This window comes from Abramis brama (genome assembly GCF_963993115.1).
Source record: "Abramis brama genome assembly, chromosome: 24".
NCBI classification, from domain to species: Eukaryota; Metazoa; Chordata; class Actinopteri; order Cypriniformes; family Leuciscidae; genus Abramis; species Abramis brama.
In genome coordinates this window covers 26,153,706-26,439,500 of record NC_139986.1, presented here as the reverse complement: position 1 = coordinate 26,439,500, position 285,795 = coordinate 26,153,706, and the positions used below count along the sequence as shown (strand labels likewise).

Genomic DNA, 285,795 nt, shown 5'->3' with positions numbered 1-285,795 from the left:
TTCTACTGACAGATGCTCATTTGACGATGAACAACAACAAGCTGGCCGTGTTCATCGCTGCTGCTGTAGGAACTCTGACGCTGATGGCTATGGTTTACTGCATCTACAACCAGTTCTACAACAAAAACATTTATTCACACACTCAGCTGCTTGAATCTGGTACACACACACACACACACACACACTACTTAGATCCCTGATATAAAGTACACAAAATAAAATCATAGCACACAGTGACATTACAAAACATATACATTATTCCAAATCTTAGACTTTTTAGAGACCTCGTTTTAGATGGTGACACTAATCCGTCACAGTGCAACAAGCACTTAAAAAAACTTATAAAATATATATATGATTATAGATTATAAAAAAGAATTATCATAATAAATGTCATTTGAATTGATTCTCTATTGCAAAGTATAGATAAAACGTTAATCTAATTTTAAAATGATTATTTCACCTAGGTTGTGTGTGCTTTTTAATGTTTATTTGCGTACATTAACTATTCTTTCAGTAGCTCCAGGTAGATTAATAATATATAATGCACATAATTAATAATACACACATAATGATGAGTTATAATCTGTGTGGTTCTCTGTCAGATATCGCTCTGGATCTGAGCAGCTCGTCCTCGTCTGTGTTTTCTGGTTATGTGATGGAGGGATGGATGCAGCAGAGGATGGAGAAAGGTGGAGGAGGGAGTTACGGATCTCTCTCCGACACTCCTTCAATAATCACTCTTCCTCCTCCTCTTTCACCACCTCAGCGAGCGTCTCCCTTTCACTCGCTCTCTCTGTCCCGAACACCGCCTCTGAGGACCATCTCAGCCCAGGATCTGGAGAAGAGCTTCCTCTGAGCCCGTGTGTGTGTGTGTGTGTGTGTTCTCCCTTTCACTCGCTCTCTCTGTCCCGAACGCCGCCTCTGAGGACTCAGCTCAGCCCAGGATCTGGAGAAGAGCTTCCTCTGAGCCCGTGTGTGTGTGTGTGTGTGTGTGTGTGTGTTCTCCCTTTCACTCGCTCTCTCTGTCCCGAACGCCGCCTCTGAGGACCATCTCAGCCCAGGATCTGGAGAAGAGCTTCCTCTGAGCCCGTGTGTGTGTGTGTGTGTGTGTGTGTGTGTGTGTGTTCTCCCTTTCACTCGCTCTCTCTGTCCCGAACGCCGCCTCTGAGGACCATCTCAGGATCTGGAGAAGAGCTTCCTCTGAGCCCATGTGTGTGTGTGTGTGTGTTCTCCCCTTCATTCGCTCTCTCTGTCCCGAACGCCGCCTCTGAGGACCATCTCAGCCCAGGATCTGGAGAAGAGCTTCCTCTGAGCCTGTGTGTGTGTGTGTGTTCTCCCTTTCACTCGCTCTCTGTCCCGAACGCCGCCTCTGAGGACTCAGCTCAGGATCTGGAGAAGAGCTTCCTCTGAGCCCATGTGTGTGTGTGTGTGTGTTCTCCCCTTCATTCGCTCTCTCTGTCCCGAACGCCGCCTCTGAGGACTCAGCCCAGGATCTGAGCCCGTGTGTGTGTGTGTGTGTGTGAGAGAGAGAGAGAGAGAGAGAGAGAGAGGGTTCATTTTACAGCTGTATGCAAAAGTGACGTGACCTCTGACACATTATACGGCTTCTATAACCTCTGCTGCAAACATTTACACTTGATCCTCTTCAGATTTTAGCTCAGAGCTGCTGTTATTGTGCTGAATGTAACATTCTTTAAAGATTTAATGATACACGTTCTATTCTATTCTATTGTTCACTGATGTCCTCTGTAGTCTGTTATATTCTATTCATTTCTGTTCTGTTGTTTTCGGTCCTATTCTATTTATTTCCTTTGCTATTAATATACAGAATATACGATTTTGTGATTGTAAAGTTCTATTCTATTCTTTAAAAATGTAATTATTTGAATAGCATGAACTGGAATGGAATGGAATTCAAATGGAATAGAGTTCAAATGACCAGAACAGAATTTGGCTCAGCTGCATCTGCTCTTGTAGGAAACAATATTTGGTAACACTTCACATTAAGGTTCATTTGGTTAACAATAGTTAATGCATTAGGCATCATGAAATAACACAATTCTCAGATAACACAAGATTAATATTTGACATAGCCTAAGTTGTATAAATTAACATTTATGTATTTTGAAATAAATGAATTATCAGTGGATGATAATATCCACTAACATTAAACACTTTGGAGTCTGTACTATTTTTTTTTTAATTATTATATATCATCAATTTAATATGTAGTTTCTGAATAAAAGTATCATTTTCTTTACAAAAAAAAAAAAATTATCATCTTTGTTTAGCTGTTTATTATTTTTTTGAAAGAAAATATTGGCCTTTAGCTTCAGTTACGACCTAGATCAGTTCTCTAATATTGGAATGTTTAGTTTACTTGTGATTACTCAGTAAATGTAAAATGATCGTTGTTTGGGAATAATAGGGAATAGTGACTATATTTTAAACAGAAATAATATGTCTCTGGATCAACATCACTGACAGACAAGCACATTTTAGGGACAACGTTAAACCTCCTGTTCGGGTTGATTTCAGGGTTAAAGGACGAAGTACCGTGTGTTTGATGGGAATGTTGTTCCAGGACCAACAAAACATCCCGTCCTATTTGGCGCATTCACAGCTCGGGTTCTTGAGTTGTTTGTAGTGGCATATTGTGTCCACTAAGTGTGTCTCGCATCTTATTTGCCTTGTGGATTAAAATTAGACAGCTAGTTTGCGTGTATGCCAGAGTTAGGGACACACACACAGACACACACACACACACACACACACACACAGAGGGAGGGTTTAAGTCGTGTGAGCACGCCGGCTCTTCACTCTTACAGATTTACTCTAATCTCATTTCAGCACCTTGGACAGTGACACACATTGACACCAGACCTCCATGTTCATTACAACCCCAAAACACAACCACAGCGTGTCTAGTTAAACTAGTCAAACTGTTTCTCTGAGTCTAACAACATATCGTTGATACAACTCACAAATAAAGTTGTTTAGACACTAATGCTGGTTTCATTGTCTTGTACCCCTGGCTTTTCTCCAAGAATTGATCCACCGCTATTCCTTTGGGAGTGTCATTCCAGGAATTATGTTTGAGGCACCGGACGTGGAATTATGATTATGTATAAGGCATTCTCACCAGTTTTGTTGTCTGCCACTTTAAATGCTCGCGCTCAGAATGGATTTTGATTGGCTGTCAATGTTTTTTATTGTTCATATAAGGGGGATTTTTTTATTTATTTTTTTACAGTAAAAACGATATTTTTTCTTTGTGTCTTTATCGTTGTGGTGTGGACTTAATTTTTCTCATAGAATTAAGGCCCTTTCACACTAAAAACGATAACTATGATAATATTAGCAGCCACACAAACACTTATTAGCCTATAAGCGCACACTGCAGGTATGTATTTTGCTGCTTTAAAAGCTCAAGCAAGAGAGATTCTGATTGGCTATTATCGGCTGGAAAAAATCGTTTTGAAAGTAATTCCACCCATATCGTTCCTGTGTGTATCGTTATAGTTGTGGTGTGGACTCTATTCTTTTAAATTTACAACGATTTTTACAATTAAATTTTGTAATGTTATCGTAACACCGTGTCCTAACTACACGCGACGCGCGATAAAAGGTAGCCTGTCTTTTCCATGTTAATCAGAGTTTTTATCCTAACCAGCCGCGACGGCGACACGCGATGATTCTATTTTAGAAACGGTTTCTATTTTTCTGCGCGGCTGGATCAACAAACACAAAGTGTGGCAGTGATAATCTCACACCGTGTCCTAACCAGACGCGATGCGATAAGATTCCAGCAAATAATTTGTCAGTCCACACTACGTCGGAACTGCGAGATGCGTCAAAATCAATCAAAACCCACAGCCAATCAGAACAGCGTGTGGGCGGAGTCTCGCAGCAAGAAAATGGATAAGCATCAAATTCACAAATATTACACCATTTAAACATTATTAAAAATACATAGGCTACTGAGTTACTAAAACGATCTTTGTCAAAGAATACACTTGTTTGTTCACAGTTTGAACGTTCTTGTTTCTATTTGTTTAATTTCAAGATCTGAGGTGAATTATCCATCGTTGCTTTTAAAGCTACAAAGCTGGAGCACTAAATGATATTCAAAGTCACATTGCATGCTTTTAACATTAAACAAAGCACATATGTATGTGTGTGTGTGTGTATGGGTGCATGCGCGCCCGTGTGTCTGTGTGAGGGAGAGTATTAGCGTGTGTGTGAATGTGTGTGTGTGTGTGTGTAAGGGGGTAGGTGGGTGAGTGCTTGTGAGAGCAGGAGCGCGCAGATCTCGCCCGGTCCCGCAGTGAGTTGTAGAGGATGGAGGTCCGACCTGAGCGCTTTAAAGCAGCAGTGGCCAAGACACTTGGAAGAATAAACCGGTAAGACGCAAAAAAAAAATACTTATTAAAGTTTTAAAGAAATGTCTAAGCCGGTTTATGTGTTCATATTAACAGTTGAATGTCTAATTCTGCGTAGTTAAAGCATTAAAATAGAGCTGAATGAGGTCTAATTCTGATCAAAACGATTTAGCCAATAGTTGATATTTATCAGAACATATATTGTAAAGATAAGAGGTTGAGATGGAGATGGTGGGATTATAGCATGTGACCTGAGGTTCAGGACCGCAAACACGCTATACAGTCATATAGAAGATAAACACAGGATTTAAGTCTCTCTTTCAGTGCTCTGATGCTTGTTTCAGTGACATTAGACATTTGAAGAGATACTCGTTTGTGTAGTTGTTTGTCTAGTGTGTATGTGTGTGTGACTTTATTAACGCGACCAGATTAACTCGACTGGACTCTATTAATAGCGACCCTTGTCCGGTTTGTGTCGTCACATTTCACCTGTCAGGTGACCACTTCCGTTCTGCATCATGTAAAGATGGCCAGATTTAGAAAAATACACTTGATAGGGTACAAATATAAGCGTACTGATCATTTAAAACACTCCCTGGTAATATAATATATTTTTTTTTGTTGAGTAGTCTGAGAAGTACTGTTCAATTGTATAGACATATTTGACCTTAATGTAGCCTATAATGAATTTAAATGCATATTTTACAGTATCTATGGCATTTTTAGTTACCATAATGTCCACATTTTATATTAAATTATTGGTACTATACAGTTATCCGGACCACACGTAAATAATTTATCCAGAAATAGGTGTGGTTTTTGAATAAACTTTGTTAAAAAAATTCAGAAATAGGTGTGGTCCGGATAACCGTAAAGAACCAAATTATTATCATTATTATATTATTCTAGCTGCACTTTTAGGATTTTCTGCATTTATCCTCCCAGTTTTTTTGCGACATATTCACTATACTTTATTTTTTGGCAGCTAAACTTGCTTCTGAGATTAATTATACAATAATTTTAAATTAATAATAGGCTATATACTTCCCTCACAATGTTCCTGTTATAAATGGGAAAACCAAACAGTATTCATTATGTAGTGCGAAAGAACACTTGTAATGCACCTGTAATAGATTTTAGATTGTAATTCAGTGAAAAAGATTTATTAAAGAGAACTATATTGTGATAAAGCAAAAAAGATAATGAACGAAATATGAAATGCTTTCCAAAACAAGCAATCAAGACTTTTGTTTCAGCAGTAAATTGTTAAATATTGTTTTGTAATGAACACTGGTTAAGTATTAATGTGTCGATTAATACTTAATGACATTCAATATTTAATATTATAATCGATTCTTCAATGTCAATGGAATAATTACAGTAATATTGAAGGCGTTTGATGCTTTTCTGCATTTATAGTTTCCTGCAGAAGTACAAGTACTTTTATTTATCCCTAAGGGCAAAAAGTCTTCGTATTTAAATGATATATATGATAAATATGTTATTCATTTAATCAGTGTTTATACTTGTAAGGATCAAATCAACTTTCATTGATCTGTCACATTAGCATACTGGGAAAAACACAATCAATCTCTCTCTCTCTCTCTCTCTCTCTCTCTCTCTCTCTCTCTCTCTCTCTCTCTCTCTCTCTCTCTCTCTCTCTCTCTCTCTGTTTCTCTGGATTTTGAGCGGTCTTTAATGTGTAAATCCAGTCCTGAAATAGATCTCCAACTAACCTGCTGCTAGTTAAATCCTCTCTCGCTCGCTCTCTCTCTCTCTCTCTCTCTCTCCCACAAGTCATCACGGTCGTCCACGTCACGACTGCTATTACTGGACTGGACAGTGTCATTAAACTGTTAGTTCTTCCTGCACAATGTGAGGATGTTGTTACATATAAACGGCCATTTAAAAGCTCAATTCTCTTGCTTGAGTGTGGATTCCTCTGTAATCTGATCAAATGGGATCAACAGGTTATTATATTGGCCAAAACACCCTCCTCGTCTGCGATAGAAACATGTTACCGTCTGCTCTTCTGATGATGCTGTGCATGTGTGTTTTGTGCTGTACGAGCCTTAAGCAGAGCACTTAACCTCACGCTCCTCCAGCGGACTGAAGCCGTAAGAAGTGTTAGATTAAAAGTGTCTCGCTAGCAGAAAGTCTGGTTCACTTTGCAGCTTATTCTGGACAGATTTACTGTCCAGAACTGACGTGGACTGATGCATAAAGTGACCAGCAACAGGTCAATTCGTTTTTTGTGACATTTAGTAAATCTGAAATAACACTGAAATGTGTAAGAATTGAGAATTTCTGTCCATCCAAAATTAATAAGAAAAATAATATAAAAATAATAATAGGCATAGTTCCTCTGCATAGAGTTATATAAAACTATTTATAGTTTTGTAGTATTATTAATATTTTTCAATTAACTTTTATTTTTATATTTTCAGTGTTCATTTTAATTTTAGTTACATTTTTGTTGTGTTATTGTCATTTCTTTACTATTTAGGTCTTTTTTTTTTTGTTCAGTTTGTTTTTTATTACAGTGCTTCAGATTAAACATTCCAGTTGCCTTTTCATTTTCATCTTATTTTTAATTTAATTTAATTTATTTGCCATAGTACTGCTACACATCTGAATGACTAAGCCTAAACTGATTATTTTGTTTGTAAATGGTTTAAATGCTAATTGTCCTCAAATACATCAAAATCTCTATTTACCTCTTTAAGAGTACACAATTATAATTTTTTTACTACAATTGAACACTTTCAGTCTTTCTACATCAAAGTTTCATATTTAAATCATCGTGTTACTTTGCGTTTCTTTGAAATTATTTGTGAAATTTACTAGCAATTTCTGAGCGCAAATGCTTTCAAAGTATTTTTAGTGTAGATGTGAAATATGGAACTGGATGAACTGATTTAGGAGAACAGAGAGGAAGAATGGATGGATGAAGGGGGAGGGTGAAGAGAGGCAGAAAAAGACTAAAATAGAAGGTTTGATCAATAATTCAGGCTCTGAGGAACATGATTATTTCATCAGCTGCAGTGGTGCTGTAACCTGACGGTAAGAGTCTGTGCTTAACAGTGATGAGAGATTCACATGGACGTTCACTACTGTAAAGATACTTGTGCCAAAGGCCAGATCTTTGACACGTCTGATGTGAAATTTTGTGGTCTTTAAGTCAAGTTTATTATTCCTGCTTATATTTAGGGTTATTGATGTGCCCAAACCTCTAACGGTGATTGTGTGTGTCTTCCTGCAGTGTTTGTCCTCCAAACATGAACAAGTCCTCAAATCATTTGTCTTATAGAGGGAATTATTGTGCTGTTACTTCACTAAAGTTGTGTCCCAAATGTGTCACCATACAATGTGCACTACTGTATGTACTCAAACTGTGTAGTGTATGAATTTTATAAGGTCATTCCCCCTTCGTTACATAATTAAAGCTGTGACAGTCGAGTGCATGACGTGTCCAACATTCCACTCTTCATTTTTTTAGTTATTAAGTGCATCATCCGGGTTTTTAAAGTGCACTTTTTCTATTTGGAAAACTCACTACTCACACTATTTATACTACAAAACGCTATAGAATAGTGCATAAGAATGCAAACTGGGAGTTTTGTACAGTCAAACACCACTCACAGATTTTTCTGAAGATATTTATGAATATTTAATGTGATTCTGTGAAGGAAACTGCTGCTCTCATAGCATGTTACTGTGTGTTTAATCTGGATTAGATGTGACACATCGGTTCATTAGGAATGTGAACTGGGAAGCGTTTTACTACTGCCTCTAATTTTTGTTTTATGAGCACCGGTGAACATCAGAAACTCGATTATAAATGAGAATTCACAGCATTAAAATGTCTTTAAAAGCATGTTTCTCCTAAAACTCCTTAGCACAAACACAAACAGATGCATACTGTATAAAAATTGTCATACCTTAAGAGTTTAGAGCTATAAATTAATTATTGCTGTATGCAAATTAATTATTAATGTGCACTCAAAAATATTTATGCTTCCATTTAAGATGCATGTATTTGAATTGCATTTACAATTTCGATCCATTTGGATTACACAGTTGATCATACATAAACTAATAAACGTAATGTGATGCATAGTCAGTCATACATAAATGAAACTTAAGATTTCTGCACTCAAAAAATCATATTATTAACTATTTGATTTGATTATTAACGATCAAATTTCTTAGAATCAGCATAAATGTGTTAATGGTGAATTTTTTTATTTTATTCAGTTGACATGGCTAGGTGTGGAACAAGCAATATTCAGTTAGTTAAAATGTATGAGATTTTATTGATTGATAATATTAATATGAACCTGGTTATTGCATATTTAACAGTTTATTAGAGCTATTACCGAAATCTGACCTGTTACTCTTTTCATTTATGTATGACTGACGCATCACATTACATTTATTAGTCTGTGCTAAAACTGTGTAATCCAAATGGATAAAAATTGTACATGCTGTTCAAATACATCCAGAAAATCTTAAATTTAGCCATAATAATTGAGTGTGGAGCAGCTCAGAGTATATCTTATAAGAAGTCTGGTTTCTTGATCAATCTGAGCACATTTTAAGCCTTTATTAAGGTTTGTTTCTCAGGAGTCTTCAGCAAAAGCCTCCAGCTCTCTCATTACCGTCCAGGGAGAAAGAAGTGAGATATTAAAGAGATTTTTCTCAGTTGTCTTTCCCGCAGGCAGCTGATCCTGACGTCCCAAGGCTTTAGTGGTGTATGAAACAGTTTATAATGTGTGTTGGTGTGTGTGTTTGTCAGGGTTCTAGAGAAGCGCCAGGAGAATGGCGAGACGATTGAGTTGTCGGCGGAGGGTCGTCCTGAGCTCCAGGAGGAGAAGGAACTTCCGGTTGTGGACTGCACGTGTTTCGGCCTTCCCCGACGCTACATCATCGCTATCCTGTCAGGCCTGGGATTCTGCATCTCCTTCGGGATCCGCTGTAACCTCGGTGTGGCCGTGGTTAGCATGGTGAACAACCACACCGTCTATAGAGAAGGCAAGCCATACGTCGTGGTAAGTTGGATTTTGTGTGCGACCAAAATTCAGAACTATTTTCACCGCAGCCCTTTCAAGTTTCACTATATTTCCATTCAAAGTTGCGCATTTACCTTGTGCGCAAAATTGGAATAGCCTATCACACAAAACATGTGCGAATAAAGCAGCGTTTCCATCCAATGTGTTCAAGAGAACAAAATTGTCACTTCCTGGGAAATTTGCGCAAAATATATGCAATAAAAATGGAAGTTGCTGCAATCGGTGACGCCACTCTGGCTCTTTATTCCTCCATCATAATGACTTGCGTTTCAGAGCGGAAATGCATTAAATGCTGTCATGATCTCTTGTGTTCGGATGCTGGTGTTTGGGAACGCAATCATGCAAGACGCTTCTGAGAGGGAATTAAACCAAATCATTCTGATCACAGCTCAGATGTTTCAGAACGACCAAACCAACATTTGAGATGCTGTGATGTGATTGGTCCACTGGTTAGTCCTGTTATCCAATCACATTCTCAGTTGAGGCAAAGTCAAGGGAGTTTTTTTGTTGCACATCAAGGGATTTATTATGTAAATGTGTTTCCATCATACATTACTAAATGTTGTGATGTTGTTTCCATCAAGATCTTGTGTTGTCAATGCAAGAGTCCAGCACTCTGTAAAGTCTCCTCCAGCACATCCCAAACACTTTCAATGAATTTAAGCTCTGGATTCATGTGAGAAAATGATTCTTCAAGCTTTTCACAACCATTCTTTCACAATCTGAGCCTGATGAATCTGGACATTGTCATCCTGGAATATGAACATGATGTTCTTCATACATGGTTGTTTCAGAAATGAAAAGCTACACACTCCATCAGTTAGAGTTAGAAGAACTGTTGCCAAACATATAACATGTTAGAAACATAATAATCACTGCAATAATGATCCAATCATAGACTCTTAAGCTTTTGCTTATTTAAATCCAAACAGTGACATTTTTTGGCCAGGCAGTGTGTTTTATGTGCATGTCTTCTAATCGGATAAAAAAAAATTTATCCACCTCAATTGAGTGCTTTTGTTTTTATGCGCACTTTTAGACTTTATGCTCCTCCAGCGTTTTTTATGCGATATCCCTAAATGCACCCCCCCCCCCCCAAAAAAAAAAAACCCAGGTGGATGGAAGCATAGCTAATGTCGTCAGCTTACAATTTCATGTTTATGTTTCATGTACAATTTCCACTGTACTAGATTTTCTGCAATTTTGTCAAACATTTTCAAACTCCCCATAGTTGTTCCTCAGATCTTTGTGTCCAGATAATCTTGCAATTACGCTGTTCAAATGATATTAAAAGCTTTTCAGATATGAAAACCGTTGTGTATAATGAATTAGACATCAAACAGAGGCTGTATCTCAGCAACACTTTACTCTTTACAGAGAGCACTTTACAAATGTTGACCAATAGGTGGCGCTGACACCTAACGTGTATGTTGTAAATAAAGACTGATTCTGCTCATAATCTTTGAGTTTGGCATACAATCATATTTGATGCAGAGCATTAGATTTTTTGATGCATTTTAAAAGCAACACTGCTGGTAAACGAAAAAGCAAGTGTGCTTGTACTTGCAGCAATGCAACATGACTTATTTTTCATGAGCATTGAGTAAATTATAATGTGTTACTTTTAAAAGTAACAGTGTTGCATGTGCAGTATTTCCTCATTGCATACTGAAGTAGTATGTAAAACATCATGCAACAATAAACAGTGTTACACTACAATATTGTCACATGACTCAACTAGTTATTTTGCATTTTATTTTATTTTTGCTGAGTGCATGCATCGATTCATTTGGTGCATTTCATTAATAAAAGCAATATTACAATTTATGGCAATGCAATCGTGTTATTGGAGGATTTCAGTATTGTTTTATGCATTATGTTGTAATTTGTTGATTATATTAAGTGTAGAAAGTTTGTGTGTTTCAGAAAGCTCAGTTCACCTGGGACCCAGAGACTGTAGGAATGATTCATGGATCATTTTTTTGGGGATATATTGTCACTCAGATTCCAGGAGGCTTTATCTGTCAGAAGTTTGCAGCCAACCGGTCAGTCATGCAGTCTTTAAACCACAGCGAACAGAACACACACACACACACACACACACACACACACTGCTGATGCAGTAGATGTTTCTCTCTCTCTGTTTCTCAGAGTGTTTGGCTTTGCAGTCGTGTCCACGTCTATCCTGAACATGATGATTCCCTCGGCAGCACGGGTGCACTTCGGCTGTGTGATTTTTGTGAGGATACTACAGGGGCTGGTGGAGGTAAAAAAAAAAAAAAAAAAAAAAAAATATATATATATATATATATATATATATATATATATATATATATATATATATATCATATCATAACTTAGTTTTTCCCATGAGAAACACAAATTATATGATGTATTACTTTTAAAAGTAACATTCCCCAACCGTGTCACATGACCTCTGCATGTTCATCTGGGTATTGTGTGACTGAAGCACAATATTGCTCTGGTTATCGTTTATGACTTCATCTACTGTTATTGTCATTTCTGCTCAGGGTGTATCTTACCCAGCATGCCACGGGATCTGGGCCAAATGGGCCCCGCCGCTGGAAAGAAGCCGATTGGCCACAACAGCGTTCTGTGGTGAGGTCATTATTTTTGCTTAACAGCAGTTTAATGTCTGTGGAAAATGGATTCCCCCCCGCCGATTATTCACTGTTCATATTAACTATAAGTAACAATAAATATGAAAATGATGATTAATATTATAATTAATATCATTAATATTGTTTTTTTATTATACATTTTTTATAATTATAATTTTCATTTAATATTTAATATTTTTGAATTAATGAATGTATAGTTTGCATAGATGTATGTAGAGTGAATATGTGATTTGTTGTGTTTCTCAGGCTCATACGCGGGCGCTGTGATAGCCATGCCGTTAGCTGGCATTCTGGTTCAGTATTCAGGCTGGCCCTCAGTCTTCTACGTATATGGTGAGAAACACACACACACACACACACACACACACACACACACACACACACACACACACACACACACACACACTCACTAATGTTGGGGCATGATGCTCATCTGTTGGTGTTGTACATGTGTTCAGAGTTCTTCTCTCCGTCTCTCTTCTCTCCATCTCTCTTCTCTCCATCTCTCTCTTCTCTCCATCTCTCTCTTCTCTCCATCTCTCTCTTCTCTCCATCTCTCTCTTCTCTCCATTTCTCTCTTCTCTTCGTCTCTCTTCTCTCCATCTCTCTCTTCTCTCTTCTCTCCATCTCTCTCTTCTCTCCATCTCTCTCTTCTCTTCGTCTCTCTTCTCTCCATCTCTCTCTTCTCTCTTCTCTCCATCTCTCTCTTCTCTCCATCTCTCTCTTCTCTCCATCTTCTCTCTTCTCTCCATCTCTCTCTTCTCTCCATCTCTCTCTTCTCTCTTCTCTCCATCTCTCTCTTCTCTTCATCTCTCTCTTCTCTCCATCTTCTCTCTTCTCTCCATCTCTCTCTTCTCTTCGTCTCTCTTCTCTCCATCTCTCTCTTCTCTTCGTCTCTCTTCTCTCCATCTCTCTCTTCTCTCCATCTCTCTTCTTTTCGTCTCTCTCCTCTCCATCTCTCTCTTCTCTCCTCTCCATCTCTCTCTTCTCTCCTCTCCATCTCTCTCTTCTCTCCATCTCTCTCTCCTCTCCATCTCTCTCTTCTCTCCATCTCTCTCTTCTCTCCATCTCTCTCTTCTCTCCATCTCTCTCTTCTCTCCGTCTCTCTTCTCTCCATCTCTCTTCTCTCTCTTCTCTCTCTCTCTCTTCTCTCTTCTCTCCATCTCTCTTCTCTCCATCTCTCTTCTCTCCATCTCTCTTCTCTCCATCTCTCCGTCTCTCTTCTCTCCATCTCTCTCTTCTCTCCGTCTCTCTTCTCTCCATCTCTCCGTCTCTCTTCTCTCCGTCTCTCTTCTCTCCATCTCTCTTCTCTCTTCTCTCTCTCTCTCTCTCTCTCTTTTCTCCATCTCTCTTCTCTCCATCTCTCTTCTCTCCATCTCTTCTCTCCATCTCTCTTCTCTCTTCTCTCTCTCTCTCTCTTCTCTCCATCTCTCTTCTCTCCATCTCTCTTCTCTCCGTCTCTCTTCTCTCCGTCTCTCTTCTCTCCATTTCTCCGTCTCTCTTCTCTCCGTCTCTCTTCTCTCCATCTCTCTCTTCTCTCCATCTCTCTCTTCTCTCTCTCTCTCTCTCTCTTCTCTCCATCTCTCTTCTCTCCATCTCTCTTCTCTCCATCTCTCTCTTCTCTCCATCTCTCCGTCTCTCTTCTCTCCATCTCTCCATCTCTCTCTTCTCTCCATCTCTCTCTTCTCTCCGTCTCTCTTCTCTCCATCTCTCTTCTCTCTCTTCTCTCTCTCTCTCTTCTCTCTTCTCTCCATCTCTCTTCTCTCCATCTCTCTTCTCTCCATCTCTCCGTCTCTCTTCTCTCCATCTCTCTCTTCTCTCCGTCTCTCTTCTCTCCATCTCTCCGTCTCTCTTCTCTCCGTCTCTCTTCTCTCCATCTCTCTTCTCTCTTCTCTCTCTCTCTCTCTCTTTTCTCCATCTCTCTTCTCTCCATCTCTCTTCTCTCCATCTCTTCTCTCCATCTCTCTTCTCTCTTCTCTCTCTCTCTCTCTTCTCTCCATCTCTCTTCTCTCCATCTCTCTTCTCTCCGTCTCTCTTCTCTCCGTCTCTCTTCTCTCCATTTCTCCGTCTCTCTTCTCTCCGTCTCTCTTCTCTCCATCTCTCTCTTCTCTCCATCTCTCTCTTCTCTCTTCTCTCTCTCTCTCTCTCTCTCTCTTCTCTCCATCTCTCTGGCTGCAGGTAGTTTTGGGATCTGCTGGTATCTGTTCTGGATTCTGGTGTCCTACGAGAGTCCGGCGGCTCATCCGACCATCACGGCGGAGGAGAGGAAGTACATCGAGGAAGCCATCGGGGAATCAGCAGGACTCGTGAACCCACTGATGGTACGAACACACACGAGCGCATGTTGAAACACTGATGATAGAAACTCCTGCAGCATGAGGACCAGGACTCTCTCCTTCTTCTCCTCTCACGCAGAAATTTAACACTCCATGGCGTCATTTTTTCACGTCGATGCCCGTTTACGCCATCATCGTGGCCAACTTCTGCCGGAGCTGGACGTTCTACCTCCTGCTCATCAGTCAGCCGGCGTATTTCGAGGAGGTGTTTAAGTTTGAGATCAGCAAGGTGAGAGAAGTTCTCCTATCAGAGCCTAGAGTTTCAGAAGAGATCTCAGCCGTACCCCAGACTGTGCTCAGACCAGAATAATCATAATATTGTTCATATTTTGATTAGTCAGTGTTGTGTATTCAGCCTTCATAATGATAATAATACAATTTCAAACAATAAATATGATTATTATTCTTATTATGAACACTGACTATAATACTTTTTCATAATAATAATAATAATAATGTGACAACAACAAATATTTTTATGAACATTGAATAATAATAATATTTTGATTAGTCAGTGTTGGTTATTCATTATTCATTATAATAATAATAGTTGTTTTGCTTAGTGTGGGTTATAATATTTGTTAATAATAATAATAATCATAGTTGTTATTATTAATAATATGATAATAACAATAAACGTAATAGTAATCAGTAGTATTATAATAATTGCTTGGTGTGGGTTATAATAATCGTTATTTTGCTTAGTATGGATTAAAATGTTCATAATGATAATAATTATTATAATATTGTTATTATTTTTTGTTAATATAATAAGAACAATTATTTAAATTTTTTATGACCATTAAAAAAATAATATTTTGATTAGTCTGTTATTTCAGGAGAAACATCTGAGCCGAAGTTGATAGTTGAAACGCGTGGCTGTTCTCTGTGTTTAGGTTGGTATCGTCTCCGCTCTTCCTCATCTGGTGATGACCATCATCGTGCCGATCGGAGGACAGCTGGCCGACTACCTGAGGACACACAACTTAATGACCACCACGAACGTCAGGAAACTCATGAACTGTGGAGGTAAAGCCTCCATTCATTATATAATACATATATGCTTATCCATTCATCTATTCAATCAATAGCGTGCACAGATGCTGCTATAAATGAGACATCTGAAGTTGTGTGTGTGTGTGTGTGTGTGTAGGCTTCGGGATGGAGGCCACGTTTCTTCTGGTGGTGGGTTTCTCTCACACGAAGGGTGTCGCCATCTCGTTCCTTGTCCTTGCTGTTGGATTTAGTGGTTTTGCCATCTCAGGTAAGAACATGCATTGCCTTGCAAAAGCGAGAAATTATGCATTCAGTTGATCAAAAGTGACAGTAGAGACATTTATAATGTTCAAAAAAGATTTCTATTTCAAATTGCATCACGATTTCCACAAAAATATGCAGCAGCAGAACTGTTTACAGCATTAATAATAAGCAGAAATGTTTCTTGAGCAGCAAATCTGAATATATATATATATATACATACAGTACCAGTCAAAAGTTTGGAAACAGTACTATTTTTAATGCTTTTGAAAGAAGTCTCTTATGCTCATCAAGCCTGCAGTTAAAAACAAAAAAAAACAAAAAAAACCCAGTAATATTATGAAATATTATTACAATTTAAAATAATGGTTCTCTTTTTTAATATACTTTAAAATGTAATTTATTTTTGTGATGCAAAGCTGAATTTTCATCAGCAAGTACTCCAGTCTTTGGTGTCTTATGATCCTTCAGAAATCATTCTAATATGCTGATTTATGATCAATGTTGGAAACAGTTGTGCTGCTTAATATTTTTTTATAACCTGAGATACTTTTTTCAGGATTATTTGATGAATAAAAAGTTAAAAAGAACTGTATTTATTTAGAATAGAAATCTTTTGTAACAATATACACTACCGTTCAAAAGTTTGGGAACAATAACTATTTTTTTTTAAAGAAATTAGTACTTTAATTCAACAAGGATGCGTTAAATTGATAAAAGGTGATGGTAACGATTTATATTGTTAGAAATGTTTTTATTTTGAATAAATGCTGTTTTTATGAATAAATGCTGTTAACGTTTTACTCATCAATGAATCCTGAAAAAAGTATTCCAAAAAAATATATTAAACAGCACAACTGTTTCCATCATTGATAATAACTGAGTATCAAATCATCATATTAGAATGATTTCTGAAGGATCATAAGACACCAAAGACTGGAGTACTTGCTGATGAAAATTCAGCTTTGCATCTCAAAAATAAATTACATTTTAAAGTATATTAAAAAAGAGAACCATTATTTTAAATTGTAATAATATTTCATAATATTACTGTTTTTTTTTTTTTTTTTTTTTTTTAACTGCAGGCTTGATGAGCATAAGAGACTTCTTGCAAAAGCATTAAAAATAGTAATGTTTCCAAACTTTTGACTGGTACTGTATATATACAGTATATATATTTTAATTTATATATAAATTCATTAATACAATTATTAAAATTAGTTTAGTTTATTAATTTATAAAGCACACTTAAAAACAACAGATGTTGAAACCAAAGTGCTGTACAACAAATAAATTATAGGATTTATTATAAAATAATATTTAAATGATTTATTTATTAATAAAAAAAAATGTTAAAAAAATGTTTTCTGGGTGGAATTTTTTATTGTTGTTATTTTTCAAAAAAAAAAAAAAATGCATCACGGTTTCCACAAAAATATGCAGCATCAGAACAGTTTTCAGCATTGATAATAATCAGAAATGTTTCTTGAGCATCAAATCATCATATTAGAATGATTTCTGAAGGATCATGTGACACTGAAGACTGGAGTAATGATGCTGAAAATTCAGCTTTGATCACAGGAATAAATTACAGTTTAGAATATATTCAAATAGAAAACAATTATTTTAAATTGGAATAATATTTACATTTTTTTTACTGTATTTTTGATCAAATAAATGCAGCCATGTATTTCTTTTGAAAACATAAAAAAATCTTCCCAACCCCAATTTTTTCGCTCTTTTCTTTTCAACCTTCAGGGTTCAATGTAAATCATTTGGACATCGCTCCTCGCTACGCCAGTATTCTGATGGGCATCTCTAACGGCGTGGGCACGCTCTCGGGCATGGTGTGCCCTCTGATCGTTGGTGCCATGACCAAGAACAAGGTATTGACCGTAAGCCATAGACTCAGAGGAGAAGAGAGTGTGCTGTGCTGGATGTGCTGACAGTCTGCTCCTCTTTGTGTTTAAAAAGCTCATGCTTTTCCTTATAACATTTATAGAGATCATGTGTCATTTCCAATCTCTCTGGTTTCCAGTCAATATATAACCGCTCCTTTTCTCATTCTCTTCTCTTTTCTGTTCCTGGCCATCACATTTTGTTCATGCACATCGTCCCTTCTCTTCTTGCTCTTATTTCTCTCACATTAGGGTTAGGTTGCACATATTATCTGAATATACACTTGCACATACATTATCTGAAATGTTATGGTGACACATGCATACATAGATATCTCTATACACACACATGAACATACACTCTTGTCCTGTGTGTTTCTCTCTGTAGACGCGGGAGGAGTGGCAATATGTGTTTCTCATTGCTTCACTTGTTCATTATGGTGGAGTTATCTTCTACGGTGAATATTTCTGTCCATTTCCTTCCATCCATCTCTGTCTAATTGTGCATATGTAATATTTATAGTTATTGATCAAAATAAATTTTGGTGTATTTTGTTGTGTGTGTAATATTTGTGGCACTTTGGATTAAAGGCAATCTCATGACAAAAAAAATTAAAATTGCATAAAGAAAATGTTAAATATTTTCTAAAAATGAAAAAATATTTTAAAATTTATATTTTTTATTTGATTAAATTAAATACAAATATTTCTGTTATTTATTCAGTAATAATCCTCATGTCATCTTTAATTTTTATATATATATATATATATATATATATTCAAATTTATATATAAATTCATTAATAAATTTGTTTAAATCATAGGATAAAAAAAATCATGTTTGTGTGGTCCTAAAAATAGACATTCAGACTTTAGGATTGGTAATTTTATGCCATTTTATGACTATTTTTGTGAGATTCATCCAAAAGCCCCTTTTAAATGAATAACGGTCCACATAAATCATAGTGATGATGTCACCGCCGATGCGTTCCAGGTATTTTTGCGTCGGGAGAGAAGCAGTCGTGGGCGGAGCCTGAGAACATGAGTGAGGAGAAATGCGGAATATTGGGAGAAGACGAGCTAGCGGACGAAACGGAAGAGCTGTACCGCTCGACGGGAGGCGGCGGCTACGGAGCAACTATCCAATCAGGTGACCCCAATGGGGCGGGGACTGGAGGGGGCGGAGCCGGAGGTAGCTGGGTCTCAGACTGGGACAAAACAGAGGAATATGTCCAACCTGTCGGCACGAATAGCTTCCTATACGGAGGAGAGGAGGATAGGGGACTGACCGAATGATGTTCAGGGATTCTGGGCTCAGAGATCAAGAGTAAAGCTGGAAGAGGACGGGTGGAAAACAAGGACTGAATATTCCTCCCGTGCAGAAACCCAAGCCCAGTGGTTTTGACCCAAACTAAAAAGAAAACATCATAATTAACATCAAACCTTTCTAGGGATATCACATAGATTCAGCAGAGGTGTGTGTGAGTGTGTGTGTACGTGTCAGTTTGAGTGCATGTGGACGTTTACCAGGGTACGAAAGCCTAAAACCGGCTGATCTACATGACCAATCAAACGTGTGGATGTCAAGTGTGTCCATACTTTTGACTTTCTGGTCATGTATTTTAGCAAGTGATCATCAAGGTTTTGACAGTATTACTGTTATGAGATATTACTGCCATTCTGCCTAAATTGTGACAATCATGAAACTGTGTGTAAACGGTGATACTCACATATGAAATAGATGTTCAAATCCACTTTTGCAGAACAACTATAGTATAATTTCAATTAAAAACAGGATTTAGAGAATTGATCTCATGTGCCAATACTGTGAGGTGTGTTTAGTATTGGTCTCATGTAGACAAATACACATTTAAAGGCTAGTGATATAAACTATTTGGATAAACTTATAGCAGCGTTGACATACTTTTTTTTTTTTGATAGCTAATTCTCTTTAACGATTAATTTTTTGATCTTTAATTTGTATTTTTTTTAAATGTATTTAATCTGTAGCCATAGTAAAGTTGTATTCATTTATTCTATTGAAGGAATATTTAGCATTCAATAAAACTCCATCTCTGTTTACAGTGTTTGTGGCACAATAACAATTAGCACTAAAAATTAATTCAGTGACAAAATTATTTTCTGTGATAATTGACATTATCCCACAAATGTTGTCAATAGAGCTTTTTTATTGAGACAAAAACATTCCTTTAATTTCTAATTTGTTTAATTAAAACATCATATTCAGCCTTTACTTTTTTTGTTCTAAGTCGGACAAAATCGATGCCAAGCGCTGACCGTTAGCGTGGGCTTCCACTCAGCAACATGAACAACATGCTGTCGAAAGATTGCACATATAGCCGAGAGAGGGACCAGAAAATGGTAGTAGAGAAGATGAGATGGTCCTGCAGGTTCGGACAGTATAATTGAAAAGAAATAACACAGTTTAACTGGAATTATCGGCACTTCCTCTCTTTCTCCTCAGCATGGCACTTGACATTTTCAATATAATCTTATTTACTCGCACATCAGCATATTAAAGGGAAAGTTCACCCAAAGATGAAAGTTTCGTCATCGTTTACTGACCCTCATTATGTCATCCCAAACCTAAATGACTTTATTTCTTCTGTAGACGAATATCTGGCACTTTGGAGAAATGGGGTGTCTTATGACAAAATGTCTGGGTCATTTATTTATTTTTCATCCCAAAATTAAAATTAACACACACACACAAAAAAACAGAACCTCAATTTTGCATATAAGAAAATGATTTTTTTTTTTTTTTCTAAAAATAGTACAAAACATATTGTTAATATATTTTTAATTTGATTAATACTTAAAAAAAAACTAATTGTAATTTAAATCAGCGTAAATCAATTCATACCATGCTGTATACACATAATTTTAATAATTTAATCAATGAATTGTATGCATATATTTCATGTGTGTTTGTATAGTTTGTAAAGCTCGGAAATATCATTGCAATTATGATGAAAGTGAACGTTGATTTGAGCTGTCAAGCCTGAGACTTTGAATATGGTGTGTGTGTCATATGAACTGCTGTTATGAAGCTTTATGGTTCTTTCTAAGCCGGAGAGCTTCGTCCCGATTCATTATAATTGCATGTATTCAAATGAGCTTCTTTTGTGCTCCACAGAAGAAAGTAAATCATTCAGGTTTGGAACGACATGAGGGTGAGTAAATGATGACACAATTTACATTTTTGGGTGAATTATTCCTTTAATATAAACCAAGAAGCAGATCCCATAGAAATGAAGTGATATTTCTGTGGTTCTCTCTCTGAATAATTAAGATAATATAGTCACTTATGATGAAATCTCTCTGTAGAAGGACATTCTTGTAACACATCACTGCGGTTTGTGTCTTTTCCTTTCTTTTTGTTTCTTGGGGTTTGTTTCCTACGTACTTGTTCTATGTTGTGAAATGTGAATGTATAAAAAAAACTTGTGATAAAGCAACTTGTACGATTAAACTTTATTATTGTGATTATTATTATCATTGCTGCAGTTCAAACAGAGACTTACGGTCTACAGCAAACTAAACTACTGCTATATCACTCTTTGTAATGTAAATGTATTTCTACATATGCATTTCTACATACATTATTAATTTATATTAAATAGTTATTAGATACTTAAAATTATATTTTTTGTGAGTTCATTTATATTCATTTTATATTTACCGTAGTAGGCCTATTCTGGGAGTTCTTGATCACATTTATAATATCTGGTGTATTATTATTGTCATAATGTTATGAAGGGATCAGTTTCTGCGATCCATAAATGGAGGTCAAACTAAAGATGCAGTAATGAAAACCACGGTTTCATTTATAAAAAATGTAATCTGAACACTTAGAATTATAAAAAGATACTATACAAGGAACAAGAATAAACCGTGCATTGCATTGCAATATAAGTTTATTGGAATACAGTTATACAGTGCATACAGTGATAATTTTGATGATAAATTTTGACATATTCAATTAAACAAGCAGAAAATGCATTGCTTTTTAATAGTCTGAACAAGTTATTAAACATGAATAAACAGTGCAAATGCAAATACATCAAAGTCCCGTTCTAAAAGTGGCGTTCACTCTCCTGAGCATCTCCACGTATCCCAAAGGTGACACATTTCATTAGCAATTTGATATTATAGTCGTAATCTTCATTATATTAAAGGGATGAAATGAAAATCGCTCATGATTGATGATCTGCAGTTTCATAATGTGCTGACGTTACCTCAAGCGTGAACCCGACCCAGTGTGACCGTCGGCCGGAAGGGATGAAAGAAAAATATAGTGAATATAGTCGTTTAAAATAAGCATATTTTTCTCTCACACACCTTTTATTTATCTTCAGAAGACACTGATTCGTCAGCTTGGATCTAGTGTTCACTTTGTGTAGTTTTTGAGGAGTCGACTTTGGAGGCCCATGCATCGTATTTGTAAATGTAAATGATGTGAGAATTTGGAGAGAGTTTTTTTTTTATATAAACGATTAAACAGAGGCTTGAATTAATTGTAACTTAATTTAAAATGAATATGAAATATGTTGCATATATTTAGCAACATGCTCCTTTATATTGTTTATTTTTCGAGCGACGGACACTGAATGAATTTTAAAATATAAATATAAAGTTACTTGACATTACAAGCTGTTTTATTGAGATCTTTTCATGCTTGGAAATGATTACATGTGATATGAAACATTTCGGCAAGTTGTACTGTATCTTTCAACATACCTTCTGATGTTCATTCATGTTTATGCTATAATAGTAGTAAAGAGAGATGATCAGTTTCCCCTTAGGTTACTGGTAGGGTTGGATTAGGATTAGACAGTATATAGGGAACATTGGTGGAAAAGACTTCAACACAACTAAAAGATTGATTCTTGGGATTTGAGAATTGATATCGGAAGTCAAAATGAGAATTGATCATTGGTAAATCGTAATGTGGTCCTTTTTCTTTCATCCTTTTTATTGTTTGGTTCTTTCTCCTGTTTTACAGTGTTACACCAAATTCTGTGACCCATTGGATTATGTGATCATAGTGGTCGCTTCAAAATGAACAAATCTATTTTCCAAGTCATTTCGTTAATTTCAGCAGAATATAATTAAAATGTTACATGTTAATAGCCAAATTCTCCAAACACATCAAATGTTGATCACATTTAGAATAAGAAAAAAATTGCTATGCAAGGCCAAGGCCAAATTATGAGAAACAGAAACGATTAATTCATTGCTTATCTGGGTCTTCAGTCATATAAAAGATTCGTTCAAAATGACCGTTCATGACCGACCCATCATTATTCTCCAGGTCCCATTGTGTGGTACACCGCCTCCTGCCTCGTAACCCACCTCAGCCTTGTCCTTGTCCAGCATGTGGTAAATTGATGAATTGGATTTGATCAAAGTCTCCACCTGTCCACCTGTCAGTCGCCTGAAAACTGAATCCTCCACGTTTTCTGCACTTCAGCACGATCAGCACCACGATCAACACCCCAAGAACCATCAGAATCACAGCCATAATGATGGCCAGCACATTTACAGACTCTGGTTGTGATATGAGAAAGGAGGAGAATGCATTTTTTAATGTTAAAAATAATGAGTGGTGAAGTAAGAATTGGAAGTGACTGTAGTTCATTATGAGTAATGTCAACATTAAAATGCACGGAAAATGAAAGTGTTCATACAGTTCTGTGTGCATGTGTTTTCTGCCCTGAAACTGGGTGTAGCCGATACTTTGAGAACCGTTTCTGCTGTTGATTACCTCAGCTTACAATAACAAATGCTTTTTGGGGGGTTTTTTGGCAGGTTATTATCGTTTATTACATGGCTTGGTTGAATTCTAATGTAGAATGCGGTGTGTTATTTCTTGATTACAGATGCTGCTAAGGATAACACACCGTTGCCATGAAAAACAGAGCGTTGCTATGGACGCAGGATTCTAACCGTAGAGACGGACCGGACTATTTTCTTTAGCGGAAGCAATACAATCAAATCAATAAACTCCTTTTTAAATCAATATTTTGTGTTAAATTATTGATTTATTTGGTAGGTAGCCATGTAATAAGCGGGATAATGTAGAGCGAGGCGGTTGTTATAGCGAATACAACCCCTTCAGGCTGATTTAAGCTCCGCTTCATGTCAGGGTCCTGATCAGCCTGTCGGGGTTGTATTCGCTATAACAACCGCCTCGCTCTACATTATCCCTTACTTAACTAAAACCTGAAATTAAGTAATAGCTGAAATTAAGTAGCTGAGATTTAACTTATTTTATTTCAATTAGTTGCTAAGTATGCCAAAGCAATATTTAAAATGTTCATTAAGTTTCAGCTGAAGCACTAAAATTACTAAAAAAGTAAATAAAAACACCTAAAAAAACCCCCACAAAACTAAATTACTAAAACTTTAAAATTGAAATGAAAATATAAAACAAAACTAATTCAAAATATTAATAAAAACGATGACAGAATATTAATTATACTAAAATAACACTGGCTTATGGACATAAAGTCTAAGTAGCGTGTGTGTGTGTGTGTGTGTGTGTGTGTGTGTGTGTGTATTTAGGTACCTGTGTAGCTGTAAACGTTGCTGAAACGAGAGAAACCTTTCCCACACACCCTCCGGCAGCTGTACAGTCCTCCTTCCTTCACGGTAATAATGTGTGTATTTTCAGGCAGTCTTCGGCGTGAGTTATTAAGGAGTGTGTGATACCAGTAATAGGACGTGCAGTTGGCAGGACAGTCTCTGCAGAAACACTCCAGACTGTTAGGAGACGTTGATTCCACAGTAGCAGCAGGAGGCCCACCTGAACCACACACAGATATGACTTACAAAAGAATTGATTCAGTGGTTGTTCCTGTAACTCAGCTGGTAGGATAGTGACTTAACGTTAGCTAAGGTCATGGGTTAAACTCCCAGTGAATGCGTATCCTGATAAGGATAAAAGCATCTGACAAATGTATAAATGAAACCGCTCTGACAGATTCAGTGAGTAATTCGTTAGACTAATTCGAACCGATAATGTGTGAGTCGTTCTGACTGATTCACTAAAAGAGTTGACTCATAAGAGTCATTTGTTCATGAATCAGACTATGCTGGGTGAAGCGGTGTGTTTGCTTTACATGCAGCCATGAAAACAACAAAAGAGAAAGATGTGATGGGTTGCTTTATTAGTTTTAGCTTACTTTATCTTACTTTCAAACAGTGAGTTATTATCATTATACATATCTTGTGCTTAAATAGCCTATATATTAACATGTGTCATATTTTATTATTATTATTATATAGTATCACATGGCACTCTTACGTATACAGTTTTCAGGAATGCCATGGTACCGTGTCCAAAAAAATACTTTCTAGTTCTAGTACTATCTAGTAGTGGTTGTGTATAAATGAAGGGGAGAGGTGAGGCAGTTATTGTAATGTTTACCTATAACTTTTAACTCCTGGGCATCAGAATCTCCTTCCTGCCAGGCAGCGTCTGCACTGATGTGGTTGTACCTGTAGGCGGCGTGACATCTGTACTGTCCGGCATCGGCTTGTGTGGCGTTGGTGATGATGTATGTATCTTCTGTTATGTCTGCGTCTGGGATTATCTTATTATCCTTATAGAATGTAGCCTTTTCTGCTTTCCCACCCCAGACTTCACACCTGAGAGCCACGCTCTCCCCCAACAGTGCAGGAGCGGCTGGAGGATCCAACTTCACCTTGAGCTCTGAGACACACAGACACACAGAGACACAGGTCAGACATCCATCATCTACTGCTGCACGAACCTGATGCTTCATTTAAAGTATGGTGTTACTGACATTAACTACAGGCTATTGGCTGTTTAAGAAAAAGGGATTCAAAATGTATATTGGAATTTTTGGAATTTAATCTATATTGATCAACTTTGTCTTTGTGATGCAAATGAGTCAATAGTTGCCATACAGTAGGAGTATAGATGAATAAACACTGATCTTGGAGAAATGTTAGACTTTATATTGAGATCTGACTTTTATAGACTTTGATGTTTTGGCAAGTCAGAGCACAGTTTGAGCTATTGTTGAGATTCACCCTGCAACTACAGAGGTGACAGATGTGAGGTGTCTTTTCCTCAACATCTGAGAATCAGTTTCCATTTTCTCTCCAGTTTAGTCCCATGGCTCTTTATGGAAGCCATTGAGATTTAGAGGATATCGTCTGTATTTCTTTTTGAGGAGGACCTTATTCAAGGAGTCAGAAACCCTTAATCTAAACCAGAGAACATGGTCTATTACTTGACTATTACATTCAGATTTAATTATTGTGAAAATTAAATATACTCTAACATCACTTGCTTAACATGTTCAAGAGCATGTAAGACTGATGGGAACTAGCTGGCAACTTGTGGTCAGAAAAAAAATTTCTAGGAAAGTCAGTGAGATCCAGTGTTGGTTTTTAAATTGAATTTAATTGCGTGGATGCAGATAATCTACAAATCATAGAACTATATAAAAGCGAGTAAATAATGACAGAATTAGTATTTTTGTATTTCCCTTTAACTACACAGGGGATCTGAAATACATCAGGGAAATGAGGAAGGAGTCACCTGTCATTTTCAGCGTCACGGCATTGCTTCGTCGTGTGCCGTTCTTGCACCAGAAAGTGGCTCTTTTTGCTTCTTTCAATTCTGCATATATAACAGCAGTCTTGTCCTTATTAACATCGGGTGTTAGTATGAAGCCGCTCTCTCCCCGCAACACAAAACACTTCCAGCCATATGGATCATCATCCACATGCAGCACCAGGTTTCTTCCACCACCTTTGGACATCACAGCGCCACCTATAGATGGAGAGAGCTGAGCGTCAGGCTCCAGCTCTGAGAGAGAGTGAGAGATGATGAGAAACAGCAGGAGGAACAGATGATCGTGAGTGAACGTTTAGAGTTATTTAGGATGGTGTTCATACCTACGACAGTGAGTGTGTATGGGTCGCTCTTCGATCCGCCCCGCTCACATTCATACTTCTCGTTGTCTTTTGATGTCACTGCTGTAAGAAGCATTGAAGAACCCTGATGTGATGTGATGTGACGTCCATTAATGAACCATTTTATCGGTTCACCCACTCCTTTACAGATCAGAGTGATGTCATCTCCAGCAAACACATCTGGGAACCTCGGCAGGAGAGACACTGAGAGAAAGAATACAGACACATGAGAGACACGTCTTCTGTAACGCCAGGTTGTCTGACTACTTTACTATTGTAAAATGCACTGCCCGTCAAAAAAAGTCACTGTTTGGAGTTAAATAGGCAAAAGCTTAAGAGTCTATGATTGGATCATTATTGCAGTGATTATTATGTTTCTAACATGTTATATGTTTGGCAACAGTTCTTCTTACTCTAACTGATGGAGTGTGTAGCTTTTCATTTCTGAAACAATCATGTATGAAGAACATCATGTTGATATTCCAGGATGACAATGTCCAGATTCATCGGGCTCAGATTGTGAAAGAATGGTTGTGAAAAGCTTGAAGAATCATTTTCTCACATGAATCCAGAGCTTAAATTCATGTTTGGGATGTGCTGGAGGAGACTTTACAGAGTGCTGGACTCTTGCATTGACAACACAAGATCTTGATGGAAATAACACCACAACTTTCTTTTCAATCGAGATGTAAATCAATTTTTGGTCTGGACTCAGAGGTGCCGATTCATGTGTGAAAATGATTCTTCAAGCTCCTCACAACCATTCTTTCACAATCTGAGCCTGATGAATCTGCATATTATTATCCTGGAATATGAACATGATGTTCTTCATACATGGTTGTTTAAGAAATTTAAGAACGACAGGTATTACTTTGGACAAGGTTGGAGGTTCATTATAAATGACCCTCAGTGAGGTACTTACTGACACTAGAAACATCAGTGTGCTGGTTGGGTGAAGTGATGAGGTTTCCTGCACCAAAGTTCTGCAGTTCTGCATTGTTTTTTTTCTAAATGCTGTGCTTTATAATAGATTTGATAGTATCTCTTTTTTTTTAGCTCCTCTGATCTTGTGCACAATGAAAATGTGTGTATTTACCTGCTGGTTTTTGTCCCTTGTCTTCTCTTATGAGAGCCAACAACACTGTGACATAAAAAGATAAATCAGATTATTTCTGCACTAAGAATTGGCCCACTGGGAAAGGTTCAGGTGCTCCCGATGTCCAGTCTACTCCACAGCCAATCACAGACCCCCTCCTGGCTCGGGTCCTGGGGCTTCGGCCCCGCCAACCCTATTGTTAATGCGGCCCTGGCTGTGCTGATATTGTGCATCATAAATTGTTCAAAATATTGGCTAAAAATACAACAACTATTTGAAAATAAATCTTAAAAAATAAATAAATAAATTGGCAGTGAAATGCAAATCTGTGTAAAACAATTATCATATTAGTAATATAATTCATATTTCTGTGAAATCTGCAATAAAATTGGATAATTTTTTGGGAAAATTTTCAACATTTATCATCATTTAAAGGGATGTTTCGGAGTAAAATCAACCTAGGGTCCTTTGCACCATGACCTCGAGCCAAACACCCCCCCCCCCAGAAGATTTTTTCCCTTGGTCATAAAACGAGGCATTGGAAAGTTTGTACCTGATGTACTTACAAACTTTCCAATGCCTCGTTTTATGAGTACAGAACCTATTTGTAGAAGTTTGGTGCCATTCTGGGCATTATTAGTGGGGTAATTTACAAGATACAGCCTTGGATCCATTAGCGCCTGCACTAAGCCATTCGGCTGATGTCTCTAAATAAGCTCTAGCTTTAATAATGTTCGACCAAGGGGAAAAAAGGCTTCTGGGGGGTGTCTGGCTCGAGGTCATGGTGTAAAGGACCCTAGGTTGATTTTACTCTGAACCATCCCTTTAATGTCAATTAACCAGACAAACAAAGCTTATTGAATTGAAGAAGCAGTCGAACAACAGGAGAGATCATCAGTCTGTGAGTGTTTACTTTTCCCAGTAGATTTTAGCGCGGCTCTGTGTTGCTAGGAAGTTTGTTTTGTTTACTGTGTTTTTACTCTGGTAAAAGCGCCCGTGTGACGTTGTTTGTGCGTCGTGACTTGTTAGTTTCGCTTGACTAAACAGGAGGGCGGGACCTGCTGTATTCAATAAAGAGGTATTAGGCGTGTATAAATAGGTTAGTGCACCGCGGCAGCGGTCGCGGCAGCCCTCGTGTGAAGCCCTCATAGTGTGAAGACCGAAGAGTGTAAAGACCAACGACTCTACCTGTGCGACTCCACCGAGCAAGGACACAGACAAGTCACTTGAGTATTAATTTTCTTGGTTTTTTTTCTTTCCTTTCTCTTCTACACAACTTTTCATCTGATCTGTCTGTTTGTGACCCCTCTTACACTATGTGTTTTCAAATCCCTACTATTACTAACACGCGTAAATCAAATGTCACACGTCAGAGGCAGTCCAATCCTAACAACCTGCGTACTTTTCCGGTGTCTTCTAGTACTATATTCTCTTTTCCTATTGGTCTCTGGAATTGCCAGTCCGCTGTAAACAAAGCTGATTTAATCTATTTCTAGTCATTTGGGTCTCAGCCTACTGGCCCTGACTGAAACCTGGATCAGACCAGAGGACACTGCCACACCGGCTGCCCTCTCCACTAAATTCACTTTCTCACACACCCCTCGCCTGACTGGTAGGGGTGGTGGTACTGGTCTGCTCATCTCAAACGACTGGAAATTTGATCATTTACCACCTCTGTGTGACAACAGCTCATTTGAATCACATTCAATTACTATCACTAGCCCTATTAAAATCCATTTTGTAGTTGTTTATCGTCCCCCAGGGCAGCTCGGCAGTTTCTTGGAAGAGCTTGATGTGCTACTCTCATCCTTCCCTGAGGATGGTACTCCTCTCATAGTTCTTGGATACTTCAACATCCACCTAGAAAAACCTCAGGCTGCTGATTTCCACACTCTGCTTGCCTCATTCGACCTCAAACGAGTATCTACTGCGGCTACTCACAAATCAGGTAATAAATTGGACCTTATCTACACACGCTACTGCTCCACTGACCATACACTGGTCACTCCACTGCACACCTCAGATCACTTCCTCCTCACTCTCAACATCAGCCTGCCACAGAACACAACACACACTCCTCCACAGGTCACCTTTTGGCAAAACCTACACTCACTCTCACCCTCTCGTCTATCCTCTTTGGTCTCATCCACACTTCCTCCACCTGATCAGCTTTCAACACTAGATACTAACAGTGCTACTGATAATCTTTTCTCCACTTTAACATCCTACTTGGACAACTTCTGCCCCCTTTCCTCCAGGCCAGCCCGTGCCACACCCTCTGCCCCCTGGTTATCTGGTGTTCTCCGTGAACATCGTTCGAAACTCAGGGGTGCAGAGAGGAAGTGGCGCAAATTGAAAGATCCTACTGACCTTGGTCTTTATCAGTCCCTCCTCTCTTCCTTCTCTGCTAATATCTCTACTGCTAAAATGACTTACTATCACAACAAAATTAACAATTCTTCAGACTCTCGCATGCTTTTCAAAACCTTCTCCTCTCTTCTCAACCCTCCTCCTCCTCCTCCTCCTTCATCAACACTAACAGCTGACGATTTTGCTACATTCTTTATAAATAAAACAACCTCCATCAGCGGCCAATTTACCAATCCACAAACTGACACACACACTTTTCCAGCTAACACACACTCTCTACCCTCCTTCTCTCTACTCTCAGAGGCAGAAGTCTCCAATCTCCTCCTTTCCAATCGCCCTACCACCTGCCCCCTTGATCCTATTCCCACTAACCTACTTCAAGCCATTTCATCCTCGGTTGTGCCCGCACTCACACACATCATAAACACCTCTCTTCACACTGGTACCTTTCCCACAGCATTTAAGCAGGCTCATGTAACCCCACTGCTTAAGAAACCCACTCAAAATCCAGCACATCTGGAAAATTACAGACTGGTATACCTTCTTCCATTCGTCGCGAAAACACTTGAACGAGTTGTTTTCAACCAGATCTCTTCCTTCCTTACACAGAACAACCTCATGGACAACAATCAATCTGGTTTCAAAAGCGGACACTCAACTGAGACTGCCCTGCTCTCAGTAATTGAAGCTCTGAGACTGGCAAAAGCAGCTTCCAAATCCTCAGTTCTCATCCTGCTGGATCTATCTGCTGCCTTTGACACAGTTAACCACCAGATCCTCCTGTCAATCCTAAAGATGAAGGGCATCTCGGGAACCGCACTCCAATGGTTCAAGTCTTACCTCTCAGGTAGGTCCTTTAGGGTGTCGTGGAGGGGTGAGGTGTCTAAGACACAATCTAGCCACTGGAGTGCCTCAGGGCTCAGTGCTGGGACCGCTTCTCTTCTCCATCTACATGACATCACTAGGATCTGTGATTCAGAAACATGGCTTTTCCTATCACTGCTACGCTGATGACACACAACTCTACCTCTCATTCCAGCCTGACGATCCGACGGTAGCTGATCGTATCTCAGCCTGCCTGACAGACATTTCTGGCTGGATGAAGGACCACCACCTTCAACTAAACCTTGCAAAGACAGAGCTACTCGTGGTCCCGGCCAACCCAACACTTCACCACAACTTCACCATTCAGCTAGACTCGTCATCCATAACTCCATCTAGGTCAGCCAGAAACCTTGGTGTGGTAATTGATGATCAATTGAACTTCACAGACCACATTGCTAGAACTGCCTGGTCATGTAGATTTGTCTTGTACAACATTAGGAGGATCAGACCCTTCCTATCAGAACATGCTACTCAACTCCTTGTCCAAGCGCTTGTTTTATCCAGACTTGACTATTGTAACGCTCTCCTGGCTGGTCTTCCAGCTTGCACAGTCAAACCTCTGCAACTGATCCAGAACGCCGCAGCTAGAGTGGTCTTTAACGAGCCAAAAAGGGCACACGTCACTCCTCTCCTCACAAAATTGCACTGGTTGCCAGTTGCCGCTCGCATCAAATTCAAGTCACTGACGTTTGCCCTTCAGAACAACCACTGTTTCTGCTCCCTTTTACTTTAACTCTTTACTTCAGACTTACGTGCCATCCAGAAACTTGCGCTCTGCAAGTGAACGACGTCTTGTGGTGCCATCTCAAAGAGGCACAAAATCTCTTTCTCGGACCTTTACCATGACTGTTCCCTGCTGGTGGAATGATCTGCCTAACTCAACCAGAGCTGCTGAGTCCATAGCCACTTTCAAGAAACGGCTGAAGACGCTTCTTTTTCGACAGCACTTGATCCAGTAATACTAACACTTTCTCTACTACTCTATTCTATTCTGTTCTATAACAAAAAAAAAAAAAAAAAAAAAGTTCTGCGTTAGATTAAACTGAGAAGGGTCATAGCACTTGCATTTTGTTGTCCTACTGTTAGTTTAACTGCTTCTATTGTTCTCATTTGTAAGTCGCTTTGGATAAAAGCGTCTGCTAAATGAATAAATGTAAATGTAATGAATCATTTGCCTCTTCTGTTGCATGAAAACTGCAAACTGGTTGGTTTGATTTAAAATTCAACATGAATGTAGCAAATATCAACAGAATCAGAAACCCATAACACAGAATCAGACAATAAGATGATGCTGCATAAACTCTTGTGTTTTTACCTGACAGTGTCAGCAGAGACCTCATGTCCATCAGCCGAGCCACGCTGTCCGTCTGTCAGAAAGAGAAATATAAGGTCCAAGTCCAAAGAGAAGTGGACTGGCAAAAATAAAACAACAGGTACGGTAGTTATATTTAAGGTGTTTGCAAATTCAAAACAGTCCAAAAACACAATTCCTTCAAATTAAAGGGCACCTATTATGACTTTTTTCACAAGATGTAAAATAAGTCTCTGATGTCCCCAGAGTGTGTATGTGAAGTTTTAGCTCAAAATACCCAACAGATAATTTTTTACAGCATGTTTAAATTGTCATTTTTTGGGGCTCAGAAAAACGCACTGTTTTAGTGTGTGCCCTTTAAATGCAAATAAGCTGCTGCTGCTGCACGGCACAGGGGGCGGAGCCTCACGAGCTCGCGCTCAGAGCCAGGACAATCTCATCTGATAATATCAGAACAGAAACTCTCAGTTGCAGTGTTCATTTCGACTTGGAGTCAGACAATAATGCCCACAGAGCCCGAGAATATATGCTGTATGGAGATAGAACAGGTATAGTTTAGTTTAATTATGGTTATAACTTATTTGTCATCTGCTTTTATCCACTATTAATACAAGCCTGCTGTAGCAGACCCTGTCCAAATGATGACCAAAATCTACTGATGAGTTCAGTGAAGTTTATTGTACATCACACAAAAGATGAAGCGTTAGTTTTACTCCAGAGAATCACAGTAAGAGCTGAATAAACACAGTATAAGAAGTGAGCATTAAAGTCTTATCCATAAACTCTCTCTCTCTCCCTTTCATTATCATCAACATACACAGCGAAGTACACAAAACACTCATTACAACTAACAGTAAACAAATATATACACACCTTTTCAGTGGGTGCTTAATAAACTGATAAACCTTATATCCGTAAAACGACTCGATGAGCTGTCATAAAGAGCGTGCTCTCACTTTCATTTCTGCCGTGGTCAGTAACGTTAGTCCTGTCGCTCTGAAGACCGTAAGCTGGATCACAAACAGTACGGATCCATCCTCGAGTAACAACGAGAGTAAATGAAGACTGCTATGTTCATTCTTACATCCAACAACAAAACACCTCAATCGCTTAGGAGACATTCTTGTCTACAGCTGCTCAAGCGTCGAAACAATGGCAGACTCTGTGTCCAGCTCACTCAGGGCGGGTCTATGCTCAAACTGCAGTGTCAATCAACAGTCGTGGGAGGGGCCTGTGCAAAGTGACGTCACATTGCCCCGAATCTGAGAACAGCTTGTTCTGAGACAGTGCTTATGATTTCTGGGGATTATAAAAAAAGCACTGGGTGGATTTTTTATCATTATAGGGTGGTTGTGTACACACACTGCCAACACACATTTATGTTCAAACACCATGTAAAAGTGTATTTTGCATAATAGGTGCCTTTAAGCTGAAGTTCTGTTCTGAGGGGTGGCAATCTGGCCTTGCCAAGAAGAAAGATGACATGAGCTATGACTATTCTGTAATCTAATTTAGGACACAGAGCCATATCCCTTTATACTGGCATCTGAAAATTGTGCAGTTGCGCCAAAACCATGTGGCTTCAAACATTAGTCAACTGTAAATGCATTAATCTGATCCAGACCAGTAACCCATTCAATCATTGTTGGTCAAGAACTGGAGGAATCTCATCATTCCAGTTAATAAATAAATTGTCCTGCATGATTCCTGTAAAATGAGCTTGACTGGATCTTGAAAGGATCATAGACTGAGCCGATCACTGCCAAAATCCCACGGGCACGTCTACTATGATTTGCCCTTTACAGAGTAGGCTACAGACAGTCTTGAAACTGAGAGTGTCTGTCTGCACTCACCATTGGAGTCCTAGAGCCCTTTCCATCTGCAGTTGATCTCGCTCCACGTTAAGCTCACTGATATTATTTGATCTGTCTTGCTCTGGAATGGATTGCAAGACCTCACAACTGTTGCTGTCCCTCTGTGTCAGATGGAAACTACCTTAACTAAGAGCAGCCAGATCTTTGGCAATCTGGATTGCTTGCTTTCTTCTCTGCTCTTCACATAATCGTCCATATCAAAATAAAAATAATAACAAAATTTACATAAAGTGTACGATCACACCGGTGTGATTAGAACGTTCAGTGCGTCACGTGATCAACTGCTAAATTAAAGCTGCTCTAAGCGATGTTGGGTGAAGTCACTTCTTGTTGACGTTCAAAGTATCGTCAAACAAAACGGCGGCTGGCTTGCCCCTCCCTCCTCCTCCTCATCCCGTCCCCTCCCTTCCGTTCTTCCTGAAACAGTCATGAACCATTTAGAAAAACCAAACTGGATTTAACCTGTCCAGCAAAAACAGAGCCACCTGAATGTCGGACTGGAAGCCCTTCTGCCGGCGGAGCTCTCGCCACCTTTTGAACGCTTTTCCGATGTAAATTTGGGACTTTGTGCATTCCTTCTCCTTTTCCTTCTTCTTTGTTATTTGTTCATCGGAACGTCGTCTCTTTTGTCGGCCATATCAAAATTCTCAAGAATATACATTTTTAACATTAGTGGTTGTCTAGGACATCTCTCCTCTAGCTAACTTCTCTCTTCATGCTTTTCTCTCCTCCACTCCCCACACCGCCGTTCATGTGCACACGCACTAACCCCCCCACCCCCAGGTCATTCTTGTCGGTTATTGGCTGGAACACTGTTTGTTATGTTTCGTGGTCCAGGCTGGGCCAGTTTGTTTTTCTTGCCGTTTGTGGAGCCTGGGCTGTTTACAGAGACCGTGTTTTTTTACAGTGTGTTCAGGGGACAGGCAGCTAGCGGATAGTGAGGAGATGTTTGCTGAATGTGATAAAAAAAAAAATTGGCCTAAAAAACGTACTAATATGGCCTAAAAATATACTGTTTATACTGTGCCTTTCACCATAAAGAAAATAGTAAATGTGTGAACAAGTGACTGATTTCAGCATCTGTTTATAATTTTGGGGGCGGGACGTTTTAGATTCTAGAGAGCATTTGATTGGACAGAAAATCTGATGAGAAGCTTAAGTTTAGATGATGTCATCAAAATTATAAGGCTCGTTTGAGGTGATCAAAATCTGCCATAACCGATCACCGCGAGATGCATGTCGGTTAGAAATGTGTCCGAGTGCGGTCCACCCTGCTCTTATCTCATGCTGATGTAGGCTATATAAAAAAACTCTCGCGACAGCGAGGCGGCCGTGTCGGGTTCTGCAGTTTTCTCTATGACTGCACTGATCAAAAACACAATGGGAAATGACTGGCTGATGACACAGCTTAATTCTCATTGGTTTAAACAACTGTGATGTAGGCTATTGTTCTGTTTTTAAAATGTTTGATTTTAAAACTCTGATATCATGTTTTTATGTGTATAAATTATGTGTGAATATTCCTAATCTGTCTGACAGTTCTATCTCTCTATGGGATATGTGACTGTTTTCATATTTCTAAAAACATATAAAAACACGTCTGTATTAAAGCAAAAATGATTGATAAACAAGTCTTTCGAATGGAATTAAACAACAAGCAGCCAATCTTTTGTAAGATAATTGAATAACATGAGGAGTTGTTCGTAACTTTGTGAACCTTTACTGAACTCAAGGCAGAACATACATCTAGCTCGGCCAGCCCCAGAAAACATTTTCATTCCTCCTCTCATTGCTATATCTCCAATAGCCCTCGGCTGAGCGCATATCAATGGAGCCTATTGTTTTGGAGCACACTATAGACCTTATTCAGAGCAGCGCTATTACATACATGACAGGTATGAAAGTGAGGCTGTGAGGGATGGACTTGCCGTGTTTCCAATGCCATCCGCTGTAAAAAAAACTATATAAAGCTCCTAGATTACTTACACAGTAAAAAAACGTTGGGTTATTATTATTATTATTTTCCCGGTGTTGAAATCAGGCTCATATAAATATCAGGAAACATGATTCCTGGCTGCATGTCAATTTCCCAATTTTCCACAGCTTATTTTGTATATTTATTATTACACAGAGTTTTTTGTCAACTGAAATTTCTTGGAAATATATTTTTTCCAGTGTTTCATGAGCAGAACAATCCAAAAACACATTAAATAACAGTACAGCCCATTGAAGAGATGCATGTCTGTCCCTCACAGCCTTGCTTTCATTCCCGTTAAAAATCAAATATGGCGCTGCTATGAATAAGGTCTATAGCTTATAGATAACAGTAGCTAAGACTAACATATTCATACTAAAAGCCAAAAAGACTTCAATTTTGATTTCATGACGACTAAGATGTGATGCTTTTTCAAACTTGGATTTTCTCAGTTTTTGCAACATATATCGAGTAACAACGGTTTTTTATTAAGTTTAGGTTAGGTTAGTTATTTTTAGGCTTCAATAAACACTTTCTACTGCTTGTCTAATTTAGGCCTAGTACATAAACACAAGCTTAACAGACATATTGTAACACATTGCATACATGAACAAGATAAACCATAACAAACAATTATCTTTTTTTAAAGTGTGCTCACAACTTTTTTAAATGGCCATGCAAGTTTGCCAAGTCAGTTTGTTGTCACAAATTGTACCTTAATGTTCCACCGTTTGTGCAGTGCGTGGATGAAGAAATAGCGGCGTCTTCCTCATGCAGCTCTCCTACGATGCAATCCACAGTAATACTCCCCACAAACGATAAGCTTGTTTCCTCCACGGATTTATTTATTTTTTCTCAGAAGTGCAGCTCGCAGTTTCCTCCTACAGTCAACTTGTCCAATAGTCTCCAATTAGATCCAATACAGTCCATCGACGAAGACTTAAATCCCAACAAATAAAACCAGCTCCCATTACGGTCAAACCTTTTGACTTTCTAGACTTTCAATTGAGCCAATTAAAGAATTTACTTTTTTGTCAGATCCCATTTGAAGTGATATTTCTGTGGCTCTCTCTGAATATTTAAGATAATAGTCAATAGGTTTTTTTCCACGCATTTAAAAAAAAAAAAGTGAATGTATATAAAAAATATGATAAAGAAACATTATTTATTATTGTGATTATTATTATCATTGCTGCAGTTCAAACACAGAGACTAAAAGGTCAAAATCCTGATTTCAATCTTCTAGACATCCCAAGTCTGCCGGAAGTCTCCCGCATATTGATAGCGGCTCCCTGATGCCCGAAAATTAGTTAAAATCTCCCGGAATGTAGTAGAGCGCGCATGCGAGACAGAGACTGTGTTCCAAACCGTGTAGCGCGTGCACATCAGAGAGGGAGAGGGAGCGAGAGACCTTGCGTGTTGTGCTAGTGTAGTGTACTAGTGTAGTGCTATCTTGACTTTTTGCAGGTTGGGATGTCTGGCATACTAAAACTACTGCTTTATCATTATTTATAATAGAAATTAATTTATATTTATTTATTTATATATATAATTAATTTATATTAACTAGTTAATAGTTGATAGTTAACTAGTAGATACTTAAAATAATATTTGTTTGTTTGTGTGTAGGCCTATATTTACAGTAGTAGGTATTCTTGGAGTTCTTAATCTGCATTTGGGATTCACATTTATAATATCTGGTGTATTATTGTTGTGATAATGCATCAGAAGTGGAGTTATGAAGGGATCAGTTTCTAAGATCCATAAATGATGGTCAAACTAAAGATGCAGACGTCAGCAAGTATTCAGGAAAAAGCAATGTATCCGTCTCAGGTTTCACCAGAGAAAACAAACCACAGCTTAATTTATACACAATTTAATCTGAACACTCAGAATTACAAAATATACTATACAAGGAACATGAATAAACTGTATAATCACTGGCAAAAGCAAAATGACTAACCAGTGAGTGAAAACCAACTCAATCCTGCAGTGACCTCTTGTGGTTGAGACAAACAAACCTGAATTTGATGCTGGGCACCAGTTTGCCGTTTAGTGGAGATACACTGAACTACAGTTGCATTGCAATAAAAGTTTATTGCGGCATGCAGTTATACAGCTGTGGTCATTTTGATATACATCTTTAATTAAACAAACAGAAAATGCATTGTTTTTTAAGTTCTCACATTTAAAAAATACAAAACAACGTGCATGAATAAAAATATTTAACAAAAACACAATAACTATAATTAAGATCTAACAATAAGCATGATGAAAGAATGAAATACTCCAAATAAACAAGAATCCAAATACATTTACATGATGCTGAATGAGGCTGAGAATGACATTACTTGAAATATCATTGCTTATATAATAAATCTATTGTTAAACCAGTGTAATTATAAAAAAAAACTCAGAAATTAGTAGGCTACATTTGCTAATGATGTGTTAATGCTCTTCAGCCCCACAGATCAACTATAATAGCATAAACTGTACAATCAATAACTATCACGCAGATATTCACAATAACTGATTCTGTGTAATTATGCGTGAGTGTAATTGCCTGGTCAATCTATAGCCTTGTGTGGGTTTGATGCTTATTAATGCGTGATGCTAATAGTATTTACATTTATAGCCTTTAGTTCTCTTACGAGAGTACTCTTGTGTTGCGTAAGTTTAGCTTACGCTACGGGAAAACTCCTTTTCTCGAGAATACTGAAGCAAAAAAATTATCCTTTAATTTTTAGAATGTAAAATGCATTTGCTGCAGCAGGCAGGCATAGGCGAGACAGCTCGCACGCCTATTGGCTGCTCTGCGGCAACTGCTGCAACCTATCAGTGCGTCTTGGCATGACTCCAGCACCAATGGGAAGCCTTCCCGTGCTGTCGTCATAGCCCGCCAAAACAGGGTGTGGCTTAGCCTATAAAAAACCCCCCCGCATAGGTTGCACAAGTGATTTCGTCTCCTTTCAAACGCCGTCGAACAGCATCTCAGCAGGACGAGCTCGAGTCAAGGACCCGGCTGGATATTCGCCACCTTCGCTCGCCGTACCTGCTGCGCTATCCGGCGCTCATATTCTTTTCTATCTCTCCGTGTGTGTTCGCCGCTGCGACACACACGTGTTTTTTTCCTCTAAAAGAGCAAAAGGCATTTTTCAATGCCCATCATGTCCTGCGGCTCGTGCCGAGCCCTCCTCAGCATCGGGGACCGCCACGAGCTGTGCGCTTCCTGTCTGGGGAAGGACCACGCGGATCACGCGCTTGCCGAGGGCGGCTGCCGTGAGTGCGAATCTTTGCCTCTCTCAACCCTGCGGGCTCGACAGGCTTTGTTCGCTACCCAACCCGCTATTTCGGGCCGCGCCGTAAAAAGCGCCACTCACAAAGGCCACCAGAAGTCTCCGTGAAAGAGCACTCACCGGCGGCGTCCCCGAGAGCCTCTTTCTCTGAGTCTCCGGTCTCTTTTCTCGACGGTCAACGCCCCGTTGTCGCGGCGCCCTACGAGATGGAGCGGGACATTGCGGAGGATGACAGCTGCTCGATCCTGGCGTCTGGGAGTGAGGGCTGGTCAGGTTCCATCCCCGATCCCGCCCCATCGACACAGGAATCCAGCGTGAGGGCTTCAGTCGACGCCAAGCTTCTCCGTCTCATCACCAAGGCCGTAGAAGACCTCGGCCTCGATTGGTCAACGCCCCAGGAGCCCACGCCTAACAGTTGGATGGCTGCTTTCTGCCTGGACGCCGCTCTGCACCTGTTTCTAGGCCCGCTCCCTTCCTCCCCGAGCTGCACGACGAGCTCTCCAAGTCATGGGGAGCCCCGTACTCAGCCAGGCTAAAATCCTCTGTCTCTTCGACGCTCTCCGTGGTTGACGGCGCGAAAGACAGGGGATATCTTTCTGTTCCTCCCGTTGAGGAAGCGGTAGCGACTCACTTGTGCCCGCCATCTGCGGGATGGCGGTCCAAGATGAGCCTGCCCACTAAAGCCTGCCAGACGACTTCGACACTGATCGGTCGCGCCTACGCCGCCGCCGGTCAAGCTGCCTCCGCTCTGCATACCATGGCCGTTTTGCAGATTTATCAGGCCAACCTTCTCCGGTCACTGGACGAGGCTGGCCCGTCTGCGGAGAGCGTGACGGACTTGATGAGCGCAACAGACTTAGCTCTCAGAGCTACCAAGACCACTGCTCAAGCTATCGGCCGCAACATGGCCGCTCTCACCGTCACTGAGCGTCACCTGTGGCTAACGCTGTCCGACATGTCTGAGTCCGACCGTGCCACCTTCCTCGACGCTCCCGTGTCACCAACAGGTTTGTTCGGTCCCTCGGTGAAGGGCTTCGCGGAGCGTTACACAGAGGTGCAGCAAACGTCTCAGGCCATGAGACATTTTCTGCCGCGGCGTTCTAGTTCCGCAGCAGGCCGCGCTAGGAAGCAGCCGCCCGCTCGGAAGACAGCGCCCCCACCGCCGCCTCCGCCTGCCTCACAACAATGCCAGGCTCGGGATGCACGTCAGTGTTCGCGCTCCACCAGCCGCGGCAGACCACCTCCCGCCCGGGGACCCAGGCACAAGCTCGCGCCGAGCTTTGAGCCTCCCAAGTCTTCCTAGCCACTCTAGGAAAACGCCGATGGTCAAGTCCCGCTGCGGCCGGACTGCCATCAAAGTATGCACGAACCGCTCTCTCAGTTCCCTCAGCAGAGGTGACTCGAAGAGTGTATTTAGCAGCCAATGAGTCAGTTCCACAACTCGCTCGCCTGCACACAAACGGCGTTTTCACAGCGACCCACATATCTCTCAAAAAGAGTATTATTTCGGGTCATATTCCGGCTCAGACCGAAGGTGTCTTAAATGTAGGACAGGTGCCCACTGCCCAGTGCCCACCCCTACACGAAAACACTACCCTCACTTTGTGTCACACTCATCCAAGGTCAAAAACAATAAAGCTGGCTCAAGCCGCCCGACCGCTAAGTGTAAGAACTGTGCCCACTCCCCAGTGTTCACTCTTACACACAAGCACTACCCATGCAGTGTCCCACAACACCACAGGGTCCATATCAGTCAAACCGGCTCATGCCGTTCATATTCTGAGTGTTGGAAATGTGGAAATGTGGAAATTCGTTTCCTCAGGGGTGCTAGGAGGATGAATCCCCCTCGGCCACCCTCGGTTCTGGTTTGGGACCTTTCCACGGTCCTCGAGGCCATGAAAGGTGAACCGTTTGAACCACTGCACACGGTGGAGTTAAAATACCTATCGTTTAAAACCGCTTTTCTGCTGGCACTAGCCTCAGTAAAACGGGTGGGCGACCTGCACGCGCTGTCAGTAAGCGCTACGTGCTTGGAATTTGGGCCTAATGACTCTAAAGTCATCCTCAAACCAAGACACGGTTATGTCCCTAAAGTGCTTACGACTCCCTTCAGAGCGCAAGTTATCTCCCTCTCGGCCCTCCCTATGTCTGATAGTGAGGCAGGGGTTAACCTTCTCTGCCCGGTGAGGGCATTAAGGATTTATGTAGAGCGCTCCGCCGCCTTCAGGCAATCGGAGCAGCTTTTCGTTTCGTTCGGTGGCCGCATTAAAGGGCTAGCCATCTCGAAACAGACCCTGTCCAGATGGATAGTGGACGCTATCGCGTCAGCTTATGCATCCAAGGGTCTAAACTGCCCTTTGGGGGTAAGGGCCCACTCGACTAGAGGTATGGCCTCGTCGTGGGCATGGTCAAGTGGGGTTTCTATCCATGACATCTGTATGGCAGCAGGCTGGGCCTCGCTGTCTACATTTGTAAGGTTTTATAACTTGGAAGTACCCGCATTACAGGCCAGACTGCTCTCAGTCTGATAATGCTATATTAGCGTTGTCTACCCAACTCAGTTTGATTAGACTGCTGATATACTGCAAGTCCTGTGGCCCATGCAGTTTAAGGTGGTCATACTGCCTTAACTGTATAGATATACGTTAATGCACCTATCTCATAACACCGAGTCGTCCCGCCCTGTTATGCCATTGTGTTCTCTTCACTTTACATGAGCCCCGGGCCACTGCCCTTGGGACATTAGTGTTTGAAATTCAGCAGCACAGCGTTTTACATAGGGTTCCCGTAGCGTAAGCTAAACTTACGCAACATGAGAGTACTTTCGTAAGAGAACGACACTCGGTTACTAACGTAACCTCGGTTCTCTCTAGAGAGGGAACGAGTGTTGCGTAGCCTGCTGTGCTTGTGCTGCACTTTGGTTTCGCTTCTAGTCGACTGAAATCACTTGTGCAACCTGTGCGGGGGGTTTTTATAGGCTAAGCCACACCCTGTTTTGGCGGGCTATGACGACAGCACGGGAAGGCTTCCCATTGGTGCTGGAGTCATGCCAAAACGCACTGATAGGTTGCAGCAGTTGCCGCAGAGCAGCCAATAGGCGCGCGAGCTGTCTCGCCTATGCCTGCCTACTGCAGCAAATGCGTTTTACATTCTAAAAATTAAAGGATAATTTTTTTGCTTCAGTATTCTCGAGAAAAGGAGTTTTTCCGTAGCGTAAGCTAAACTTACGCAACACTCGTTCCCTCTCTAGAGAGAACCGAGGTTACGTTAGTAACCGAGTGTCGATTTCTGTGGTTTCAATCCTTCAGTTTTATTGCACAAAACTAACTTTCTTTCTCCTGTTATAGTAGCCTACATTTGTATCAACCTCTGAATTCTCATAACTGCAAGAAAATTTCTAAAACTGTGAATGTGGATCTGTAACTGTAATCTTACTTGTTTGCTGTGTTAACTGTATATGCTTATGTTCTAATTTCTTTCTTTACTTATAGTAGCCTATCAGACTCTTTCTGAAGGTGAAGTGCCTTATTTCTTCACCACTATCTGGACCAAACTCACTGTAGATTGAGTCTGAAGCAGAGGGAATTTGATGTAAGGTTTCTTTTCTGATCAGAATGGAGTCAGATCTCTCAGTTTCTAGTGGATTGTCTGGGATCTTCTGAAACACGACACCGGTACACACTTTTGAGCTTTTGGAGGTGGAAGTTAAAAGTCACGTTCACTCTCCAGAGCATCTTCATGTATCCCCGCCAGGTGACACTTCTTTGTTTAAATTTTATTATTTCATAGTAGGCTATTATTGCAACCTTCTTTATATTACATAGCCCACCCCCAAAAAGAAAATTCTCTCATGATTTTTGCCCAGATATAACGAAGAAACGCGCGAGAAGTAATAACGGTCCGCTGTGACTTCACGGCACTTCTCGCGAGAATTTCTCAAGCGTAAACGTTGTGACAGTTGGCTGGAAGCTATGGTTTTTAGTCAAAATATGAGTTTAAAAGTTTAAATATTCATATTTTTCTCTCACACACCTATAATTTAGCTTCAGAAGACATTGATTCATCACCAGCTGCTATCGTTTGGATTACTGTCGTGTTCACCAGTAACGTTGCTATTATGTAGCCTAACGTTACTCACGATGGATTGTTTTTCTAAAAATATTCATGTTAATCTGAAGAAAGCAAGTCATACAACTGAGACAGTATGATGGTGAGTAAATGATGTGAGAATTTAAATTTGGGGGTCGAGTTGGCCTATCCCTGTATTCAATTAACTATAAAGATAAAAAAAGGTATTTGTGACCTTTTGTCTCATAATTCTAACCTTTTTCTCAGAATTGCATGATATAAACTCACAATTCTGTCTTTTCTCTCTCACACAATTTCTAGTTTAAATATCGCAATTCTTACTTAATAACACTGCGAGTTATAAAGTAAAAATTTTGAGATATAAACTCAGAATTGTGAGATAAAAAATGAGCCATTTGACTATTGGTTAGCATTAACTTGATGCTCTTTCTTACAGGTTCCTTCATTCTTTCTCTTTGCTCGTCTGTTTCTTATCCTGTTGTCCGGCCTTCAGTTCTTCATATGGATTATCTTCTACTGCCACAGCCTCATAATCTTTGTCTTTCTGAGGAAGCTGCTCATACCCTCCCTCGGATACTCCTGCCGGTGTTTTTGAGTCGGCTGAACTCAGTGTTTGGTACACCTCAACTTTCACGCTCTTAAGAGCCTCGTACCCACCTTCACCCTGACCTTGACCTTCACCCTGACCTTGACCTTCTGCAGCTCCTAGTGTGTGGTACACCGCCTCCTCCGGCCTCTTTTTTAGGGCTTCGTAACCCCCCTCTGCCTCGGCCTTGTCCTTATCCTTATCCGTATTCTCACCTAGTGTGTGGTACACCGCCTCCTCCTGCCTCTTTTTTAGGGCTTCGTAACCCCCCTCTGCCTCGGCCTTGTCCTTATCCTTATCCTTATCCGTATTCTCACCTAGTGTGTGGTACACCGCCTCCTCCTGCCTCTTTTTTAGGGCTTCGTAACCCCCCTCTGCCTCGGCCTTGTCCTTATCCTTATCCGTATTCTCGCCTAGTGTGTGGTAAACCGCCTGATCGGTGAGTTGGATTTGCTCATAGTCTCCACCTGTTGTTTTATCTTTATCTTTAGCCTGTGCAGTCCCCTGAACACTGCTTCCACTGCGTCTTCTGCGCTTCAGCGCGATCAGCACCACGATCAACACCCCAAGAACCATCAGAATCGCAGCCACCATGATGGGCAGCACATTTACAGGCTCTGGTTGTGCTACGAGAAAGAGAGAAGATGCGTTTTCATGCAAAAAAAGAAAAAAAGAAAATGAGAAGTGCACCATAGTGAAGTGAAAGTGTTTAGTGTCTAGCATTCATACATCAGTACAGTTCAACATTAAAATGCACGGAAAACGATAGTGTTCATAGAGCTCTGCGTGCCTCTGTTTTGGTGTGAAACTTTTAGGTGTCTGATTACCACAGAAAATAATTTCTCATTAAAATAAATCATAAAACATCATTAACTTGAAATAAATGTTAACGTAATTAAAACTAATAAAAAAATTAGGCTAAATGTATTTTTTTAATTCAATAAGTTGCAAAGCAACATTTCTAGCTAATTAAATAAAAACTAATAAAAATGACAAAAACACTACAAAATTAACCTAAAAACTCATTTAAAATATTAATAAAAATACTACAGCAGAATTTTAATTACATTAAACACTGGCTAATGAACAAAGAGTGTGTGTCTAAGGAGTGTGTTTGTGTGTGTGTGTGTTTAGGTACCTGTGTAGCTGTAAACGTTGCTGAAACGGGAGAAACCTTTCTCACACACCCTCCGGCAGCTGTACAGTCCTCCTTCCTTCACTTTAATAATCTGTGTATTTTCAGGTAGTCTTCTGCGTGAGTCTTTATGGAGTGTGCGATACCAGTAATAGGACGTGCAGTTGGCACTGGCAGGACAGTCTCTGCAGAAACACTCCAGACTGCCAATGCAGCGTCTGCATTGATGTGGTTGTACCTGTATGGTGGCGTGACATTTGTACTGTCCGGCATCGTCTTGTGTTGCGCTGGTGATAATGTATGTGTCTTTTGTTATGTCTGCGTCTGGGATTGTCTTATTATGACCGCCGCTAGCGTAGCTAGCGAAAGCGGTCATATAGGGATTGTCAAAGTTTTTTTTTTTTTTTTTTTTCGTCATCTACTGAATTTTTTCGTCAACGATACCAGGGACACCGAAACACCGGGGAACATGAAATTTGGTGGGCATGTAGCCCCACTAGACTTTTACGGAAAAATTTCGTTTGGTCCCCGGGGGCCACTCCCCCCCCCGCGCTGGGCCCCCCCAAACCCAAAAAATGCAGTTTTTCCTAAATAACTACCTGAACCGTGGCACCGAGGATGAAGAATTTTTTATGGTATGTTGGTCTACTAGACTTTTACAGAAAAATTTCATTTGGTCCCCGGGGGCCACTCCCCCCCCGCGCTGGGCCCCCCGTGAATTTTTCGTCAACGATACCAGGGACACCGAAACACCGGGGAACATGAAATTTGGTGGGCATGTAGCCCCACTATAGATTTTACGGAAAAATTTCGTTTGGTCCCCGGGGGCCACTCCCCCCCCGCGCTGGGCCCCCCCAAACCCAAAAAATGCAGTTTTTCCTAAATAACTACTTGAACCGTGGCACCGAGGATGAAGACATTTTTATGGTATGTTGGTCTTAAGGGCCCACATCAACCTAGCCCATAATCACTCATTTGTGATTTGCGCCCCTCCGATAAAAAATTAAAATGCAATATTATTCTGCTTTAATCGCCCCTATCTTCAGTGGAGATGTTCAGAACTGCACCATATTTCATGTGTATGATTAACTTGACATCCTCTGGGGGTATGCTAAGTTTCGTAGAATTTCATCCATTGGGGGGTATAAAATAAATTCATTTATGTGCACATTTAGTGACTGTACACTCATCGGCCTGTAGATGGTGCTGTTGAGCGAAGGGTTGCTGGTTTAGGATGATACTGTGACACACACACATGCAGGAATACAAACAAACGCAAGCATGCACACACACTGACATCCACAGGCACAGACACACACCCATACACACACATACAAATCCACATGCACAGACACACACACACAAACACACACGCGCACACACATGTACGCACGCACACATACACGCACAGACACACACATACACAAACACACACACATACACACACACACACAGACAGACATGCACATACTACTACTTTTTTAGGTATCAGCCATATACCCGATTTACCAATACCCAATGTGTTATGCTTGGGCAGTATACTAATGACGTGGGTGGGACATGTTTCATGCCATGTTAGATCACATCCTGAGAGTCTACGCTTTCAGAAAATATATAGCCCCAGTACACAGAGAGTCATTTATAATGCTCAGAACAAAGGGACACAAAGAAGCAAAACATGATTTAAACAGACCAAATGGTATGGGATCTAGTAAAGAAGTGGCTGCTTTCTCTTTGTAATGTAAATGTATTTCTACATATGCATTTCTACATACATTATTAATTTATATTACATAGTTATTAGATACTTAAAATTATATTTTTTGTGAGTTCATTTATATTCATTTTATATTTACCGTAGTAGGCCTATTCTGGGAGTTCTTGATCTGCATTTGGGATTCACATTTATAATATCTGGTGTATTATTATTGTGATAATGTTATGAAGGGATCAGTTTCTGCGATCCATAAATGGTGGTCAAACTAAAGATGCAGTAATGAAAACCACGGTTTTATTTATAAAAAATTAATTTGAACACTTAGAATTATAAAAAGATACTATACAAGGAACAAGAATAAACTGTGCATTGCATTGCAATATAAGTTTTTTGCTGCATACAGTTATAATTTTGATGATAAATTTTGACATATTCAATTAAACAAGCAGAAAATGCATTGCTTTTTAATAGTCTGAACAAGTTATTAAACATGAATAAACAGTGCAAATGCAAATACATCAAAGTCCCGTTCTAAAAGTGGCGTTCACTCTCCTGAGCATCTCCACGTATCCCAAAGGTGACACATTTCATTAGCAATTTGATATTATAGTCGTAATCTTCATTATATTAAACACTGTAAAAAATGATCGTAATTTTAACGGTAAAAGACTGTAAAAATGCTACAGTGAAAAACTGTTAATTGGTTAACAGAAAGTTTCCGTACTATATACGGTAAATAACTGTGATAGATCTAACGGTACATTTAATGTAATTTTACTGTAACATATCGTTAAATTTACAGTTTTTGAAAGTGAAAAAACAACTCATTGTATAATTTACAGTGAAAAACCGTAAATTGACATTCCCACAATTCCCTGTGACACTTCACATTTGATGTATTTTTGTTGAAATAACTATGTTTGTTTCTTCATAGTTTTCTTCGTTTTTTCTAATCAGTTATGTACATTAGGGGTTTATGTTACATTTAATGTTGTTAAATTAATGTTTATTGCATTTTTAAAATTTCATGTGTTACCATGATGGTGTTTAATGTTTGTGTGAATGACACTGTGCAGCTTCTATATATATTAGTATTAACTTTCTTGTGGAAGAACTGCTTGTGATGAGCTTTGATTGATCATGTGACTCTCATCACTGCTGTGATTGGTGGTTATCAGTGTACAAAACAGATATTAATACTTCAATAGGACGGTAAATTAACTTTATATCATATTACTGAAATTTACTGTTATATTTACTGGATTATACTGTAAAATTGACATGTTGTTCAGAATAGCACGTACATTTTACAGTTTAAACCAGTAAATATAACAGAACTCCAGTGTGTTATATGCTGGTTTAAACTGTAAAATGTACATGTTATTCGGTAAAAGCAATTACTGTTTTGTTGTATATTTTACGGAATTGTTCTGGTAACCCCAGCTGCCAGTTTTTTTCCGTAAAAACTACGGGATTTTTTTTACAGTGAAGGGATGAAATGAAAATTCGCTCATGATTGATGATCTGCAGTTTCATAATGTGCTGACGTTACCTCAAGCGTGAACCCGACCCAGTGTGACCGTCGGCCGGAAGGGATGAAAGAAAAATATAGTAAAAATAGTCGTTTAAAATAAGCATATTTTTCTCTCACACACCTTTTATTTATCTTCAGAAGACACTGATTCGTCAGCTTGGGTTGTTTGGATTACCGTAGTGTTCACTTTGTGTAGTTTTTGAGGAGTCGACTTTGGAGGCCCATGCATCGTATTTGTAAATGTAAATGATGTGAGAATTTGGAGAGAGTTTTTTAAAAATATAAATGATTAAACTGAGGCTATTATAACTTAATTTATTCAAACATTAAATACTGAAGAAGAGGTTGAGTAAAAATGAATATGAAATATATTGCATATATAATTTAGCAACATGCTCCTTTATATTGTTTATTTTTCGAGCGACGGACACTGAATGAATTTTCTCAGCTAAATATAAAGTTACTTGACATTACAAGCTGTTTTATTGAGATCTTTTCATGCTTGGAAATGATTACATGTGACATGAAACATTTCGGCAAGTTGTACTGTATCTTTCAACATACCTTCTGATGTTCATTCATGTTTATGCTATTATAGTAGTAAAGAGAGATGATCAGTTTCCCCTTAGGTTACTGGTAGGGTTGGATTAGGATTAGACAGTATATAGGGAACATTGGTGGAAAAGACTTCGACACAACTAAAATTTGAGAATTTGAGAATTGATATCGGAAGTCAAAATGAGAATTGATCATTGGTAAATCGTAATGTGGTGCTTTTTCTTCCAAGTTCTTTCATCCTTTTTATTGTTTGGTTCTTCTCCTGTTTTACAGTGTTACACCAAATTCTGTGACCCATTGGATTATGTGATCATAGTGGTCGCTTCAAAATGAACAAATCTTTTTTCCAAGTCATTTCGTTAATTTCAGCAGAATATAATTAAAATGTTACATGTTAATAGCCAAATTCCCCAAACACACCAAATGTTGATCACATTTAGAATAAGAAAAAAATTGCAATGCAAGGCCAAGGCCAAATTATGAAAAACAGAAACGATTAATTCATTGCTTATCTGGGTCTTCAGGCCTGCAGTCTGTAGTACCGGATACAGAATTTTTTTCATCTTCCGAGTCTTCAGGTTTGAGTTGTTCGTTCATCACGATTGAACAGATTTGATCAAAGTCTCCACCTGTCCACCTGGCAGTCGCCTGAAAACTTAATCCTCCACGTTTTCTGCACTTCAGCACGATCAGCACCATGATCAACACCACGAGAACCATCAGAATCACAGCCATAATGATGGCCAGCACATTTACAGACTCTGGTTGTGATATGAGAAAGGAGGAGAATGCATTTTTTAATGCTAAAAATAATGAGTGGTGAAGTAAGAATTGGAAGTGACTGTAGTTCATTATGAGTAATGTCAACATTAAAATGCACGGAAAATGAAAGTGTTCATACAGTTCTGTGTGCATGTGTTTTCTGCCCTGAAACTGGGTGTAGCCGATACTTTGAGAACCGTTTCTGCTGTTGATAACCTCAGCTTACAATAACAAATGTTTTTTTTGTTTTTTTTTGGCAGGTTATTATCGTTTATTACATGGCTTGGTTGAATTCTAATGTAGAATGCGGTGTGTTATTTCTTGATTACAGATGCTGCTAAGTATAACACACCGTTGCCATGAAAAACAGAGCGTTGCTATGGACGCAGGATTCTAACCGTAGAGACGGAACGGACTATTTTCTTTAGCGGAAGCAATACAATCATTTTTAAATCAATAAACTCCCAAATAAATCAATATTTTGTGTTAAATTATTGATTTATTTGGTAGGTAGCCATGTAATAAGCGGGATAATGTAGAGTGAGGCGGTTGTTATAGCGAATACAACCCCTTCAGGCTGATTCAAGCTCCGCTTCGCGTCAGGGTCCTGATCAGCCTGTCGGGGTTGTATTCACTATAACAACCGCCTCGCTCTACATTATCCCTTACTTAACTAAAACCTGAAATTAAGTAATAGCTGAAATTAAGTAGCTGAGATTTAACTTATTTTATTTCAATTAGTTGCTAAGTATGCCAAAGCAACATTTAAAATGTTCATTAAGTTTCAGTTGGAGCACTAAAATTACTTTAAAAAAAGTAAATAAAAACACCTAAAAAATAATAATAATAAAAACAAAACACAAAACAAAATTACTAAAACTTTAAAACTGAAATGAAAATATAAAACAAAACTAATTCAAAATATTAACAACAACTATAACAGAATATTAATTATACTAAAATAACACTGGCTTATGGACATGAAGTCTAAGTAGCGTGTGTGTGTGTGTGTGTGTGTGTGTGTGTGTTTAGGTACCTGTGTAGCTGTAAACGTTGCTGAAACGAGAGAAACCTTTCCCACACACCCTCCGGCAGCTGTACAGTCCTCCTTCCTTCACGGTAATAATGTGTGTATTTTCAGGCAGTCTTTGGCGTGAGTTATTAAGGAGTGTGTGATACCAGTAACTGGACTTGCAGTCGTCAGGACAGTCTCTGCAGAAACACTCCAGACTGTTATGAGATGTTGATTCCACAGTAGCAGCAGGAGGCCCACCTGAACCACACACAGATATGACTTACAGAAGAATTGATTCAGTGGTTGTTCCTGTAACTCAGCTGGTAGGATAATGACTAAACTATAAACTCCCAGTGAATGCGTATCCTGATAAGGATAAAAGCATCTGACAAATGTATAAATGAAACCGCTCTGACAGATTCAGTGAGTAATTCATTAGACTAATTAATACTTTCTAGTTCTAGTGCTATCTAGTAGTGGTTGTGTATAAATGAAGGGGAGAGGTGAGGCAGTTATTGTAATGTTTACCTATAACTTTTAACTCCTGGGCATCAGAATCTCCTTCCTGCCAGGCAGCGTTTGCACTGATGTGGTTGTACCTGTAGGCGGCGTGACATCTGTACTGTCCGGCATCGGCTTGTGTTGCATTGGTGATAATGTATGTGTCTTCTGTTATGTTTGCGTCTGGGATTATCTTATTATCCTTATAGAATGTAGCCTTTTCTGCTTTCCCACCCCAGACTGAACACCTGAGAGCCACGCTCTCCCCCAACAGTGCAGGAGCGGCTGGAGGATCCAACTTCACCCTGAGCTCTGAGACACACAGACACACAGAGACACAGGTCAGACATCCATCATCTACTGCTGCACGAACCTGATGCTTCATTTAAAGTATTTTTTTATTTATTATACCTTTAAATAACCAGGGAAGAAAATCACATTGAGATAGATATCTCATTTACAAGTGAGCCCTGGCCAAGGTAGCAGCACATAGTAAACATAATAAAAACAAACAAAATCAAATTAAGTACATAAAACAATAATCACAACACACACATACACTAACACACTCATACACACTCACACACACAACAATAAAACAAAATTAAAAGTTAAGAACAGGTACAAACAGTTTGGAATGTTTGGTTGAGATATAACTTAAACTCATTGACTGAAGTAAATACAGTAAGTTTCAATGATCTTTGAATCTCATTCCAAGCAGTTGGTGCACTATAAATAAAAGCAGTTTTTCCAAACTCTGTCTTCATTAAGGGAACATTTAAAAGAATATATCTACTTGAACGCAGATTATACCCTTGACTATTGACAGTTAATAGACTAATCATATACAGAGGAAGCTGGCCAACTATGGCCTTGTACACAAGTATAAGCCAATGCTTGTACCTTCTTAAGTGAAGTGAAGGCCAACCAACCATTTCATACAGTGCACAGTGATGAGTATAATAATTTGTACGAGTTATAAATCTTAGAGCAGAGTGATAAACAGAGTCTAATGATTGTAAAAGAGCCTTAGTGGTAATTCTGTAAAAAACATCTCCATAATCTAAGACAGGTAAGAAGGTAGTTTCCACCAACTTTCTCTTGGCTGACTGTGAAAAACATGCACTATTCCGAAAATAAAACCCCAGCTGTAACCTTTATGGTGTTACTGACATAAACTACAGTCTATTGGCTGTTTAAGAAAAAGGGATTCAAAATGTATATTGGAATTTTTGGAATTTAATCTATATTGATCAACTTTGTCTTCGTGATCCAAATGAGTCAATAGTTGCCATACAGTAGGAGTATAGATGAATAAACACTGATCTTGGAGAAGTGTTAGACTTTATATTGAGATCTGACTTTTATAGACTTTGATGTTTTGGCAAGTCAGAGCACAGTTTGAGCTATTGTTGAGATTCGCCCTGCAACTATAGAGGTGACAGATGTGAGGTGTCTTTTCCTCAACGTCTGAGAATCAGTTTCCATTTGCTCTCCAGTTTAGTCCCATGGCTCTTTATGGAAGCCATTGAGATTTAGAGGATATCGTTTGTCATTTTTGAGGAGGACTTGATTCAAGGAGTCAGAAACCAGAGAACATGGTCTATTACTTGAATATTACATTCAGATTTAATTATTGTGAAAATTCAATATACTCTTAAAGAGTTAGTTCACCCAAAAATGAAAATTCTGTCAGTAATTACTCACCCTCATGTTGTTCCAACCCTGTAAGACCTTCGTTCATCTTCGGAACACAAATTAAGATATTTTTGATTAAATCTGAGAGCTGTCTCACTCCTCCATAGGCTTCTAAGACATTATAACTTGCTGGCCCAGAAAATGTATTAAAGACATCATTAATATAGTCCAAGTGACTACAGTGGCTCAATCTTAAGTTTATAAAGCGATGAAAATACTTTTTGTGCGCAAAAAAACACAAAAATAACGACTTTATTCCACTTTTCATTTCCTTCTCTCTGGGTCTCGAGTGAGTTCAAGTAGTGTTTTAGCGCAGCGCATCTGTGTTGTACGTCACACGCATCACACACATGACCAGCGTCGGCCAATAGTGAGCCTACGTGTGACGTGCAACACAGATGTGCTGCGCTGTTTTACTATGTGAAAAAACTCGAGGCCCAGAGAGAAGGAAATGAAAAGTGGAATAAAGTCGTTATTTTTGTTTGTTTTTGCGCACAAAAAGTATTCTCGTCGCTTTATAAACTTGAGAATTTTTGGGTGAACTAACCCTTTAACATAACTTGCTTAACATGTTCAAGAGCATGTAAGACTGATGGGAACTAGCTGGCAACTTGTGGTCAGAAAAAAAAATTCTAGGAGTCAGTGAGATCCAGTGTTGTTTTGGACTCCATTGAATTTAATTGCATGGACGCAGATAATCTACAAATCATGGAACTGTAAGAAAGCGAGTAAATAATGACAGAATTAGTATTTTTGTATTTCCCTTTAACTACACAGGGGATCTGAAATACATCAGGGAAATGAGGAAGGAGTCACCTGTCATTTTCAGCGTCACGGCATTGCTTCGTCGTGTGCCGTTCTTGCACCAGAAAGTGGCTCTTTTTGCTTCTTTCAATTCTGCATATATAACAGCCGTCTTGTCCTTCTTAACATCGGGTGTTAGCATGAAGCCGCTCTCTCCCCGCAACACAAAACACTTCCAGCAATACACATCATCGTCCACATGCAGCACCAGGTTTCTTCCACCACCTTTGGACATCACAGCGCCACCTATAGATGGAGAGAGCTGAGCGTCAGGCTCCAGCTCTGAGAGAGAGAGAGATGATGAGAAACAGCAGGAGGAACAGATGATCGTGAGGGAACGTTTAGAGTTATTTAGGATGGTGTTCATACCTACGACAGTGAGTGTGTATGGGTCGCTCTTCGATCCGCCCCGCTCACATTCGTACTTCCCGTTGTCTTTTGATGTCACTGCTGTAAGAAGCATTGGAGAACCCTGATGTGATTGTGGATCTCCATTAATGAACCATTTTATCGGTTCACCCACTCCTTTACAGATCAGAGTGACGTCATCTCCAGCAAACACATCTGGGAACCTCGGCAGGAGAGACACTGAGAGAAAGAATACAGACACATGAGAGACACGTCTTCTGTAACGCCAGGTTGTCTGACTAATTTACTATATTAAAATACACTGCCCGTCAAAAAAAGTCACTGTTTGGAGTTAAATAGGCAAAAGCTTAAGAGTCTATGATTGGATCATTATTGCAGTGATTATTATGTTTCTAACATGTTATATGTTTGGCAACAGTTCTTCTAACTCTAACTGATGGAGTGTGTAGCTTTTCATTTCTGAAACAACCATGTATGAAGAACATCATGTTGATATTCCAGGATGACAATGTCCAGATTCATCGGGCTCAGATTGTGAAAGAATGGTTGTGAAAAAAAGCTTGAAGAATCATTTTCTCTCATGAATCCAGAGCTTAAATTCATGTTTGGGATGTGCTGGAGGAGACTTTACAGAGTGCTGGACTCTTGCATTGACAATATAAGATCTTGATGGAAATAACACCACAACTTTCTTTTCAATCGAGATGTAAATAATTTTTTGGTCTGGACTCAGAGGTGCCGATTCATGTGTGAAAATGATTCTTCAAGCTCCTCACAACCATTCTTTCACAATCTGAGCCTGATGAATCTGCATATTATCATTCTGGAATATGAACATGATGTTCTTCATACATGGTTGTTTAAGAAATTTAAGAACGACAGGTATTACTTTGGACAAGGTTGGAGGTTCATTATAAATGACCCTCAGTGAGGTGCTTACTGACACTAGAAACATCAGTGTGCTGGTTGGGTGAAGTGATGAGGTTTCCTGCACCAAAGTTCTGCAGTTCTGCATTGTTTTTTCTTAATGCTGTGCTTTATAATAGATTTGATATTATCTCTTTTTTTTAGCTCCTCTGATCTTGTGCACAATGAAAATGTGTGTATTTACCTGCTGGTTTTTGTCCCTTGTCTTCTCTTATGAGAGCCAACAACACTGTGACATAAAAAGATAAATCAGATTATTTCTGCACTAAGAAACTACATCTTTAAGTTTAATTTGCAGCTTCATTGACATTGAAATGAGACGGCGACACCCAGTCAGTTTTGGGTGAATCATGACTCAAGAGTGGGGTATTGGCGATTGGCCCACTGGGAAAGGTTCAGGTGCTCCCGATGTCCAGTCTACTCCACAGCCAATCACAGACCCCCTCCTGGCTCGGGTCCTGGGGCTTCGGCCCCGCCAACCCTATTGTTAATGCGGCCCTGGCTGTGCTGATATTGTGCATCATAAATTGTTCAAAATATTGGCTATAAATACAACAACTATTTGAAAATAAATCTTAAAAAAAATTAAAATAAATTGGCAGTGAAATGCAAATCTGTGTAACGAAATGATCATATTAGTAATATAATTCATATTTCTGTGAAATCTGCAATAAAATTGGATCATTTTTTTGGAAAATTTTCAACATTTATCATCATTTAAAGGGATGTTTCGGAGTAAAATCAACCTAGGGTCCTTTGCACCATGACCTCGAGCCAAACACCCCCCCAGAAGCTTTTTTCCTTTGGTCATAAAACAAGGCATTGGAAAGTTTGTAAGTACATCAGGAGTTTATTTATATAACACTTGCCTGATGGCTTATGCTACCACTAACCCGGACGTCGAGGTCACTTCCGTTATTTGGGACATATATATGTACTTACAAACTTTCCAATGCCTCGTTTTATGAGTACAGAACCTATTTGTAGAAGTTTGGTGCCATTCTGGGCATTATTAGTGGGGTAATTTACAAGATACAGCCTTGGATCCATTAGCGCCTGCACTAAGCCATTCGGCTGATGTCTCTAAATAAGCTCTAACTTTAATAATGTTCGACCAAGGGGAAAAAAGGCTTCTGGGGGGTGTTTGGCTCGAGGTCATGGTGTAAGGGACCCTAGGTTGATTTTACTCTGAACCATCCCTTTAATGTCAATTAACCAGACAAACAAAGCTTATTAAATCATTTGCCTCTTCTGTTGCAGGAAAACTGCAAACTGGTTGGTTTGAATTAAACTTCAACATGAATGTAGCAAATATCAACAGAATCAGAAACCCATTACACAGAATCAGACAATAAGATGATGCTGCATAAACTCTTGTGTTTTTACCTGACAGTGTCAGCAGAGACCTCATGTCCATCAGCCGAGCCACGCTGTCCGACTGAAAGAGAAATATGGGGAAGTGGACTGGCAAAAATAAAACAACAGGTACAGTAGTTATATTTAAGGTGTTTGCAAATTCAAAACAGTCCAAAAACACAATTCCTTCAAATTAAGCTGAAGTTCTGTTCTGAGGGGTGGCAATCTGGCCTTGCCAAGAAGAAAGATGACATGAGCTATGACTATTCTGTAATCAAATTTAGGACACAGAGCCATATCCCTTTACATTGGCATCTGAAAATTGTGCAGTTGCACCAAAACCATGTGGCTTCAAACATTAGTCAACTGTAAATGCATTAATCTGATCCAGACCAGTAACCCATTCAATCATTGTTGGTCAAGAACTGGAGGAATCTCATCATTCCAGTTAATAAATAAATTGTCCTGCATGATTCCTGTAAAATGAGCTTGACTGGATCTTGAAAGGATCATAGACTGAGCCGATCACTGCCAAAATCCCACGGGCACGTCTACTGTGATTTGCCCTTTACAGAGTAGGCTACAGACAGTCTTGAAACTGAGAGTGTCTGTCTGCACTCACCATTGGAGTCCTAGAGCCCTTTCCATCTGCAGTTGATCTCGCTCCACGTTAAGCTCACTGATATTATTTGATCTGTCTTGCTCTGGAATGGATTGCAAGACCTCACAACTGTTGCTGTCCCTCTGTGTCAGATGGAAACTACCTTAACTAAGAGCAGCCAGATCTTTGGCAATCTGGATTGCTTGCTTTCTTCTCTGCTCTTCACATAATCGTCCATATCGAAATTCTTGTAAACAGTGTTCATTTCCTCTTTCCGCCTCCACATGAATGCCAAACTCTTTGGGCAGATAACTTGGGATTTAGTAGAGCCAGATCTGTGCCGTTTGTTGTAGGACTGCACACCCGAGTTTCATAACAGCGCACTGGTTTTCCTCTTGATGTTGTTTTAGCCACACATTGACAATAACAGGAAACTCCACCAGCCGCAGCGATTTGGAACCATGTTTCATGGTTTTCTCTCTTCATTGTAAAATACAAATAGCAGAGGCATCATTCAAACCGAGGGGGGAAATGGATTTGAATGCAGCTTCCAAAAGACAAAAAATTATATTTTTTTACATTTGATAATTAACCCTTTAAAGCGTACGATCACACCGGTGCGATTAGAACGTTCAGTGCGTCACGTGATCAGCTGCTAAATTAAAGGTGCTCTAAGCGATGTTGGGTGACGTCACTTCTTGTTGGCGTTCAAAGTATTGTCAAACAAAATGAAGGCTAGCTCGACCCTCCCTCCTCCTCATCCCGTCCCCTCCCCCTCCCTTCCGTGCTTCCTGAAACAGTCATGAACCATTTAGAAAAACCAAACTGGATTTAACCTGTCCAGCAAAAACAGAGCCTCCTGAATGTGGGATTGGAAGCCCTTCTGCCGGCAGAGTTCTCGCCACCTTTTGAACGCTTTTCTGATGTAAATTCAGGACTTTGCGCATTCCTTCTCCTTTCCTTCTTCTTTGTTATTTGTTCATCGGAACGTCGTCTCTGTGGTCGTGTGTCGGCCATATCAAAATTCTCAAGAATATACATTTACATTTAGTCATTTAGCAGATGCTTTTGTCCAAAGCGACGTACAAATTAGGACTAAATTAAGCAAGTCATCGTGAAGAGGCAAGAAACAACGCAAGAAGTGCTCAAAATATGAAGTTCTGGCATTGTTCAGAGTAGCATAAGCCCGATAAGCGAGGGTTTAAAGGAAAAAGGACATTTATTTTTTAGATTTTTTTTTTTTAGGTTAAGTGCTCACGCAAAAGATGGGTTTTCAGCTGTCAGTTACACATTTTTTACGTTAGTCTTTGTCGTTGTCTAGGACATCTCTCCTCTAGCTAACTTCCCTCTTCATTTCTCTCTCTCTCCTCCACTCCCCACACACCCCTTCATGTGCACGCGCACTAACCCAGATCATTCTTGTTGGTTATTGGCTGGAACACTGTTTTTTATGTTTCGTGGTCCAGGCTGGGCCAGTTTGTTTTTCTTGCCGTTTGTGGAGCCTGGGCTGTTTACAGAGACCGTGTTTTTTTACAGTGTGTTCAGGGGACAGGCAGCTAGCGGATAGTGAGGAGATGTTTGCTGAATGTGACAAAAAAAAATTGGCCTAAAAAACATACTAATATGGCCTAAAAATATACTGTTTATACTGTGCCTTTCACCATAAAGAAAATAGTAAATGTGTGAACAAGTGACTGATTTCAGCATCTGTTTATAATGTGGGGGCGGGACGTTTTAGATTGGACAGAAAATCTGATGAGAAGCTGAAGTTTAGATGATGTCATCAAAATTATAAGGCTCGTTTGAGGTGATCAAAATCTGCCATAACCGATCACCGCGAGATGCATGTCGGTTAGAAATGTGTCCGAGTGCGGTCCACCTTGCTCTTATCTCATGCTGATGTAGGCTATATAAAAAAACTCTCGCGACAGCGAGGCGGCCGTGTTGGGTTCTGCAGTCGAGCGAAGTTTTTCTCCACGACTGCACTGATCAAAAGCACGATGGGAAATGACTGGCTGATGACACAGCTTAATGCTCATTGGTTTAAACAACTGTGATGTAGGCTATTGTTCTGTTTTTAAAAAGTTTGATTTTAAAAATCTGATGTTTTTATGTGTATAAATTATGTGTGAATATTCCTAATCTGTCTGACAGTTCTATCTCTCTATGGGATATGTGACTGTTTTCATATTTCTAAAAAAATATAAAAACATGTCTGTATTAAAGCAAAAATGATTGATAAGTCTTTCGAATGGAATTAAACAACAAGCAGCCTACCTTTTGTAAGATAATTGAATAACATGAGGAGTGGTTCGTAACTTTGTGAACCTTTACTGAACTCAAGGCAGAACATACATCTAGCTCGGCCAGCCCCAGAAAACATTTTCATTCCTCCTCTCACTGCTATATCTCCAATAGCCCTCGGCTGAGCGCATCTCAAAGGAGCCTATTGTTTTTTGGAGCACACTATAGACCTTATTCAGAGCAGCGCTATTACATACATGACAGGTATGAAAGTGAGGCTGTGAGGGATGGACTTGCCGTGTTTCCTATGCCATCCGCTGTAAAAAACTATATAAAGCTCCTAGATTACTTACACAGTAAAAAAACGTTGGGTTATTTTTATTTTTTATTTATTTATTTTTATTTCCCCAGTGTTGAAATCAGGCTCATAAATATCAGGAAACATGATTCCTGGCTGCATGTCAAATTCCCAATTTTCCACAGCTTATTTTGTCAGGAGTTTTTTGTCAACTGAAATTTCTTGGAAATATATATTTTTTACAGTGTTTCATGAGCAGAACAATCCAAAAACACATTAAATAACAGTACAGCACATTGAAGAGATGCATGTCTGTCCCTCACAGCCTTGCTTTCATTCCCATTAAAAATGGGATGGCGCTGCTATGAATAAGGTCTATAGCTTATAGATAAGTAGCTAAGACTAACATATTCATACTAAAAGCCAAAAATACGTCAATTTTGATTTCATGACAGCTAAGATGTGATGCTTTTTCAGACTTGGATTTTCTCCGTTTTTGGAACATATATCGAGTAACAACAGTTTTTTATTAAGGTTAGGTTAGTTATTTTTAGGCTTCAATAAACACTTATCATATAGGCCTAGTACATAAACACAAGCTTAACAGACATTGTAAGACATTGCATACATGAACAAGATAAACCATAACAAACAATTCTCTCTTTTTTTAAAGTGTGCTCACAACTTTTTTAAATGGCCATGCAAGTTTGCCAAGTCAGTTTGTTGTCACAAATTGTACCTTAATGTTCCACCGTTTGTGCAGTGCGTGGATGAAGAAATAGCGGCGTCTTCCTCATGCAGCTCTCCTACGATGCATTCTCAGCAACAATCCACAGTGGCACTCCCCACAAACGATAAGCTTGTTTCCTCCACGGGAAACTTTTTTCCTCAAAAGTGCAGCTCGCAGTTTCCTCCTGCATATCAGTCAACTTGTCCAATAGTCTCCAATTAGATCCAATACAGTCCATCGAAGAAGACTTAAATCCCAACACATAAAACCAGCTCCCATTACGGTCAAACCTTTTGACTTTATAGACTTTCAATTGAGCCAATTCAATAATTTACATTTTTAATCCCATTTGAAGTGATATTTCTGTGGCTCTCTCTGAATATTTAGCCTAATATAATAGTCACTTGTGATGAAACATTCTTGTACATAATTTTCTTTCTTTTTGTTTCTTGAGGGGTTTTTTCTACGCATTTTTTTTTTTAAATGTGAATGTATATAAAAAATATGATAAAGAAACTTATTATTTATTATTATGATTATTATTATCATTGCTGCAGTTCAAACACAGAGAATAAAAGGTCAAAATCCTGATTTCAATCTTCTAGACATCCCAAGTCTGCCGGAAGTCTCCCGCATATTGATAGCGGCTCTCTGATGCCCGAAAATGAGTTAAAATCTCCCGGAATGTAGTAGAGCGCGCATGCGAGACAGAGACTGTGTGTTCCATGCTAGTGTAGTGCTATCTTGACATTTTGCAGGTTGGGATGTCTGGTATACTAAAACTACTGCTTTATCATATTTATAATATAAATTAATTTCTATTTATTTATTTATATATATATATATATAATTAATTTATATTAACTAGTTAATAGTTGATAGTTAACTAGATGCTTAAAATAATATTTGTTTGTGTGTGTGTGTAGGCCTATATTTACAGTAGTAGCCTAGGTATTCTTGGAGTTCTTAATCTGCATTTGGGATTCACATTTATAATATCTGGTGTATTATTGTTGTGATAATGCATCAGAAGTGGAGTTATGAAGACATCAGTTTCTAAGATCCATAAATGATGGTCAAACTAAAGATGCAGACGTCAGCAATTCAGGAAAAAGCAATGTATCCGTCTCAGGTTTCACCAGAGAAAACAAACCACAGCTTAATTTATACACAATTTAATCGGAACACTCAGAATTACAAAATATACTATACAAGGAACATGAATAAACTGTATAATCACTGGCAAAAGCAAAATGACTAACCAGTGAGTGAAAACCAACTCAATCCTGCAGTGACCTCTTGTGGTTGAAACAAACAAACCTGAATTTGATGCTGGGCACCAGTTTGCCGTTTAGTGGAGATACACTGAACTACAGTTGCATTGCAATAAAAGTTTATTGCGGCATGCAGTTATACAGCTGTAGTCATTTTTTGATATACATCTTTAATTAAACAAACAGAAAATGCATTGTTTTTTAAGTTCTTACATTTAAAAAATACAAAACAACGTGCATGAATAAAAATATTTAACAAAAACACAATAACTATAATTAAGATCTAACAATAAGCATGATGAAAGAATGAAATACTCCAAATAAACAAGAGTCCAAATACATTTACATGATGCTGAGCATTAATTCATTAATTATAGTTATTGCTGAATAAGGCTGAGAATGACATTACCTGAAATATCATTGCTTATATAAATCTATTTATATAATAAATCTATTGTTAAACCAGTGTAATTATAAAAAAGCTCAGAAATTAGTACATTTGCTAATGATGTGTTAATGCTTTTCAGCCCCACAGATCAACTATAATAGCATAAACTGTACAATCAATAACTATCACGCACATATTTACAATAACTGATTCTGTGTAATTATGCGTGAGTGTAATTGCCTGGTCAATCTATAGCCTTTTGTGGGTTTGATGTTTATTAATGCGTGATGCTAATAGTATTTACATTTATAGCCTTTAGATTTCTGTGGTTTCAATCCTTCAGTTTTATTGCACGCAACTAACTTTCTTTATCCTGTAATAGGCTATAGCCTACATTTGTATCAACCTCTGAATTCTCATAACTGCAAGAACATTTCTAAAACTGTGAATGTGGATCTGTAACTGTAATCTTACTTGTTTGCTGTGTTAACTGTATATGCTTATGTTCTAATTTATCAGTATCAGAAGTGCCTTATTTATTCGCCACTAACATCTGGACAAAACTCACTGTAGATTGAGTCTGAAGCAAATGGAATTTGATGTAGGCTAAGGTTTGTTTTCTGATCAGAATGGAGTCAGATCTCTAAGTTTCCAGCGGATTGTCTGGGATCTTCTGAAACACGACACCGGTACACACTTTTGAGCTTTTAGAGGTGGAAGTTAAAAGTCACATTCTCCAGAGCATCTTCATGTATCCCCGCCAGGTGACACTTCTTTGTTTAAATTTTATAATTCCATAGTAGGCTATTATTGTAACCTTCATTATATTAAATAGCCCACCCCAAAAACTAAATTCTCTCATGATTGTTGCCGTCTCAGATATAACGAAGAAACACGCGCGAGAAGTAACGGTCCGCGGTGACTTCACGGCACTTCTCGCGCGAGTTTCTCGAGCGTAAACGTTGTGACAGTTAGTTGGAAGCTATGGTTTATAGTCAAAATATTAGTTTAAAAGTTTAAATATGGATTATCTTCTACTGCCACAGCCTCATAATCTTTGTCTTTCTGAGGAAGCTGCTCATACCCTCCCTCGGATACTCCTGCCGGTGTTTTTGAGTCGGCTGAACTCAGTGTTTGGTACACCTCAACTTTCACGCTCTTAAGAGCCTCGTACCCACCTTCACCCTGACCTTGACCTTCACCCTGACCTTGACCTTGACCTTCACCCTGACCTTGACCTACTGCAGCTCCTAGTGTGTGGTACACCGCCTGATCGGTGAGTTGGATTTGCTCATAGTCTCCACCTGTTGTTTTATCTTTATCTTTAGCCTGTGCAGTCCCCTGAACACTGCTTCCACTGCGTCTTCTGCGCTTCAGCGCGATCAGCACCACGATCAACACCCCAAGAACCATCAGAATCGAATCAATAAATAAAATTTAAACAAAGAAGTGTCACCTGGCGGGGATACATGAAGATGCTCTGGAGAGTGAATGTGACTTTTAACTTCCACCTCTAAAAGCTCAAAAGTGTGTACCGGTGTCGTGTTTCAGAAGATCCCAGACAATCCGCTGGAAACTTAGAGATCTGACTCCATTCTGATCAGAAAACAAACCTTAGCCTACATCAAATTCCATTTGCTTCAGACTCAATCTACAGTGAGTTTTGTCCAGATGTTTTTTTTTACAGACTCTGGTTGTGATACGAGAAAGAGAGAAGATTTTTTTTTTGCAAAAAAGAAGAAGTTCACTATAGTGAAGTGAAAGTGTTTAGTGTCTAGCATTCATACATCAGTACAGTCAGCATTAAAATCCACGGAAAACGAAAGTGTTCATAGAGCTCTCCGTGCCTCTGTTTTGGTGTGAAACTTTTAGGTGTCTTAGAGAACCGTTTCTGCGGTTGATTACCACAGAAAATAATTTCTCATTAAAATAAACCATAAAAAATCATTAACTTGAAATAAATGTTAGCGGGAATTAAAACTAATTAAAAAAATTAGGCAAAATGTATTTTATTTCAATAAGTTGCAAAGCAACTTTTCTAGCTAATTAAATAAAAACTAGGCCTAATAAAAATGACAAAAACACTATAAAATGAACCTAAAAACTCATTTAAAATATTAATAAAAAAAACTACAACAGAATTTTAATTACACTAAACACTGGCTAATGAACAAGCAGTGTGCGTTTAAGGAATGTGTTTGTGTGTGTGTTTAGGTACTGTTGTGGCAAAAATTCATTAAACAATCATCAACTGCGTAAGAGACACTCTGAAATTCAAATGATCATTAAAAAAGTATTTTATTCTTGCAAGAAGGCCCAGTTGCCACACAGAAGTCACAAGTACAGTCTGTGAAACAAGTGCGACAACGAGAGGGAGGGCAGAGGAGTCTTTATACTGCTTTCAAGGTCTTCTGCTTACAGGCCCTTATCTAAACAAGGAGAGGCTTCCCTGCTAGTTTTCTGATACTGCTAAGTTTGTTCTTACAAACTCACAAGTTCTAAATTAGGCGGCCACTGACCCTAGGGGTCAGAGGTCCCTTTTCAATCTGCCTCCTCCTGACGTCTCACCTGTTTCCCAGTGTTTAAAAAAACACACACACACATTAGTCATATGTTGGCAGACCAGATACAGTCCAGCAAAGAGTCATTTCAATGTCTTACTGAAAGTAAATGAAAATCAATACTGTAAATCAATGAAAATCAAAATTTCCCATAACAGTACCTTAGTAAACGTTGCTGAAACGAGAGAAACCTTTCTCACACACCCTCCGGCAGCTGTACAGTCCTCCTTCCTTCACGGTAATAAAGTCTGTATTTTCAGGCAGTTTTCGGCGTGGGAGATTAGGGGGTGTGTGATACCAGTAACTGGACTTGCAGTCGTCAGGACAGTCTCTGCAGAAACACCCCAGACTGTTAGGAGACGTTGATTCCACAGTAGCAGCAGGAGGCCCACCTGAACCACACACAGATATGACTTACAAAAGAATTGATTCAGTGGTTGCTCCTGTAACTCAGCTGGTAGGATAATGACTAAACTATAAACTCCCAGTGAATGCGTATCCTGATAAGGATAAAAGCATCTGACAAATGTATAAATGAAACCGCTCTGACAGATTCAGTGAGTAATTCGTTAGACTAATTTAAACCGATGACGTGAGTCGTTCTGACTGATTCACTAAAAGAGTTGTTCATGAGTTCATGAATCAAACTATAGGCTACTGGTGAAGTGGTATGCTTGCTTTTTTTTCCTAATCATTACAATTATTATTACTAGTAATGTTTTATAATAATTCATATATAACTGATATATTCATACATATCTCATTTGTACTGCAAACTTAGTGTGAAGTATTACGTATAAATATTGCTTAAATATATTGTTTATTTCTATTAGTATTGTTATTATTATTAATGTAATCCTTTTTATTATAATTATTATTATATACTATCACATGGCACTCTTACATATACAGTATTCAGGAATGCCATGGTAACATGTCCAGAAATACTTTCTAGTTCTAGTGCTATCTAGTAGTGGTTGTGTATAAATGAAGGGGTGAGGTGTTGTAATGTTTACCTATAACTTTTAACTCCTGGGGATCAGAATCTCCTTCCTGCCAGGCAGCGTCTGCACTGATGTAGGTGGCGTGACATCTGTACTGTCCGGCATCGGCTTGTGTTGCATTGGTGATAATGTATGTGTCTTCTGTTATGTCTGCGTCTGGGATTATCTTATTATCCTTATAGAATGTAGCCTTTTCTGCTTTCCCACCCCAGACTGAACACCTGAGAGCCACGCTCTCCCCCAACAGTGCAGGAGCGGCTGGAGGATCCAACAACACCTTGAGCTCTGAGACACACAGACACACAGAGACACAGGTCAGACATCCATCATCTATTGCTGCACGAACCTGATGCTTCATTTAAAGTATGGTGTTTACTGACATTAGGCTATTATTGGGTGTTAAAGAAAAAGGGATTCAACAGGAAATGTCAGCACTGGAAAAAATTAATCTTGGAATTTAATCTATATTGATCAACTTTGTCTTCGTGATCCAAATGAGTCAATAGTTGCCATACAGTAGGAGTATAGACGAATACACCCTGATCTTGGAGAAATGTTAGACTTTATATTGAGATCTGACTTTTATAGACTTTGATGTTTTGGCAAGTCAGAGCACAGTTTGAGCTATTGTTGAGATTCGCCCTGCAACTATAGAGGTGACAGATGTGAGGTGTCTTTTCCTCAACGTCTGAGAATCAGTTTCCATTTGCTCTCCAGTTTAGTCCCATGGCTCTTTATGGAAGCCATTGAGATTTAGAGGATATCGTTTGTCATTTTTGAGGAGGACCTGATTCAAGGAGTCAGAAACCCTTAATCTAAAGAGAACATGGTCTATTACTTGAATATTACATTCAGATTTAATTATTGTGAAAATTCAATATACTCTTAAAGGGTTAGTTCACCCAAAAATGAACATTCTGTCAGTAATTACTCACCCTCATGTTGTTCCAACCCCGTTCATCTTCGGAACACAAATTAAGATATTTTTGATTAAATCTGAGAGCTGGATCACTCCTCCATAGGCTTCTAAGACATTATAACTTGCTGGCCCAGAAAATGCATTAAAGACATCGTTAATATAGTCCAAGTGACTACAGTGGCCTCAAGTGAGTTCACGTAGAAAAAACGTGAAAAAACTCGAGGCCCAGAGAGAAGGAAATGAAAAGTGGAATAAAGTCGTTATTTTTGTTTGTTTTTGCGCACAAAAAGTATTCTTGTCGCTTTATAAACTTAAGATTGAGCCACTGTAGTCACTTGGACTATATTAACGATGTCTTTAATACATTTTCTGGGCCAGCAAGTTATAATGTCTTAGAAGCCTATGGAGGAGTGAGACAGCTCTCAGATTTAATCAAAAATATCTTAATTTGTGTTCCGAAGATGAACGAATGTCTTACAGGGTTGGAACAACATGAGGGTGAGTAATTACTGACAGAATTTTCATTTTTGGGTGAACTAACCCTTTAACATAACTTGCTTAACATGTTCAAGAGCATGTAAGACTGATGGGAACTAGCTGGCAACTTGTGGTCAGAAAAAAAAATTCGAGGAAAGTCAGTGAGATCCAGTGTTGTTTTGGACTCCATTGAATTTAATTGCATGGACGCAGATAATCTACAAATCATGGAACTGTAAGAAAGCGAGTAAATAATGACAGAATTAGTATTTTTGTATTTCCCTTTAACTACACAGGGGATCTGAAATACATCAGGGAAATGAGGAAGGAGTCACCTGTCATTTTCAGCGTCACGGCATTGCTTCGTCGTGTGCCGTTCTTGCACCAGAAAGTGGCTCTTTTTGCTTCTTTCAATTCTGCATATATAACAGCCGTCTTGTCCTTCTTAACATCGGGTGTTAGCATGAAGCTGCTCTCTCCCCGCAACACAAAACACTTCCAGCCATGCGCATCATCGTCCACATACAGCTCCAGGTATCTTCCACCACCTTTGGACATCACAGCGCCACCTATAGATGGAGAGAGCTGAGCGTCAGGCTCCAGCTCTGAGAGAGAGAGAGAGATGATGAGAAACAGCAGGAGGAACAGATGATCGTGAGGGAACGTTTAGAGTTATTTAGGATGGTGTTCATACCTACGACAGTGAGTGTGTATGGGTCGCTCTTCGATCCGCCCCGCTCACATTCGTACTGCCCGTTGTCTTTTGATGTCACTGCTGTAAGAAGCATTGAAGAACCCTGATGTGATGTGATGTGACGTCCATTAATGAACCATTTTATCGGTTCACCCACTCCTTTACAGATCAGAGTGATGTCATCTCCAACGAACACATCTGGGAACCTCGGCAGGAGAGACACTGAGAGAAAGAATACAGACACATGAGAGACACGTCTTCTGTAACGCCAGGTTGTCTGACTACTTTACTATTGTAAAATGCACTGCCCGTCAAAAAAATTCACTGTTTGGATTTAAATAAGCAAAAGCTTAAGAGTCTATGATTGGATCATTATTGCAGTGATTATTATGTTTCTAACATGTTATATGTTTGGCAACAGTTCTTCTAACTCTAACTGATGGAGTGTTTAGCTTTTCATTTCTTAAACAACCATGTATGAAGAACATCATGTTCATATTCCAGGATGTCCAGATTCATCAGGCTCAGATTGTGAAAGAATGGTTGTGAAAAAAAGCTTGAAGAATCATTTTCTCTCATGAATCCAGAGCTTAAATTCATGTTTGGGATGTGCTGGAGGAGACTTTACAGAGTGCTGGACTCTTGCATTGACAACACAAGATCTTGATGGAAATAACACCACAACTTTCTTTTCAATCGAGATGTAAATACATTTTTGGTCTGGACTCAGAGGTGCCGATTCATGTGTGAAAATGATTCTTCAAGCTCCTCACAACCATTCTTTCACAATCTGAGCCTGATGAATCTGCATATTATTATCCTGGAATATGAACATGATGTTCTTCATACATGGTTGTTTAAGAAATTTAAGAACGACAGGAATTACTTTGGACAAGGTTGGAGGTTCATTATAAATGACCCTCAGTGAGGTACTTAAAGACACTAGAAACATCAGTGTGCTGGTTGGGTGAAGTGATGAGGTTTCCTGCACCAAAGTTCTGGAGATCTGCATTGGTTTTTTCTAAATGCTGTGCTTTATAATAGATTTGATAGTATCTCTTTTTTTAAGCTCCTCTGATCTTGTGCACAATGAAAATGTGTGTATTTACCTGCTGGTTTTTGTCCCTTGTCTTCTCTTATGAGAGCCAACAACACTGTGACATAAAAAGATAAATCAGAAGTAGTATTAACATTTACCATGTGTCACGTTTGACTGATTTATGACCCTTGTCACTAGTGATTGACAGGGAATCCATGTGTTACTCAAACTGACTGGTCAGTGGGTGTCAAATGTTTTATACAAGGGGGAACGACTGTATGGGGGAAACTGTTGCTGATTGTATTTTCCTTTGATTGTTGGGGGTGAAATTCACCCATGCAGGTGTTACGTAATGTTGACACCCTGAGTGTCTAAATCGTTGTTGTTTGATCAATAGAGTAGCCTATATGTTAACTGAGTCCAAGTATTTGAGTCAAGACATTCAGGAATACCATTACCCCTACACCACACTGGCTATATTCATTAAAATAACATGTCTGGGGATGTTCTTTTAACATGTGTGTGTGTGTGTGTGTGTGTGTGTTTACCTCAGTAGGATCAGTAGTACCTGAACTTTAGGTTTATGTTAATGCCTAAGACAAAGAATCAGACACGTTCATCAAGCCGAAGACTCCTAATTACCCACACACCCCGTACTATATTTTTCTCAACGAGAAAAGGTGTTGTTTTTTCTAGAACATCTGTATCTGTTTCCCGACGCCAATAGGATCAGTGTTAAAAAGACAAAGAATCAAAACATTTATCTAACTCACAGTGAAGGTGTTTGCGAGTGGAACTGGCGGGGGAAGAGTGCATCCTAAATGGGTTTGTTAATGGTTTTAGGACAGTTGCTTAGGCTAGCCTAAATGTTTAAAGAATGACACTTCATCAAAAGCTTTCTGGTGATTCTCTGGGCTCGCACACAAAAACATCTTTTTAGTGTATATAAATTTGGTCTTTACTTTTGTTATTTTAGTATTTTTAAAGAAAATGTTTTAGTTTTTAACCCAACCCATAGTGTGTGTGAACTCATTTCACACACTCAAAAACTCATTTAAAATATTAATAAAAAAACTACAACAGAATTTTAATTACACTAAACACTGGCTAATGAACAAGGAGTGTGTGTCTAAGGAATGTGTTTGTGTGTGTGTTTAGGTACCTGTGTAGCTGTAAACGTTGCTGAAACGGGAGAAACCTTTCTCACACACCCTCCGGCAGCTGTACAGTCCTCCTTCCTTCACGGTAATAATGTCTGTATTTTCAGGCAGTTTTCGGCGTGGGAGATTAGGGGGTGTGTGATACCAGTAACTGGACTTGCAGTCGTCAGGACAGTCTCTGCACAAACACTCCAGACTGTTATGAGACGTTGATTCCACAGTAGCAGCAGGAGGCCCACCTGAACCACACACAGATATGACTTACAAAAGAATTGATTCAGTGGTTGCTCCTGTAACTCAGCTGGTAGGATAATGACTAAACTATAAACTCCCAGTGAATGCGTATCCTGATAAGGATAAAAGCATCTGACAAATGTATAAATGAAACCGCTCTGACAGATTCAGTGAGTAATTCGTTAGACTAATTTAAACCAATGACGTGAGTCGTTCTGACTGATTCACTAAAAGAGTTGTTCATGAGTTCATGAATCAAACTATAGGCTACTGGTGAAGTGGTATGCTTGCTTTTTTTTCCTAATCATTACAATTATTATTACTAGTAATGTTTTATAATAATTTATATATAACTGATATATTCATACATATCTCATTTGTACTGCAAACTTAGTGTGAAGTATTACGTATAAATATTGCTTAAATATATTGTTTATTTATATTAGTAGTATTGTTATTATTATTAATGTAATCCTTTTTATTTTAATTATTATTATATACTATCACATGGCACTCTTACATATACAGTATTCAGGAATGCCATGGTAATATGTCCAAAAATACTTTCTAGTTCTAGTGCTATCTAGTAGTGGTTGTGTATAAATTAAGGGGTGAGGTGTTGTAATGTTTACCTATAACTTTTAACTCCTGGGGATCAGAATCTCCTTCCTGCCAGGCAGCGTCTGCACTGATGTAGGTGGCGTGACATCTGTACTGTCCGGCATCGTCTTGTGTTGCGTTGGTGATGATGTATGTATCTTCTGTTATGTCTGCGTCTGGGATTGTCGTCTTATCCTTATAGAATCTAACCTTTTCTGCTTTCCCACCCCAGACTGAACACCTGAGAGCCACGCTCTCCCCCAACAGTGCAGGAGCGGCTGGAGGATCCAACAACACCTTGAGCTCTGAGACACACAGACACACAGAGACACAGGTCAGACATCCATCATCTATTGCTGCACGAACCTGATGCTTCATTTAAAGTATGGTGTTTACTGACATTAGGCTATTATTGGCTGTTAAAGAAAAAGGGATTCAACAGGAAATGTCAGCACTGGAAAAAATTAATCTTGGAATTTAATCTATATTGATCAACTTTGTCTTCGTGATCCAAATGAGTCAATAGTTGCCATACAGTAGGAGTATAGACGAATACACCCTGATCTTGGAGAAATGTTAGACTTTATATTGAGATCTGACTTTTATAGACTTTGATGTTTTGGCAAGTCAGAGCACAGTTTGAGCTATTGTTGAGATTCGCCCTGCAACTACAGAGGTGACAGATGTGAGGTGTCTTTTCCTCAACGTCTGAGAATCAGTTTCCATTTGCTCTACAGTTTAGTCCTATGGCTCTTTATGGAAGCCATTGAGATTTAAAGGATATCGTTTGTCATTTTTGAGGAGGACCTGATTCAAGGAGTCAGAAACCCTTAATCTAAAGAGAACATGGTATATTACTTGAATATTACATTCAGATTTAATTATTGTGAGAATTCAATATACTCTTAAAGGGTTAGTTCACCCAAAAATGAACATTCTGTCAGTAATTACTCACCCTCATGTTGTTCCAACCCCGTAAGACCTTCGTTCATCTTCGGAACACAAATTAAGATATTTTTGATTAAATCTGAGAGCTGGATCACTCCTCCATAGGCTTCTAAGACATTATAACTTGCTGGCCCAGAAAATGCATTAAAGACATCGTTAATATTGTCCAAGTGACTACAGTGGCCTCGAGTGAGTTCACGTAGAAAAAACGTGAAAAAACTCGAGGCCCAGAGAGAAGGAAATGAAAAGTGGAATAAAGTCGTTATTTTTGTTTGTTTTTGCGCACAAAAAGTATTCTTGTCGCTTTATAAACTTAAGATTGAGCCACTGTAGTCACTTGGACTATATTAACGATGTCTTTAATACATTTTCTGGGCCAGCAAGTTATAATGTCTTAGAAGCCTATGGAGGAGTGAGACAGCTCTCAGATTTAATCAAAAATATCTTAATTTGTGTTCCGAAGATGAACGAATGTCTTACAGGGTTGGAACAACATGAGGGTGAGTAATTACTGACAGAATTTTCATTTTTGGGTGAACTAACCCTTTAACATAACTTGCTTAACATGTTCAAGAGCATGTAAGACTGATGGGAACTAGCTGGCAACTTGTGGTCAGAAAAAAAAATTTGAGGAAAGTCAGTGAGATCCAGTGTTGTTTTGGACTCCATTGAATTTAATTGCATGGACGCAGATAATCTACAAATCATGGAACTGTAAGAAAGCGAGTAAATAATGACAGAATTAGTATTTTTGTATTTCCCTTTAACTACACAGGGGATCTGAAATACATCAGGGAAATGAGGAAGGAGTCACCTGTCATTTTCAGCGTCACGGCATTGCTTCGTCGTGTGCCGTTCTTGCACCAGAAAGTGGCTCTTTTTGCTTCTTTCAATTCTGCATATATAACAGCCGTCTTGTCCTTCTTAACATCGGGTGTTAGCATGAAGCCGCTCTCTCCCCGCAACACAAAACACTTCCAGCCATGCGCATCATCGTCCACATACAGCTCCAGGTATCTTCCACCACCTTTGGACATCACAGCGCCACCTATAGATGGAGAGAGCTGAGCGTCAGGCTCCAGCTCTGAGAGAGAGAGAGAGATGATGAGAAACAGCAGGAGGAACAGATGATCGTGAGGGAACGTTTAGAGTTATTTAGGATGGTGTTCATACCTACGACAGTGAGTGTGTATGGGTCGCTCTTCGATCCGGCCCGCTCACATTCGTACTTCCCGTTGTCTTTTGATGTCACTGCTGTAAGAAGCATTGGAGAACCCTGATGTGATTGTTGACGTCCATTAATGAACCATTTTATCGGTTCACCCACTCCTTTACAGATCAGAGTGATGTCATCTCCAACGAACACATCTGGGAACCTCGGCAGGAGAGACACTGAGAGAAAGAATACAGACACATGAGAGACACGTCTTCTGTAACGCCAGGTTGTCTGACTACTTTACTATTGTAAAATGCACTGCCCGTCAAAAAAATTCACTGTTTGGATTTAAATAAGCAAAAGCTTAAGAGTCTATGATTGGATCATTATTGCAGTGATTATTATGTTTCTAACATGTTATATGTTTGGCAACAGTTCTTCTAACTCTAACTGATGGAGTGTTTAGCTTTTCATTTCTTAAACAACCATGTATGAAGAACATCATGTTCATATTCCAGGATGACAATGTCCAGATTCATCAGGCTCAGATTGTGAAAGAATGGTTGTGAAAAAAAGCTTGAAGAATCATTTTCTCACATGAATCCAGAGCTTAAATTCATGTTTGGGATGTGCTGGAGGAGACTTTACAGAGTGCTGGACTCTTGCATTGACAACACAAGATCTTGATGGAAATAACACCACAACTTTCTTTTCAATCGAGATGTAAATAAATTTTTGGTCTGGACTCTTTGGTCATGTGTGAAAATGATTCTTCAAGCTCCTCACAACCATTCTTTCACAATCTGAGTCTGATGAATCTGCATATTATTATCCTGGAATATGGCCATGATGTTCTTCATACATGGTTGTTTAAGAAATTTAAGAACGACAGGAATTACTTTGGACAAGGTTGGAGGTTCATTATAAATGACCCTCAGTGAGGTGCTTACTGACACTAGAAACATCAGTGTGCTGGTTGGGTGAAGTGATGAGGTTTCCTGCACCAAAGTTCTGGAGATCTGCATTGTTTTTTTCTAAATGCTGTGCTTTATAATAGATTTGATAGTATCTCTTTTTTTAAGCTCCTCTGATCTTGTGCACAATGAAAATGTGTGTATTTACCTGTTGTTCCTTTGTCTTCTCTTATGAGAGCCAACAACACTGTGACATAAAAAGATAAATCAGAAGTAGTATTAACATTTACCATGTGTCACGTTTGACTGATTTATGACCCTTGTCACTAGTGATTGACAGGGAATCCATGTGTTACTCAAACTGACTGGTCAGTGGGTGTCAAATGTTTTATACAAGGGGGAACGACTGTATGGGGGAAACTGTTGCTGATTGTATTTTCCTTTGATTGTTGGGGGTGAAATTCACCCATGCTGGTGTTATGTAATGTTGACACCCTGAGTGTCTAAATCGTTGTTGTTTGATCAATAGAGTAGCCTATATGTTAACTGAGTCAAAGTATTTGAGTCAAGACATTCAGGAATACCATTACCCCTACACCACACTGGCTATATTCATTAAAATAACATGTCTGGGGATGTTCTTTTAATGTGTGTGTGTGTGTGTCTGTGTGTCTGTGTGTGTGTCTCAGTAAAGTACCTGAACTTTAGGTTTATGTTAATGCCTAAAACAAAGAATCAGACACGTTCATCAAGCCAAAGACTCCTAATTACCCACACACCCCGTACTATATTTTTCTCAACAAGAAAAGGTGTTGTTTTTTCTAGAACATCTGTATCTGTTTCCCGACGCCAATAGGATCAGTGTTAAAAAGACAAAGAATCAAAACATTTATCTAACTCACAGTGAAGGTGTTTGCGAGTGGAACTGGCGGGGGAAGAGTGCATCCTAAATGGGTTTGTTAATGGTTTTAGGACAGTTGCTTAGGCTAGCCTAAATGTTTAAAGAATGACACTTCATCAAAAGCTTTCTGGTGATTCTCTGGGCTCGCACACAAAAACATCTTTTTAGTGTATATAAATTTGGTCTTTTGTTATTTTAGTATTTTTAAAGAAAATGTTTTAGTTTTTAACCCAACCCATAGTGTGTGTGTGTGTGTGTTTGTGTGTGTTGCAAAACAACAAATTTACATATTTTATTTCAAAATTCTGAGTAAAATAAGACACACAGGGATTTTAAACGTTCAAACATTTTATACATTTGTTTGCCATACAAAAAGCAAGGAAAGTTGTCTATTTTCTTTAAATAAAACTTTTACTTTATTTTATTCTTTAAAACAGACTGATAACCAGCATCTTTTATTAGTACTGTAGCCGAGTAGTTTCCTCACACGAGTAAAACACAATTTTCACTTAGAAAACATTTTAAATGTATGCCTGTACCTTTTTTTTTCTTTTGACAAACCTACATTTCAAATTATATCTGTGTGTGTAACAACCACAAGGGATACATGTTGACGCCTAAGTTTCGGGTACAGTGCAAACATGCAATACTCAAGAAATCTAATCTTAGTGTAATCTTCGTGAGGTCAGAACACAAAACTTTGTGTTGAGTGATCCAGACAAAGCTTCATGCTAGAAAATATCATGGAAGTCACTAGCCCTTCAACATCCAGCACAAAATTAAAGAGATGAGCTTAGGATGTTTCGACTATTACCATCTTCTTTGACCCCCAAAAACGGGTGATATCAAGGTTCTATCAAAGTGTGTGTGTGTGTGTGAATAGTTGTGCTAAACTCTTTGTGTGTATTTTTACACGCCAACATATTCTGTCAGGGGTGTGTCACACCGCTGTGATGCAAAGTGTTCACACTCTTGAATAACTTTCAAACATAATATTTATACAGGAGTTACTGTATGTGTGTCCAAAACACCTGTAAAATTCAAAATACCAAATCAGAATAAGAAAAGGGGGCACAGCATACATTGAAAAGTAACATTTATAATAAATATACTAAATCCATTCGTGAGCAATAGTGAAAGTTTGTTCATTTTGTCTTGTAAGTGTTGTTTTATCACTCCACTAGTGTACATCTTATTCAGATAGCACTATTTTGTTTGTTGGACTCTTCTTTGATAACTGTCAACATTTGGTGTTTATAGGAATAAATGCAAATTAAGAATTTGAGTGATAGTCTTTCTGCTTGAGAGTGTTTGACTAAGTTGATATTTTTTAGTGCAACTTTACAGCTATCTATCTATGATGTGGGATCACATGAAGCATCAGCACGAAAAGTAAGTTATTCTGTTTTACACTTAATCTTTTACAACTGAATCGCATCTGACTATTGCACTGAGAGCTGCACATTCATTAAAGTTTGAGACTGGTAGTTCCACACTCTGGTAAAACCTGCAGATAAAAAATTTAAAAAAAGACGTGTGCAGAAATCACCATGTAAATTTAAGACCCCAATCACTAAGAAAATAAGTTAGGCCATACAAAAATTGTTTATGATGCATACAGAATATAGAACTCAAATGATGAGCAATTTGTTAGTTTGTTACACGTTTGTAAGTATGGTTTTGCAAATGACTTTTTATTACACCACTAGATTAGTCATCTTGTTGAGATGACACTGTTCACATTTCTTTGTTTGTTGGTCTGTGTTTAGTTTTAGGCGAAGACAAACCGATGTAAGTTCATGCTATTCCACACATATGAAAACGTGTGTGATAAACGCAGGCCTTTCATTTAAGAGGCGTTTTAAATATATGACTGAACTTTCTCTTTTTGACAAACCAGTATTTCATATTATATAACATTATACTTAATATTATATTAAGTTGTTTAACGTCCGCAGAATTGTTTATTTCAACGTCCCGCTTAACATTAAAGATTATAGTTTGTTTTCAATTGTTATCACCATCTTCTTTGACTCAAATAAAGGTACTATATGTGCTAAAAATCTTTATACATTTTTTGCTCTTCTGTCAGATTTGTTAGAGGAACTATGCCACACTATTGTAATACAAACTCATTAAGAACTATAAAGTTGCATGTCCTTGTATACAGGATTTATGTGTACACAAAAGTAAATTCAAGAGGTCAATTTATTACGAAAGAGTGTAAGGCATATAGGAAAAGAGAAAATTAGCCATAAAGAATACAGAAATCCTCTCTCCTGGTCTATTGTGAAAGTTTATGTCGATCCAGTATGTAAAGTGATATTTTTGCCACTAATCGATGACCCGCTTTACATTTAGTTTCTTTGTTTTGTACAGTTTGTGAAGACTACTCTCTGAGCGTGGTCAAACATGTTCATAGGAATAATGAAAACATGAACAAATACCGCATTTTGAGAATTAAATGTCAGTCCTTCTACATGACACTGCTTGAGACTAAACAAATGAAATTTCTTTTAGGACGTCTTTCTGGTCTATCTACGCTGTGGGATCGCAAGACACAATGAACCAACATGAAAAGTGAGTTATACCATTTTTCTGTTACCTATTCAACCATTACACTTCAAACTTTTCCAACTATTACACTTAAAACTCTGCATTTCACCGCACAGTCATAGATACACAGTTCTTTTGTGTTTGTCTCTAAACAACTGTTAAGTAAATGAACTACAGTTGATAAGTAGTAATTTTAAGTGAAAGGTGCAATGTTTCTGTCCATGCCAATACTTTGACACCAGTGTTTTAGGCGTCTGTCTTTTAGGTTTGATCCAGAAAACAGGCGGTGTGTTTTATGTCTTAATATTTTGTTCTCCTTTTTTTTTTTTTTTTTTTTATGAAAACATGCAGTTTTTGTTTACATCAGCAGAGTACCTAAATGTTTTAGTATATCGTAAATTACACTAGTTAGCTAGCAAATGCAAGTGAACTGTTTATTACTGTGATAATTTACAGTTATATGTGAAACAAGCTCAGTCACATCAGAGTTGAATTGGAACAGTTATTGTCACGCATGTTTAACAGTGCTAGTGTTCTTGGCCTCATCAAAGTTCACACAAGGCACAACGTTTTCACTGTGGTGCGTTTCATTCTTCCAAAGTTCCATTGTTTCAAAGTTTAATTGTAGCATGTAACAGTTTGGAGACATTTTTTTTTTATTTATTTTTTTTATGCTACTTTGATTTTGTGTGCACTTTTCCTGAAACAAACTGTTTTAGAAACTGTTAACCGTGTGTGTGTGTGTGTCTGTCTGTCTGTCTGTCTGTCTGTCACTTTGAAAAACAACTGTTTCCTCTGTTGCGGCAAAAACAATAACTAACAAAACAGCATCAGGCATAAGAGACATCAGGATTCAAATTGTAAGAATAGTTCCCAGTCCATCCACAGTCCAGCTGCAGGCGGAGTGAGACGCAGAGGAGAGGTTGGCCAGCACTTTTTATAGTGTTATCTCTTGTCACCCACGACAGCACAAGGAACAAAAGGGACCCCCCTTGACCCCTCCCCAGCACGGGAATTCTCTCACCTCTGAAGTCCCACAAACACACACCCTGCAGCTGTATCAACATCACAAAACTCAAAATACAGCAAAAGAACGCATGGCATTCTTTGGTTAAATCATTGAAAATAAAATAGAAAAGAAAATATTTTTTTTTCTTTTTCACAACACCTCTAATCTGCTGTAATTTTAGTGAGCTCTAGGTGTTCTCGGCTTCTCTTTGTTCAAATAAGACAATGCTCCCATGCATTTCGGGGTGGTATGTGGATATAGAATGCAGCACAAGGAACTCTTAAATATTTAATCTAATAAAACATCTATGTAGTGTTTTTAAAAACAACGTAAAACAAAGGTATGAAGACATCTTTCTATCAGAGACCGTCACAATCTATGGTGTAGAAAATTCAGAGCATCAGAGTACAACGATTTTCCAGCAAATTACTGTTATCACTTTTGTTTGAAGAAAAAAACTGGTTAATCTCACCAAGTGTGGTGTTTTATGACTACTGAAGGTGTCACATCCTTAGAGCATTACAACCCTGGATGTTTCTCACATACAGCCCAGCCTCCTGAATTTGGTATTTAAATAAGATTTAGGATATAATTAAAACTCTAGTGTTACAATGGCTACTCCAAAAACTCCTGAAAACATCTAGAGTGATGTGTGTAACACCGACAAGTACAGCAACAGCTGAACAGTTAACAAGCTTAAACAGATGAAGACCTTCACTATCCACTCCAGAAAATTAGTTTGACAAAGTTTCTACGTGAAGATGAAGATTTTGTGAAACAGGACTTTCTGATGTCTGATGATCGTGTAGGAAGTTTTTTTTTTTGTTTGAGAAGGGGTCACACACACAGTCAAACTCTACGCTATGGAAACTTACGAAGATTATACATCGAATGTGGGTATCTGCTTTTGACTGCCATAGACTAGCCATTTTACTACAACAACAAAAAAAAGGAAAAAAAGAAGATTTTATTGATATTAGTGAAAAATAAAAATAAAATTGGTACTTTTTTCAACTGGGATGGCACCACACCCGATGTGTGGTACGTGTCAAAGCAGCGTTAAGTCTGACTCTGGATTAGTCCAGTCACGTTCATACCATGTTACAGCAAACCTAAAGATTTGTTCATTGTACTCTATGATATTGTAATGTATTGAGTTGCTTCTGTTTCTGTTACTTGTCCCCATCTCTGTTCTTTGCTATATGTTTAATTGTTTTTTTGTTAAATAAAACTGTGATTGGATCCAATTTCCATTGCTTCTAAGCATCTACAGACATGATCATGTTTTATTCAGATTGTGGAATACTGTTTAAAAGTGTTTGTATATTTTGAAAAACATTTAAATTATTATCAACATTGAGTTTTAATTTTACTCAAGACAATTTAATATGACAATGTCACCTAAAAGTCTTTAACTGAACATAGCATCTTAACATTATCATTGGTATAGAAGTTAACAAAGTCTCCACAGAATGAAATTCCATCCCATCTACTTTATAAATGCATGTTATGGATCTTTTTGCGAACAATTCACCAGTGCATATGTTTTTTGTTTAGTTTTTTTTCACCTCCTAAAGAATCAGGGTTGCAAGTTTTGCAATAGCTACTGTTTTTCTATTTTTTTATTTTATATGAGGTCAGACATGGTCACAAAAGAATAACAAGTTAAGTGACTCAACCTTTTATTTCATGCACATACAATATTTAATATATATTCATACTTGACAAAATGATAACAAATGGCATTACATACAAACAATAAAATAATAATACTAGTGCTACACATAGACTGTATGTTTAAAGATTATTTTAGAGACTAGATGGTTTGCTTGATGCACGAGATTATCGATGGTGCATGTGATTCGAATAACGATTGTGCGATTATACCAAACGTGTAACAAATCTCAAAAATTAAATGGATGCGGTCAGAAGCCTGACATGTTCATGGCCTGATGTGACAGGCATGTGTTTTTACAGCAAACAAACTATCTGTGTAAGCCTCAGAAATGTTCTGGATGTGATGCGTGAATGTAGTGACAAATGTTGGCAGATTCGGACAGGATTAAAATCTCAAAGTACGTCTGTGAAACAGAAATTTCTCTAACGTCCCCCTGTGAAACTAGTCCTGTCCGAATAGGGCTTTAGACGTTGTTGATGTCCTCTATGTACAATTGTAACAGATCTATGTGTAGCACTATTATTATTTTATTGTTTGTATGTAATGCCATTTGTTATCATTTTGTCAAGTATGAATATATATTAAATATTGTATGTGCATGAAATAAAAGGTTGAGTCACTTAACTTGTTATTCTTTTGTGACCATGTCTGACCTCATATTTGGATAATTTTTTGGAAAGAAAATGTCAAGATTTATCATCATTTAATGTCAATTAACCATTAAACCATTTGCCTCTTCTGTTGCAGGAAAACTGCAAACTGGTTGGTTTGATTTAAAATTCAACATGAATGAAGCAAATATCAACAGAATCAGAAACCCATTACACAGAATCAGACAATAAGATGATGCTGCATAAACTCTTGTGTTTTTACCTGACAGTGTCAGCAGAGACCTCATGTCCATCAGCCGAGCCACGCTGTCCGTCTGTCAGAAAGAGAAATATGGGGAAGTGGACTTCAACAATAACCGAACAAAAATAAAACAATAGGTAGTTATATTTAAGGTGTTTGCAAATTCAAAACAGTCCAAAAACACAATTCCTTCAAATTAAGCTGAAGTTCTGTTCTGAAGGGTGGCAATCTGGCCTTGCCAAGAAGAAAGGTGACATGAGCTATAATCATCCATATCGAAATTCTTGTAAACAGTGTTCATTTTCTCTTCCCGCCTCCACATAAATGTGCACACTCATTATGACTGCACACCCGAGTTTCATAACAGCGCACTGGTTTTCCTCTTGATGTTGTTGTAGCCACACATTGACAATAACAGGAAACTCCACCAGCCGCAGGGATTTGGAACCATGTTTCATGGTTTTCTCTCTTCATTGTAAAATACAAATAGCAGAGGCATCATGCCCATTCAAACCGAGGGGGGAAATGGATTTGAATGCAGCTTCCAAAAGACAAAAATGTATATTTTTTTACATTTGATAATTAACCTTTAAAGCGTAGGATCACACCGGTGCGATTGGAACGTTCAGTGCGTCACGTGATCAGCTGCTAAATTAAAGGCGCTCTAAGCGATGTTGGGTGACGTCACTTCTTGTTGACGTTCAAAGTATTGTCAAACAAAATGAAGGCTAGCTCAACCCTCCCTCCTCCTCATCCCGTCCCCTCCCCCTCCCTTCCGTGCTTCCTGAAACAGTCATGAACCATTTAGAAAAAACAAACTGGATTTAACCTGTCCAGCAAAAACAGAGCCTCCTGAATGTGGGATTGGAAGCCCTTCTGCCGGCGGAGCTCTCGCCACCTTTTGAACGCTTTTCTGATGTAAATTCCACTATTCTTTGTTATTTGTTCATCGGAACGTCGTCTCTTTGGTCGTGTGTCGGCCATATCAAAATTCTCAAGAATATAAATTTTTTAACGTTAGTCGTTGTTGTTGTCTAGGACATCTCTCCTCTAGCTAACTTCCCTCTTCATGCTTCTCTTTCCTCCACTCCCCACACCGCCGTTCATGTGCACGCGCACTTACTAACCTGGCAATAATCCTTTGAAATATAATTTGATGATGTGTTTTATTTATATCCGATATGGTAAAAAGTTTATTTTAATCTTAGAATATTTTTGGTACAAAATTAATAGTGTCCCAAAGTTGTTGAATATCTTTGTTTTGAAGCTATCCTCTGGTTCTACAGACAAGGTTTAATGTTTAAGCCAAGAAAATCCTGGACTAAAATGCATGTTTGAGCTGTTTTAACTGAAAGCAACTTGCACTGAGATATCTTAAAATATGACAGTGTCAGTGATATTGTTTTGTCTCAAGATGCACACCAGTAATGTTATTTTCTAATGCACGTTTATAAAATCTACTTAAATGTCCTAATTAAACTAAGGCCTAATCCTGGCTTAATCTAAGCCCTGTCTGTGAAACCAGGCCTTAATGTCACTTACTGTAGCTATAAGCGATTTGTGCAGAACCATGCAGTGTCAGTGCTTATTTGCTTTAAATTCATTTGTTTCTATAATCTGCAAAATATGTGGGAGACTGAATAGATGCAGGACTTATAGTCCTAATATTATTAATATTCTAGAATAGCGACAGTAAATGTGTTATTTGCTTCAATAATTAAAAAGTATAATCGGATATGATGACACTGCAGTAATTCTTAAAGTGAAAGCCAAAGTTAAGTTTTATTCTATCTAAATAATAATAATTTTTAATAATAGTTACGTCTACTGTCACCAAAAAGTGCATGACGCGCCTGAAAACTAGGGATTATTTTGCCTAAATAATACTGTTCTCAAAGTCCCTTTCATGTTAATCATGAGATCATAAAGGCCCACTGAAGTGCTTTGAAACGTGCTGAATTATTTCAATATGTTGACAATTTCCACTGAAACAGGAAGACAGGATTGAGCAGCTCCTCCCCTTTTTTAAAAATAGCCAATAGCATTTTGTTTATATCACATGAAGCTCGACCAGAGCAGTTGAGCTCGGTAAAGCCGCAGTTTCCTTCTAATCTCTTCAATAACGCTTTGAAATATAGCATTCTGTTCAGAATTAAAATGGGTCCGATACGTTTTGTGGTATATGATCCACTCTGCTGTCGTGTCTCTGGACCGGAGCTGCGGCGGTTCGTGTGACACTAACGTCACATGAAACCAGAACTCATTCGTCCCAATGGAAAGTACAAAAATATTTACACGGTCTGAATTGTTCCCTAATCCCCTATATATGTGCCTTTCACCATAAAGAAAATAGTAAATGTGTGAACAAGTGACTGATTTCAGCATCTGTTTATAATGTAGGGGGCGGGACGTTTTAGATTCTAGAGAGCATTTGATTGGACAGAAAATCTGATGAGAAGCTGAAGTTCAGATGTTTTCAGATGAAGTTCAAAGTTTTTCTCTACGACTGCACTGATCAAAAGCACGATGGGAAATGACTGGCTGATGACACAGCTTAATTCTCATTGGTTTAAACAACTGTGATGTAGGCTATTGTTCTGTTTTTAAAAAGTTTGATTTTAAAAATCTGATGTTTTTATGTGTATAAATTATGTGTGAATATTCCTAATCTGTCTGTCTCTCTATGGGATATGTGACTGTTTTCATATTTCTAAAAACATAAAAACATGTCTGTATTAAAGCAAAAATGATTGATAAGTCTTTCGAATGGAATTAAACAACAAGCAGCCTACCTTTTGTAAGATAATTGAATAACATGAGGAGTCGTTCGTAACTTTGTGAACCTTTACTGAACTCAAGGCAGAACATACATCTAGCTCGGCCAGCCCCAGAAAACATTTTCATTCCTCCTCTCACTGCTATATCTCCAATAGCCCTCGGCTGAGCGCATCTCAAAGGAGCCTATTGTTTTGGAGCACACTATAGACCTTATTCAGAGCAGCGCTATTACATACATGACAGGTATGAAAGTGAGGCTGTGAGGGATGGTCTTGCCGTGTTTCCAATGCCATCCGCTGTAAAAAACTATATAAAGCTCCTAGATTACTTACACAGTAAAAAAACCGTTGGGTTATTTTTTATTTTTTTTATTTCCCCGGTGTTGAAATCAGGCTCATAAATATCAGGAAACATGATTCCTGGCTGCATGTCAATGTCCCAATTTTCCACAGCTTATTTTGTCAGGAGTTTTTTGTCAACTGAAATTTCTTGGAAATATATTTTTCCAGTGTTTCATGAGCAGAACAATCCAAAAACACATTAAATAACAGTACAGCACATTGAAGAGATGCATGTCTGTCCCTCACAGCCTAGCTTTCATTCCCGTTAAAAATCAAAGATGGCGCTGCTATGAATAAGGTCTATAGCTTATAGATAACAGTAGCTAAGACTAACATATTCATACTAAAAGCCAAAAAGACGTCCATTTTGATTTCATGACAGCTAAGATGTGATGCTTTTTCAGACTTGGATTTTCTCCGTTTTTGGAACATATATCGAGTAACAACGGTTTTTTATTAAGGTACTTAAATAACTATCCTAACGTTAGGTTAGTTATTTTTAGGCTTCAATAAACACTTTCTACTGCTTGTCTACATCATATAGGCCTAGTACATAAACACAAGCTTAACAGACATTGTAACACATTGCATACATGAACAAGATAAACCATAACAAACAATTCTCTCTTTTTTTAAAGTGTGCTCACAACTTTTTTAAATGGCCATGCAAGTTTGCCAAGTCAGTTTGTTGTCACAAATTGTACCTTAATGTTCCACCGTTTGTGCAGTGCGTGGATGAAGAAATAGCGGCGTCTTCCTCATGCAGCTCTCCTACGATGCATTCTCAGCAACAATCCACAGTGGCACTCCCCACAAACGATAAGCTTGTTTCCTCCACGGGAAACTTTTTTCCTCAAAACAGTTTCCTCCTGCATATCAGTCAACTTGTCCAATAGTCTCCAATTAGATCCAATACAGTCCATCGAAGAAGACTTAAATCCCAACACATAAAACCAGCTCCCATTACGGTCAAACCTTTTGACTTTATAGACTTTCAATTGAGCCAATTAAATAATTTACATTTTTGATCCCATTTAAAGTGATATTTCTGTCTCTCTCTCTGAATATTTAGCCTAATATAATAGTCACTTGTGATGAAACGTTGTACATAATTTTCTTTCTTTTTTGTTTCTTGAGGTTTTTTTTCTACGCATTTAAAAAAAAAAGTGAATGTATATAAAAAATATGATAAAGAAACTTATTATTTATTATTATGATTATTATTATCATTGCTGCAGTTCAAACACAGAGAATAAAAGGTCAAAATCCTGATTTCAATCTTCTAGACATCCCAAGTCTGCCGGAAGTCTCCCGCATATTGATAGCGGCTCCCTGATGCCCGAAAATGAGTTAAAATCTCCCGGAATGTAGTAGAGCGCGCATGCGAGACAGAGACTGTGTGTTCCATGCTAGTGTAGTGCTATCTTTTTGCAGGTTGGGATGTCTGGTATACTAAAACTACTGCTTTATCATATTTATAATATAAATTAATTTATATTTATTTATTTATAATTTATTTATATTAACTACTAACTAGTTAATAGTTGATAGTTAACTAGTAGATGCTTAAAATAATATTTGTTTGTGTGTGTGTGTAGGCCTATATTTTCAGTAGTAGCCTAGGTATTCTTGGAGTTCTTAATCTGCATTTGGGATTCACATTTATAATATCTGGTGTATTATTGTTGTGATAATGCATCAGAAGTGGAGTTATGAAGGGATCAGTTTCTAAGATCCATAAATGATGGTCAAACTAAAGATGCAGACGTCAGCAATTCAGGAAAAAGCAATGTATCCGTCTCAGGTTTCACCAGAGAAAACAAACCACAGCTTAATTTATACACAATTTAATCGGAACACTCAGGATTACAAAATATACTATACAAGGAACATGAATAAACTGTTTAATCACTGGCAAAAGCAAAATGACTAACCAGTGAGTGAAAACCAACTCAATCCTGCAGTGACCTCTTGTGGTTGAAACAAACAAACCTGAATTTGATGCTGGGCACCAGTTTGCCGTTTAGTGGAGATACACTGAACTACAGTTGCATTGCAATAAAAGTTTATTGCGGCATGCAGTTATACAGCTGTAGTCATTTTTTGATATACATCTCTAACTAAACAAACAGAAAATGCATTGTTTTTTAAGTTCTTACATTTAAAAAATACAAAAAAACGTGCATGAATAAAAATATTTAACAAAAACACAATAACTATAATTAAGATCTAACAATAAGCATGATGAAAAAATGAAATACTCCAAATAAACAAGAGTCCAAATACATTTACATGATGCTGAATGAGGCTGAGAATGACATACTGTATATATAATAAATCTATTGTTAAACCAGTGTAATTATAAAAAAAAAGCTCAGAAATTAGTACATTTGCTAATGATGTGTTAATGCTTTTCAGCCCCACAGATCAACTATAATAGCATAAACTGTACAATCAATAACTATCACGCACATATTTACAATAACTGATTCTGTGTAATTATGCGTGAATGTAATTGCCTGGTCAATCTATAGCCTTTTGTGGGTTTGATGTTTATTAATGCGTGATGCTAATAGTATTTACATTTATAGCCTTTAGATTTCTGTGGTTTCAATCCTTCAATTTTATTGCACAAAACTAACTTTCTTTCTCCTGTTATAGTAGACTACATTTGTATCAGCCTCTGAATTCTCATAACTGCAAGAAAAATTCTAAAACTGTGAATGTGGATCTGTAACTGTAATCTTACTTGTTTGCTGTGTTAACTGTATATGCTTATGTTCTAATTTCTTTTTTTACTTATAGTAGCCTATCAGACTCTTTCTGAAGGTGAAGTGCCTTATTTCTTCGCCACTATGGACCAAACTCACTGTAGATTGAGTCTGAAGCAGAGGGAATTTGATGTAAGGTTTGTTTTCTGATCAAAATGGAGTCAGATCTCTAAGTTTCCAGCGGATTGTCTGGGATCTTCTGAAATCGACGTCGTAGCCTACACACTTTTGAGCTTTTGGAGGTGGAAATTAAAAGTCACATTCACTCTCCAAAACCAGACAAAGTGAGCATCTTCATGTAGCCTATCCCCGCCAGGTGACACTTCTTTGTTTAAATTGTATAATTCCATAGTAGGCTATTATTGTAACCTTCATTATATTAAATAGCCCACCCCAAAAACTAAATTCTCTCATGATTGTTGCCGTCTCAGATATAACGAAGAAACACGCGCGAGAAGTAACGGTCCGCTGTGACTTCACGGCACTTCTCGCGCGAGTTTCTCAAGCGTAAACGTTGTGACAGTTGGCTGGATGCTATGGTTTATAGTCAAAATATTAGTTTTAAAGTTTAAATATTCATATTTTTCTCTCACACACCTATAATTTAGCTTCAGAAGACATTGATTCATCACCAGCTGCTATCGTTTGGATTACTGTCGTGTTCACTTTGTCTGGTTTTGGTCCCGTAATGTAGCCTAAAGTTACTCACGAGTCACGATGGATTGTTTTTCTAAAAATCTTCATGTTCATCTGAAGAAAGCAAGTCATACAACTGAGACAGTATGATGGTGAGTAAATGATGTGAGAATTTAAATTTGGGGGTCGAGTTGGCCTATCCCTGTATTCAATTAACTATACATATAAAAAAAGGTATTTGTGACCTTTTGTCTCACAATTCTAACCTTTTTCTCAGAATTGCGTGATATAAACTCACAATTCTGTCTTTTCTCTCTCACACAATTTCTAGTTTAAATACCGCAATTCTTACTTCATAACATAAAGTCAAAATTTTGAGATATAAACTCAGAATTCTGAGGGAAAAAAAGTCAGAATTGTGAGATAAAAAAATTAGCCATTTGACTATTGGTTAGCATTAACTTGATGCTCTTTCTTACAGGTTCCTTCATTCTTTCTCTTTGCTCGTCTGTTTCTTATCCTGTTGTCCGGCCTTCAGTTCTTCATATGGATTATCTTCTACTGCCACAGCCTCATAATCTTTGTCTTTCTGAGGAAGCTGCTCATACCCTCCCTCGGATACTCCTGCCGGTGTTTTTGAGTCGGCTGAACTCAGTGTTTGGTACACCTCAACTTTCACGCTCTTAAGAGCCTCGTACCCACCTTCACCCTGACCTTGACCTTTACCCTGACCTTGACCCTCACCCTGACCTTGACCTTCTGCAGCTCCTAGTGTGTGGTACACCGCCTCCTCCGGCCTCTTTTTTAGGGCTTCGTAACCCCCCTCTGCCTCGGCCTTGTCCTTATCCTTATCCGTATTCTCACCTAGTGTGTGGTACACCGCCTCCTCCTGCCTCTTTTTTAGGGCTTCGTAACCCCCCTCTGCCTCGGCCTTGTCCTTATCCTTATCCTTATCCGTATTCTCGCCTAGTGTGTGGTAAACCGCCTGATCGGTGAGTTGGATTTGCTCATAGTCTCCACCTGTTGTTTTATCTTTATCTTTAGCCTGTGCAGTCCCCTGAACACTGCTTCCACCGCGTCTTCTGCGCTTCAGCGCGATCAGCACCACGATCAACACCCCAAGAACCATCAGAATTGCAGCCACCATGATGGGCAGCACATTTACAGGCTCTGGTTGTGCTACGAGAAAGAGAGAAGATTATTTTTTTTTGCAAAGAAGTTCACTATAGTGAAGTGAAAGTGTTTAGTGTCTAGCATTTATACATCAGTACAGTCAGCATTAATATCCACGGAAAACGAAAGTGTTCATAGAGCTCTGCGTGCCTCTGTTTTGGTGTGAAACTTTTAGGTGTCTTAGAGAACCGTTTCTGTGGTTGATTACCACAGAAAATAATTTCTCATTAAAATAAACCATAAAAAATCATTAACTTGAAATAAATGTTAACAGGAATTAAAACTAATTAAAAAAATTAGGCGAAATGTATTTTATTTCAATAATTTGTAAAGCAACTTTTCTAGCTAATTAAATAAAAACTAGGCCTAATAAAAATGACAAAAACACTATAAAATGAACCTAAAAACTCATTTAAAATATTAATAAAAAAACTACAACAGAATTTTAATTACACTAAACACTGGCTAATGAACAAGCAGTGTGTGTTTAAGGAATGTGTTTGTGTGTGTGTTTAGGTACCTGTGTAGCTGTAAACGTTGCTGAAACGGGAGAAACCTTTCTCACACACCCTCCGGCAGCTGTACAGTCCTCTTTCCTTCACGGTAATAAAGTCTGTATTTTCAGGCAGTCTTTGGCGTGGGAGATTAGGGGGTGTGTGATACCAGTAACTGGACTTGCAGTTGGCAGGACAGTCTCTGCAGAAACACTCCAGACTGTTAGGAGACGTTGATTCCACAGTAGCAGCAGGAGGCCCACCTGAACCACACACAGATATGACTTACAAAATAATTGATTCAGTGGTTGTTCCTGTAACTCAGCTGGTAGGATAATGACTAAACTATAAACTCCCAGTGAATGCGTATCCTGATAAGGATAAAAGCATCTGACAAATGTATAAATGAAACCGCTCTGACAGATTCAGTGAGTAATTCGTTAGACTAATTTAAACCGATAATGTGCGAGTCGTTCTGACTGATTCACTAAAAGAGTTGACTCATAAGAGTCATTTGTTCATAAATCAGACTATGCTGGGTGAAGCGGTGTGCTTGCTTTTACATGCAGCCATGAAAACAACAAAAGAGAAAGATGTGATGGGTTGCTTTATTAGTTTTAGCTTACTTTATCATTATATTATCATTATACATATCTTGTGCTTAAATAGCCTATATATTAACCTGTGTCATGTTTTATTATTATTATTATATAGTATCACATGGCACTCTTACGTATACAGTTTTCAGGAATGCCATGGTACCATGTCCAAAAAAATACTTTCTAGTTCTAGTGCTATCTAGTAGTGGTTGTGTATAAATGAAGGGGAGAGGTGAGGCAGTTATTGTAATGTTTACCTATAACTTTTAACTCCTGGGCATCAGAATCTCCTTCCTGCCAGGCAGCGTTTGCACTGATGTGCCTGTACCTGTAGGCGGCGTGACATCTGTACTGTCCGGCATCGGCTTGTGTTGCGCTGGTGATAATGTATGTGTCTTCTGTTATGTCTGCGATTATCTTATTATCCTTATAGAATGTAGCCTTTTCCGCTTTCCCACCCCAGACTTCACACCTGAGAGCCACGCTCTCCCCCAACAGTGCAGGAGCGGCTGGAGGATCCAACAACACCTTGAGCTCTGAGACACACAGACACACAGAGACACAGGTCAGACATCCATCATCTACTGCTGCACGAACCTGATGCCTTATTTAAAGATCCCATAATATTGTAGATGGCTTTGAATTCATATACTGTTGCCCTAACCGGTGTATTCAAATTTCTGTCCAATCAAATTCTCTCTAGAATAAGAGACCCTCATGCAACCAAGCAGTAAATCATAGTGTTACTGACATAAACTACAGGCTATTGGCTGTTTAAGAAAAAGGGATTCAACAGGAAATGTCAGCACTGGAAAAAATTAATCTTGGAATTTTGGGAATTTAATCTATAATGATCAACTTTGTCTTTGTTAGTCAATAGTCAATACACTCTCAGAAAAAAAGGTACGAAAGCTGTCACTGGGGCTGTACCTTTTTAAAAGGTACATTTGCATATTGGTACCTTAATGGTACATATTAGTACCTAAAAGGGACAAATTAGTACCTAAAAGGAACAAAAGTGTACCTTTTGCAAAGGTACAGCCCCAGTGACAGCTTTCGTACCTTTTTTTCTGAGAGTGTAGTTGCCATACAGTAGGAGGATAGACGAATAAACCCTGATCTTGGAGAAGTGTTAGACTTTATATTGAGATCTGACTTTTATAGACTTTGATGTTTTGGCAAGTCAGAGCACAGTTTGAGCTATTGTTGAGATTCACCCTGCAACTATAGAGGTGACAGATGTGAGGTGTCTTTTCCTCAACGTCTGAGAATCAGTTTCCATTTGCTCTCCAGTTTAGTCCCATGGCTCTTTATGGAAGCCATTGAGATTTAGAGGATTTCGTCTGTATTTTTTCTAACACACACACACACACAATTTTGACTATTGCATTCAGATTTAATTATTGTGAAAATAAGATTGTGGCCTTTGTATAGTTTGATTTTGATCTCTCTGAGCAATTAAGATATAAAGTAAGTTATTTATTAAATTTTTTTAAGAACATGAGTTTCACTTTGACTAACAAGCTTAAAAAAAACATCAATTGCTTAACATGTTTCAGAGCCAATAAGATGGATGGGAACTAGTTAACATCCTGTGGTCAGATTTTTATTCTAGGAATGACTGAAAAGTGATCTGAAAACGCAACAGAAGACACGCAGTCACTACTGAATGTGTCATAATAATGTGTAATATTAATGCAGTCCCTTCTTTTGCAAATGTGCTTCACATAATTAGTAATGTTATGATAATATAAAACTGTTTTAGACGTTTGTTCATCTGTGCAACACAATAGAAGATTCTGAAAGATGTCTCTGGGTTTGTTTGTTCATACGATTATAGTCAGTGGAGTCTGGTGTTGTTTTGGACCCCATTGACTTTCATTGCATGGACATTGGACACAAAAAGTCAAAACATCCTTCAAAATATCTTCTTTTGTTTTCCACAGAACAAAGAAAGTCATACAGGTTTGGAACTATATAAAAGCGAGTAAATAATGACAGAATTAGTATTTTTGGATTTCCCTTTAACTACACAGGGGATCTGAAATACAACAGGGAAATGAGGAAGGAGTCACCTGTCATTTTCAGCGTCACGGCATTGCTTCGTCGTGTGCCGTTCTTGCACCAGAAAGTGGCTCTTTTTGCTTCTTTCAATTCTGCATATATAACAGCCGTCTTGTCCTTCTTAACATCGGGTGTTAGCATGAAGCCGCTCTCTCCCCGCAACACAAAACACTTCCAGCCATACACATCATCGTCCACATACAGCTCCAGGTTTCTTCCACCACCTTTGGACATCACAGCGCCACCTATAGATGGAGAGAGCTGAGCGTCAGGCTCCAGCTCTGAGAGAGAGAGAGAGAGATGAGAAACAGCAGGAGGAACAGATGATCGTGAGGGAACGTTTAGAGTTATTTAGGATGGTGTTCATACCTACGACAGTGAGTGTGTATGGGTCGCTCTTCGATCCGTCCCGCTCACATTCGTACTTCCCGTTGTTTTTTGATGTCACTGCTGTAAGAAGCATTGGAGAACCCTGATGTGATTGTGGATCTCCATTAATGAACCATTTTATCGGTTCACCCACTCCTTTACAGATCAGAGTGATGTCATCTCCAGCAAACACATCTGGGAACCTCGGCAGGAGAGACACTGAGAGAAAGAATACAGACACATGAGAGACACGTCTTCTGTAACGCCAGGTTGTCTGACTAATTTACTATTGTAAAATATTATTGATTAATTATTGATTGACAATAATTGTAAACCATGGTGATTTAGTTCTATCTACTCAACAAATATAATTGGAGTAATTGGAAAAGTTTGAAAAGGACCGTAGAAGGTGCATTTATTATTTTATTTATGCATTTACACATTTATTCATAAATTTTTTATTAATGCATTTAAAAATGCATTTATTTATTTATATATAAATAATGCATGCGCTTATTTATGCATTTATTTATTTATAAAGTCATATATCTTTTCATTTTTGCCCACTATCAGATTCTTTAGAATAAAAGTTTTTTAAGATTTATTTATTTTTTACTTTATTTAAAATGTCTTGCTTTTCACTATTTTCACCCTCTCTCTGACTCTGACTCTCTGATTCAAGGGCTTTCAGGTATTCTGTCGAGTTCAGTGTAGTTTTTGACTGTCTAATTGATGTGAAATGTGCCACAAGTGCTGAGGATCTTGTTAGAAATAAACTTAAGCTGCTGGTTTCTAACATTGGGATCTTAGAAAATGATCTGATGCTTTTTGATCATGTAGGAGTCATGCTGTTCAGTCTTCAGCGGACACACCCTGTGGCGTTTACTCGAACCTTCTCGAGGAGCCACGACAGGAATTACTTCGGACAAGGTTGGAGGTTCATTATAAATGACCCTCAGTGAGGTACTTTAAGACACTAGAAACATCAGTGTGCTGGTTGGGTGAAGTGATGAGGTTTCCTGCACCAAAGTTCTGCAGATCTGCATTGTTTTTTTCTAAATTCTGTGCTTTATAATAGATTTGATATTATCTCTTTTTTTTTTTAGCTCCTCTGATCTTGTGCACAATGAAAATGTGTGTATTTACCTGCTGGTTTTTGTCCATTGTCTTCTCTTACGAGAGCCAACAACACTGTGACATAAAAAGATAAATCAGATTATTTCTGCACTAAGAATCTACATCTTTAAGTTTCATTTTCAGCTTCATTGACATTGAAATGAGACGGCGGCACCCAGTCAGTTTCGGGTGAATCATGACTCAAGAGTCTCTGGCCAGTTGCATTTTCAAAAAAGTAGTTTTGAAAGTAATTCTTGCATATCTTTCTAAATATCTTTGTAAAAATTAGTTTTGGCAGTGTAATTGGAAATATGTGTTACAAAATTATCATAGTGCAAACATCACCAAAAATGATGATATTAAATTATTAATTCTGTCATTTTTGCATTGAAATTTAATCATTTTTGGTAATTGATAATTTGATAAAAAAAATGTTTTCAACATTTATCTTCATTTAATGCCAATATATTAACCAGACAAACAAAGCTCATTAAATAATTTGCCCCTTATCTGCTGCGTGAAAACTGCAAACTGTCTGGTTTGAAGTCAAAACATCCCATTACACAGAATCGGACAATAAGCTGCATAAACTCTTGTGTTTTTACCTGACAGTGTCAGTAGAGACCTCATGTCCATCCGCCGAGCCACGCTGTCCGTCTGACAGAAAGAGAAATATGACTGTCTGATGGGCAGAAAGATGAGCCTTAAGTAGAAATTTGGGGAAGTGGAGAAAAAGTGGTTTATCAGCTTTATTGCATTAAAGCTTAGCTAAGTATGCATGTGTGTGCGCATGTTTCCAGTGTTTTTGTTTAATCTGACATTTTTTTTTTCTCTTATGGCAATTAGAGCAGCCCACACCCTTTAGTCACACTTTTTTAAACAGCTCATTTTAGCCGTGTGTTTGTATTCAAGCATGCAGTGTTGCTCTCAATGTGCATGTTCATTATCAGGCGTTGCTATTTACAGAACGTGCAAAGTCATGGTTGTGTAGATGGTCAGTGATCAAGAACAACTGGGTGGCTCAAACTCAATAAGCATGAAAGATGCATGACTCATATATTTTATTTATCAATTTATGGTATTAAGTTTTCAGATAAATATATATTTTTTTCTAATTAAGATGTCTAATTAGTCTATAGACCAGTGGTTCCCAATTCCAGTCCTCGTGACCCACTGCTCTGCACATTTTGTATGTCTCTCTTATCTGACACACTCAGTTCATGAGCTGATGATCTGGTTCAGGTGTGTTAAATAAGGGAGACATACAAAATGTGCAGAGCAGTGGGACACGAGGACTGGAATTGGGAACCACTGCTATAGACTATAATACAACTATTAACTTAAAAGTGTGCATTCATTTTTAGTGCATTCAAATTTAGTCAACAATTCTGTTTCTGCCCACGGAGAATATTTATGAAATTGTAGAATATTGTTTATATCAATGTCAAAAATTCGAGTTAAAAATAATGAATCTATAACTTAGGTGCTTTATTGTCTTATTTAGCACACTGTAAAAAAAGTAAATACTACTGAAAAAAAACAATGTAATTTACATGAAAAAGTTAGTTCAGGCAAGAATTAAAAAAACGAAGTAAATTCCATATCAGTACTTAATTCAAGCGAGTAGAAATGAAAGCGTAAATATCAACTCAATAAAATTAAGTAAAAATTACTCAGCTTTTCTGATACTGGGGTTCCCATCATGCACTGGACCTTGAATAATTAATGAGGTTAATTTTTCACTGGTTTCCAGCTGTATTTACACTGTTTTATCATTGCTTTTGTTGTCAGGATTAGTAACTTGCCATTTTGTGACATTTCGAGTACATTTTCTGCTCAAAATGACACATTCTAACACAAAAACGATCCATCAAATGTTACCGTCATTGTGTATTGTCTACCAAGTATTGAGGTCTTTGCATTCACATGTTGCTTAACATCTGACATGCTGTAGTATAAGGGGCTGTTTACACCTGGCCACTTCATGCGTTTTCTCAGATCGGATAGCTATCCGATCGTGAAAAGACCAGGTGTAAATGCCCTCCGAAACGCATTCGAGACGGATTTGAATCCGATCGCTCAAACCACTTCAGGAGGTGGTCTGGGCCGCATTCCAGACGAAACTGGACAAGTGTAAATGCATCTGGTTGTTGAAACCACATATGTAAATTGCACTCCTCCCAAAAATGCTAAAAAAATAAGCGTGTGAGAGCGTGTTATAGGCTATATGTAATGTTATAGCCAGATATGACGACGCTATGGAACACGCATCACCGCAGATGAGAAGCTGAGCATCTATTCTTGAGCCAACGTGCAAACTATCGCAAATCAAAGTGAAAGTGAGACGCTTAACACACAATCATCATCATTAAAAGTAGAGAAACGAAATGATCTTACCAGGGCTGTTGCCACTCTCTCTTATTGCGGTCTTTGATTTAGAAATTTTAGCTGATGATCAGTAAAATGCAGCTCATATCTGTTGCTTTCGGTGACGTGCACTCCATTAAATCTGCATATAGCGCGGGAATTGAAGATCGGATTTAAATCCATTTCGCAAAAACACATTTATGTGACCAGGTGTAAATGGAATCGTTTTGATAAATCAGATAGCTATCCGATCTGAGAAAACGCATGAAGTGGCCAGGTGTAAACAGCCCCTAAATTACTTAGATAATCTAAGTAAAGCACATACTATAAATGACTGGTATAATTCAATATTATTGTTTGAGTGAAATGTAATGCAAAGGAAATTTCAACTAAATCGATATTAATCAACCTTTTACTAGCCAAGTTAAAATTACTTATTTTCTGTGTTACTTTCACTTAACTAGGTTAAGTAAAGTTTACTTAATTCCATATTCCAAGTAAATTTAACTTAAAGATTTCTAATTAAAGCTACTGATGAATATGTTTAGGTTTTTACTTGGCAAATCTTTGTAAATTTACTAGCATTTTCTGAGTGAAAAAAGTTGCCTAGCTTTTTTCAAGTAAATCCTACTCCAAATTTTTTTCAGTGCATTTTTATAATATTTTTGCATTCAGATGTTCATTTTAAAAGCTATAAGTAATAGTAAGGTTTATTAACTGGTTCATTGTTTCCTTCATAACTTCTAATGTATATTAACATTTTTCAATTCATGCATGTACAGTTCAAAGTAATTTTATGAGAGAAGCGATGCATAGCCCCCTTCCCCAGAAGCCAGCACAAATATCTGTCCTGACCTGTTGATTCATTTTTAGTTTGTGAAATGATAAAATATTTTAACTGCTTGCTTGCTAGTTAACCTGAAACGACCGTTATGGTTATTTTAGTCTCGATCTCTGCACAGAACGCCATGTCGTGTTTGCAGATCCTGTGTTAACTCTTGAGGTTTGTGTATTTTCAGTGTTGGCAAAACAGTGCTACTTTCCTTTGAACGTTTCTCGTGTGTACTGGATTAACAACATTAACCACCCTCTGATGTTTAGTGAGCGCTGTTTTTTTTTTAGTGTGAAGTGCAGAGGCTCTGCAATTTTTTTTTTGTATTTACTTAAAGTTCAGTAGTGGATAAAAGCAGATAAATGCTGTAAAATTTATGTTCAGTGAGTCATTCAGATGCATCTGGGTACGATGCAATATGTGGTATTGATTTTGATTTCAATATGATTCAAATTTGTAATTCATATATGTCAGGAGGTCCCACAGTTCAGTAGTGATGTGACAACAGATCTCAAAGCCAGTGAGAAAAGTTTGAGAAAAAGCTCCACACTTCACACTCAGCAATGTGACAAATGAATGTGAAACGATCTACAGATCTATTCTGTTGTATTCTTTTATTTCATTTGCTCAAGATGTGTTCCTAAATCTTTGTTCTATTTGTGGAAGAGGAACTTGCTTTACTGTGTGTGTGTGTGTGTGTGTGTGTGTGTGTGTGTGTGTGTGTGTGTGTGCGTGCGTGCGTGCTTGCGTGTTTACCTTCCTGTGCATTTCCCAGAATACCCAATGATGGTGTTATTTATGAACAGAATCATACCAATTGGTCAGCACTTTTTTACTTTCTTTTTTTTTTTTTTGAGATGAAATAGATTTTGCAGTCAACAAGTGTATATTAAATATGTCGGTTGAATTTGGTACAGTTCACAATGCACACTCAGCAGTGTTTTTTAGACACACATAGTAACATTTACACATGTAGAGAAAGCTGTTGTTCAGAAATGAACTGATGATGCTTTTGGTAAAATAAGGGACAAAATGTGCTGAAATCTAGGAGTCATTTCGGCCGCATATTAATTTATAACAGCACTTTCTATGAAACCAGCATAATCATGCATTATAATGTTTATTTGACAGTGCCCTATTATACACTATTGTTTTCATACATAATTGTAAACGTTATAATCTATTAATCTTATTTACATTGATGCATCTAGTAGATACTTTTATCCAAAGTGACTTGCAAAGCAATTTGTCACAGATCTATTATTATCTATTCACATAGATAACACATGTGTTCACATAACACATGTGTTTCAGTAACACATTTGAATATAACATGTATTACACTGTGAAAAAAAAGAAGCTTTTGCTCTTGACGTAACTTCATTTTAATAAAGAACTGAACTGTTTAAATGAATCAATATGAATCAGTATGAACTTTTGAGAGGGACAGGATATCATATTTATGCCAGATGGTGAAATCTAGTGGCAGTGAACTCTGTGACCTGTGCCCTTTAATAGTTGTGTTGGTAAAGAGAGACTTTGCCTATGGTAAAGTAACAGTGACTTGATGCACATCCTGGTTTTGCAGAGTAAGCCATGTTCCTGGAACAACAATCCTATCGAAAGACCATGACCTATTAAACTAGAGGGCCTAACCTAATAATGTTGGTTGTCATACAGGAAGTGTTGTTCCAGAACCAATAAGGATGTTGACCCAGGCAACATCACTTTTATTTTATTTTATTTTATTTATAAAGATAATATAGCTTTTAATGACTATTTTCCATGATCTCTTTGACTCTTAGAATTGAACAAGCTGTTTGTTGTTTGTTGTTTTTTGTGTTGCTGCACTTTGCTAGTATATGTTAGTGATTATTTAAAGGCTGTGGGTTTGCTGTCAGTTAAGTGTGGTTTTTAATTGTTCATTTTTACATTATTTTATGCATAGACAGCACTGAAAGTCAGTTGAGACATGTCATGACATGTTTTTTTTATGTTGCTCAGCAAGCAATAGCCGTCATTTCACCGTCTTGGTTAACTATAGACCCGATATAGTCCGGCTATGAGTAACTCACTTCTAGACAAAATAACCTTGAATTTGGTTACATGTCACAAATAACTTGCAATATGTACAATATTCCATCTTGTAAGCAAAGTAAACAGTGATTACAAGGTGTTTGGTTTCATTTCTTCACTCATTTCATTTCTGTTATCTAATAGATGACAAAGTCTATTCTTGGGCTCTGGTTTAGGCGTCTTTTACATTTTCACTGACAGCCCAGTTTTTGCCTTGTATTAGCCTAGACGGCTGTGTTTGGATGGCTATTAGACGTCTTTTAAACGGGGTTTTAGATTATCAGCCTTATAATAAAAAGTTCTTGAATGACTAATATCTAATGAATGAGTAATATAGTACATTACGGTCTGAGGGTCAGTGATGTGGCCTAAGACAAGTTGGGGATTTTGAGGTTATTTGCATTAGTCTCTCGGAGGAACAGAGTACAAGTCTTCTCTGAAAGTTATCATATGCTTAATCATTCCAGTAGTTTGATTTTAATGCTAAAACAGTCCAACCCTCTTTAAAATGCTTAGAATAGAAATAGAAGTAGGGATTTTTGTTTTTACTGACCAGTAGGCTTAATTACTGGTATTTACTATATTAAGTATCACTATTACTATTGCCACAAATCATGTGTCTTCTTGAGGCGTTAGTTATGATGTTATGCCCGTTGGACATTAAAATAGGTGACTTGCATTAAAATCCCACAGATTTACATTGAATCAAGCATCATACATAGTTTTGTAATCACATGTTCATGTTAATTACTTGAATAAATCATGTATCCTTATGGATAATGTGATTAATTTATACTCAAGATGTTGCTGTTTTGGTAGCATAGCATGCTAATCAAGCAAAACATTGACTGCAAAGTAGACCAGTATATAAGTGGTTTCAGCTCTTCTGCCTTTGTCTTGTAAATCAGATTCATGTCATTAGTTTAAAAACCATCTCTGTGAAGATGTCAATGCATAAACTAGTAACTGAAGTGTTTATCAGCTTTGTTGTGGTTCTAATTTAAGGACGCTAAGCTTTGATGTTATAGTGAGAGGATGGGGTGGGACCTGGGTCTACTTTGAAAGGTCAGAAAACAGGACAGTGGTGGGGAGCAACACACAGCCTAACGCTGGCTACAAACAGGCCGCGATCAGTCCTTTTTGAAGGGGTTGACTGAAGAAAAACATGTATTAGTAATTAGGTAGCAGGACTGATTGTGTGTGACTCCCAACACTGTGTCAGACCTACTTACAGACGCCTGAAAATAGAGATGTACTGAGAAAACCACGCTGGAGGACTCCGTAAACCTGAGAACTCGCTAGTAATCACTAGAACACCACTATTCACCAAAACTATACATGTCCAGAGAGAGAGAGACAGACAGATAGATACAGTAGATATATATATATATATATATATAGAGAGAGAGAGAGAGAGAGAAAGAAAGATAGATAGATAGATAGATAGATACAGTATAGATATAGATAAGATAGAAAGATAGATAGATACAGTATATATATATATAGAGAGAGAGAAGATAGATAGATAGATAGATAGATAGATAGATAGATAGATAGATAGATAGATACAGTAGATAGATAGATAGATAGATAGATAGATAGATAGATAGATGGATGAACAGTTGGGTAGACAAAGATAAGCAGACCATTGCAGGTTTTGAATTATGATTTTTAAAAACAAATGTTTATTTTAGATCTATGAGCTAAATATATGCCGGATTAAAGATGTAGACATATTTTGATGTATTCTATTGATTGATAATCAAATTTGTACATGAAAACAGTTGAGTGGGAAGCAGCGTTTTGGAAAGATGTTTACAATTTCAGAATTTTTGCATGTGCACAACTGACACCAGTGCAACAGCCGGGTTCTGGAAGTAAAAACTCAAGTCATTATCTCCATAAGAAAATTGATTTTGTATTGTTCAAAATCAATTCCCTCATGGAGATAATGAATGAAACTTTCTGTATAAACCTTTGTAAGAAAAAATAATGTGGCCGTCGAAGATCTCAAAAATGAAGTTTATTACAGCATAGCAGTGGCAAGGTACACAAAGCACCTTGGGTTCACCGGCGTCAGAATGAACCCAGAACATCCAAATCTCAAACCTTTTATCCTGTTACAGTTTACAACTCTTAATGTAAATGAAGTTGCTCTTATTGTAACAGCTGTGGTCCATATGTTAATGAAGTTGAGACACCCCATTGTCTGAGAAGATTCTCTGTGTCCCACACCCATTCCCATTCTACAATTGATTACCATTTGTTCAGGATGTGATCAACCCAAATGGTCAACTCTTAATGTAAATGAAATCAGAACAGCAAAAGTTTTAGGTGATACAATCTATCTGAAGTGATCACATCTGTGATCTTCTGTTAAAACAGAACGGTCAAATGTTTAAGGTGACAAGCTATTTGAAGTCCCTGTAATCAAGATGGTTGTTGGTTGCCCTCTGTGATACTATTTACATATTACTGAGATTGAATGTAATTGTCTCTATATGATAATTAAACTCTTTTAAGTGAAGGAACATTTTGATATATATATATATATTGGAGTGGAAGTTGTTGGGAATAGACCATAATTTCTTATAGACCCCCCTTTGATGCTCTTGGCCCAAAGTAGCATCACAACCACTCCCTTTTCGTAGATAACACCTCCCGAAACCTGGTGGGCAGGTGCCCCAGTGGTGGCGTAGCCCTGGCTTAGGTTGTTCCCTTATGGCCATCAGAGAATCTTACCCGTCTTCGGGATCTACGCCTCCTGCACACTGAGTTATGGCTCTACTTCACTTGAGCAAAATTATCATAGTTTGTGATAATGAAATGTAAATGAAATGAATTTTTTTTTTTTTTTTTTTATACAAGGTAACCAAGAACCATCATATCCACTTGGAACATTCAATATTGATCATGGAATTATCTATAATCTAACTATAATCTAATGTTTAAACATAGAACGTATACACCAATCTATAATCTAATGTTTAAACATAGAACACATAACATAATGCATTGGCAAATAATAAGAAAGATACATACACATACAGCCGTTTTAAAGGTTACATTCCAAATTAAACCAGAATAGGCCATATCTCCATCATGCATTTGTTTTGCAAAAATCTTGTCTTTCTTCAAGGCCTTGTTGGGTTCTCACAATGTCAGATTTGCAGTGATGTTCACATCAGTGATGTTAGCATATTGATTAGTTTTGATAACTCAAATAATCAACAATCAATAGACAATATACTGTAGTGTGTGTGTGTGTGTGTGTGTCATTTTGTGTCCATTTTCTCAGTGTGGACATCCTTTATCCACTTGTTTTTTTTTCCTCTATGTGGAGGAACTGCTGTCCGTAGTCTCTGAAATGGTTTGTTTCTGAAATCTCCTCTTGTTTCACTTCTCATTGTCCAATTATTATTATTTTTTTTCACTTGGAGCATTCTTCTAGAAGAAGCAGTCACTGGTGTTGTTCAAGTCTGTGCCTCTTCATCAGTTCCTTCCATCCCATGGTGGGTCTCAGGGTTTCTAGGTCTTTTATGCCTGGAGTTCTGGATCTTGCAGGTCTGGATATCTCTATTCTTTTCTTTTTCTTGAGAAAATCCCCTGGCTCCACTTCCTTCTCGTCCTTCAAACGACCAGATCTTTCTCCAGGAGGTTACACATTTCAGGCAAACATCTCGATGCTTATATCTGAAACTATAATCAAAAGAAGAGGTTGCCCCCCTTTCCCCCACAAGCATCTTTTCACATTCAAACATCAAAGTCACAGAAGTTTCATCTCAAAACATCAAACATCGGTAATGTTTTTTAAAAATATTTCTAAACATAATGTCATTAAAACATTTATTATAAATTACAACTACATATCAATGCTAATAAAACATGTTTCATAAATCATAAGAATCACCCCCCTTTTGATAGTAAACCTTTTCTACAATGTGTTACTATCATAAAACTAATTCTAATTTGTGGTCTTCTTTTTTCCAATAGACCTCCTGATCACTGTTCTGATATGGTTTTCTAACATTTTCTATTCCATCAAACAATCCCTGAGAACCGTGTTTAGCGATGTATTTAACAATCATTTCTTCCATTTTAAAGTTTTATCTGGCTTTACAGTAACTTGTGTATTCACAACGTCTGATTTAAATGACTATGCGATATCTAGATGCTTTAAGATATTCGTTATTCAATTTATTCACAGATTGTATGCAAGTCAACACAACCAGCACACTGAGCGAACCTTCTAAACTTAATCAAAGTCCCAGTCCTTAGGACCTTAAATTTTACACAAAATCGTTTAGGAAAAATAAATAAATAAATAACACTGTCACAGTACGTCGGACACAACCGCACTACGTCAGGGGTTTTTTTCTTCTTTTTTTTCTTTTTTTTTCTTAAAACAGCTTGATAATTCACAGTACTTCGAGCATAAACAATATATATATAAAAAAATTTAACACTGTCACAGTACGTCGGACACAACCACACTACGTCGGGTTTTTATGTTATTTTCTTAAAACAGCTTGCTTATCAGTACTTCGGGCATAAACAATATATATATAAAAAAATTTAACACTGTCACAGTACGTCGGACACAACCACACTACATCGGGTTTTTTATGTTTTTTTTTTTTTAAACAGCTTGCTTATCAGTACTGCATAAACAATATATATCAAAAAATTAACACTGTCACAGTACGTCGGACACGACCACACTATGTCGGGTTTTTATGTTATTTTCTTAAAACAGCTTGCTTATCAGTACTTCGGGTTCAAACAATATTTATGAATTTTAAAACAATGCCACAGTACGTCGGGCAAAACCACACTGCTTCGGGTTCTTTGTTTTAAACTTCACAAAGTCACGGCACATCAGACTCACTAGTCTAGCCTATGCTGTAACACACAATAGTTGTGAAATAATTCTGTGACCACACTGCGTCAGGTCTATTCAATTACTTTAGAATTTCCTCAGAATTATTACAACTTCACAATCGGTTTCAAGTACATTAGAAACAACCAATCTGAAATAACTCTGCCACCACACTACTTCGGGTTTATTCAATTACTTTAGAATCTTAACAGAATTATAAGAGACCAACACCAAGTTTCAGTTACTTTAGAAACTTTACACTTAAGCACTTTGTTTCAGTTACTTTAGAAACAACAATTCCAATACAAGTCTGCCACCACACTGCTTCGGGCTTATTCAGTTACGTTAGAATCTTAAACAAAGTTGTATGGAATAGGCTTAAAACTCCTCCTGCTAATACTGAATAAACCAAATTCGACCTCTTCTGTCCTTCATTTTTCTTTTCTAGATTTTTTTAAAACGAGGAATTCCTCGACAAAAACAGCTTAAATGAAAGGAAACAGCTTTTTCTTACCTTTTCCCTTTTTTGTTGGAAATCCGTCGATTCCTGGGTCTGGCTCGCCAATGTAAGAAAAAATGATGTGGACGTCGAAGATCTCAAAAATGAAGTTTATTACAGCATAGCAGTGGCAAGGTACACAAAGCACCTTGGGTTCACCGGCGTCAGAATGAACCCAGAGCATCCAAATCTCAAACCTTTTATCCTGTTACAGTTTACAACTCTTAATGTAAATGAAGTTGCTCTTATTGTAACAGCTGTGGTCCATATGTTAATGAAGTTGAGACACCCCATTGTCTGAGAAGATTCTCTGTGTCCCACACCCATTCCCATTCTACAATTGATTACCATTTGTTCAGGATGTGATCAACCCAAATGGTCAACTCTTAATGTAAATGAAATCAGAACAGCAAAAGTTTTAGGTGATACAATCTATCTGAAGTGATCACATCTGTGATCTTCTGTTAAAACAGAACGGTCAAATGTTTAAGGTGACAAGCTATTTGAAGTCCCTGTAATCAAGATGGTTGTTGGTTGCCCTCTGTGATACTATTTACTGATTACTGAGATTGAATGTAATTGTCTCTATATGATAATTAAACTCTTTTAAGTGAAGGAACATTTTGATATATATATATATTGGAGTGGAAGTTGTTGGGAATAGACCATAATTTCTTATACCTTTAAATACAGATCTCCTGTGAGCTATGATTAATCGATGATATTTGCTTCTGCTGAAGCCATCATCCTGCATTATTTCAGCCTATTTTTTAAAATAATTGTGTTTAACAAAACAACAAAAACAAAACAACTACATTACCCATGCTGCTGGACAGAAAATTACACCAATCAGAGAGTTGAAAAAAGCAACACACTCCAAAATAGCTTTGTAGCTCCACCCACTCTCATGAATGACGTAATCAAGTTGATCTCCCTACACTTTCAAAATACTGAAATGTTTATATATATATATACACACACATATATATACAGTATGTTGCAACATACACACACACACACATATATATATACACAGTATATATACAGTACTGTATATATATAATAAACTTAAAATATTTTGTTTTACACATAATCAACATTTGTAAATGAGTAGATTTATATTTCTCCATTATTTTTAATTTGATTATGCTGTTCGCAATCCTTCATGGGATTGTAGTTCTTTCCCTCAATAAAGTTAAGTACAGTCTTGTATTGTCTTTTTGTCCAATTTCCAAATACTTTTTTGCTTCAAAACAAAGTTTGTTGTGTTGTTTGTTGTGATTCACCTTGTTGCTGACTGGCTTGGTTCATGGCTTATAACGCTTTAACAAAGACTATTTTAAAATCCCTATGGGAACAATTAATGAATACTTCCGGAACCAGCGCTGCTGAAAAAGAGGGCACTGTTGCACTCTAATAGTGGGTGGTTGCCAGGGTGTTGCTATGTGGTTGACAAGTGATTGTTAACTGTCTCGTATGAAAACACTCTGTGTTCTTATGGCAGGAGTCGGGAACCTTTTTTGACCAAAGAGCTATTTTTTCATTTTTGGTTAATGCATTTTTCCAAAAGAGCCACAGTAAAAAAATTAAATAATAATATTATTATTAAAGACGTGCTTTTTTTTCAATAAAATTTCAACAGTAGTAATTATTAGGTAATAGACATAGACAACTAAAAATAAACAAATATTCAGCAAACAATAAATAAGTTGCAATATGAAATTAATTGTGCAGGGCTTTCACTGTGAGGTTGAGTTACCAGCTAATGAGCATAAATCCTATTCGTGTGCGTGTGTGAGAGAGTGAGAGAGAGAGAGAGAGAGAGAGAGAGAATGCACACAGTACTTACATCTACTGTGTTTTCTCTGAATACACGACTTGGCATTTTGATATATTTCTGTGTTTATTTGGCTGTTAAGACAAAGGCTACTATGCTTGTCCATGTTGCGCTCGAAGCGCGCACAGCATCCTCTCAGCAGAATTCAGTTCTCTTTCAAGACTTATGCTTTTAATATTTCTTTTCAATATAAAGCACATCCTGCTCTTTTCTTTCTCATTCATTCATGTTTTGTTAATAACTAAACAGAATCGTCATCTGAAATCTGCATGGATTATCAAAAATACGACACATTTATAGAACATAAATGGTCTCTGCAGCAAAAGTGAAAGTACCAGCGGGTGAGATGTTTCGAAATGCACCCGTTTCAATAAAAGGCTATATTTAAGTTTATATAGCCTACTTTTACATTTTCGCTGCTGTTCTAAAATGGTTTTCGCCATTACCTTAAACAAGCTGCTCTGCTTGACTCCCAGTGCAGGAGCTGTAGGTTACCAGAAACCAAAGTGCAGGGCTCCAAACAAAAAAATCTATCAAGGAGCCAATGGCTCCTATAGGGGAAAAAAACAGGCGCCAAATAATTTTTTTAAGAGCCACATAACAATGCACTTACATTTTAGTCACCCTGTTGTGTGCATGTCTCTCCTCTTCTTACAGTTTCAGCATTTTCATCTTGTGAATGTTCTGGGAACTGGAGCTTATTTGGTAACTGAATGTCACTTCCGACTTATGAACTATTTCATAAGTTCATATTTTGGCGCTTTCACTCAGTGAAACGTTCACGCAAAGCATCTAATTTCATGACGTTAACAAAACAAATGAAGCGATAGTCTTGGGGTGGGCGATATGGCAAAAAATATCATATCACGATTTTTTTCAGGAAAATCACAATTCACGATTTTATCACAATTCTTTTTATGTTGGTTTTACTATTTTGTGACTGAGCATTACAGCCAAACTAATGTCCATATTTTAAAAACAAAGCCTTAGGTAACAAAATGTAAAATAAAAAAGAATGGCAGAAAGGGGCGAAGATAAAAATGTAGTCATTATTTTCTTTGTTATTAAATATTAAGATCAAAGATAAACATTACACATACACAACTTAATATACAAATGAAATAAACAGTGCTTTATGTTTTCAGCTACAGTAGGTTTATTTAACAGTAGCATTGAAGAAAGTAATTAAATTAACAAATATGAAAATAAAACAAAACATAGACTTCACTGTATAAATAATAAATTGATACTTATTAAAGCTACTATTAAAGTTATCAGTCAAGAGCAGCGAGTAATTTTCTCTTTGCATTTTGTTGTTTCATTAACATTAAAAGGATAGTTCTCCTAAAAATTCAAATTGTCATAATTTACTCTCTCAAGTTGTTTTAAACTTGTTTTTCTTCTGTTGAAAATAAAAGTTATTTGGACGAATGTGGGTAACCAAACAGTTGATGTACCCCAGTGAAGTCAATGGGGACCAGCTACTGTTTGGTTACCCACATTCTTCAAATTATTAATATTAGAAAATATTAGAAGGAAATTAATACAGTTTTGGAACAACATTAGAGTGCGTAAATGAGATAATTTTTATTTTTGGGTGAACTATCCCTTTAAGGACAAGCGGCAGCGTGTTTACAATTGCTACTGTCTCTAAGAGCTGCGCGCGACACGTCTAATGTACACGCATTTGACAAGCCGATTTTCTCTCAATTTTCTCAAGTTTGCTTTCACTTTAGACATAACCGACTTTGTTTATGTAAACCTTGTGTGTATTTAACAGTATTAGCACAATAAGACTCAAAATATAACTTAGTCCAGTATCCAGGCGCTGGTAGACAGGCTTTTAGTGCATGTGAGCTTCACATGTACGCGCTGAGAAAGGCACATGTTAGAACAGCGCATCAGCACGCAAATTAAATGTTTAACCGACAAGGCATTAAAGCACATGCAAATTATTAACTTTTGTGAACTGCAGTGTCCCGTTCCGCTGCGTTAACATGTGAATATACGTCGCGTTGTTCAGTATGTTTTGACCGGGACAGAGGCGCCAGAACAGCAACTAGAGTGCAGGATTCTACGATATTTCTTCAAAAGCAGATCGTGGAGACATTTTAATCGTCCATGATGAAAAATCGTCATATCGCACACCCCTACGATAGGCTACTGGTTATAAAACATGCACGTAGGATGCAAATTTTACAATCAAAGGGAGTAAATTTGTATTGTCGCCAATGGCGACCTTGGCAGAAATTTCACTCGCAAATAAATATTTTTGGTCGCAAATGCGACCATTTTAGTCGCAGTTTGGAGCCCTGAAAGTGGTTAGGTAGTGATTGATTGCTGAGGTGAACAATTATTATCATAAACTTTTCATTAACTTCGGTAGGCTGTACAACAAGGGAATTGTAATTGGCTGCTTTTTCTGCAGAGAGCCGATCTCTGTTGATGTGTCTTCATTTTTTAATTGATCGTTTGTTGGTAAAGGGTGAGAGACCTTGCCATAGGTTCCCGCCCACTGTCTTATGGTCTGTAGATGTGGTTTGGGTCCCTCTTCAATGTGCATCTTTTTTCATCCTTTTTTCATCCATTTTTCATACTTTTTTCATCTTCTTCATCTTTTTTTATGGTCCAGCAGGTGAAAACAGTGTGTCTGATCAGTGCAACCAGTATAGTCATGTTTCTAAACGAATAACTCGTATGAAGCAGTTCTTTGCAGTGAATTCAAAACACACTGTACAACCGGTTATGCCAAAATGATTCGTGAATAAATGCGTCTTTTGAAACAGCACAAATTCTTCTTCTCTGGAGCAGTGTTAACTAAACTAAAACTAAACTATAAAACAAATTGAAAAACTTGAGCTTAAAAAATTTGCCTTGGCGATCATCACATCTCTGAGCACTAGTACTAGTGAAGCTCAACTAAAAGTAAATGCCACTAATAAGAAAGAATTGCCAAACAGGCCTGATTTAGAAGTGGAGAAAGTGCAGACAGGTTCTTCTGAAGCAGGTGATTTATTATTGGAACTGTCTGGTTTCTTTATTTATTCTGTCTATCTGATGAAAGCCAGTGCTTCTGTCTCACAGCTTTGTGTTTTAGGTGTTTTTTGAGTGCGAGACCTTATGGGTGAGAGACGCCGATTGATCTCAGCGTGATGAGGACAGGTGAGAATTTCTGCAGCCGTTCTCTTAATTCACCGCATGAACACGCGCAGTCAGGCTAATTTATCCTTTCATTTTTCAGTCCATGACCCACTTATGTTCAAGAGTGTGTGTGCGTGTCACAGTATGTTATTAGCTCAGAAAAAAGACTGCACATGCATATATGTCTTGCATTATACATGTGAAACCATGTTTTCCTGCGTGGGTTTCAGTGGTTTCCGCGTGTAACAGATGACTTCTTCCCACAAAGCCACAGAAGATCCGGATGAAACCCAAGCCTCAGATGCGAGCCAGTTTGATCTAGCATCCGAGAGGCCGTGTGTGTGTATGTGTGTGGAGAGCGAGGCTGGAGGGAGGAGTGTTTGAGTGCATGACAGCGGGATGAGAGAGATCTCAGAAGAGAGATTGTTCCAGTGCTGGAGGTGATCCTGCGTGGACGCAACGCCTGGATGTGCGTTTATTGCCGTTTTTATGACTGTTTGCTCTGGTTGTGTCTCTCTGGACCCTTCTCTGACCACATCTCTGGAGCAAAGCGGCTCTTCTGTGCTGGAATGAGGAAGCTCAGGCTGGACATTGAGGTATGATTTCCCACTTGGATAGTGCATCCGTTATGATGCTTAGAGAGAGCAGATATAATAGTGTTTACAGGAAAAACTAATGCATGCATGATGCATGTGACTACCGGGATGCTTAATAGAGGACTTTTGGACAGTTGTGCTGGTGTGCTTTGGCAGAACCGTGAACTGCAGTAGTTGCATATGCAGCACTTTTGACTTCAGTGTGTGTGTTTTGCTCTAAATTGCGCTGATAGTGAGTGGGTGATTATGTGTGTGTGTGTTGTTTTCCTGGTGTGAGAGGCCTGCTGAGAGCAAAGGTAGGTCACTGTACGCAGAGAGCATAATTATGCACTCAAACACTTATCTAGGAAATCTGTATAGCGAGAGAATCTGTGTGTGTTTAAACAGTTTGAGCGCAATTAGCTGTTCGATTTATCTGTGGTTTAAACGAGCACACGGTACATTGTGATCTTGAGCTGTGTACGAAGTGCATTCTTGCTGTGTACATGAATTATGTTCATGCTTAAAAAAAAAAAAAAAAAAGCAGGGACTGTCAAGATCCAAAAAGCACCAATTAAGTAGTTAATGGGCACTTTGCTATATTCCAAGTCACATGATAGGGTTGTGTGAGGAACAAACCCAAATTTAAGTGTTAATCAGTAATAATCTTTCAGCTCTTGTCTCTCTCTCTGGTCTGGTTCTGTCCCGTCAAGCATCATGACTTCAGAAGTCAAATGGAAGTTGTGCACAAGTTGTATGATCTTGTAAAGACATTTTTATGCTACTATTTTTATGGTCAAAATCTGGTTATCTTTCATTTTGAAAGGTCATCCTTCATTGTCATGTGGTCATAAAACAGCACATCTGTCTGTCCGTCTATCTATCTATCTATCTATCTATCTATCTATCTATTTATCTATCTATCTATCTATCTATCTATCTATCTATCTATCTATCTATCTATCTATCTATCTATCTATCTATCTATCTATCTATCTATCTCTAGCTAGGACTCTATCTAGCTATCGTTCATTTGTTAGTTAGTTTGTTCAATCTATCTATCGATCGATCGTTAGTTTGTTCAATCTATTGTTCTATCTATCTATCTATCTGTCGATCGATCGATCGTTAGTTAGTTTGTTCAATCTATCGTTTCTTCAATCTATCGTTAATTCTATCTATCTATCTATCTATCTATCTATCTATCTATCTATCGTTTGTTCATTCGTTCTGTCATTTGTTCATTCGTTCTGTCATTTGTTTGTTCGTTCTATTGTTTGTTTGTTCTTTCTATCGTTCGTTCGTTCTATTGTTCATTTTTTATCTTTTGTTTGTTTGTTCTATCTATCGTTTGATCGTTTGTTCTATCTATTATTTGTTCGTTCTATTGTTTGTTCATTCATTCTATCGTTTGTTTGTTCATTCTATCTATCGTTCATTCGTTTGTTCTATCTACATTGGTTTGTTTGTTCTATCTATTGTTTGTTTGTTGGTTCTATCTGTTGTTCGTTTGATTTATCTATCGTTCGTTAGTTCATTCATTCTATCTATCGTTCGTACTATAGTCCGTTCTATCTAGTTTCTCTTCATCTTTTTGATATTCTTGACCAGTGTTGCAGGGATTTTCTGTGCTTTCTGTATGAGAGCGGCATCATCAGTCTGTGACGTTTGTGGTGTGGACAGATTGTTGTGTTTTAGTGGAGTTTCTCTTGGTTTGGTGTTTTTTTTCTCTCCAGCTTTTACACTCGTTTTTTGCGTTCTGTCTCTCCTCGTCCCAGTTTTCTCTCGTACTCCTCCTCTCTTCTAGAGCGCTGACCTCCAGAATGTTGTTGAACGAGGTCACAGCTGTGGGTTTCCTCCTCGTTTGCTTCTGCTCATTATTTGGGCTGTTCACATGTGATTTCCTGTGTTAACATTACTCTGGGTTATCTTGCACCACTGTTCAGACATTAATATGGGTTAGTAATTAATTGCCAGTTTTGGGGTTTTACACTGTAGTTTCATAATCCCTGACTTAATATTATTATTATTTTATTATATATGTTTAAACATTGATTGAACAATTAATATATAACAAGCATGCAATAGTAGTTTTAAATCAAATTGTAAATTCATGTAGGCTACATTTTGGCATGTAAATCCACTCTAGTTATCTTTAGTTCTCTAAAATGTATTACAAAAAATTAGAAGGAAATGTGTAAACCGTTGTATTACAAAACCGTTATTTTTAACTGTTTTATGTTGCTGAAACTAAACAGTGCATACATATTTTATGTCATAAGCAATTATTCAGAAAGCATTAATGGTTTATGATTGGTCGTGTGTTGCTTGAATACTCTTTACTATCTGTTTCACACGTACTAGTGTGGTTTTTGTAGGACAACATGGTGTGTTAATTTTAGCAACTCTGGTCTCTTTAGTGCCTTTCTGTTCAGGTTGATAAATACTGTAACATGCTCCTGTATTTTTCTGATATGCATTCTCGCATCTGGATTGTTTTGACAAATTTAAAGTCTGACGCGGCAGGATATGTTTTATTTCCACTGAATTACTAGGCGTAAGATGATGGTTGATAACGATTCTGCAATGTCACACAGCTCTGTAAAGGGCTGTTTCTGAATGTGACGTGGTTTATATTAACAGACAGAGGTTTGCTTTAACTTTTAATAAGTTATCAGATGTATGATTAAATGTATGTATTTAAATGAAAATGGGATAAGTGGAAATATAAACTCCTTCTGTTTACCTCAAAGGTCTTTCTTTGCTATGTAAATTAGGATATAGTATTCAAAAGTTTGAGGTCAGTAAGATTTTTTTTAAAAGAAGAAATTAATACTTTTATTCAGCAAGGATGCATTACATTGATCAAAAGTGGCAGTTCAGACATTAATAATATCACAATAAATGTTTACCTATAATAATGCTGTTCTTTTGAACTTTCTATTCATCAAAGAACCCTGAAAAAAAAATGAATCACGATTTCCACTGAAATATGAAGCAGCACAACTGTTTTCAACATTGATAATAATAAGAAATGTTTCTTGTGCAGCAAATCATCATATTAGAATGATTTCTGAAGGATCATGTGACACTGAAGACTGGAGTAATGATGCTGAAAATCAGCTTTGATCACATGAATAAATTACATTTTACAATTCACAATATTACTGTTTTTACTGTAGATCAAGTAAATACAGTCTTGGTTAGCAGAAGAGACTTATTTCAAACTTTTGAATGGAAGTCTGTATTATTAGGCCATGGCCTGTATTTGAATATATTGGCTTAAAGCTTTGAGCAATTCACTGTTATTCACAACAAATCTCTTATGATCTTCAGGCCTCCCACGCAACACTTCTATCACCTGCAAACAAGTGTACAGAGCAGGGAACGCCTCTCATTTCACTCATTCATGATCCCTGGGGTTTTAAAACATCATTGCATCATGAACACCAGCAGGTTCATTATAGAAACCGGATGTGGTTTTGTGCTTTTCTCAATGGCACAGTCTCACTCTGAGTGCAGAAAAAACATTTTTAATTGTCCGTTATCTGCGCTGTCATTCTTTTCTAATGGAGCGATGGCCGGTGAGAGACACAAAGAGCGTGAGCGAGAGGAAGGGACCAATGCCGGACCTGGTTGCTCCACTTCTTTTTAACGGGTTATAAAAGTGGGACAGCCTGTTCCATGGCAGTTCTCCAATTAAAGTTTCTGGGGACCAATTCACTGGAAATATATCTATATTCACCCTGTCCTACATAGGAGGGGGTGGTGCGCTATGTATGTGAGAGAATGAAGTACAATACGATAGGAGGTGTGTGTAAAAGGGTTTCTTCTCGCAGAAACTGAGCGAGCTGAATGGACACTCGGACGTGATGGATTATGTGCAGAAATGCGAGTGGAAAAGCCTTGTAGTTGCTGTGTTTAGTTATTTATGTGACCCAATACTGGTTTTATTGGACTACTAACTACACTGCATTTGTTTCTCTGCGATATAGTACTGTTTAACAGGCCTTGTCTCGTGTCCGGTGTCCTGAAAGACTGGTTTCTGCAGTCTTTTTGCTGTTTTCATGACCTGGTCTCGTATCACCGCTCTTCCCACTTTGTCCTTGGGCTGCTGGTTTCTGTGTGGCGCCTGCATTACTCTCTCTGAATCGTCTCTAGAGAGTGAAATGAGGCCAGTGCTCTATTTTTCCCCACCTGCCCCAGTCAACTGCCAATTATACAGCAGAGAGCTAATCAGGCGAGGTAGAAACACTTCTCTGCATTCTCATTGGTCCTGTTTTATTAGCTGGTTAATATGAGGGGATTCATGCATGGATGCATGTGTAATTCTTAAGGCACGTTCACACCAAGGACAATAACTGAAACGATAACGGTAAAAATATAGTTCTATAAAATCTTTCTAAATGTAAAAGAGTCCAAAGCACAACTATAACGACAACGGCACAGAGGAACTATATCGTTGGAATCACTTTCAGAACAATTTTTTTCCAGCTGATGACCAATAAAAACATTGACAGCCAATCAGAATCCATTTTGCTTTAAAGGGCTCGAGCATTTAAAGCGACAGATGACATAAACTGCAGCGCATGCTTAGAATAATCAAAGTGTCCTTTTGAATGGCAATGTACATACATGCATATATCCATAAATACATGCATATATATATACATACATACATACATACATATACATATAAATGCTTACATCCATCCATCCATACATACATTGATACATATATGCATACATCTATACATGCATAGATCCATCCATCCATCCATCCATCCATACATACATACATACATACATACATCCCCAGACTCAATGGAAGCCTGTATTAGAAACTCAACTTGATATTGCCATCCATGTATTTTTATACATGGATTAAGCAATTGATTTGGAGGGTTTGTGAACGAGACCATCTGTGTCTCATTGGCTTGATTCATCCTTGAATTGGCACCCGTGTAACCAGTCAAGTCTCCTAATAGCCTGTTTTAAACAGTCGATATGATATTAGTCTCAATGTCAGACGCCACAGTCTCTTGCTCTTGATGTATATTGCATATAAAAGATGGGGGGGGGGCTTTCTTGATCAATCTGATTTTTTTTTTTTTTTTTACATCACTGGGTAGTGGGTTGATTCATTGGATGCTTTTGAGGATGAATTATCACTGGATTTGCCATAGTTTACCAAGGTTAGTGACATCAAGTCTTTGAAAGATATTCAGAGTATTGCTTATTTTGTGGTGTTTTTTGTGTAACCGTTCACATAAACTGCCAAGGCATAATTTACGGTTCCATTTCACAACAGTCTATTATTGTGGTGATCTATTTCAGATACATAAAAGCAATCTCTTTTACTAATTCATGCATTTTCTGGCTTTTCAAAGGATGAAGCATGTGGTGTGTTTATCATCTTTGATTACAGAGATATATTTACATAGCCAGAAACAATCAATTATATAAAGATTAATTAAACAGTCCAAAACCAAATTATTAAAAACCCAAATACAGTAATAATTAAGGCATTGGTAAAATCCTCATTGCATATAGAGGGGTCAAAACACTGGGCTGATTTATAAATAGTATTCCAGTAATACTGAGAGCTACTGCAGTATTTGCAGTGGGGGAATTTGCTCTTGATGAACCACAAACAGGTTCATTAAAGTAAATGACCATCTAAAGCTGTGAACAGTCACCATGAGCCATCAGTAATGAGGTGATGGAGATCTCTGGAGGTTTACAGGACAGTTTCTTAATGTGGACGTCACTGACGTCATTTCTGTCTACAGTATTTACTGTACAGATGACGGGCATTGAGGGAGAGGTGGAGATGTTTTGCATCGGTGGAGTTATGTTCTTTAACCTGTTAACCGTTGCCAGAGCGCGGACGCACTGAAGCGGTTTTATTTATATATAGTTCAAAGTTACTATCAGATTTAATGTTATACCTTGACAAACTATACATCATTAAAAAGATATAAGACTCAAGTTTCAGAATTTGACCACTATTGTATTCTGAGAAACTTATAGCGACAGTTATTTCTTAATTTGTGTCAGGAGTTATGAAATGAAAAAATTAGTCGATACCTTTGATATGAATTATGCGCGTCAGCCGCTTTCATTCATAAAAAAACTCCCGTGCCGTCGTCATGACAGCGATACACAAAACAACGTGCCTCAGGGCTTTAGCTCAAAAATGTGCAGATTTGGAGAAATATTGATATATTCTCATAGGTTTACATCAGATTTCTATAGACAGGAATAATATTTATTGAATTTATACCCAAATGCGTCGATGTAATCATTATGAGCGTTTGCATAACTCTGATACTGTGTTTTCAATTCATACCAATAGCCTGAGGGCGCCCTCGCCGCCCTGTGCACAGTATTAGTCCATATATAGAACATGAAGAAGAGCCATGATCATGTGACATTCCAGGAAGCCTCGAACACACACAAAGCTAACAAGAGATCGCGCTATAACTATGGCTGTAACATGCAGTTTTGAAGACAATAAACATGTTTGCTATGATATTTGAGTTACCTGTGTTTTTCAAGCCATGCCAGGTATTTCCATAATAATAGATTATATTTATAATGTAATGCTAATCTATATAGAATCGTTGTGCAGAACACTATCCAATAGTATATTTTCTGTCTGATTTTTTATCTGAAGCCAAATTAGATCACAAAAAATTATTTAAAATACTCGATTTGCTTTATAAAGTAAGTTTATAAGCACAAACATGGTTTTAATCTCATAAATTGTCGTGTATTGATGGTGTGCTAAGCTAACATGCTAGCTAGCCCTAGGTGCACCTGCCAGGCTGCCACCTAGAAGTTATATTTTTATTATTTTTTGAATGCTTACTGAAATGTTTCTTTATTCAAGAAATGCATTTGATACAGTTTAAAATGTAAGGGTGAACTTTAAGAAAAGAAATTAGTGACTGAAACCATATGAATAGCCTGTGAATAGCCAGTCGTTAGTAACTATAATGCAGACAAAAGAAATGCATATTTAGAGCCATAACCGGGCTGGAGAGGTGTGAATGTGTGCAGGGGGAGACTGAGACTGAATGGGGCTCGTTTGCACCACAAAACAATAAAGACAATATACTGGATAGATGGTTAGAAGATGACAATAAACATCAGTAGCATTTTAGCGTCAAATCAAAATAAAGTCACATGACATGGTCTTGAAAAACATTTCACTAAATACAGAGTTTTGGACTTATTATCTTAAGATTTTAAACATAAAATGTTTAGACATGTGGCATTAGCTGTAGTGCATTTCTAGATTGCTCCAGTGCCAACTTCAATTTTTTTTTCATGAGGATGTTTCATAAAAAATAATTTCTAATAACTTTACAAAACTTTGAAGCTATTTATAACAATTTTTGTCATTATGACAATAATTAATTCTACATTTACAATAAACTGCCAGGTGTCAGCTTTCAAATGAGATCATACTTGTGCTTTTAGTACAAAGGGTTCATGAACTGTATCTGTTTCAGTTTGGGTATGTCATTTCTTGGGATTTTTCAAAAGTGGGGTTGCAGCTTAACAGGTTAAGTATGTAAAATAAAGCAGAGACAAATTATGCTGACTGAAAGCTTCAGAGTCAGTGACCCTCTCTTGTGTGCAATTAAACAACAATATAATCAGCAGAAATGCATAGGGTGGATGCTTCACAGTTACAGGACAGTGACCCGAATTACATGCTGAATGCAACCAATGTAATCTGCAAGTCAAATCAATTTATTTGTATAGCACATTTCACAAAGACACTCATTTAGCACATGCTCAGTGAAGAAAAACAAGTTTAACTTCGTTAATTAAAAAACTTTTTTTTTTAAGTTTTTTTTTTTCTTGAATGTCCAGTTGTTTCCTTTATGGTGTGTTTGAATTTAAGTTTAAGATTAAAAAAGTGTTTCTGCATGACAGACCATATTACACATTTTTACAAACAATTGCAACACTCAAAAAATAAAAGCTGGTTAAATTTAATTTTTACCACTCAAAGTTTTTCTTTAAACGCTGTTTATTCCTGATGACTAAAATAATTTATTCCATATAAATGAGATACTTATTCAGTAATTTAATATTAAAGCACTTAAGTGTGCTCATTACTCACTTCATTATAAATATGCGTTTCTTACTATTTTTCTTTCCCATGTATCTTCTTTCAAAAGCGAACCACAATTATTCTGGTAGAGCAAAGGAGCTATGCATTGATTTTATTTTGATTATGTCTTTCCAGGCTCACAAATAGATGGTGAAGAGTTACAGTAACAAGCTAAGAACAATAACATCCTCTTGGATGCCACCAGCAGATAGAGATTCACAGAGAACAGCTAAATCATACTGTAATTTAGCCGAATTCAACTTTCAGTCTTCCGCAAATTGAATCCAGTCTGTTAGCCCTGGAGAGACAGCGGGATTTTGTTATTTTTAGAAGTAAAATGTGGAAATAGTCCCACACAGTGTCTTATCTTGCAGATCTTTATTAAATAAAAGGTTTCTAAAGATTTTTTTGACTAAAACAAGCTGTTATTTGCAGGCTTTACAGCGGTGTTGTTTCCAGGGAGTTGCTAAGGTGTTCAGAGTGGTTTATTACTGGTCTAAGTTAAAAGATATTCTGGTTTCTAGGTGGGGCTTTATATTGACTCAATCTGGAATTTATTTTAAAGGGTAACTCTCGCCAAAATGCAACCTAGGGTCTTTTTGTAAATCTACCTGAGGCAAACTTTCGTTTAAAAGCATAATTAGAATGGAAACGGCACTTTTAAGTCTGACCGTATTTTTCTGTTTTCGGTCAAATTGCCTTTTGAATGGGAGTGCTTGGGGCACTACAGTGATAGCATCAAAAATGGCTATTTTTAAAACACTAAGAAGGCTCGACACAACATGAAACTGTGCTGGAAGTATCACCAGGGGCTCTACACATGAACTCCAGCATTGAGAACATTGTTTGTGTACACAGAGTTTACTAAAAAGAAAGATTTTGAACAACTCACAGTAGCTGTGTCCACCGGTGTTTTGACAGTCAAAAGTAGTCGATCTCCGAATGCAACGTAACAGGGAGGAGAGTAAAGATGGAAAGCTCCTAAAGCTTAGTTCCATCAGAGCCCGTCTACGGAGAGCCTGCCCACTGCCTATTAAGTCCTATTAAGTCCTATGTACCGAATTTTGGTTGTAGTTCCACTAGAGTTCCACTGGGGGCGATCGCCCATGATTGCAAAATGAATGGGAGTCTATGGGGCTAGATGGCTAAATTTGTCTCTTTCACCCGATTGCCGTTGAGAAATCTCAGATTTGATTGTAGGTTTTGCAAGTTCAACATGGGTTATAGGTCGAAAGTTGAATGAACGAGTACTTATGTCCTTTCGATTTCTTACAGGTTAAGTTGTTGTTGCCCATAACACGCTAGCATTCTGCTAATGAACACTGATTGGTCAGTAAAGGACTGATTACGACCAGAGATACCGCTTGATGGCATCGTGGCATCCGAAGCGGGACCAGAAACAAACAAAACAAAAACTCTTCTAGCACGTGTGTTTGCCTGTGTCAGCTGTGTTGTGTGTTTACCTGTGTCAGCTCTGTTGTGTGTTTGCCTGTGTCAGCTGTGTTGTGTGTTTACCTGTGTCAGCTGTGTTGTGTGTTTGCCTGTGTCAGCTGTGTTGTGTGTTTACCTGTGTCAGCTGTGTTGTCGATGCCTTGAGAGAAAAGAAAGTGCAGAGCGCGAAAGCACCAGAGTGACTGAAGGATTGCCGCAAAGCAGTAGCTCTGGTCGTACGATGTGTATGACGTCATTGACACTTTAAAAGACTTTTTAAAGCAAATAAGTGACTCTAAAAAATCTAACTCCCAGGAATGTGTAATTTCTTTGCATCTCCTTCGAATACAATATTCAAATTACTAGACAAAAAATTATATCCTGAGAAAAGTGGATTTTGATGGCTGTAGCGCCATAGACCTCCATTCATTCTGCACTCGTCCTGTGAGCGCCCTCATATGGAATCAGAGTGGAACTGCAACCAGTTCAGAAGCCGGAAGTGTACTGAGAGTGAAACTTCTCGCCTTATTAGACATTCTCTGGTTCCATATAAATTCACGGATAATTTGTTGTTTTGTCATTAGTGAAAATCAATACTGACCTTGTATTTGAAAAAGGATCCTCATATAAGAAACAATGCTAAAATTCAGAGTCAGTTCATTCGCATTCGGAGATTGACTATTTCTGACTGTCAAAATGCCGGGTGACACAGCTTCAGTGAGTTGTTCAAAATCTTTCTTTTTAGTAAACTCTGTGTACACAAACAATGTTCTCAATGCTGGAGTTCATGTGTAGAGCCCCTGGTGATACTTCGAGCAAAGTTTCATGTTGTGTCGAGCCTTCTTAGTGGTTTAAAAATAGCAATTTTTGATGCTATCGTAAAAGTGCCCCAAGCACTCCCATTCAAAAGGCAATTTGACCGAAAACGAAAATACGGTCAAATTTTAAAGTGGCGTTTCCATTCTAATTATGCTTTTAAACGAAAGTTTCCCTCGGGTAGATTAACAAAAAGACCCTAGGTTGCATTTTGGCGAGAGTTACCCTTTAACATCAATGCATCACCCCTCTAAGGATTATTCTCTCTTTCTTTTTTGCTCTTCAGTCTGTCTAACATTAAGGTGGACGCCAATAAGCACCATGACCCAACAGCATAGCATCAACGCTGCTTGCTGACACAGTGCAGCAAAGGATGCTGGGAAACACCAAGCGTTTTTTTGGCAGCGCCGAGGACAAAGAGGGTGAGGATGAGGAGGATGAGGAGGAGAGATTGAAGAGAGCAAAACAAAATGGGATGATCGATATGGGAGAAAAGGAACACCAGAACCGGGGCGGACGCAAGGGGGACGGATCCAAACCGGCAGCCGTTGTGATTGGATGGCAGAGAGGAGAAAGACAACCGAGGGCTGGCATTCCGGGCCAAAGAGGAATCCCACATTTACCCAGTCAGCCGACGCTTTATCATCAGACAACCAATCAGCCGCTGTATCACCCGGTCTTGACCAATCAGCAGGCCCGGCGGCGCATGATGGAGCGGAGCATGACCACAGTCTCGCCCGTAGAAGACTCGCACCTCCCTGTGATCGTTTTCCGCATCGGCATACCGGATATCAAACAAACGGTCTGTGCATTTCTGTTCACACACATTCAGACATACTCACAAACTGCACTAGAGAGTGGCCGATAATCATCTCGACTACTCTTCTACTTAATTGGTTTAATTTTGCGTACCGAGATTCACGCCTACTAATAATAATAATTATTTATAATGAATATTTTATTTTATAGTTGTGTAATGATTTTTCAGTTATGACTATTTTTGTTGTTAATAATATAAATATTTATAATATATAGTTTTTTTTAGTTATTGTTGTCAAATAAAGTGAATTCAAATCATTTTAAATTGATTCAATTAATAATAATAATATTTTATTTGTATAGTTCTGTATTGTTTTTCAGTTGTTATAATCAGTTTCTGAAAGCTTCAAAGAAACACACACACACACACACACACACACACACACACATGCACACACAAACAAACTAACTGTACAACAGTAAATGTTCCTAATAAGTTTCTGAAAGCTTCAAAGAAACACACACACACTTTAATATACCGGTACTCTGGATCTATTGTGTCTCCCAAGGTTATCGTGGGAGGGATTGAGACATTAAGAGAAAATTAAAAAAAAAATTTAATTCAGGGGGATAAAAGGGGTAACATGGGAATCCTTAATGAAAGAATATTTAGTGTGTTGTATATTAGTGTGTGTGTGTGTGTGAAGCTATTCTGGGACATTTTAAATAAACACACACACACACATACACACACACACACACACACACTGAGCTTGAGTTTCCTCATGATTTGTGTGGGAGCTCTGACCTGATTTAATGTCAAAATCGCTCTCATCTAAACTCATCTAAACTCCTGACTCAATTAGCAGCTCACTTAACATGCTCAATCGCGGCACATTAACAATCCCCAGATAAAGCAGCATGCTCACACACTCTTCATAGTGCTGATGTTTTGCTGTTGGATTTTAATATGCAGGATGGTTTATTGTTTGCAGTGTGTCAGTTTTAAAGCTTTTGAAATGGCTTGTAAAAGTGATTGTTCGAATGCAAACAACACAGGCTCTTCTGTGCCGCTTTAAATTCATATTCAACAGGTGTCAGTATTTTAAGCATACGAATCTGACATGTTTTTGTGCACCACAGAAAATTATTGCAGCTTTGTAAAAACAAACAAAAATCGTGTTTACAGTAATGCATTTTATTATTATGTTCATTATACAGTAATGGAAGTGTTATTTTTAGTATTATTGATATACTATCATAGTTTTTGAATTAGATTTTATTTTTATATGTTTCTTCAATTTCAGGTAAAGTTTTAGTAATTTTTTTGTTGTTGTTTATTAAGACCAAAACACTGAAAATTCCTTTTATTCTATTAAGGATTTTTCTTTTAATTATTCATATTTTCAGGGACTTTTCAGTGGCCCTTAACATGCTCAAAAACTCTTGAAACTTTGCACACACATTGTTGCATACATGTAAATGTAAATAAAAGTCTTCAAATATACAGGTTGCACACTCTGCCTGTTAACCCATTGTAAGTGCATTACTGTGAACACGACTTCTGTATGAGGTACGAGTCAAAATGAAGGTCTGTGTTGAACGACAGCACGTCACAGATGCCGTCGATAAATCTGAAGTCGTTTCGAACCTTAAATCCAGTTCAATCTGTTGTTCTTACTCTCTCTCTCAAACCTGTTTTCTCTTTCGCCGTCTGTAGAAGTGTTTGCGGTTTGATCCCGACACGAGCGTTTGGAGTGCGAAGCAGCAGATTATTTGTTCTCTCAGCGAGTCGTTGTGGGACGCTTACAATTACGGCCTCTTCCAGCCAGCTGGAGACGGACGAGATGCCAAGTTCCTGGAGGAGGAGCGCTTGCTTCGAGAGTTTTCCCAGTCCCTGGAGAAGGGAGTGCCCTACCTGGAGGTGCTGTAGCGAATAATAGATCACAGGCTCACAAACACTAGACAACATCACCCAGAATGCTCCGGAACCTCATAACCTTCTGTACAGACATACCTTAAAGTCTTGGCTACAAAAAAGCTTGAACATTTCAGTAGTTTTTGGCTCATGCCGAGCTTACAGGGGCAAGCTGTCACAATAGGAACCTGCTGTTTTATTGGCAATTGAGAAAAATACCTGATAACACTTTACAATAAGGTTCCATTTGTTAACATTAACTAACAGTACTTCAAAAGCAGGTTAACTTAAACATTTACTAATAAATTATTAAACATTTCAAAAGTTGTATATGTTAATATTATTTCATGGACTTGAGCTAACACAAACTAACAATGAGTAATGTGTTTTAATTAATGTTAAAAAAGATTAATAAATACTGTAACTGTATTGCTCATTTATAGGTAATATTAGTTAATGCATGAACTAATATCAGCTAATGGGACCTTATTGTAAAGTGTTTCTGAATACCTTTTAAAAAAAATTATGAAATGTTAAAAAAGATACTTATTTGTGTTTAAAATGCATTACATGTTTTTTTTTTGTGTGTGGCATTTTAGGACATTTTAGATATTTAAACAGTTACAGTATGAAACAGCAAAAATGGACTATCAAACCATTGTTACATTCATTGTATAGTTGACTTATTTTCTTAATGGCTTATACTTTAAGATTTGAATTATTTATTCTTTGTTAATCAGTCTTCCTAATATGTATTAGTAAGAAGTTTAAGTTTATCTGCTTTTATTTGTATTTAATTTTTGCTGTTTTATATCATTTTTATATTTTATATATATTTTTATTTTTATGTTATTTTTTAATGAAATAAAAAATAACATAAAAATAAAAATATATTTTATTTCATTAATTAATTAAATTAAATTATTTTATTTTACATTTTATTTTTTAATGTTTATTTTATTTTTCAAGTCTCCAAAAGTGGAGCATTTCTTTGATGTGCACAGTTTGGACTGACCATCTACATTAATGACTCATTCAGTTCTTGTTTCTCAGAACAAACAACTGAACAAGCTTTAACCAGTTTCTCTCTGTTCCCCCCTCTCTTCCTGGTGTCTTAAACTCACAGTTCAGATACAAGACACGAGTCTACAAACAGACGAACCTGGATGAGAAACAACTAGCGAAGCTGCACACCAAGGTGAATACAGGACAAAGATATTAATATCCACCAAAAACAGATCTTGTATTACAGCAAAAATGAAATATCCAGTAGAGACGGATGTGTTGACAGACTAAAGTAAGGAAGTGAAGTGTCTGACTGTGTGTGTCTCCCTCTACAGGCCAATCTAAAGAAGTTCCTGGATTATGTTCACGGTGGAGCTGTGGAGAAATTGAGTAAAGCTCTGGAGAAAGGACTGGATCCGAACTACCATGACACTGAAAGCGGAGGTGAGACACGCACAAAACTACTGTATGTCTTGAGAGTGTCCAAATAGTACTTTTGATAATATGCCAAGACAATCACTTAAAGGGATAGTTCACCCAAAAATGAAAATGTTGTCATTACTTACTGACCCTCAAATTGTTCCAGACTAAATGATGACAGAATTTTCATTTTTGGGTGAACTATCCCTTTAAATGCAGCTTGCAGAAAAGTGATTTTTGAAAACCCTTTTTGAAGTGCTTTGATTATATAAACTCATGAGTATGAAATTTCATGAGGAAAAAAGTGCATTCATATTATTTGGGCAATCCTGGAAGTTAAATCTGTTTTGTTTTTTTTTGGCCTAGATTGCATATATTATCTAGTACAGTGGTTCTCAATCCCGGTCCTGGCGTTTCGATGTTCCCTATGCCGTTAGCAGAGCCCTTTGAACTGAACATGTACGCTCCTTTCAGATTGAAATCTCACTTATGATGGCAGAATACCCTTGTGAAGTCCACTTTGCAGGGCACTTACGGTCGAATTGAGCAAATCTCTGAACTGATAAGAGATGCATGCAAAATGTGCAGAGCGGGAGGGTACGAGGAACGGAATTGAGAACCACTGAATGTAGTAGATGTATATTGCATGGAGAATATGTTTAAACCTTTGACATTTTCAGTTCTGATGAGCGTCATTGTGTTGCCAACATTGCCCTGTCAGAATCGTCTCATTTCATTAACCTTAGACTCAAAGCTCATTATGTTCCTCTGAGTCTATTCTCATCATCTGTTGTGTTTTTTCATTGAGAGTATGCTTTTTATTTGATGTGACGTTCAGCGTACTAATTGCACTGATGCTAAGAATAAGCAAGAGTTGAATATGTCGCTCACAGGCAGGATGATGTCACAGTAATCCTGCAGCTCATTGGTCACTTCTAACCGAGACAATCCTTTCATGTTTGCCATTTTAGCATTTAGAATGTTGCCTGTTATTCTTAAATAAAGCTGTTCTTCTGTAGCTGTAATGTCCGTGTCTGTTTCCATCTGTCTCTCAGAGACGCCTCTGACTCTGGCGGTTCAGGGGTGTCTGAGTGTGGAAGGGATTCGTGTTCTGGTGCTGAACGGAGCTCATGTGGATTTCAGATCCAGAGACGGACTCACACCCCTCCACAAAGCAGTCAGAGCACACAACCAATCCACACTGATGGTACAAACACATGCAGTTCATTCACAGCACCACTGAACAAAATGCTTTTAAATATTTTGAGGTGCAAAGTAGTTTTTTCTCTCTTATAGTGTCCCTATTATGCTATTTTAAAGGGTCTGAATTTAGTTTTTGGAGTCTCCTACAACAGGTTTACATGCAACCAAGGTCAAAAAACACTTTTCTCATAATATATATTGCAGCATCACCTGTTTTCCCAGTGTCTGAATGGGTTCGATAAAGGTTTCGGTCTCTCTAAACCCCTCCTTTCTGAGAGCCTGCTCTGCTCTTATTGGTCAGATGGCCTAGTCTGTTGTGATTGGTCAACTCTGCTCTGATTGGTCAGACGGCCCAGTCTGTTGTGATTGGTCAACTCTGCTCTTATTGGTCAGATGGCTCAGTCTGTTGTGATTGGTCTACTCTGCTCTTATTGGTCAGATGGCTCAGTCTGTTGTGATTGGTCTACTCTGCTCTTATTGGTCAGATGGCCCAGTCTGTTGTAATTGGTCAATTCTGCTCTTATTGATCAGATGGCCCAGTCTCTTGTAATTGGTCTACTCTGCTCTGATTGGTCAGACGGCTCAGTCTGTTGTAATTGGTCTACTCTGCTTTGATTGGTCAGACGGCTCAGTCTGTTGTGATTGGTCTCCTCTGCTCTGATTGGTCAGACGGCTCAGTCTGTTGTGATTGGTCAACTCTGCTCTTATTGGTCAGATGGCCCAGTCTGTTGTAATTGGTAAATTCTGCTCTTATTGGTCAGATGGCCCAGTCTCTTGTAATTGGTCTACTCTGCTCTGATTGGTCAGACGGCTCAGTCTGTTGTGATTGGTCTACTCTGCTCTGATTGGTCAGACGGCCCAGTCTGTTGTGACTGGTCTACTCTGCTCTTATTGGTCAGATGGCTCAGTCTGTTGTGATTGGTCAACTCTGCTCTTATTGGTCAAATGGCCCAGTCTGTTGTAATTGGTCTACTCTGCTCTTATTGGTCAGATGGCTCAGTCTGTTGTGATTGGTCTACTCTGCTCTGATTGGTCAGACGGCTCAGTCTGTTGTGATTGGTCTACTCTGCTCTGATTGGTCAGACGGCTCAGTCTGTTGTGATTGGTCTACTCTGCTCTGATTGGTCAGACGGCTCAGTCTGTTGTGATTGGTCTACTCTGCTCTGATTGGTCAGACGGCTCAGTCTGTTGTGATTGGTCTACTCTGCTCTGATTGGTCAGATGGCTCAGTCTGTTGTGATTGGTCAACTCCGTTCTTATTGGTCAGATGGCCCAGTCTGTTGTGATTGGTCTATTCTGCTCTTATTGGTCAGATGGCCCAGTCTGTTGTGATTGGTCTACTCTGCTCTGATTGGTCAGACGGCTTAGTCTGTTGTGATTGGTCAACTCTGCACTGATTGGTCAGATGGCCCAGTCTGTTGTGATTGGTCAACTCTGCTCTGATTGGTCAGATGGCCCAGTCTGTTGTGATTGGTCTATTCTTCTCTGATTGGTCAGATGGCTCAGTCTATTGTGATTGGTCGACCTTTTACAGCCTGTGTCGGAAACCTAACACCCATTTCCATATCTGAATTTCAGCTTCCTCAGCACTTGATACACAGTGATACGAACAGTAATGATGGCGTCGGTTTTTCACATCTTTTGGAAGTGCATCAAAGTTGATTTGCTTTCATAGCGCAGAAAACATCATCTTCTTGATATGACGATAACACAAACCAAACTCTTCCAGTCTCAGCTACAAAAAGTAGATGTTGTTCGCGGGCAGTTAATGAAAACCACAGGCTGGCATTATGCAAATGTGTTACAACTCTTCGTATGTTCGAGCAGGAAGTGAGACTGGAATTACTGACGACTCGTTTCAGAGAGTTCAGATTCAGAATCAGTTCTTTCTTTCGGGAGACAATGGGGCTGTTTACACCTGGCCACTTCATGCGTTTTCTCAGATCGGATAGCTATCTGATTTATCAAAACGATTCCATTTACACCTGGTCACATAAATGTGTTTTTGCGAAACGGATTTAAATCCGATCTTCAATTCCCGCGCTATATGCAGATTTAATGGAGTGCACGTCACGAAAGCAACAGATATGAGCTGCATTTTATTGATCATCAGCTAAAATTTCAAAATCAAAGACCGCAATAAGAGAGAGCGGCAACAGCCCTGGTAAGATCATTTAGTTTCTCTACTTTTAATGATGATGATTGTGTGTTAAGCGTCTGCGACTTACTTTCACTTTGATTTACGATGTTTGCACGTTGGCTTGATGAATAGATGCTCAGCTTCTCATCTGCGGTGATGCGTGTTCCAGTAGCGTCGTCATATCTGTCTATAACATAACATATAGCCTATAACACGCTCTCACACGTTTATTTTTTTAAGCATTTTTGAGAGGAGTACAATTTACATATGTGGTTTCAACAACCAGATGCATTTACACTTGTCCAGTTTTGTCTGGAATGCGTCTCAGACCACCTCCTGAAGTGGTTTGAGCGATCGGATTCAAATCCGTCTCGAATGCGTTTCGGAGGGCATTTACACCTGGTCTTTTCACGATCGGATAGCTATCCGATCTGAGAAAACGCATGAAGTGGCCAGGTGTAAACAGCCCCAATAACTCCATTTATCTTAGAAACTTTGCAGACCTTTTACATTCACAAACACCTCTATTACACACTACATGAAATCTGAAAAAGCATATTAGGGGCACTTTAAAATAAGTTGTACACCTAAAAGGCTAGTCATGAAAATGAAAAAATTGTCATTTGAAAAGGTTCCTTTGTCTTGAGATCGTGATCATGATTTGCAGAGGAAATTTATGGTGACAAATACAAAATATTGATTTGTGAATCTTTAATGTTTTTTTTTGTAAATCTTGTGTATAACTATTCATGTCTATCCCATTTTTCAGGCTCTGCTGTCTTTGGGTGCTTCTCCGGATTATCGAGACCGCTGTGGTCTGACGCCGCTGTACCACTCAGTGCTGACAGGGGGCGACACCTCCTGTTGTGAAACTCTGCTGTACTATAGAGCACAACTGGGAGTCAGAGATGAGAACGGCTGGGACGAGTCACACCAGGTTTGTGTCACTAGTTTACAGTCTTAAACACAAGGGAATAATGCATATCTGAGATGATGGACTCTTTGTTTATATGTGTGCATGCATGTGTCCATTTTGGTGAGTTTTTGTTTATAATCACATATCATTCTCTCTTTTTTTGGTTCTCTTTTCATTTCTCTATATGGCTGTTAAATTTCCTCTTTAAACCAATCAGCATCCCTACATTTCTCATTCCAAGGCCAGACTGTGGTCCTGTTGCACATCTTTGATGGCCCACATTAAATTATAATAGAAAAATGACTAGAAATAGCCTTAAGCATATGGAAAAATATGGAATTTTTAAATGTTTGATTTTTTTTAAATTCAAATAGTGCTTAAATAACAACATTTGAACTCTTTCCTGTCAGTCTCTCATGCTCATTGCTTTTGTGATTCTAAACACCTGCACATGCTTGAGTGTCTCATCCTGGTCATCACCGAGTGTCATATTCGTAAGCAACTAGACTCTGTTTATCCTCTGTTGAAGATGTTTTTCCACAATCATCAGGTGTCAAAGGATGGGATTCCTCAACCTTTATCCTTATAACCTTATTACACACCAAAATGTCAAAATGATGAACCAAATGGGTTGTAAACTAAAAATGAGGATAGAGTTTTAATGCAACTAAACGTATGAAATTAATTAGGCTTGTTAGTTTTTCAAATATAGGAGAATAGCGAGTGGCCGTTGATACTGTTTCCAATGACCTTAGCCAATCATAACAGTGACCCGTTTAATGACAAGCCTTAAAGGAGCCGCACCTTAAAAACAGATCATTTCAAACAGAGGGTCAAAATAAAAGTTGAAAATAATAATTTTTCCCCATATATATTTGCACAAAAATAAAAAACTTTACTAACACTATTTCATTATACCTTAAAAGCGAAATTTCATTTTAACCTTAAGAAACATATTAAAATAATTTTAAAAAACCATGTATGACCCCTTTAAAAAAAGAGAAAAAGACAAAAGCACAGAACAAAATTACTAAAGCAAACTAAAATTAAAATTAAAACATTAAAAACATCTTTATTAGAATATATAAATAATACTAAAACAACACTGCCGCTGAATGCAGCGTTAAACTGTCAAAGTTCAAGATTGTTGTATCAGGGCTTTACATGTTGTCTAATGTAAAATCCTGTGAGAACTTCTGGTTTAGCAGATGTTTTTATCCGAAACATCTTCCCGTACTTAGTTCAGTTCATGTCCCCCTGGAGCAACCTGGAGTTAAGTGCTTTGCTTCAAGGCACAACAGTGAAAGTTCATTGCTAGAAACCGATCCAGTTTATCAACCCTGAGATATAACCACTACACCACCAATGTCATGAGACTCACAGACGTTTCTGTGCAATGTGCACCTGAAACTACACGAATCCCTTCCACCCAATCACAGCTGAGCACATAAAAGCCTAGTCTAGGTGCTTTTGAATCAACTGTCAGACGCCGTCCATAGTCTTCCCCTGTCTCTCTCTCTCTCTGTCTCTCTCCGTAGATCAGACATGAAGAGACGTTTGGAGAGGTTGAAGTTCACAGGTACCCATCTCTCATCTCTCATTTCATTCATCGTCTTCTAATGTCTGTCTTTGCTTGATATTAAACAAAAGGTTCTCTTTTTAATTCTCTCCTCTTTTCTGAACCTCTTTGTGCACAAATATATGAATACGATTTCTTTTCCCCAATTCACAACCACCTACCTACCAGTGACCCACACACCATGATATGATGGTACGACTCCCACAACACCTCTGAGGTTCTGGCCCATACGCAGAACATTTAGGAGGAATTTAATGAATTTCAAACAAACAACATGAGAGTTTTAATGACCAGTACTGAATCTCTAGAGAGCCGGGCAGGATTATTACCCTGGAAATCCAGAGTTCTCGCGAGAGCACAAGTTGAATTTGCTCAGCGAGTTACTCTGGCGTCGAGTAAGGATGCTCATTAAATATGCCCATGTATCCGAGCTGCACCAATCACATCGGGTTATCCGATATAGGCGGGCCAGAGGCGAGCTGAACAGAAGACGACAGCGCTGCGACGTCGAAGTCATTAGTAAACATTGCAAGATGGCTATGGATGAACACCAGTTGTTTGAAACGGCTTTGGCCACTACAATGAACGAGTTAGACTTGGCTTTTTATCTAAAACAGGAACAGAAGACGGCGCTCGAATCCTTCCTTTGCAAGAAGGCCGTTTTTGCTGTTTTGCCAACCGGACACGCCAAGAGTCTAATCTACCAGTTAGCTCCGCTGGTAGCTAAGCGTATGGCTTGTTGTGATTGGTCGTAGTGTTATCCAATTGCGTGCAGTGAGATTTTCAAATGCATGCTTGGTGCCGCCCCTCGAGCTGGCCGATTTTCATTAGTCGACGCCAGACCATTTATCTTTCAGATTTAGGTCTGGATTTCCAGGCTACAGGATTATTGTAGTAAACTAAAACCATTAAAAAAAATGTGTTACTTGAAATAAAATAAAACATTTATAATTTTTATTTAGTTTAACTTGATGTACTAAAATAGCTAAAACTTAAACTGAAATAAAAATAATTATAATGGAAAATATAAAATTAAAAACGAATTCAAGGTCCCGTCCAAACTCCTGCTTCCACAGACTCAATGGCAAGCACAGCTGTCAATCATGACGTCACACCCCGTTTTATAGCAACTAAAACCAAACTTATTGGAAGAACAAACCATTGAATGTATGTCTGCTTGATAAGAAGTACCTAAAATGACAGAAGCCATTGAAGTATAATTGGATTTTTTTAGTTTGGCTTGCATCCTATTTGATTACATGGAGAGTGCGGGGTTTGTGACATATACTGAGGCCAGCCACCAAAATGCTTTGGCTTCTCTTTTCAGGATGTGTGTGGCACACTTGATTCAGATATGTAGAATTTATTTGACAAATTATGCTCAAGGAGGAACTGCCACGTCTGTTAACTGGCCAAGATTTGTCTCTCGCTCTAACATACATTGTCATGCAAGATTCAGTCGGACCCTAAAGCACGTACTTGCATTGGCTGAAAGAAGTTGTTTTGTGTATTGTATGCACATTATGATGATAGATATCAATTATTGAAATTTATATTATTCAGGATGCATCACATTAACATAATTAAGTAATTATATAAAAATGTTGAATTTTTAAGCTGCTCATATGAAAAAGAGTATAATAATATATATTTGAGGTTCAACAAGATTCAGCAATATTATTTTCAATAATAGCCTTCACAAAAGGAAGGCGTCCAGACCCTGATACTTCTAATCTAGCAACGACTGTAATACTATCCTGTCTTTACTGTCCTCTTTAGGTTGTTCCTCTAGTTTTTTCCTGTTCTTCGGACTTTTCCCCCAATAAGTCAGATGTCGTCTTATTTCTTTAACCTCTGTGTTTTGTTCACTCAACTGTAGGCGTGCCAGCATGGATTTGCCCAACACTTAGAACACCTTCTGTTCTATGGTGCAGACACCACTTCCCAGAATGCATCAGGAAACACTGCCCTCCACATATGTGCCCTTTACAACAAGGTAATCAAGGTTTTATTTCACTATTTCAATAAACAAAATTTTTAGTAGTTGTTATTAATATTTTGAGTTATCTTTAATTTTAGTATTTTTGGTTTAGTTTCGTGTTATTTTTGTTTATTTTTATCTACTGTTATAATTTTTATTAGTATTTTGAATTAGCTTTATATTTCCAGTTTATTTTAATTTAATTCAAATTTTTAGTAATTTATCTAAAAATCTAAAAGTAATTGCATCTATTTTGCAATTTAGGTTTAATTACATTTTTTATTTCAGTTTTAGTTTTAGTTCAAGTTAAACTTATTTCAGTTAGTTGCCAATGCAACATAGCTAATTTCTTCAGATTTTTTTTGTCTAATATTTATTTTATTTTATTACAATTAACAAAATGTTTCAATGGTTTTAGTTTACGCTAATTAGTCTAATGACTAATGATTGACAACATCTCCTCTGTCCATTCAGGAGAGTTGCGTTCGGGTCCTTCTTTACCGAGGAGCCAGTAAGGAGATGAAGAACAAACATGGTCAAACCCCCTTCCAGGTAACTGTGTGCTATCACTTCTAATCACATGACTTATTATAAATGCATGTGGGATGTTTCACCACTGTACTAAACATTTAACGGCTAGTGAAACAAAAAGACATTCACATTAAGTGCACAGATAAAAAATTAACACACAGTAGCAAGTGTTTGTGCAAATGGTTGTCCTCATATCCTCAAATTAAAGAGTGCATTGTTGCAAAGTACATTGCAATGCTGTTTTTACAGGTTGCTGTGATGTCGGGCCATTTTGAACTTGGAGAAATCATCAAAAATCACAATGATGCAGATGTTGGTGAGTGTGCATCTTTATAACAGAAAGAAATGATAAGTACACCAAAGCTCTCTTCCAAAGTCTAGCCTATGTAGTCCGCTCTTTAAGACATTATCGGTGTGATTTTGTTGTCTAGAAAGGTATCTAGTCTCATGTGTCCTTTACAGAGAAGCCAAAATTGTGACAAGCTCAGTGTAAAAAAAACAAAGTACTGATGAACTGCAGTTTAATCTAATTAAAACAGACTATTTTACTCAATATTTGTGTTTTGTGCATTATTTATTCTTATTAGAGTATTGCATCATTAGTTTTAGTGATTTTTACATAAAAGTTTAAATTGTTAAATAAAATAACATAAATATTAAAGGAAAAACTTAAACTTAAAAAAACTTGAACAAAACTTTGGCAACTAACTGAAATAAGTTGAAGTTTAAGTACTTAAATTGCTAAAATTAAAAATGAATTAAGGCTAAATAGAAATATGCAAAAATACAAAGGCACATAACAACATTACTACAATTTAAAACGAAAATATACTATAATAGTATATAATACTAAAATAGCACTGTCAGGAACAGTGTTGTGTTTCCCATGTTTCTGCCTGTGAACTCTTTCCAAATTGCTTGCTTTTGAAGTTCCTTAGAAGGCCGATGCCTAAGTAGACAGTAGACATCAAGGCAGCTCACTTAGTTTTGGAACAGAGCCCATCTCTATGTAATCTCTTCTCCTTTAATCTTTTATTTTCTTTCCCATCAGTTCCATTTTTGGAAACTCCCAAATACGCTCCTCACTTTCTGGACGGCATGTTGAATCAGCCCATCACGGCTGGCCTTCAGCATCCTCACCCGCTGCTCCGCGCCAAGAGCGAGAACATGATGACAACGCTCATGGATCCCGTAGCGATGCCCACCGCTGCCGCCAGCATGCCACCTGCTCAGGTAGCCCTTAACCCCCTGCTGGCCATCAAGGGAACACACAAGCACAGACATCAGTCGCCAAATCATTCGTTTTCTCTCGTTTCAATCAGACTCAACGCCGAGCCTCTTTCGCTTTGAGGAGCTCCAGCAGTCCCCGTGGAGCCCGAACCCGGTCCCCGTCTCGTGGGAGGGAGGGAGGAGAGAAGGAGGAAAAGCAGGAAAAGCAGCAAAAGCAGCGAGGGAGGCAGGGGTGAGAATGGATACATAAAAAATGTCTATGGTGGTCGTCTTTGGCCATTGCGGTGATGACTTTCAAAAGCAGATCCTGTAAAAATCCTGTGAAGAGTTTATTTTTGGCAGATTTGGCAGGTTCACTGGGTTTGTTGTTGCATCATTTTCATCCAACAACACTAAATAAAAGTACACTATATGCAACTAGAAACACACACACACACACACATATATAATTGAGTGTCAATAAATAGTTGAAACGAATCAGTGAATTTTTTGAACAGTTTTAATTTACACTACCCATCTGAACGAACCAATTCACTGAACAAAGAAATAAAATAAATAGACTGAAATGAGTGAATAATAAAAATTTGAAAAAAATAAATACATACAAATATATTTCAAATAAAAAAATTATAGAAAGTGAGTAGAATAATAATAATAATATAATGCATAAAATTTCACTATTATAGTTTTTATTGATATTTTGAATTAGCTTTATTGTTAAATTTTGTTTAATTTAAATTTTTTAGTAATCTTGTTATGTACTTTTGTCGTCTTTGTTTTTCAAAAATAAAGGTTTAGGTTTAATTGATTTTTTTTTTTCAGTTCAGGTTTAGTTTTAGTTTTTTAAAATTTATTTCCAGTTAGTAATTTTAGTGCTTCAGCTTAAACTTATTTCAGTTAATCGCCAAGGCAACATTTATAATTTTAATTTAGTTTAAGTTTTTCATCTAACATATATATATATATATATATATATATATATATATATATATATATAATATTTATTCAGTTTTATTTCAAATAATGAATCAGATTTAGTAATGCTTGACATGAAGTTTGATGACATGAAGTAGCTAATTTATGGAAAAGCTACTGTTTTGTGGAAAATACTGAAAAATATAAATGCTAGTTGCAAAGGCTAGTTACTTACCAATGCTGTGTAAAGCAAACAGCAAATCATGACAAACAGCACAAATCTTACGGTCTTGGAAAAACAGTTCAGCCTGTGCTGCAAAATCAATCATCAGGCTCTCAGCAGGCCATAAGCACACGCAACAAGAGCGACTCCTGCTAGGATGAGCTGTTTTTTAAAGCCAAGTTCAAACCGATGGAAATGAGAATCACCTTAGGGCATCATAAATTAATAAATGAATTTCCCAGGATGCCTCTGGGTTGTAATTACCTTTTTTTTTTTTTTTACCCCGTCGTTTGATTTCCATGCTGATAAACATGTCTTTGGTGACTAAACAATCTCAGGCTGTCAGGAACTCTTCCGGGTCATATTTCAAACCAAAATCAAAACAATTATTAAGTCAAAACAAATTAAGTCTTAAAATTAAGTTAAATTTGTTTTACATCGACATTATTTTCATAATAAATTAGCAAATTTTTCTCCAAGTTTTCCTAATAAAGGGATTTCCAAACCCACTGAGAGTTTAATTTAATATTTTAATAATTTCATAAATTAAATAACTTAACAAAATATTTGCATGTTCATTTTTTTTTTTTTTTACATTTTAATGATTTGATAAATCTTTTTATCAACTGTAGCTTCTGTTATATTGCCTTTATTTATGCTGAGTTGTATTTTTTTAATAAAACAAAACATGATAATGAGGACCTAAAAAGAATCGCAATTAAGAATAATGGAAATTACAAAAAAAATAATAATTAAAAAGTAAAATGTCTCGATGCATTACAGTAATGAGAAAGGGAAATGGGCTTAATTGTCATGATAATTTTTAATGGCCCTAAAAATAGCTTCTTTTTAATTTTTTCCCATGATATTTTAAGCAAAATGTCATTTCTCTTGCTTTTGGGGTGAAATGTGATCAGCCATTTATATTCACCCATAGATTCAGAGTGTAGTTTATAGACATTTGAGACATTTGCTGTTCATAAACATCAAATTTCAAGTGTTAATTCATGTTTAGACCCTTACCTCTATCATTGTGGGGTTTTTTACATGCTAACTGTCAGCACTGATTTCTGTTGCTCTCTTATGTTACCATTACAGAAGCTCTGACTCACTGTTTTGCACTGTTAGGCTTCTGGCCAAAGCTCCGCTGCCATACTGAGTTAATTCTTACTCAGTGGGTTAGAAACAAACACTGTCTACTGTGTAAAAGAATCAATCATCTGGCTAAAACCTTCATTCTATGGAGTCTGTACAGTAGTATACCTAGAATATATTCAGACTAGACTGGGATACTTTTACATTTGGTCTTGAAAATTTGGTTACATCCTAGAAATAATCATTTTGTATGGTGGTTTGGTCCCATGGTGTTCAATAATGGATGGTATCCAAATATTAAGGAGTTATGACAATCACATTCCTGCACAAAATCCTTGGAAACTTACCCTATAAAATAAAGCCAAGCCAACATTATAAATGGGCTCTAATGCACAAAGTCACCCGCCTACACCATTTTCTATTACTTTGGATAAGATACAACTTTATGCCTGCATGTTATTGTGTTTTTGTATTCTTCTGTCTTTCCAGTGTTATTTTAGAACTTTATATATATAATATAGTATTAATATAATATAATATAATATAATATAGTATTTATTAACTTTTATTGTAATATTTTCAGTCTCAAAAATTATGTTTTTGTCATTTTATCAGATTTTGTATTTCAGTTTTAGTAATTTTAGTTTTTAATTTTAATTTGCTTTTAAGTTTCTAAGTTTAAGTTTGTATTTTTGTCTAGTTTTTTTATATTTCTATATACAGTAGCTCTAATTTATATATATTTAATTTTTTTATATTTTTATTACTTAAACTTATTTCACTTTCAAAAATTTTTAAGTTTAAGTTTTTCATCATTTTATTTTATTTTATTTCAGCTTTATTTGAATTACCGAAAACAATTTTAGACTGTTAACGGTCAGTGTTTTGGTAGCAGGACACTTTTATTGCCCTTTTCCCCTATCACATATTTTAGAAATCATCATAAATTAGGTATCATTCAAAAGCTAAAACACTCAAAATTCATCCCTTGAAAACTTTTGAAATTTGACGTTGCATTACATTGGACACAGTACTTCAAAACCTTTTAGCAGGCTCAATTTTTGTCATATCAACTTTTAATTTGACATATGGCTTTGACTTTCCAGCAATTTTAGAGTCCAAATTATTTAGTAATATATATTAGTTCAGTTCATTTGCTTTAGAGTAAACTTAAACTTCTGTAACATTTTTACACTTTCATTATTTGAAGCTACTTTCACTTCTGCAATAATCTAAGTGTCTTTAAAAATAGACTGACCTCTGGTCTGTATTCCAAAGCATTTATTAACTACAGCCATTTGAGGTCAGATTTGTGTTCAAAAAAGGGAGATGACCGTTAACAAGTTAATAGTTTTAGTGTTAGTGAACAGTGACGGAACTGTAATCCGTCTGTGTGTGTGTGTGTGTGTGTGTATGTGTGTGTGTGTGTGTGTGTCGGTTGTAGAGGGGGCGGAGGTCAGAGGAAAAGGCTCTACAGTGCCGTTCCAGGCCGCGTGTTTGTGGCGACACGTTCTCACTCTGCTCACGGCGAGCGTGAGATCAGCTTCAGCAAAGGGGACAAGGTCAAAGGTCAGATGATCTTTCTCATTATGTCGTTCTCTTCGAGTCAATATATATATATAAAAAAATGCATGGAAAAAATCGTACATTTTCGTCCTGTTTAGTTTCACTCAACTGCATTCCCAAAGCCAATTAATGTTAACGTTAAATATTTAAATCTACTAAAGCACTGTCAAACTCTTCTCGCTCTCAGTGTTGGGCGTCGGTGAAGGAGGATTCTGGGAAGGAACAGTGAAGGGCCGCACTGGCTGGTTTCCTTCTGAATGTGTAGAAGAGGTGCTGCCCCAAAACCAGGAGCAGCACACAGGTAGTGTATACGAACAAACACACACCTGAGCTCTCTTTAATATCTCAATTGTCTCCTACCTAGACAACAAAGAGAAAAAGTGGAAATCAATTAGACTTTTTTTTTTCTGAGTCTCAACAGGGTCTCAAACAGTGCTCAGGTTTGTAGAGGTCCTGGAAAGAAAAGTCAAAGATCTCGATATGAACTTAAACGTTTCTCATCAAATTCTCTCAAGATAAACAGTAGAAGGAGTAGGAGAAACATCTGAGACAGTTTAAACAAAACTGTGAATGCTAGTTCTTCTGACCTATGAAACATTAACATCTTCTGCTGACCTATCTAAATGTGAACTTATGTTGTACTTAAAGTAAACTGACCATATTATGCCCTTTTACAAAGTTTTGATGTTGTTTTTGTGCTCTACTAGAACAGGTTTTCCTGCTTGAATGTTGAATGTTTTATTTCCCCATATTCTCCATTGTTGCAGCTCCTCTCTTCCCAGTCTGCCAGTAACGCTCTGTTTAGTTCCTGTCTCTATGAAGCCCCTCCTTCTGAAAAGCACACTGTGCTCTGATTGGTCAGCTGGATCAGTGTGATGTGGTTGGTCAAGCGCTTCGAGCATGTTTGGGAAATGTCCCGCCCCTTACCATAACCACCAGTTTCAACACACTACTAACTAAGGCCCTGATCACACCGAACGCGTTTTTTGCAGTGAGAGGCGCCTTTTTTAAATTGTTTTCCTTGTTCTGCACGCTGTTTATGCGGCCCGGGCGCCTCGCGTTTTAACCGCCTGCAGCTTTTTTGCAGCTGAAAAAAAAGCAACTCCAAGCAGAAAAAGCGCCCAACGTCATCGCGTTTTTTTCCACTGTCCAATCGGATGAATGGAGAGGCGGGCCTACCGTTGGAGTGACGAAAGCAACAGTTGCTTTGAACGTCCAGAGACTGCAATGATGGAGGATAAACTTGTGGTGGCTGTCGCGGGTTACCAGGAGCTTAACGACTTCACGAACCGTAACTGCCACAATGTTAACAGAAAGTAAATATTAAGTTAATAAAAGGCTAATATGACTTTACTTGACTGACAGGACAGCTGTTTCTGTGGTTGTCTAGCAACATAAAAAACGCAGTAACTGCCACAATGTTAACAGAAAATAAATAAAGTTTATAAAAGTCTAATATGACGTCTACTTGACTGACAGGACAGCTGTTTTGGTGGTTGCCTAGCAACATAAAAAACGTTTTCGAACCTAAAAAACGCGTTCGGTGTGATTGGGGCCTAACTCAACCAGGCCCCGCCCCTTTATTCTGCATATGAATTATTTAAATGAGGAATATTGTGACGTGTTTGTTCCCGGAAGAAAACTCAAGACTACAATGGAGGCGTTTCAGGGAGTTCAGATAATAACAGAGAATAACTCCCGCTGTTGGGACTTTGTAACCGTAATCCTGAAACACAACAGTGAATTAATTTAATTTCTTTATGAATCCTTTATGGCTCCTGTTCTCTTTTTTGAGGATGTCCCCGAGAGCTTTTCCCTGTGGTGGTTTGCCTACTCTCATAATCTTCATGCGCACGACACACAAATATGCAAAATCACATCAATTTGAATACATCACACTTCCACTTACACAGATATACACGCCTACATGTGCTAACAGTCGGAGTGTGTGTGTGTGTGTGTTTCAGAGAGCCGCAGTGAGAAGGTGAAGAGGAAACTGTTTCGTCATTACACAGTAGGAACGTACGATGGCCTCGAAGTGCCCAGGTGGGGACAGAACAAAATCTGTATTCACATATTTCAATGTTAAATGCAATTGAATATGAATATTTCAGTTTGAATTAAGTGGACATTTATCTGGTTTACTATTATCAAATGTATTTAATATTTAATAATATTATATTTAAATAATATGATCATATTTTTAACAATTATATTTTAATTAAATGATTTGCAAATAATATATACAAACTTATGTAGAAATTATTTTACAATCTTATATATACAGTATCAGCATCATTACTCCAGTCTTCAGTTTTACATGATCCTTCAGAAATCATTATAATATGCATTATAATTGTGGAAACTGTGATCATTGTTTTCCAGATTCTTTGATGAATAGAAAGTTCAAAAGAACAGGATTTATTTAATGAATCCTTACTGAATAAGAGTATTCATTTCTTTCTTTCAAAATAAAATTGACTGACACCAAACTTATGTTAGTTAATATTCCATAATTTCTAAATACTTTAGGTACAGTAGAAATATATGATCGGAATAAAACTCTCCTTGTTAACATAATATATACGTTAAAAACTGAACTTGAATCGTGGTTTCGCTTTGGTTGTGCTTTTGTGTGTGTGTGTGTGTGTGTGTGTGTGTGTGTGTGCACGCCTATGTGTGCACCTATGTGTACGTGTGTGTGTGTATGTGTGTGTTTGTGCAAACTAAACTGTACATGTTGATCCAATAGAATCTGTTGATGGTTTTTTGTCAAATGGATTCACCATAAGAAAGATTAGCTGCTACTTCCTGTTTCAAACGTTTGCTGGCAGGTGCAAAAAGCTAGTCTCTGCCTCCACTAGACGGGAATGCAAATGTCACAGCCACTTTCAAAAAATTACACAACAATGTTTGGATCTGTGGCTCTCATGTGGAATATTAACACATGCGGTGTGAGCCACTGCTGTCTCTCTGCTCAGATCTCTCTCTTTCTCTCTCACACACGGTGCATCAGCTGAAAAGGCTTGGTTTCCAGTGAATATGTAATAGTGTGTATAGGTTGTGTACAACTAATTGCGTATGTATGCATGGGTGTGTGTGTGTCCGTGCACATATAAGCTGTCTTGATCATCTGTTGCCATGCAGGCCGAGTGTGTGCGATGAATACCAGTATCCGCTCGCATTTCTCTCACCCACTCATCAATATCCCACAATTTATCTCCAGTACTGTATGAAAGGAGTAGCTCACCCAAAAAATGAAAAATCTGTCATTTACTCACCCTTATGTCGTTCCAAACCTGTACTATGTTATTTTTTATCTGTCCAAACAGGGCAATTTGTGAGGAATGTTTATGCAGTTCTTAGTAACCCAAAGATTTTTATAAGATTTAAAAAAAAATGTTTTTGAAAGAAGTCTCTTATGCTCAATAAGGCTACGTTTATTTGATCAAACAGTAACCGTATTATTGTGAAATATTATTACAATTTAAAATAACTGTTTTCTATTGTAATATATTTTAATGTAATTTATTCCTGTGATCAAAGCTGAATTTTCAGCATCATTACTCCAGTCTTCAGTGTCACATGATCCTTCAGAAATCATTCTGATATGATGATTTGCTGCTCAAGAAACATTTCTGATTATTCTCAATGTTGGAAACATTGTGCTGCTTCATATTATTGTGAAAACTGATATTTTTTTTTTCAGGATTTTTTTATGTATAGAAAGTCCAAAAGAATGGTATATAATGGTATAAATGTTTTTTTTTCTGTCACTTTTGATCAATTTAATGCATCCTCCTTGCTGATTAAAAGTATTAATTTCTTTCATAATAACACTTTTATTGACCACAAACCTTTTAACAGTAGTATATATTCTCACTATATCCACAGTCTTCTGAAGTCATATGATGCTTCATTTGAGGAATAGATTTATTATTCCTCCATCAAAGCTCTGAAATCTCATTTGTGTTTGCGTCATTGAAAAATGCACTGCATTCAACAACATTTGCGCTGCTTTTATAATGTTTTTTTGGTCTGTTTTTGCCATGTACCATAAAAGTATCGTGAAAGCAATCAATATACAAGTCATTATAAAAATATCTGTACCATGAATGCAAAGTAAGTCGCTTTGAGTGAAAGAGTCTAAGCATAAATGTGTTGAGTGTTGATAAATGTCATAAGTTGCACGTGTATATCTGTGGCAATAGCCAACAATACATTGTATGGGTCAAAATTATCGATTTTTCTTTTATGCCAAAAATCATTAGGATATTAAGTAAAGATCATGATCCATGAAGATATTTTGTACATTTCCTACCGTAAATATATAAAACATTTATTTTTGTGAGTGAATGCTGCACAATCACCAACATAAATGAACAACTTTAAAGGAGATTTTCTCAATGTTTCGATTTTTTTGCACCCTCAGATTCCAGATTTTCAATAGTTGTATCTCAGCCAAACATTGTCCTATCCTAACAAACCATACATCAATGGAAAGCCTATTCATTCAGCTTTCAGATGATGCATAAATCTCAATTTCAAAAAATGTACCCATGTGACTGGTTTTGTGGTCCAGGGTCACATATGTAAAATGTTCCAAAAATGTTTTACAGATTTTCGGTAGCCAAACAGTTTATGGACCCCATTGACTTTCATTGAATTTCTTTCCATACTATGGAAGTCAATGGAGTCCATCAACTGTGTTACCCACATTCTTCAAAATATCTTCTTTTGTGTTCAGCAGAAGACAGAAACTCATACAGGTTTGGAACAACTTGAGGGTGAGTAAATGATGACAGAATTGAACTTTCCCTTAAGATTTAATTCTGTTTCTCATCCAAAGTTATCTTATGGCTTCAGGAAGCCACAGTATATGTCAATTGAGATACTCTGACAGCCCTTGCTCACTATATGCTTTCATTATATGAAAGAGCAGCGTGAACGCTCAGCGTTTCACAAGTCATACAGGTTTGAAACGAGTGCAAGATTCTCGTTTTTGAGTGAACTATTCCTTTAAAGCATGTTTCTCTCCCACACTTGTTTCTTTCGTTCTCTCCCTCCTCTCTTTTCACACAACCCCTCCTCGTTCTGTCTCTCTCTGAATGTCGCAGTGACTGAATGTGAGCTCTGTTAAACCCTCCCTTTCTCTCCCTCCTCCTCACTCGTTCTTAAGCATGTAGGCTCTAGGTTTGCTCGGTGTCTCTCTCTCTCTCTCTCTCTCTCTCTCTCCTCCTCTGGCTGTGTGTGCGCTGAGAGACGAGGGGCCGGAGAGGAGGAGGACTCAGAGGAGGGGGGGGACATGGCAATGGGGGGATACGGAGAGAAAGACCTGTCTCTCCCTCTCTCCCTCTCATCCTCATGGCCCTCGCTCGGTCCCCAGAACCGCAGCGTCTGGTTCATTTACAGGTATCGGCTGCTCCATTCTTTTATTGTCGCTGCGGAGAGAGAGGTAGAGCGAGAGAGAGCGAGAGAGGCAGATGGATGCTCTGAAGAGGTAGCAGACAGACTGTTGAGCAGAATCAATGTTTTCATATACAGTATATATCATCTATGTGTGTGTGTGTGTGTGTGTGAACAGTCTGCTCTTTTAATCGTAATCAGATCCCTCTTCTGTGCGTGTGTGTATGCGTCTATACGTGTGCATTTGAGTCGTGAATGTGTCTGTCATTGTACATACGATGGAGGAACGACACATCAGAAAACCTTTTCCTGCTGTGCGTGTGTTTCAAATGAGTTCATGTGACATGTATGTGTGTTTGTGATTCATTGAAAGGGGTATGAGTCACTATGGGTGTATATATGTGTGAAAGTGTGCATCATAGAAAGTTGCGATCCTTCGGGGTTGATCAAATACGGCATGAATGTGTGTGAGTATTCCTGGCGTATCGTCATCTATGCATCACAGTCCTTGCCGCTGTCATTCCTACACAGATGCGATATGATGATGCTTTTCAGAACCGGTGTTAAAGTAGGAAAATGCTGGTAAAATTCGAGACGGATGAACTTCTAGAAAATGAGCGAACTTGTCACGTGAGAGGATTTTGTATTTGAAAATCACAATTTCAATAATAATAATAAAAAAAAACGTTTAGCTTATGCTAAAGATGTTAAATTGTAATCATCTTCAGTTACAGAAACTGAACTGAAGATGATAATCTGAATATCATTTCATTAGCATCTTGTGATGCTCCTGGATTGAACAAATGTGGCATAACTAGGTGGATTTTAAAATGTTGGGATTGACTTTGGTTGGAAAAATCTGATTTTTGACATCTAAAATTGTAAAATGTTCTGTTTATAGTAGGGTTTTGACTCGGGTTCGTCATAAGTGTTTATAATTAGCTTTATGTAAGAACTAGAAGTCTAAAGTGTGTCATTTGTTAGTTGAGTACAGTACAGTACCTCAGTACAGTATAATGATGCATTTAAACGGATGGTTGCTCTTTCCAAACTCTTGTTAACAAATTGTCATTTTGCATCACAGTATTTTCCGCTGTCATTCAGGATCATCTGATATGTTTGTTGTCCGATGTGTTAAACCTTGTGTTTGCCAATTCTGTGGGTCGTGTGCTGTATCCATGATGGATGATGATGCCATTCAGAACGGTGTTTAATTTGGAAAGTTTTGCTGTTGTGTCGGACTAAAATTTGAGACGGTTCGACCACTAGAAAATTAGCAAACTTTTTTTTTCGTAAAGTTAAAGGTGTTAAATTGTCAATTTTATATACAGAAACTGAACTTGTTTTATTTTTCCAACACTTGATAATCTGAATATTAATTTGTTTGCTTGTTGTGATGCTCCTTGATTGAACGAATGTGGGATAAATATGCAAATTTTAAATAGCTAACTGTGCTGTATCCATAATGGATCTCCAGGATTATGGGGATCTTATCTATATGCATGTGGAAGAAGATAAAGAATGTAATATCACTACAGATTTAGCTAATGGAAAGAGCTCACAGGCACTATAAAGTCATTTTTTGTTGATTTAGTAAATTGAGATCCATTTTGATCAACATAGGCTAACGTAAAGCTAATAATGGAGAATGTTTCACATTTGTTTTGGATAACATTATGTGAAGGTGATGTACATGTCAGCAACTGGTTATTATGCTAGATAAATGTTCTAAAAAATGTTCCTATCGCAGCATTGTTTGAACATCCTGACCTTAAATGACATTCTACTCACATTAGGGAAACTGTATATTTTTGGAAAAGGTTTTTTTTTTATCTAAATTTGTTGCAGCTGATCCCTGTGGTAATTCTTGCAAGCTGATAAGAGTACAGGCTTTACGTTGTAGCATTAATTCAGCTGGAGGCATTCAAGCATCAGAACAAAGATATTTTGCCTTGACATCGCAGTCAGAACACACAGTGTTCAAAATGATAGAGCTGAGCCGACAAAACATAATGTTAGCCTGTAACTGTCATTGTCTTTGCTCTGAACTAACTGCACACTTCTAGCCTACAAACCCTCATACATTCACCATGGTAACCATAGTGTCCGCCAAAATACCATAGTTACTAACGTTATCGTTGCTACTGTAAATCCAACATATATGACATTTCAAAATCTATTTTTGAGCTTTAGATAGAAGCTGTGTTTTGGAACATGGCAGCTTGTTTCTAACCGGTCCAAGCTGGTCAATACCTAATGAAAGCTGTACTTTAACTGGTTTACCAGCCACAGCTTGACCACTTTATGCTGTAACTGATTCAAGATGATTAACGTGCTTGAAACGGTTAAAAATCGAAAAAAGGTTTACAAAACAGCTACATTTTCCTGTGAATTCAGAACTGTGTTATTTTAGTATCATTAATGTACTTATACTAGTAATTCCAGTTACTAGTTTTTATATTAATATTTAGATTTTTTGTTTGATTTTATTTTATTGTTGCATATTGTTTTCGTTAAGTTTTAAAATTACTAAAGTTATTTTGTAATGTTTTTGTCATTTTTATTAGCTTTATATGTCTATATAGTTTTTATTAATTTTATTTCAGGTATAGTCATTTTAGTACATTTTTTTTTTAAATTATTTATTGGCTTTGGCAACTAACTGAATTAAAATATTTTTATTTTTATTTATTTTATTTTTTGGTTTTAGTTTACGATCATAACCCAGAGTGATATTCTCAAATGATGACAAATAATTTCTTAATTTTGATTCTAGGTTGATAAAATGAGCTTCTGCATGTCTGTGAGTCTTTCACACGAGCTTCGAAACACCTCTGTCTTTTCTCTCTGACAGTGACTACATCATAAAGGAGAAAACTGTACTTCTGCAGAAAAAAGACAATGAAGGCTTTGGTTTTGTGCTCAGAGGGGCCAAAGGTGAGTGATGGACATCATCGAGCTCTTTTCTGGTTTGATAACAGCAGCACATCATGACATGGACAGATCTCATCTGTGATTGTGATCTATGATCTCTAGCCCAGACTCCTGTGGAGGAGTTCAGCCCGACTCCTGCCTTTCCGGCTCTGCAGTATCTGGAGTCTGTGGACGAGGGGGGCGTCGCGTGGCGGTCCGGTCTGCGGATGGGGGACTTCCTGATCGAGGTCAGCAAAGAGCTCGCCTCCTTAGATGCAACCATGTTTTAGACAATAAATGCACGGATTTTATTAGATAAAGAGTTATACAAATACAGATTGAACGCAAAGCCAAAACGAGTTTAGCGGTGTAGCCTCCTGTCTGTGAGGTGTTAAACCCAAGACTGAACAAATCTTAACACCTACACTGAGGTGATAAGCCTCACTGTGATACTTGTGTTACTGACTTTAATTTGATTCTGCAAGAGAAGATGACGTGGAGCTTGTGTACCCTGTATATGCCATCTTGACTATTTGGTATTGCAAAATATATTTGTATTGATGCATCTCCAGACGCTTCGGCCTGTTAGCAAACACCTTCACCTCACGGTTCCCGGCTGGTTAATGTGGAGTGTGAATCATGTTGAATCATTTTGAAACAAGTCTGATGATAATGCTTAAGACACCCACTTGTGTTTCTCTCTCTCTAAACTGCAAATCAAATTTCCTTTCTTATATAATTGTCAAATATAATTTTATTTAAAAACAATCTTTGTAAAGCTATGTGTACCGTGAAAGTCACTTGAACTGAATAATGAGGTAGAAAGTTTAGGGTTGGTAAGATTTTTTAAATGTTTTTGAAAGAAATCTCTTATGCTCACTGAGGCTACATTTATTTGATAAAAAATACAGCAAAAACAGAAATATTCTAAAAAATGATTGCAATTTAATTTATCGGTTTTCTATTTGAATTTATTGTAAAATGTAATTTATTCCTGTGATGCAACGCTGAATTTTCAGCATCTTATATATTTTTGTGGAAACCGTGATACGTTTTTACAGGATTCTTTGATGAATAGAAAGTTAAAAAGAACAGAATTTATTTGAAATAGAATCTTTTGTAATATTATAAATGTCTTTACTGTCACTTTTGATCAATTCAAAGCATCCTTGCTGAATAAAAGTAATAAGTATTTAAAGAAAAACCTTACTGACCCCAAATCTTTGAACAGTTGCATATCTTACAAAATATCTTACAGGGTTAGTTCACCTAAAAATGAAAATTCTGTCATTAATTACTCACACTCGTGTCGTTCCAAACCCGTAAGACTTTCGTTCATCTTCGGAACACAAATGAAGATCTTTTTGATGAAATCTGAGTGATTTCTGTCCCTCCATTGACAGCTACGCAACTACCACTTTGACGCTTCAAAAAGTTCATAAAAAGACCGTAAAACTCATACATATGAATTGAGCAGTTTAGTCCAAATTTTCTGAAGAGACTCGATTGTTTTATATGATGAACAGATTTAATTTAGGCTTTTATTCACATATTCAACATTGTTTAGCGAACATAAACAGAAGTTAAACCGAACTGGCTTGACGCACGAGAACAAATCATTTGCTGAAGCTCAAACGTGCTGCGTAACACATGAATGAACCTCATTGGTTCTTACTGAAGCCCAAACGTGCTGCGTAACACGAGAATGAACCTCATTGGTTCTTGCTGAAGCTCAAACGTGCTGCGTAACACAAGAATGAACCTCATTGGTTCTTGCTGAAGCCCAAACGTGCTGCGTAACACGAGAATGAACCTCATTGGTTCTTGCTGAAGCTCAAACGTGCTGCGTAACACAAGAATGAACCTCATTGGTTCTTACTGAAGCCCAAACATGCTGCGTAACACGAGAATGAACCTCATTGGTTCTTGCTGAAGCTCAAACGTGCTGCGTAACACAAGAATGAACCTCATTGGTTCTTACTGAAGCTAAAACGTGCAGCGTAACGCGAGAATGAACCTCATTGGTTCTTGCTGAAGCCCAAACGTGCTGCGTAACACAAAAATGAACCTCATTGGTTCTTACTGAAGCCCAAACATGCTGCGTAACACGAGAATGAACCTCATTGGTTCTTGCTGAAGCTCAAACGTGCTGCGTAACAGGAGAATGAACCTCATTGGTTCTTACTGAAGCTAAAACGTGCAGCGTAACGCGAGAATGAACCTCATTGGTTCTTGCTGAAGCTCAAACGTGCTGCGTAACACGAGAATGAACCTCATTGGTTCTTGCTGAAGCCCAAACGTGATGCGTAACACGAGAATGAACCTCATTGGTTCTTACTGAAGCTCAAACGTGCAGCGTAACGCGAGAATGAACCTCATTGGTTCTTGCTGAAGCCCAAACGTGCTGCGTAACACAAGAATGAACCTCATTGGTTCTTACTGAAGCCCAAACGTGCTGCGTAACACAAGAATGAACCTCATTGGTTCTTGCTGAAGCCCAAACGTGATGCGTAACACGAGAATGAACCTCATTGGTTCTTGCTGAAGCTCAAACGTGCTGCGTAACACGAGAATGAACCTCATTGGTTCTTGCTGAAGCCCAAACGTGATGCGTAACACGAGAATGAACCTCATTGGTTCTTACTGAAGCTCAAACGTGCAGCGTAACGCGAGAATGAACCTCATTGGTTCTTGCTGAAGCCCAAACGTGCTGCGTAACACAAGAATGAACCTCATTGGTTCTTACTGAAGCCCAAACGTTCTGCGTAACACAAGAATGAACCTCATTGGTTCTTGCTGAAGCCCAAACGTGATGCGTAACACGAGAATGAACCTCATTGGTTCTTACTGAAGCTCAAACGTGATGCGTAACACGAGTAGGGCTGTAATCAACCAAAGAAAATCTTGGTCGACTGAAGTCCTGAAATTTTCGACTAAAAATCGACTAAAAATGACATTACAGTACTTGGTAGCCTTGTTGTCCGCCTAAATGAATTATAAATAAACACAAAACTAGTAGGATATTTGCAGTATATTAAATCGTTTTTGACCTAATTATTTTGCACTGAAATGAGTCTGACACACGAGTCTGTCGGCTCTGCAGCGTTGTATCACGTGCATCTGCGCGCAATATCATAGCCTATGATTTCCGAAAATAGTACTATGTTGTCAACTAGTGATATCATCACAAGAACTTTTGAGGAATATGCAACATAATTTAGACAATTGTTTTTGTCATATGTATTATAATAACAACTGACAGACACTATCATTTCATTGCAGCTCGCATAGAGCAAGGCTGAACATAGGAGCTCAGCTTCGCGGCTGAGACACGAGTAGACTATTAACTTAAAGCTTTTACTCTTAAACACAAAAGGCACGTCCACTATAATAAAAAAAGAATGTTTATTAAACAAACCAGATCAAGTAATAATATTCAGCAAACCTTCTAGTAGCCTACTTTCTTCAATCTGTCTCTCTTCTCCAGTGGGTTGGGCTAATCCAAAAGAAGTGAAAACAAGGGGGGTGTTCTGAAGACAGACTGTTACCTGTGAAACAGGGGTGCTCTGAAAACACCCCCATTAGCAATTAGTGCTTTCCACCTGATGAAATGAACGCGGCAAAACCATAGACTGTAAAAAAAATAGGTAAAAACTGATTAAATGAACGCGGCAAAACTAATGAAATGAACGCGGCAAAAAATCGACCAATCAGAATTTTGGTCGAGCAAGAACGTATCAACCAAATAATCGACTAATCGACTGGGAGATTACAGCCCTAAACACGAGAATGAACCTCATTGGTTCTCACTGAAGCTCAAACGTGATGCGTAACACGAGAATGAACCTCATTGGTTCTCACACGTCAAGCGAAATTGCTTGAGCTTCCGTTCACCATATCTGATTTGCGAGTTGATTAATGTTCTCACTCAATTCATATGGATAAGTTTACGATCTCTTTATGAACTTTTTGAAGCATCAAAGTGGTAGTTGCGTAGCTGTCAATGGAGGGACAGAAAGTCTTACGGGTTTGGAATGACATGAGGGTGAGTAATTAATGACAGAATGTTCATTTTTGGGTGAACTAACCCTTTATGTTAATATTGATTCAAAGTACAGTGTCGCCATTATCGCTGTTTTCTCACAGGTGAATGGAATCAATGTAGTGAAGGTGGGTCACCGGCAGGTGGTGAACATGATTCGCCAGGGCGGGAACAGTCTGATGGTGAAGGTCGTCATGGTTGCACGAAATCCTGAGATGGAGGAAATGCCTAAGAAGAAAGGTCAGGGTCTGCTTTTACTGTTGATGTGTCTGTGGGAGTATGAATGAATGGCACTGACAGTTTTTGATTTGATTTAATAGCGCTCTCTCCTTACCTTTAGTTCCCCAGCAAAGTAAGCGGCTGACCCCTCCGGCTATAGCTCTGCGCTCCAAATCCATGACTTCAGAACTGGAGGAGATGGGTACAATCTCACAAACACATATCCTCACCTTACATACATATACATGCATGAAATACATGTTAGTATATTAAGCAGTTTTATCCCAAAACTTATTATCATGCATTGTCATCTTGTTGACTGATAATGTGCTTATTTTTCTCTCTTCTTTGCACACAGTGGAGAAAGGTCTGTGCAATCTCTTGTCCTTTTGAACCATTATATTATTATTTTAGAATGAATGACCTAAAACTATCCACAGTTCACACCAAAATAAAAAATATATATATATTATTTACAAAAAAGAATGTACTTAATTGCCACAAAAACAACTTTTGTGTGTGTGTGTGTGTGTATATATAATTTTGTAGCAATTAAACATTAGTTTTTTGTAATTTTCATTCATTCACAATGTTTCTCAAGGCTATTATCATCATTAGATTTGCATTGATGAAAGTTTTTTTTAAACGATATTTGTATTTCACAACCATAATGTATAAATACTTCACTATTTAAAAACAAAGTACATTATACATATTTTTGTCATGAAAATGTCACAGTGAAAAAACAAAATGAAACTTAAAACAGGCTTCATTTTTAATAAGCAAAAAAAACCTTATGTTTTCTGAATTAAGGATTAAATATATCTTAGTTTTCATGTTTCATGAAATCAGCTGTTTAATCTCATCTGTCTTCTCATATAAAATGTTTCAAGGATATGAATTTATTATTCTGTTGGTAGTAGTAGTAGTAATATAAATTACGCTGTGCTTTTAACTTAACCATGTGCTACCCAGAGGTTGTGGTAGATTTTAAACAACGAACAACTGTATGTGATTTACATTTATTAGTTATAAAATGTGTTTCTGGTCAACGACAATGAAAACATGTTACAATGTTTGTTGGCTGTCAGTCGTCTTCTCAGTTTGTTACCATGACAACTCAAAATAGATTGGAAACTTGAGAAACATACTTGATGAGTGTTAATACTGTTACAAGGGAATCATTTAAATGAATGATACAAAAATAACTCAATATAAAAATATTACATTGTCACCATAGTTTCCAGTAAAGCGTGCACTTGTGGGAAGTTATTGCATATGTAAGATTACTCACTTTCTGTTACAGCTGCCACCCCATGGAAGAAACCAGGTGATTTATCTTTTGATTTTGCTTTAATGGGTATGTGGATGTCAGTTATCAAATGCATGATGATGATGATGATGATGATGATGAAATGTGTACTGTGACTGCCTCAAGTTAGCACGACTATCATATGGGAGGCATTTACTGTAAGAGCTATTCATGAAAGTTTCTCTGGGATGTATGAATGTGCCTTGTAAGATGTTTGTTTGGATCATTATGGTCAGATACATGTGTAACTGTCTCTGTGTATTTGTGTGTGAAGTTGCACATTTTTTGAATGTGATTTTTCTCTATGCTCAGATCATTCAGAGAGTTCTCAAGCTCCAGAAAAGAAGAAGAGCGTCTATCAAATGGCCCTTAGTAAGAAGTCTTCCTTTTTATTATGACATCTTTTATATCCATCTCCTGCTATACATTTCTCTTTATATCTTAAAATATATTTTAATGTATATTATGATATATGCACATGGCTTCAACTCCAGTCTGGCAGTCTGTTGAATAAAAAGACCAAATGGCAATAAATATGTTTTCATGATTTATAGCATGAATGGCGTCTTTTTTTCTCCTTTCGTTCTCCAGATAAGCTGGACGAGATTCTAGCCGCTGCTCAACAGACAATTAGCACATCAGACTCTCAGGGTCACAGAGGTCATGGGGGCAAGAAGGAACGAAACAAGGGCTTAAACGCTAATGAGGTAACATCTCGGTTTCATTTATCTCTGTACTGATTAACAGTGATTCGACAGTTTTGAAGCTACTTTTAAAGCTAGTTTGTCAAGTTACTCATAATTTAAAGCTACTCATTTGAAAAAGTGGAAGTGAAGCTACTGATGATATCTTTTGTCATTTATCACCAGCATAAACTTTAACAAACTACCTTAAAAACATTGTAATGAACAGCAATTATATTTATAGCTAAATATTTCAGCATAAAAAAAGAAGATCTAAAATGCTGTGCAGAGACTCGAATCTGTGAACCATCCCAACAAAACAAGTCACTAGAATGAATAGGATTTTCTAACATTATACATGAGAGAGAACTTTGGAAAAGCCTGTTTGATTATTGCATCAGCTTACTCCGCTGTAGAGTAGCACATGACATCAAAAACCACCGCTACTTGTTGGAAAAAGTAGCTACAAGATAAGCTTCAAAGGAGTTATATACAGTACACAGCTTTGAAACTTAGTAGCTTTGGTTGAAGAAAGTGTTTCTTTATAGTATATTGCTACAAATGATCATTTACGTTTGTTAGCCCAATCTTAGGTGTTGAAAAGCTGTGTTAGTAAGGCTTTTCACCTGGTAATAAGTGTAAGAGTGCAACAACCTCTGTGCTGCATTTGCTGAAAAAAGTACATTTACAAGCAGTGTGAATATAGTGCTGTAATCCGTATTTCACTGAGGCAGCAAGGAAATGTGATAAATATTTAATCCCATCAGTCTTTTTTCTTTGTTCACAGCAAACTTTTGAACAATCAGGTGTTGGCATGATGCCATCAGGGTCTGGGTATGGTTATAACCAAGCCCAGTTTTCATCAGGCCATTCAACTCAGCGTGCTATGATGATGCGTCAGAAATCCATGGGTGAGTTTAAATGCAGAAGGTGTTGAATCCATTTCTTTAGTTCAGTTGCACTGTAACTAGGGCTGCACAATTAATCAAATTTGTAATCGCAATTACAATTACGGATGCTAGTTAGTTAGTTAGTTTTAGTTTATTTCGGTTTTAGTTTATTTAGCAACTTCAAAAGAAAGAAAGAAACTATTTACAAGCAAACATTGAAACGAAAATTAAATAACGGTGTAAAAGTTGCTTGATGGAAAAGGTGTCAGCTGAAGCTTATGCTTATTGTGCCGATCCTTTTTACATTTCTTTTATTTTACACACAACACCAAACACCAAAGTCATCTTGCGTACATAAAGAATGACTAAAAGAAGAAGAAGCTAAATTCATTCAGCTTTGTGTAATGTAATATATATATATCTTTTTTTAAATATAATTTCTTAAAACTACCTATGGATTTACATGTTTTCAGTTCATCATCGAGACTATTCCACAGTTTAACCCCTTGAACAGACAGACATCTCTGTTTGACGTTGGTTCTGATCTGTGGTTTACTGAACATTGAGTGTTCCTCTGAGCTCATAAGGAGTATATTTTATCTGAAACAGGTTTTGGACAAAGTCTGGAAATTTATTATTTATTATTTATTATTTTAAACATTATTTTGGCTATTTTAAATTCTACTAAGTCCTTACATTTTAATAGGTTGGAGTTTCTGAATAGCTTTTTTGTTAGATGATAATAATCTGTTTTATTTATAATTCTTATTGTGCATTTTTGCAAATAACAATTGGTTTTATTGTTGTTTTGTATGTCCCCAGATCTCTATGCAATATGTCATTATTAGAGACTGGTACAGTATGTTTAGGGTTTGAATCAAGAATGTGTTTTATTTTGGACAGGATAGCAAGAGTTTTTGAAATTTTTAACTTTATGTAGGTTATGTGGGATTTCCAACTGTGGTCAATGACACCTAAGAATTTAATTTCACTTACCATTTCTAGTTCAGTCATTTCAGTTCTGATCTGGACATTTGTATTTATTTTTTTATTACTAAATCAAATAAATTTAGTTTTATTTATATTTAATGACAATTTATTAACATCAAACCATTTTTTAAATGTTTTCATTTCTGCTTCCACTGTGTACAGAAGCTGTCTCAAACCCCACAAGTGACCCTCTGTAGCCGTGACCTGTCGTTGGTGAATTGCACAAACTTTATTTAACTGTGTTCTGCATGTCTTCTCTCCAAAGGAGTTACAGAAGAGGAGAGGGGACATCTCCATCCTCCTACTATGAAGTTGTCCCGTAGTCTTTCTGTGCCTGGACCAGAGGACATTCCCCCTCCACCCGACACCTCAGCGCCTGAGCCGCCCCTGTCTGCCGGTGGCCACACAGATAGGAGAGCAGCACCAACACATTTTTATGCTGTCCCTCCTCTGCCTCCATCACACCACCCGCCTCACACCCAGACACAGCACAGGGTCCCACCCAACCGCAGGGTAAGAGCTTGATACCATAGGTCAAAGGTCCCAAGAAGTGGCATCGGTCATAGGCTTTGTTCTTTCTTGTGTTTTCCTTTACATATATTTCCACGAAAAGAGTATTAAATCTTAGAAATATTGTGTTTTACAGGCTGAAACTGATACCAGCAAGATGGGAGGAGCAAGAATGGGTGGTATGAGACGTGGCTATAGCAACGCCACACCTCCCTCTGATGTGGGCGCCAAACAGTCCACCGCACAGCGTAACCAAGCGCAAGCGGTGGCTAAGATTGCAAGTCGGCAAGGTGGGAAGGGGCTGTTGGTGAAGCAGCGCAAGGTGGAGGAGACAGCAGGCCGAGAAAAATTGCAGAAAAGTTCCATTTCAATCCCAACGATTATTGTTAAAGCGCCATCTACCAGCAGCTCTGGGCACAGTAGCCGTGCAAGCAGTGAGGATACAGAACTGTCTCCTGAGATGAATGAAGAGCAGGAAGAGGAAAAGCCTCAAAACCCAGTCATGGCTCCTACGCCCACTCCACCTCCACCACCTAATATCCCAGGTAAACTGGAAACACTGGGCAGGAGCACAGCACAGCGGGAACGTGAACGCTTCCGTGATTCCCGTCGGAAAAGCGCCTCATTTTACTACTCCTCTGAGGAGGACATTTTAGATGAGAAGGAGTCTGCTCAAACTCCACTGGAGGCCAACACCACCTCTCGTTTGCGCTCTTCTAAATCTATTGATGAGGGATTGATCTCTGGTGATGCCTTAAGCATGCCGCCTGCGTTTGGGTTGCCGCAGTACGCATCAGCTACACCTCATCAAGCCACTACCTTCATCCACCCATTAACGGGGAAAGTTCTAGACCCAACAAGCCCGCTTGGACTCGCGCTGGCAGCACGTGAGCGAGCGCTGAAAGACGACCACCGTACACGTAGAGAGGAACGGCACTTCGGTCGCCAGATGTCCAGCACTGGAGTTTTTCCTTCTGCAGTCTCCCCTACAAACCAAAAGCCCGTTCCTCCATTCTACATATACCAATCACACACCTCAGTCTACCTTAGTGGTGCCTCTCCAACAACAGGTGGGCCAGGCCCACAGAGTCGCCCCCAGTCTCCTCGAATGCTGCGATTGACTGGAGGTGGGACGGGGAGCCTGGAATGGAATGAACAGAACCTTATGGATAGAGAGGAAAGAGGGACACCAAAGGTGCGGTTTACAGATAATCAAGCCAGTCAGTACCAGTCTCACCCTCAGGACAGGGACAACAGGGCCAATCAGTACCACACTTACCTGCGGGAAAGAGAGAGAGAAGGGCACAAGAGGATACCGCCCAAGCCTCCTCCCCGCAGGCCTTCCTACATAGATAAGGAGAGTGAACTCGGCACAGCTGACAAAAGTCCCACCAGTAATTCCCAGGATGACAGGGGAGGACCGAAGATGGGAGAGAGTGGGATGGAAAAGGAGGGAGAGAAGGATGTGAAGATGGGGGGAAATCTAAGGGTTGGAGAGGGTGGCGATGTGATGATGCTTCCACCTCCTGCTCCATCTGTGGATGTGGATGATGAGTTTGTGTTTGCAGAGCCCCTACCTCCCCCTATACAGTTTGCAAATGGAATAGAAATAGACACCCATGGAACAACAGAATATAATCAACAACAACAACAGAAGGAGCTGTCAGGATCTCAGTCACTCAATGACCAACAGTCCCTGCAAATGCTTTCCAATCCCCCGCAAGATGCCATGTCCCTACCAGACAACATGCATGCTGACTCACAGCAGACACCCATCCATCCTTCTGCTGTGGTACATCCATATCTTTTCCCACCGTCTTCTCTAATCCTCACTCCACAGCTGTGTCCTAAAATACCTCCTGCAAACCCTCCTCAGTCTCAACCCTCTGGCTATTCCCAGCACCCAAACACTGGCCAACCCCAGCCTTTATCCTCGCCACAAGCGGGAGACTCTGCCACTTCTAGTCTTACATCTTATGACAGTGAGGTGGCCAATCTGACTCAGTCAGCTCTCTCCCCATCTCTTCCTTCTCCTCAGATTTTCCCTCCTTCGAGTTCCCCTTCCGTTCCAGCCACCACCTCCTCATCTGACCCTATGTCATTGCATCGACCTCTACCACTTTTCTATCAACACCAAGGTCACACTAATGTGTCTCTGTCGTATTCCACCATGGCTGCACCTGCTGCTGTAATGACCGTCACCACAACTATGCCTTTGGAAAGTACATCAGTTATAGCAAGTGATCGACTTCCTCCGGCACTTAAGGGGCGTGATTGGTCGGAGCCTGTGGTTGATTCTGGAATTGAGGAACTGGAGAGTCACAGCATCAGTGATCATCACATGGAAAACTTTGCAGAAATAATGGATCGAGAAGGAGGCCAAGAGAAGGAGAGGGAAGGAAGGCGAGAAAGTATGGAGAGTGGGATAGTAGGGGATGGTTTCAAAGGAGACCAAAGGATGTCCCTGGATTTGTCTCTTTCTCACACCGATAAATTCACTCAAAAAACACAAAAACCGCACATTCATAAATCCAAACCTCCAAACCAGCCACTAGCTAAACCACACACTCAAAATATGTTAAAATACCACGCACACACACAGAATGGGCGAACCGGACCACCGCTACAGCGGCAGGCTAGCACTGCTCCCAACATGTACAGGTCAAGGGAAGAGGAGGAGCAAGAACAGGGAAGAGTAGGTGATGCTGAAGTGAAGATTCCAGCGTTTATGGATCGACGTCTGAACTCTCCTCTCTCCAATGTTAAGGCCAGCATCATAAATGAACTCAGCAGTAAACTACAACAGCTTGGTGGCTGGCAGGGTCAGGGACCGCCGCCAAATCATAGGTGAGACATCTTGTGAAAACAATCACACACATAGACACACATTCTTACTAATAATACAGTACAGCATTTGAAATTACCTGAATTTTTGCATTGATAATGAAGTCACAATTATAGACAAATACAGTCTGGATAAACTAACGCATGCAACCAGTTTTTCAATAAACAATCATTTGAACAAATCCTGGAACTTACCCTGTTTGAAAGTAAAAGTCCTGCCATATGTTTATTCCACCCATGAACTCTGCCAGCTGATTTCACTAATTAGTTCTGTCTCCTGGCTGAAAAACTGTGCTAATTAGCAAATCCAGGTGATTGGAACAAAATACTGAGGAGGACTTTTACTTTCTGAACCTGGACTTTACGCCTCTGGACATGAATGATACCTCAAATAATAGCAACCCAAGTTAAAACCTCTCAGTTCTCTTTTGCAACCACACACATCACCTTAGCATTGTTGTGGTGAACTTTTTCACTGGCTTGCATCTTATAGATGACCTTTTTTCTGGTTTACATACCTTTATTTTCTCTTTCTCAGGTTTCCAGGTGATCCCTCCTCTGGCTGTGCACCTATCATCCCTGCTTCCGTTCAGTCTCTCCAACGCTCCTTCTCTCCAAACCTGCCCCCTAACTCTTTAACATCTAACTGCCCCGCTGTGGCTCTGAACCCTGTACCTTCGTCTCCTCTTCCTGTAAAAGCTCTAACCCCAGCCTTGATCCCGATCCCGATCCCATTACCTCTAACCCCAACCCCAGCTCCATCCCCTCTCAAAGACTGGACACCATCTAATTCTCCTATTTCCTTTCCTCACGGTATTTTGTCCCCTCCGTCACTGCCCCATACCCCCCTCTCTCCTCTTTCCCTGGCTCATGCACCCCTCTCTCCTCCATCATTACCTCATCCTCCCATTTCTCCAATATCTCTCTCTCATGCGCCCCTCTCACCTTCCTCTGTCTCTTATACACCGCTCTCTCCATCCTATTCCCCCTATCCCTTGTCTCCGAAACTTCGCTCTAAGTATCGTGGAAAAGTTTCCGAGTTTCAGTTCTCCGGGCCAGAGCTGCGGCGTTCTGAATCTCATTCATACACTCAGCGCCGTCGAGCGCCCAGTCCCCTCATTTCCTGTTCGGACCACCCGCAGCCTGGACCTCCGCGTCCATCCTCGCTCCCTCTCTTTCCATCTGCGCCTCTTTACAGCTCTCTGTTTGAAATCCAACCCCCTTTAACACCCCCACTGGGAGTCGCCCATCAATATTCAGACCAGTTTTTCCCCCAAACTTCTCCTCTCTTCCCGCTCCCATCTGCGGTGGCTCCTCCTAACCCTGCGCTTGTCTCTAGGTCACTCTCCCCTACCAACTACCTGTCTGGAGGCTCCTCCCCATCTTGTATGGGCTACCCGCCCTTAACGCCTCCTCCACCCAATCAGCCATTTGTGTCTAAGCCCCTCCCCTACTGGAGCAAATATGATGTTGCTGATTGGCTGACTTACCTGAATCTGGCAGAGCACCGGGAACGTTTTCTCGACAACGAGATTGATGGCTCCCACCTGCCATCTCTGACAAAAGAGGACTTCCTGGATCTGGGTGTGAGTCGGGTCGGACATCGCATGAACATTGAGCGCGCGCTTAAGAGACTTACGGACAGGTGAGATAGGAAGATGAGAAAAGGAGGGGAAATGAAGGGTAGATTCAGACGAGGATCTGATGAACAAGCAAAAGGACATTAGAAAGCAAACTAGACAGAAGAAGTGAGGGGGAAATTATCATTTTTTAAACTGGAAAAAAGCCTTTACATTTGTTTTTCTAAAAATGGTCCACCATTTCATTAAAAATTAGCTCTGCATGGATATTTCTGCCTGCAGCTTTACTCGACAAATAAATAGTCTGCCCTCAATGTTTTTGTATGCTTAAGATGAAGATTAGTTAAGGAAGACTTAATTTGATCACAAAACCCATTTCTTGAGACTGTGACCTTCATGTATACGTTTTATTTTGCACTACCAGTCAAAAGTTTGTACATCTTCTCATTCTTTATGTAATTTTTTCTACTTTTAGAGTTATAGTAAAGTATGAGATAATACAAATGGAAATATTTATATAATGTAGTGACTAAATAAGTTTTCACATTTTTGTTTTCATGCACATGCAAACGTGTAGTTCTATTTTTTTGTTTGTTTTTGTTTTAAACAGAGAGAAGCTTTTAGATCAAAAGTCAACCATAAATCAGGTTGAAAGAAACATAAAATCAGTCAAGTGTGTCTAAACCTTTGACTGGTAGTGTATATTATAAATGCATTGAGTTATGATTTTTCATATTCCATTAAGAACACACCAATCAATTGAATTGCATCTCATTCCTTTTGTTAAACATGGCATTTATTTAAAATTGCACAACTGACACATGCCCTATAATTACATACTGCACACTAATGTAACTAATTGCTTTTTGAATGCCAAATTCTTCATCTTAGTCTCTAGATGGTCAAGCACTTTTGTTTCTTATACCTCATGCTCTGCCTCCTTTCTTTTCCTCCTTTCCCCCTTCCATGTTTTCTAGGCTCTCCTCTGCTTTCTCTGTCTCCACTGTTTCTTCTGAAGGGCAGAACGAACGCATGAGAGATGATACGACTCAGAGCTAGAGGAGAATTAGAGAGAACTAGTTAGAGGATAGAAAGAAAGAAAGAATGTGGTTAGACAAAAAGCACTTGGGATGAAAGGGAAAGACTTCCACTGAAGGACAGAGATGGGGATGATTGCAAAGGAGAAGTGCTATGAAATACTCAAACACTCTTGCCGAGTGAAAGCTAAAGTCATCGTCTCCGTCGTTCTGAGCAAATGTTTGTCATCTCAGCTGAAGCCAGATGGGCAAACTTCTTCAGCCAATCAGAGACACACAAAGAATGTACTTCTTTCATTGTTTTTTGGGATGACTATATCAAAAAGTGTAATGAATTTTAGTAATATTATATCATTATATTGATAAAAAAGAGGCTACTGTGCATATTTTAGCATCATGACGTACAGGCTTTGATTCATCTGATAATATGATGATTAAGGTCAACATGAAATCAGAATCGACCCCGTTTACTTTTTTAATACACATTTCCAGTGCACATTATTCCAAAGAAAACAAATGTAATCAAGCTCTCTTATTTTTAACCATCAGTTATGTCGAGTGACTTTTCACCATCCAATCAATTTGCGATAGATAAAATCAAACCTTGCCTTACATTTTTATCATTGAATGTCCTTTTTTAAATCGGAAAATATGTTGGATTATGAAAGAAAAATGGGTTACAAACTATTTCGTGTTGACTTTAAGCACTAAAAACAGTCATCGTATTGCCAATAATAACCATATAAGGATTAAGTATGTAAGCATTTTAATACCATAAGCAGAATCAGTCTTCCAAAGATCAGAACACAATGAAAGAACCCATCGTTTATATTGCTTAAGTGCGCTCTTTTTAACCGACACACACACACATACACACTAACACGGACTGTGTGTGTATGTGTGTGTTTTGTGATGGCGGTGGTGGTTGTTTTATAGGAGTAAAGCATAACTCCATTTCATTTGAAAATATATTTAAGGAATTAGAAACAAAGGAAATATATATGAATATATGTGTGCGTGTGTGTATGGAAATGAATGCAGAATTAAAGTATATATATAAATATCAGATATTTCTATTGTTCTGTACAATAATTGATGAATATGATGATACATAAGCTCTGCTTAAGAGGTTTGAATAAATTATTCTCGTTGAATTTATTCTCATCTGTTCTTGAGAAACAATCATACGCAAAACATACAGTAAGTTTTTAGCCATTTTTGCAGCTTAACAGCCTACTTTCAGTATTAATTTAATGCTTGAACATTGTTCCATGGAAGAAACAACCATTAAGGTGAGTAAATAATGTCATTTTTTTTATTTTAGGATGAAATATTTCTTAAATTCCCACAGGCCACGATTGACTGTGTATGATGCAGTAGAGATCACTGTGGGTTCTTCACCGTTCCTGTTGCTGAGGTGATGAACTCTGATAATAAACAATCATCAACATTCACTCAGCCAGTGTTACGATGCTAAGTTAAACACTTTATAACTTTAAATGCTTTGATATAGAAATAGCATATTTTGTTCCGGCTGTATTGTTTGCTTCTGAACTTATGAACCACACCGATACACACTAATTGCTTCACATGTTGGCGGTTTTTCGCTGTAAGCTGTGGTTGGCAGAGAGCTGAAATAACTCTCACATTCTACAACACACTTAAATTTCACACCTTACAACTCATTTACACTGAGATGAGAGATTATGTATGTGTCAGTATGTGTATGTGTGTGTGTGTGAGAGAGAGAGAGAGGAGGAGAACACACACTTGCATGTACATATGCACTTTGGCAACAGCTGACTGTCTGCACAGACACTGGAGTGAACATCAGAAAGACAGACATGGGAGAGAAGTGAAGGATCCTGAAGGAGGACAGAACAAGCCAAGGACTGGAGGTAAAAAGCCTTGTTTTTTTCTGTTCAGTTTAACTTAAGTTTATTGGAAAGTTGACAAATAATATGTTCTAAAATTGACATGAAAGTTTTTATTTTAGGTGCTGCAACTTATCTTTTAAAAATAGTTTTGCACCTCTTTTTTAAGTAGGTACAATTAGTTCATAATATGAGCTCATAAAATATGCATGCATGATAATAATAAAAAATAGTTTTAGATGTGTGTCACGTCAACTACCCATACAGTTTAAAGAGTGTGCACACACGCTGATTTATCTGAAAGTGTTGCATGTGAAAAAACGTGTTAATGTGTATATTTAGCTCACACAGAGCTTGATCAATAGATCAGTGCTGTTGAAAAGCTTCCATTATGGTTTTGTACTTTACTAACAATTGATTGTTACGTGCAATAACAAAAATGCTAGATTTTGGGGCTTTATGAGTTTATTTAAAGATGTGATTTAATTTTGATATGATGCTGTACTTTTGTATACATGTGTTTTTCCCTATGCCATTCTTTCGTATTAGAGATATGATTGTGATCTCGTGTATGTTTCTCATGCTGAAACATGACAGTATAAATGACCATCACGATTCATCACGGTCAGAAGTGAACCTGGACTTAAGGGAAATCCCTCTGATGATGTTTTAAATTTGTGGGCATTTTATTATGTGACTCTAATGGATATATTTGACAGTTTTATTCTGGGTTCTAGTTATGGGTTTAGACTCGACAGTGTTCATTTTAATTAGTTTATTTAATTGATTTGACACAATGGGCATTGTGTTAGAACATATTCTCTGATAAATAGAAAATCGCCTCCAGGGGGGCAAATATCACTCCACTTTGTGACTCTGTTGTATTTTGCACAGTGTGTGTTGTGAAGCATGTGTAAGATGACCCACCAGCTCTTGTTTATTTGGAGTTCGCTCGGCTGGTGCATGGAATCCTGGGTGGGGGAGAACTCTATTTCTGATCCCAGATTCCAGTAGCAACACACACAGACAGACACGCCTTTACAGTATGCTTATAAATGTATGTATTAATACATACCGATGCAGTTATGTCCATTAATTATTTTGGCGTTCTTTAATTTGGCTAGTTTGTGTGATTTTGTGAGCCTTATCTTTAGTATAAAGATTTCTGTCAGTTTTAATCGTATTAAATCCACCGCGCATTTCAGAGATGTTTATCATCACAACTGACTATATCCAGTTGCAGTCTCGCATGCAGCGAGACCCCAGAGTGATTCACATGGACAGTTGCATGCTCTGGATAACGGCCAGAAACTCACCCACGACCTATTTTTATCAGATAGACTTTGCAAATACATGCATAAAGTGTTACCACTTTACAGTAAGGTCTCATTTGTACCTCACATTAACTAACAACAACACTCAGTGCATTTTTTACAGCATTTATTCATCTTTATTAATGCCATAAAAATACAAATCAATTAAATTCAATAGAAATTGAATTGAATTTCTATTTAATTGAATAAAATTGACCAATTGTAGTTCACAGTGCATTAAGTAATTTTAACAGATACAACTTTTAATTCTGAAAATGTATTAATAAATGTTAAAAGATGATTAATTAGAACTAGGTTTAAATTTAACAAATGAAACCTTATTGTTAAGTTTCACCCATGCATTTAGGCACAAGTCATATTATGTGTCAATAGTTTAGTGTTCTATAGCAGTGGCTCTCATACACTTATCATTTTTGAAGTTGCCTTAATTTTTACCAGTGCATCATTTTTGCAAGACTATTCAGATCTTTTTTATTTTAATCATCATCCAATCAAGTTGCCGTGATTTGTAGACAACAGATTGAGAATCACTGCTCTACAGACTCTTTTTTTATATCAAGCGGGCCGCAGGACTTGTTGCGCTCGTCATTTGCTATTTTGCATCTTGTGACCGTGTGTTTTTGACCCCAAACCACAGCGGATGTAATTTTAGACTTTGTTACCTTGTGAAAAAGTTCTCTTAATTGTATTTAATATGCACTTGTAGTGTACGTCAAATCTTAAAAGTATATTTTTAAAAAGCTGTACTTGCAGATAATATGATATTAATGAAATAAAAGGCCATTTAAAAGGAGTGCACTTTAATGATATTTTGCCGTGCTTTAAAGTACACATTTTGATGTGACTAACATGCATACTAAAGCACTCATAAAGTAGTTGATTCATGTTACTTTTTTTCAATTAATACATTTTAAATGCACTAAATTGGAACTTCATTACAAATGTTTAACTGTCAATATATTTAAATACATGACATACAAGTTTCAATAGAAATTACATTAAAATTATTTTTATGTACCATACATTTTTCAGTCGACAGTGCTCTTTAACCACGTCAAAGAGAATAGAAATAATTATGAAATGACACATATAAAGATACATTTAAACTTTAATACATTTTCATTCATTTGCAAATCACATGCAATTTAATTTTTCGAAAACATTACATTCAGTTCATAAATATAGACATATATTAGAATAAAGTTACTCATCAACATGACTAAAATGTTGGCTGTTGTTATATTGTAAAAGGCAAAAGCCTGGCTGTACAAAGGTGATGTTTTTTTCGTTTTCAAGAGCATCTGTGTTTGCAAGTCAAGCATCATTACCATTGCTCATAGTGTTCTGAACAAATCTCTAACACTTCTAAACTGCTGCATGTAACTCATTCTGCAATATGTCAAAACAAGAAGATGTTTACATCCGATGAAACAACAGGCCCGGGGAATGCAAATGTGCAGAAGGTTCAAAAGCTTCTGAGACGCTGCAGTGAGCGGCCGTCTGTTTGCCATGAAGCCTCTAGGAGGATTGTGGAAACAAATGAGTAAACATACCCAGATGCCCCTGAATACATGTCACCTGATGTGTCAAGGCGGGTTCTGATAGTGCAGGGGTAACAACAGCCTCGAGGAAACTGGACAAAGTACACTTTGGACTTCTCTTGGCTTTATACTCCATAACATGAAGCATGCAGATTCTTCCTCACTTACACACATGCATGTAATCAGACTGTCTTTTGCAGCCAGCTGTGACCATGGCGGACCCTCCCGCAGGCCCACCTGAGGACCTCAACAAAATCAGCTTCTGGATGGTAAGGAAAAAGCTGTTCCAACACCTATAGTGAGCTGCCTTGCTGTTTACTCCCTACATAGGTAGCTTCCTTCTAAGGCAGCACCATAGATCAAAAGTGACTGATTTGGGTTGCACTACATAGCATGTGCCACACAAAATAGTGCTTTTCATGAGAGACTCAAATCACATAGATTCAAATTGGCATCTATCATTCCATAAAGAATCTGTAACATCAACGGAACCTTTCTAATGCAGAAAAGGTTCTTAATAGTGGAAAAAGGTTCTACAAAAAGAAAAAGTTATATTATAAGAACTGATTACTGAAATGTTCTTTGGGGAAACAAAAATGATTCTTCTATGGCATCACTGTGAAAACCCACATTTGGAACCTTTATTTTAAAAAGTGTGGCACACAAATATCTGAAATATCTCCTTCTGTTCTTGTCTCAAGCCAGGAAATTACGTGCGGACGGTGCGGAGGACATCAGAGTCGTACCAAGCGTGTAACGACATCATAGCATGTATGAAGGACCGGGCTCATGTGGAGCGACAGTACGCCCGTCAGCTGACTGAGTGGAGCAGCAAGTGGAAATCAATCACTGACACTCGTGAGTGCTTCAGTCTGACCTGTCAAAAACTGTCAATAAGTGATCAGTTTAAAACTCAGAGTAGCTCCGCCCACAGTCAAATCTCATTGGTCCGAAATTGGTCCACTATTTTCAGAAGCGTCACACTCACTATAACTGGCGTAGGTATTATTGAATCTCTGCTCATTTTTGAGTTTTTGTATTTGATGTCTTTGTCAGTTATTGTACAGTGGTTTCATTTGCTTTAATCTGAAGATTCTGTTATCATCAGCCCACCCTTATTTTGTTGCTCTTTTACATACCAGGGTTATTATAGTTAAAGGGGTGGTATAATGCCCTTTTCACAAGATGTAAATTAAGTCTTTGATGTCCCCAGGGTGTGTATGTGAAGTTTTAGCTCAAAATAGATAGATATTTTTATATTGTGTTTACAGTAGCGTACCGTGGGGTTTCAGTCAGGGCCTTCAGTAACGATCTAACCCCCCCTCCCCCAATGACAAATGTACCCAAAATGACCCAATGTACTAATGAAATTGATTTCTGGACATCGTAATGTTATTTTTCCTGAAAATTGTTATTGTACACAAACATGTATTGTATCTGCCCACCCATGTCGATGACATCAGCGCGGGCTAGCCGTTGACAGATCGCTGGGCCTCTGGGGCGTTCTGTCATACGCATCACAATTTGATTGGCTGATAAAACACGTCAGTCAAAGTTATGATCAAATGGAAAACGGCAGCTTCAACGGAAGGCTAGCTATACAACTAGTGCTGGTCCACGGAGCTGCGTTTAGTTGACATATGTAAAATCCAGCTCAGACTCACAAAAATTAACCATATTCTTTCTGGAAATATAATCGTAACGTACTGATAGACAGCAATTGAATTTAGACATGTTCAGACACACATTAATTTAATTATAGAAAAAATATATATTTTTTATTTTGACAGGGCCAGCAGAGAAGGCCCTGCTGGCTCTGACGGCACACCACTGTGTGTTTTATATAGTTAGTTTTATATATTTTTACGTTAAAGTTGTCACTTTTTGAGGGTGAGCAAAACTGCACCGTTTTTGTGTGTCCCTTTAAATGCAAATGAGCTGCTGCTCCCGGCACAGGGGGCGGAGCTACAACAGCTTGTGTCCTTTTACCTCACACACACATGCACTGGAAATTTCAAAAACTTTTAGCCTTTTATGTTCAAACCGGAGTCAGAAAGATGGAGAGACTCAAGAAGAAGTGACAACATGTAGAAGCAACAGGACATTTCTGAATGGTTAGTTGATGAATTTATGCAGCTGATGTGTAGTTATCTTCTAGTCATTGATTAGCATATTCTGTCTTGATAATCTATAAGTCGTGTTCTGGGGGCGGGGTTTATGTAAATTTTAGGGTTGGTGATGTCACTAACCCGGGAGGAATGTGGTGTAGTCTCTACCAGCCGTTTGTTGTAGTCCTTAAAAAGCGATTTCTTTAAAAGCAAATATCTCCCTTTGCTTTGAACTTTGAGCGTCGTAACTTTGCAGATGTTGTTTATTCTCAAACAGCAACATTACACACTAACTAAAGTTAGAAAAGTGAAATCATAATCAACCACCCCTTCAACTAAAACCATGAAAAAACAAAACATTTTCATTACTTGAAATAAAACAAATTTGAACTTAATTCTAAAATAACTAAAACTGAAATAAGAATTAATAAAAAAAAGATGCATTTAAAAAAAATTAAAACTAAATATTAAAATATTAAAATATCACTGTTACATAAAAACAAAAATCTGCTGGCTGTCAAGTTCAGTTGCAGTTTTGCTTAGTGTGATGTAAATGGATAAAAGCTGATGTGTGTGTGTGTCTCTCTCTCTCTCTCTCTCTCTCTCTCTCTCTCTCTCTCTCTCTCTCTCTCTCAGGGCCGCTGTACGGGTCCCTCTTGCGAGCGTGGCAGTGCTTTTTCTCGTCCACCGAGCGTCTGTCTGCCCTTCACACATCAATCTCCCAGTCTCTGGTTTCAGAAGACGGAGAGCGCATTCGCTCGTGGAAGAAAGAGACGTTCCCGCGGAAAATGTTCTGCGGCTTCAGGGAGTCACATGACCTTGGGACGGCTTTCTCACGTGCTCAGAAGCCCTGGGTGAAGAGATTAAAGAAGGTGATAGTGAGACGTATACTGACGATGATATAATTGCTGGAGGTCGCCAACTATTTCAAATTAATAGGCGTTAACTGAACCATTTGTTTTAAAATCCCACTCAGTATTTCAGTATATTAAAGCAAGATAGTACAGGAAAAACCAGGCTTAATTTGGAGATTTCAGGCTATTGTGCTTCATTAACTAGTGGAAAGAAAACATCCGAAATACACATTTATTACACATAGTTCTATTAGCGTAGATTTCAATTACAATACATATCATTAAAGTTTTTTTCTCCACTTCAGTATCACTTATATACACCCAATTTTATAGTTGTATTCCCATCTATACTCTGAAGGTTTTTACTGAGGAGTTTGTTTATATATCATTTGGCTGATTTTATACATTTTATTCCTAAAAATATTTTTTTCTGTCTGTTGACTATTTTTTGGGGGGTTTATGGAATGATAAAAATAGATACCCAAATCCCTTCTGTAAAAACCTTTAACTCTAACATGCCAATAAAAGGAAACAAGAAATTTTCAGCTCTGGAAATGTATGTGCAAATTTAAATAGATAATGCCTCACAGCATATTTAAACAACATTTCAGGAAACTTGTATTTCAAAACAATTGTCTTAATGTACTGTGATTAATCAACTATAGGGAAATTGTGGTGATAACTATTAGTTCAGATTTGTACCCTATTATTATCTGCATTTATTTCCTTTCATACAGCATTCAGCTTTTAGTGAGGAAAAAAATATTACTTGACATTGGAAACGTCCCAGTTAGAGAGAGAAGATGAGATAGTTGTATTCCCAGTGCATTTAATAGCATAAGTTAGAGCTGAATATGACATGAAAAGCACTACGTGATGCTAATAATAAGTTTTTGTGTATCCATTAGCTGGAAAAGGCCCGTGCGGCGTATCATAAGTCATGTCAGAGGGAGCAGATCGCTCAGGAAAAAGAGAATCAAGCCAAACACAACGCCAACCTGAGTGAGAGCAAACTGTCCAAGATTCAGCAGACGAGAGAGAAAGCCACACAGGAGCGCAGCAAGGTCAAAGAGCAATGAGACTTTCTACACAAACATATTATATTTATTATATATAATATGTTCATGAATTATTTATGCGTGTTTTTGCAGGCACGTGATCGTTATGAGAAGGTCCTAGAGGACGTCACTGGCTTTGCACCACGATACATGGAGGAAATGGAGTCTGTGTTCGACCAATCACAGGAGGAGGAGAGGAAGAGGATCAGCTTCCTGAAACAGGCCTTCCTGTCCATTCACAGACACCTCGACATCACCAACAATGAGAGGTTTAAAATGGCAACACGCATTTGATTACAACATTACATTAGCCGCCATAAAACAATTGTGATGGTGTTTTTTTTGTTGTTGTTGTTGTTGTTGTAGTGAATACATTAAAGCGATCCGTTCATTATGAAGGGAACAAAAACAATTAAAGCTGCAAGCAGCATTTATCGGGGTTCAAGCTGTTAAGGCCTTTACGGTTTTTAAGCACAAAAGCATCAAAAGTTATTAAGTTTTATTTAGCAAGCATGTAACCACTGACATAATAGATGGAAAACACCATTAACAGCCAATGTAGGCAGTGTACCATAGGAAATATATGGTTTTAAAGCTTTTTAACAGTTATAGCGCCACCTTTGGTCCGATCTCCATGAAACTCTGCATGCCTCCTCACCATGTTCTGACACATATGCTCATCAATTTTGGTGAAGTTCTGAGTTTTCCTTTGGGATTTATAGGCTTTTGAGTGTATTCTGCCACGCCCCTTTTCTAAATGACCCTGTTACAGCCAGCCAAATGCCAAAGTTCAACTTTTTTTGATAATTATTGATCTAGAGAGTCCAGAGAATTGTCCTAGACTGGTTTGGTTCCGATCGGGCGAAAAACCAGGGACTAGTTCGCAAAAGTAGGTTTTGGACAAAATTCGACATAGCAGAAAATTTTCCCTGCCTAAATCAAAATCGGAGATAGCCATTTTGTCCGGCTTGAGCCAAGGATTCCACCGACATAAGACACTTGATCCTGGGACAAACGGTCTAAGAGTTATGAGCAATTTTGAACTTTTGGTTGCTGTAGCGCCACCTATGGGCCATTCGGGGTCATACTCTGATAGGTTGTCCCCAAATTGAGGCCTACCATCTGGCCAGGTTTCAAGTCTCTAGGCCTTACGGTTTGGCCTGCACGATGCGTTTTACAAATCCTTACAATTACAATAGGGTTTCAGCATTTCATGCTTGAACCCCTAAATATGTGTTAGTGTTGATTTCAGAACAGTTTCAATTGAAATTGATATTTAACAAAAGATTATATGTGTACACTTTTTCAATTTTTTCACTCACCGGCCAATTTGGCTACTAAAGTTACCGGCCATTCAGAACTTCTACTGGCCAAAAGAAAAAAGAATCCAAATTAACTACGTCACAGCAATTTATATATATATATATATATATATATATATATATATATATATATATATATATATATATATAAAATTTGGCTGGTTTTTAACAAAATCCTGTCATCCAGCCATCTCCTCCCTTCCTCTTTTATCCTCATCCTTTTAAACAACAATGTGTTTTAGGTGGACAGATCAATACAGTACAAAGAGCATCATAAAAAATGTAGGATGTTGGAAAATAACAATGTCTTTTCTGTTAACCAAATGCTTTTTAATCTTTGCTATTGCTTCAATGCAAATGAACAAGCATGCCATTATTTGTTGCGTAGTGTGTGTTCAAGTAAGCCAGATATGAGCAGATTCTGCGCAATACGCTGGATTTAATATATCACGATGACTCACGAGTTGAGTATTTGCTCTAAATCTGTGGAGATTTGGCTCACACGAACTTCCCCAGCAAAGTGAGTAAACGTAATAAGTAACGCCAAATTGCCTAGTGATTTGACAGCGTTACCCGCCACAGTTGATTTTTAACCGCATTTGGAGGGTGTTCATTTCAAACCCTGTGTGTACATATATATTTGCTTTCTGCACTTTATGTATTTATGTGTATATATTATGGAGGCTTGTTTTCACCACGGAATAAAAAAAAGGGTAATTGCGACTTTTTTCTCAGAATTGCGAGTTTATATTTCACAATTCGGACTTTATAATTAGCATTTGCAAGCTTAAATTAATAATTCTATAATGACTTATGAGATTTCAGTCTTTTTTCCTTGCAATTTCAAGTTCAGATATAAACTCTGAATTGCAAGATATAAATGTGAGATTAAAAAGTCTGAATGTACCGTTTTTTTTCCTATATATATATATATATATATATATATATATATATTCATAGAAAGTTCATACCGCTATTAACATTTTCTCAGACGAGCAGATGCGATGAGACCTGTTTTCCTGTTCAACATAAAGCCTATTAGCTGCAGTGATGTTCATTGTCCTGTCAAAAAGCCTGAGGGTTTTTATATGTTTATTGCGTGTGTTTCAGTATAAAAGCAGTGTACGGTGAACTACATCACACACTCATGTCCATCAGTGAACCTGATGATCTCCGCTGGTGGAAGAACAACCATGGGCCGGGCATGCCAACCGACTGGCCCAAAATAGAGGTGTGTGTCATCATACGCATCCAGATATTATGAGGGAACTATCCTATATTTATTTGTGTGTCAAAAACTGTCGTAATTTAGTGTTTCACGACTTGACTATTCACAAAACAAGTTTTAAAATGACTACAGGACCCATTGGATTCTTCTTTCTTTCTTTCTTTCTTTCTTTCTTTCTGTGTTTCTGTCCTGTAATCTCATCTATGCGTGTTTTTGGTGCAGGACTGGAATCCTCCGATTAAAAAACAAAAACCAGGAAAGAAACCAAAAGCACACAGAGGACCTGAGGAGAAAGCGTAAGCTCACCACACACACACACACACACACACACACACACACACACACACACACACACACACACACACACACACACTAAAGTGTCTATAATTGTATATTTAACACCATTAGATATTTGTCTCAATTTTCAACTATGATGTATTTAAGGCTAGACACTACAAGGCAAAACCATTGTTTTTTTAATTTATTACGGTAATCTCCACTTCAGTATCACTTTCATCCACTAAACGTTGCGGTTTTATTCCTATCTATATTCTGACGGGTTTTACAGAGGGGTTTGTTCATGTATAATTTGCCTGATTTAATACATTTTATCCCTAAAACATGGTGAATTTTCTGTTGACAATATTTTCTGATTTATGATAAAAAGAGATCTCCTCTAAAAAAAAAAAACTTTAGCTCTAATATGTCAACAAAATGAAGCAACCTGGCTTTATCAGTGTTCACATTTGTGTTCTGGAAATGTATGCAAATTAGGGCATATTTAATTAAATAATGCCTCATTTCAGTATTTAACCATATTTCAGAAAACTTGTAATAAATTACAATAGTCTTGATGTACTGTAATTAATCAACTAGGGAAATTATGGTGATATTTATTAGTCTACATTTTGACCCTATTCACCTGTAGTGTCTTGCCTTAACTGAGAATTGTTGCACTCAACGTGCTCTATTATAATGTCAAAGGTAATATTAATTAATTCAAGTTAATTAGAAAATGAATCAGATTATGAAATGAAATGTGTAAGTATTGAGCAGCGAGTCTCTTTGGGTTTCCGTCTGTCAGCGATTCAAATCCTTCTTGGCTGAAGTGATTCGGTTGGATGAGGAATGATTGTGAACTGCAGTCATAAAGGTGAAGTGTGTCATTTGCCGAAATCTGCAGAATACTGTGTGCAATATTATAATGCGCTCAGCTTGATCTTTTTTTCCGCTGTGATGAATGAACTGGAGCTGATTTCATCTGATCATCTGATTAGCCGTCAAAAGAGTGAAGAAATGTTTTTTACACAAAATGCATTAAAAATGCAGATTTATGTTTCTTGCATGATACCGGCTGGAAGTCACTGAATTAAACATGAGGTCATGTGACAACAATGTTGCATACTACTTTTTAAAATGCTTATTGTTGCACAGTGCATACTTAAAAATAGATCATTATCAGTGCCCCTATTATGCTATTTTATAGGTTCCTAATGTTGCTTTGGAGTCCCCCACAATAGGTTTACATGCAAAGGTCAAAAAAACTTTTAATTTTCTCCGGATACTTTTTCTACATTGCAGCATCAGCTCTTCTCTCTGGAGTCTGAAAACGGTTGGTTTGAAGATTCAGTCTCTCTAAAGTGTATTTGCATTGCAGAAAACAGTGTCTTGTCAACAACACGAACCAAACGTCTCAGCGTCAGCTACAGCGTTTGAGGGCGGGGCAAAGCAAATGTGGTTCACAGGCAACCAATGAAGACCATTATGCAGATTTGTTAAATCTTTAAAACTTTGCAGGCCTTTTACATTCACAAACTGTTATATTACACACTGCATGAAAGGTTATATTCGAAAAAAGCATAAAAGAGGCAGCCAGCCATGGTATTGCAACATGACTTTTCCTCCAAGATTGTGCGTGTGTGTTCCGCTCCTTCATGAGTTTTGTAGTCCCTTCCTCAGAGCACATCTATAAAACATGCTGCCACTTCCATGTTTCACTGTAGGGACGCTGTGTGTGTTCATTGTGATGAACAATCTTACTGACAATCTTTAACACTTAAGCATGAAGACCCAATAGTTGGTTTTGTCATCTTCTTCCAGTGTGCTTTTGGCTGAGCTCCAGTTGAGATGTTTTTATCTTTGTGAACTGTTTTATTCTGCCATAAGGACTGTAACTCTTTTAGGCATGAGTCTCTCCCTTAAAACAGTTTATCTCTTATGCGGACACTGTGTTTGGAGGGCAGCCAGTCCTGGGCAGATTCACATTTGTGAATGTCACCTTTTTAATGATGGTGTTCGGTGTGCTTTAAGGTATATTCAATGTTAATGGCTGCAAGTTGTTTAGTGGGTTGAATAAACGTTTTTGGGGAGGAATTAATCAGTGCTGGCGAGGTTTCTTTTAGTGTTATGTTTCGAGGCATATAGTTGATTCATGCATTTGAATTGCATATAACATTTCCATCTGTTACACTGTATATAATATATTAGCATAATAGTAAAATATCACTGTAGCTTCCATACGGTTTGGACGCCTCAGGAGTTGAGGTGAAATGGAAAGCGCTCAGATTTCTCTGTCATCTTCTCCCGCAGGGTCATGATCGGAGGAGTGCGTGTGCGAGCGCTGTACAACTACACCGGAGAGGAAGAAGATGAACTGTCCTTCAGAGCAGGTGATCTTCGACCCTCGTGAAGTTAAACTGAATCTCTCTGAGGTGCTGACGGCTGTCGCTCTGTCTCACAGGTGAAGAGTTCCTCAAGATTGAGGAAGAGGATGATCAGGGCTGGTGCTGGGGGGTGAAGGAGGGCGGAGTCCAAGGGTTTTACCCAGCCAATTACGTGTTGCCTGTGAAAGGACATCAGGAATCATAGATGAGGCACAACCATGCATATTTACAGTTATGGAAAACATTTATACGGTGGCCATCAAAAAGTATGTAAATGTCTGAATGTCATTGCATTAGATTGCATTTTCTTTTAGACTTTTTCAACACTATTTAAATTGTTTTGTCATTTAACCCTTAAATGCATGAATGTTTTGCCAATCATTACATATTCGGGTCTTTAGCGACCCGGATCTATATCTAACACGGATGGATCTCGGTAATATAAAACTCTCATGATATTAGAGTAACAATTACAGAAGGATGAAATAAAGCATATTTTGTTATCTTTTGGAGCTTGGAAGGGTTCAGTTTGAGCAGAAGTTTTATTCCATCATCACTGTCCTCATCAGAGCTCATTTCTCAGTACATTCAGCATCTGGCTCATATTCGCCAGGCCAGCCATATTCTCAAAACCATCATTTTCATCTTCAAAAAAACAATATTTTGATCGCTGACAGCTTCTTTACTAGATCCACCATCAAGTGACAGTGACAGTAATATTTGATTGCGTCAGTACTTGAGTCGCTGAGCCATTTCAAGTTTTTCTGATTATTCTTCCTATTCTTTTGTTTTCTGCCTGCGGTAACTATGAGTGAAACATCACGTCGTCATTGTGGATCAGACATCGCCACCATGTGGAATAATGGTGAACTGCACTTATTCAGTCATCAAAGATTCAATTATTGTTGTGCAAAAAATATATACTTAGATTGTTACACACCTCGGGTCGTTAGCAACCATATATAATTTATTTTACAAAAAATGAATGGGAAAACAGGCATCATTTTATAATTTTTTTTCTTCTTGTTATATTGTTTATAATGAATTGATTGAGGAATACTAAGAAGGTTGATGTCTAACTTTTTAAAAAAAAATGAAAGGAGGGAAGTGAATGAAATCACAAGGTATGTGTTTAAGGGTTAAAACCATCTTAATGTCTTTCTGTGATTTTTTCTTTTCTTCTTCTTGTCAAGTGTATTTGCGTTTTATTTCTGTAAATTAACTGCTACTCAGTTTGCAGTGCTACTTAGTAACAGTGACATTCAGATATTTTTAAGTCTCTAAATACTTCCACCGTATGAATGGAAAGAATTAAGTTAATAAGTGTGTTCATCGGAAAACAACCTACAACTACAACCAGTGTTTCTACAGACCAAAATGATAATAAAATATTAATTCTGTTTCATCAATTGAACATTTACCTCTTTATTTAATAATATGGGATGTCATTAATTTTAATTAACACATTTTTGCTTTTGGAAAACCTCCAAGAGAGCCAGAGACCTGCAAATGATTCAAGCAGAGTCAAGAAACGGCCTCTTTGTAATTTATATATTGCTTAATGAGGGGTTGTACAAAAACCAGTAGGAGCTTGTTAAAAAGATTACTGTGCACTGGAGAAAAGCCTCCATTATCATCAGAGCCAAATCCATATTATAATTCACCTACAGGCATTCACACCTGAAAAAGTGGAAGGAATAAAACTAACATTTCTGTGCATTGAACACTTGACTATCAGCTCCGGCTCTGTCACACACCCAGGACCGAACGAGCGAAGATGGGATTTGAACAGGTATCTGGTTAAACATCAAGGAACAGGTGCGTAACTATAGCAACCAGTCAATAATTCTGGAATGACAGGGACCTCTGGTGGCCGATCTGAAATCCCATCTCTCCATCTGTTTTAATGTTGTTTTTACAGTCAAGACAGAAGTTAAGCCTCTAAGCTCATCTATTTTACTGTTTGCACAAAGTATTACTCTGAATGTAATTTTGTGCATATGAAGTACTATAAATGCAGTTTAATTACCATTTAAGTTTAGGGATTTTTTTAAGTTGTAGAAAGAAGTCTCTTCTGCTCACCAAGGCTATAATTATTAGATAAGAAATACAGTAAAAATGTGAAATAATATTACCATTTAAAACAGCTGTTTTCTATTTGAATATATTCTAAACTGTAATTTATTCCTGTGATCAAAGCTGAATTTTCATCATCATTACTCCAGTCTTCAGTGTCACATGATCCTTCAGAAATCATTCTAATATGATGATTTGCTGCTCAAGAAACGTTTCATTATTATCAATGTTGAAAACACTTGCTTAATATTTTGTGGAAATCTTTTATAACATTATAAATGTATTTACTGTCACTTTAATGCATCGTTGCTGAATAAAAGTATTGAAATCTTTCAACAACAAAACAAATGACTGACCCCAAACTGTTAATTGAAAATGTTCATTCATAAAAGCACCAATTTATGTTTGTTTTTCTTAGCAAATAAATAAATCTGTAAACACAAAAAAATCCACAGAAGCATCTTTAGTTCGCTAACAGACTGTTTTTAATTGTGAATCGTTTATTAGTCTCTCGTGTAACAAGTTGGTGCCACTTTTTAATTTATTCAGGCCCAGAACTGTTCACAAACGCTCCCGTACTTCTGTGGATCATGTGTCTGGCCTTTACTACAGCCTAACAGTAATGGGAAAGTTTCGAGTTAGTAAACAGTGATAACGCCAAACCCTTGTAACGTACGGTTTTCGTTTGGATGCAAGCATTGAAATCTATAGCTAAATCCATTACATTACAATTAATAATTATTTCACAGTTACGTTCATGCATTTAAATTTCTTTCGAACCAGCACATTTAGATATATTATTTTCAGCTATTTTATTCTTGTGTACAATTTATTAGGATTTAGCAACTGAACTTGGATGCTGCGATATAATTTCACAACAATAATATCTTAAAGGTTTGTGTTAATTAAAGATTGAAAACAACAAGCTGTTGAGATTATATTGGTTAATAATATCAATATCATGCATATAAAGTGTCCAGTCCATATGTATCAGGCGATAGCGTCAGTATTAGTAACAGAAGCACATAGCGTTTCAGTGAGGCAGATACAGAGAACTCATTCACACACAAGCACAGTCCTCCACATGCACACACACTCACACACATGCATACATGAAAACCCTTAGTGGGAGGAAACGCACAATAATACATGCCATGAGATGTTGACGCACATATGCACTGGAAGAAAAATGAATGACTGAGGATCATATGACATTGTGAGGGCAGAAACCTAGCGCACGACAGCTGCGTTAAAGACATCAGCCAAACTGATGACACAGCTCGAGTTTCAGCTCAAACCAGAGCGAGTGATATAGACGCCGCAAAACGGGGGAGTTGTTTATTGTTTGTTTGTTTATATTTGTGTGTGCGTGCGTCTGTGCGTGTTGTACGGAACGGAGTGAGGTGAGGGAAGGCAGAATATCCACTGCACCACTGTGTGACTGGATTCTTAATGGGAGGGGGGATGGAGAGAGAGAGAGAGAGAGAGAGAGAGAGAGAGAGAGGTAGGTAGATGGCTTATCATTAAGTCATAATACATACTGGAGGACACAAGTGTGTGGGACGCAGACAGAGTTCAACACAGAACCACAGGAGAGCTCAAACAGGGCCGCTAATGTGAACTAACTACCTCAAGCATGTTCAACATGGAGGCCGAGCTCCATTACCATTACGCCCGCTAGAGCTGGTCAAGACGCCCTGCTTATTCATTTATTCCTTTACTGGGAGAATCAGCTTTGCTAGCGGCCATCAGCATTTACCAGGAGCTGTAAAAATAGCCTAATAAAAATGCAACCTTTTTTGGTCACACTTTGGTTTAGGGTCCAATCCTCACTAAATAATTAACTATGACTTTTGCCTCAGTAAACTTCTAATCACTGCGTATTAATAGTGTGGTAGATTTGTCCCTAAACCTAACAATCTGGGGCGTCTCCAATCGACACCCAATTGATCTTATTAACTGGGGCCGTCTCAAAATCGACACCAATACCTTTATCTGGGAATCGACACCCAATACCTTTATACTCTAGCTCTTGCGTCTTCAGTCGACGACTGGCCGAGTCTTACTCTAACTAACTTGCTTCCCTAAACTAGCTCACTTCCTAAACTAGCTTCCTGCGCAGGAATAATCGACAAACAGACTTCAGCAAATGTCCTTTAAATGCTTTAATCATGGCCGGGAGATCTTCCCGAGACGTTCTCAGGGAATCTCTCCCAAGAAGCAAGGCCGGAGAATCTCAGACAAATTCCATTGAGAATCCCACCAGAAAACACAAATACAACAGTTTTTATAGAATCGAGACAACAAATAAGATTATAGTGACTAACATGTCACCTTCAATATTATTGGTTCAACTGGTTCAAAAGCCCCAACCTTTTCCCTCTGTCACTGGCACACGCAAACTCTGATTTTGTGATTACTTATCACAAGGTTTGAGAACTAGTCATCTGTCTAGTTTCACTTCCCCTATTTGTTATTTATACAATCAAAGTCACAATTTTTCCCCAAAGAGTTTGGAAACATTTAAAAGCATATGAATGTCGTTCCTGCAAGAAAAACAAATGTTAGTTGATTAATTAAAAAATCCATCACAATAGTTAGTAAGGTAGTTGTTAAGTTTACGTATTGAGTAGGATTAAGAGATGTAGAATATGGTCATGCAGAATATGTGCTAATAAACAGCCAATATCCTAGTAGCATGCTAATAAGCAACCGGTTAATAGTGAGAATTGGACCCTGAACTAAAGTGTTCCAATTTTTTTCAAGCAGAAATTGCATGGTGACCAATTATGAGATAAAATTGAGTTTGCATAGCTAAGCATCAGCGTAAATGTATGTTTTAGGCCCATCTGTGAATTCATCTGATGCGTTTTGCACACTAAAGAACTGCTTTCCTGGTTATATTTTAGAAATAACTTGAACAAATATTGTGCTCTTAAAAATGAAGGTTCTTTATTGGCAATGATGGTTCCACTGAGTCTTTCCACTGCATTAAAAAAAAGAAAATCTGTTTTTATCCACAGGCAGGACCTTCATGTTCCAAACGCTGAAGCTGAAACTAGAAGAACTTGAATGTCTTGTTGCTTCATGGTTATCATCTCTTGAATACATTTAGTGCGAGTTATCTGTTATATCAACCCTCAACAATGGTGACAATTAACAAATATACATTTAGTAAATATATATACACACCTCAAGTTACAATTTAACCATCATTCAGATAAGAGCTTTTCAAGTCATGGATCAGTATGAGGCGCCAAGTGTGACCTGATTGATTTTGTGGATGAAATTAATTTGTATTTCATGCCAAAACGCTGTTACTGTATACTTTACTGCACAAGAAAGAAAAGAAAAAAACATTTTGTGAACAAAATAATCATTCCGTGAATATGATGATTAATTCACCCGCATACACAAAACTAATTTAGTCCATTAAATAGCCAGGTCACCAGCAACGTCAAGGTCATGGGTTCGAGTCGCAGGGAATGCATGAAAAATACCTTGTAATGCAATGTAAGTGGCTCTGGATAAAAGCATCTGCCAAATGCATATATGTAATGTAAAATGCAATGTTCTGATAGGGTTGCAGACAGCAATGTAAAAGCAATTCTAACTGCGAAAGTAAATATATAATCATGCATATGAAGAGAAAACACTTGCCATGCATCCAATCAAACTGTATTTTGGTACAGAGTTAGGTAGAGTCACATTTGATGTCAAAGTTTTGTGACAGCTTCGCCCTCAAAAACATGCACAAAACTACACAAGGTACAAGAAAATATGACCCAGATGACATTAAATAATGAACTCGCTGTGAGCAAAAACCAACAAAATCCAAAAGGCATTTTTAAACCAATATAGTCAGCTTTCCTATCTGTTTAGTCAATATCATGTTAATGATTTTGCGTATTTTGGGGCTTATGCAGTTCAAGGTAATACTAACACATTTCAATGTTTTATTTCCTTTTGTAAGATGCAAACATTTTTGCAGGGTGAACTCTGAAGCAAAAGCAGCTCAGAACCAAAACAGCTTTTCCATTTTAGATTTGTGTTTAAGTTGTAGTAGTAGGCTAGGCATGATCACAATCTCAGTCCTCCCTGCAGATGAAACAGTGTGTGTGTATGCATGGATGTATGGAAACAGGCTAGAGCAGGTGTGTTTTGTGCATGTCTCAGTGGTCGCTGTATTCAGGACCGTGGCTACGGACTTTGCGTAAGATGTTGCGCTGGGTGCAGCATCAGTCCCTGTGTACGGCCACGACGCGCGCGAGCTGCCTGCATACACTCACAAAAATGCGCCAGTAGGTTTGTACGCCTCGTACCCCGGATAATCAAATTACATTCGATTTTTACACTTTACAGCGAGCGATTGCGTCGTTTTTCTCTCTCCCAGCGGTGGTATGATCTGTTAACTATATATTCACCGTGTCCGCGCGCACTGACGCGCTCCGGATCTGTGAGAGACACCGAATCAACGGGAGGAAAAATCATTAGAAGAAGATTCGTCGAGTCGGCGCGAGGAGAAAGGAAAAGGTACAGTGTGCATTTGATTAGATGAATGTTCTCAAATGCTGTGGAACTGATCAATAGGTTTGGTTATAATTCATGCTGTGGGATTGACGGGAATTGGTTTGATTTAGGTTTCCTCGTGTCCAACATGATTCATTAGAAGAGGATCCGGAGGATGTGATGGATGCATGAGAGGAGAACGGTAAGATCTTTCATTCAGAATTCGTTTTGTTTATTTATTTAGCTAGTCAGTTTATTTACTTAAATATTTATTCATAGCAACGAATCTGGCCGTTGGAATTGTGATGATTTCGCAGTTGGCAGTTGTGTTAATGATGGCTTGGCTTGATTTGCATTTTTCTTTCTCATTATCCGTGAATTACACAGACACCCGTGTGCCATTTTGTTGCGCGTCTTCGAGTGAGCGCGCGCGCGTGTCGGGGCCTCACTTGTGTATTTCACGCGCGTACGGCGGTCTCCGTTAAGACGCCGCAGTCACTAACGCATTCAGATGCACCGATTTACTCACATAAGAGCATCAGACCCACTGCGGTCTGTGGCATGGTGGAGATCACTGCATCTGATGCCTTATGAAGGTTAATTAATAATCAATAATGGCTTATGAAATAGATGTTTAATCCATGCATTTGACTCGTTTTTTGGCCTGTGGCTGGTTTTAACGAAGCCGTAGTGCAAACAGAGCGCCGCCACCCAACCGGATTCCGACATCCAGCATCTGCAAATCAATTTAGCGTTGTCATGGTTACAGTGAAGCTGCACCACCGCACCTGTGACACACACACACACACACACACACACACACACAGTAAAGATGCGCCTGTGTGTGATGATGGACAAAGATGTTAGAGCCATATTAGAACAAAACGTTGAATTAAAATCGTATTTTGCAAGACTATTAATTTGAAATATTTCTGATGTAAGACAGTGTGTGTGTTTGCATGCACAATCTTGCTTTATAATTAAGAAACGCGCTCTGTTATCAGTTAAAGGTCGTAAACTTTTGAAACAAACCCGACTGGCATTAGTTTCCCATTACCTCGATTTTGCTCTGCATGTAGGCTAAATGCGCTTACCGGTGCTTTGGCGGCTTATTCACTGTGCGCATGTGTTCTGCGCATGCCTGCTTTGATGTCAAAATGGATTAATAAAAGTGATAATTTCAGATGTAACGCAAACATGTTTTTCTTGTGCCTTGGGTTTGTAGGATGATTTTTGATCGTTTTTAATGAGTGCATGATCTTACACTGATTGTGTCTCTAATAAATGTGTGAGTTCATGTAACCGCCTTGAAACGTGTTGTTTTATTAGGTAAATGTCACAAATAGTTTAAAGTGAAAAAAAAGAAGAAGATTGGAACACCTGCATTTTTGCACCTGCAATTCCTCTTGTAAACCTTTTGTGGTGTCCAAATATTTTCTTTCTTTTTCTGTGTCTATTGGTTTCCATTTTGATGTCAGTAATTTCATATAAACATGGTGGTGTCGAGCTCGGACTTTTGGTTTAGAGTTCATTTCTAGCCAATCTTACACCTTAAAGCTAAAAGACTTAAAGACTGGTCTGGTTTATGAACTTTTTTTTTTATAGAATCGTGAGTAGAATTCAGAAAAAACAACAACATTTGTTTAAATACAGGCAGCATTTACTAACATTCCTGCAGTCTGTTTATACAAACTAATCCTGCTGCTATTGCATTACTGTCATCCAACATTCGTCATTATTCTCTGTTTATTCATTGTAAACTTCAGTGTTCAGATATGAGAGTTGTTTACCTCTTGGTTTAAATATTGGCAGCATTTACTAACATTCTTGCAGTCTGTTTATACAAACTACAACGTTCGTCATTATTCTCTATTTATTCATTATAAACATCAGTGTTCAGACATGATAGTTGTTTACCTCTTGCTCGTATGCACAGTGGTTGCACACACACATTTCTTTGTACAGTTTGTATTAAATGTCTGTTTTCATTTACATAAGTAATAATGTGAATATTATATTATTGTATATTCTCATTATTCTACTTTTTATGTTTACAGAACCACACATCTATGCACATTTAATAAAGAATACTAATTTGCAAATATAATTTTAGAGCTAGACATTGTTCTGACCGGACAAACCTGTTGCCTTCAACCAGTCAAATTAAATATTAAACCTCAAATTTTTTTTCAGTCAAGGCCAGACCAATCCAAATCTGGAAGGTTGAAAAAGAAAGACTGTGTTATTGACTACAGCTGTGGCTGCTCAATGTTTATAAGTAATAAAAGAAAAAGAGGAAATAATTTGAAATTACAATTCTGCTTTGACTGGGCTAGAGGTCACAGTATTTAGTTGCACAGGTCACAGTTTTTAGTTGCTGATGTACTGACCCTAACACCCTTAGCTAAATGAAATACGATAAGCTGTACATATATGCAGTTTTTGACCTCCTTCGTCCTTTCTCTCTCTCTCTCTCTCTCTCTCTCTCTCGCGCGTTCCCCGTCCCGTGTTTTTCTTCCAGTAAGCAAGGCCAGTGCTGACTGTGATGATTGTGATGGCAAGCAGAAGACTCCCGTAGCAGCATCCAGTGCTGTTGACAACTGTGTGGATTACACTTTGATGCCACAAGATACCTGATTCCACAAGTTAATCGTAAAAAAAGTTAATTCTCTTTCTTGTTTTGTGGATGTTGTCATTCAAAATACACTTCCATATTTATTATTTATCATCAAATTAACATTTAAGAAGTTTTGAGGGTTTTTGGTGCTCACTATTTGCTTTGTTTTGTTCAGGAAAGGGGCAGGACATGATTCAGTTGCCATGCAGGCTGCTATCGTAACAGGCTTTTTCAGCCCCTCCCCCCTTATCTGGTTGGTCCAACTGTTGTTGTGGCCACACCTCCTTGGACCTCGATTGGCCGAAGCCAGTCCCGCCTGCCCCAATCCCTGCAGCTGTTCCAATCAAGCCAGTCGAGTGATCTGTACCAGAAAAGGCTTAAATGAAGTTCCACAGAGTATCTCGTCCAATACGCGATACCTCAACCTCCAGGAGAACTCCATACAGGTAACCTCCTTGATACCCTAAATATATACGTTTTCTTCATGAAAACTGCATGCCGAAATTAGCTAAAAATAAAAATTTTGGATTTCTTGCAGAGCCTTAGTGTTAAACATACTTGGTTAGTCTTTGTTTACAAGCTCTGTTAGTTAGACCTTCCAATGCAACAACCATCAGGCTGTAGATCAGTCATCTCCAATCACAGAGTGACAGATGGTCACGCATACGCACATACTGAAATAGAACAAAATATCAAAGATGCAACATTCGTGGGTTCTGCAGAACAGGCTAAACCTTAACAATATAGATTCAGACGATGCAGTAACCCCGTTCCAGAATGTGTCAGCTGTTATAACTAACTATATTCTCTTCCTCTCTTCTTCTTCTTCTGCAGTTGATCAGGTCAGACACCTTCAAGCACCTAAATCATCTGGAAATTTTACAGTTGTCTAAGAACCAGATTCGTCAGATAGATGTGGGAGCGTTCAATGGCCTTCCCAATCTCATCACCCTGGAGCTTTTTGACAACAGACTCCCACTGGTACCATCACAGGCGTTTGAGTACCTGAGCAAGCTGCGTGAACTCTGGCTAAGGAACAACCCCATAGAGACACTCCCAGCGTACGCCTTCCACCGCGTGCCGTCACTGCGACGGTTAGACCTCGGTGAGTTGCGCAAACTCAGTTTCATCTCGGAGGCCGCATTCGAAGGGTTGCTGAACCTACGTTTCCTGAATCTGGGCATGTGCGGGCTTAAGGACGTACCCAACTTGACGCCTCTCGTGCGGCTAGAGGAACTGGAGCTGTCAGGAAACCAGCTGGGCGTGGTGCGTCCTGGATCGTTCCAAGGCCTGGTGTCTCTACGCAAACTGTGGCTCATGCACTCTCGGATCTCTGTCATTGAGAGGAATGCCTTTGATGACCTCAAGAACCTGGAGGAGCTCAATCTGTCGCATAACTCTCTGCATTCATTGCCACATGATCTCTTCACTCCACTGCAGCAGTTAGAGCGTGTCCATCTGAACCACAACCCTTGGGTTTGCAACTGTGATGTTCTGTGGTTGAGCTGGTGGCTTAAAGAAACCGTACCTGATAACTCCACTTGTTGTGCCCGATGCCATGCCCCACCAGGTACTAAGGGCAGGTACATTGGTGACCTTGACCAGAGAGACTTCACCTGTTATGCACCTGTGATTGTGGAGCCACCAACGGACCTGAACGTGACCGAGGGAATGGCAGCGGAGCTAAAATGCCGCAGCGGGACATCCATGACTTCTGTTAATTGGTTGACCCCCAATGGGACCTTGATGACCCATGGAGCGTACAAGGTCCGGATCTCTGTCCTGCATGATGGAACCTTGAATTTCACCAACGTGACCATGCAAGACACCGGACCATACACCTGTATGGTCACCAACTCTGCTGGCAACACCACAGCAACTGCTGTGTTGAACGTCTCAGCTCCTGATCCAGGCAGTGGTTACAGCTACTTCACAACCGTCACTGTTGAAACCTTAGAGACGGGGCAAGAAGGGCACGAATCAGCTCGGCAGTTCGTCAACGAGACGATTATTAGCTTTCCAGGGCCGACAGCCACATCTGCATCAGCAGGTCCCACTGGTTCGATGCTGTCCTCCTTGTCACCGCGAGCTACGCGTGCACCCGATCGCCCATTCACAGTCTCCATCACAGACGTCGCCAACCTGTCGGGTCTTGAGGACGTAATGAAGACAACTAAGATCATCATAGGCTGCTTTGTGGCCATCACCTTCATGGCGGCCGTGATGCTGGTCGTCTTCTACAAGCTTCGCAAGCAGCACCAACTGCACAAACACCACGGCCCGGCGCGCGCCATTGAGATCATCAACGTCGAAGATGAGATTGGATCTGCGGGAACTAGTGGCATCACTGGAGGGAGCACTGTCCACACCGGAGCGGGAACTGGTGGAGGAAGCGGGCAGAGTCCAAGGATTCACGAACCTGAAATCATGACCCTGCCGAGCGTTGGGCAATCGGATCACCTGAACCACTACTACAAAGCGCACCACTTTAACAACAACGTGCTGGGCTTAAACATGACCACTGGAATGCTCAACAACAAACCCAATCTTTCCTCCCAAAATCAGGCTTCGACCATGAAAATAGGGACCGGTGACACCATCCCTGGCTCGACCTCACCTCCCCTGCCAATCCCCATCCCAATGGCGATGACTTTCCATGGAACTCTGAAAGGCCTTAGTCACGTTCCCAATATGCAGACTGAGCCGCTGTTGCTATCGAATGGCTCCAAGGAGAGCGTTCAGGAGACCCAGATCTGATTACTCACATACACATGCAGGAAGGGAAGTAGACTGGTTTTGACACCAGTGTGACTGTCAAGTCTTCGAGATTATGGAACTCCGTCCCTTTCCGATAGATTCTATGGAATATTCCGTTCAGTGAACAGAGAGACAGGGTTTTACTGATGTGGACATGGCGCTATTGAGTACATATGTGCCAAAGCAAGCGTCTTTTTTTGCAGTTCTTTTTGAGTTGTGTCCGCGTATAAAAAATATAGTCTATATTAAAGTAGTGTAATTACTTAAGTGTTGGTTTGCCACAGTCCAGCGACACAGAGTACACACACCGATGTACAGCAGCTAACAGACCTGTATAAAAGCATACACACATTTACACTCCCCGGAGGTTGACATCATTATTCATTGTACTCACCTCGGTAGGTAGTGTACCTGTGTGTGTGTGTGTGTGTGTGTATGTGTGTGTGTGTGTGTAAGGGACAGTATTAACTGAGACTGATTCAGAAATAAAGACTTAAACTGCTGTGATCCAGAATACATGCTCATGTTCACTCTGCTTCATGATGACATTCTGAATCTAGCACAAGTGAGGATCAGTTCATAAGCTCAGAAATCTGAACTCTAAAAGACACCAGTTTCAGGGTGACACACATCATACCTAGAGGAGAGGGCAGAGAGAAGAAGCCTTTCCCTGTGAACAATAAGAGTTACTTGGCTGCTGTCCTCAGCAAAGGTACCATAGTACCTACCAACAAGCCGCCATAGTGCAAACTCTCTGTGCATATCTACGTTTGAAGAGATCGTGAGTGTCATATGTTTGTCTTTTCGCCTGTCAGCGCTGAAATGAAGAGTAACAGCTGTGTGTAAGGGCTATTTCACTGGCATTGGGTGTTTTTGATGTGCGCAGAACGTATCTGGACTTAAAGCCAACATGAAGCGCCATTTAACTTCTGTAGTATTTCTATGTGAAACATGGATGCAGGGCGGGACTTGACTTTATCCATCGGGAATTGATTGGATCGTGAAAAGTGGGTGTACCAGAATGGAGCCAGGAGGGATTTGTGATTCTAGCCGAAATGGAAAGTCGTTTCAGAGGCGGAGCAGGTTACAGTTTGATAAAAAAAAAAATCTAGATTTTTTTTTTTTTTTTTTGGCTTGGTATAATGTGCACAGTTGAATCGTGCACAATAAGGCCAGGAATGTGTGTTAGGAAAGTAAATAGTGTCCATTTTGAGTTCATGTTGACTTTAAAATAAGCTGTATTAAAGCTTTGAAATATACTGGGATACGCAGCACAGGAGAATTTCATTGACTTGAAAATTTTAGATTTTTAACAGAGACAGAATGAAAGACATTGTGAAAATGTCCAGATTTTTCTGACGAAAGATTTTGCAATATGACATGTAATCTTATGTAAAGATTTTCAAGTATACTGTTTATAGACCAAATCAGTGGGTTTGGGTTCAAGGGGCTGGTTAAGGGTCAGGGTTCAGGGAATGGGAATACCGCTCTTTGGGCCACTTCAGATTAAACGTTAGCCATCCAGTTGGCGAAACTTGTATGCCTCACTTTCAGAGAGTATTTTCTTTGAAGAGATTTGTGGACTGACCAGTCCTTCGTGGGAGCCATACAACAACTGCTGACTACATAAAGCGATCTATTGATCAAGTTCCTCATTCTTGAATGGCTTTGAAGTTGTATAATAACAATGTGCAATGTGCCATTAACTGGAGTAGAGTACACATGCGTGTATTATTGTAATTGCTGCATTAAACTTTATTCGGTTTTTAATTTCCAATTCATCATCTTTTTATCAAACTGTTGTTGTTAAAACTGATTCATCCTTTTTCAAATGGTGGGAACTCTCATTAATCAAGCTGGACTTCATTTGACCAACTGGGCAATTGTTTTCTCCATCGACATTATTAATTTTTGTTCAAGTGCTATACATAGCTCAGCAACCTGAGGACATTATATCCCTCTCAAATGTCTCCCTGCTATTCTTCATAATGGAATTATAGGACAAACTATATTTTTTCTGTTTCTTTTATTGCTTCCCCTCTTTCTTCCTACAGTATGAAAGCTGATTGTGTTTGAATATCCAGTGGAGTTGCTTAGCAACAACATCATTGCCAGGAAATGCTCTTAAAAGCTTATTGTAGCACCTGACCCTCATCGGCTGATGCGGCACATAGGTAGAGCAGAATTACGTCAGTATCACATAAGCAAAAGGTTAGTTAATGTGAGGAACGTGTTCTCTGCCTCGCTTTGTGTCCTCGACGCCTGAAAACTGCACATTGAGCTGGGAAAGATATGAGATGATCTTATAAACACACATGCTGGCATGTTTGCATTGAACCCGGATCCAAGATTTGCATAACAGATTTGAACATTTTTTGCCTGTTGAATGGTATTGATTTTGGTGGAACGCATCTGTATAATTCCAAGCGCAATGATAAAGCAGTTACCACAATTGAACCTTGATTTGGCCAATTAGCCGTATTGGGTGAGAAAAATTCTAATTCTAGAGAGCATTTTTGGTGCGAGACGAGACATAGTCTGTACATTTTAAATACAAATATATATATATATCTGATCATTTTGGAGTTTTTTTTTTAAGAGTACACCAGCATATTGCTAACATACATCAACTACAAACAAGTGTAGTTGATACAGACAGGCGTTATAGCCAGCAAACCTCACCTTTAACCTTTCCATACCTCTATTTTATCATATAAACTTGTGACATGCAAAATGGCTAAGCCCTGACCTGACCCAGACAGCGTGTCAGAGTTCAGATGTGTGTTTCGTCCTGTAGCAGGTTGTTCTTCTCCTCTATGCATCCTCTCTGCGGTCAGAAAAATCACATTACCCTTACGGCTACTGAGAGACAATTCATCTAAACCTTTCCCCGTTTCAGAAAGCTGCTCTAAGCTGATTTCACTGGCTGTGAGATGAAGACACTGAGGCTGAGACCCGTGTTGCAGTGTATTTTAAGACGAGGCATGGAAGCTGTTTCTGAATCAGCGCAGAAAGATTGTATTATGAAGCAGTTTCATCACTGTAGACTCTCGATGTGGTGGGTCTTTCTCTCTCCGTCTCTCTCTATCACGTTCTCACACTGACCATGTGTTCATATATTTCCATGTATATAATCTAAAGATGTAAATATTCTCTATTTTTTGACTTACCATGAGCAGAACACGCGTTCTTCAGGATTTGAAACAGAACGAAGCTTTTTGGAAACTATCTGCATTTCTCTCTCCTTCTATTTATGGGTGAATCTCATGAAAACAGGTCAAATTTCACCACAGTATCAAATGAACAAAATGATATTGTGCATAGAGAAAAATAATGCTGTTTTTTTTTTTTGTTGCTTTGTGGCATTTGTAACTAATTTTCCTACTAATTATTATTGCTTATTATTATTAACATCTTGATATTTTGTTTGTAATTTCCAATTTTCTGTGTATGCTTTAATAAATCAAAATAATTTCTAAAAATTTAAATATATATTAGCAAAACATTTTGTACAAGTACTACAATCATACATTAAAAATACACACATATATTTCTTTTTTGCAATGTTGAGAATAATTATTATTCTCTGCTTTTTTTTCTGAGAAATTGTCCCAGAAAAAAAGAAAGAAAACAAATCTATTATGAAAAAAAAAAAAAAAAAAGGTTTTTATTCTCACTATTATTAAACAAAATAAAATACGATTTTGGGATGAAATATGACCCGAAACCAGTTCTTAGCAGGTTTTGTGAGATTCACTCATATATTTCTCTTATTCTGTCTTTAGAACAACAAACTCCTCAAGAAAAAAAAAAAACGAAAGAAAAAAAAACTTAGGATTAATCTTTTTTGCATTAAAAAAAATTAAATACAGCACTGCTGATATCGGCTTTGTTCTTCATCTGTTTACCTATTTATTTGTACTGAGTATTTTTTAGTTGATTTGGTTTCTTTGTTGATGCTGTGTGGCTGTGAAGAGCTATAGTTGGTTGGCCATCAGTTCCGGGTCAAAGGTTGTGGCAAATGCTTAACTGTGCGTGTGAGCCTCTGCACTATGCCATTCGCTACACAGACGCTCTTTACCAATAAAACATGGACATTTTGGCTTTAGAACTCTGACTGTGTGTCTTTATGCTCAACTTTGATTAAAGCTGCTGTAAACAATCCATAAACTGAGATATTTGTGAAAGTGTTGCACAGCCTAAGACTCTGTAAACAGCAAAGAAAGGGGAGTGGCCTGTGCCTTTTTTTTAGCCAATCAGTAATGCTGTCTGGATGTGACTCATGCCTGTGGAGGGCGGGGTTTTGAAAAGAGGGTGTGGTCTAATTCAACAGCAGAGCAAATGGTAGAATTGCTTAAAGCACAATTTCTTTCTTTAATTATTTCTTTCTGCAGTTTAGATGAGTAAATCAGTGGTTCTCAACTGGCTGTTATTCAAGACCCAGAGCCAACACAGGACAACAATTATTCATCATACTAACATGTCCTAAACTGAAAACTAAAAGCCAAACACTGAAATATTGCCATGAAATGCACACATAAAATTGGAAGAGGACACTGGCTGAATGAGAAAATTGACTTCATGATTTCTTTGGCTTGTCTTTGAATCTGGTTTCGCCAGCACAAAACAAATTGTGTACAAACCATATTTATCCTCACTGCAATATGCTTAACACTTAACTAGTTGTTAGTTTAAAACTTTATAAACGAAAATAACTGGCTTCCGGTGGCGGTCGGTGCGCGTTCATGGAGATGGTTGCTGGCATATGACGTAGGACGTAGCGCAGGAAGCGTCGTGACGTAGACCGAGCGTGACAGCGCAGCCAGAGAGCAGAGCAAAACAAAACTCTACGTCCGCTCTACGTCACGACGTCATTCATCTCCATGAACGCGCGCCGACCGCCACCGGAAGCCAGTTATTTTCGTTTATAAAGTTTTAAATATGTATATTTTTACGACAAAACGCACAGATTACCCTCAGAAGGCCTTCGTTTATCCCCCTGGAGCCGGATGGATTATTTTTGTGAAGGATGCATGCACATTTTGCGACTTGAATCAGCTGGACCCCATTGCTTCACATTATAACCACTGAAAGATCTAAGACATTTTCTAAAATAACTGAAAATATGTTCGTCTGAAAAAAGATTGAAATATGCATCTCGAACGGCTTGAGGGTGAGTAAATCATGGCTTAAATATCATTTTTGGGCGAACTATCCCTTTAAACTTAACTAACTATTGAGAAGCAGTAATACACGAAGATGTAGTTAATAGTGAGAACTGGACCCTAAACTAAAGCGTGACCTTATTTTGCTATCCTAACTATGCATGTTTACAGTAAGTTGCATTTTATTATTTGTATTCGACAGATGTTACCGTGACCTTGTGACCCACCGGTTGGGAACCACGTCAAGCCTCTGATTCTCAGTCACACACGTGTACAGTCAATACCGCAAAATACACGCCATAGAGCGGCCGGGTTAGTTTGGGATCATGACCGGATGACTGTACATGATCCCACTTATTACACGGCTACTATATGAACCGATTCAAGTGTAAATGATTCTGAGAGAAATTAAGCTCGGTGAACTGTAGAGTTTAGCATCATTATACTAGAATATTTGAATGCTGCGATTGACCAAACAAGAAGCAAGTCATTTGGAATATGATATTTAGATTAACGGTTGAAAGTTTGGAATAATTACGATTATTTTATGTTCACCAAGGCTGCATTTATTTGATGAAAAATACAGTAAAAACAGTAATATTGTGAAATGTTTTAACCATTTAAAATAGCTGTTTTTTACAGTAGGTGAATATATGTTAAATTTAATTTATTCCTGTGATCAAAACTATATTTCAGCATCGCATCATTACTCCAGTCTTCAGTGTCACATGATCCTTCAGAAATCATTATAATATGCTGATTTAATGCTCCAGAAACATTTCTGAATATTATCAATGTTGAAAACTATACATTTTTCAGGATTCTCTGATGAATAGAAAGTTCAAAATAATTTGAAATCTAAATCTTTTGTAACATTATACGTGTGTCACTTTGATAAATGTAATGCATCCTTGCCGAATAAACATTAAATTCTTTCTTTTTAAAAATCTTACCTTAAACTTTGTATGGTAATGTATCACGTAAATATGAACTGTTTCCAACATTGATAATAATCAGAAATGTTGATTGAGAATGCAGAATGATTTGTGAAGGATCATGTGACACTGAAGACTGGAGTAATGATGCTGAACATTCAGCTTTGATCACAGGAATAAATTACACTTTATTATATATTCACACAGAAAACAGCTGTTTTACATTGTACGCATTTTTCATCAGATAAATGCAGCCTTGGAGAGGTTCAAAAATCATGATTATTCCAAACTTTTGAGCAGTAATGTAAAGCTGAAGTGGATGTCTTCCTGTGGCCTCACCTATACGACACACACTTCCTGCACACACTCCCCGCTCTGGCTGCAGCGTTTCCATAGCAACTGTGAAATGTGGGAAACCCTCTGTCCTTCAGAGAGGAGTGAGGGGGTGCTGGTAATCATGTGATTGAAAACAGTGATGGAGCATCAGCACAGTGTTTGCACTCATGGAAATCATCTGCAATGATGCCGCTCGCTGACTGACTGTATGCGTTACTGTATTTCTCCACGGCCTTATTTTCCAATGACAGATGCTTTTTGACTGTGTCTACATCAGTGCAAACTGCATCTCTGGGATGCTTCATGCAATCCGAGATGTTTGTAGTGCTCTATAACGTTTGCAGTTATCTCTACACTAAGGTCGTAGTGTTTATGTTGGCTTGTTACATTTGATACATATCGAATAGTTATCGCCAGTTGTTGTTAATCAGATTCAAGTGCCGAGCATCTGTGAGCACTGAACGTCTGCATCAGTAGCGAGGCCTCTGTTTCCATGACAACCACGGGCTGAAAATAGCCCGCTCTCTCTCTCTCTTTCTAACATGCATGTATTTATTGTCTCTGAAGACATGCCAGTGTTTTTTTCCTCCTTTCCCCTGCTGTCTGACTCTCCCCTCATTGGCTTTCTCCTCCCCTTTGCTTTCCAAAGCTCACCTCTCTGCTCCCCTCCGCTGTTCTCCCTCCATCTCGGCTGATATATAGTGGCTCAGTTGCCATGGAAACCTCCAGAAACTATGGTGACGGGTCTTACAGCATTGCCTCAGCAGCACCAAGTGGCTGAGCACAACTGCATGCAATGATGTATGCAAATTAATACAGTAAATTGGCCAAGTCAAACTGAAATCACAATGTTTTATTTGTACTAGGATTACTTTTGTATATATATCATTTGAAAAAACATTAAAAACGGTTTATATATGTATAATGTTTTTGAATATATATATATATATATTGTAATTGATACATATACATTTATATTAAATGTTATATATATATATGACAAAAGCATTAAAAACTCTAGATGTGTTTTGTATATATATATATATAAAATTACAAAACTTTAAAAACAATTAATATATTTTTTGTAAAAAAAAATATATATTTTTTTAATATATTTTAAAATTATTTATATATATATTATTACAAAAACATTAAAAACTATAATTTTCTATCATGTCATTTTCTTTCCATTTTAATGTAATTATATATATATATATATATATATATATATAAAATTACAAAACAATTTATATATATATATATATATATATATATATATATATATATATATATACATAATTTTTTTAATAATATGACCTGGACTTTAATATTAATACATGTTTCATTGGCCATCAAAACAAGTCAATTAATGTCTTTTAATTTATATACTCAGCGCCATTAGTGGCCTTTTTTTAATTTGGGTAAACTCTTTCTATTATACAGTAAAGCGATTAACAGATCTATAATATTGTTGGTTAGTGGGCTTTGGAAATATGCGCATAGTTTCCGTGTTTAGGTGTGTGCTTTATCTTACTCTGCAGTTGTGTTGTGAAATCAGTGATGGTGCAGTTGCCACAAAATAGTTTATTTTCTGTCCTGAAACACAACAAATGCAGATACAAGTTACATATACAGTGCAGTTTTGAGTCCAGATAGTGTAGCAAAATGAAAGCACAATTCCATTTGATGTGATTAAATTCAGTTATCATTAAGGTATGTAACTGCTATCAATAATAACGTAGATCAGCAAAACCAAGGTAATTGATCACCTGTTTTAACCCTAAAATCATTTATGAAGAGGATACATGTCGACTACATGTTTTCAGTCCCCATTAAAGCCATTGTTTTTGAACATGCATAATTGCTCAACGTCACCGGTTGCTATAGTTTTGATAAAAATACTTCTCACTGGGGCTTAATGCAGTCAACCGAGCGTTTATTCAAAGCCTTCAAAAGCTACAAAACCAGAGCGAGAGTTTAACACCACGTGAGCCGCCGTTAGTCATTTCATGAGCCTGGCAAACACAAATGACTGTAAAACATAAGTTTAAGGCCGATCATATTCAGTGTCATTTCCGATCCATTTCATCTCTGCTCCTTCCGTTCATCCTACTCCTTCTCTATCGGCCTGGCTGAGTTCGAGAGAGAGAGAGAGAGAAAGAGAGAGAGAAAGTGAGATATGATATGCAGTCACCCAAAACCTCTCAACCAATTATGTGGAAGAAATATCATTCTCATTACTCAAACAATAATGATATATTATGTAAATTGAGTGCATATCAAAAGTATATATCATGGTAGTATCTGTTGTACTGCATTTAATTTATGCTAATTTTAAGAAAAATGTGTCTGAATAGGATGATTTTATAGAGTAATGAGAATAAGAATGTAATGAGATTTTTTTTTTTTTTGCATTACAGTAATTAATTTTTTATATATATATATTTAATTTATTTAATTGTCATGAAAATAATATTTAATATTATTATTATATATTTTGAAATATATTTTCCTTTTATTTTGGAGAATAAATATGACCTGGACCTCAACACGAATTGACAAAATTCTCATTTTCGCATCATCACATTTTAATACGCGTTGTCTTGGCCATCAAATCAGGTAAATGAATGTCTTCTAATTAATATAATCAATGCCATTAATGGCCCTTTTTTAATCTGGGTAAACTATTTATATTATAAACAGATTAATGGATCTATGATTAGTAAGTGGCCTATGAACATCTAACTGTAAATTGTGATGATAAGTGGATGGAATGAGCAGGAAATGTGGATAATATCTTGTGTGTGTGTTCTGCACACAGAATTCAGATGTAGCACGATGATAATGTGCTGTTTTAAAGGTTCCACATTACGCCAGCCAGTGGCATTACTAAAAAGAGACGTGTGAAATTAAGTATGACTTTCCTGCTTTAATTATCTTTCTGTAACATGTTGCGTGGGAGGAAATCCATAACGCATCTAGTTAGTTTCCCGCATCTAAAGCTTGTTTGAATTCTGTGTGGAAGCCAGTATGACATATACATTAAATCACCTTAAATGTATTCATTCTCCTCAGGCAATGACTTGAAAACTAGCCTTAGAGACGTTAGGTTGCGTAACTTCATTGTTTGTTCGTATTCTTTGTCTGTGTCATGTAACTTTCCATCTGAATGTTGTCGGATGACATATTCTGATGTTTTACAGAGGTTTTCCCAGTGATAATGTTTAACTGGTGACACAAGAATGTCAGAAAACATGACACAGCAGTTTAATTAAGGAAGCACTGACTCGTTCTACATGCGCCCTCTAGTGAAACACCAAAGCGCTGCTTTTAAAACAATCAGCTCTTGTTCCTACGCACGTCTGTTTATCATGGTGGGGAATTTTCAGTGAATAATAGGGGTTTAACACTGAGCTAATGATATTTTCTAACTCCTAACCCTGCCCTTAAACCTTTTTATAATTTTATTAAGGCATTATTTAGTATGTTTGTTAAGTTTATATTAAGACAACAAGGTTTCCACACATTATATTACCTTTGATTTCCAATTTGCACTCCACCTCATCTTCTCCGAGGTCGTTTACAGCCTTGCAAGAGTATTTTCCACTGTCGAAGGTGCTGGGTTTGCGGATGTTGAGCGTCAGAACGCCCTGGTTATTCTGCATCAGGAACTTTGGATCGTCACCTATTATCATCTTGTTCTTCATCCAGATGATCTTCGGCTGGACAGAAACACAAAGAGGTCAAGCTGTAATTCCTACTGCAGTTTCTATTTTAAATAAGACTAAAAAGTTGTATTAGTATATTGTATTTAAGCCTTTATTTATTTACATATTTGTAAGGTACTTTCTTTGTATTAGTTGCGTTTTGTGATGTGTGTGATTATACTGTTTATGTGAGCCTTTTAACCAAAGACAAATTTCTCTCACTGGCTTATAGATAATAACGTTTTTTTAATTGAATTGAATTTGAATTAATATATAATTACTCTATTCAGAACTGAAGTTTAATGTTTGTTTATTTATTAACATCTCATAACATCATAGTATTAAACTAGATATGACACTGATCTTGTTTCATGATCAAATCAGTGAATATGTTTTAGTTTTTCCTGCAGTGGATTGTAAGGGATGTGAACGATGTTAAATTATGGTGAGTGTATGTTAAAGGGGCTATATGCTTTTTTCTGAAATTTAAACTCGCGACTGACACCTGTGGCCAAAAAACGGAACTGCTCTTCCTTTCTGCTCGCTCTCGTACGTGCACACTTCACAAGTCATCCGCTGCAAAGAAGTCAACATTATGTTTACAGAGGTAAGAACAGTCAAATACATATATTGTTTGAGAAACTAAGTTTGTTTGCTGACTAGCGGTGGTGGCAGAGTGATCTGAAACGTTTAACATGAACGCGCTTGACGTCACATCCGCAGACAGCGCGCGAAAAATCCGACCCGACAGAAAATAGGAAAAATAGGATACAGGCTTATAGGTGCACCCGCTGTGAGCTGACAAGGTGTCAGTATGCTCATCAGGAGATGTTTGAGTCATACATGGTCAAATAAAAAGGCTATTGTTACGTTTATTTTGGGGAAACAGTTGCATATAGCCCCTTTAAGGCAACAACATTGGTCAATTTTAAGATTTTGGGCTATCTGGCTTTTCATAATGTTGTTGTTTCAGACTAGTGGAAAGAAAACATCCAAATTACACTGGTAAGTGTTTATTTTATTGCACTTATATATATATACTTATATATCTATTTGCGCCTGTAGATTTAAACTAAAATACATCTTTAAAGGCTTTTTTTTCACTTACATACACCAAATTGTACAGTTTTATTTGTATCTATATGAACAAATCTCTCAATAAAAACTTTCAGAATATAGATAGGAATAAAACTGTAAAATGTGGACTCCTTTAAGGCAAGAACTGCATTTTTTTTTAAAGTTTTATAATGATATCTAAGGTCCACTTGTAATGTTAGCAAGATTTTTACAGCAAAGCATCCAAATTTAGAAGAAATAAAAGCTAAACGCCCACTGCAATGATTGGGTAACAGTTTTGCATATTAATATCATTTTCAACGTCCCCGCCGCCATTACAAGTGTGAAATTGTTTTGAAGACTTCCGATGCTGAAAAACGGCAACCGGTGAAATTCAGCCATACATGTTTGAGCCAGAGTCTGAGCCTGAATCAAAGACAAACCTACTCCGCAAATACCAAAGACACTCCAGTCTGGAGCGGTAATTAATCATCTTTATTTATATTTATTCCTTATGTATTTGTAAGGTAGTATTATATTTTATTACACCATATTAGTGTTGAAAGAAAAAGCCTGTGTCGAACTGTGTCGCTTAAACACGAATCCGCAGTCAAATGAAGTGAACACGAACCGTGTCCTACTAAAATAAAGTTCATCCATACTTTCTTAATGTTAGGATCACAAGGATGGAAAAGCAAAGACTGGGTAAAACATCTTGTAATCCTCAGAGGCGTCTCTATGGTTGTTGCTGGACTAATCCGGTGTCTCTGGTATTTTCCACTGCATGGCATGCATGAATCAGTGGGTGGGGCTAAAGAGGTGATGATGTAGAAGTAGGCGTTGATCATCTGCAGAAAGGCGGTCTTTCGTCACACTATGATGTCATACTGAGACAATATCCGAAACGAGTCATTTTGGGAGCTTGGTTTCAATCAAAGCTACCCAATAATACAACACACTGAGCTGAAGACAAGGATTCTGCCCACATGTTGAATAGAGTATGTACAGTATGTTGAGATGATCACTGTGTCTTACCTTAGGAAAGCCCCTGACTGAGCAGCTGATGGCGGTGCTGTAGCCTATAGTCACAGATCTATTGACGAGGGGTGCGGTGAACTTGGGGGGAGAGGTCATATCCTTTTCCTTGTAAGGAGGATGTTTTAATTCCAAATCTGGTAGTGTGACATAGAGAAAATTGACATCAGAATCTACAAACATTTATACAAACATCGGTGCGACATATATCCAACATCCATAAATATTAGTATTGTAATTTTGCAGTTGTAATGTAAAATAAAATATTTAATTCATTATATAAATTTATATATACTGTATATATATATATATATATATATATACATTTATCATTAATAAATAATTATTAGTAATGTATATTATAAATTTTATATTAGTAATATTACATTTTATAATAGTGATATATATATATATATATATATATATATGAGTAATTTGTCTTATTATTACATTGATATTTATATAAATCACAAAATGTCTTATTTTGTTTTATATTCTTATTTAGTAATAATAATTTTATTATATAAAAATATGACATTATTATTATTATAATTATATTGATATATAATCACAAATTTTGGTTAAATTGTGCATCCCTACAAACAAGCACAACACAGCAAACCTAGATTTTTAAATTGTAATAACATTTTTATGAATAAAAAATAAATAAAAATGTATCCCTGAATCCTGCAGCCCTAACTAGCTAACTATTCAACAACTGTAACCTTAGTACATCTCTTTTTTTATCTTGATGTTGAACAGATTTAAATAGTTTCTGCAGTTCAGTCAAATAACTAAGCTTCATTTTTATTGTGAATCCTCCTGACATTTATTCGGTTCCCCACACTGACCAGTCTTGGCGATGACAGCGGTGTTCTTGCTCATGCAGGGATCTTCACTGAGACCGCAGAGGTTCTCGCTGTAGACGCGGAACAAGTACTCGTTTCCGATGACGAGGTCAGAGACGGTGCAGTTAGGGCGGCGATTGTGTTCGTACACCGTAAACCACTCCTACAGGGTGATGAGAGGACAACACATGATGGATTGATTGATAAAGGGAGTCGTTCACCCAAAAATAAAAGTTCTGCCATCATTTATTCACCCTCATGCATCACCATAACAGTGGCCCATAAATTGACCCAAATGTTCCATGGAAGAAATAAAGTCACACAGGTTTGGACGTAAATGATGACAGAATGGTCATTTTTGGTTGAACGATACCTTTAATGAGTGCTTTGGTGGATAAATGGAAACCAGATCTCTCACCTTGGTTTTTTTGTCTGCTTTCTGGATCGTGTACCCAGTGATGTCACAGTTGCCGTCATCTTTGGGTGGTTTCCACTCCAGCGCTGCATTGAAACCCCAGACATCAGTCACATGCACTTGAGTCGGAGGGCCGGGTTTATCTGGGGAGAGAGTTGGAGAGTCAGAGGCTAAACTTGATGAACGTCTCTGGAGTAAATCAGCGCTCAGTGTGTGAGTGATAAGACAGAGAGAGGTTTTAGAGTTTAACACAGCGTTTCCCAAACCAGGGATCGTGAGGGAACTGGAGAGGGTTTGGGATTTGATGAAAGCTAATTATTAGTCAAAAATAAATAAATATTTAACATTTTAAAATTTAAAATGATTGCATTTGCATAATTGAATCAATTCAATTTTTAAATAAAAAAATTAAAATCAAAATAAATATATAATTATAAAATGATTTATATTTGCATAAATAATTACATTAATAGTAATTAAATTATAAAATGTCAAATTAAAACAAATACATAACTTTAAAATGATTTATATTTACATAAATCAGTTATTTAATAATTAAATTAAGGATAATTCAATTTAAAATAATTGAATAATTTCAAAAAAATAAAAAATATTAAATATATTTATTTGATTACCTGCATGTCATGTGACCGAAATCAGAGAACAGTGAACATGCAAATCTGTTATCAAATTATTGAAATATTAACTTAATCTCAGGGGGTAAGTTAAAGGGGTACTGAATTTGTAAATTGTAAATATTGTGTTAAAATTTACTTTATTAGTTATTAGTTATTATTAAATTGCATTAGATGGTATTATTTCAACACCATGCTCTCTATATATCAGTATTGACCACTGAAAAATCCTTATTGGTCGACCACTGGTTTTAATGATATTCATACGCAAGTAATGCATGTTGGATAAAACAGTAGCTACACGTCTTTTTTGTCTTACCTACAATTCGGATGTCTATGGTGGCTGAGTCCTCCATGTTTTCAATTTTCAAGACAAGTGTGTATTTCCCAGAGTGATCTCTCTCAGCGGAACGAATGAAAAGGATGGAGTCGACGTTTGAGGTCCTGACACTTACTTTCTTTTCATCCACTGGCTGCCCGTCCTTCAGCCATGTCGCAATAGGACGAGGTTTGCCCTAAAAACACACGTATACTTGTTCATTTGTAAAGCGATCTGGCTTTGGATGTGGTTCATTTGTATTTAACATACACACCTGGAAGGGGATGACGAGGTTGATTTTCTCTCCGACTTTCCTGATGTATTTGGTTCTGAGTTGACGAGGAAGACGGATCTTCGGATGCTCTGAAGCGAGAGGAGAACATCACTGTGAAGGAACAAGTTTGCTAGAGACACAACTTATGTTTAATGAATCTTACTCTGTGCTTACCCATAATCTCTCTGACAGTGACTGATTGCCCGAGCAATGCTGGAGGGCTCTGGCCTGCAATATTTACTGCAAACACACGGAAATTCACCTTCTCTCCAGTGGGAAGGTTTCTCACCACGAAACTCTGACGATCAACGAGTCCAGCGTTCGCAGGATGCCACTCCGTTTCTGACACGGAGAGAAAATCAAAGAAATATACATTAAAAAAAGGATTATTAATAATAATTAAATGCAAAACGTAAATTTAAAGTAACTAAATAATTTTAAAAAAGATATATATTTTAACATACATAATTAAAATAATAATAATAAAATCATAAAAATGACAAATTAAAATAAGTAAGAACTAAAATAAAAACAAAAACAAAATATATATTTTTTTTTTTATATTTTATTTGTTAAAATAATTAAGTAAAAATTGGACTGGATGATATATTGAATATTCAACATACAGTGCAATGCATAAGTGAATACACCCATGCTAAAGTTGACTAAAAAGAGGAATAAAAAATCATATTTTGGAAATTGAACTTAATGCCTTAATTTAAAAAATTAGGAAAAATCCAACCTTCAAGGACACCAATTTTCTTTGTGAATGAATAATGTATCGTAAATAAATAAATGTTCTTCCTTAAAATACATGGTGCATAAGTGTGTACACCCCTATGTTAAATTCCCATAGAGGCAGGCAGATTTTTATTTTTAAGTATTTTTTTTAAAAAAAAATTAGGATACTATGCATCCTGATAAAGTTCCCTTGGCCTTTGGAATTAAAATAGCCCCACATCATCACATAGCCTTCACCATACCTAGAGATTGGCATGGTTTTATTTCAGTTAGCCTAAAAGCTAGTTTGATTTGCATTGAGAGATGATCTTATGGAAAGTACCCCATGCCAATCTCTAGGTATGGTGAAGGCTATGTGATGATGTGGGGCTATTTTAATTCCAAAGGCCAAGGGAACTTTATCAGGATGCATAGTATCCTAATTTTTTTTTTTCAAAAAATACTTAAAAATAAAAATCTGCCTGCCTCTATGGGAATTTAACATAGGGGTGTACTCACTTATGCACCATGTATTTTAAGGAAGAACATTTATTTATTTACGATACATTATTCATTCACAAAGAAAATTGGTGTCCTTAAAGGTTGGATTTTTCCTAATTTTTTAAATTAAGGCATTAAGTTCAATTTCCAAAATATGATTTTTTATTCCTCTTTTTAGTCAACTTTAGCATGGGTGTATTCACTTATGCATTGCACTGTATATTTGCAATGATTTCAAATGCAACAGAAGATTGAGCAACACTGTCCTTGTCATGAGATTAGAATAGATTAATGAGAGCACTAAGACTGATTCGATGACACTGAATGATTTGCAATGATTTGTTCACATTATCACTCAAAAAGGTTCCCAGAAGGAGTTCAGTGTATGTTAGTGTTTTAGTTAAAAATATATGTTGGTAAATATTAGATTTTTATTGTTATACGTATACAAATGAATAGTTTTCATACATTTTAGTTATTTATATGGGAAATGCTGCCTTGCAAATTACCTAAAAAAAATAAAAATAAAAAAAAGTCAGTTAATGTTTATTTTATTTCAACTAACGATTGTTAGTTGTTATATTGTTTTCAACTAACTGTTTTTTTTATATATAATTTTGGTTTTAGTTAATGATTATAACCCTGAGTGAACAATTAAAAAAAATATATATTTTGCTATAATTTATTTTAGCTATATCACCCAGCCCTATTATTTAGCAGATGTTACAGTATTTATCCATGTATAGCATGATATAGGAGCATTTAAATGGTATTCTATAGCATATAAATGGAGCAACCTTGCCCAAGCGCACATGTTTCCAGTAGCTTTGTGTAGTGTTAGTTTAGGTCTAGAGTGATTTGACGTAGAAGATGATTCACCTCCTTCCTTGCAGTATTCTATGATGTATCCATCAAGCCCTCCAGCTCCGACCTTCTCCGGAGCCAACCACTTCAGTGAGCACGTAGTGTCCGAGACATCATCAACGGTCAACTTAGTGGGCTCACTAGTGGGGGCTGAGAGAGAGAGAGAGAGAGAGAGAGAGAGAAAGGAAAACCAAGAGTTAAAGGAATAGTTGACCCAAAAATGAAAATTAGCCCATGATTTACTCACCCTGAAGCTATTCTGATGTATATGACATTCTTCTTTCAGACGAATACAATCGGAGTTATATAAAAAAATGTCCTGGCTCTTTCAAGCTTTATAATGGCTGTATGAACTTGACGCACAACGTCAAGTTCAAGTGTTACTCTTTTGGCGTAAATCGATGCGTACGGTCGTCTGCCAGAAGCTAGTTATTTTAGTCAATAAAGTTTAAAATATGGATATTTTTCTTACACGAATGCATCGCTTCACTTCAGAGGGCCTTTATTGACCCCCGGAGACGCGTGGAGCACTAAATCATGGATAGACATAAAGCCATTCACTGCCATTATGACGCTGGAAGAGCCAGGACATTTTTTAATATAACTCTGATTGTATTTGTCTGAAAGAAGAATGTCATATACACTTAGGATGGCTTCAGGGTAATTAAATCATGGGCTAATTTTCATTTTCGGGTGAACTATCCCTTTAAAACAGGAGATCACAAATTTCATAGCAAAACCTTCTCACCGATTGGCATGAATGGTTTGGAGCTGAGACTGGGACCCGACAATCCGATGCCATTGACCGCAAAAACTCTCATCTCGTACACAACGCCTTCAATCATGCGCTTGGCCTCGTATGTTGTGTTCTCATACACGTCAAAGTTCAGCCTCGTCCATCTAGATGATCCTTTCTTCTTCCTCTCCATCAGATAGCCTAGGAAACAGAAGCAGAACAGATTCCTGTCGACATGACGCAGTGACTTCTTCCAAGCGAGTTAAATAGGCTTCGTTTACACTGTCAGACTTTTGGGATTGACAACCGCATTTACTTACAGGTGTGAGTCTTGAAACGTCCCGTTCACACAGCAACGGTAGCGTCTGTATGAACGTGCAACGGGAGCGAAGCCTGTATTCTCTTACCAGTAACCACATTAGCGACAGCGACTAAAGTGATATCAAAGATGGCGATGTCCATTAAACTGAAAGTCTAATTACTTTTAACTTGACAAGAGCCTAATCGAGCTGCAAGGTCATCTATCAAATCTTCATTAACCCACAGCAGGCTTTATATCTGGGTGGAGAGCGGAGCATTTGAGTCCTTATGGATAATCACAGAAGTTGTGTTTTATTTTCTACTTACAGGTGAAACTCGAAAAATTAGAATATTGTGCAAAAGTTATAATTTTGATGATTATGGCTTACAGCTTATGAAAACCCCAAATTCAAAATCTCAGAAAATTAGAATATTACATTAAATCAATAAAAAAAAGGATTTTAAATACAGAAATGTCGGCCCTCTGAAAACTATAATCATGCATATGTATATAGTTACATATACTAAATATATTAGTTTCACCTTTTAATTTGAACTACTGAAATACACAAACTTTTGCACGATATTCTACTTTTTCGAGTTTCACCTGTACTTTTCTTCTTACTTGAGCACTTTATGTTAGAAAATGTTCATTTATTATTTTTTCAAGTTTTTTTATTTTTTGACCATTTCCAGGTTCTAAATATTCGTAAGAATTATTGACGATAATATTGTTTATCGCAATTATTTCTGGGACAATAATATATCACCCAACAAAAAGTAGTTTTTGATCATGACAGGCCGAGGAAGGAGTTCGGTTATAGACTGCGGTTGTCACTCCCGTAAATAACTGTACTGTTTCTAATTTCAGGTAATTTCAGGTGTGTGTTACCCTTTAAAGGTGCTCCTCCATCAAACTTTGGAGGCTCCCAGATAATATTGGCACAGTCTTCTCCAACTCCAGTACACTTCACGTTCTCAGGAGGATCAGGAACATCTGCAAAAGTCAAGAGATTTTAGAAACATCTACAATGGCATGGGCTTGACTCCCAGGGAATGCAAGAACTGATAAGACGTTTATTAAGTTGCTTTAGATAAAAGCATGTGCCAAATGCATAAATGTAAACCTAAATGTGCATTTAAGACCCTGAAGGTGCATTCACACTAACAGCGTTTCAATCATTAGAGGTCGAGTAGTGTTTGTAGCTAGTAGATGTTCAACTACTTGAAATGTCTTGCTTCAGTTCTGGTCATGACCACAGTGCCCTCTGCAGGGAGAAAGAGGCAGTGCTGGAAACACACCTACGATTTTGATGAAGAGGTTGGCTTTGTCCTCGCCTGCCGGGTTGGTGACAGTGATGGTGTAGTTCCCTTCATCTTCTCGCTCGGCTCCTTCAATGACGAAACAGCTTAGCTCTTTCCTGTTTTCCACACGTACACGTCCCTCTGATTCTGTCACTGCCTGTAATATACAGGGACAGCGGTTTTATTCATTTATAAATGTCTCTTATGCTCACCACATTTATTTGATCAGTAAAAACAGTAATACTTTGAAATATTATTACATAAAATAACTGTTTTATCTTTTAAAACATTGTAAAATGCCATTTATTTCTGTGATGCAAAGCTGAATTTTCAGAACAATTACTCCAGTCTTCAGTGTCACATGATCAGTGTCAATCATTCTAATATGCTGATTTGCTGCTCCTATACATACATTTCATTTATCTGAAAATTATAACCACATGATCATGAGACCCTGTATTATTTCTTGTTAGTCAACTTACAGTATTTCTCAACACAAATAAAATAAAATAAAATGTTCACTCTGTTCTTTATCCACGGCACACACACATTTTTTTGTTATATTTGTAAAAATAATATTTCCATTTTACGGAGCCCCTCACCTGACATGCAGGGAAAAAGATGTATATCATGGCCACAAATGAACAATTAGTTCCCACGACTTACTAATAGGTCAGCACGTTCTACTAATTTGTTCCCTCGGTTTAAGTAAATTGTGTGCCTGAAATAATAATACATGCCCTCGATTTACTAAATCAAAACGAGTGAACGAATTAGCATATCGTCACCACGATATGTGTATGTTTTTGTCTGCATGTCGTGTAGGGCTCTCCGTACCATTTAACTTTTATTAAAAACCCTGGCAATAAGCATGTGTAATTTCTTAATTCAAAGGTTCACATTAGGCATACAGATATTTATTTCTGTAGTTGTCCTTGTTTTGCCATATTGATACATCCCTAGTCATTACCCACTAGGCCAAGTCTCAAATAAGTAACTTCAAATATTTTATGAATTATTTCACATTTATTACGTAATATAATAGAGAGTCGACAACCTATGAAGGGATAATCACTGGCACATGACAATAGCTAAAGAAAAGTATGCATTTAATTTAAATAAAGTTCCTCGAACTTGCATACAGAGGTGCTATAGTATAAATACTATAAAAGTGTGAGATTTTTATCTGTGCAAGTGCGCAGATCCAACAAACTATTCTGTGATTATCCCTCCGCGTGCCATAAGGTTAGTAGTAATAAGGTAGTAATTGTCATCAAAGTTACATGAGCATATGAGTACCTTCTCTCCCTTCATCCAGCAGACGGTGGGAGCGGGATCTCCTGAGATCTCCACATCCAGACGCAGCTTGTTACCAGCAACAACAATGATGGTGTTTTGAGAAACCATATTACCAGCCACATCCAAATGGATCTTAGGGGGATCTTAAAAGGAGCGAGACAAAGTAAGCGGACGCCAGCAAGTGCGGTAAGGGAGCAAAGGTTCTGATGCTATGTAGATAAGAGATTAAAAGTCTGGCAAAGGGATTAATCGTGGTCCTACCCAGGGTTATTATCGTCAGCTAAAACTAAAAGGGTAACACTTCACAATAAGGTTCCATTTGTTAACAACATTAGTTAACATAAACTAGCAAAAATACTTCTGAAGCATTTATTCATCTTAGTTATGGTTCATTTCAACATTTACTAATACATTATTGAATTCAATAGCTGTATATTATGTACATTTTAATTAATGGACCTAAACTGACGTCAACCAACAATCAACACTACTGTTAACAAAGATGAATTAATATTGTAACAGATGTACTGTATGTACATTGTTAGTTAATGCTAGTTAATGCAACTAATGGAACCTTATTGTAAAATGTTACTATTAAAACATTTAAAGACATTTCTGTTTATTGAAATAAAGCTGAAATAAATTAAAATATAAATAATAGTTGAAAAACTTGAAAATGTTGCCTTGGCAATAAACTGAAATAAGTTTAAGTAAATATTTTTATTATTATTATTACAATTATTCTAGTTAATTCTTCAAAATATTAACTGGAAATAAACAAAAACAAAAACGAACTAAAAATCTGAAATAAAAGCCAATTCAAAATATTAATAAAACTATAATAAAACTAAAATAACACTGGTCCTACCTTGTCTGGGAACGTAGTCGATCTTGATTTCTGAAAGAAAAAGAATAATCTGATTATGTACGGTCCCAACAGATCAACAAATCTGAGATAGTTTTGCTCACTATAGAGTTTCCTTCTCACCTAGGAAGTTGAGTTTAGCGGAGAGAGAGAGCGCATAACCGTCCGGGACAAACGTGTAATCTCCAGCATCCTCTGGCTTGACGTCATCAATGACTAAACGATGAACCCTGGAATTGATTAACACACACACACACACATTTAAAACATGCATAATTACATCTACGAGCGAAGTGAACTCATGCGCATGTATCTGAACGCTGACCTGCCGATGTGGGTCATCTTGACACGGTTACTGGCCACAACTTCCACGCCATCCTTAAACCATTTCCCTGTGACCTTCTCGTCAGACACCTCACACTTGAACACAGCTTGCTCTGCCGATTTGACCGTAAGATCTGCGATACTTTGCAACACCTCCAGTTCCTTCTCTGGGGTTGAGTTTGACAAAGACAAGAAAAAAAGAAAGAGTTTTAAACTTCGGTCCTCAAAACCACCAGTTAAACAACTGTAAATAAAAGGATGGTTGTAAGGAGAGATCAGATTTTACCCTCAACGATGAGCTCTCCCTTCGATTGGCCTCCATTGGTGTAAACAAAGAACATGCCATTGTCCTCTAGTGTTGCCTCTTGAATAATAAGACAGTGGCGTTTCCCATCCTTTTTAAATCGATAGTTCGCATTTTTATCATCTCGAGACAGCTCCACATCTTCATGCATCCTACAAGTACACATACATTAAAAATGTAAAATGTGCTGCCTATGCAGTAATGATGCAACTTCATCCAGAATGCAAAAAGTGCATATTAGTGTTAGCTGACATAATTAGCATATTAGTTGACATATTAGTGCTGTCAAATGTGTTGTTCTGGAGATGAAATAAGTAATTATAGCCATTCGACTTTACAGTGCATTTGACAGCAATATTTTTTTTAAAAATGTTGCAAACTATTGTCTGTTTGTAGTTTGTTTATGTGTGTTTTTACCAAATGACGTGTGCTCCCTCCTCAGACACTTCTATCTCAAACTCCACTCTTTCTCCAACCACAACATGATAGTCATCCAGCAGTTTAGTGATGGTGATCGGTGGCTCTGCAATGCACAAATTTGGTGTGGTGATTTAAAAAAAAAGATTTTAAACATTGTACCAGATAAAGAAGGTGTTATTAAAGTACATTGTACCATCTCAAAATAAAATAATACATTTGAATGTAAGATGGACTATAATAGTTCCTTCAGAATGCAAAAGGGTTGGACAGTTTTACAGTTTACTTTGACAATAGTTAATGAACCTGTAATGGGCTTCTTAGAAGGAGAATTTTATGCTAATTAAATTCCACTTCACAATGATCAATTGTTTGCTTTGCAAAATCGATTGTAAGAGTGCAGTTTTTTTAAGGTCGCCCCCTACTGATAAAATCTAAGATGAACTGATCGAAAAGAAGAGATTTTTCCATGACTTCACCATTATGTTTTTTGATTTATGGAATAGTTAATTACTTTAAAAAGGGAAAACTGTTATGGTAATAGGGTCAATGCATAATCCCAAATCTTTGTAGTAATTATGTCAACAAAAAAAAGTAATGGCTTTTTTATATAAAAATGTTTGAATAAAAATGTAAATATTTGGAAACAGAGGTGGAAATAGGCCAAAATCAGGCAAGTTCATGTCAATAAAAAATGTATATTAAAAAATTAATTGTTAATGACAAGTTACTGTATTTTTTTTGTAACTGATTTACACACACCTTTAACAAAGACTTCAGTGAAGCATTTATCAGTCCCGATCACGCATTCATATGCTGCATCATCTGCCAGACTGCATTTGTTAATCGTGAGGGTTCGAATGTTTCCATTGGACTCCATGATGTATCTGTCACACAAAGAGTCGGTTAAATCACAGAAATATGTGACATCTCCTTACAATATCAAACATGACAGAAGCCATAAAATAAGATTGGATCTACAGGCTTCTCATGGCCTGTATATTTGGACAAAATATTGTCATTTTTGCCATTTTGTTTGGTGCATGAATGAAACACTTCACTCTTAAAGTTCAAAATATTAAAAACTGGATGATCTTCAATAATCATAGCAATGTTTTTGGTTCAAATAATTTTTTTTTTTTTTTTTTGCCCATTAATGTGTCTTTGAAATTGAATGTATGTCTATGTATTTTCTGCATTCTCACTTGGCAGAAGGTTTGATCTCTTGGCCGTTCTTCAGCCATTTGACCTCAGCATTAGGGTCAGCCACCTCCACAGACAGGACGATCTTCTTTCCTTTATTAACAGAGTACGCCGACTCCAATCGTCTCAGGAATGCTGCGGAAACATCCCACACACGATCACACACTCACAAACAGAAGCACAGAGACTTGATTTTTCATTTATCTCTCTTTCTCGTACCCTCGCTAGCTTTGGGCTCCACAACCTTCATCTTCTTGAGTCGTTTCAACATTCCACGCAGGTCAGTGATGCCGTACTGGAACGCGATCTTCTCATACTCGCTGGGATGAGCGTTCTTCAGAATCTCCCAAACGTCGATCTCCAACTCTGGCTCTGGCTTCTTTTTCCTGTGAAAGTGACGTGATCAATAAAAGTTAGCGGTTAGAGGAGATGGAGTGTGCTTTTAAAGGACAGAATGAACACTTACTTTTTAGCAGCTTTGAGAAGAGCACTGAAGTCCAGACTTCCCTCGTCCTCCCCAGCATCACTGCACAGCACGTGTTGAATTCACAAAACAAACATTTCATGCAATATAGTACATACTTGTAAAAAGAACAATTTATGAGTTAAATGTATATATACAGTACGTAAATGAAACACAATATAAATGCTCACATTTATGTGATTCACAAGTGTGCGTTCATTTGTTTTCCTCGCATTGAGGGAAAACAACAATTTTCCTAAGTCAATGTTATCATATATACGCCCCAATATTTAGATTTAAATTAGATTTAGATTAACAGTTGACCAATATGTGACCCTGGATCACGTCACCAGTCACATGTCGCACGGGTTTATCTGTGGCAATAGCCAACAATACATTGTATGGGTCAAATTTATCTATTTTTTTATGCCAAAAATCATTAGGATATTAAGTAAAGATCATGATCCATGAAGATATTTTGTAAATTTCCTACCGTAAATATATAAAACATTTATTTTTGTGAGTGAATGCTGCACAATCATGAACATAAATGGACAACTTTAAAGGCTTTAAACTTTATTTTGTTTTGCACCCTCAGATTCCAGATGTTCAATAGTTGTATCTCGGCCCAATATTGTCCAAACCTAACAAACCATACATCAATGGAAAGCTTATTTATTCAGTTTTCAGAATATGTATAAATCTCAATTTAAAAAAATTGACCCATGTGACTGATTTTGTGGTCCAGGGTCTCATATGTGTTTTTTAGTAGTTGATTCAATTATTGAATTTAGTCCTGTAACTGTTCAGTCATAAATTGTGAGAAATATATTCTGTCACTTCTGTCTACTCAGACTTACGCTCTTTTGAAGGCAGACAAAATATCTGCTTGCTCCTCTTGTTCAGCAGCTACAGACAAGGAAGAATGATAAATATAGAACAGTCATTTACAGATTCATACTAAGAGATAAAGCGTGTAAGTGTTATTTTTGTTGTGTGTGAAAGACACACTAACCCTCCACAGTGATCTCAAAGGTGCAGCTGTCACACTTGTCTTTGGCAGACACTTCACACCTGTATCCACCTGCGTCTCCTGGGACCACCTTGACGATCTTCATCTCGTATGTGTAGATCTGGGAGAGAACGAGCGAGCGAATGAAATGTGACACATTTAAGTATGATGTTCAATAAAATACATGTCACAAAGTCATTTTATTTGATCAACTTAGTGTAAAGACAATCTATGTGTGGACAAAAAAAGCCATTCAGTGTATAGCGCTATTAAAATTATTATTTAAAGAGTTTTGAAGGTTTCTAATCATAAAATTAATAACTTTAACATTACAGTTTTGACTTTGAACAATAAACAAATGCTCTACTTGGATCGAAGACCTATACACAGCATATTTATGAAACCCCTGGCCAGATGTCATCTAAAACTAATCATAACTTTTAAGTCAGTAACATAAAAAGGTATATTGGTTTAATTTGAATCTGAAAAGTAAGACAGATTTGCACTGACTAATTGTTAGTAGGTCAGACAAGTTCTTAAACCGATGTCAAAAAACAAGCGACAAGCTTTATTTGTGTATTTTATCCTCAACAGTTTTTGAAATGATGTATGTTTTCAATCATCGTCTAATAAAAAATCAAAAAATCAAAAGACAAAGGAAGCCGATGGTGGAATCGGCTCACGACGGCTGCATCTGGACAAAAAAGTTGTGCTTGAACACACCACTAAAACTAAAGCCGACGGTCAGCTAGCATGTACGTTCTGTGCCTTTGTGAAAGATAATAACGTCCACAACAGCAGATGAGAGTAATCTGTATTCTTCGAAAAAGTGAACGTGAATTAAAAATGTTAATATACAAACCATTAACAAAGCAACGCTTACTTACAATTTTGAATATGAATCATGCAGATCAGTTTGTCTTCACTTATACAGACCCTTTCCAAAAAATTTGAATATCATGGAAAAGTTTATTTATTTCCATAATTCCATTCAAAACGTTAAACTTCCATAGATTATAGATTCAGGGCCCACAACTTAAACGATTTCAAGTATTTAGTTGTTTATTTGTACATAATTTGGGCTTCCAGCTCATAAAACCCACAAAAACAGGATTTCAAGAAAGTAGAATATTACATGAAATCACACAGTAATTACACAGTGATACCATGGTCATTGAACCAGGTTTTGGTTCTTTTGGCAGTGTGGGCAGGTGCAAATCCTGCTGGAAAATGAAGGAAGCATGAAGTGCTCTGGAAATGTCCTGGTAGACGGCTGCGTTGACTCTGGATTTAATAAAGCACAGTGGACCAAAGTCCTCTTTTCTGATGAGAGCAAATTTTGCATCTCATTTGGAAACCAAGGTCCCAGAGTCTGGAGGAAGAATGGAGAGGCACACAATCCAAGATGCTTGAAGTCCAGTGTGAAGTTTCCACAGTCTGTGTTGGTTTGGGGAGCCATGTCATCGGCTGGTGTTGGTCCACTCAACGCAGCCGTCTACCAGGACATTTCCAGAGCACTTCATGCTTTCTTCAGCAGACAAGCTTTATGGAGATGCTGACTTCATTTTCCAGCAGGATTTGCACCTGCCCACACTGCCAAAATAACCAAAACCTGGTTCAGTGACCATGGTATTACTGTGTAATTACTCTGTGATTTCATGTAATATTCTCATTTTTTTTTTAAATCTTGTTTTTGTGGTTTTTATGAGCTGGAAGCCCAAATTATGTACAAATAAACAACTAAATACTTGAAATCATTTAAATTGTGGGCCCTTAATCTATAATCTATGGAAGTTTAACGTTTTGAATGGAATTATGGAAATAAATAAACTTTACCATGATATTCAAATTTTTTGGAAAGGGTCTGTATTAAAGGGATAGTTCAAACAAAAATGAAAATTCTAGTAGGAGAAAAAAATACTATGGTGGTCAATGGGGGATGAGATCTGCTCGGTTACAAACATTCTTCCAAATATCTCCTTTGTGTACAGCAGAACGAAGAAATGTATACAGGCTTGAAACAACTTGAGGGTGAGTAAATGATGACAGAATTTATTTTTGGATGAACTATCCTTTTAATTAGGCTTCATACAGCCATGTCGTAATGAAAATATTTGTGTATTGAATGCTCTGTAAAAATGAAGATGTAGGAAAATGTGTAAGTGCGTTCTTTGTGAGCCTTGTTGTCTTAGTCGTTTGCTTGCTTTGTCACTTTCGTTTTTCTTCTCATGTGCTGGTTTACAAAGCTGAACAGCCAATCTTGATGGGCCGATGCCGGTTCATCATGCTCAATTGGCTGGGCTAAAGCTGACGTGCGGAACACACCGCAAAAACTAGCCCAGAGATGCTCACCGACTGCTAGATGTTGGCCGACTGTCGGCTTGGTGTGTCTTTGTGATGTTTATGCAACTGGCATTTGCAACTGAATTTAGAAATCCTGTCATGGTGCATATTTTTTTACATTATATGGTATTATATATGACAGCACAATGCCCTCTAACCTTAGTGTTTCTGTCATAGGTCTCTTTTATCTGGATGTGTTTTCCCGCTTTGCTGCCGAGGTCCATCCACTTCCCCTTTAACCACTTCATGGTGGGTTTACGTGTGAGGTTGGTGGAGTCCACCTTAACCACAAATGTTACATCTTTACCTGTGTATAAAACATCAATATCAGCATCCTGTAATTCCCATTGATGGTTGTTTTGTTATGGTGCTTGTGTGTGTGTGTGTGTCTGAGTTTTTATACCTGTGATGGCTACCACACTTTCTGGCTTCTCCACAAAAAGTCCTGTCAGCTCGGTTCGTCCTGCAAGCATGGAATGAGTAAATACAAATACAAAGATATACACACACATGCAGACAGACTCAGATATTCACAGATAGGGATCCTGTGAATAACAAGCCATGGTGAAAATGCTGTCAAGAAGCACGCTCTGTTTCTATTTTAAATATTCCTTGCAAATATTTAAAACATATATTAATTTCAAGCATAAAACAATAATACAATGGGTTGTCTAAAATAAACAATGTATTACATTAATGATAGTATCACTGAAATAAATTAATTCTGGATGAGCTTCATGCACAAGGTAAGAGTCAACAATTCTTTCCTCATCTCACTTTTATTTTGCAGTCATTCATTTGAATTAAAATGTATATCAATATTAGGGCAAGCCAATTATATTTACAGACACCTCAATGTAAATATAATTGGAATTGTTGCAAATTATATAGAGTCATGTCATGCACACCGAACTCTAAAATAAGTTCTAAGTGACTCCTTATAATTAGTAGTAAGTGGTTTATATATAAGGACAATATAAGGAAGTTGCTAAGGGATTTTTTAGAACCATTCAGATGTATTACCATCCTCTCCTGAAGCTTCTGCAGATGAAAGAACACCATTAAACTAAAGAAATCTACTGTGTGCACAGCTGTATATTTTTTAATGGTTAAATACTCTTGTCATTTGGAAACAATGCAAGCTAATGATGTCACTTACCCTCAGGTTTTACCTCTGTGGAAAGAAATGAGGAAAAAGTGACATTAGACGTGGTTAAATAAAAATATAATTCATTTATAATTCATTTCTAGCTAACAAGCTATGGACTTTCCTGAGGTAAGTGTAACATCACGTGACACGGTATTTGCAAGCTGATTTATTTCGCTGTTGAAACACTGATTGCGTGATTACATGAGGCATGATACATTTTAGTAAGTATGGTACTTTATATTTCAACATACCTTCTGATGTTCATTCACTTTTATTTCGTACTAAAATGAATAGTAGGCCTATTGAGGAAGATTGGTTCACTCGCGCTCCACGCGATTATCGTGATTTGTTCAGGCACATTTACATTTGAATTTCGTAATAACATTAACGCAATTTGAAAGCTGAGACGTTCTTTTATCGAGTCAAAATTAACGCTATATTAATTAAATCTGGTTTCTCCACAACAGATTTTTTGCGACTTTCGACTATGTGACCATACATCAACGGTAACATCAACGTTGAAAAATATTGTAACAAAGTGACATTTGATTTGATGTAGGTATTGATCTGGAAATCGGGTTCAAAATGTAATCAAATTAGAAATATAAATATTTAAACTAATTTCGTCTTATCAATTTTTTTGGCCATAAATATAGCTGATGTTACGTTCATGAACACATTTCAATTCGGGCTGTGAAGGGGCATGTAGGCTATGTAATTGGTTGGATCTACTGAACGAATACGTCCATCACTGATCGCTCTGTTTTGAGTCTGAACGAGAGAGAGATCTCGTTCGTGAACAAATTAAACGAACTGGTAGCCTATATTTCGTTCGTGAATGAAATGAATGAGAGTAGGCTATGGGTAGATCGGTCATTTAGCATGTGATTCAACTTCATTCAAAGCGCAGTTATAGGTGTGCACATACGATTGTTTATATATTCATATTTTACATACAGACCATAACTTAACGTTTAATATAATCCCAGATTTATGAATGTCTGACCAAACAATTAAAATGTTAATTATGCAAGAAAACCTTGCTTTTGGTCATCTGAACCACTTATTTTGACTTATTTGATTAATTTAGTGAATAAGGCACACATTTTAACAAAGCCAAATCAGTTTTTTTAACAAGTTAATACGTTTGTTAAGACATAGCATAAAATACACTCTTTTTCGCCACCTGCTGCAGTATTTATGTAATATGAAGAAATTGTCACTGAACGAATCAGTGAACGAATCATTTTGGTGAACGAACTGAAAATGAACGAGTCTCTGGAAAGAATCAAAATTTCCACTATATAGGACTATAGGTCCTGCTAAATCCTAAATTATGTGGTTACATATTTGTGAGAAACACATTCAGTCAAGTATAGATGCATAACTTTATATATATTTTAAATAGTTAAATGTCGTGTAACTTGGAAACAATGCAATCTAATGATGTCACTTAGCCTCTGGGCGTACCTCAAATTGACACATTGAATTAAACATGAACTTTAAAAAAAAAAAGTTTAGTAATATTAATGTTTCAATTACCCGACAAAAGACATGTTTTTAAATATATTTCTGCAATACATTCATTCAATAAAATGTTCAAACTGCGGACCTGATGACTAAATGATTTAGTGAATCATGACTGATGACCACCACTTAAGTTACTACTAGTAACCATTCTGACATCATCTGTCCTGATGATAAATATATGCCAGACCTCTGAGTAGCAAGCTGATATGTTTCAGGAATCCTCAGGCAATCGGCCACATGGAAGCTCTACAATACTAAAAATACGACACCAGAAGAATATAGGTGGAATTAACTGACCTTCTGTATATTTTTACATGCACTTACATGATCTTTGACTGAGACTGATATGCTTTGCAGGGGACAAAAATGCACTTGTTATAGTGTTGGAGCTGTAAATTTGATTGAACGTGACGAGCTTTGCTGTTTAAACATGGGTTTGATTCCTGGGTTCTGGTTTAATGCACATGCAGTTTATTTAACACTCTGGTGCTCTTCATGAGGTGGTCAAAAGTTTTATTTTTTATTTGAATGATATGAGTGTACTATATTTTAATTCGATAATTTTTTTAAATGTAATATTTTGTATTTTTAGGGGATTTTATGATACTAAGTTCTATTTTTGGAATAGTTAAGATCCATTTATTACCTGTTAACCACTTTTTGAGCATAGACATGAAAATGAAATTTCCAACTTAAACTGTGGTAAATCTTGAATCCTATGGAGCGCAACAGTCTCAGACTTCAGTTTGATTTATTTTCAAAGAAGACACTTGACCGATTATCGCTGAAGTGAAAAAAAAAATGTAAAAAGTGAAACTCAAAAAGTTATAGAAGTTTATTATTATGAAAAACGCACAAAAATGCACTATTTTTTAAAATTTTATATGAAAAATGTATTATCCAAAACATGTTTTACTTTAAAAACTGTGAGAAAATCAAAGCCATTAATCTAAACAAGTTCTGAGGTTGATATCTCAAAAAATGAGCTTTCAGTAAGATTTTGTTTGGGTCGCAGTACCAAAAGTTTCCACTAGATGAAATTCATCTCCCATTCATTTTCAATGCGCTCATTTTTGACCACGAACAATACAAGTGTGACTATTTTTTTCAGGAACATTTAACCTTTTCAAATCATGTCCATATTGTTTTGTTTTGTGTGTGTGTGTGTGTGTGTGTGTGTGTGATCACATCAAGTGCCAAAACCTTTAGTACCATTCCTTTAAAGTAAAAAATTCACACACACACACACAAAAAAAGTTACATTTTTACATTTTTGACCACCACCAGAGGGTTAAAAAAGGGAATTTTTTCAAGAAACAAGAACACTTTTGAATTTCTTTAAACAAGAAATATGCTGAAAAATCCTATAAATATATTTCCTAGTTATCATAAGCATCTGCGGTTGGAAAAACCCATATCGGTTGAGTGCTAATTTATTGTTTTGGCAATTAAGGTGTTGATGCAACTTCAAGAAGTTTCCACTCTGATGATGAAAACTCTGTGATCATGTTGTCTGAAATAGCAGCATGCCTAACATCCACCCGCCTCATTCTCCGGAGGGCAAGATGTTGCCATGGCACTTGTTAAAAGGCCATGATAACTCCTAACCTCTCTTATGTCAGGCCAGGAATCCAACGAGCGACCACACCGGTATCAAATAGCATAGGCTATTTGCCATAGGCTCTTATGGTCAGACAAATAACTGTCAAAAATTACTGACCCCCAAGTATAATGACCCATAACCACAGATATGCAGCAATTTATAAGAGGATGTGCCAGGCAGGATGTTTTTATTTTCCACTTTTGATTTATTTGATTGTACATAAACTAGTCGACCCATTCCAGCTCAATTATATTTTTTAAGGGCACAGAATCTTTTATAAAGTATGGATCAGCTTCCTTTTGAAGGATGTTGTTGTTACTCATTTAGGTCTCGATAAAATATGAACCTCAATGATGTCATTTGTCTGTCTTCCCCATGCAGCCTCTTTTTTAAAGCACTGTATCACATTTCAAACCTCACACACACACACACAAGTTAAAACAGTAAAGTTATAAGCACTCACAAACCTCTGGAACACCATAAGTTCATAACATCCCATGTCATTTAACAGAAATAATAACACAGCGCAATCAGAAACAAATTTAGTCCCGGAAGAACTGATTGACCCTGTATAGTGTAAGCATTAAAGTTGAAGTGAGATTTCTGCACCAATAACGGCATGCGGAAACACAGTCGCATAATGTAGATTTGTTAAAGTTGCTCCAAATTTTGTGGCATTTAAAATTTTAAAATTTTGTTTCAGTCCTTAAAACAGGTGAAAAAAATGTTTTCTCTAAATTACTTGCAATATATATTGATTAACCCTGCCTTAAGTTTAATGTTATAATCTGCTTTTATATATTTTGGTATTTATAAGCATTTGTTATTTATATATTTATTTATTTAAATGTATGCTGCTTGAATTTATTGTTTAAACATTGATAATGATTGATAACTGATCATTTATTATTAAAAAAAAAATATATATATATTTAATAAAAGTCGAAAAATATCTTTCAGGTATGTGGATAAGCGACGCACAAATTACACACTACACTTTTACTATAAATTCAGTATTTGCCATAATTTATTCAAGTACTGATTTACCTTCTGGTCCATTAGCCACTACAAATATAAGTAAATAACTCCATTGACAAGTGTGTAATATCGTGTTTATGGTTTAAGTATCTTTTTTTGCAGTCTCTGGTATAAACACCTCGCTAGTAAGAAACTTGGTCTTTATGGTTGACCTAAGATGAATGTGTGTGTGTGTGTATGTGTTTCAGAGGGATTGAGGTGATACTCAACACAGTGTACTACTGGTGGATGTAGCACATTAGGACAGTAAGCTCTGGTCTTAGCACAATTCCACACATGGCTGTTATTAAACCTCCATCTATCACTAGAGCAATTGAGATTATGTTATAAAAGCGTCTGGTCGCACGTTACCAAATCAGCAAATCTGGGTGGCAAATATTGAAATGTTGCCGAGGCTGCGGTCTATATTTGTGCATGTAGACGGCTGATGTGGCGTCTGAGACACACACACACACACAATCTGTCAGCATTGTGCCCTGAGCAAAGCACTCGATCCCGGGTCACTCCGTGGGAATGTAATAAGTGTGCTGGTTCACGACTGATTTCACTTCTGGACTTTTAAATTCATATTTAAATGCATTTATCAAGTTGCAAACTGTTTACCTGTACCTTGCATAGTTTTGATCCTGTTTTCTGAGGATGAGGGCATCGCTATGATTATCTTCTATCAAGTAACAGATTCCAAGCAAACAGGGAACGTTCTCAGAACTTTCTGGCAAGGTTCTGTCAACGTTATGAACAAAAGTCCTTCCAGTAACGTTAATAGAATGTTCGTTCAAATAAGAGCACAAAAACGTTGAAATGTTTTAATTGGACATTCATCTAATGTTATGAATCTAACGTTCTGAGAACATTCAAAAGTAACGTTCCCATAATGTTTGCAAAAGGATAAAACGGAATGTTCCAATGTTTTCATGTATAGCCAAGAAAAAAAAAGTTTTTAAAACATTTAAAAAACTGGACTTTTTGAACTTTCATAGAATATTCAGACATAATGTTAGTGTAACGTATTTCTGTTAGCTGGGTTAAATCTGTTCTTAGGTTTCTAGCAAGTGTCAAGTGCATGTTTTTATTAACATTTTGGGCAATTATTTGCTCATTTTATAATTAGCAACCCAGAACGTTCAAAATGTGTTTAATGTGTATAATGTCAGTGTTTGGTATTAAATTACAGTGTTAAATATAAGCATTTTCACTAGTGCTATCAGACTTTGGAACCACATTAAATTATATTTTATATATATATAATAGATATATTTTACATCTGCACTGTAATTATTAGTTTTTGTTTTGTTTTGACTGACGCTTACCGATGTGAATGTACACTGAATGTACACTGATTTTTTTTTTTTTAAGAAATAAATACTTCTATTCAGCTACACATTAAATGTATTAATAGTGACAGTAAATACATTTATAATGTTACAAAAGATTTATTTTCATTCTTTTCATCAAAGAATCCTGAAAAAATGTTATCACGGTTTCCACAAAAATATGAACTGTTTTCAACATTTATAATAATCAGCATCAAATCAGCATATTATAATGAAAGTTCATACAGAAAATGTCACAATATTACTGTCTTTACTGTATCTTTGATCAAATAAATGCAGCCTTGACGACCAGAAGAGACTTCTTTATAAATAAATATTAACAAATCTTATCAACCCTGAAGCAAACGCTGTCTTTTCTGCTGTGAGCCATGATTCATTTATTGCATGAGCAATAACAGAGGGTTGAGTGAGTAAACACGACATAAGATCTCCATATGTTGAGTTGGCTCCATTTAAAACAAATTAGCTTTAAATTACATCATTAGGATAGTCTTCATTACATGCAACTGTTTTAAAACAAGTTATCCATGGCACCTTTAAATAGAAGAGTCAGCTATAACTTTGCATTTGATGGTGGCAAACACTGTTAAATCTGCTCTCAGTGTGTTCTTTCACACTATAAAGTCTCTGAAACTGAAGTGGCGATTATCAGATGGTATTTTTAGAGCTCGTCTCTCCCCTGGGGTTCTGTGGCATTACCATAACGGACGACAGCATCTGGAAGAACCCTTATAAGTGTGTGTCGTGTGTAAATCAACACTTCTGACGGGCTGCTGATCAGATTTACTGCTGTCGGGATGCATTCGTTGAAAAGGTGGAGCGAGGTAACAGAGTTTACAATGAGAAACTGCAATGAAACGGTCCGAGGGATTGATCTGATCACGTGATGTTCATCGGCTGTTTTGTCTGCCACATAATCACATTATAATAACCGTTGACTTCTCTTGTTTTTGCTCCGTTTCTTACTCAATTCATGAGTAATAAAGTTGTGATTTATAGACCGGATGGTGAGGTGAAAACAGAAAAGGCAGAGGTCATCGTGGGATATTTATATCTTACTCTGGAGTGGCAGAGAGGCCAACAATCCTAGATACTGAAAACCTTCATCAAATTCAGTTTAGGTTTTGTGGCATATGATACTGTCTGTCATGTGGCCGTGGGCATGGATTTAGTGAAGGTCTCGAGGGTCACTCTTTTATTAGTATGTGAACTGTTAATTGGATGCCAGCAGGGATTTATACACTTACTCCAAATGAAAGCACAGATAAAATGTGTCTCCACCAATGTGGCTCGAGGTTTCGGATCCTGCTCATCTTAAATTAGGGGTTGCCTTTGTCCAATTTCTCAAAATCATTTAGTGTTTAAGATTTGTGCATTTGGATTGCATATGCATATAACTAATATGCATATACAAGTTCCATTCATTTGTATCACAGATATAACACTAACAAACTAATAAACTTATTGCGATGCATATTTGTCAGTCACACATAAATGAAAGAGGACAGGTTTCTGGAATATTACTAATAAACTAAATGTTTTAAATACATAATAAGCTGGTTTATATATTTATCATCAATAAATCCAGTTTGTTTCACTTTCATACATTTTAACTAATTGACTATAGCTTGTCTCACAGCTAACCGTATATATTTAATTTTCACAATGAATTGATTCTAAGCTATCTGAATAAATGCATTTTGAAAATATTATTATTTAAATAAAAATTAAAGAGATGAAAATAGTTAGGGTTAGGCTCCACAATATATATATTTTTGGAGTGCATTCATTTATGTATGACTGACAAATACACATCTCAAGTTTATTGGTTTGTTGATGTTAAAACTGTGTAATCCAAATGGATGATCATTTTTATATGCAATTCAAATTCATAAATCAGAATTCTAGGCCTAAATATTTTATGAGTGTAAATGAACCTATTAAAGTTGCTGAAGACATTATTAGGGTTGAGGAATGAATCATTTGTAATCCGTTGGTCACTGTGGAACCAGCGGACGCGTTCATCTCTGTGCCGTTCACACACCATCAGCGGCTTCTCGTCTTACAGGCTCGATTAAGCAGGATGGTTTAAAAAGATAAACTAGTATGACAGGAGGAAGAAAAATATTTCACGACTGTATACTTGCAAATCACTGTCAGTCTGACAGAGCTTATGGTTTTATGTGCAGCGCCTCAGATTTAGTGAACTGTTAATGGATAGTTTAGACTACAGACAGATAGTCTATCATCTATATATATGTCTGTCTGTTTACAGAATGCAGATGAAAGTTATGACTTCATGCATAGGCTTAATAATAAAAAAAACATGCATGATCATTAAAAATGTAATCTAGAGGTCATGTAAGTTTTGTTCACTTCATCCATTACACTGAAAAAATATTGTTGTGGAAAGAATTTGCAAGAATTAAATGTTAATTTTTGAAGTAGAAAGACTGAAAGAGTCTTTTCTTGTAAAGTGTAACTCTAATAATCAGTGTGTGTGTGTGTAGAAGTGGGTGTGTTCCAGCTTTCCTCAGCCAGCTCCAGTTTGGAAGGTTTTAGTTTTACCATCTGTGCAACTTTCTCTCTCTGCCCTGACACATCTGCTCCTCCCTTTCTCTTCACACTGAGCCCTTCCTCATTCATGAACAATCTTTCCTCCGACACAGTTTTTATCCTCGAGCATTGCTTATACTATTACTTTGAGGTGCACATGCACATATTTAGAGACATTTAAAGCTTCCAAACTAAAGAAAGTGCATGGAAATATTGTGAAAAATTATGAGAAGCAATGACAATAGGGAAAGAACAGCACAATACATGCCAGATTACAATATATCTGTCATGTATCAAAAAGATAAAAAAATAAATTGTCTATCAATCTAACAGTTCTAAATCAGCAAATGCCAACATGTTTTGTTGAAAAAAGTTTGATTCTTATCTCTTATCTGACAATATCAGCTGATAAATAAACAATAATATGAGCACAAATACATGCAAAACATGTCAGTAAATATTTTTGTATCAATTTGCGCAATTTCCTGTGGTCAAGTTTTGTAAAGTGTTATTGTCACCAGCAATACGGTTACTAAACATACTAGTTACTAATACTACTACTAATTAAACAGCAGAAGTAGCATAAATACTAAAACGGCAGAAAAGAGATTGATTAAGAATGAAGGGAAAGGAGAGATGTACCTTCTGTGGGCTCAGGCATGGTTGAGGCTGCGTCTTGCTTGTCTTCCTTCGACTGACAAGCTTGTGTCACTTTTTTTTGCTTTTTATCTCACAGTCCCTCTGTTATTCAAAGCGTTCAGGGAACTCAAATTACCCACCAAGCAAGGAGAGAGTGGGAAGGAGGGAGAAACCAGGGGGAGAGAAGAGAGAAGGACTGACACTTGAAACCCCACTTGGATTCTCCAAGTCCAGGAACAAAGTTTGGAGGGATGGAGAGAGAGACAGAGATGAGGGACGGGACACGAGTGTTTGCTGACAGACGTGTTAAGGTGTTGTTATTTTACAGAGAGTTTTACACCAGCTAAACAGATTACTTCTCTTTCAACACCATTTCTTACAAGCACACCACAACATTTCTCTGTTTGCATCCACCTGTCTTTGACAGAATCTGCTTCTTCTTCTTTTTTCATTTTCTGTGGTGATTTTTGTGGAGTATAAAATATTATTTAAATTTAATTATATATTTAATTAATCTAATATAATTTAAAATATATTAATATATTGTACATATAATTTATATATATATAATATATATAACACGTCCTGTGTGTGTGTGTATATATATATATATATATATATATGTGAGTGTGTGTATATATATATACCTGTATGAGTTTCTTTCTTCTGCTGAACACAAAAGAAGATATTTTGAAGAATGTCAGTAACCAAACAGTTGATGGTAGCTATTGACTTCCATAGTAGGAAAAAAAAAATACTATTGAAGTCAATGATCGGTTGGTAAAGTCATCAACTGATTGGTTACTGGCATTCTTCAAAATATCGTCTTTTGTGAAGAAATTCATCAGGTCTGAAACAACCTGAGGGTTGAATAAAGCTATCAAATTGAATAAAGCTATCAAACGCACTGCATAAATTATAAATTAAATATATATTAATTCTTATTAAAGCAACAAAAGTTCTTTAGTCAAGAGCAATGATAATTTTCTCTGTTACCTTTGTTCTTTTAATAGAGGATTATGATTATGATTATGATTTCACTTTCCTAACTTTAGTTAGTGTGTAATGTTGCTGTTTGAGCATAAACAACATCTGCAAAGTTACGACGCTCAAAGCTCAACGCAAAGGGAGGTATTTGCTTTTTGAGAAATCGCTTTTTAAGGACTACAACAAACGGCTGGTAGAGACTACAAAGAGCTTCTTCCCGGATTGGTGACATCACAAACCCTAAAATTTACATAAACCCTGACTCCAGGAACAAGCAACCAAGGGAGTGAGTCCATGTTGGGCTGCTTTAGAGTTGTTTTTTACAACCTGGAAAAAGTTTTTCCTAAGGCTGATGAACTTAGAGGGGTTAAAATTTATTTTTAACACTGTTCCTAAACATTATAACCTCAACGTTTGTCTGTGCGCTACACATTTTACGGAGAGCAGCTTCCAGAAGAGAGCTTCTCCTGAAAGACATAGGCTAGCCATTCCCATTTTGTCGGGACAATCTGTTGTTTATGGATCACAACTTGTAAGTCTGTATTATTATTTGTAGTTATGTGTTCTATTAACAGTTTCAATTATAAGTTTTATGCAGTTGCTAATGATAGCTATGATGTAAAGCTTTGCCTCAGCTAGCCTGCTAACTAACATGACAGTACTGATGTAGTGTTTACTGTATCTTTTGTAAGCTCTTGCTTTTGTAAGACTGTTCACCGCCCCTTAGGAAAATTATCCATGATTTTGTGATCAATTACTGTTTGTATCAGCATGGTTTTCTGACAAATATGATTAAATGGTGGATAACATCTTATTTATAAGAAAATTACACACAAAAAAAACATTCCACTCTGAAACGTCCTGTGAAATCCGTGCTTGAAATCCGTTCTGCACGATCCTCTTGTTCATTAACATTGTCAGGGTCTGAATCGGGCTCGAAATGGTTTGAAATTGACGCCATCGTTAATATTTACATCTGAGTAGAGCACGCGGTTATGAAGGGGTGGGACATTTCCTGAACACTCGCTATGAGCTGCCAATCACAACACACTGAGCCAGCTAACCAATCACAGCACATTTCGTATTTCGGAAGGAGGGGCTTCATCGAAAACGACGCTAAATATTTATATTTTATATATTGATGAAGTGTGTAACATCTACACTACAGGTTTTCTAAACATTCCTCCATCTTTGTTCAGATACACGGGTAATCCCGCCCTAAACTCACACCTCTGGAGTCAGACAACTTCACTGCAACTTCCTCAAGGGAACATGAAAATCTTGGCTTTAGGGATGAAGATACTTGGTTTAGGTCCTAATGAACTGATCTTTAAAGCTGCAGTCCGTAGTTTTTCCTCTTTGTCGCCATCTCTGTTCGAAATCTGCAATTGCAGTTATTCGCGGAGTTATCAACTTTACGTGGGTTGTGCCTCGGTGTGGCACAGCACGGATGAACCCAGTTATTGAGGAGAATGTGCGGTTGTCAGTCGCCACCGGTGTGGATCCTGGCATTCGCAATCACAGATTCTACTTTTTGGAAGAATGACCAACATAAGAATTTTCACCAGAAAATGTAATCTGAACAAGTAAGTGACATCCACTTTTGTTCTGACCAACTAAAGGGAAAAAAGCATTGCAGTAAATCGCGCTGATTAAATCTAACGGTCACTTATCATATCACGTCAAACCGTGCAAATTATATTTTGTTCTCAAATTGTTAATGTTAACAACATCAGCATTGCGTGACTACATTTAATGCCCTTCGATATAATCCTTGTTTTCACATGGGCCGGTTGCAGTTTCTGTTTTTCTGTAGCCACTCTGAAATCCGAACTTTTAAAGTCTTTTGCATTTTACAACGGGTGAATCTCAAGTTGTCACTGATGATTGTTGTTTGAACCTTTCTGGATCCGCCATCAAATTGATAAGTTTAATTATATCAAGTGCTCTGAGAAAAGGCTATAAATCTCCACCTCCAACATCCTCACGCTCATAACCTACTAGCCGAGACTCTTCTTTATGTGTACAGATGTGACGTAATGACGCAAAGACATGCTCGAATTTCCCACTGAAATCCACCAGGACCACTGGAATTAAAAACATTATTACAAGCTTACCATTTTGAATCAAGCTAAGGCAAGCAGAGAGTTTTGAACACTGGCTGGTTATGTATTTGCTCATAAATGTATTTTGGATAATTTTTAACTCAAAAACGTTACAGACTGCATCTTTAACTACTATTTCTCTTATTGCTGCTTGAAACTCAATTCATATTCCCAAGCTCATGCTGATTTTATTAATAGAGTTCTCATCCCATATCTGGTGTGTATCGGAGGATCAGTACACAGTACACGCAGGGCTGGTGAAGAGAGACAATCTAAAGTATGTGTCTCATGCTTCTAATGACATCACTTTTGTTCAGTTGGGTTGTACACACCATGTGGATATGAATGACAGTCATATTTAGTTGCAACATGTGTGAATTTTATTTACATTAACGAATAGCCAACGTGCAATTAGGAAGCATTCATTTTAATTTTTCTTCATTTTGAATTTATTTTATTTTTCTTTAAAATAATATTACACCATTAATAGACTGACTGGCTATACTGTTTATATATATTTTTTTAAACAGTTTGTGATTGCTACATTTTTTTATATTTTTTTTTACAAAGTCAAAGTGTATTAAAAACTAAATTTTGGGTATAAAATGTTTATTTTAAAATCATAATATACACATTAAGCAGATATTTACACATTGAAGTTCCAATTAATTTGCACATTCTATTTTTAACACAATGAACATTTTCACCACAAATGGTGTATTGTATTTGAAACATATTTTCATAGTTATGAGTTATATTTGATCATTTTAAACATGTTTTGAATATCATGTTTGGATCTTCTGTTTTGCTTTCTAATTTCATAAGCAGCATTTTATGCACTATAGTACAATAGTAATAGTATAGTACACTCTGTGTGTTTTACCTTGTTTTTACTTAAATATTTCCTTACTGATATTATTGTCTTATTGTCTTCTTAAAGTTCACAAACATTTGAAAAAAAAGTGGCAAAATTATTAGGCATTATTAGTGGCAAAATTGTTGGTCATGATGGAAATCTTTCTTTCTTTCTTTTTTATACAATGTGATCAATTATTTTTATACAATAAAAAGCTTATTGTATATGCCTTTTGTGGGGAAGGGTAACCAAACAGTTTCTGGTCCCCAATGACTTCCAATAGTATATTTATATATTTTTCATACTATGGAAGTCAATGGGGACCAACAAATGTTTGTTACCGACACTCTTCAAAATATCTTCTTTTAACTTCCACATAACAAAGAAATTCATACATGTAAATGATGACAGAATGTTTGTGTGTGTGTGTGAGCCATCCCTTTAATTATCTCATTAACTTCAAGAATGGTCTTGGTTTTGGTCTGGTTCTTGACTACACCTCTGTTTAATCACGGCTGCTGATGGCTGCTAGTGCTACTACTGTAAGAGTTTCTGCTGTCCAACTCTTTCTGAATTACTAGCAGTCGAAAGCCGTAAATCAAGCGATTGACCGCAGGACCTCGTGGCGCAACGGTAGCGCGTCTGACTCCAGATCAGAAGGTTGCGTGTTCAAATCACGTCGGGGTCAAAACTTATTTCATCTTTACACTCAAAGCTTATAACATTGTTAAATTAACAGAACACATTATATTCCGAGTACGATTATGAAATTAAGACATGTATTTATAGTACACACACACAACTGCGGTTGTTTTTGCTTGCTAAAAAATAATTCTATAAGAATTAGGCCTATTAATTCTGAGATGTATCGAAAGGTCGAGGATATCTAAGTACATTAAATTATTAAGTTGTAGATTTTTTATAATTATTATAATGTTTAAACATTAAATCACATTTTCCTGGACAGATCAGAAGATGGCGCTGCAGCCCAATGAATGCACCACCAGCTTACTCAAGATGAACCTGTGTATCATATTCTTTATGGTGTAGATTACTATAATGAAGAATAAAATGATAAAATTCACACTCTTTCGTTATAGACCTCGTGGCGCAACGGTAGCGCGTCTGACTCCAGATCAGAAGGTTGCGTGTTCAAATCACGTCGGGGTCAAACCTTTACTCTTTCCACTTCAAATGAATGTAATATATTTATAATACAATCAGAAAGGGATACGAGAACGTAAATAATATCTCGTTATGAATTCCCGAGAAGTCAGTTCTCTGGTAGTTTAATAAAAGGAATTGTTGATCGTGCATTAGAAAAGACACTATTTAAAAATATATGTAGAAGTATAAACAACAACGTTTTGGCTCTTTGAGGATTTTGTGAGTCTATAGGAAAATATAGTGAAAATAAATGGATCAAAAATGTTAATGTTTTCCTTGCACTTAAAGTCGATCTTGCTCCTGCAATAATACAGATCTATCCTAGGGGTCAGTCAGCATGTGTCACAGTGATGGTGTTTATTACAGCACTTATGTAATAAGCAGATAACTAAGCTGTGCCGGACTGGCTCTACCGAAAAAGTGACCCCAGACTTTCTAGCACAGAGCAGGCAATCACACCCGGTCCAGACCTCACCATTAACACAGCACAGTTTTTAACACCACTTACTAACACACAAATATAACACAATACAGAAATATAAATGCTATTTACATTTTTTTATTTTTTTATTAAAATAAGTAAAATGAATGGCATGCATGTCTTTGCTGATGTGCATGGCAAATAAAATTGTGAAGAATTTCAAAATGCAATCATGTGACGATGGATTGATGTAATCTAATCATCATAAAGGGGCCTGATTCACTGATCTTATATGAAGTCTAATCACTGATCATAAGTTGTATTATTAATATATTTAAATCTTACATTGTCAGCCCTGTGATGCTCCAGCATGAGATCCAGCATTGTTATAACAATAAGTTATGCTTGAGATATTAAAGGCAATCAGTTTCCACAGACTTTAAAAATATGTCCTTGGTTTAACTCAAAAATATTTGGATTAACTATTTGCATCAGAATTTTGAGTATTTTGAACTCAACTCAAAATTCTGTCATCATTTACTCACCCTCAAGTTGTTCCAAACCTGTATACATTTCTTCGTTCTGCTGTACACATATAGGAAGATATTTGGAAGAATGTTTGTAACCAAGTAGATCTCCTCCCACATTGATTAGTATTTTTCCAAGATCTGCTTGGTTACAAACATTCTACAAACTTTCCTCGTAAACTCAACTCAAACAGTAGAAACATAACTCAACTGAGTGAAAGTAACTCACGTGTAGGGATGGGACGATTACCGGTTTCACTATAAACCACGATAAAATGCACTGACGGTTAGTAATATCGTTTAAAATTTAATTATCATTAAAACCGTGTTTGATTATCGCGATTTTAGATCCTGTTCAGCCAGCAACAGTCTGATGCAGGCGCAGCGCGCAATGTTGTTGTTGTTTTTTATTCAAGAAGGAATTGCGGAAGGCAGTGACCGTGCTCGGGAGATTTTTCTGCCTTTTAAGAGAACCAATTCTGAGGTGTGGTCATATTTTGGCTTTAACAAAAATCCTGAGGGAAACTTAATCGAGGATGGTCACCCTGTCAGCTCTAACATGCACAAGAAAGTAGCCGAGTCGTCTTGTGTGACCATTATCCACTGTTGTATAGCGAACGCAAGGCAAGTTAACTTTGACCTCAATACCAAAACTACTAGGAAATAATTGGGCATAAAATGTTGTTTTAAGTTGAACTATTTTATATCAATCACTTGAAATAAACGTGAAGCTTCCGCAAAGAAAAGTTCGCAGCAAGTGGCTTTGAGCCAAAGACGAACGAACAAGTTCAAACAAGACTATGTGACATTTAAGGGATAATAATTTATATTCATTATACACTTATTACACCGATTTTTTTTAGCACATAATTACGGGGACATTGAATTGAGATTAATGTTTTAAATCTTACCTGTTTATAAATCCATTACAGCGTACAAAACAATCGTTCAGACAAGATGATCATCACAACAATATTATCAAACTCTGTAAACAATAAATCAACTCTGATTTAATTTTAAAATACAATTAAAAACGGAGACGCAAGACGGCAAGTTGTATTTGAATGAAACGAGAGAGCGCGTCCATTGTGATCATGGTGTAACGTCTGTCAGAGAGTTTGAATACTAACGTTACCCAGATACAAGATAGTGCAAATGAACTGTTAGTTCCACGAGACTTTTATAGATGTTTTCTCTCAGTTAAGCGCACACTTCACATACATGTCGAAGAGCGAATGTTAAAAGGGAAAATAAAACACTCTAAAACACGCTACAAATCAAAGTGGAAGTAAACACATTATAATAAAACAACGGTCAGCAGTAGAGGTCATCTTCCTCTTTGCGCGAGCAATCTCACTCTCACTGTGTGCGTGCGCGCTCACATAAAACCAGCATGCATACAATAACGTACGCCATAGAAGAAGTTATCTTAAAGGCACATCAACATTCATGTCATGAACACTACTTAACACTAGGCGGCCGTTACAATGGATGTGCGCGGTGTTATAATGCATTGCTATTGACGACCGTCATTAAGGAAGGAAATACCACATAATAGAATCTTGCTTTAAAAAGTGCATAGAGCTGCTTGTTTTATTTGTTGTTTGTTGATTTTCAAATATTAAACTTCTTGAAATGTCTTCAGTGTGATCATCAACTCTTTTTGAAAAACTTTCATCTCGTTTTAACAAAACCGTGATAATATTGATAATCGCGATAATTTTGGTCACTATAATCGTGATATAAAATTTTCATACCGTCCCATCCCTACTCACGTGAAAACATGTTAGTGCAACATAGTAAATATATCATCACATATTTTTCGATAATCTTTCATATCTTGTGACTTTCACTTGAATTTGTTTCAACTCTCAGTGTAGCATTTGGTAAAAACAAGCAAACATAATAAATATAATATAAGAAAAATATATCAATATGTAAGGTACTCTAAAAAATCATGTTGCCTTAACGTGCTTGAAATGTGAAGTTGTGTGAGTGACTGACTGTATTGTGAAAGGTGTGAGCGCTCCAGCAGGTGATGCTCTTCATCACATTACACACTGAAGACAAGCTCGCTAAACATGCGCTAGCGACTGACCTTGTTTAGAATGACGCAGCTAAACATCGGTGATAATTATTATATAAGATTTATTGCTTCAAACTCTCCATATACTGCAAGCGTCACATTGTGTAATGACTTATTTAAGTGTTGCCTTGTATATAGTGCATGCCACACAACTTACTTAAATTAAAACACCTGGGGTGAGTGTGTAGGTTGAGAGGGGATACATTTGCAATTGCAATTTTAAAATGTGATTAAAAAACAGGTTTGTAAAAATATCTATATATATATAAATAAAAACAAATACTACTGTAATATTTGACTCCAAAAATAGGAAAAATAATAATAATACTTAGGGCTATATGTAAATAATAATATTATTTTACATTGCAACTGCACAAAAAATATATATTTGTTAGATTTTATTATAATAATATTATTGTAATATTTCACTGAAAAATAAAATGTAAGAAATACAATAAAATTGTATTTTGCATTACAACTGTAAAATTAAATTACAATATCAATACTTATGGCTGTCTTAATTACTATATTACTTGATTACTGTCTTAATACATTTTCAAATGAGATTTACTCTGAAACATGCAGTGCATATATTTGTTTAATTAAATTGTAATCGTGGTATTTAATTTAATCTAAGTATTTCTGTCAGATATGTTCAAAACAGCATACCATACGCCTGTTACTATTTCTGTAGTAAATAATATTATAATTTCTTCATGCATGAAATAATATGCATACTACTCACTCGACACATTTGTCATGGGATAATGTCTGTGGATGTACTTGCTATTTTTAAAGCAGCGGCAGGACAGTGTTCATTCAGTCAGTATTACATTCTGGACATAGTGTTCTTGTTCTTTGTTCTTTGCATTTAATGACAGTAACTCATGCATGATTTCAGTATTGTTCAGTATTACAACAATATATTTTATGTTTATGTTTCATGTTTAATTCGATTGTTATTCTATTTTGATTCCATGGTTTGTCCAATAAACACAACATGAACACTAGCTGGTTCAGTCTTATATTTTTAATAGTATAAATTTTCTATACACGAGTATATTAAATATTTTGCCATTTCATTTGCCTCACATGAAGATAAGCATTTTGGATCCAAATAATTTTCACATTTTCATGTTCTATGGGGACATTGGTTTTTATACTGTAAAAACTGTGTATTCTAATCACCTAACCCTAAACCTGCCCATCACAGAAAACTTTCTACATTTTTATATTTTCAAAACATATAATTGAGCTGCTTTTCTCATGGGGACCAAAAAATGTCACCGCAAGGACAAGGATGTGACATTTGTGCATGTAGGGTTTACCAGGACCACACACACACACACACACACACACGCACACACACACACACACACACACACAGTAGGTTAGAGAAGGTCATTTGGGCTTTGAGACATTGTATCACTTTGTCATTTTGACACATTTACACACACACTTACAAACACACAAAAGATTTATGTGTTGTCAATATGTTTTGTTTCCGTAACGACAGCTCAATGACAGACACACACACACACACACACACACACACACACACACTGCATCTCACATCTGATCTGTCTATTTGTGAAGTTCTGTATTTATATTTTCTAGAAAAGACCGACTCTAAAACAATCATAACACCTATAAACTGAATTCACAGGATGAGCAAAGCAGGGAAAAATGATACATAAATCACAAATAAACATTAAGCTGATAATTAAAAAGAAAAGAGGAGCTAATACAGAAGACATCTATGTGAAAGGACTAAAGAAATGAGCAGAACTCTGTTCATCAAAAACGAGAGGAAAACCGGTCAAGAGCGTCACCATCTGACAGTAAAACACACTCAGTAATAATGCTGTTACACATGAAACACACATCAGTTATAACACAAAACCACTCGCTGGCAGTCATTTCTATTACTGAACTTGTTTAATGGCAAGCTAAAGCTATTAATTATTTAAATAAGTTATCAGTCAAGCTATACTCTTTGAATAAAGCAGTGTATCTAAAATCTGAGGATCTCAAATGAGTGAAATACGAATAATACAATTTTAAACAAATAACTCGATTTATATAACTGAACATGACACTGAAATTAAATATGAATATGCAAAAGCTCAAATTTAATGATTTTAGTTTTAGTTTAGATGAATTAATGTCAGAGTAATAACATATAATCTGAGAGTATCCAATGTCAGACAGATGAAAATCATAGAAAAAATCATAATCCATAATTACAGTAAACTTACAATGATACAAGAAAAAAATAGAGAAAACTAAATATAAAATATAGATAAAAATTTACATAAACCAAAATGTGTGTTGGAAACATGAACAATACTGATATGATTGTGAAAGCTGGGTTTAAACAGACTTTATGTTCCCTGTCATCATCATCGGTTGTTGACTAGTTTGCTCTGATGGATTATGGATACGGTAAGTGTTCTGCGGCCGGGTGAAGTTTCAAGAGAAACATGCGCATGCATTCTGTGCCCTTATAGACCTGCTAATCTCTGGATCATATAAAAGTGTGACAGGAATGTGTCTGTGGAATTTAATTGGTCAATTCTGAAATGTACCACACACACACACACACACGCACACACACCTTTGTTTTCTTCACTCCGTGTTACTTTCTCAATATCACTTCGTCATTAGTGCCAATGACAGAATTTACTCACATTTGCTGTCCTGCGGCAATACATGAGAGCAGTTGTCATATGGTGACTGTGCGACCTGGACCGCGTCAGTGAATGGTGAGATATTTTACTAAATAAAATGATCCTGTCAGAAGAATTGCGCGATTAGCCTACTTCATTATTTATTTTAATTGTATTTATTAATAATCATATCAGTGATGTTTTGTGGGGGTCTACGCATGCGCAGTAAGGTGAATTTAGCGTATTTTTCAAAAGTTTCACTAAAATGGCCGAAAACGCTAGGGTGGACGGAGAGCGTTTATAAACGAAAACGCCGTTTTCAAATGTATCCGGATTAATGCAGACGTAGCCAACCTTCCCATGGCGACCTAATCATGAAATAATGAAAACCTAGAAATACAGAAACCTTTAGCTGAGAGATAATATTGTTTGCTCAGAATAAAAAACACTGAATACAATGGAGTCTCCACCATGATACAAACAAACAAAAGCATCTGTGAATCTGTAGCTAAAATCTATAGGGTCAAATGCTGTAAATTGTTCCAGAAAGTTGACAAAAGTTTGATTTAATAGTCAATGGAAAATAAAATAAATAATATATTTAAAAAAAATAAAATAGAAAAATTAAAACAAAATACACAAAAAAGGTTTTTATTTTATTACGTATACTTACGTAACTAACTTTTAGGATTATGTTTGAGAATCTACTATTTTTAGCATATTAATAATTATATTATTTTTTATTCAAAGATTTGCAGCAAACGTCCCTTTAGATAGCAGGTAAAATGTGTGTGTGTGTGTGTGTAATTTGACCTGGTTTGTGATACTTTCCCCCTCTTCAGTTTGTGTTTCTGACGTGCTGCCTTTATTTGGCCAAAGTTGACATTGGAAACGCCCTCCTCACGGTTTCTAATGGCCATGTGCCCAATATATGTTGACTATAAAAGAGCCGCTGTGCCTTACACACACGGTCAATATCTAGACACATTACTGACAAACTCAAACTCAATCATCAAAATGCCTTCAAGCCAAAGAATCATGACGCCTCAAACCAGGAAGACAGGTAAAGCATTACTATCATAATTCAGAACTAACCCAGGAACAAATCTCACAATGTTTCTAATGCACAGACTGTTTTAGTGTTTTAAACTAAAATTAAAACGTAAAAATTTAATCTAATTCAAAATAATAACAAAAACTATATCAATGATACTGAAATAATGCTGCTCTGAACTGAGTTGGCTTAACTGCAATAAGTCTGAATAATAAACGGTTAAATAAACGGTGTACATGAGGCCATTATGTCACACTTATTCATTACGTAAAATCCATGAGTGTCGTGTAATTAAGCATATCTGTCAATAATTTGAATGCAAAAAGTAGTGCAAATTTAATATAAATAAATTAGTAATGAATGTGAATTATCAAGAAGCACATCATCAGTGTTTGTTTCGGTGTGTCGCTGGACTGTATTGGCACATTCTCAGAAGTCTGAACAAGTGTTGAATGATTTAAAACTGGGCTATTGGGTCAGTGGGTTAAAAACACACACACACACACACACACACACACACATTCATGTACACAGTACATGCCGCGGGTTTGATGCTGTTACCAGAGACGAATCTGAATGTCACAGAGACTGAGAACACACACACACACACACACACACACACACACACACACACACACACACACACACACACACACACTACATTAACTTGACAGGATAAATCGCCATTTGTCCTCTTCAAAGGTTCATCTATTAGCACTTTACTGATCACTCTTTTCAGCGTCTTTTTTCTTTCTTCCAGGAATGAAAATCAAAGCCAGAAATACTCCTGTTGGTATGATGGACTAAACATATCTATCTAAACCCTGTATGCATGAATAAATATGATCATTATCATGAATACAACGGGGCCAAAGGCACACCTTAAGAAAAGTGGGCTTTTCACTATTCCCATAATGTATGAATTCAGAAAAAATTATGTATGTTTTTATGGAACATTGATGGAGCAACAGATTTTGTGTGAAACTAAATCATAAAAGTGGTTTATTTGTTCAAAAATCTTATAAGAGACGGGCCTTTTAGCCCACAGACACACAGGGCAAAAGGCACAAAGTATTGATACAAATACTTTAGCTAAAATAATATGTTTTTAATAATGTCTAAGTTAATACTTGCACTTAAGCAAAGTTTGTTCTATTTTCAGTTTATTTTGATAGATAAAATTAAAAATTAACATTTTTGTTCAATAAATAGCATTAAAATATGTTTATTTTAAAAATACAGAAACAAAATTATTTAAAAAAGTAAATATTCTGAAAGCATTGAATGAGATCCCATAATAATTTAATATAGCATTACAGTAGTAACAAACAATATGATATTTTATTATATGATATGATTAATATCATATTTTTTTATTTATTTTACATTATAAATATGTTTCATTATAAATATGGGTATTATCTCTAAACTTAATAAATGATATTTACATCTGAATCTAAGCATGTCATGTCAACAAATGAAAAAGTCAGTCAGTTATTTATTATAATGCTAATTATTGTGTCTTTCTCCCTGACAGCAGGAGCACTGTTTACCCCAAATACCATCCTTTACATATTATTCCGTTATTAAAAAACTATTGCTTTAATTACCTTTTATTATCAATTTAGCACTGAAGTGTATTTGCGCCGCTGCCTGCGTTTGCATCAAGAATCAGAAAAATTTCCACGTGCATCTTGAAAAGCGGAGGTTTTTGTGCCATCTAGTGGATTAGAGGAGAATAAAAGCAATGGCGCTTTTTACCCCGGTGCGCCTTTAGCCCCTTTGTACCCTATAATGCCGAAGTCTATAAGAGCCAGATTTACTAACAGCTCTTTTGGTGTTAAAAAACTACTATCAGGATTAACAGAAACGCAGTGAAGTTGTTAGCGCTTAAAGCAACACTATGTAACATTTTTTAGCTTAAAATAATGTTTCCAAAATCGTTTCAGTGGTTCATCAAGTCATTACAGGATGAAAGGCACTTATGCCTCCACTTTGCAGCCCTATATCTGCTATAACCACACTATGTAAGATTGCCAGACCGGGTCGCGTTTCTGTAGTTCTAATGAGACATAAGAAAACTACAAATTTGACTTGCTTTACGGCAAGCATTACAATAGTCATTATTTTGTTTTTCTTCATCATACTTTCATAAAATCATGCATCATACTCTACCTTGTGGACATCGTTCATTCCAAAGCCGGTGCTGGATAAACAGTGGGCGTGCGACAGTAGGCTAAATGATTTATTACAGCGGTAATGGACAATTCCACTTGTCCACTCCAACCTGTAGGGGGACCGCAGAGGAAAAGTTCCATAGTGTTGCTTTAATATGTGTTGACGGTTATTTTTGCAGCTGATCTTATTGCATACTCATTTGTAGGAGTTTCCATTTCAGAAGCTAAATGTATGGGAGGAGAATATTTAAATGAATCATGCAAGGTGATTTACTAAGGTTTGCACTTGTCAATTTACTGGTGTTTGCAGCATTATTTAAGAGGCATGTCTTTAACCAGACTTGGTAGATTGCTTTGGCCATTATGGAAATGATCTGTGTTCTTTAATGTGCGTACGCGTCTTCAGTATCGAGCTGTTTTGGTATTGCGCTCTCACGCTAATTTGCCCTGTTTAGTAAATCTAACACTAGATGTCTGCGCTGATATATTTCTCACATTCTCCCTCTTCAGAAAAGCTTCCAGTTTATGAGCCGAACATCCCAGAGCCGACGTCCAGAGAGGAGCTGCTTAAATGTGAGTCTCGCACACAGAACAAGAATCAAATAAAGCAGTACTGAACAGGGGTGCGTTTCCCAAAGCCAACGTAACTATGGTCTCAAGTTCCGTCGTTACCAATAGAGTTCAATAGAAATTGAGATCATAGTTGGCCAACAATGCTTTTGGGAAACGCACCCCTGTTCCTTTCCAGTCTGAACCAGGCTTATTATCTTTAACTAAAACTAAAAAAATACTGAAATTAAATAAAATATATATACATTTTTTTTTTTTCATTTCCCAAAATAACTAAAACTACAAACTAAAACTAAATAAAAAAAATTATACACATATTTAAAAAAACTTTTTTTTTTTTTACAAAAACACAACAAAGTTAGGCTACTACTTTACAATTAAAATTAAAAAATATAAAAATATAAACAAAAACTATAATATTATATATAATAAAATAACTGGACTGAACTTAATTGGTGTAGCTGACCTTTTTCTTTCATCCTAGACTGGCTCAATATTTCATTGGACGAACGAACTGCCAATAAAGTGCTGTGGCTCACAGAGGGCGGGGCTAAAGTGTCCCGCTTGACAGATGAGGTGTGTCCTTGCCTGGACAGACAACAGAGATTTGACTACAACCCTCAGGTGAATTATACACACACACACACAACACACACACGCCACACACACACACGCACGCACAAACATACACGCACAAACATTGGGTTTTCATGTTTTACGGGGATTTCTTTTTTACAACCTGTATATTCTATCCCTGTACACTAAACCTACCCATCACAGAAAACTTTCTGCATTTTTACATTTTCACAAAACATCACGTAGTATGATTTAGCATAACCTGTTTTCCTCATGGGGACTAAAAAATGTCCCCACAAGAACAAGGACAACACGCACACACTTCATCTGATTGGACTTATTTATTTGACAATACTGTAAAATATATATGTAGTCATATATAATATATATATATTATGTTTATATATATTTTTTTTTTGTTACTTTTGTGAAGGTTTTTCTGCTCAGTGAGAAGTCAACTCCAAAATTATTGCCACCTTTCATAAAACTATTTCATAATTTTACATCAGTTATATGATAAATAATAAAATGAAAAACACATATTGGGAAACCATATACTTTGCAAGCGTTTTCAAAATCATGAATGGGCCACAATACAACTCACATAAACACACTTCACATAATTCTGATATCTTTTTCTCTCTCATGCACTATTTCCAGAATAATAAAACGCATTCCTGCGTGTGTGTGTGTGTGTGTGCAGGTGCTGTGTAAGGAGTCTATCTGGGCGTCGCGCTGTTATTGGGAGGTGCTGTACTCCGGCTGGGTGGTTATAGGAGTGACGTACGAGGGTGCAGGGAGGAGGGCGGGCGACGGGACCTGTGGCCTCGGGGAGAACGAGGAGTCGTGGGGTCTGGGTTGGGCCGGGTCCTGCTATGACGCCTGGCATAAAGGAATCAACAGCAGGGTGGAGGACACTCATCAGTGCTGCACTATAGGGGTCTATGTGGATCAGCCCGCAGGCCTGCTCTGCTTCTACGCCGTGGAGACAGACGAAGAGTCAAAGAAGAAAGAAGTGAAACTTATTCACAGGTTTAAGAATCCCATAAAGGAGAAAACTCTGCCAGGCTTCTGGCTGGGAATGCAGTCCTCTTGTTTAATACTCAAGAAAGAGGAATGAGGTGAACGGGAACACAAAATCAGGGGTCAGGGTGTACAAATTGTGGATTTAAAATGTATATAATACAATTTGCTATATGTATAATAGTTTTACAGTTCAGACTGCTCTTTGGTTGCTGGAAATCATATGTGATATTGAGCTTTAACTTTTGCTTTAGAAACAAACATTCAATTGTCTAATAAACCTGGCATTGTACAGTATATTACGATTATTGTTGGCTCTCTGATGAATTGCTTTTGTTCTTCTTTTGTAAGTCGCTTTAGCGCTTTCTAAATGCATAGCAATACATGTAATGAAAACGTAAACTGGAAAGCAATATGGTAGCTTATTTCATATCATCCCATTTTTATTTTACATTATTATATACACTCTTTTTTCATCAGATTCATGAATTTGGTTTTAAAAATGCATCATTTAGACCATGCTTTTTTTTGTCTAAAAGGAATCTATAGCATGTGAGTGACCTGGACCTTGCTGTTTCCCACCTCATTCATGTCTCTGTCGTCCGGCTCTGTTTCTTCATCCCCAGTTAGTTCCTCCTGAACCAGGTTGCATTTTTCCTTTGTCCTGTCCTGATTTTTAAGTTGTCTCCGCTCTCATTGGCTCTTCAAGTCGGATTTCATGAGCTCCCTTTGCTGCCTGTACTCTCCATTTTCTCCTTATTCTCACCTCAATGCCAGCTTTGGAGACTCTTATTTTGATAGTCCACTTTAGAAATTCTACTAACTATATAACTTTGCAACTACATGTCAGCTAGCAGTGATTAGAGAATTAATAAACTGTATGTTTAATATCTGCTAACACTTTATTTTGATGCTCCCCATTCTACTGACTGTAAGTAACTTTGCAACTACATGTTAACTTATTCTAACCTTAGGGTAGACTGAGTACAGTTGAGACACTTTTTGCGTTTTGATTTTTCACACAAAAATAGATACTGAAAAGAAGTGAATTTCCACATGACACGCCACTTGACATTTCATTAGCTTGTAGACTAAGATATTATCAATCAATAATACCCACAAGATTATATTTTCCACATTTAGCTCATAAAAATAAGGTGCTTTTTGTCTCAACTTTGTCTCAACTGTACCCATATGTGGTACAGTTGAGACAGTGCATGGTACAGTTGAGACACCCATTTTTAATGATGTGAAGGTAACTAACCATTCATTGTAAATATAATTTTTTTTTTGTTTATTCATCCATTTATATTCATTCATTTGATTTAAATTAGCACTGGTTAAATTTTATAAAGCAGGAACAAGATATGTAAAAATATTTATTAATAATACACAGTTTAAATATCACAAATATCACATTTTATTGGTGCTGGCTAATTACGACGTTTAACCTGTTATCATAACACTGAACAACTAAACAGTGTGTTTCCTAATAGAACTCTATCGGCCACCTCGCACATTTCTCTAGATTTTGCAATTATCTTGCATGACACAATACCATGAAATATGCCAGTTTTTAGGGCACATAATAACGTTTGTGGTGATACCAGTTACGTTTAACAGTCACATAAGGATAATAAGCTATTCATTGTGGAGAGTGCATGGTGAAGTGAACGTACGTCATATCTTAGAAAAAAAACTTTTCCGATATCTTCGGATCGGAGATGCGTCCGTTGTTCAAATTTCCTACGATCAAAGAGGACACTAATACGCATGTACACAGCAAAACTCACAACTTGTGCTTGCTGCGAACGCAAGTTATTTAAGGTGTCTCCACTGTACACATGTCTCAACTGTACACAGTCTACCCTACAGTAATGATAGTTAGTTAACATGTATTTGACATGGACCATCAAAATAAAGTGTTAACCCCCAAAATATCTCACAATAACACAACAAAAATCATATTTTGTGTAGCGTTTATTTACTTTTTTTCTATTTTGAAATTGTACGTTTTAAAATGTCACAACTCGACTTTACTCTGGATGGTATTTCATCAAGACTATTGGTTAGGTTTGTAAGATGTTTAGTTATGGTGTCATAAAACAAAATAACATTCAATGATTTAAGCACCAGTTCAACTTACAACTGTCTCTAAGTAGGTTTTTTTGCGCACAGCACCATCTAGCGGTCTGCACTATTTTAATCAATGTAATAATCAGTTTCAGTGTACAGTTCACTTTGCATAAAAGCTGCTTTTATCAAACATTAAATTCTTGGAAGCAAACCTAAAATAATAGTTTTTTTAATTACATAAATGTAGCCTACAATGTAAACTATTCGACTGCATCATTGATCAGTGTGTCGTTCCTTCAAAGTCCTGCACTAAAGTTTCAGCGGCTTTTGATTGATTGTAATAGTTGAGAACAGCTGCATTCAGCAGTAAATGTGAAATGAAGATCTTGGGGTTTGAACATGATCTGCTATATTCTGAGACCATCACAATCACTAAACCTGACAATGCAAATGAGATTTTAACCTCAAACTCACAGTTTCACTCTTTTACTGGTTCAACGCTCTGAACTGGAACAGTTTCACTTCTGCTGATGAGAAATGAGTTATGAGTAATAAATTCATTATCAGCTTGAGATGAAGGAGTTACTTCAAAAGGGCTAAAAACATCTTTATGTGACTGACACGATGACTTTACAGTGTAATGTACAAAAACAAAACAATATGGCGCCATTATTATTTGTTTGATGTGACTCTGTTTGTTTGACTCTGTTTTTTTCTGATTCAGAGTAGGCTATATCACTTTCTAACAGCTTATTTCCTTAAGACAGTTTTGAGCACACGTGTAGTTCCTGTGTTTGTCCTCTGTGTGTCGGTAGTGTGTGTGTGTGTGTGAGTAGCTGCAGTTTCTGTCAGTGTATCAGTTCAGTCACTGTGACTCTGACTGACGGAGGTTTTTGTACGACTCTTTATCACTGTGTGAACACTGGACCACGGTTGCTACTCATGCAATAATAATGTCCAGCATCTTCAGTCTGGACTCCACTGATGGTCAGAGTAAAATCTTTGCTAGATCCACTGCTGCCACTGAATCTAGATGGAGTTCCTGACTGGATAGTTTTAACACGATAAATCAGGAGTTTAGGAGCTTCTCCAGGTTTCTGTAAGTACCAGGATACACAGGGTGGGTTGCAGGCTGTATCATCACTACTGAATTTACAGCTCATCTCAACAGTTTCTTCTGGTTTAGCAGTTTTCACTGAAGGAGTCTGAGTTGCTGTGATCTGAGCTCTACACCCTGAAAAACAATGAAGTTATCAGTCCATAAAGTATATATTGCCATATTTTGAAAGCTCTGTTAAAATTATAGATTTAAATTGATTTATATCAAAAATAAACTTTGCACCTTGTAGTATAAAGCAGTATAAAAGTGTCCAGATGAAGATGATGATGAAGGTCATGTTGATGAAGATTGTTGTGTGTGTCAGTGATGAAGTGTTAAACTCACAGCACTATAAACACTCTCACACACTGAAGATCTGATCAATATGCAAACACACTCCACATCATTTACCTGAAGACAGTCACTCATTAACAGACACGTATAAAAACAATTACGGAATACATCAAATACTTTAGTATATTAATCTGAATATCTGCTGTGAGAATATTTTTACTGTAGTTGGAGTGAAACGTCGCTGTTAATCCCCATATTTTACACCAAATCCATGTGTGTTCCTGCAGTTTATGAACAGACATGAGGATCATCACACACACAAGTCTCTGTCAGTCACTGAATAACTGAGTTTGATTGTCAGTCGCGTCGCACATGATATAAACATCTTCAATTTATAAATGTTAATAAAATAAATTTATATAAATATGGTGACATGCATGTGCTGTTTTCGATGGAGGACACCTGTTGGGTTATCTGGTCTTTAATTTTTTAATACAATTTTATATAATTGCTAATTCCTCCACATAGATATTCGTATAAATTATTATCATCAGCTCTGAAGTTGAGGGATGTGTTTATATGATGCTGTTAATATCTGCATTATGAGGGATGAAAACTTATTAAACTGCTCAACATATTTAACATGCTTGTGATTCAGTTTAGAATGAAGAATATATGAAATCATAAATGCAGAAAATCAAAAATTAAGATATTAAGTAATATATATATATATATATATATATATATATATATTATATTAAATAAAAATATGAAGATATTTTTAATGAAATCTGAGAGCTGTCTCACTCCTTCTTAGTCTTCTACGTAATTTTATCTGTTGGCCCAGAAAAGTTAAAGACATTGTTAAAATAGTCCAAGTGACTACAGTGACTCAACCTTAAGTTTATCAAGTGACGAGAATACTTGGAATTAAATGTTAGGATGGTCAAATGAAATAACCATGACTATTATGAAAATTAAGATCTATTATTAATAAAAGGCGGCAACTAGGGAAAACTGAAATCACTCAGATCTCAAATGTGTCACTGATCTATAAGAGCACAAAATCTCTTTCTGAACTCTATAATTATTAAGAGTGTCAGATTCATTTAGATGGTTTTATTTCAGATGCAAGTGTGACGATGTTATTTCAGATCCTCCTTTAAGCAGCTGCAGTTTCAGTTCAGTCACTGTGACTCTGACTGACGGAGGTTTTTGTACGACTCTTTATCACTGTGTGAACACATAACCACTGTGATAACTCTGACAGTAATAATGTCCAGAATCTTCAGTCTGGACTCCACTGATGGTCAGAGTGAAATCACTGTTAGATCCACTGCCACTGAATCTAGATGGAGTTCCTGACTGGAGGGTTTTTACAAAACGAATCAGGAGTTTAGGAGCTTCTCCAGGTTTCTGTAAGTACCAGAATAAACCTTCATCCCCATCACTCCATCTGTACACATCACTGCTGGTTTTACATTTGATATTCACAGTTCCTCCTGGTTGTTCTGCTGTTATTGAGGGACTCTGAGTGATGGTGATCTGTCCTCTACACTCTGAAACACAACAAGAAGAAAATACACTCAAAACTTTGACAATATACTTGAAGAAATGAATTAATATCAAACTTGTGCTCCACAAACCTTGAGCAAACGCTGTGAGAGTCCAGATGAAGATGATGATGAAGGTCATGTTGATGAAGATTGTTGTGTGTGTCAGTGATGAAGTGTTAAACTCACAGCACTATAAACACTCTCACACACTGAAGATCTGATCAATATGCAAACACACTCCACATCATTTACCTGAAGACAGACACTCATTAACACACACAAAACACAATCACTGAAGTGAGAATAGTGTAAAAAATATATTTTTTTCATAACATTTCATCTTCTACAATAGCCAAAATGTTTAAAAAAATTATATCATTCAGTTCTGAATACATCTACAGGACAAACTTTACTATATTAATCTGAATATCTGCTGTGAGACTTTGAGAATATTTTTACTGTAGTTGGAGTGAAAGGTCGCTGTTAATCCCCAAAGATGTTACAGATGTTACAGATGTTACAGATGTGAGACTCAGTTGATCTGAAGTTCAGTTAGTGAAGCGTTCAGGAGGTTTTTCTTCTGATGATCTATTAGTTTATTTCACTGGTTCACTTTCAGCAGCGGCACCAAACTGATGATGATATACTTTATAAAACTATATACAGTCAAACCAAAATGTATTCAGACACCTTCAACATTTCTCACATTATCAGTTTATTCGCTATAGTTTAGAAAAATACTATTAAAATATGGCAAATGTTAAACTGTGTCAGAACAAATTCATCTTGATAATGTCAGAAAACTTTGAGCAAAACATGTTCAGGTCAAAGTGTCTGAATCATTTTTGGTCCCAATTTTTTTAAATAAAATTTACTGGTAATCACTTTATGAAGAAGTTTTGGGTATAATAAGTCACAGTTTACTTTATTTTGCTATCCTCACTTACATAAATGAACTATAGTGTCCTGCACACACTAGTAAAAAAATATACAAAATGATATATCTGGTGTCTGAATAATGTTTGGTTTGACTGTAGAAAAGACGCACTCTCAGTTTGTTCAGTTTCTTCTTGAGTGTAATTCGTGACATTGAATGTTTGTCAGTAACACTGTAAAGATGGTTATGGTCTTAATAGTATTTCTCTTAATGATCAGCTCTGTCTGATACTTCAGGAGTAAAAAGGTTTATATTTGTAGAAATGAAGTATAAAGTTATAATAGATGGAGTGATGTGTGGAGACAGCGAGCTTCAGTTCAACACCAGCTTTAACAACGGCCGAAAACAACTCAATGTCAAACACTAGTTTTATTCTACAAATGTGGAGGATTTCAAGACTTCAAGAGGGAGCAAGGCCAAAACAACACACACAAACCCTCGGACTATTAGGGAGAAACTAACTAAGCTACAAAAATAAAGAAAAGTACAATAAAAATACACTAACTCTCTAACGCTTAAACTGGAGAAAACCAGATATAAAGGAAATGGCCTTTAACTCCACATCAGCTTCAGTCGCTCTTCTGCGCCGCTTTATGCCTTTCATTCTAGACTGTGTGTGTGTGTGTGTGTGTGTGTGTGTGATTTTATTAAAACTCAGTCATTAAATAAAATATATTTGTATCTTTGAGTTCTTCTTTGTGTCATTTTTGTTTCAGGTCTTTCATTAGATCAGGGCTTTAGCTCACATTTTATAAGTAAACTTCAGTCAGTGGAGCATGAACACTCCTGCAGATTCATGATGAAACACGAACATGCGGACAAATCATGAACCTTCAGTGTTAGACACATTTATATCAGTGTTAAAAAGTGTTATAGATTAATTGAAATATTTAGCATGTGAAAAACTGAAATGAATGCTTTCTATTTTATGTAATATCAGTGAAAATATCCTCACTGTTGAGTGTGAGTGTGTGTGTGTGTGTGTGTGTGTGTGTGTGTGTGTGTGTGTGTGTGTGTGTGTGTGTGTGTGAGAAAGTGTTTGTGCAGCTGCAGTTTCAGTTCAGTCACTGTGACTCTGACTGACGGAGGTTTTTGTACGACTCTTTATCACTGTGTGAACACATTACCACTGTGTCCACTCATACAGTAATAATGTCCAGCATCTTCAGTCTGGACTCCACTGATGGTCAGAGTGAAATCACTGTTAGATCCACTGCCACTGAATCTAGATGGAGTTCCTGACTGGAGGACATTTGCTTTCTGAATCAGGAGTTTAGGAGCTTCTCCAGATTTCTGTAAGTACCAGAACATACAAGGTGCCGAGCTGCAGGATGCTACATTACTACTGAGTTTACAGCTCATCTCTACAGTTTCTCCTGGTTTGGCAGGTTTCACAGGAGTCTGAGTCACTGTGATCTGAGATCTACAGCCTGAAAAACAATTCATTGATCAATCTAAAGTATATATTATTTGACATATTGTTAAGCTGTGTTAAAATTATATTATTTAAATAATTTATTTAGAACTTTTCACCTTGTAGTATAAAGCCGTATAACAGTGTCCAGATGAAGATGATGAAGGTCATGTTGATGAAGATTGTTGTGTGTGTCAGTGATGAAGTGTTAAACTCACAGCACTATAAACACTCTCACACACTGAAGATCTGATCAATATGCAAACACACTCCACATCATTTACCTGAAGACAGTCACTCATTAACACACACAAAACACAATCACTGAAGTGAGAACAGAGTAAAAAATATATATTGTTTTCATAACATTTCATCTTCTACAATAGCCAAAATGTTAAAAAATTATATCATTCAGTTCTGAATAAATCTACAGGACAAACTTTAGTATATTAACATGAATATCTGCTGTGAGAATATTTTTTACTGTAGTTGGAGTAAAACGTCGCTGTTAATCCCCAAATTTCACACCAAATCCAGAGGTGGGCACAAATACATCAAAAACTATTTTGTTACAAACTACAAATACTGGCTCATGAAATGTAACAAAATAAAATACAAAATACTGATGTGAAAAATGTATTTAAATAAAATACAAGTAATTAGTATTTTGAAAATACAAAAATACTCCCACAATAATCTTAAAGGGTTAGTTCACCCAAAAATGAAAATTCTGTCAGTAATTACTCACCCTCATGTTGTTCCAACCGCGTGACATATGTGCAGCACATTGGACAACCTCGGTTGGGATAAATGGTGCTATATAAATAAATTTGACATTGACGTTGACATTGACATTCGTTCATCTTCGGAACACAAATTAAGATATTTTTGATGAAATCTGAGAGCTGGATCACTCCTCATAAGGCATTATAACTTGCTGGCCCAGAAAATGTATTAAAGACATTGTTAATATAGTCCAAGTGACTACAGCGGCTCAATCTTAAGTTTATAAAGCGACGAGAATACTTTTTGTGGGCAAAACCCCCCCCCGACTTTATTCCACTATTCATTTCCTTCTCTCTGGGCCTTGAGTTATTTCACGTAGTGTTTTAGCGCAGCGCGTCTGTGTTGCACGTCACACGCATCACACACATGACCAGCGTCGGCCAATAGTGAGCCTACGTGTGACGTACAACACTGACGCGCTTCACAGTTATACTACGTGAAAAAACTCGAGGCCCAGAGAGAAGGAAATGAAAAGTGGAATAAAGTCGTTATTTTAGTTTTTTTTGCGCACAAAAAGTATTCTCGTCGCTTTATAAACTTAAGATTGAGCCGCTGTAGTCACTTGGACTATATTAACGATGTCTTTAATACATTTTCTGGGCCAGCAAGTTATAATGTCTTAGAAGCCTATGGAGCAGTGATCCAGCTCTCAGATTTAATCAAAAATATCTTAATTTGTGTTCCGAAGATGAACGAAGGTCTTGCGGGGTTGGAACAACATGAGGGTGAGTAATTACTGACAGAATTTTCATTTTTGGGTGAACTAACCCTTTAATGCCGTTTTTAAGAGGAGCAGCGACACTTCTTCTCCTGTGTTCAAAACTCATTCACTTCTTGGAGGGAGCCCGGTCTACAGGGTGTCACGTGATTTTCGTGCATCTAACCTGGACATTGCCATTGCCAACATCAGACCGAAAATATGGCAAAATCATTTACTATGGTGATAAGCATATGGTGATTTTTCTTAAGTATTTAAGTATTTGAAATACTCTGAATACACTCCCTCAAAATATTTTGTTACAAACTACATTTTATTTATTCACACCTGCAAAATACAAATTACAAAATACACTAAAGTAATTAAATACGTATTTAAAATACATTTAATTGAAATACTACCCATGTCTGACCAAATCCATGTGTGTTCCTGCAGTTTATGAACAGACATGAGGATCATCACACACACGAGTCTCTGTCAGTCACTGAATAACTGAGTTTGATTGAGAGTCGCGTCTGTCACGAACTGCTCTGAGACACGAAGGTTGAGGATCCAAATGCAGTTTTATTGAACAGAGGATAATCCAAAAACGTAATCCAGAAAACAGGCAAGAGGTCAAAAACACCGAGTAATCAGTCCAAACAATAGCAGGGTCACGGGCAAAAAGGAAAATCCAAGGACAGGCAGAAATCAAAACCAAGAACACGGGAATGACAGACAGAACGCTCAGAATTGCAGTACAAACACTAAACAAGTCTTCGCAGGGAATGAATGTGAAAACCAGGCTATTATAGAGTGAGTTAAACAAGGTAATGACACAGGTGAATGTGAGTGTGGATGATAGTCTGAACTCAGGATTATGGGGAATGGAGTGTGTGGATGTGTGTGTTGTCCGGGGTGGAGCGCCCTCTGATGGTCATCCTGGACACTCTCACTGATGACCGTTACAGTCACAGAAACATCTTCACTTTTATTAATGTTTATAAAATAAATTGAAATAAATATGGTGACATGCATATGCTGTTTTTGATGGAGGACAGGACCTGTTGGGTAATCTGGTCTTTAATTTTTGAATAAAATTTTATATAATTGCTAATTCCTCCACATAGATATTAATATAAATTATTATCATCAGCTCTGAAGTTGAGGGATGTGTTTATATGATGCTGTTAATATCTGAATTATGAGGGATGAACTTAATAAATAAATTGACTTATTAAACTGCTTAACATATTGAACATGCTGGTGATTCAGTTTAGAATGAAGAATATATTAAATCATAAATGCAGAAAATCAAAAATTAAGATATTAAGTAATATATATATTATATATTAAATAAAAATATTAAGATATTTTTTATGAAATCTGAGAGCTGTCTCACTCCTTCATAGGCTTCTAGGTAATTTCATCTGCCGGCCCAGAAAAGTTAAAGACATTGTTAAAATAGTCCAAGTGACTACAGTGGCTCTGGCTCAACCTGAAGTTTATCAAGCAACGAGAATACTTGGAATTGAAATAGTCACTTCACTGGGAATGAAATGTTAGGATGGTCAAATGAAATAATCATGGAGTATTATTAAAATTAAGTTCTATTATTAATAAAAGGGGGCAACTAGGGAAAACTGAAATCACTCAGATCTCAAATGTGTCACTGATCTATAAGAGCACAAAATCTCTTTCTGAACTCTATAATTATTAAGAGTGTCAGATTCATTTAGATGGTTTTATTTCAGATGCAAGTGTGACGATGTTATTTCAGATCCTCCTTTGAGCAGCTGCAGTTTCAGTTCAGTCACTGTGACTCTGACTGACGGAGGTTTTTGTACGACTCTTTATCACTGTGTGAATGTAAAATCACCCTCACAAAAACCATAAGAATTTGTTCTGCAATGGAAACTCTGACAGTAATAATGTCCAGCATCTTCAGTCTGGACTCCACTGATGGTCAGAGTGAAATCACTGTTAGATCCACTGCCACTGAATCTAGATGGAGTTCCTGACTTGAGGGTGTTTGTCCAATAAATCAGGAGTTTAGGAGCTTCTCCAGGTTTCTGTAAGTACCAGGATAAATAATCATCCCCACCACCATCCCTGTACACATCTCTGCTGGTTTTACATTTGATATTCACAGTTCCTCCTGGTTGTTCTGCTGTTATTGAGGGACTCTGAGTGACGGTGATCTGTCCTCTACACTCTGAAACACAACAAGAAGAAAATACACTCAAAACTTTGACAATATACTTGAAGAAATGAATTAATATCAAACTTGTGCTCCACAAACCTTGAGCAAACGCTGTGAGAGTCCAGATGAAGATGATGATGAAGGTCATGTTGATGAAGATTGCTGTGTGTGTCAGTGATGAAGTGTTAAACTCACAGCACTATAAACACTCTCACACACTGAAGATCTGATCAATATGCAAACACACTCCACATCATTTACCTGAAGACAGTCACTCATTAACACACACAAAACAGAATCACTGAAGTGAGAACAGTGTAAAATTAATGTTTTTCATAATATTTGATCTTCTACAATAGCCAAATAGTTAAAAATGATATAATTCAATTCAGTTCTGAATACATCTATAAGACCAACTTCAGTATATTAACCTGAATATCTGCTGTGAGACTTTGAGAATATTTTTACTGTAGTTGGAGTGAAATGTTGCTGTTAATCCCCAAATTTTACACCAAATCCATGTGTGTTCCTGCAGTTTATGAACAGACATGAGGATCATCACACACACGAGTCTCTGTCAGTCACTGAATAACTGAGTTTGATTGAGAGTCACACATGATATAAACATGTTCACTTTAATAAATTCAGTAATTCAGTGATGATGATCTTCATAAAGCAGGGGAAGTCAGTGAGTTTCTGTTGTAATGATTTGACGGTGGAAACACAGCATTCAGAGAGTGAGGATCCAAATGCAGTTTATTTACATCATGTATTTTTCTAATGTCATGTATATGCTTTTACTCTTTATCGCTGAGCATTTGATGTTTTGTATTGATTATCTTTTAATTGATTATGTAATTGGCATGACACATTTACCTGACTAATAATTCATTGTTATTTGGATTTATTCGGATTAACTCTGAAATTATTAACTCTAGTAGATTACATTAAGTCCATAACAGCACAACTCTACGCTCAGGTTAGTAACGGACTGGCATCAGCCGAGGAGGAGCAGAGGAGCTCGCCGACTGAAGATTCAGAGATCCGACTAACACATCATAGTCAATGTATAGACTAATCTAAACAGGGTGAGCATTATAAGTGTACGTGTGAAACCACGGCATAATTATACAAAGTTACCATTAGAAGTAGTTAAGTTGGTCAGCTTAGTTCTATGGTAATGGTCGTGGCCTCTGGTTAGATATAATCTTACGTTAATTAAGTGTGTTCAGATCTATGGGGACTAAATAACTGATTAAACTGATCAAGCACAGATTTAAGATGCTGGTGATTCAGTTTAGAAAGAAGAATATATGAAATCATAAGTGCAGAAAATATATATATATTTATTTTTTTTAAATGGTGAAGGATTGAAAAATATCCACTGAAGTGAAAATCAAAAGGGACTGAATTTCTACATGAAGGATGTAATAGGAAACAGGAGGCAAATATGATTTCTGAAAAATCACAATCAAAAAGGTGAAAAACTGATGAAGCTCATATTGGGTTGTTTCTTCACCGTTCTTCACCCTTCACCTGTGTGTGTGTGTGTGTGTGTGTGTGTGTGTGTGTGTGTGTGTGTGTGTGTGTGTGTGTGTGTGTGTGTGTGTGTGTGTGTGTGTGTGTGTGAGCAGCTGCAGTTTCAGTTCAGTCACTGTGACTCTGACTGACGGAGGTTTTTGTACGACTCTTTATCACTGTGTGAACACATAGTCGCTGTTGATTTCATTGAAACTCTGACAGTAATAATGTCCAGCATCTTCAGTCTGGACTCCACTGATGGTCAGAGTGAAATCTCTGTTAGATCCACTGCCACTGAATCTAGATGGAGTTCCTGACTCTAGGGTGTCGGTCCAATAAATCAGGAGTTTAGGAGCTTCTCCAGGTTTCTGTAAGTACCAGGACACACAGGGTCTCGGGCTGCAGGGTGTATCATCAGTACTGAGTTTACAGCTCATCTCTACAGTTTCTCCTGGTTTGGCAGGTTTCACAGGAGTCTGAGTCACTGTGATCTGAGATCTACAGCCTGAAAAACAATTCATTTATCAGTCTATAAAGTTTATTCATTTATTAGTCAATTTAAAGCTGTGTTAAAATCATATTATTTACATGATTTATTTAGAATATAAACTGTTCACCTTGTAGTATAAAGCAGTATAACAGTGTCCAGATGATGATGAAGGTCATGTTGATGAAGATTGTTGTGTGTGTCAGTGATGAAGTGTTAAACTCACAGCACTATAAACACTCTCACACACTGAAGATCTGATCAATATGCAAACACACTCCACATCATTTCCCTGAAGACAGAAGAAACACTGTTTTGTCTTTTAGTGTCTTTGCTAATAAACTTCTGTGGATCATTTTCAGAAACAGAAACTCATGATTTACTTCATGTTATTTTGGGTCGATCTTCTCGCTCTAAACACTGTTTTAATGATCAGTTTCATTCAGACTTTGATGCTGAGAGAATTTAATACCTGAGCTGCAGATTTATATCATCCATGATACTGTATAACAGGTCAAAGGTCATCCAATAGAGAATGACCATCTAAATCTGGCTGAAGATTTCATTATAAAGCAGGTCAATAGAATTAGCAGAGTTTATATCACATGTGTTTTGTGTCTCTTTTTCGATCAGTCATGTTTGATGCTGAGAAGATCTGCTGTTGAGTGTCATATAAGTGTGTGTGTGTTTGTGTGTGTGTGTGTGTGTGTGTGTGTGTGTGTGTGTGTGTGTGTGTGTGTGTGTGTGTGTGTGTGTGTGTGTGTGCTCGTTTGAGTGTGATGGAGGTTTTTGTACGACTCTTTCACTAGAATGAAACACTGTGGTGGACTTTCGGTGGAGGAACTGAACTGGTGATCAGAAGCTGTAAGTCTTTCTTAAATTATCTAATAAAAACGTGTGTGTGTGTGTGTGTGTGTTTAGAAGGAGGTTTAAGGTTATTTAACAGCATTTGGCAACAATATTCTTAATTTATTACAAAAATACATTATTGAAATGCTTTATTTGCTTTACTTTACTTCAGCTCTTATTTATTGTCACGTTTTAGTCTATTTTACTGATTGATTGCACACATTCATGCATTTAAATGTAATATTGTCTGCTATATTATGAATGTCATATTTGGTGATTCTATGTTTATTACATTTCAGTCCATAGTTCACATTCATAATGTTTTACATTAGTAATTTCACACATAATGTGTGCTAACATTTCATTGTATTTTAATTAATTGCAATGTTTTCAATTATTTCTAAATATATTTAATTTGACGCAAAAGTTGGATGATATAGACAAAATAAATTTCATTAGTGTCATCATCAGGCAAAAAGAAATTTAGTTGATAAACTAAATTTAGACGAAGTTTACTTATATTTCTGTTTACGAGGAAGTCTATTGAATGGTGATTATTCTCAAAACACAAATAATATATTGTGTTAAGTTATATTTAACTTAGTTAAATCTAGTTAGTTAAATCTATAACAGTTTTCAGTGTATACAGTAAAGCAAAAAACCGTTTACAAGCGTTTTTACAGTCTTTTACCGTTTAAATGATGATACTTTTTTACAATGTACAATATTTAGTAATAGTGATTAAATGGAGAATGTTTTGAAACTAAACTCAGGATAGTGTCTATGAATGAAAGCAGTGAGGTGAAACTACAGTAAAGATGAAATGATTGTGCTTTTTACTGTTTTACCATCAGACAAAGAGAAATTTAGTTAAAGAGCATTTTAAAAATCAATCATTTAAACTATTAAGTTTGCGGATGATTATGATTGGGTCTTAACAGAAGAATTAAAAAAAAAATCATAATTGAAAATGGGCTGAAAATTACAATTGATTCTGAGTATCAAAATAGATTAATATTTTTAAAAATTCTTTTGTAAAACTTTATTCTAAATCATATGAATAAATGTATTAATCAATTTATGTGGACAATGTTTTTAAAAATTGGATTGAGATTAAAATGTTCTGTAACAATTCAGAGAAAATTCAATATTTTTTCATATATTTACTCATTTATTTAGATTTTATAATTCATATTCATATTTTTAAATGTAATTTTTAATTTTACATTAATAATTTAACATCTTATTATTGCTAACATTTAGTTCCTTTTATGTATTGACTGCAGATACTTTAAAATCTATTCAATAATTTCTTCATATATAATTTTGTAACTATTAAGGGCTTTTTTAAATGCATGAAACAAAAGTTGTATAATGTGAACAACATACATTTTTTTTTTTTTATAATTTTCATCAGACAGAAAGAAACTCAGTTGAAGATCATTTTGAAAATTAATCATTTAAACTATCAAATTTGCTGATGTTTATGATTGTGAGTTTCTGAATAGCAGAATATTTTTAAAATAAAATTAATATTGAAATTAATTCGTTTTCTAGATCTTATAACGACATCACAATATAACCATCAATTTACTTGGACAATGTTTTTCAAACTCATTCTGTGGATCATTTAAAATGTAACTTGTATATTTAAAATCAAATGATCATTCATGAATGTGTGTGTGTGTGTGTGTGTGTGTTCAGCGGGTCCCTCCGTGTCTCCCTCCGTGTCTCTGCTGTCTCCCTCTTCTCTGCTGATCTCTGGAGACTCCTCCGCTCTGCTCTGCCTGCTCAGCTCTTACTCTCCACAGGGGGCGACGGTGAGCTGGACGCTGGACGGGTCAGAGGTCACCGAGGGGGTTCAGACCAGCGCAGAGAGCGAGCGGGACGGTCTCTACAGTCGCAGCAGCGTCCTGAGCCTCAGCAAAGCACGCTGGGAAGCCGCAGAGCGCTTCGTCTGCAGAGGAACACATGCCGGAGCTGCTCACGAGGCCTGGTTCCTCAAGAGCTCCGAGTGCTGATGTTTCTCCAGTGAAGACCAGCGTATCTGAGCGTCACGTGATTTACAGCTCAATACTGAAGCAGTCTGTCAATGTGCTGCCATTGCTGTTCATTCAATAAAGCTTCATCTGAACGCAAGCGCACATTTGTGTTGGACTGCATCATTGATCAGTGTGTCGTTCCTTCAAAGTCCTGCACTAAAGTTTCAGCGGCTTTTGATTGATTGTAATTAGGGGTGGAACAATAATTACAGTGGATAGTGACAATATGTATCGTATTATTCACCCAAAATGAAAATTACTGTGTTAAAATATTCAAGTTTACAGGGTTTTCGTGTCTCTACTACATTAAACTACTGTATATAATGTTAAATATAATGTATAATAATGCAATGGGGGAATATTTGTGGGTCCTGATAATGCCAAATGTCTGATGTTACCAGTAAAAAGTGGCCAACATTATTTTAGATATATCTAGTCAGAGACATCAAGCATATTCGACTGAAATAATTCAGTATTTTCAGCTTCAGAATCATGAATATTGTTATTCTGGCGTCTCTATTGTCCTGCATTGGGTTATCAGCACCAAGTCCAAGCCTATTCATTTACACACACAATGTTAAACCAAATTAACCATTCTGATGGAGTATGGCAATAATATGGTATTGTGAGTTCAGGATCGTGACATAAGGGTCTCGTTACACCCCTAATTGTAATAGTTGAGAACAGCTGCATTCAGCAGTAAATGTGAAATGAAGCTCTTGGGGTTTGAACATGGTCACTGGAGACGAGCTGCTCTATTCTGAGACCATCACAATCACTAAACCTGACAATGCAAATGAGATTTACAACTGAAACGCTCTGACCTGGAACAGTTTCTCCTGTGCTTCTGGATTCATTAGTCAGTTTGTTAATAAGATTTCATCTTTATGAATTACATGTTGGCTCATCACAACCCACACTATATTCACATATAAACAAACTTTAATCTTTAATATAAAAAATTAACTATAAATAAATGTCCACTATACATAGATGTGTTAAATTTCACATAAAAAAACATCAGTATGAAATTCTGATATTGATCCAATGTTTGAAAAAGCTGTTATATATAGCACTGTTAAATTACACAATAAATATAAAATAAATAGGAAATTATTATTTTATTTTTTTTGATGGTGGACTACACCTGTTTGGTAATCTCGTCTTTAATTTCTAAATTAATTTTAAAATTCTATGTAAAGATATTAATTAAAATTATATAAATTTGCATCTGCTCTGAAATTGAGAATGTTTTGTGATGCTGTTAATAAGAAGGATGAACTTAAAAAATCAATAGACTTATTAAACTGATCAAGCAGAACATCTTTATGATGCAGTGATTCAGTTTAGAAAGAAGAATGAGGATAAATCATAAATGCAGAAAAACAAAAATACAGGAGAAAAATGACTTATGAAAAATCATGATCCAAACTGTCATAGACTGACGAAGCTCAAACTTTTATATTATTATAATATAATAATATGATTGTTTTAGGGGTGACCCCAAATAGTCGAAGATTCGATGCTTCGATTGGAGGAGCCTGATTCGACTACCGATCTCATGGTCGAATCTTCGCAGAGGTGTTATGAAACGAGGATCATGCCACTTGCAATATGAGGGCGCTCAATGTCTGATTTCATATAGAACTACCGGTTTTCTGTCAATACGTTAATATTCAGCCTATTATGATAATGCTGTATATAAAAATGTGCAAAGAAATAAGCTTTTAATAAATATTTTTTAACGTGCGTGAATAAATCCAAACACCCCGCGTCCGCGTGACAGATTTAAGTTTCACTTTCAATCCGTAACCGACAGAGGAGCGTCTTGGCGGCAAGGATTTAAATCTTTAAAATAACAATGTCTGGGATAAGAAAATATAAAGTGTGGATGTACACCGTCAGAAAGGATATTCTCCAAGGCTGGATTTAGCATCAGGAAAACCATGATCGCACTTCTGCCGGCCAACGTTAACATGTTTCACGCATAGACTGGGTTTCACGTTAGAATGTATTTTATCCGCGCGCACAATTTGAAAAGACTCCAACGGACACAGACAGAGTGAAAGATTGGATTTGTTCTCTCGATCAGGTAGGGTACAAGTGATTTCAAAACTTTTCAGACGGTTCTAATTTGATTTTTGGATGCTGTGAGTGTGAACATTTTTAGCTAAAAAGACTGCCACTCCAGTTTAGCATTTATTGTTGTTTCTGCAGTTAAAAAGACAAAGTTGAAAATTCTGGCTAGCCTAGGCTACTATCGTTATTTTAATAATTTCTTTATTTTTATTTTATTTATTGATCTGTCAGGGTTATCTAATCTAACTATTTGTGGCTTGTGTTTTGAATATGTTCCCCTGCACTTTAGGCATTTTGCACACATTTGCTCATCTTGTGACTTGATTCTGATTTATTTCGTTTTGTATTTTTGTTTATTAGAAAGGTATATTCTGTTCTAATTTAATTTAATAAATTAATTGTTTATTTTTTCGGTTTATCGATGTTGTGGTGTATAGAGCCTGCTCGCACAGGTAGCCTAGGTCTAATTTAGCCGATTTAATTTGATTTGTATGTGAAATGCAAATCCTGTCTGTGGCCTTTCTGGAGTTATTTATGTTATTTCTTAGTTTTATCGATCCAAAATGTTTTTATACATTTTCTTCTATATCTTTGTGTGATTTTCTGTACATCGCGGCTTTGAAATGTTAAAGCCCCGCCCCCATACACATGATTCGACTATTAGTCGACTATAAGCAAGACATGACGATTCTGATTCGACTATGAAAATCCATAGTCGGGGACACCCCTAGATTGTTTATTATAAGATCATATTGCTTTTCTTAGTGTAAGAGTGTTTAAAGTGTTTGAGCAGCTGCAGTTTCAGTTCAGTCACTGTGACTCTGACTGACGGAGGTTTTTGTACAACTCTTTATCACTGTGTGAACACACTACCCCTGTGTGTACTCTTACAGTAATAATGTCCAGCATCTTCAGTCTGGACTCCACTGATGGTCAGAATGAAATCACTGTTAGATCCACTGCCACTGAATCTAGATGGAGTTCCTGACTGGAGGAGGTTTGTTGCATAAATCAGGAGTTTAGGAGCTTCTCCAGGTTTCTGTAAATACCAGCTCAGACACCGTTTGTTGCTACACCAGTCGACTGGATCACTGCTGGTTTTACAGGTTACAGCGACTGATTGTCCAGTTTCATAGAGCCGCTCTGAGGGAGTTTGAGTCACTGTCTCCTGCCCAACAGATTCTGACAAGAGAGAAAGATTAGAAATCACACACACTTTTACAACCTTATTTCTTCACAACACACATAAAGATAACGAGTGAATAACGTTTGTAATCTTGACTGACACAAACCTCGACATAACACTGCCAGCGTCCAGATCAATATGGTAATGAAAGTCATTTTTGTAGGTTGAAGGTTCAGTTCTAGTGAAAAACAGTTGTTGATCATGTTTGATGTTTGACAGAGTTATAAACACATGCAGAGCACTGAAGCGTGTGTCGCTCATGTAAAACACACTCTATGCAAACGCTTCAGGAGTCACAGATTTAAGTTTAATGTGCAGTTTCATTGAGACTTCACAAAACATTTCACGAGTTCACGTTAATATGATCCTTTATTCATATAAAGCAATATTTTCTGTGATATTGCTTTGATACAACAGTTTAATGAACAAGACTCTATTATTAAATACTTTACATTTTAGTCATGTATATGGCCAGTTATTTACTAACTGAAAGTTACGGCTGACTGAAATATTTCCAAACGAAACCACAGTAAAACAAACCAGTGCGACTCTGAGAAACACAATCGAGGCCTAATAGTTAGAGAGAGTCAGAGAGGTTTAATGCAGAGGACAAACTCTGAGTTTGGGTTTCCACACTTGGCCTTCATATGTCACTTTCACAATAGTTCCTGAATGAATCAGTGTTTTAAGTCGGATGATAAAGTTAATGGCTGCATCCGAAATCACATCTTCCCTTCTATATAGTAGGCAAAAAACAGTATGTGACAAATGAAGGATGTACGAATTGACAATACTCATAAAAGCAAAAAGTACTCGGATGTCCGACTACTTTTGGAGAGATTCTGAAGTGTGATATGATGGACGCTTTACTATCCCATGAGGCCACAGGAGAGGATCTGTGAATGACAGTGAAGAGATGCAGCTGACGCTGGTAGATCACATGATAATGACAACATGGCAAATGTAGTACTTTTTTAGCAGCCGTGAAGTAATTACTAATTCAAAATAAGTATCTACTCAAGAGAGTATGTGATTTCAGCACAGCCATTGACTGATTCACTGCATCCAGATTCAAAGACTTCATCCTTCGAAGGCCGATTGTCTCAATTCAAAGCCTCCTTCAAATGCGTCTTCATTTCCCATGAAACAACACTCACATTTCCCATTTAATACTCAGTCCGACCTTCACGGCCTTCGAAGGATCCAGACTCTGAATTGACCGTTCGCCTTTCCCCTTTAGTTACTGTTGTCCAATAAGCGACGCCGCTCTCACGCCACACATGTTCTCACGCAGTGAAACACACATCGCGGAGCAGAGAAACTGACAACACACAGAGACATGACAGACCAGGGTACTTTTGATATGAAACAAAGTCTCACCTTTCAAATTTAGTCATTTTTAAAGACATTTAAACAATAAATACCGTTTTGTGTCTCTTTAATGTGTCTGACAGATCGCTGTAGAGTTAAAGCTGTTCGTGATCCGATCATCTCTTCCTTCTAGTTCATTTATAGCATCAAATAAACACGAATGAACATCAGAAGGAATGTTGTTTTAACAGCGGAAAGACGTCAGTACACTTCGTTTCTCAAGTTTAAATCCTCCAATGTTAATCTACTAACTCTCCTGACTGCTTTGTCGGACAAAATGGCGGATGGCGGATTATGATTGGTCTGATCGCCTGTCAATCAAACTCCCTGCGAAGGGTCAATTGTGACGCAGCCATTGACATAGTAGGTGTTCATTTAAGCAATTAGTCGAATAATCGCACATGTATATTAATAAGCCATATAAATCATAATAATAAGCCTTTAATTTATATAATAAATCAGCTAATCAGCGCTCAAGCGCACACATAAAGCTTGTCACAGCGCACCGGCAAACTACAGAGAACCGCCGGTAACGATCTGTCCGTCACAGACTGAGTGACTTCGCAACAAGTTTATTTTTTTTCTGTGACTAACAGACGAATAAACTTTTTAGTTGACTAAGCTTCTTCTGGTCGACTAAAGAGTAGCTGAATATGAAGGAGCAGCTCTAGACTCAAATCACTCTCTTGTCGCGTAACGATGAAACTTGCAGAAAGAGTCTCTGTAAAATCCAGCACTAAAGCTGCAGGTTAAACACATCTGTGTGTGATGATGGAGGATCTGCTTCTGTCACGAGACTCGACTCCAGCTCTGAGTATCGCTCCATTTATTCACTGAATTACAGTAATCTTCAAATACCTACAATAACCATCTCATAGTTTTGTGAATAAGTTTTCAATAAAAATTCAGTTAAAAGCACAAATAAAAATTCTTATCTATCTCTTTCTTATTATAGGCGTCTGATTGGTGCAGAGGAGGGAGAGGCGTGTCTAAACTGAACTGTTGATCAAGGTTATAAATAAAACAGCAAGCTAATATAAAACTATTACTGTCTGCAGAATACAGTGCATAGTAAACAAATTACATGTTAGGATGGGATACTCAAATGAAATATCCGAGTATTATGAAAATTAGGATCTATTATTAATAAAAGGCGGCAACTAGAGCAAACTGAAATCACTCAGATCTCAAATGTGTCACAAATCTCTTTCTGAACTCTATAATTATTAAGAGTGTCAGATTAATTTAGATGGTTTTATTTCAGATGCAAGTGTGACGATGTTATTTCAGATCCTCCTTTGAGCAGCTGCAGTTTCAGTTCAGTCACTGTGACTCTGACTGACGGAGGTTTTTGTACGACTCTTTATCACTGTGTGAACACACCTATACTGTTGATCCTGTGATAACTCTGACAGTAATAATGTCCAGCATCTTCAGTCTGGACTCCACTGATGGTCAGAGTGAAATCACTGTTAGATCCACTGCCACTGAATCTAGATGGAGTTCCTGACTGACGGCGATTGATCCAATAAATCAGGAGTTTAGGAGCTTCTCCAGGTTTCTGTAAGTACCAGGAAAAACATTCATTCCCATCACTTCATCTGTACACATCTCTGCTGGTTTTACATTTGATATTCACAGTTCCTCCTGGTTGTTCTGCTGTTATTGAGGGACTCTGAGTGACGGTGATCTGTCCTCTACACTCTGAAACACAACAAGAAGAAAATACACTCAAAACTTTGACAATATACTTGAAGAAATGAATTAATATCAAACTTGTGCTCCACAAACCTTGAGCAAACGCTGTGAGAGTCCAGATGAAGATGATGATGAAGGTCATGTTGATGAAGATTGCTGTGTGTGTCAGTGATGAAGTGTTAAACTCACAGCACTATAAACACTCTCACACACTGAAGATCTGATCAATATGCAAACACACTCCACATCATTTACCTGAATGTATGAAATGAAATTATGTTTGTGCAACATCATTGAACACCTCAAAAAAAAAAACACCTGTTGTTTGAGCATCGGTAACTCAGTTTGTTCTATGTCTCTCAAAATTTGAGACATGGTTTCCACATTTGTCTGCTAGAAATATAACTCACTTGGACATGTACAACACAATCACAGATTATGTGAGTTATTGTCAAACACAAAGAGGTCGTTGTTGAGACATAACCCTGTCCTGTTGTAACTCAGGCTGAGGATCGACGGAACAATGAGAGATAATTTGCTGAAATAAGATTCACACAATCTAAATGTGTGCAAGAATGTTTTTGAAGAACAAAGAATAATCAGTTTTGAATAAAGTCAACAATTTTAAGTAACAAAAGATTTATTGTATTTTTTAAGGACTTCAAATTTAGCACAAAAACAACTGTGTTTGTGTGTGTGATCGTGTGTGTGTTCTCAATTCCTGTCACACAACAGTTCAGTCACTAGCTATGTTGCCATCCTCCTATTTTATGTGAATTTTGGGATTGACTATCACATAAAAAAAACGTCGGATGGAAATGTAGAGATGAACATCAATTCTAAAAATGTGCAGAAAAAATCGTATGTGCTCAATTGAGGTGATAATGTTTTTATCCGATAAGAAGACATGCATATAAACTATGATGGAAACATATTCATAAATCCCTCAATGCGCAACAAAAAAGTCACATGATTTTGTCTTAACAGGGAATGTGATTGATAACTGGAATCATCTTCAGGGTTTGGTTGTAATATTTTAAATGAAATGTTAAATCTATCCTCACCGCAAACAGCCGTAACATAGCTAACTGTTTTAGCATGTGGGTTTGAAGTTAGCATGAGTGTAAAGCATCAACTTAAACTGGAGAAATAGCTACTTTAGATTATGCAAGTCAAATGTATCTACAATACAATGATTGTTCGGCAAAAAATAATCTTGATAACATTTTTTACTGTTCCTCCTGAAAATATGTTTTTGGTCATTAAAATGACCATCACAATCACTAAACCTGACAATGCAAATGAGATTTTCACCTCAAACTCACAGTTTCACTCTTTTACTGGTTCAACGCTTTGAACTGGAGCAGTTTCACTTCTGCTGATGGAGGGATGAGACCGTTATGAAGTTTGAGTGGTAGATTATATGACTTGTATGACTTATATAACGTAATGAGACTCTTCACTGGTAGATCACGTGTGACTGGACTAGAGGAGTAAATGTAGATGTTGATCTGATTCAATTCACGATTCATAGGTTTTCGATTATTTTCAAGAAAGATTTCTTTCTAATTCACTTTGATATATTTTGATACTGAAATTCACAAACTAATTCACAGAGTGCAATGCGCCTATAAAATACCTAGGAAAGATATTCCATATTTCATAATTTCAGTAAACTATCCACATTAAAATTATAGCTGATACATTCAAAGTCTCATATTCAAATAAAATAAAATCATATATCCCAGCTGGCATTTTAACGTAGAGTCAGCGTTGAATCAACGTCAGGTGTCAGTGTTGGATAACCGTTGGATTTTGTTTAGATTTTGCAAATCTAATCAACGTTGAAATAGCAACGTCATTCCAACGTCAATATAATCAACGTTGAAATAGAAACATCATTCCAACGTCAATATAATCAACGTTGAAATAGAAACGTCATTCCAACGTCAATATAATCAACGTTGAAATAGAAACGTCATTCCAACGTCAATCTAATCAACGTTGAAATAGCAATGTCATTCCAACGTCAATCTAATCAACGTTGAAATAGCAATGTCATTCCAACGTCAATCTAATCAACGTTGAAATAGCAACGTCATTCCAACGTCAATATAATCAACGTTGAAATAGAAACGTCATTCCAACGTCAATATAATCAACGTTGAAATAGAAACGTCATTCCAACGTCAATCTAATCAACGTTGAAATAGCAATGTCATTCCAACGTCAATCTAATCAACGTTGAAATAGCAATGTCATTCCAACGTCAATCTAATCAACGTTGAAATAGCAACGTCATTCCAACGTCAATATAATCAACGTTGAAATAGAAACGTCATTCCAACGTCAATCTAATCAACGTTGAAATAGCAACGTCATTCCAACGTCAATATAATCAACGTTGAAATAGAAACGTCATTCCAACGTCAATCTAATCAACGTTGAAATAGCAATGTCATTCCAACGTCAATATAATCAACGTTGAAATAGAAACGTCATTCCAACGTCAATCTAATCAACGTTGAAATAGCAATGTCATTCCAACGTCACGTTTCTCAACATAGGTGAATTCGCCAACGTTGAATCAATATTGATTTTAGTTTAGATTTTGCAAATCTAATCAACGTTGAAATAGCAATGTCATTCCAATGTCACGTTTCTCAACATAGGTGAATTCGCCAACGTTGAATCAATATTGATTTTAGTTTAGATTTTGCAAATCTAATCAACGTTGAAATAGCAATGTCATTACAACGTCAATCTAATCAACGTTGAACAGTCAGCTAGGAAGAAGCCAATTGGTCAAAGCAAGACCAGGAAGAAGATTAATAAAGACATTTCACTGACGTAAGAAACATGCTTTATTGCATGGCTGCAAGTGTGCCAACATTTCACACAACATCATTTTACACGTGTCGAACTTTAACCTTTAGAAAAACGGCCCAAACATTGGGCAACATTGAACACGGCTGGTTAAATCTTCCCTTCTTGTTACTTCTTTCTGCCACCGCCACCTATCCTCTCTGGTGCATATTTCAAGTATTTGGCCATGTATTCGTCTGCTTTTGTTGTAGTTGTATCAAATGAGCTCAAGACAGCGTCTGATGAGGGGGGGGGGGGGAAACAGATCAGTATTAGCAAACGTTAACCTCTCAAATTAAAATATTTTGCAAATATCAACTTTTGTGGAATTGCCAATGTTTCAAGTATATAAATTAGTATTGATCAATGTGCAAGGTCATTGATAATCATGTGCTTGGGCAAGCAACAAAAGGCAGTTGGTAGTAACCAGTGCTGCCGGTAGAGAAGTTAGTCTAGAGCCCAGAATGGAGTACTGTATATAATATTAGACCATGCTCTGTAGAGTTCTCCAACTAAAATGATTTCTTCATTTCTTATGAATTATTATTCTGCTTACTATATTCAATTATTTAAAACACTGTTACAAAACTACTATGTTAAAGCAAACTCACCACAGATTATCTTGTAGAGACGGGTCTTCATGAAGGCAACCTTCCCACTTCTTCCTCTGAGGCTCATTATGGCCATCATTTTATTTGTCATAGTTCTGCCATGGTTAAACAGATTTATATTAGAATATTATATTGCAATCAAGTTCATTATGAAAATGTAGCAGAGAGTGAGTAAGTGGGTGTGTGGGGGGAGTGCATGACAGTATATGACAGGGAACATCACTGTAAACTAATGCAAAAAAGGAACATAAAGTTACTTACGCAGCCATTGACTTCTTCACATGGTCTGCAGCATCAACGCCTCCCAACATCTTCAGTTGTTTACTCGGAAAAGAACAAGAAACAAGAAATTAAAATTATAACCAGAAAATGTGGTCAGAGTCAGACCTCCACAAAGCAGGCACATGATGAGGACGAGGAGTTTGTAGTGGTCACCAAAGTGAACAAGCCAATTGTCATAATGAAACTTTGCCAGCACTTTACAAGATTAATTATTTAAAACTTACCAGTTCTACTCCCTCATTCTTGTCCTCCAAGTGATTCTCTAAAGCTTCAAGCTCTTCTTTAGTGTTTGCCGGCTTCACTTCATAACTTGTTCCAGCAGAGCTCTTTTCCCGCTGTCTTCCCGTATAGTATTTTCCTATAAAATATCCCGAAAAATGAAAATTTCAACATTCATCTTTCTGTTGCTATCCCTCTGCTGACAGCAAAAATTCGTACTACAAAACTGCAGCATTAACTATGCGAGTTGTGAAGCTAGGTCTAACGTGACTTTGCTTACAGATTGGCATGAAATCGTGCTCTCACAACAACCACGCTGTTATCTTAAAAAGGCCAATATCACGCTAAGGTTGACTTCAAGTAAGCAAAACGATGCTTTGAAAACATCTGTTTCGCTGAAAGGGCAAGGGGGTAGAAACAGGACAACAGTGCAGAGACTGACAGGTCCGATGGAAGGGCTAACATTAATGTTATGAGAGTAAGGTATTAAAATACGGGATATTTTACAGGAAAATTTGTCCACATACTGGTCCCTGGTTTCCCCATTTAACGTATCCCGGTAAATTCCACATCCTTTTCGGGATTCTAGCATCTTTTTTCTTTCTTTTCTTCTCCCTACTCTGTTTCTCCTCGTTCGACTTGCTGTATGTTTACATTCGCGAGGCCATCAACATGGCCGCCACGCCAAGTATGACGTCACGACGCCCATATGTGACAGAGTCAGGCACACACAACATTTATTTAGGAATTTTCTAGTTATAAAATGTGACTTCAAAAACTTTGCTTACCGTTTGAGATGTTACCACCAAATTCATTCCGAACCCGTCCAGGTCAGAATCTGCCTGACGATGACAACACAGACCCACTTCGCGCATGAGCAATCGGGTGTTGTCTGGAACCGTCAGAGCCAATAGAATCACAGTTGTGTGATGGACAACCGCCGTCCTCCAATCAAGCTCTTGTGTTGAACGATATTCCAAAATGATCAATCAGACTGGAGTTGCTCTCAAAGTACGCCAGGAGATGTAGAAAGCGTCTCAATTCTCTTTTGGCTGATGTGTATTTATTTTTATTTTTTATTCCTTATGAAAACATGAATTGTATCTAAATGATGTATTACAAGATCAATTTCTTTTTTCGGCAAATTGTAACAAATGTGTTATGCAATAAAAAAAAAGAAAAATAAAAGATGTAACGTTAGAAAGCGCTTTTATCACGACTCAACAAACGTTTAATTCAGAGTTGATCTTTCAACGTTGTATCATTATTCATGTATCAACACTTTTTCAACAGTTAATTGATCAGCATTGTTTGGATGTTGGAACAACGTTATTTTTCTATTGATATATTTCAACAAAATGTTTAAAAGTCATGGTTGTAAAAAAAATAATGTTGATTTGAAGTACAACTAAAAAAAAAATTTTTATTTCTATGTTGAATCCGTAGTGAGTTAACAACACCACTTCAACCATTTAGTGTTCAACGTTGTTTTGACGTTGAATTAATGTTACTTAACAAACGTTTAATTCAGAGTTGATCTTTCAACGTTGTATCATTATTCATGCATCAACACTTTTTCAACAGTTAATTGATCAGCATTGTTTGGATGTTGGAACAACGTTATTTTTCTACTGATATATTTCAACAAAATGTTTAAAAGTCATGGTTGTAAAAATAATGTTGATTTGACGTACAACTCAAATTTTATTTATATTTCTATGTTGAATCCACAGTGAGTTAACAACACCATTTCAACCATTTGGTGTTTAACATTGTTTTGACGTTGAATTAATGTTTTTCCATAAACTGACATTATTTCAACCACATTTAAACGTTTAAGGTCAGTCGAATGCCAGCTGGGATCCTAAAACCCCTTAAATGTCTCTGATCGCCCATAATCACTGATTTCAGTAAAACTGCAGTATTTTATCTTGTAAAAATAACAGTGAAGTTTCCACACAATGAAGCGCTTTATTTCAGTGTTGAGCAATAACATCTTTATGAATGTTTGAAGTGTGTTTGACTCGAGACTGAAGTGTTGCTGTGAGAGATCTGTCTTCTGCTCATGTGAGACTCAGACGCATCGCTGGATTCATAATTAATGCGTCCAGAAAACAGTGAATGGTCACAGACAGACTGATTGTGGGACGGTGGAGCGTCTGATCATGTTAAATACGGTTTCTCTCTTTCACTGCTCATTTTGCTCTGAATCAGTTCATCTGTGACTCTTGAACATGATGATCTAAACAGCGGCTTTATGGATGATTATTAATAAACTAGTCAAGAAACAACATCTTTATGATTCACTTTACAGTATGAGTGTATGATTAGGAAGGACAAATAATCATGCTTTATAAAAATACATGAACAACCATATGAGAATAGATAAACCAACAATTATCTGAAAAAATATGATCAAAATAATTTCTTATTATCTTCAGTGCAAAAAAATGTATATTAAGTTCATTTTTATGTTTCTGTTGAGTGTGTGTGTGTGTGTGTGTGAAAGTGTTTGAGCAGCTGCAGTTTCAGTTCAGTCACTGTGACTCTGACTGACGGAGGTTTTTGTACGACTCTTTATCACTGTGTGAACACATATTTACTGTTGATGACATGGAAACTCTGACAGTAATAATGTCCAGCATCTTCAGTCTGGACTCCACTGATGGTCAGAGTGAAATCACTGTTAGATCCACTGCCACTGAATCTAGATGGAGTTCCTGACTGGAGGGTGTTTGCTGCATAAATCAGGAGTTTAGGAGCTTCTCCAGGTTTCTGTAAGTACCAGGATAGAGGCTGATTACCCCAACCCTGATAGACTTCAGGACTGGTTTTACAGGATATAGTAAATGTGTCTCTTAGTTGAACAGATTTCACTGCAGGCGTCTGAGTGACTGTCGGTTCAGCGACTGATTCTACATCAAGAAGAATAAATAAACATTCAGAATTACATATTTGGATAATATTTCAAGCACTGTTAATCAGTTAAAATAGTGCAGTTTAACTTCATATTTCCTCACCTGTGAAACAGCTGGAGAACATCCAGATGAAGATGAAGATGATGAAGCTCATGGTTGCTGATGGTTTAGATTCTCAGTGTTCCAACTCAGAGTTATAAATCCTCCTGAAGCACACACACACACACACACACACACACACACGCACACGATGTGCTGTGATGCAAATCATCTCTATGTAAATCTGTGTGAGGATTCCAACACATGATGCTCATAAATCATAACAGTGTTTAGGAGATTTTTCCATGTTACGAGTCATAAACATTTATTCATGTGTCTGAAGCTTCAGGCTTTCTGATAATTCAGATGACAGAGTTGCTACACTAGTATGTCACTGTGAACTTCATTACAGGGCAAAGGTCATTCCAGAGGTCATAGGTCATCAGAATGTATTAAAATTGCTTTAATCATTAACAATGCATTGAGATGAGTGATAGAGTCAGTAGTTTTGATAGAACAGTTATGATGAGTAATATCTTTATTATTATCTTGATAAACTTCGAGGGAAAGATAAAGCTGCTTGAAAAAGCTCAAAAACATGGTGGCAGTTTTCAGTCATAAGCCAGTTTTGAGTGTGTGTGTGTGTGTGAGTGTGAAGGGGGTGTATTGGAATCCACTACTGCTTCAATGTATATGTACTGAGTGATTATAATCAAGGTATTAATCAATATTTTTCCTTTTAAATATCAAATGAGTTGAATGACTTCTCTGGAGATTTTACTTTGTTATAGAAGTTACCAGTGTGATCACTGAAATGTTTTTTTCCATTTTCTTTAATGTCTGTATTTGATATCTGAAAGCGGTAACAGTGCTTGCTCATTTAGCCCGGCTTCCAGAAATGAAACAGGGACATGTGTTGTGTTTGAGAAAGGTCTTCAGCGTGTTAAAATAATATGGTAAGAAATACCAGTTTGCAGCATATTGCTGTAAAACCCACTGAGGAAAACCTTTCAGAGGTGAGAATGCGCTGCTTTGTGTTTATATGTAGAACTCAATAAGCAATATCCATATGCAGAATTATCTTATTAATGATCAACTAAATGCTGCCAGCTAATGTCTACTGCAGATATAGATCTTCATACATGTGAATAAGGTTGTTATGAAGGGAATGAGCCAGTAGAGGTCAGTGATTATCTTCATTATCTGTCAGTGATCCTCTTCTTTGAGCGGATGAACTGCTGGATCATCAGGATGAGAGTCGAGGTCTAAGAGCAGCGCTGGCAGCGCTGGCTATAATAGTTTCATGAGAACTCTTATATTCATAGTTCTCATGAAACTTTATTAAAAGGCTTCAGATGCAGTCGAGAGTTAACTTGCTCTTGACTGTGTTTGACAGATCCAATATGGCGATCGATCGGCTGATATAGATCTCAGTCATATCACTGATCTATAAAGGTGATGATACACAGGGCAACTTTTTGAGCAATGTTGCTGGGCAATCTTGCCGAGTGATTGTTGCTTGGGCACTTTCCCATTGAAAATGGGCAATAAATATATATCTGGATAATTTAGATCGGTCGTGGGCCCTGTGTCTCATCTGGTTGCCCGTTGACAGCAACATTGCTCAAAAAGTTGCCCTGTGTATCATCACCTTACGAGCACAAAATCTCAAAGCTGTGCTGAGATCAGTCAGTCGGTCAGTTTCCACCATATTTTTATTCAGTATGAATATGAGGAAATTTAAAACAAATACCACTGAGACTCACCCTTATGAAAAGAAAATATATTTCCCATATATGACTGATCAATATATTAAATGGTTTAACAGTATATTGAAAATATACAGAATAATATTGTGTTAATATATTATTGAATAATACATAAGGACTTGCCGCTTTTCATATATTGAAAAATATGTATGTACCATAATGTATGTAATTTTATATTCAGTAATACTGAACTAGAAATCTGTTGTAACTCATCCGTGAATTTGTGTGTGTGTGTGTGTATATACTGTATATATATATATATGTGTGTGTGTGTGTGTGTGTGTGTGTGTGTGTGTGTGTGTGTGTGTGTGAACATACATATGGGAACATGTATGTGCAATATATGTACACAATAATTAATAATATTTTATATTTGATAATATATAGCCATGGTCAGTGCATATATTGCAGTATATTGAAAAATATAAGCACTAGTTTCCCATATATGGAAATGTATTATGTAATATATCGCATTATATTTTACAGTATATTCCCATATATTTTTGTTCTGTAAGGGCAGAGACACTGGTGGACTTTGTCTAGTTGTTTCTCTCAACGTATGCTTTTATTTCTGACCTCTATAATCTAATAAAGAGTTTAATTTAGATGGTTTTATTTCAGATGCAAGTGTGATGATGTTATTTCAGATCCTCCTTTGAGCAGCTGCAGTTTCAGTTCAGTCACTGTGACTCTGACTGACGGAGGTTTTTGTACGACTCTTTATCACTGTGTGAATGTAACATCACCCTCACAATTATTATCAGAATCTGTTCTGCAATGTAAACTCATACAGTAATAATGTCCAGCATCTTCAGTCTGGACTCCACTGATGGTCAGAGTGAAATCACTGTTAGATCCACTGCCACTGAATCTAGATGGAGTTCCTGACTCGAGTTTTTTTACATAATAAATCAGGAGTTTAGGAGCTTCTCCAGGTTTCTGTAAATACCAGTGTAAATCTTCATCCCCATCATCCCATCTGTGCACATCTCTGCTGGTTTTACATTTGATATTCACAGTTCCTCCTTGTTGTTCTGCTGTTATTGAGGGACTCTGAGTGACGGTGATCTGTCCTCTACACTCTGAAACACAACAAGAAGAAAATACACTCAAAACTTTGACAATATACTTGAAGAAATGAATTCATATCAAACTTGTGCTCCACAAACCTTGAGCAAACGCTGTGAGAGTCCAGATGAAGATGATGATGAAGGTCATGTTGATGAAGATTGTTGTGTGTGTCAGTGATGAAGTGTTAAACTCACAGCACTATAAACACTCTCACACACTGAAGATCTGATCAATATGCAAACACACTCCACATCATTTCCCTGAAGACAGACACTCATTAACAGACACAAAACACAATCACTGAAGTGAGAACAGAGTAAAAAATATATTTTTTTATAATATTTGATCTTCTGCAATAGCCAAAATGTTAAAAATTATATAATTCAATTCAGTTCTGAATACGTCTATAAGACCAACTTCAGTATATTAATCTGAATATCTGCTGTGAGAATATTTTTACTTTAGTTGAATTGAAACGTTGCTGTTAATCCCCAAATTTTAGACCAAATCCATGTGTGTTCCTGCAGTTTATGAACAGACATGAGGATCATCACACACACGAGTCTCTGTCAGTCACTGAATAACTGAGTTTGATTGAGAGTCACACATGATATAAACATGTTCACTTTAATAAATTCAGTCAGTAATTCAGTGATGATGAGCTTCATAAAGCAGGGGAAGTCAGTGAGTTTCTGTTGTAATGATTTGACGGTGGAAACACAGCATTCAGAGAGTGAGGATCCAAATGCAGTTTATTTACAAGTATAATCCAGTCATAGTCCATATATCAGACAGAGTCAAAGCACATGTTATCAGTCCCAACAAAATCTATTCTATATCTATTCAAACTGATCTATTAGTTTATTTCACTGGTTCACTTTCAGCAGCGGCACCAAACTGATGATGATATACTTTATAAAACTATATACAGTATTCAGACACCTTCAACATTTCTCACATTATCAGTTTATCCGCTATAGTTTAGAAAATGGTAATAAAATATGACAAATATTAAACTGTGTCAGAACAAATTCATCTTGATAATGTCAGATAACTTTGAGCAAAACATGCTCAGGTCAAAGTGTCTGAATCATTTTTGGTCCCAATTTTTTTTATAAAATTTACTGGTAATCACTTTATGAAGAATTATTGGGTATAATATGTCACAGTTTACTTTATTTTGCTATCCTCACTTACATAAATGAACTCTAGTATTATTGCACACACTATTAAAAAAATATGCAAAATGATATATCTGGTGTCTGAATAATGTTTAGTTTGACTGTAGAAAAGACGCACTCTCAGTTTGTTCAGTTTCTTCTTGAGTGTAATTCGTGACATTGAATGTTAGTCAGTAACACTGTAAAGATGGTTATGGTCTTAATAGTATTTCTCTTAATGATCAGCTCTGTCTGATACTTCAGGAGTAAAAAGGTTTATATTTGTAGAAATGAAGTATAAAGTTATAATAGATGGAGTGATGTGTGGAGACAGCGAGCTTCAGTTCAACACCAGCTTTAACAACGGCCGAAAACAACTCAATGTCAAAAACTAGTTTTATTCTACAAATGTGGAGGATTTCAAGACTTCAAGAGGGAGCAAGGCCAAAACAACACACACAAACCCTCGGACTATTAGGGAGAAACTAACTAAGCTACAAAAATAAAGAAAAGTACAATAAAAATACACTAACTCTCTAACACTTAAACTGGAGAAAACCAGATATAAAGGAAATGGCCTTTAACTCCACATCAGCTTCAGTCGCTCTTCTGCGCCGCTTTATGCCTTTCATTCTAGACTGTGTGTGTGTGTGTGTGTGTGTGTGTGTGTGTGTGATTTTATTAAAACTCAGTCATTAAATAAAATATATTTGTATCTTTGAGTTCGTCTTCGTGTCATTTTTGTTTCAGGTCTTTCATTAGATCAGGGCTTTAACTCACATTTTATAAGTAAACTTCAGTCAGTGGAGCATGAACACTCCTGCAGATTCATGATGAAACACGAACATGCGGACAAATCATGAACCTTTAGTGTTAGACACATTTAATAAGATAAAGAGTCTTATAAATTAATTTAAATATTTACAGTAGCATGTGAAAAACTGAAATGAATGCTTTCTATTTCATGTAATACCAATGAAAATATCCTCACTGTTGAGTGTGTGTGTGTGTGTTTGAGCAGCTGCAGTTTCAGTTCAGTCACTGTGACTCTGACTGACGGAGGTTTTTGTACGACTCTTTATCACTGTGTGAACACATCACCACTATGATAACTCTGACAGTAATAATGTCCAGCATCTTCAGTCTGGACTCCACTGATGGTCAGAGTGAAATCTGTTCCTTCATATTCTCCATTCCCACTGAATCGACTGAGACTCTCATCATAGAGATCATTTACATCATAAATGATGAGTTTAGGAGCTTCTCCGTGTTTCTGCTGATACCAAGCTAAACCCCAGTCATATATCCCAGTATCAGTTTTACAGTCTATAGTGGCGTTTTGTCCTTCAGGAACATTCACAACTTCAGGCTGAGTCACAGTGATTCCTCTGGACGCTGTTGACAACAACATTATATGAGTTTCATCAAATGACATGAACATTAAAGACTCAGAAATGACGAGCTTTGACTTCTGTTACCTGGAATAAAAGCGGTCAGAATCCAGATGAAGCTGCTGAAGAGATTCATGGTGTTTGTTGGGTTTGTACCGTGGTAAACAGCAGTGTGTTATAAAGTGTGTGAGTCTGAAGGCTATAAACACTCGGAGAGCTGAAACACGTGCCGATGCAAAGTGACTCTCTGAGCAAAAACCAGCTGGAGGAAAACACACATGAAAATGAACACATGTAGAAGAAACTGATCCAGTTTTGTGGCCTTTAATGTGTTTTATTCTCATGATCCAGTGGAGTGTGTTTTCACTTCTGTAGGAGTTTAGAAATCATTTCTTCTTTATTCTGCACGAGTCTCTGGTTCAGAGTTCAGACTTTCTGATGAATCAAATGACAGTTTCATCACTAAAAGAAACAAGTATTTCACTGTGAACTCCATGAGAGGGCAAAGGTCATTCCAGAGGTCACAGGTCATCCAAACTTATTAAAATGCTTTGAGAAACACATGATCATTTAGAGACTCACAGTTAAGATGTGTAAAGATCATACAGAGTCTTTCTGATTATATTATTTATTTAGATTTAATAGTTTTCATGCATTAAGAGACATTTAGAGACGATGAGACGTTCAATAATCCTGATGTTGAGAAGATCTGCTGTTGAGTCTCATATCAGTGTGTGTGTGTGTGTGTGTGTGTGTCTTTCTCTGCTGGAGTGTGTGTTCATTTGAGTGTGACGGAGGTTTTTGTACGACTCTTTTACTAGAATGAAACACTGTGGTGGACTTTCGGTGGAGGAACTAAACTGACGATCAGTAAGTCTTTTCAATTCTCTAATAAGAAAATTTTATTTTTAGATTATTTCAGTAAGATAATTATTTGTGATGATCTTAAAATGCCATGAATGAACCTTAAAAAAATCTTATTTGTCAACAAGATCATTAATTTATTATAAAAATATGTTTTTGAAAAGCAATTTATCATTTAACTATTTTATTATTTACTTAAGTTTATATTTCATATTGTTTTTAAATGTTATTTTTAATTTTACATTAATAATTTAATTATTATTGGTAACATTTGATTGTATTTTAATGTAGCCTATGGATTGCAGTATTTTATGATATATTCAATTATTTCTTGGTATAAATAATTCTGTCTATAATTAATAGTAAATTTAACAATTAAGGGTTTTTAAATGCATCCAAAGTTTAATAATAAAAAATTTGTGTAAGCGTCATCAAAGAGATATTTTGTTAGTTGGTCTTAACAGTAGAATTTGAAATATATATTGAAACTTGATTTTTTGTATCAAAATGTATGAATATTTTTACAAATTAATATTGAAATTATTATTTAAAATTGATTTCAAAATCTTATGAAGAAATCACAATATATTAATCAATTTTCATGTGGACAATGTTGTTCAAAATTAGATTGAGATTAAAATGTTCTGTAATCAATCAAATTAGTGTTTTTTTATTTATTTCATTTTTTATTAAATTTCATCATTTGTATAGCCATTTTAAATGTCATATTTCATTTTACATGAATATTTAAAATCTTATTATTGCTAACATTTAGTTTTCATAACATTTAGTTTTACATTTCATGTACTGACTGAAGATACTTTAAAATCTATTCAATAATTTCTTCATATATAATTTTGTCTATAATTCTTGGCAAATGTAACTATTAAGGGCTTTTTTAAACGCATGAAACAAAAGTTGTATAATGTGGACAAAATTAATATAATTTTTTATAATTTTCATCAGACAAAAAGAAACTCAGTTGAAGAGCATTTTGAAAATTAATCTTTTAAACTATTTAAACGATCAAATTTGCTAATGTTTATGATTGTGAGTTTCTGAATAGCAGAATATTTTCAAAATACAATTAATATTGAAATGATCATTTAAATTAGTTTTCTAGATCTTATAATGACATCACAATATAACCATCAATTTACTTGGACAATGTTTTTCAAACTCATTCTAGGGATCATTTAAAATGTAACTTGTATATTTAAAAACAAACGATCATTCATGAATGTGTGTGTGTGTGTGTGTGTGTGTGTGTGTTCAGCGGGTCCCTCCGTGTCTCCCTCCGTGTCTCTGCTGTCTCCCTCTTCTCTGCTGATCTCTGGAGACTCCTCCGCTCTGCTCTGCCTGCTCAGCTCTTACTCTCCACAGGGGGCGACGGTGAGCTGGACGCTGGACGGGTCAGAGGTCACCGAGGGGGTTCAGACCAGCGCAGAGAGCGAGCGGGACGGTCTCTACAGTCGCAGCAGCGTCCTGAGCCTCAGCAAAGCACGCTGGGAAGCCGCAGAGCGCTTCGTCTGCAGAGGAACACATGCCGGAGCTGCTCACGAGGCCTCGTTCCTCAAGAGCTCCGAGTGCTGATGTTTCTCCAGTGAAGACCAGCGTATCTGAGCGTCACGTGATTTACAGCTCAATACTGAAGCAGTCTGTCAATGTGCTGCCATTGCTGTTCATTCAATAAAGCTTCATCTGAACGCAAGCGCACATTTGTGTTGGACTGCATCATTGATCAGTGTGTCGTTCCTTCAAAGTCCTGCACTAAAGTTTCAGCGGCTTTTGATTGATTGTAATAGTTGAGAACAGCTGCATTCAGCAGTAAATGTGAAATGAAGCTCTTGGGGTTTGAACATGGTCACTGGAGATGAGCTGCTCTATTCTGAGACCGTCACAATCACTAAACCTGACAATGCAAATGAGATTTACACCTCAAACTCACAGTTTCACTCTTTTACTGGTTCAACGCTCTGAACTGGAACAGTTTCACTTCTGCTAAAATGAGTTATGAGTAATAAATTCATTATCAGCTTGAGATGATATCTAGGCTTAAACAAGACTCAAAAACATCTTTGTTACATTGACTTTATCATATAGTGTATTATAGTGTATCATATCAGTTTACACATTCGGTTTTCTCTGATTCAGAGCATATTTGAGTCAAACCCGTCCGTCACAGTACAGATCTGTTGTGTTGAGAAGTATACAATACTTGGTGTTCAATTCATAGTAATTGCTCACTATAACAGATGTAATAATGAGGAACTGCAGCACTTCAGGCTCTAGTGAGAAACTGTGTTGAGTAATGCGAAGAAAAAGAATAAAGGTTTAAGCTGAATCCGAAATCACAAACTTCACTGCTATATATGGGTGAAAAGCAGTGTGTGACAAAAGAAGTATGTCCGAATTTACAGTACAAGTCCCCAGATTGACCGACTACAGTGAAGCGACGCAACCGACACTAGATCACATGATAATGACAACATGGCCAATATAGTATGTCCAGATTACATTCACACTACACTCATTAATACTATAGAATGTACTTTTTTAGCGGTTGTGAAGTAATTACTTATTCAAAGAAGTTTGGCAATTTCAGACACATCCTTAGTGTTAGTTGCACACAAGTCCTGAATATTGAAGCCAAACGTCTTGATCGCCCCCAGGTGGCTGGTCCCAGTACAGCTCATTAACCCCGTCCTCTCCATGTAATCGAATGGGATGTGTAACAAACTAAACAATCAATTTACACTTCAAATTTATGATGGTTTCTGTCGTTTTAGGTAGTTTTTGTTACGCTGATGTAAATTCAGTTGTTCATTTTTTTTAAGTAGCGGATGTGTGACGACATTGATAGCTGAGACTGATGGCTTCTCTGAGTAAAGTAATCACTGAGGCACCAACTGACTTTGTTTGGGAGGAGATTGGAGCTTTAACTTTAATTTCTACATTTCCATGATTTATTTCACACTGACATGAGTTGTTCTGCAGTAAACTGGACCTTGATACCGCGGCTCCACTTAAAGCTGCTTTTAGAAAACGTTGACTTAGCCTGAAAATTTGAACAAGCACAGCTTACAGGTCACTCCCCCTCGCTCTCTGCTGCGCTACAGCCCTCCCTCCACTGCTCCTCCCCCACAACGGAGCCTGCCGTGAACGCGCAGGCTAGTAAACATGCAGGGCACTGATGACGGCGGATAAACATTTATCACACACATTCACTGGTAGGGATGAAACATCAACAATATGCTTTACATTGACTATGGCCTGCCCATACTTTGACTACAAACTTGGTCCTCAAATCATTACGTATTTTGCAATACATGTAATGTGACTTCATAACGTTGCACTCTTTCTATAAGTTATAAATAGCTAGCAAGATAATATAATGGTAACATTACAGTATCTAAGTAATTATTCTAGCGATGTGTAATGCTAAATAAGGTTTGCTAGTACATTATTTCAGCAACATGACAAGCCAGTGAATTAGCAGGTTTCTATTGTTGCTTTGCACAGTGCGTGACATTTTATCTGTATGCTATGCGGCTAGAGGTTTGACACTGAGTCAATGGGCTCCGACGCGCTTGTTTAACGTCATCAGTCTTTTTTATGTTTACCTGTCTTTGTTGTATGAGCAGGTGCCACTCGAGAAATTGGCAGTTTTGGTTGTTTGTCCGCCATTAGCACAGCTGCACGGCACACCGGCTATCTTGATTTTGAACGACGGTGCGCGCTGTGCGAGAGGGGGGTGATCAGCGCGTACACGAGCTTGACTGACACTGCTAAGACACTCCTCCTGGCTCTGATTGGTTGTTTCTTACCGGGAGCGGTGTATTTCTGCAAATGGCAATAGGACCACTGGGAGGAGCCTGGGGAGCTTGATTTTTTCACAGATTATCTGTCTCATATTCTACTGTCAGGACATAATGACAGTTTTAACAAATATGTAAAAAAATACATTTTTACAGAAGTTACCAACTGCAGCTTTAACTCTCACTTCTGCGCAGACTCAGTCCCATCATTAGGGCCTGTCACAGTCTCAGATCATCCACAGCACCAGACCCGTCAGCTCCGCCCACTAGATCATTATCACACCAATTATAATCACCTGCACATGCTCATTAGGACTCATACAAACAGTTTCTTCACACTAGTACCTTCGTCTGGTCTCATCTATCCCTATGGAAAGACTTACTCGAATACTCACCTTGGAAACTTCCCTGTCCTCAGTCCTTCTTCATCTGTCATTACTTCTGCACACACACCAGTCAGCACTACAGCCAACAGAGAACTGTGAATGTTAAAGCTAAGTGCAAACCTGCTACTCTGAATCCCATGCTCACCTGTTTACCTCCTGTTTAAGACACTGTTGTTTTACGTTAGATCTGAGTCTTCTCCTTCTGTTACTGTGACAGCGCCATATTGGGACATTGGCGGCTTCACTTTTCTACCGTGGAAGAGAGTGAAGTTGCGTCGTCCATCGTTTTTTACAGTCTATGATTGTACCCCGCATGGAGTGTGTTCTGTTAAAAGGGAGAAAACACCACAAATTGTCGATGAGGATGAGCGCTTCAGTGCCGAGCAAACCCCTGTTTCTTACTGTCAGTGGGAGACACCGAATCCATTTGAGACGTGGCAGAAAGTTTTTCATAATGACGGAGATGCATGGCCGGAGATACGCAGACGAGGGGTCTCGCTGCTTTGCTTGGGGACGGAAGGCCAGCGCCTGTTTTATACTCTGCCAGATCAAGGTACTACTTTTGATGAAGCATGAGTGTGAACTCATGAAGCTGAATGCGAGAACTGTCCAGAACTGTCACAGTTATGCCAGACAATTCGGTCATGTTGGCCTAAACTGCAAAGGTCTATCCTCAGTGACTTACATCCATACTTTCCTGTTAGACATGAACTGGTTGTTGAATCTCCATTGATTTTCAGAGGGAATCGTTTGATTGTTCATATTGCACTGCGGGAACGCCTCATCCTTCTGGCACATGAGGGACATCAGGGGCTGGTGCGAACAAGTGCGCCGCACAACTTAGTGCTGAAAGGTTAGGCCAAAGCGTCTCTATCGCCCCCAGGTGGCTGGTCCCAGTATCGCTCATAAACCCCGCCCTCTCCATGTAGTCTATAATGGGAGGCGAGGGAAACTTAACAATCAAATTACACTTCAAACTAATGTTTTTCCAAAGATTTTCTGTCATTTTAGGTAGTTTTTATCACGCTGATGTAAGTTTAAGTGTTAGTTTTTTTTAAATAAGTTTGGTCTTAGTTAGTTATTTGATGCTATAAAAACGGGAATGTGACGCCATGATTGACAGCTGTAATTGAATGCTTCTCTAAACGAAGTAGTCATTTTTGTGGGATTTTCGGGAGGAAATTGGAGCTGCAACTTTAATTTCTACATGTCCATAACTGTTTATTTCACTCTGATATAAGTTGTTCTGCTGTGAACTGGACTAACCGATTCTGCGGGAGTGTGGACGGGACTCTCACTCTCACGACTGCGCAGAATCAGGTCTCAAATCAGCACAAGATGTCAGCGCCATATTGGGACTTACTTCGCATTTCTACAATAGAAGAGAGTGAAGGTGCGTCGTCCATCTTTATTTACAGTCTATGGGTGCGAACCGAACAGTGTCTGAGGGAGTTGTATTGCTGGCCACGAATGGACGATCTTGTTCACACAATCCTCTCTGCATGTGTGACCGGCCAGGCCAGTGATAAATCAGCCGACACATTCACAGCTCCAGTGCAGCCAGTGGGGTTCACGAAATGGCCCATTTCAACCTTTTGAGAAGGGAGAAACTGACTGTTAGATTGCAATAACACTGATTGACTATTTCAGCAAATGGCCAGAAGTTGGTTTTGCTTCATCAGTAACTGTTCTGAAATTTCTCGAGAAGGAAACCTTTGCTGATTTTGTGAAAACACAGGGAATAAAGAACATAAAGACAGTGTTTATTAACCTCAGGCTAACAGGGCCACTGAACGGTTCAACAATAGAGTTAAAGGTGAACTAAGTAACTTTTTTATCTTAACCGAACAGCTTTGGAGTCATTGGAATGGTTATATGACTGTTTTCGGGTTGAATGGTGGTCTTCTCGCACCCCTCGAGCGCCTGTGAGACGAAAAACCACCCTTGCAACTTTGGGCCGCCGGCCGCAGCATCAGGAAGTATCGCGTGATATCAGGTCTCGCGATGTAACAAACTGCTTTACGGCACTGCACACATACACTATCTAAACATTTATATGCTAGCCTTCTGTGTATTATACATACCTCAGTGGACAAGGCTCCGTGCGTTCGCCGGGTTCTTTGAAAACAAATGCACATGACCAGCGGGAGAAGATGGTAGGAGGGAGAGTCGCCAACGAGTTTTGACGACAGTGTTGTCAAATATCTATTCCGAAGCTGTAGGGGGAGCTCTATAGAGAAACCCGTGAGCAAAAAGCGAGAAAACAGCGACGGAATCGGCAAAGCTGCATAATGCTGTTTTAAAGGTACGACCCTAAATAAAAAGACCTTAGTCAGGTTAGACGCCATATTGAATTTAACGCAAATGAAAACGAGGCTGTTATAAATGAGGGATAGACTTGGTCTTTGTCCGAAATCTCTTATAGGTGCTTATTTTGAACAAGTAATTACTTCATGACTGCTAAAAAAGTACATTCTATATGTGTGTGTGTGTGAATATAATTCAGACATACATTCACCATGTTGTCATTATCATGTGATGAAGTAGTAGGTCATCCGGGTACTTTTTACCTACTCTTTTATGAGTACTTCTTTTGTCACATGCTGTTTTTTGCCTGCTATTTAGTATGTGATTTTGGATGGCACGCATTGTATAAAGGTCATATGAAGGAGTTTTTAATCTACTGCCTTTTTTCGAAGAAGTTTCCTCATCTAAACAATCGGAATGTTAAACAACAGTGCGATCCATTAAACTCACTGTACTTATATCCCTCACAGCCTCGTTTTCATTCCTGTCTAAAAATAAATGCCTTCTGGTTTGTATTTTCCACAGCATGAAGGGAAGATCTTACGCATTTATGAATGAACCGCTCATTGACATGTTGTTATGACATCCACTTCAAACATTACAGTGCTCATGATAACTTTAGTTAACTCTACAATAAGTAAATCCACTTCAGCTAAATACTCTTAGACAGCGATGCCATAGAAATGTACAGAGCTAACGCAAAAACGGACATTCAAAGACAAAACTCTAAAGATGGCTGTGGACTTGTTTCTCTAAGGTCTATAACTAGAGGAGGCTCTGAAGAGTCTTAAAGGATATTTCACATAATAATGAAAACCTTTCATAATTTACTCACTCTCATATGCTTGTTCCAGTCATGTATGATTTTCATTTCTTCTGCATAAAGTTGATAAATGTCTATTCACATGCATTGTGAATACGTGGTGCACATGAGACCAGTGACCAACAGGGGGAGCAAGAGACCATCCATCAGGAGCAGAAGGTAAAAGTTCATAAATGTAAATCAAAGACATAAGCTCTGCTCAAATTTATTTTGTTGGTTAGAATTTGCTTTATGTGAGTAAATTATAGGCTATTTTTTTTTAAATGTCAGAAGACTGGAAAAGTCATGGAAATTCATTCATTGATCACTGATCAAGGTAAATTATTAAAAACAGAAATGAGTCCATCAGGTCCATTTGGTCTGGTTTCAGATGTGTTTGCTCTGCTGACTGGTGAAAGTTTTATGAGAGAGAAAACATTTATAGAAGAATGTTTAGATATGTGTATTTGAAAACGTGTGTGTGTGTGTGTGTGTGTGTGTGTGTGTGTGTGTGTGTGTTTGAGCAGCTGCAGTTTCAGTTCAGTCACTGTGACTCTGACTGATGGAGGTTTTTGTACGACTCTTTATCACTGTGTGAATGTTTCATCACCCACACAACGATCATTAGAATCTACTGTGCAATGGAAACTCTTACAGTAATAATGTCCAGCATCTTCAGTCTGGACTCCACTGATGGTCAGAGTGAAATCACTGTTAGATCCACTGCCACTGAATCTAGATGGAGTTCCTGACTGGAGGAAGTTTACACGATAAATCAGGAGTTTAGGAGCTTCTCCAGGTTTCTGTAAGTACCAGAATATACCTTCATCCCCATTATTCAATCTTCTCACATCTCTGCTGGTTTTACATTTGATATTCACAGTTCCTCCTGGTTGTTCTGCTGTTATTGAGGGACTCTGAGTGACGGTGATCTGTCCTCTACACTCTGAAACACAACAAGAAGAAAATACACTCAAAACTTTGACAATATACTTGAAGAAATGAATTCATATCAAACTTGTGCTCCACAAACCTTGAGCAAACGCTGTGAGAGTCCAGATGAAGATGATGATGAAGGTCATGTTGATGAAGATTGTTGTGTGTGTCAGTGATGAAGTGTTAAACTCACAGCACTATAAACACTCTCACACACTGAAGATCTGATCAATATGCAAACACACTCCACATCATTTACCTGAAGACAGTCACTCATTAACACACACAAAACACAATCACTGAAGTGACAAAAATCAGTCTTTTTCATAATATTTGACCTTCTACAAAATGTTAAAAATGATATCATTCATTTTAATTCTCAATTCATCTACAAGACCAACTTTAGTATATTAATCTAAATATCTGCTGTGTGACTTTGAGAATATTTTTACTGTAGTTGGATTGAAATGTCGCTGTTAATCCCCCAAAAACAAAAAGGGGGCAGCAAGAGACAATCCATCAGTAATAGAAGGTAAAAGTTCATAAATGTAAATCAAAGACATAAGCTCTGCTCAAATTTATTTTGTTGGTTAGAATTTGCTTTATGTGAGTAAAATATAGGCTATTTTTTTTAAATGGTGACTGGAAAAGTCATGGAAATTCATTGATCATACGATGTAGAGGACTGACTGAAGTATAAACCAGAGAGTATATAGGCTATGCAAACGTTAGTAACGCTGTTGTTTTCACACAACCTCATTTGTAATCTTATTATTAAATAAGCCTTTAAAGACATCATGGATTTAATTACTTCCAGATCATTTGATTAGATTGTTGACTTGAGCTTTCTCAATCTCTGATTGTCTGATCTGTGATATATACTGTGAAAGTAATGAGAAGATTAAAAACAAAAACAAATCTTTGATCATACGCCAAATATGGAAATCATAATGTGGCCAAAGGTAAATTATTGGAAACAAAAATGAGTCCATCAGCAGTTTGAGCAGCTGCAGTTTCAGTTCAGTCACTGTGACTCTGACTGACGGAGGTTTTTGTACGACTCTTTATCACTGTGTGAACACCCAGTAAATGTTAATGTAGTGTGCACTCTGACAGTAATAATGTCCAGCATCTTCAGTCTGGACTCCACTGATGGTCAGAGTGAAATCACTGTTAGATCCACTGCCACTGAATCTAGATGGAGTTCCTGACTGGAGGAAGTTTGTTGCATAAATCAGGAGTTTAGGAGCTTCTCCAGGTTTCTGTAAGTACCAGGATAGAGGCTGAAAACTCCAACCCTGATAGACTTCAGGACTGGTTTTACAGGATATAGTAAATGTGTCTCTTAGTTGAACAAATTTCACTGCAGGCGTCTGAGTGACTGTCGGTTCACCACCTGATTCTACATCAAGAAGAATAAATAAACATTCAGAATTACATATTTGGATAATATTTCAAGCACTGTTAATCAGTTAAAATAGTGCAGTTTAGCTTCATATTTCCTCACCTGTGAAACAGCTGGAGAACATGAAGATGAAGATGATGAAGCTCATGGTTGCTGTTGGTTTAGATTCTCAGTGTTCAAATTCAGAGTTATAAATCCTCCTGAAGCTTGTGTTGCGATGCAAATCATCTCTATGTAAATCTGTGTGAGGATTCCAACACATGATGCTCATAAATCATAACAGTGTTTAGGAGATTTATTCCATGTTACGAGTCATAAACATTTATTCATGTGTCTGAAGCTTCAGGCTTTCTGATGATTCAAATGACAGAGTTGCTACACTAGTATGTCACTGCGAACTTCATTACAGGGCAAAGGTCATTCCAGAGGTCATAGGTCATCAGAATGTATTAAAATTGCTTTAATCATTAACAGTGCATTGAGATGAGTGATAGACTGTTTTGATAGAACAGTTATGATGAGTAATATCTTTATTATTATCTTGATAAACTTTGAGGGAAAGATAAAGCTGCTTGAAAAAGCTCAAAAACATATGGTGGCAGTTTTCAGTCATAAGCCAGTTTTGAGTGTGTGTGTGTGAAGGGGGTGTATTGGAATCCACTGCTGCTTCAATGTATACATAATGAGTGATTATAATCAAGGTATTAATCAATATTTTTCCTTTTAAATATCAAATGAGTTGAATGACTTCTCTGGAGATTTTACTTTGTTATAGAAGTTACAAGTGTGATTACTGAAACCTTCTTGACTGAAAGTGAAACTGAAAGTCTTCTTGGTTACAGGTTAAGGAACCACTGGCATTATTGGAGATTGACTGAGTTGTTGTTCGGGACATGCTGGCGCCCATCAACCCAAATCTGTGACCTGGAAGGTCACGACGTGCCTTACTTCAGGGCCCGAGTGTCAGCTGCATAATCAATGGAGATATGCTTCAGTCTATCTGTATATGTGAGGAAAATGACTATAGGTGTGTTTGACATCGGCTGCGGCTGGATGTAACCGATCGGCGAGAGTAGCCGCGTGCAGGAGCTGCAAACGGAGACGTGAAGTCGGACACTTTCTGGTTCCCGTAGAGACATATACGAGACATTCCCTCGAATAAACACGAAACACATGTGAATCGTTGTCATGCGGTGAATGCGGTGAGTGTCGTCATCAGCCCTCCTGCAGCCGCTCTTGAGAAGCTGCGCTGAGTTCTCCGGCTACTCTCGAATCGCTCTTGCGGTACTTTGATGGCACACGTCACTGTCACATGGCGTCGGCGCTGTATCAAGTCGGACAAAATTTCTAACCATCATGCACTGCTTCAAGTCAGCCGCCGATTGGTCTGCGCAGAGCTGCATGAAGTCGAACAAGTCTAATGTCACAGCCGGTGCCGCCCACGCTCCTCGGCCCAGGCTCGTCATTGCCAGGTCCTGTTCCCATTCCCCTGCACATTTTACAGCCTCTTATGAGGCGCCACGTAGGATTTAAATCAAACTTCGCTTATCAATACATACATAACACACGTGCATATACACCTATAAATTACTCGCATATACATGTATACTATTGGATGTTCAAAATACATATATGAAATACACGTGCACACTAATATGAAATCCATACCAATACATATTATGTTAGTCATGAATGCATATACACTTGTGAATAACTTGCATATACATATAAACTTGACGCATGCATACACCTATAAACACTCGCACATACATATAA

General features: G+C 37.4%; 11 protein-coding genes, 3 long non-coding RNA genes and 6 gene segments (V, D, J or C); 7 read left to right on the top strand and 13 right to left on the bottom strand.

The window, feature by feature from the left end:
* Nucleotides 1–4,246: 4,246 nt before the first annotated feature.
* Nucleotides 4,247–23,540, top strand: slc17a7b (solute carrier family 17 member 7b). Of its 3 annotated transcripts, none has more exons than XM_084103154.1 (14): nt 4,251–4,406; nt 9,184–9,436; nt 11,384–11,502; nt 11,609–11,723; nt 11,989–12,076; nt 12,346–12,432; nt 14,278–14,420; nt 14,515–14,664; nt 15,332–15,464; nt 15,589–15,699; nt 17,451–17,578; nt 17,979–18,048; nt 18,585–18,740; nt 23,494–23,540. In XM_084103154.1, exons 1-14 carry the CDS (start codon nt 4,345–4,347, stop codon nt 23,523–23,525), a joined length of 1,647 nt encoding a protein of 548 aa, XP_083959280.1. In that variant the 5' UTR covers nt 4,251–4,344; the 3' UTR covers nt 23,526–23,540. The 3 variants fall into 3 exon arrangements, with proteins under 3 accessions (XP_083959278.1, XP_083959280.1, XP_083959279.1); XM_084103153.1 differs by lacking the exon at nt 23,494–23,540 and adding an exon at nt 22,926–23,020; XM_084103152.1 differs by lacking the exon at nt 23,494–23,540 and having other exon boundaries at nt 4,247–4,406; nt 18,585–21,083.
* On the bottom strand, nt 22,968–37,522 carry LOC311075626 (obscurin-like; the record flags this gene model as incomplete). 3 transcript variants are annotated; one of them, XM_084103161.1, is made up of 8 exons in its annotated part: nt 36,791–37,522; nt 32,230–32,326; nt 27,660–27,704; nt 26,546–26,767; nt 26,187–26,456; nt 25,044–25,328; nt 24,183–24,419; nt 22,968–23,161 (listed from the first exon to the last, which is right to left on the bottom strand). In XM_084103161.1, the coding sequence occupies exons 2-8, from the start codon at nt 32,258–32,260 to the stop codon at nt 22,968–22,970; spliced, it is 1,284 nt and encodes a 427-aa protein (XP_083959287.1). In that variant the 5' UTR covers nt 32,261–32,326; nt 36,791–37,522. The 3 variants fall into 3 exon arrangements, with proteins under 3 accessions (XP_083959287.1, XP_083959286.1, XP_083959285.1); XM_084103160.1 differs by having other exon boundaries at nt 32,230–32,281; nt 36,791–37,462; XM_084103159.1 differs by lacking the exon at nt 36,791–37,522 and adding an exon at nt 34,080–34,291 and having other exon boundaries at nt 32,230–32,281.
* Nucleotides 37,523–42,657: 5,135 nt separating this feature from the next.
* On the bottom strand, nt 42,658–45,599 carry LOC311075629 (uncharacterized protein; the record flags this gene model as incomplete). 2 transcript variants are annotated; one of them, XM_084103166.1, is made up of 3 exons in its annotated part: nt 42,658–44,363; nt 44,460–44,672; nt 45,185–45,599. In XM_084103166.1, the coding sequence occupies 3 exons, from the start codon at nt 45,597–45,599 to the stop codon at nt 43,903–43,905; spliced, it is 1,089 nt and encodes a 362-aa protein (XP_083959292.1). In that variant the 3' UTR covers nt 42,658–43,902. The 2 variants fall into 2 exon arrangements, with proteins under 2 accessions (XP_083959292.1, XP_083959291.1); XM_084103165.1 differs by having other exon boundaries at nt 42,658–44,672.
* Nucleotides 45,600–47,171: 1,572 nt separating this feature from the next.
* On the bottom strand, nt 47,172–60,539 carry LOC311075625 (contactin-2). Of its 4 annotated transcripts, none has more exons than XM_084103158.1 (8): nt 60,305–60,539; nt 56,453–56,530; nt 55,251–55,295; nt 54,140–54,358; nt 53,783–54,052; nt 51,296–51,580; nt 50,789–51,025; nt 47,172–49,751 (listed from the first exon to the last, which is right to left on the bottom strand). In XM_084103158.1, the coding sequence occupies exons 2-8, from the start codon at nt 56,481–56,483 to the stop codon at nt 49,492–49,494; spliced, it is 1,347 nt and encodes a 448-aa protein (XP_083959284.1). In that variant the 5' UTR covers nt 56,484–56,530; nt 60,305–60,539; the 3' UTR covers nt 47,172–49,491. The 4 variants fall into 4 exon arrangements, with proteins under 4 accessions (XP_083959284.1, XP_083959283.1, XP_083959281.1 ...); XM_084103157.1 differs by having other exon boundaries at nt 47,173–49,751; nt 56,453–56,504; XM_084103155.1 differs by lacking the exon at nt 60,305–60,539 and adding an exon at nt 57,045–57,418 and having other exon boundaries at nt 47,173–49,751; nt 56,453–56,504.
* A 915-nt stretch (nt 60,540–61,454) lies between these two features.
* Nucleotides 61,455–93,816, bottom strand: LOC311075623 (titin-like). Of its 2 annotated transcripts, XM_084103151.1 has the most exons (8): nt 93,606–93,802; nt 93,031–93,075; nt 91,885–92,103; nt 91,527–91,796; nt 89,709–89,987; nt 88,879–89,115; nt 88,050–88,364; nt 61,455–63,207 (listed from the first exon to the last, which is right to left on the bottom strand). In XM_084103151.1, the coding sequence occupies exons 1-8, from the start codon at nt 93,634–93,636 to the stop codon at nt 62,966–62,968; spliced, it is 1,638 nt and encodes a 545-aa protein (XP_083959277.1). In that variant the 5' UTR covers nt 93,637–93,802; the 3' UTR covers nt 61,455–62,965. The 2 variants fall into 2 exon arrangements, with proteins under 2 accessions (XP_083959277.1, XP_083959276.1); XM_084103150.1 differs by lacking the exon at nt 61,455–63,207 and having other exon boundaries at nt 85,610–88,364; nt 93,606–93,816.
* Nucleotides 64,239–84,590, bottom strand: LOC311075620 (basement membrane-specific heparan sulfate proteoglycan core protein-like). Of its 2 annotated transcripts, none has more exons than XM_084103143.1 (12): nt 84,483–84,590; nt 80,681–80,732; nt 73,872–73,910; nt 72,767–72,985; nt 72,408–72,677; nt 70,678–70,950; nt 69,814–70,050; nt 68,722–68,766; nt 67,613–67,834; nt 67,254–67,523; nt 65,535–65,807; nt 64,239–64,910 (listed from the first exon to the last, which is right to left on the bottom strand). In XM_084103143.1, exons 2-12 carry the CDS (start codon nt 80,709–80,711, stop codon nt 64,681–64,683), a joined length of 2,109 nt encoding a protein of 702 aa, XP_083959269.1. In that variant the 5' UTR covers nt 80,712–80,732; nt 84,483–84,590; the 3' UTR covers nt 64,239–64,680. The 2 variants fall into 2 exon arrangements, with proteins under 2 accessions (XP_083959269.1, XP_083959270.1); XM_084103144.1 differs by having other exon boundaries at nt 64,239–64,849; nt 84,483–84,583.
* LOC311075619 (SH3 and multiple ankyrin repeat domains protein 1) lies at nt 92,013–160,645 on the top strand. Of its 3 annotated transcripts, XM_084103142.1 has the most exons (29): nt 92,013–92,153; nt 92,725–92,814; nt 108,588–108,652; nt 108,862–109,227; nt 119,871–120,386; nt 122,064–122,267; nt 123,388–123,459; nt 123,602–123,710; nt 124,742–124,893; nt 127,799–127,966; nt 131,404–131,520; nt 131,980–132,057; nt 132,286–132,352; nt 133,088–133,269; nt 133,359–133,498; nt 136,944–137,068; nt 137,253–137,366; nt 139,033–139,111; nt 145,326–145,408; nt 145,508–145,632; nt 149,531–149,666; nt 149,767–149,847; nt 150,952–150,975; nt 151,270–151,329; nt 151,549–151,664; nt 152,428–152,551; nt 153,786–154,033; nt 154,167–156,877; nt 157,413–160,645. In XM_084103142.1, the coding sequence occupies exons 5-29, from the start codon at nt 119,958–119,960 to the stop codon at nt 158,521–158,523; spliced, it is 6,855 nt and encodes a 2,284-aa protein (XP_083959268.1). In that variant the 5' UTR covers nt 92,013–92,153; nt 92,725–92,814; nt 108,588–108,652; nt 108,862–109,227; nt 119,871–119,957; the 3' UTR covers nt 158,524–160,645. The 3 variants fall into 3 exon arrangements, with proteins under 3 accessions (XP_083959268.1, XP_083959267.1, XP_083959266.1); XM_084103141.1 differs by lacking the exons at nt 92,013–92,153; nt 92,725–92,814; nt 108,588–108,652; ... (5 more) ...; nt 124,742–124,893; nt 127,799–127,966 and adding exons at nt 128,237–128,439; nt 129,484–129,524 and having other exon boundaries at nt 157,413–158,519; nt 159,432–160,645; XM_084103140.1 differs by lacking the exons at nt 92,013–92,153; nt 92,725–92,814; nt 108,588–108,652; ... (5 more) ...; nt 124,742–124,893; nt 127,799–127,966 and adding an exon at nt 128,237–129,524 and having other exon boundaries at nt 157,413–158,519; nt 159,432–160,645.
* Nucleotides 160,646–161,229: 584 nt separating this feature from the next.
* Nucleotides 161,230–174,882, top strand: LOC311075628 (protein kinase C and casein kinase substrate in neurons protein 3). The gene is made up of 10 exons (XM_084103164.1): nt 161,230–161,389; nt 164,441–164,509; nt 164,942–165,098; nt 166,985–167,220; nt 168,111–168,266; nt 168,354–168,529; nt 170,693–170,813; nt 171,033–171,106; nt 173,400–173,479; nt 173,551–174,882. Exons 2-10 carry the CDS (start codon nt 164,453–164,455, stop codon nt 173,676–173,678), a joined length of 1,185 nt encoding a protein of 394 aa, XP_083959290.1. The 5' UTR covers nt 161,230–161,389; nt 164,441–164,452; the 3' UTR covers nt 173,679–174,882.
* A 4,876-nt stretch (nt 174,883–179,758) lies between these two features.
* Nucleotides 179,759–187,441, top strand: lrrc4bb (leucine rich repeat containing 4Bb). 3 transcript variants are annotated; one of them, XM_084102995.1, is made up of 5 exons: nt 179,759–180,082; nt 180,190–180,260; nt 182,580–182,710; nt 182,851–183,121; nt 183,510–187,441. In XM_084102995.1, exons 4-5 carry the CDS (start codon nt 182,879–182,881, stop codon nt 185,430–185,432), a joined length of 2,166 nt encoding a protein of 721 aa, XP_083959121.1. In that variant the 5' UTR covers nt 179,759–180,082; nt 180,190–180,260; nt 182,580–182,710; nt 182,851–182,878; the 3' UTR covers nt 185,433–187,441. The 3 variants fall into 3 exon arrangements, with proteins under 3 accessions (XP_083959121.1, XP_083959123.1, XP_083959122.1); XM_084102997.1 differs by having other exon boundaries at nt 179,787–180,082; nt 182,580–182,703; XM_084102996.1 differs by having other exon boundaries at nt 179,787–180,082; nt 182,580–182,719.
* Nucleotides 187,442–193,432: 5,991 nt separating this feature from the next.
* On the bottom strand, nt 193,433–222,797 carry mybpc2b (myosin binding protein Cb). 2 transcript variants are annotated; one of them, XM_084102391.1, is made up of 29 exons: nt 222,667–222,790; nt 213,973–213,987; nt 213,837–213,854; nt 213,217–213,276; nt 212,972–213,120; nt 210,474–210,591; nt 210,319–210,367; nt 209,462–209,521; nt 209,215–209,381; nt 208,998–209,130; nt 208,555–208,679; nt 207,793–207,898; nt 207,358–207,527; nt 207,073–207,238; nt 206,871–206,977; nt 206,751–206,780; nt 205,883–206,025; nt 204,581–204,740; nt 204,171–204,275; nt 202,991–203,179; nt 202,258–202,392; nt 200,332–200,499; nt 200,158–200,246; nt 199,884–200,079; nt 198,933–199,072; nt 198,518–198,677; nt 197,667–197,803; nt 195,404–195,590; nt 193,433–194,000 (listed from the first exon to the last, which is right to left on the bottom strand). In XM_084102391.1, the coding sequence occupies exons 1-29, from the start codon at nt 222,683–222,685 to the stop codon at nt 193,978–193,980; spliced, it is 3,324 nt and encodes a 1,107-aa protein (XP_083958517.1). In that variant the 5' UTR covers nt 222,686–222,790; the 3' UTR covers nt 193,433–193,977. The 2 variants fall into 2 exon arrangements, with proteins under 2 accessions (XP_083958517.1, XP_083958518.1); XM_084102392.1 differs by lacking the exon at nt 213,837–213,854 and having other exon boundaries at nt 222,667–222,797.
* Nucleotides 222,798–234,456: 11,659 nt separating this feature from the next.
* Nucleotides 234,457–239,182, top strand: LOC311075536 (tripartite motif-containing protein 16-like protein). Of its 2 annotated transcripts, XM_084103032.1 has the most exons (5): nt 234,457–234,544; nt 235,296–235,328; nt 237,223–237,285; nt 237,767–237,906; nt 238,562–239,182. In XM_084103032.1, exons 1-5 carry the CDS (start codon nt 234,499–234,501, stop codon nt 238,976–238,978), a joined length of 699 nt encoding a protein of 232 aa, XP_083959158.1. In that variant the 5' UTR covers nt 234,457–234,498; the 3' UTR covers nt 238,979–239,182. The 2 variants fall into 2 exon arrangements, with proteins under 2 accessions (XP_083959158.1, XP_083959159.1); XM_084103033.1 differs by lacking the exon at nt 235,296–235,328 and having other exon boundaries at nt 234,467–234,544; nt 238,562–239,157.
* Nucleotides 239,183–243,334: 4,152 nt separating this feature from the next.
* LOC311075891 (Ig kappa chain V region BS-5-like) lies at nt 243,335–244,359 on the bottom strand. The segment is given in 2 exons: nt 243,997–244,359; nt 243,335–243,909 (listed from the first exon to the last, which is right to left on the bottom strand).
* Nucleotides 244,360–249,149: 4,790 nt separating this feature from the next.
* LOC311075824 (Ig kappa chain V region 4135-like) lies at nt 249,150–250,238 on the bottom strand. The segment is given in 2 exons: nt 250,043–250,238; nt 249,150–249,955 (listed from the first exon to the last, which is right to left on the bottom strand).
* An 809-nt stretch (nt 250,239–251,047) lies between these two features.
* Nucleotides 251,048–252,145, bottom strand: LOC311075615 (immunoglobulin kappa variable 1D-13-like). The segment is given in 2 exons: nt 252,082–252,145; nt 251,048–251,969 (listed from the first exon to the last, which is right to left on the bottom strand).
* Nucleotides 252,146–252,386: 241 nt separating this feature from the next.
* On the top strand, nt 252,387–254,944 carry LOC311075618. Of its 2 annotated transcripts, XR_014604537.1 has the most exons (3): nt 252,387–252,527; nt 252,761–252,812; nt 254,505–254,944. It is a non-coding gene; the product is annotated as an uncharacterized lncRNA (long non-coding RNA). The 2 variants fall into 2 exon arrangements; XR_014604538.1 differs by lacking the exon at nt 252,387–252,527 and having other exon boundaries at nt 252,685–252,812.
* A 9,078-nt stretch (nt 254,945–264,022) lies between these two features.
* LOC311075190 lies at nt 264,023–266,077 on the bottom strand. 3 transcript variants are annotated; one of them, XR_014604433.1, is made up of 5 exons: nt 265,942–266,077; nt 265,159–265,292; nt 264,914–264,976; nt 264,653–264,747; nt 264,023–264,280 (listed from the first exon to the last, which is right to left on the bottom strand). It is a non-coding gene; the product is annotated as an uncharacterized lncRNA (long non-coding RNA). The 3 variants fall into 3 exon arrangements; XR_014604434.1 differs by lacking the exon at nt 265,942–266,077 and adding an exon at nt 265,661–265,827; XR_014604435.1 differs by lacking the exon at nt 265,942–266,077 and adding an exon at nt 265,681–265,822.
* A 765-nt stretch (nt 266,078–266,842) lies between these two features.
* On the bottom strand, nt 266,843–268,269 carry LOC311075189 (Ig kappa chain V region K29-213-like). The segment is given in 2 exons: nt 268,174–268,269; nt 266,843–268,068 (listed from the first exon to the last, which is right to left on the bottom strand).
* A 2,532-nt stretch (nt 268,270–270,801) lies between these two features.
* LOC311075617 lies at nt 270,802–276,081 on the top strand. Of its 2 annotated transcripts, XR_014604535.1 has the most exons (3): nt 270,802–270,820; nt 274,273–274,371; nt 275,642–276,081. It is a non-coding gene; the product is annotated as an uncharacterized lncRNA (long non-coding RNA). The 2 variants fall into 2 exon arrangements; XR_014604536.1 differs by lacking the exon at nt 270,802–270,820 and having other exon boundaries at nt 274,228–274,371.
* On the bottom strand, nt 272,973–273,789 carry LOC311075616 (immunoglobulin kappa variable 1D-13-like). The segment is given in 2 exons: nt 273,589–273,789; nt 272,973–273,505 (listed from the first exon to the last, which is right to left on the bottom strand).
* A 5,234-nt stretch (nt 276,082–281,315) lies between the features above and the next one.
* On the bottom strand, nt 281,316–282,952 carry LOC311075614 (Ig kappa chain V region 4135-like). The segment is given in 2 exons: nt 282,712–282,952; nt 281,316–282,624 (listed from the first exon to the last, which is right to left on the bottom strand).
* Between the last annotated feature and the right edge of the window lie 2,843 nt (nt 282,953–285,795).

What these genes read in the sequence shown, in the direction of transcription:
- slc17a7b (XM_084103152.1), top strand. Translation starts at nt 4,345, where the DNA reads ATGGAGGTCCGACCTGAGCGCTTTAAAGCAGCAGTGGCCAAGACACTT. An exon ending in ACACTTGGAAGAATAAACCG is followed by an intron (nt 4,407 to 9,183) that starts GTAAGACGCAAA and finishes TGTGTTTGTCAG; the next exon opens with GGTTCTAGAGAAGCGCCAGG. An exon ending in TACTACAGGGGCTGGTGGAG is followed by an intron (nt 11,724 to 11,988) that starts GTAAAAAAAAAA and finishes ATTTCTGCTCAG; the next exon opens with GGTGTATCTTACCCAGCATG.
- LOC311075625 (XM_084103155.1), bottom strand. An exon ending in GTCTCTGCTGACACTGTCAG is followed by an intron (nt 55,296 to 56,452) that starts GTAAAAACACAA and finishes TTTATGTCACAG; the next exon opens with TGTTGTTGGCTCTCATAAGA. An exon ending in CGTGACGCTGAAAATGACAG is followed by an intron (nt 51,581 to 53,782) that starts GTGACTCCTTCC and finishes TGTGTGTCTCAG; the next exon opens with AGCTCAGGGTGAAGTTGGAT.
- LOC311075620 (XM_084103143.1), bottom strand. Translation starts at nt 80,711, where the DNA reads ATGGACATGAGGTCTCTGCTGACACTGTCAG. An exon ending in GTCTCTGCTGACACTGTCAG is followed by an intron (nt 73,911 to 80,680) that starts GTAAAAACACAA and finishes TTTATGTCACAG; the next exon opens with TGTTGTTGGCTCTCATAAGA. An exon ending in ATACACACTCACTGTCGTAG is followed by an intron (nt 67,524 to 67,612) that starts GTATGAACACCA and finishes TCTCTCTCTCAG; the next exon opens with AGCTGGAGCCTGACGCTCAG.
- LOC311075623 (XM_084103150.1), bottom strand. Translation starts at nt 93,636, where the DNA reads ATGGACATGAGGTCTCTACTGACACTGTCAG. An exon ending in CAATGGACAAAAACCAGCAG is followed by an intron (nt 92,104 to 93,030) that starts GTAAATACACAC and finishes TCTTTCTCTCAG; the next exon opens with TGTCTCTCCTGCCGAGGTTC. An exon ending in ATACACACTCACTGTCGTAG is followed by an intron (nt 91,797 to 91,884) that starts GTATGAACACCA and finishes TCTCTCTCTCAG; the next exon opens with AGCTGGAGCCTGACGCTCAG.
- LOC311075619 (XM_084103142.1), top strand. Translation starts at nt 119,958, where the DNA reads ATGCTGGGAAACACCAAGCGTTTTTTTGGCAGCGCCGAGGACAAAGAG. An exon ending in CCATGACACTGAAAGCGGAG is followed by an intron (nt 123,711 to 124,741) that starts GTGAGACACGCA and finishes TCTGTCTCTCAG; the next exon opens with AGACGCCTCTGACTCTGGCG. An exon ending in GATGGCCTCGAAGTGCCCAG is followed by an intron (nt 139,112 to 145,325) that starts GTGGGGACAGAA and finishes TCTCTCTGACAG; the next exon opens with TGACTACATCATAAAGGAGA.
- LOC311075628 (XM_084103164.1), top strand. Translation starts at nt 164,453, where the DNA reads ATGGCGGACCCTCCCGCAGGCCCACCTGAGGACCTCAACAAAATCAGC. An exon ending in ACAAAATCAGCTTCTGGATG is followed by an intron (nt 164,510 to 164,941) that starts GTAAGGAAAAAG and finishes TCTTGTCTCAAG; the next exon opens with CCAGGAAATTACGTGCGGAC. An exon ending in GGGTGAAGAGATTAAAGAAG is followed by an intron (nt 167,221 to 168,110) that starts GTGATAGTGAGA and finishes TGTATCCATTAG; the next exon opens with CTGGAAAAGGCCCGTGCGGC.
- lrrc4bb (XM_084102995.1), top strand. Translation starts at nt 182,879, where the DNA reads ATGCAGGCTGCTATCGTAACAGGCTTTTTCAGCCCCTCCCCCCTTATC. An exon ending in TCCAGGAGAACTCCATACAG is followed by an intron (nt 183,122 to 183,509) that starts GTAACCTCCTTG and finishes CTTCTTCTGCAG; the next exon opens with TTGATCAGGTCAGACACCTT.
- mybpc2b (XM_084102391.1), bottom strand. An exon ending in AAGTGTGGTAGCCATCACAG is followed by an intron (nt 213,121 to 213,216) that starts GTATAAAAACTC and finishes TTTTATACACAG; the next exon opens with GTAAAGATGTAACATTTGTG. An exon ending in CAAACCATTCATGCCAATCG is followed by an intron (nt 202,393 to 202,990) that starts GTGAGAAGGTTT and finishes TCTCTCTCTCAG; the next exon opens with CCCCCACTAGTGAGCCCACT.
- LOC311075536 (XM_084103032.1), top strand. Translation starts at nt 234,499, where the DNA reads ATGCCTTCAAGCCAAAGAATCATGACGCCTCAAACCAGGAAGACAG. An exon ending in AGCCAGAAATACTCCTGTTG is followed by an intron (nt 235,329 to 237,222) that starts GTATGATGGACT and finishes CTCCCTCTTCAG; the next exon opens with AAAAGCTTCCAGTTTATGAG. An exon ending in CAGAGAGGAGCTGCTTAAAT is followed by an intron (nt 237,286 to 237,766) that starts GTGAGTCTCGCA and finishes CTTTCATCCTAG; the next exon opens with ACTGGCTCAATATTTCATTG.